Below are 252,578 nucleotides of genomic sequence, written 5' to 3'. Positions count from 1 at the left end.
TGAAAAAATAAAGTATTTCCCCAAAGTATCTCGCAAAAATAAAACTGTGAACAAAGTACATAATTAGAAATGCACATGAATGCATAATAGTGATAAAGAAAACTGTTACCTGATTACATATCCACCAGTGAGAACTAAGTTCTCCAAATTGTGTTTCCAGGAGCCTGGGGTGTCATGGAGATGATAAATAAGCAGAACTCTGGGTTAAGGATCCCAGTCCAACCACAGCACTATTACTTCCTTATCCAGGGATACTCTTAGAATTTATTTGATAAGAAGATCCCACTCTTAATTGAAAGAGTAATAGTTTGAAATCAATGGAAATAATGCCATCAGGTAGGAAGAAGTCACAGAGAAAAGATGTTGTATTTGGTTTGCACAAGTATTCTGGTTGTGCCAGAAGTATACACTCAAAAGTATACACTCTAGTTATCATAACCTTATGTTCCTGTTTTTCCAGAATAGTCCCAATTTTAAACATTTGTTTATCACATGAATTTATGCCCAATTATGTGCTCCACCTGTAGGTTAAAAAAAATAAAATCACCAACTTCAATTGAAATAGGGATTATTTTCTGGCTCTTCTACAGCTTATAAAAATATTAGCAATATAATAATAAGAATAATACATAAGTTCCAATATTTTGGCCATCTAATGCAAAGAGATAACTCACTGGAGAAGACCCTGATGCTGGGAAAGATTGAGCGCAGGAGGAGAAGGGGGCGACAGAGTATGAGACGGTTGGATGGCATCATCAACTCAATGGCCATGAGTTTGAACAAACTCAGGGAGATAGTGAAGGACAGGGAAGCCTGGCAAGCTGCAGTTCATGGGGTCTCAAAGAGTCAGACAAGACTTAGCAACTGAATAACAACAAAGCATAAAGGTGGAGATTCAGAAATATTAAAAACAGAATGAATGAGTGGTGGACTAGGATTCCAACTCAAATCCAACTCCAAATTTGTGTTATCACAACAAGTCCCTGCAAATTTACAACATATCCCATGAAAGAAAGAAAAGTGAAGGAAAGTGTTAGTCACTCAGTCGAGTCCGACCCACCAAGCTCCTCTGTCCATGGAATTTTCCAGGCAAGAATACTGGAGTGGGTAGCCATTTTCTTCTCCAGGGGATCTTTACAACCCAGGGGTGGAACCTGGGTATCCCACATTGCAGACAAGACTCTTTACTGACTGAACCACTAGGCAAGTATATCCCATACTCAAAGAAAACCAAGAACCAACCAGGTATTTGGGGTTATAAAGTGAGTTTCTGTGAATGTGGTTAGTGTTAGTTCCCCAGAGTCTGGTGGTTTCTAAAATACTTATAACCACACCAATTGCTACCCATTCCCTGATCCTAATCCTGAAGTCAGCTCCTACCAATTTACCTCCTATTTCAGGAAAAGTAGGAGCATTTTAATTTTTTTAATTTAAAATTTTAAAAAATTTGGCCACATTATGCAGCTTGTGGGACCATTCCTCAACCACCAAACCTATGCCCCCTTGCAAAATGCTCCCCTAAATTGGGAGCATTTACAATGGCATTGGCTAATACCAAGAGGTATGGTAGGAAATTTTTTATTTGATCTTTTTCTTTTTTCTTTAATATTCTTTTTTTATTCTTTTAAGAATAAAGAAGAATAATACAGGTGAAAAAGGCTAAGATTCAGTGTAACTCTAGCTTTATTTTTTTTGGAGAAGAAAAGAGTAATCTGAGAAATGAAATAGTAAATAATGCAAAATCTCTCTCTCTCTCTCTCTCTCTCTCATACATACACACACAGATACATATTTAATAGAAATTGGATCAAAATAGCCAACCAAACACATGCACCTATACCCTACCTACCACATAAAATTTCAAGAAATGATAGAGAAGATACCTTTAATAAGTTTAAAAAAAGTCCTAGGAAAACAAGAAAAACTGCCATCAACAAACCAGGAATGTTGAGAAAACAGAATACAGGGCTTTCCTGGTGGCTCAGTGGTAAAGAATCCACCTGCCAACGCAGGAGACACAGATTTGATCCCTGGGCTGGGAAAGTCCCACATGCCACGAGCAACTAAGTCCGTGCACCACAAATACTAAGTCTGTGCTCTAGAGCCCAGGAGCCACAGCTTCTGAAGTCCACATGCCACAACTACCAAAGCCTTCATGCCCAGAGTCCGTGCTCCACAACAAGAGAAGCCGCCGAAATGAGAAGCCTGTACACTTCAACTAGAGAGTAGTCCCCACTCACTTATGAAATTAGAGAAAAAGCCTGTGCAGTGGTGAAGACCCAGCACAGCCAAAAAAAAAAAAAAAAAAAAAACCAGAATGCAGAAAGATCACATCTCAGAGAAAGAAAATGGAAGGAGAATTCAGCTCAAATCATGCAGAGGAGGAGGCTAAGGCAAAGGATGGAACAGTTGAGGGAAAGGTGTGCAAGGTCAGCTAACAGATCAAGAAATGGAAAGAGGGCCCTGAGAGGTTTAGAGCAGCCAGGTTAGCCAACACCTTTCAACTCCTCAGTGGGGTCTAAACTGTGATCCAGTTAGCTACAGAGTTCCAGGAATAAGAACAGAGTCTTCCATACCTAGAGGGTGAGCTACCAACACATCCTTACCTCTAGAGTACTGTTCTTTACCCCAGACTGGCAGAGGACGGCTATGCACATGCTCAGTGACTAAGTTGTGTCTAACTCTTTGTGACTCATGGACTGTAAGCCCAGCAGGTTCCTCTTTCCATGAGAATTCCCAGGCAAGAATACTGGAGTGGGTTTCCAAGGGATCTTCCCAGCCCAAGGATCACACCCGAATCTCCTGCATCTCCTGCACTGGTAGATGGATTCTTTACCACTGAGCCCCCTGGGAAGCCCTGAGGATGGCTACAGTGAATAAAAAGGTAAAATGAGGCCTTCACGGGTGGTCCAGTGTTTAAGACTCCATGCTTCTACCAAAGGTGATGCGTGTCTGATCGCTGGTCAGGGAACTGAGATCCAAAAAAAAGAGAAATTCTAAAATACAGCACGGTTAAATCAACAATACTTCAATAAAAATAAATAAAATACAAAATTGAACAGATAACTATACATTATATCACACATTTGAGGATAAATGACTGTGAGAAGCACCATCTCTACAAATAATATTAGAGAAAACAGAGCTAGGCAATAATCAGAAGATAACATTTGAAAAATATTATTACCTTCAAAGAATATTACTACCTTCAAAGAATAATAATATATTTCAAGTACAAAAATTTTGATTAGATAGTTGGGAATTTAAAACTTTGATGACTGAGATAAAGGATGAAATAGATGAGCCCATTTTAGAATAGTTGTAGATGAGCAGGTAGGAACTGGAAGAACCAGCTGAGGAATTTTTCCAGGACTAAGTCAGCCTGACAGACATTGAGGGGAAATCACTTGAAGGCATGGAAGGGTGATCTGGGACTGTTTACTATATTCTCTATCCTCCACACCTTCCACATTCTTAGTTGAAAAAAATAAACTACTGTGCAACATGAATTGTAACAGATGAGAAATAGGAAAGGAAAACAGCTGTGGGTGTAACAGACTGTCTCCAAATATTTTTTCATCTATCATGTATTTATGCAGACGATGATACATCAGAATAACGGGGAAGTGGACTTCCCTGTTGGTCCAGTGGTTGGGAATCCGCCTGCCAATGCAGGGGACACAGGTTCGATCCCTGGTCCAGGAAGATTCCATATGCCTTAGGACAACTAAGCCTGTGTACCACACTGTTGAGCACACATGCTGCAACTGCTGAAGCCCACACGCCCTAGAACCCCTGCTCTGAAACAAGAGAACCCGCCCCAGTGAAAAGCCCTCACACCAGAACTAGAGAGTAGCCCCTGCTCTTTGCAACTAGGGAAAGCCCATGTGGGCAACAAAGACCTAACACAGTCAAAACTAAATAAGTGAAAAATTTTTTTTTAAATGGGAAAGTAAGAGACTAGTCAATAATATACTAACTGACAATGTGGATTTTCCCAGCTACCTTCTTGAATGCCTTTAAGAAGTTTGGAGAGCCAAACTCTAAAGACCCAAATTTACTTATTGGTATGGTTCCAGATATGATTTAGATTTCATCAAGTCATGTAAGGCTTCATCAAGTCATTGTGGGCTTCCCTGGTGGCTCAGACAATAAAGAATCTGCCTGCAATGCAGGAGGCCTGGGTTCAATCCCTGGATCAGGAAGATCCCCCAGAGAAGGGAATGGCTGCTTACTCCAATATTCTTGCCTGGAGAATTTCATAGACCGAGACTGGCAGCCTTTTTAAAGAAATAAAAACCATCCATGGGATCACAAATGTAAGACCTTTTGGTTGAAAATTGAATTGTATGAGAAGAGAGGGAAGGCATGATCCTCTTTTGGCAGCTTCCTGATCCTTTTCAGAGTTCACAACCACTTTAACAGATAATTTGGGGAGTTCTTGAATTCTCATGATGAAGCCCGTTTCTCCCAACAATTCTGTATCTTATCTACATCTTGTAATAAACCTCTTTATTCTTAAACTAGAAAAAGGGACTTCAATCCCAACAAATACATGGTCCATATGGGAAACATGTTGTCTTACTCAAAAATGATCAATAAATAAACGAATACTAGGAAACTCAAATACAACGATCTTGGTATAAACTATAAAGGAACACTTTTGACCTTGGGGTTAATCTTCCTGTGTATGTGCTAAGTTGCTTCAGTCCTGTCCGACTCTTTGCGACTGTATGGATTGTAGACCACAAGTCTCCTCTGTCCATGGTATTCTCCAGGCAAGAATATTGGAGCAGGTTGCCATGCCCTCCTCCAGGGCATGACAACAAATACATGGTCCCTCCTGACGCAGGGATCAAACCCAAGTCTTCTGTGTCTCCTGCATTGCAGGCAGATTCTTTACTTAAAACCGCCAGCTTCCCTAGTAGCTCAGTCAGTAAATCATCTGCCTGCAATGCAGGAGACCTGGGTTTGATTCCTGGGTTGGGAAGATCCCCTGGGGAAGGAAATGGCAACCCACTCCAGTATCCTTGCATGGAGAATCCTATGGACAGAGGAGCCTGGCAGGCTACCGTCCATAGGTTCACAAGAGTAGGACAAGATTTAGCAAATAAACCTCTACCACCAGGGAAGCTCTTATCTTCCTAAGCAATACTCAAAACTCAGAAGACATTAGGGAAAATATGGACAGACTTGATACAATAAAAAATAAAATTTCTGTATGACAAGCAACTGACAAAGAAAAAGTATTTTCAGAGTATCTATCAGAAAAGAGTTAATGTCCATAATATATTAAAATGCTCCTATAAATCAATAAGAAGATGCAACCAAAATAAAATTGATAAAGTCCTAGGTAGGTAATTAACAGAAAAAGAAATCCAAATGATTAATAGGCATATGAGTAGATGCTTGAACTTGTTGGCAAGGAGACAAATGCATTTATATATATACATAAGCTCGATGTTCTTCTCTGGTCCCTGTAACCTTGCTTCAGGTGGTTTCTTGGCCACTCCTCCCTCGATTAGCAACTGTTGATCAGCTGTTTGGACCTCAGGAAAGGTCACAGAGGCTGGAGTCTTGCCTGGTGTCTGGACTTACTGAGGTTCAGATTCTTTGTGTCTCAGCACAGAAGGACTTCAGTGAGAGGCCAAGTAATAGGCAAGAAATAGATTTATTAACATAGGACGCTTGTAAGAGATACAAGCTGGCAGGCAAGCAAGCTCTGCCTGGCTTGAATATTCTTGATTGTAGGTTCCCCCTTTTATCTCTTTAAATACATCACACCATTCCATTCTGGCCTGCAGAGTTTCTGCTGAGAAGTTAGCTGATAGACTGATGGGAGTTCCCTTGCCCATAGTTTGTGGCTTTTCTCCTACTGCTTTCAATATTTTCTTTACCTTTAATTTGTGTCATTTTAATTATAGCGTGTCTTGGTGTGGTCTCTTTTGGGTTGATCCTTTTTGGGACTCTCTGTGCTTCTTGAACTTGATTGTCTGTTTCCTTTGCCATGTTAGGGAAGTTTTCAGCTATTATGTGTTCAAGGATGTTTTCTGTTCCTTTCTCTCTTCTTCTGGGATCTTCATAGAAATGTTAGTATGCTTGGCGTTGTCTCAGAGACCTCTTAAATTGTTCTCATTTCTTTTTTTTTTCTTTTCTCTGTTCAGTTTCAGCATTTCCACTACTCTGTCTTCCAGCCTGCTGATCAGTTCCTCTGTACCATCTACTTTGATCCCTTCTAGTGTACTTTTCATTTCAATTATTCTTCATCTGTTTCTTCTTTATATTTTCTCTTTGTTAGTTACTTCTCATGTCTCACTCTGCTCACCCAATCTTCTCCCTAGTTTTTTGAACATCTTTATAATCATTACCTTGAACTGTCTATAGGGTAGATTGCCTATCTCCACTTAGTTCTTCTTCTGGGGTTTTGTCTTCTTCCTTCATTTAGAACATATTCCCTTATTGCTTCTGTTGGCCTAATTTTTTGCCTTTATTTGTATGTATCAGGTAGGTTGGTTATGTTTCCTGACCTTGGAGAAGTGGATTCTTGTAGATGTCCTATGAGTCCCAACAGCACACTGCCCTCTGGTCACCACACCTATATTCTAGGAGTGCTCCTCACTCGGGCTATGCCTTCTTTTGAGACATGCTGACTACTGTGGGTGGTCTTGTAGGCATGGCTGGTCCCTGATCTGGTTAGTTGCCAGGTCCTGCTTTGTGTAGAGGCTGCTGGCTGTGGGGCCCTGGTGGGTCTGGGGACTAGTACTGGCCCCTGGTAGATGGGGTCAGGTTCTGGGGTGCATGATTGCAGGGCTGTAGGTGCGGGATCTAGTATTGACCTGCTGCTGAGTGTGGCCAGTTCCTGATATAAGGTGTCCCAAAGTTAGTGTTGGCACACTGGTGAGTGTGGCTCAATCCCAGGGCAGCTGGGTGAGGGGTCTAATTTGTCTCAGATCTGTCATCCATCTGCTGGTGGGCAAGGCCAGGGTCCAGGGTGGGGGTAGGGTGTCCTAGGGCTGGTGTTGGTCTGCTGGTGGGCTGGACTAGGACCCAGGGGGTCTTGGGACTGGTGTTGGCCTGTGGATGGGTGGGCTGGGTCCTGGTACAGCAAGCTGCAGGGCTGTGGCAGTCCTGGGACTAGCATCCACCCACTGCTGAGTAAGGCCACTTCCTGGGGCTAGTACCAGCCCACTATTGGACAGAGCTGCACCCTAGGGTCTCTGGTTGTAGAGCCTGGGGTCCTTGAGCTGGTGTTTTGGCCTACTAGTGGGTGGACCTGGGGCCCAGGGGGTCCTAGGGCTGGTGTCTACCTACTGGTGGCTGAAGCCAGTCCTTGGGCTAATGCCAGCCCATTGGTGGATGGAACCAGATCCCAGGGTCTCTGGCTGTGGGGCCCTAAGGCTAATACTGATGCACTGGTGTTCAGGGCCAGGTCCAGGGCTCCCTAGTGTGTGGGGCTGAGTTAGGGTGGCTGTGTGCTCAGGGAGTCTTAAGGCAGCACGCCTGCTGGTAGGTGAGACTGTCAAATGCCAGTGGGCAGGGCTGAGTCCTGGTGCTAATCCTGCCAGTGACAGGATTCCAAATGGCATTTGTCAGCTCCAGTGTCCTTGTGGTAGACAGTGCTCCCCAAAATGGCTGCTACCACTGTCTATGTCTCCAGGGTGAACTCCTACTGCTGTGCCTCTCTGGGAGGCTCTTAAGATCTAACCCAGGCTCATTTCAAATTCTCATTTCTGTCCTGAGTTCTGGAGCATGTGAGATATTGTGTGTGCCCTTTAAGAGTCTTTAATTCCCCCAGCCCTCTGGCTCTCCCACACTTGTCTTCAAAGGCAAACTTTTTGAGGCCTTGTCTTCCTGGTGCAGAACCCCTAGTTTGGGGACCCGATGTGGGGCTCAAACCCCTCGCTCCTTGGGTGGGCAGATATGATTATGCTTCAGTTTGTGGGTTGCCCACCTGGGTCTTAACTATACCATGTTTCTGCCCCTCTTACCTATCACACTGTGGTTCCTTCCTTATATCTTTAGTTGTAGATCTTTTCTTCTGGTCTTCCAGTCTTTCTCAACAATAGTTACTCTGTAAATAATTATATCAATAATTCTGATGTGCCTGTGGGATGAGGTTAGCTCAAGGTCTTCCTACTCAGCCTTCTTGGACTCTAATGAGGTTTACCATCACCCAGATACTTTTAAAAAGCTTCTCACTCACATAATTTCAATGTGTGGTCAAGGGTAAGAAACACTACTCTAAAATAGTGCTAACCCAAAGTGTGGTACATGGACAAGCAGCATCAGCATTACCTGCTGCTGCTGCTGCTAAGTCGCTTCAGTCATGTCTGATTCTGTGCGACCCCATAGACGGCAGCCTACCAGGCTCCCCTGTCCCTGGGATTCTCCAGGCAAGAACACTGGAGTGGTTGCCATTTCGTTCTCCAATTCGTGAAAGTGAAGTTGCTCAATCGTGTCCGACTCTTCGCAACCCCATGGACTGTAGCCCACCAGGCTCCTCCATCCATGGGATTTTCCAGGCAAGAGTACTGGAGTGGGGTGCCACTGCCTTCTCCATCAGCATTACCTAAGAGCCCATTAAAAATGCAAGTCATTGAGGTCCCTTTCAGACCCATTGAATTAGGATGGGCTGGTGCTCAGGAATCTGTTTTAATAAGCCTTTCAGGTGATTCTATGCATGTTCAAGTTGGAGAACTCAGAATCATCTCTTTAAGCTTTATTTGTATCACAGAGCTTCCTGCGTTCAGTTGCTAAATTGTGTCCAATTCTCTGCAACCCCATGGACTGTAGCCTGCCAGCTCCTCTGTCCAGGGGATTTCCCAGGCAAGAATACTGGAGCAGGTTGCCATTTCTTCCTCCAGGAGATCTTCCTGACCCAGGGATCAAACCTGCACCACCTGGTGGCTCAGTGGTAAAGAATCTGCCTGCCAATTCAGGAGACACAGGAGATTCGGGTTCAATCCCTGAGAAAGGAAGATCTCCTGGAGGAGGAAATGGCAACCCACTCCAGTATTCCTGCCTGATAAATCCTATGGACAGAGGAACCTGGTGGGCTACTGTCCATAGGGTTGCAAAGAGTCGAATATGCCTGAGCACACACACAAAATAATGGTTGCAAATGCAGATAATCCTTACCATTTGAACACATTTGGTATAATCTTAGGGTCATTCTTCAGACCTTAGCAATGTAAATGCCAATAATTCATTACTGAGATAGAAATCTCCTGGACACATACAAAAGTACTCCATGTCTTTCTGTATTATCTCTAAATACAATGGAGTCCTACTCCTGTAATACAGCTTTAGTAGATGTACACATGGGTAGGAAGACAAATAGTTTATGTTTAAGTTTCTTCAATATTTTAAGTTCCATTATGAGAACAAGGTGTTTTTTTAATAATGCACTTTTGCAATGTTTCTCTTAAATGGATTTAATAGAATTAAACTAATTCATTAATGCAGCTTGGCTGTATAGAATCACTTGTTGTGCGTTATTCAGAATGTTGACTTGTGGTTACGTTGGTCTGTTACTTGAGGCTTTATCCAGTGAAAACCAACAGACATGTGCCCCTTCTTACCCACTAAACTGACAATATTCAACACATGGTCAAGCTACTGAAGCACAGGAATGGCATAATCACATTCAGGTTTTGGAAAGATGCTCTATCTGCTGTGTAGAACAATTCCAAACAGGACTGGCATCGCCTAGGAGCAACGTTTTAAAAACCATTAAAAATGAAAATTACTAAGTAGTAAAAAAGAAATAACTTTAAAAATTTTTAAGAAATGAAAGTTATTAAAAATAATTTGAAATGTGAATCTGTGTATGCGTGTGTACCAAGGAGGTGTGTATTGAAGTCCATTCAGTTGTAGAAAGGAACTTGTAAAAATGTTTATATTCCTTAAGCTCGTTTCTTTAAGATTTCTATTTTAGTATATACAGTAAAATCCTGAGAAAATGGAATTTAAAACAAAAAGTCCACTGCGTTTCAATGGGACTTGCTGAGGTAAGCAGCCAGGAGTTTGGTTTAGGCATCTGACAGAACAAGTTCATCTTGGTCTCATTTAGGTTGTTGTGCCACCTGGTGGTCATTTCTCACTGTAGTTTAATCACGTGAAAGTGTTAGTTGCTCAGTCGTGTCAGACTCTTCGCAACCCCAGAGACTGTAGCCTCCTAGGGTCCTCTGTCCATGGGATTCTCCAGGCAGGAATACTGGAGTGGGTTGCCATTCACTTCTCCTGATCTTCCTGACCCAGGGATTGAACCAGCATCTCCTGCACTGGCAGGCAGATTCTTTACTGTCTGAGCCAACAGGGAAGTTTAGTCACAGTGGGGACAATTCTATAATTATTATAGAATAATAGTATACACAGGCTGGCTGAAACTTCCAGGACATTGGTAGGTGTCCTGTTGTCAATTAACCTGAGATTCTGGGTTAGGAAACCAAGGTCCCAAGGACGCAGGAACCCACTCACGTCAGCTTCTCTGCTTCCTGCTTCTCTCCCTACACATTCCACTACCCCAAATGAGACAGAGGGGGAGAGAATGAGAGGAAGACAAGAAGCAATCCATAGCTGAATTATGTCCCTGTATATTGGAATATAGCACTAAATATATGTGGTTAATAAATATGTATATGTCAGTGTACCTACTTTAAATGTTTTCAATAATACTGTTGAAGAACAAAAAAAGTTGGAACACTTCAGTGAGGAGAATAGATTGGAGAAAAAACAAGCCCAAGGGAAGAAAGACAAGCAAGAATGTCATTGAAGTAATTTGGGCATAAGACATCCGATGCTCTGAAACTAGAATGGCAATACAGCACTGGGACTGGGAGAGAAGTGGATGGGTTTGACACTTACAGGAGGTAGAATTGAGTCCTTACCATTGCTATGCTATGCTAAGTCACTTCAGTCGTGTCCGACTCTGTGCAACCCCATAGACGGCAGCCCACCAGGCTCCCCCGTCCCTGGGATTCTCCAGGCAAGAACACTGGAGTGGGCTGCCATTTCCTTCTCCAATGCATGAAAGTGAAAAGTGAAAGTGAAGTTGCTCAGTCGTGTCCGACTCTTAGCGACCCCATGGATTGCAGCCTATTAGGCTCCTCCGTCCATGGGATTTTCCAAACAAGAGTACTGGAGTGGGGTGCCATTGCCTTCTCCGCCTTACCATTAAGAGACACAAAATAAAGTGTTTACAGATAACTTGATGAGTTGTCTGAGATTTTCCTTAAAATAATCCAATTAGAGAGAGAGGAAACAAGAGGGGTGGTTATAGATGAAACAAAGGCTGGCCATATGCTGATAGTTGTTGAGTTGGGTGATGGTCATAGCGGGGGGGTTGGGGGGCGCTTTCCTTACCCTACTCAGGTCTCAGTTCAGGTCAGTTGCTTCATTGTATCTGACTCTTTGTGACCCCATGGACTGCAGCACGCCAGGCCTCCCTGGCCATCACCAACTCCTGGAGTTTACTCAAACTCACGTCCATTGAGTCGTTGATGCCATCCAACCATCTCATCCTCTGTTGTCCCCTTCTCCTCCCACCTTCAATCTTTCCCAACATCAGGGTCTTTTCTAATGAGTCAGTTCTTCGCACCAGGTGGCCAAAGTATTGGAGTTTCAGCTTCAGCATCAGTCCTTTCAATGAATACTCAGGACTGATTTCCTTTAGGATGGACTGGTTGGATCTCCTTGCAGTCCAAGGGACTCTCAAGAGTCTTCTCCAACACCACTACTTTTGTGTATAGTTGAAAATTGCCATAATAAAAATGTAAACAAAAATAAAATGCCTGGGAAAAATTCAAGAAAAAAATGCACCAGAAAGGTAGACATATGACATATAAAGCTCAGAGAGCCATCTGAACAGAAGGAAGAATTTGGGAGAGGTCAGTAGGTCACTCAAATACAACAAATGTTAAATTTATCATGATTAATCCTATTAAAAGAAAACCACGAAAGTGCTGAAACCTTATAATTTCATTCCTTTTTATCCCTATCCAGAGGTACTACTCTCCAGGAGTTGATGTATATCCTCCCCAACCATGTTTCTATACTTTTATCAGATATGTATGTATACATGATTTACTCACACAAAGTCTGGTTTTAAAATGTAGTGATTTAATATTGTTATGTATCTCTTTGCAATTTGCTTTTTTTCACTTATCATCTTCAGAATTCATACTTTATTTTCCCTAAGAAATGGTATTCTTGAATAAAGTTGTATATACAGTACACATTAGATAAAGAAGTTGTATATACAATATACAATGGAATATTATTAAGCCATAAAAAGGAATGAAATAGAGTCAGTTGTAGCGAGGTGGATGAACCTAGAGTCTGTCACACAGAACAAAGTCAGAAAGAGAAAAACAAATACCATGCCATAAAAAGGAATGAAATAGAGTCAGTTGTATCGAGGTGGATGAACCTAGAGTCTGTCACACAGAACAAAGTCAGAAAGAGAAAAACAAATACCATATATTACGTATGGACTCTAGAAAAATGGTACTGATGAACATATTTGCAGGGCAGGAACAGAGATACAGACGCAGAGAATGGACTTGTGGACACAGAGGGGAAAGGAGACAGCGGGACGAATTGGGAGAGTAGCCCTGACATACATACACTACTTTGCGTACAACAGACAGCTAGTGGGGAGCTGCTCTATTGCACAGGGAGCTCAGTTCGGTACTCTGTGATGACCTAGAGGGGAGGGATAAGGGGTAGGTGGGATGAAGGCTCAAGAGGGAGGGGATATATATATATATACTTATAGCTGATTCACTTTGTTGTGCAGCAGAAACTAACACCACACTGTAAAGCAATTATCCGTCAATTAAAAACTTTTTAAAAGAACAAAAAAATGGTATTTTGCTGTAGGACACTGCTGCTGCTGCTAAGTTGCTTCAGTTGTGTCCGATTCTGTGCGACCCCATAGATGGCAGCCCACCAGGCTCCCCCATCCCTGGGATTCTCCAGGCAAGAACACTGGAGTGGGTTGCCATTTCCTTCTCCAATGCATGAAAGGGAAAAGTGAAATTGAAGTCGCTCAGTCGTCTCCGACTCTTAGTGACCCCATGGACTGCAGCCCACCAGGCTCCTCTGTCCATGGGATTTTCCAGGCAAGAGTACTGGAGTGGGGTGCCATTGCCTTCTCTGGCTATAGGACACTACCACCTCTTATTTAGTATTTACTGTAATCTTACAAGATAGGTATTATTAATCTTATTTTATAGATGAAAAACAAGTAAAAGAGGTTAAGTAACTTTACTGAACAACTTTATAGTTTTCTAGCAGATGAAAAAAGAACTTGCACAAGGCCTCAAAACCTAATCTCATGTTCTTCCCACTATAGCATTCCACTGTTTTTTTTTTTAATAAGACTAAAATTTAACCTTAAACCTTTACAAAACAGTTACTAGCTCTACATCTCCCTCTGCAAATACCACCTTTAGCAAAATATCATACAATGAACTGTCCTGTAAGTGAATTTTTGTGATAAACCAAGAATATGTTGACTTTGTTAAAGGACTTTCATTAAGAATGGTATACCCCTTTGGTGAGGCCTGATGTGTTCTTTCTCTTGATTTCTTTTTATTTTAATGTTTATTTTTATTACTTAAAAAATTTTTTAATCTGAGTATAGTTGATTTACAACTATTTACAAACAACAAAGTGAATCAGTTATACATATACATACATCCATTCTTTTTTTTTTTTTGCAAGATTCTTTTCCCATGCAGGCCATTACAGAGTATTGAGTAGAGTTCCCTGTGAAGCATTCTACTATTCTACTACTAAACAAATATTTAGTACACACCAACTATGTACCAGGCACTGTTTTAGATCCTGGGATATCTCAGCAGTGAATAAAACAGAAAAAATCCTGCTCTCAAGGAGCTTATACTCTAATTGGAGGAGACAGCTAATAAAACAGTATAAAATTTGGTTCTATGTGTCATGAAGAAATAAGTCAGGATGGAGGAGAACAGAGTGAGTTTAAGTGTGCTAGTATATATGAAGCTCTCAGGTGACATTTCAACATGAAAGAAGTCAAGTCAGTTCAGTCGCTCAGTCGCATCTGACTCTTTGCGACCCCATGAACTGCAGCATGCCAGGCCTCCCTGTCCATCACCAACTCCTGGAGTCCACCCAAACCCATGTCCATTGAGTTGGTGATGCCATCCAACCATCTCATCCTCTGTTGTCCTCTTCTCCTCCTGCTCTCAATCCTTCCCAGCATCAGGGTCTTTTCAAATGAGTCAGCTCTTTGCATCAGGTAGCCAAAGTATTGGAGTTTCAGCTTCAACATCAGTCCTTCCAGTGAACACCCAGGACTGATCTCCTTTAGGATGGACTGGTTGGATCTCCTTGCAGTCCAAGGGACTAGCAAGAGTCTTCTCCAACACCACAGTTCAAAAGCATCAATTCTTCGGTGCTCAGCTTTCTTTATAGTCCAACTCTCACATCCATACATGACCACTGGAAAAACCATAGCCTTGACTAGATGGGCCTTTGTTGACAAAGTAATGTCTCTGCTTTTTAATATGCTGTCTAGGTTGGTCATAACTTTCCTTCCAAGGAGTAAGCATCTTTTAATTTCATGGCTGCAATCACCATCTGCAGTGATTTTGGAGCCCAGAAAAATAAAGTCAGCCACTGTTTCCACTGTTTCCCCATCTATTTGCCATGAAGTAATGGGACTGGATGCCATGATCTTCGTTTTCTGAACGTTGAGCTTTAAGCCAACTTTTTTACTCTCCTTTTTCACTTTCATCAAGAGGCCCTTTAGTTCCTCTTCACTTTCTGCCCTAAGGGTGGTGTCATCTGCATATCTGAGGTTATTGATATTTCTCCTGGCAATCTTGATTCCAGCTTGTGCTTCCTCCAGCCCAGCGTTTCTCATGATGTACTCTGCATAAGTTAAATAAGCAGGGTGCAACAAATGCAAAAAATCCCTGAGGCAGGAGTGTATTTGGCTGTCACTCCATCACTTTGAGGTTTGTTTTTTTTTTTAAGATACTGTGTAATGATTATTCTCATTTGCTAAGTAACAAATGTAAGCACACCGCACGCCTTGTCTGATCAAATACATAATTTTGACATGTTAACAGTCTCTTATTATGACCATTTTTCATAAACTGGGTTGAGCTAAAAAATATCCACAGCCAAAAGCCACTGATTTTACTTTAAAAATTAAATCACAGGTAATAGATGCCCGTAACGGTGACATAAATATATTAAATACATAGCACTGTTGCTTACTTTATGAAACACAAATAAATACAATTCAACTCTCTTTTTCAATATTAAAAGTGCGAGAACCCTCAAGGAAACCTAAGGGAGACGTCTAGTTGGCGGGGGAGGGAGGGTGGTGAAATCTGCTGAAACAGAAAGGACAAGAAGGAGCCCAACTTCTGCCCCGTAACTCTCAGAAAGGATGTCAAGAGAGTGGTAGAAAATGAGGAACCTGGGAGCGTGACTCCGAGGGGAGGAAACCGGCGATCTAATTCCGGGCCTTTAGCTGCCGAATTGCCTCAGTTTTCAAGTTTCTGATGCGAGGGATTCTGGGTTGGTCCCCACCACGCCCTTGTCGTCCCCAGATTCAGAGGTCTGGCTTCTCTGAGCCTCTGTGGCTGGGAGTGATAGAGCACAGCAGCTAAAAACCAAAACTAGCAAATCTCGCCTGCCGGGCGCTCCAGGCTCAGAGAGAACCTTACCCGGGAAACCGGACCTGAGCGCGTCCCGCCCCTCGCCACGCCCCCTCACGGCCGCCAGGCCTCCCCCGGGTCCTACGCGGAAACGAACTCAGGCCTGGAGAGCTGACCGGCCGCGGCTTCCGGGAGGAGTTTTGGGCCCCGCGAGTTTCCGTCGGGCGCCGCGCCTCCTCTCCAGAGGTAGTTGTGGAGACGCCAGGAGCCCGCCTCGTTGTAATTGAAGAGTGCCGCGCGTCCTCAGAATGGGCGAGCATGGCTTGGAGCTGGCGTCTATGATCCCAGCCCTCCGGGAGCTGGGCAGGTAGGGCCAGGCTGGCGTCTAACGTGCTCTTCCTCACCGGTCGCGCGCGTCCATGCTCCGATCCCCTCAACCCCGACCGCGGCCCTTGTGGAGATGCTCCACGGCTGACTGGAGCGCTTCTCTCTCAGAGAGGCCGTTGAAAGGTCGCGGGGCGCGGGGAGTCGCCGCAGACCCGCGAGATACGGGTTGGAGGGGACGGGTCGTCTGTTGGTCCCACTTTACCTCAGCCGCGGGCGGGAGTTCTTCCCCCACCCCCCATCCCGATCCCCAGGGGATTGCCTCAGTGGCGGGAGGGAAGTTGCCTTCTGATCACTTTCTCGTCACTTTCCTTCACTCATTTGCTTCTCAAAAGCCTCGTCCCTTAGATAGGGTGCTTGCCCCCTGCACTTTCCCCAGTTCCTATGCTTTATGATCACTGTTGGTATTTAGTATTTGGTATTGGTATTTAGCTTTTGACCCAAAACTACCCTCGGAAGAAAAATCACTCGTTCTGATTTTGTGCAAGGAAGCCCAGTTGTTTTAAAAAGTTTCTAAATTAGACCATAGGCCATTCTGGAGGTGGGACCTTTTCGTACTGATAATCCACTCTTCAAAACGTTATTTTATTCAGAAATCCCAGGGATCTCCCACAACGTCCACAAAGCATAAATGTTCACAGAATGTTGCTAAAATTTGAAGATAGCTTAATGTTCCAGTTGCAAGTTGTTATTTCCTGTAAACGTCATGTCTGCCTGACTCTTTGTGACCCCATGGACTTCAGCCTGCCAGGCTCCTCTGTCGATGGCATTTTTGTCCGCAGCCAACCAGGCTCCTTTATCCAAGGGATTTTCCAGACGAGAATACTGGAGTGGGTCTTCCCGACCCAGCAATAGAACGAACCCACGTTTCCTGCGTTGGCAGGTGGATTTTTTACCACCCAAGTAAAAGTAAAATTCTATAAACGAGCTGCCGAAAGAGAGGGGACAGATGTCAGTGGCTGCTATCCCCATTCAACACACACATAGCCTTTCCTAAACCTGGCCTGAAGACGAGAGACGGGGTTTTTGTTTGTTTAATTTTTATAATACACTGTGAATAGAAAATAAGTGGGCTTGTACCACTGCTGCAGTTGAACTGTCAATTGGAATAGTTGCTTTTCGATTTCTTAAACTGCTTGGAAACTTAGCACACAGCCACAACTGACATTAATCCCATGGGGTATTTAATTCCCTTTCTTTTTGCCATACATTTGTGTCTATCTCCACTTGTAGATCCTACAAACACTGACATTTAGTCTTCCTCAGTTACATAGATAGGAAGATATAAATGAAGGGACCATACTTATCTTAACTGAATCATCCTATTGTTGTGTGTATAATTTTTTCCCCACTTTGCATGAATGTTGCAAGCATACTTGTGTTAACATTTTGTAAAGTAACATCTGCCTTTCTAAAATAAGATGAAGGCAAGTCTTCATATGGGAAACTGATATACAGATTTCATCTTTCAGGCTCAGTGTGAAGCTCAGTGTGTTTTCCCTGCCTTGCTTTTAGAACTTACTGATTATTACTTCTCTTCCCTTTTCTGTCTTCCTCTGTGATACTTGTTAATGAAAATAATAGTATCTTGGATTTGTTTATACTCTCATCAACAGAACTTAGGTTACCTTTTACTCATTTGTAGCCATTCTAATAGAAGGAGTAGAAAAACTGACACATAGAATTGTCTAGTAATAGTTCTTAATGATCATGATTTTTTCATTGCAACTGCTTCATTCACGCTTATTCAGTCTCCCAGTATCTCCATGATCTGGGAGAATGGAGCAGATACTATCACTTGATTAAGAAATGGAGTCATGAAAATTGAAGGATTAAAGTCAAAGAGATAGCAGTTATTGGAGCTAGGTTTACAGAGTCAAGTCATCAAAGCTTTATTTTCCCATTCCCCACCCTCCCCCCCTTTAATTGATCACACAGTTACATTTCTGAAAAAAGTAAGATTTTACTATTTTAATGTGTAGTCTCTTCTTCCTCTGTCTCTCAGGGATAAATTTTGCTCCTGTTTTTTGCTGGTTGAACTTTTTTTTCTCTGCATAGCCTTTCTGGTATTCTCATCCATTCTCCTGCCTTTGACTACCATCTGCTATTTGATGACTCCAGGTGTGTGTCTCCAAACCATATTTCCTTCCTGTAGAATCAAAATGCAACTGTATATTGGCAGTTGTTAGTGTAACCCACTTGTTCCCTGGGTGTCCTGTGTACAGTTAAGACTCAATATATCCAGTACAAATTCTCCACATATCCCAACCTCTCCAAGCTTTTTTTTTTTTTTTATTCTCTCATTTGCTGAGGTAGAGATCTCTCAGTAAATGATACCATGTTCATTCATTTTTCCAAACCAGAAATCTGGGTGTCGTTCTTGACTCCATATGTGCTTTCAGGCTATATCCGTAGTCTTCTTTCCATCTTTTTTCTTTTTTAATATTCATTTATTGTTATTTTATTTATTTTTGGCTGTGATGGGTCTTCATTGCTGCACACAGCCTTTCTCCAGTTGTGGCGAGCTGGGGCTGCTCTCTAGTTGCAGTGTGAGGTCTTCTCATTGCAGAGGCGTCTCTTGTTGTGGAGCATGGGTTCTAGGTGTGTGGGCTGAGTAGGTGTGGCACACGGGCTTAGTTGCCTCACAGCCTGTGGGATCTTACCAGACTAGGGATCAAACCAGTGTGCCCTGTATTGCAAGGTGGATTCTTAACCACACAAACCCCTCTTTCCATCTTATTCCTCAGTAACTTGTCTAGTCCCATGGCTTTAAATATTGCCTATGTGCTGATAGGGTTTCCCAGGTGGTGCTAGTGGTAAAGAATTCACCTGCCAATGGAGGAGATGTAAAAGACATGGGTTTGATCCTTGGGTCAGGGAGAGCCCCTGGGGGAGAGCATGGCAACCCACTCCAGTATTCCTGCTTGGAGAATCCCATGGACAGAGGAGCCTGGTGGACTATGGTCCATAGCATCAAAAATGAATCAGACATGACTGAAGTGACTTAGCACACATGCATGCATATGCTGAAGGCTCCCAAATTTATATCTCTAGCCCAAAGATATATGTTAGGTTCTTACTCAACATCTACACTCAGAAATTAAAATTAATATATTCAAAGCAGCACTTGTGATTTACTGTCCTTAAATCTGTTCCTTCCCCAGGTTATTATAAATTTACCAACCAAAAGCCTAAGAGTTATCCTTAATTTTTTTTCCTTTATGCCTTAATAATCCATTAGCAAATCCTGTCCACCCTACCTTTAAAAAAACACTTTTCACCATCTCTACTGCTATCACCATAATTTCTTATCTAGACTATTAAAGTAATTTCCCAGTTAATCTCTTCATTTCTACTTTTACCCACTCACAGTGGATTTCCTACTCAGCAACCAAAGTGATTTTTACAACCATGAATCATATTGTAGATTATATAATATTATTCCCCTGCTCAAAATCTTCCCTTGGTTTTCCAGCATACTTAGAATAAAATCCAAACTCCTTCCCAGAGCCTCTAAGGTCCACCGTAATCTGGCTTCTGCCTGCCTCTCCTCACAGCCGTGTATTCATCCCTTGCCCACTCTATTCCAATGACACTGGCCTTATTTTTAGAGTACACCAAAGTCATTCCTGCCTTCATTCCTTTACACTTGTTGTTTCTTCTATCTAAACACTGGCTGATTCCATTCAGAAATCATTTCCAAGGACCGTCTCTGACTTTCCTGTTTAAAATTACTTTGTAATCACAAAATATTTTCCAATAGTGATAGTTCCCATTAAAATGTTAAATGAGACAATGGGAGGGAGATGAGGGACTGGAGAACAGCAACATTAGCCACTAGAGGAGGTTTAGATGGTGAGAAGAAGCTCATAATGTGAAACTGAGAGGAGAAGTGTCTGAGATGGAATAGGAAATACAAAGATCCCTAGGTGGGAATAAGCCTGCTTTGTAAAGAAGAAGAAGCCTGGAACATAGGGAGCAAAGAGGAGAGTAGTATTAAGGATGGAGGGGTACACAGAGGCCAGATACTTTAGCACTTTATAGGGTAGACTTTAAGTTTAATAGGAAGCCATGGAATTAATATAATTGAATTCATGTTTTTAAAACATGTAAATTCATTCACTTACTTAGAACCTTTTGCAGTCCCATCGCCTTCTGCCAGAGTCCAACTCCAGCAGCCAGGGATTCAACCTGAAGGGGTGAGCGGTGTCGGCGAGAAACTGAGGCAGCCTCTCAGTTTTCTTGGACTGCCTGTTTATTTCAAGCTTATGATTCTCTTTTATACTTTTACAAAAGCATTAGGTCAGAGGTTTGATATTTTTAGTTCCCATTGACCCAGATTTATTTTTCTCCAAAAATCATTGTTGCCCCTCAAAAGGAGTTCCTTCCCTAGCGATACTCTTATCTACTTTTTCTCATGTGTCCTTGTGAATACACTGTAACTCAGGCTAATGTCTGGGCTGCATACCACATTCCTCAGTTTATTTCTTATCTAAGTCCTGTTTGCCCCTAGTATCCTAAGCTCAGTGTTTCTTAGGGCTTCTAGCTAATAATATCTCTAAAGTCCCTAATTTCTATAAGCTATAGTAGAATATACTAACATTACAGCATCCCTTAAATCTTTAGCTTCTAACTATTTTAATTATTCCTAAGCCCTAAATTCAGCAAACTCCTTTGCCATAAACACTTTCCTCACAAATAGGCTTCAGATAGCAATCCCTCCCATGGTCTCAAGCTGCGGCCTGTGTGCTCACCCTGGAACACTTTTTTGTAAAAGTCCTTGAACAAATGTCAGTGATTAACTTTATAAATTATTCTCTGAGTATAGCTGCAGAAGGCTTTATGCCTTCTCATGCTCCTCTCAAAAACAATAAGCACCTTAATATTCTCTTCAGTCAACTCAGCCGAGGAAAGGAAAAAACAAGTCAGAATCACAAAGCCTAACTCCTTCATTCCGGGTCCATGTCTACGGAACAAAGGGAGGGGGTTTAGGGCCACGCCTCCATTTTGTCAGTAATGCCTAAAGCGGCTCCCGACAGCCTTCAGTACAGAATTCAAACTCCTTAGTCGGTTCTTTGAGCTTTGACCTTATGGTCCCTCTTCAGCTTCATTTCCAGATAATGCCTCCCTGGTCTTTGGCCATGCAGACCCTCTGACAGTTTCTAGAGCAGCTTATGTTCTTTTTCCTGAGCCTTTACACATGTTTCCTCTGCAGGAATACCCCTCTTCCTTCCCTTATTTTACCTGCCTAGCCCCTAGGGATTCTACTTTGTGTCACCTCCTCCAGGGAGCCTTGACTCCTCCAAGGGCCTTGACTCCTCCAGGTCCTGCTCAGGACTTAGTGTCCCTTCTATGTTCTGTCTTGGCTGTATTAACTCTTAACCACACTGTGTTAAAATTGCCTTTTTACTTTTTTCTCCTTTAAACTACTCATTGGTTTAGAGCAGATACATCAGTTCAGTTCAGTTGCTCAGTTGTGTCTGACTCTTTGTGACGGCATGGACTGCAGCATGCCAGGCTTCCCTGTCCATCACCAGCTCCCGGAGATTGCTCAAACTCAATGTCCATTGAGTCGGTGATGCCATCCAACTGTCTCATCCTCTGTAGTCTCCTTCTCCTCCTGCCTTCAATCTTTCCCAGCATCAGGGTCTTTTCTAATGAGTCAGCCCTTTGCATCAGGTGGCCAAAGTATTGGAGCTTCAGCTTCAGCATCAGTCCTTCCAGTGAATATTCAGAACTGGTTTCCTTTAAGATTGACTGGTTTGATCTCCTTGCAGTCCAAGGGACTCTCAAGAGTCTTCTCCAACACTGTACTTCAAAAGCATCAACTTGGTAAATACATGGCATCTTGGTTTTCCTGGTATTTGATGCTTGCCCAGGCGAAGTGCTCAAGTGTTTGTTAAATGTATCCAAACTCTTTGTGGTACTAAAATTACCACCCACATATTATTGTATACTTTTGAAAAAGTATTCCCTCTTCATTTCAGTTCAGTTCAGTCCCTCAGTTGTGTCCGACTCTTTGCGACCCCATGAATCGCAGCACGCCAGGCCTCCCTGTCCATCACCTAATGTCGAGGTTGCAAAATAAGAAATGCTTACCCTCCCATGAATTTCTTTATTCTAATAGTACATCTAATAAATGATAATCACTTCACCTTTATAAACTGATTTTTTAAAATTATGCAAATGACACATGAAGGCATAGTCTTTTTTACAAACTTAGACTTTATAGGAAACTCTCACCACCACCCACAATCCCAGTTCCTCTTCACCACAGACCTCCTCATTCACGTTTTTAAGTGACATTTGTCAAATTATACTTGGTTTATGACAAAATTTCCTGATTTTGTCTAAAACAAGTCATGTTACCTTGTAATTTCAGACTTGAAAATTTTTTGGTTATATTAAATCTGTGATGTCCTATAGTATACTATAGACACCAACTTTATGTGGCCACTGAGCATTTCACATGTGTCTAATCTAAAATTGAGATATGCTATAAATATGAGATACTAGGTTTCAAAGACTTAGTTCCCGAAAGGAGTATAAACAATCTCATTAATAATTTTTATATTGATTACATTTTCAGATAATATTTTTGACATATTATTATAATGAAAATTGCCTGTTTCTCTTTACATTCTTAATGTGATTATTAGAAAATGTATAATTATGCATGTGGCTTGCATTATATTTCTATTGGCCAGTTCTGATTTAAATAATAAGATAAATAACACAGTTTTTTCTCTTTCATGTATAAATACAATTACTTATTCTTTGATTCTGTGTGCCTAGGGTTTACATTATTTGTAAATATTTATTATTTCATTTAATGGTTTTTTTGGTCAAACAGGACACAATTCTAGGTGGGGTGTAAGCAATGCAAAGAGAATTAAAAGACAGTTTCTCTTCTGCAGCAGCTTATGGTCTCTTGGTAGTGCAGAAATTCATAGAGAAACATAATCTCCCACCTCTAGGATCCTATGGTCTATTGGTAGATATTCCGCAGGTTCGGAAAAGATTATACATTAAGGATGAAGGAGGCATAAGATTCAGAAAGATTCTTATGAACCATTGATTCATTCAACAAAGTTTTTTGGACTGTTTACTATGTATCAGGACCATTTCCATCGTGGCAGTTATACACTGTGGATGCCTTGGGTCCTGTATGTAATCAATTATAATTGGACTTTGTGATTGAATAATCAAGAAAATAATTAGCTTTCTCATTTTTTCTTTTAGCATTGTTTAAGTGGGAAAATGTATATACATTTACAGTACTATGTAAATGTTATAAGTTATTTATATGAAATACTTAATTTTATTTTTTGTAAATAACCAGCTTACCTAATATATCCTCAGCTGTTTTGCCAGTAGAAGTGATGAAGTAAGCTCATCACTTATACACAGCTTTCCATGAGTCTTCTAGGCAGAGTTAGTTATTTCCTGCTGCGGGTGTATATAATGCTGGATTATTATTTTTGTGCATTCTTCCCCTCTCCCCAGCAACTTCCTTGAAGCAAGGCATCTTGCTTTATTTGTGTTTTGAATTTATTACTAGTACCTTTACTCATCTTTTCATCCTATATTAATAAATATATATTAATGATTATCATTATGACTAATGATAGTCATGCTGTCAAAGGATTCTCTCTACTTGAACATGGATCCCAGGAAGGAAAGCCAAGTTTCAAGAATTAGTTGTTCAAGTCTCTTCATCTTAAGGGAAACAAAACAAAGTTGTCTTGATCTCATGTTTTCATTTAGTTAGCACCAACTCCAATTCTTCCCTTCATTTCATGGTCAAGCTTTAGAAAGAGCATGCTCTTCTCAATATTCACATTTCATTTGTTTTTCAACCCTTTAAAATCTGGCTTCTGCCTTTACCTCTACATTAAAATTTTAAAATTCAAAGGACATTTTAAAAAATCAACTTAAAATGGATCAAAGACCTAAATCAAAGAGTAAAAACTGTAAAACTCTTAGAACTCTTAGGGTAAAAGCTTCATGACATTGGATTTGACAGTGATTTCTTGAATATGACACCAAAAGCATGACAGCATATCAAAAAATAAATTAAATTTTAAATTATCAAAATTAAAAATTTTATATAGCACAGTATCAGCAGAGTGAAAAGACTACCCATGGAAAGAAAGAAAATGTTTGTGAATCATATATCTGTAAGGAGTTATCATCCAAAAAATATTAAGAACTATAGCTCATTATCAACAGCAACAACAAAATTAACCTGATTTAAAAATGAGAGAGTCAGTAGAGCATGAGACTTAAAAATAAAGAAAGGTCTTGAATAGACTTTCTCCAAAGAAGAAAGACAAATGGGCCAAAAGCACATGAAAAGATGTTCAACATCCCTAATTACTAGGAAATTGTGAATCAAAACTACAGAGATACCATTGCAACCCCATGAGGATGGGTACTATTAAAAAAAAAAGAAAACCAACAAAATAACAAGTGTTGGTGAGGATAAGGAAAAATTGGAACCTTTGTAAATTGTTAGTAGGGCTGTAAAATGGTGCAGCTTTGTGGAAGCAGTATGGCAGTTTCTCAAAAAAATTAAACATAGAATTACCATACAATTTTGCATTTCACGTCTATGTATATACCCAAAATAACTGAAAGGGAATAAAACAGATATTGTGTTCTCACCTTTGTAGGGGCATTATTCACAGTAGCTAAATGGTGGAAGCAGCTCAAGTATCTGTGGAAAGATAGATTAAATGTGATATATACACACACAGTCGGAGAAGGCAATGGCACCCCACTCCAGTACTCTTGCCTGGAAAATCCCATGGACGGAGGAGCCTGGTGGGCTGCAGTCCATGGGGTCGCTAAGAGTCAGACACGACTGAGTGACTTCACTTTCACTTCTCACTTTCATGCATTGGAGAAGGAAATGGCAACCCACTCCAGTGTTCTTGCCTGGAGAATCCCAGGGACGGGGGAGCCTGGTGGGCTACCGTCTGTGGGGTCGCACAGAGTTGGACACGACTGAAGCAACTTAGCAGCATACACACAGTATATAGAATATTATTTAGCCTTAAAAGGGAAGGAAATTCTGACACATGTTACAATATGCATGAACTGTGAAGACATATGTGTTGTGAAGTAAGTCAGTCACAATGGACAAATATAGAATGCAACTTGTATGGTGTAGTCAAATTCATAGAAACAGAATTGGAGGAAGAGGAGGAGGAAGTAGGGAGATAATTGTTTACCGAGTACAGTTTCAGTTTGGGAAGACAAAAAAGTGCTAGAGAGGGATGGTGGTGATGGTGTAGGATAATGTGAATGTGCTTAATGCCACAGAACTGTACTCTTAAAGGTTAAGATGGTAAATTTTATGTTAAATGTATTTTACCATATAAAATATATATGCAAAGGACATTTTAACTAATTTTATTTGATCTTGTTGACAGCTTCTCCTTAGAATTCTCACCTCCTTGGATTCTAGAACACATCTCTCATGGCTTTTCTGTTTCTCTGACCCTTTTCTTTTCTCCTCATGGCTCCTCTAACCTTAATTAACTTAAGGTTCTGTCTTTGGCTTTCCTGTTACTTACTACCTTTGCATTCTTATTCAAGGCTTCCACTACTACTAGCTCTAATACTGGTAGATTATATAATCTGCATAAGAATCAGTTTCCTCATGTGAAAATTAGGGTCTAATTTCCTGATTTTATTTCATGTGAAATATGAAATAATACAATATGTTTAGCTTTGCTTGATATGTACTATTATATATCAATAACAGTCTATATCTCTAGGCTAGTTAGTCTATATCCCATTTCACTTGAGGTCTAGAACTGTAATTCCAACAGTCTTTAGGACATCCCATAGTTCCCTTGAGACCTTAAACTCACTGTTTCTAAAACTGGGGTTTTTTCCTCCCTATACCTGTGTTTCCACCTGTGTTAACTGTTTTGGTGATTAGGTCATAATTGGTCTGGATAGAGGGCTAGATTGATTTATCAGTCTCCTGTATTAAACTATCTTTTACCTTCCCAATGGAGATCTTCCCTGGTGGCTCAGATGGTAAAGCATCCACCCGAAATGCGGGAGACCTGGGTTGGATCCCTGGGTTGGGAAGATCCCCAGGAGAAGGAAATGGCAACCCCCTCCAGTATTCTTGCCTGGAGAATCCCATGGACAGAGGACCTCAATAGGCTACAGTCCACGGGGTCGCAAAGAGTCAGGCACGACTGAGCGACTTCACTTTCACTTTCACTTTACCTTCCCAATAGTAGCTTCTGATGAGTTCTCTAGTACATTATAGGCACTCAATAAATGTTTGTTGATTACATGATTGACTGTATGATTCCTCATCCTGTAGTGGAACCCAGACTTTCTATTATATTGTTATGTTCTATTCCTTGGTTACTTATACACAATTATAGAACTCAAGTTGAATTCATTCAGGATTCTAGGATACTCTTCCTCAGATTAATTATTGTATCTCCTTTTAATATTACTTTTTCTTGGTTGTTCTTAGGATTCTATGTATATTTTTTCCTAACATTTATTGAACTTTTATTGTGGAAAGTTTTGAACATACAATAAAAGAGAAAATGGTATATAGATTTTCCATTTCACATAATAATAATAATAAATTCATGGCTCTCTGCCTTTTCTCAGAGTTTAGTTCAGTTCAGTTCAGTTGCTCAGTCATGTGCGACTCTTTGTGACCCCATGGACCGCAGCATGCCAGGCCTCCCTGTCCATCACCAACTCCTGGAATTTACCAAAACTCATGTCCATTGAGTCAGTGATGCCATCCAGTCATCTCATCTCTGTCATCCCCTTATCCTCCTGCCTTCAATCTTTCCTGGCATCAGGGTCTTTTCAAATGAGTCAGCTCTTCACATCAGGTGACCAAAGTATTGGAGTTTCAGCTTCAACATTAGTCTTTCCAGTGAACACTCAGGACTGATCTCCTTTAGCATGGACTGATTGTATCTCCTTGTAGTCCAAGGGACTCTCAAGAGTCTTCTCCAACACCACACTTCAAAAGCATCAATTCTTTGGCACTCAGCTTTCTTTATAGTCCAATTCTCACATCCATACATGACTACTGGAAAAACCATAGCCTTGACTAGATGGACCTTTGTGGACAAAGTAATGTCTCTGCTTTTGAATATGCTGTCTAGGTTGGTCATAACTTTCCTTCCAGGGAGTAAGCGTCTTTTAATTTCATGGCTGCAGTCACTATCTGCAGTGATTTTGGAGCCCCCCAAAATAAAGAGACCAAATTGCCAACATCCGCTGGATCATCGAAAAAGCAAGAGAGTTCCAGAAAAACATCTATTTCTGCTTTACTGACTATGCCAAAGCCTTTGTGTGGATCACAATAAACTGTGGAAAATTCTGAAAGAGATGGGAATAACAGACCACCTGACCTGCCTCTTGAGAAATTTGTATGCAGGTCAGGAAGCAACAGTTAGAACTGGACATAGAACAACAAACTGGTTCCAAATCAGGAAAGGAGTACGTCAAGGCTGTATATTGTCACCCTGCTTATTTAACTTATATGCAGAGTACATCATGAGAAATGCTGGACTGGAAGAAGCACAAGCTGGAATCAAGATTGCCGGGAGAAATATCAATAACCTCAGATATGCAGATGACACCACCCTTATGGCAGAAAGTGAAGAGGAACTAAAAAGCCTCTTGATGAAGGTGAAAGAGGAGAGTGAAAAAGTTGGCTTAAAACTCAACGTTCAGAAAACGAAGATTATGGCATCTGGTCCCATCACTTCATGGGAAATAGATGGGGAAACAATGGAAACAGTGGCTGACTTTATTTTTCTGGGCTCCAAAATCACTGCAGATGGTGACTGCAGCCATGAAATTAAAAGACACTTACTCCTTGGAAGAAAAGTTACGACCAACCTAGATAGCATATTGAAAAGCAGAGACATTGCTTTGCCAACAGAGGTCCATCTAGTCAAGGCTATGGTTTTTCCTGTGCTCATGAATGGATGTGAGAGTTGGACTGTGAAGAAAGCTGAGTGCCGAAGAATTGATGCTTTTGAATTGTGGTGTTGGAGAAGACTCTTGAGAGTCCCTTGGACTACAAGGAGATCCAACCAGTCCATTCTGAAGGAGATCAGCCCTGGGATTTCTTTGGAAGGAATGATGCTAAAGCTGAAACTCCAGTCCTTTGGCCACCTCATGCGAAGAGTTGACTCATTGGAAAAGACTCTGATGCTGGGAGGGATTGGGGACAGGAGGAGAAGGGGACGACAGAGGATGAGATGGCTGGATGGCATCACTGACTTGATGGATATGAGTCTGGGTGAACTCCTGGAGTTGGTGATGGACAGGGAGGCCTGGCGTGCTACGATTCATGGGGTTGCGAAGAGTTGGACGCGACTGAGCAACTAAACTGAAAAATAAAGCCTCTCACTGTTTCCATTGTTTCCCCATCTATTTGCCATGGAGTGATGGGACAAGATGCCATGATCTTAGATTTCTGAAAGTTGAGCTTTAAGCCAACTTTTTCACTCTCCTCTTTCACTTTCATCAAGAGGCTCTTTAGTTCTTCTTAGCTTTCTGCCATAAGGGTGGTTCATCTGCATAACTAAGGTTATTGATATTTCTCCTGGCAATCTTGATTCCAGCTTGTGCTTCATCCAGACCAGTGTTTCTCATGATGTATTCTGCATATAAGTTAAATAAGCAGGGTGACAATATACAGTCTTGACGTACTCCTTTCCTGATCTGGAACCAGTCTGTTGTTCCATGTCCAGTTCTAACTGTTGCTTCCTGACCTGGATGCAGATTTCTCAAGAGGCAGGTCAGGTTGTCTGTTATTCCCATCTCTTTCTGAATTTTCCACAGTTTATTGTGATCCACACAGTTAAAGGCTTTGGCATAGTCAATAAAGCAGAAATAGATGTTTTTCTGGAACTCTCTTGTTTTTTCGATGATCCAGCGGATGTTGGCAATTTGATCTCTGGTTCCTCTGCCTTTTCTAAAACCAGTTTGAACATCAGGAAGTTCACGGTTCACGTATTGCTGAAGCCTGGTTTGGAGAATTTTGAGCATTTTTTACTAGCGTATGCTGTTGTTGCTGCTGCTGCTAAGTTGCTTCAGTCGTATCTGACTCTGTGCGACCCCATAGACGGCAGCCCACCATGCTCCCCCGTCCCTGGGATGAGTGCAATTGTGCGGTAGTTTGAGTATTCTTTGGCATCGCCTTTCTTAGGGACTGGAATGAAAACTGACCTTTTCCAGTCCTGTGGCCACTGTCCAGTTTTCCAAAATTGCTGGCATATTGAATGCAGCACTTTCACAGCATCATCTTTTAGGATTTGAACTAGGTCAACTGGAATTCCTTCACCTCCACTAGCTTTGTTCATAATAATGCTTCCTAAGGCCCACTTGACTTCTCATTCCTGGATGTCTGGCTCTAGGTGAGTGATCACACCGTAATCATCTGTGTTGTGAAGATCTTTTTTGTATAGTTCTTCTGTGTATTCTTGCCACCACCTCTTAATATCTTCTACTTCTGTTAGGTCCATACCATTTCTGTCCTTTTTCGAGCCCATCTTTGCATGAAATGTTCCCTTGGTATCTCCGATTTTCTTGAAGAGATCTCTACTCTTTCCCATTCTATTGTTTTCCTCTATTTGTTTGCACTGATCACTGAGGAAGGCTTTCTTATCTCTCCTTGCTATTCTTTGTAACTCTGCATTCAGAGTTATGTCTTTTCTTTTCTCCTTTGTTTTTTGCTTCTTTTCTTTTCACAGCTGTTTATAAGGCCTTCTCAGACAGCCATTTTGCTTTTTTGCGTTTCTCTTTCTTGGGAATGGTCTTTCTTCCCTGTCTCCTATACAATGTCATGAACTTCCGTCCATAGTTCATCAGGCACTCTGTCTATCAGATCTAGTCCCTTAAATCTATTTCTCAATAGATTTAAATAGACTTTTTAATAGATTTAAATCTACTCCTCAGAGTACTTCGCAGCAAATTCCAGACATCATTTTATCAGTCAGATCACATCAGTTGCTCAGTCGTGTCTGACTCTTTGCGACCCCATGAATCGCAGCACACCAGGCCTCCCTGTCCATCACCAACTCCAGGAGTTCACCCAGACTCATATCCATCGAGTCAGTGATGCCATCCAGCCATCTCATCCTCTGTCGTCCCCTTCTCTTGCCCCCAATCCCTCCCAGCATCAGAGTCTTTTCCAATGAGTCAACTCTTCGCATGAGGTGGCCAAAGGACTGGAGTTTCAGCTTTAGCATCATTCCTTCCAAAGAAATCCCAGGGCTGATCTCCTTCAGAATGGACTGGTTGGATCTCCTTGCAGTCCAAGGGACTCTCAAGAGTCTTCTCCAACACCACAGTTCAAAAGCATCAATTCTTTGGTGCTCAGCCTTCTTCACAGTCCAACTCTCACATCCATACATGACCACAGGAAAAACCATAGCCTTGACTAGACGAACCTTTGTTGGCAAAGCAATGTCTCTGCTTTTCAATATGCTATCTAGGTTGGTCATAACTTTCCTTCCAAGGAGTAAGCGAAATACCACTATTTATTTCTAGAGTGTAAAGACTTTTTAGACATACCACAATACCATTTTCATACCTAAAACTTTAATTTCTTAAAAACATCAAATATCTAGGCTGCTCAAATTTTCTCAGTTGTCATTTATAGTTTGCTATTTTTATTCTTGATTCAGAATCCAATGTAGGACTAGCCACTGTACTTGGTCGATACGGTTCTTAAATCTTCATTATTAGTTTCTTCTCTCTTTTTTCCCTTGGAATTTCTTTGTTGAAGAAACTGTTTTCTTTTGATTTTTCTAGAAGTCTAGATCTATTCAATAGAAATATGAAGTAAGTCACATATATAATTGAAAATTTCTCACATTACAAAATGCTACATTACAAAAAGGAAATAGGTGAAATTAATTTTAGCAATATTGTATATATCACTTATATGTGGAATTTAAAATACAACACAAATGAACTTATTTATGAATTAGAAACAGACTCACACATAGAGAACAGACTTATGGCTGCCAAAGGTGGGGAGCAGGGGAGAGTTGAATGGGAGTTTGGGACTAGCGGATGCAAATTATTATATACAGATGGATAAACAACAGCATCCTATTGTATAGCACAGAAAGCTATATTGAATATCCTGTAATAAACCATAATAGAAAATAATATGGAAAAGAATATATGATAACTGATTCACTTTGCTGTATACCACAAACTAATACAATGTCATAAGTCAGTTATGCTTCTATTAAAATAAAAGAAACTAAAGAAACCCAACATATATTATTTAACTCAGTATATCCAGATGTTATCATTTTAACATGTAATTAATATAACATTATTAATGCAGTATTACACATTTTTGGTAGTGAATATTCCAAATCCAATGTGTATTTCATACTTGTAGCACATTTCATTTTGGACTAGCTGTATATCAGGTTCTCAATAGTGTGTGGTAAAGGTTTACCATATTGGGCAAGATAGGTCTAGACTTTGCAGATTGTATACTTTGCAGAATACTATCAGTGTCAACATTAAACACATTTGATAAGTTCAACTTTAGAGAATTTTTTACAGATGAAATCGTGAGTCCCTTTAAGGGTTGTTGTTCATTTGCGCAGTTGTGTCCAACTGTTTGTGACCCCATGGATTGCAGCACACCAAGCCTCCCTGTCCCTCATCATCTCCCAGAGTTTGCCCAAGTTCATGTCCATTGCATTGGTGATGCCATCCAGCCATCTTATCCTTTGACACCCTCTTTCTTTGTGCCCTCAGTCCCTGCCATCAGGGAGTTTTCCAGAGTTGGCTGTTCACATCAGGTGACCAAAATACCGGTGCTTCAACTTCAACATCAGTCCTTCCAATGAGTATTCAGGGTTGATTTCCTTTAAGATTGCCTAGTTTGATCTCCTTGCTGTCCAAGGGACTCTCAGTAGTCTTCTCTAGCACCACAGTTCAGAGGCATTAATTCTTTGGTGCTCTGCCTTCTTTACAGTCCAGCTCTCATAACCCTACGTGACCATTGGGAAGACCATAGCCTTGACTGTGTGGACCTTTGTTGGCTGAATGATGTCTCTGCTTTTCAATACACTCTCTAGGTTTGTCATAGCTTTCCTGCCAAGAAGCAATTGTCTTCTGATTTCATGGCTGCAGTCACCATCCACAGTGATTTTTAGAGCCCAACACGAGGAAATCTCTCACTGTTTCCACCTTCTCCCCTTCTATTTGCTATGAAGTAATGGGGCTGGATGCCATGATATTAGTTTTTTTAATATTTAGTTTTAATCTGGCTTTTTCAGTCTCCTCCTTCACCCTCATCAAGAGGGTCTTTAATTCACCTTCACTTGCTGCCGTTAGAGTGGTATCATCCATGGTATCATCCCTTTAAGGGTTAAAAGCATTTTATTTGTGTTTTAGTGCCAGTCCAGAGGAATATAATACTGTTGTACAGAAGCCAAGACAAATTCTATGTCAGTTCATTGACCGAATACTTACAGACGTAAATGTTGGTAAGAAAAAGTTATTTCTGATATAAATCATGAATTGTTTTCTTTTTCATGTATGCACATTATAGTAGCATTTTTCTCCATGTAGCTTTAGATATATAGTTAGGACTTATGATAGTTACTTCTTGTTGTTCATATTAAAGTATGTATTTCTTATTATATAATGTGATTTACACTTTTAAAATAATTCTCTTTTCCTCATTGTTATCTAGATAGTGCTTGCCATGATTCTTCTTTGATATATGAATTATTTTAAATAAAAATATTTGGCCAGTTCTCTTTTAGATAGGTCTTATGTCAGTGGTTGAAAAACAGCAAATGCCATTTTAAGAAACTCTTTGTATAAGAGTTGGCCACTTTGTCAGTGAAAGGTAATAAGATTCTGTGAGTTGTTGAATCAACTATTTACTGTTTGTGACAATCTAAAAGACAAATCCTACCAACTTGGTAAGATGGTGTCATATGTGCCATGTCTGTTGAAATTACATGGAAGGGACAATCTGGAGTGGCATGTGGCTCATGATTTATAAATTTAATTCCAAATTTGACATAGATTTTAAGAATTACAGTAGTCATCTAGCCTTTCTTTTTCAATCAGTAAAATTTTGAGTTCCTGAAAAATAACAAAGGACTACTGAGTACTTGCAAAATGTGTTTTCATATGGTACTCCATCTGTTTAGACCACTTGTCCTTACCCTCTCTGTTTGACCAACTTCTCATCATCAAGGAATCAACTCCTTCACAGGCTCTTTCCAGACCCTTGTTTCATTTATTGTAGATTAGTATAGTTAACACATCATATTATTGATATAATTACTAATTTATTTGTCTGACTCCCTCATCTGATTGTTAGGGGTTTTTTTTAATCCTCAGATTTTTAACACAGTGCCAGGAATATTATAGGCCTATAGCCTACATGTTTGGTAAGTGGATATATGATAGATGAATACATGTGATTATTAAACATTTAAAATTAGGAAGATAGGATTGTAGTGTTTAGTCCCATGAATTTATCATAAACACTGTGTTGGACATAATTCTTGTCACCAGAGACTAGTTTCTTAACAAAAAACTGCCATTTAATTTGTTATGACTTTTTAAAATGAATCTTTTGTTGTTTTAGTTGCTCTGGAACTTGTGAAGAAAACTGACTCTCAACCAACCTCTGTGATGTTGCTTGATTTCATCCAGCATATCATGAAGTCCTCCCCACTTATGTTTGTAAATGTGAATGGAAGCCATGGGCAAAATGAAGCCAAAGGCAGTTGTATTGGTAAATTCTGCTGTTTTGTACATTTATTTTTGATCTCTTTTATGAATTCTGCCTCTTCTGCTCTCCTGAAGTGTCACAAACACATTGTTATGTGTATTTTGGTCAAATTTGCTATTAAGTTGAGGGAGCAAAATGGTTTTATTTCATGCATCCTTGTTTTCTTTTATCATGAACTAGATACCACAAATGGAGCAGAAGTAACTGAATATGTTTATACGCCATTGAACATTTAAGCAGTTTTCTTTTTTCTGTTTTTGATAATGTCTTTTTTTAGATCGTGCATTAGCAAACCATGGCTCATAGACTGGCTGCCTGTTTCTGGAAACAAAGTTTTGTTGGAACATAGCCATGATCATTCATTTATGTATTGTCTGCAGCTACTTCAAAGGCAACTGAGTAGTTGACATGGAGATCATATGGCCCTTAAGCCTGAAATATTTCATATATGGCCCTCATGCCTGAAATATTTCATATTTGGCCCTCTCAGAACAAGCTTACTACTCCCATTCTGGATGTTGAAACTTTTTTCCAGGCTTTTCTCCTTATTCTCACTACTTTTGTCCTTTTGTTAGCTTCATCATAAAGAGATGTAAAGCAAATATCTTTTTTTCTGTACAATGCATAGAGTATTTAAAAATTTTTTGCTTGAATCTTAAGAGTCAACTTTGATAGTATGTTCTCTAAAAAGTCTTTTCTGACCATTACTGATGATCTATGCTAGGACTAGCTTAGGTACTCTTTCTTTATGCTGTGTTAATACAAAGTGTTCTACATTTCTTCTGTCATGGTACTTATTAAACTATTAATACATTATCAGTTCAGTTCAGTCACTCAGTCGTGTCCGACTCTTTGCGACCCCATGAATCGCAGCACGCCAGGCCTCCCTGTCCATCACCAACTCCCAGAGTCCACCCAAACTCATGTCAATCGAGTCGGTGATGCCATCCAGCTATCTCATCCTCTGTCATCCCCTTCTCCTCCTGCCCTCAGTCCCTCCCAGCATTAGGGTCTTTTCCAATGAGTCAACTCTTCACATGAGGTGGCCAGAGTATTGGAGTTTCAGCTTCAGCATCAGTCCTTCCAATGAACACCCAGAACTGATCTCCTTTAGAATGGACTGGTTGGATCTCCTTGCAGTCCAAGGGACTCTCAAGAGTCTTCTTCGACACCACAGTTCAAAAGCATCAATTCTTCGGCACTCAGCTTTCTTCACAGTCCAACTCACATCCATACATGACCACTGGAAAAATATAAATACTTGTTAATCTATATTCTTTGCTACACTGACTTTTAAACAACAGGTTATAACCCATTTAGTGGGTATTAAAGATGAAATATAATTGACTAGAAATATCATAGTACATTGCAGAATAAGTAATATTTTATTAAACTTTTATCATTTATTAAATAAAATAATATGCATATTTATGCTACACTGTGATATAAAATATATCTCTTAGTTGCAATTTAAAAGTTCAGGAAATTATAGGATTTAGGAGGACAAGACTATGACTGATTTGTTCTTATGCATCTAAGGCAGAGTCACCATTCAATAATATTTGTAGGAATGATAACTATATATTGAGCATTTAGTTAACTTTGGGCACTATGCAGAAAATTTCATATATATTATCTTGGTCGGGGTAACATATAAAGTAAGTGTCATTGTCCCCTTTTCAAAATGAAGTTATAGAAGTTTAGAGAAATTAAAAGTTCACACAACTACTAAGTGGAAAGCTAGAATCTTGTCTGACTCCAAATTGGTATTCTAAATTATTATAATATGTTTCCATTGTGGAGGGAATGTTTTAGACTATTTTGTCAATGAAGTTTATACTTTAAAAATAAATCAAGCATTTAGCAAATTAAGTAGCACTCTAATATATTTAATTATTTAATATCTTTTTCTGTTTATTTCAAAGAGTTCAGTAATTGGATCATAACAAGACTTCTGCGGATTGCAGCCACTCCATCCTGTCATATGTTACACAAAAAAATCTGTGAAGTCATCTGTGCATTATTATTTCTTTTTAAAAGCAAGAGTCCTGCTATTTTTGGAGTACTGATGAAGGAATTATTACATCTTTTTGAAGACTTGATTTACTTCCACAAAAGATATGCAGTAGAACACTTTGTGGAATGGCCAGTGGTAGTTCACCGGTTTTTAAGTCAATTCGATGAACATGTAGGATATTTACAGCCAGCTCCTTTGCAGCTCATGAACATGCAAAATTTAGAGTTTATTGAAGTCACTTTATTGACAGTTCTTATTCGTATTATTGCAATTGTGTTTTTTAGAAGGCAAGAACTCTTACTTTGGCAGATAGGTTGTGTTCTGCTAGAGTATGGGAGTCCAAAAGTTAAATCCTTAGCAATTAGCCTTTTAACTGAACTCTTTGAGCTTGGAGGACTACCAGCACAACCAGCCAGCACTTTTTTCAGCTCATTTTTTGAATTATTAAAACAACTAGTAGAAATGGATGCTGACCAATTGAAACTCTATGAAGAGCCATTATCAAAGCTGATAAAGACCCTGTTCTCCTCTGAAACAGAAGCTTATAGAAATATTGAGCCTGTCTACTTAAATATGCTGCTAGAAAAACTCTGTGTCATGTTTGAAGATGGTGTGCTTTTGCAGCTTAAGTCTGATTTGCTAAAAGCAGCTTTGTGCCACTTACTGCAGTATTTCCTTAAATATGTGCCAGCTGGGTATGAATCTGCTTTGCAAGTCAGGAAGGTTTATGTGAGAAATATTTGTAAAGCTCTTGTAGATGTGCTTGGAGTTCAGGCAGATGTGGAGGTAAGTCATTTTTAAGGTTACTTGTTAAGCATATATTTTTACCTTAATTTAAGTGGATGTATTGTGCAAGAGTAATAAAGAGGAAATAGAATATCTTTTTTTGGTTGCTAGAATATCTATAATAATGTACATTCAGAATGGGATACTTTTTATAATCTACTTTGACTTCCTATTACGGATTTTTAATTTGGTTTCAGAAAGATTTGTTCACTATGTTGGTAATGAATTGCCAATGGAGTAGAATGTTTTAAAGTAGAGTTTGTGAAGAGTAAACATGTTTGTTGCATTATTAATTAAAAGGGGGCCAGGTATCAACTTCATTGCAAAAACTTTGAGCACTCACCGAGACTTTTTCTTTGACTGGTTATAATCGATCACTTCTAGAAAATCTATGAGTATATAGTACTAGTCATGCCAAATTATGCCTTTTTTTCTATTTGAACTGTGGGAGTGTGATACAATAGATATGCAATAAATTGATTAAATATTTTAGTTTATATGTAATAATATTTTACTTTATCTGTAAATCTTGCTAGATTTGTTGTATAAAAGAAGTTAGTCATTTCCTTGTAGAATTTTTCTTTGTGGCATTTTGGTCAAGGGAAAACAAGTTATAGAAGGATTTGTCTTAGGCCTTCTAAAACTATAGAACCGTAGTTCTAGATATAGAGCTATATATGTGTCTATATATATACTGTGAAATAATTAGATTAACTTAGGTTTTTGTTTTGTTTGATGAGACTCTGAAAATAATTTACCTTCTTTGGAATCTTAATACCTAATGCATTTTTGCTATCTATGAATAATACATATAAACTTATTTTCTAAGAAATAGTTTTTTAAATTATTTTTGCTTTCTCAGTATTTGTTGGGCCCACTTTATGCAGCCTTAAAAATGGAAAGTATGGAAATCATTGATGAAGTTCAGTGCCAAATTCAACAGGAAGACCTCAGCAGTAATAGCAATGGACTGTCACCCAAAAGGCGTCGACTCAGCTCATCTTTAAACGCTTCCAAAAGAGCACCAAAACAGACTGAGGAGTATGACTTTCATTCAGTTTGTATTTAGCCACTTAATAGAACTTTAGTGACTTAAAAAATCACCTTTATTTAAGTGCTTTGCCTTAAATACACCAAGAACATTTGTTCTTTCTTTAAGTAGTCGAAGGAGTGCTTAAAAAGTCTAATAGTTCTTGTAGTCTATTTTAGTATAAAAGATTCCATGACTAAATATGGTTACTTAAAAGTCTTTACTTGCCTGATTTGACTTTTTAATACATTAAAAAATCTCTGTGACTATACATCTATCAACAATTTTTAAAAAGTTAGCAAATTATTTTTTTTGTAATATAGCCAAAGAATTCCCATATTTTAGCCAACTGTAAAAGTTGTTATAAATTTCAGTAGTTGTAGGGATTTCCCTGGTGGTCCAGTGATGAGGACTCAATGCTTTCACTGCCGTGGCCTGGGTTCAATTCCTGGTTGGGGAACTAAGATCCTGCAAGCCATATGGTATAGCAAAAAACAAACAAAATGTCAGTAGTTGCCATGCCATGCCGCCTTTTGTTTAAAATATTTTTCATGTACGAGCAAGATTATATAAATTCATATGAATATGAATCTTTACACTCTGGTTATAATTAATTACAGAATTAAACATGTGGATATAAACAAAAAGAGCATATTATGGAGTGCACTGAAACAGAAGGCTGAGGACCTTCAAATTTTCCTTGAATCCAATAATGTGAAGAATCCTATTATTGAGACTTTAGAAGGAATTGCCGTCATTCTACAACTGACTGCTCTGTGTACTGTTCACTGTTCTCATCAAAACATGGACTGGTAAAAACAACTTGTATTTTCTGGGTGTAATACATTTGAATTTAGTGTTTTGGAAGACCTCTTTATTCACTTGATTTTTGTGACCTTAGAACACAAAATTTTTCAGTGAAAGAGAAATTTATTTTTTATTGAGCATCTGCTAAATGCCAGATATTGTGTTAAGTACTATACATATCTTATTTAATCTTTACAACAATTCTGTGAAGTAAATGTTTTTATGTCCTCTACACATTCAAAATTGAGGCTCTTTTTTGTCTGAAGCCTGAACTAATTTTCTGGGGTGGAAAGGTAGAACATTTTTTTATACAACTCAAAATTCAATGCTCTTCAAGCCAAATATTTCATCAAAAGAACTTTTCCCTTTGATGATAAAAGTAGGAATTTAATGATGATAAAAGTAGGAATTTAAAACTCATTAGAGATATTTTTAGTTTAGCGTTAATATAGGTTAATTACTCTATCAGAAGGATAAAGTGTGAACCCTCTCTGAAGATTTAGTCTTATTTTTTACTGCCATGTTATAGACCAACACTCCTTGATAATTTTTTATATGATCATTTATTCCGTGTTTCCTGATTCACTGTTTTTTTTTTAATCTTTTCATTTTCCTGGGTCACTCTTAACTAGCTAATACAAAGTTATGAAGGAGATTAAATAAGCTGTATTAATTCAGATTGCCTTAAATTTGAAATTTGAGATAACTTGAAGTAATAGCTAATTTGGACAAAGTCTGCTTTTGTCCTATTATTAAGAAAGGGTTTACACAGCTGTATCTTCTGTTATTTTAAAGCCTGGTGGTATCACATTTAAATAGCATAGATTAACTTTAATTACCAAATCCTGTGTGCTTTAGACTGACATAAAGAGATTAAACTTAAAATAATAATGATATATTAATTGATATGCATATTTACTTTGAATTGGTTTAAAGTTTTAGGTTAGTTTTATACTCAATTTATTTTGGCTTACTACAATATTAGTTTTGACTATAATAAAATTCATTTTAGTTGTCTTAAAAAATGTTTTAACTGCAGCTATAATTTCAAGGACTGTCAACAGAAGTGTAAGAAGAAACCTTCAGTAATGATAACTTGGATGTCTGTGGATTTTTACACAAAGGTGCTTAAGAGCTGTAGGACTTTGTTAGAATCTGTTCAGAAACCTGATCTGGAGACAGTTATTGACAAAGTGGTAAAAATATATGATGCTTTGATGTATATTCAAGGTGAGTACAAAAAAGCAACAGATCAAAATAACCAATAATCAGTATGAAAATAGGTTTTGTTTTCTGCCTAAGGCCTAAATGAACCAATGTTGGGAATGCTCAAAAGTTTATTTTTAATTTCAGTTCTGTTAAGCGTATCAGTAATTTATAAGTTCTAAATTTATTTGTATAATACTTTTAGTATTCTTTTTCAGTCAGTAGAAATTATTTATAACTTTTAAATTTTACTTTAAGAATCTAAAGAATGCTACTAAAAATATAAATGCATATTTTCATAAAGTCACATTTAATTCCTTTGGATTCGCAGACCTCAGAACATCATCTTTATGTTAAGAACCCCTGTTTATTGAATGTTTGTTGTAATTCCATTTGATGTGTAGAATGTCTTTTTTTTTAATTGAAAGAAGATATAGCTTCAAATATGATTAAAGAAAAGATATCATTAATCACCTATTGTGTGTTTCTGTAGTAAACACTTCATTTGAAGATCATATCCTGGAAGATTTATGTGGAATGCTCTCACTTCCATGGATTTGTCTCCATTCTGATGATGACTCTTTAAAGTTGACCACATTTGCCCTCAGTCTTCTAACATTAAGCCAGAGGATTTCAGATAGCTACTGTAAGTGGTCTCAAAATTCTATATGTGTGATTTGTTTTGTTTTAACTTATCCCTATACAATACTTCTAATACTTATCATTTCTGTTTTTTAATAATTACAAAATAAGGTACATTTTTAAATAATTCAAAAAGGAGTTGCACATGTAGAAAGGGGTAAATTGTAGCATTTATGCATCCTCAGCTCTATTCTGCCACATTGTTCTCCAAAGATGTCATTCCAAATTACATTGCTGTTAGCAAACTATGAGTTTAATATCTTCACCAGCACTTGGCATTATCAAATTTTAAATTTTTTGCTATCTTAAAAAAGAGGGAATTCCTTGGCAGTACAGTGGTTAAAACTTTGTGCTTTCACTGTGGAGGGCCCAGGTTTGATCCCTAGTCAGGGAGCTAAGATGCCACAAACTGCATGGTGTAGCCAAAAAAAAAAGTCAAAGATGTAACTACCTAAACAAATATATATTTTTTGCTATTTGATGGGTGTAGTTTTAAATTTGGATTTCCCTGTTACTTGTAAGATTATACATAGACCTTTTTTAGTGCACGTGCTTAATAAATGGAAAAGGAGTTTTTAATTAAATGCTGTATGTATTTTAAATGTTATTTGACTTTACAATAAGGAATAAGTATGTATGGTGTGTGTATGTAAATTAACACCTAGAAATCTTGATTAATAGACTTAATTTTTTTAGCACCACAGGCCCAATCACGATGTGTATTTCTTCTAACTCTGTTTCCAAGAAGAATACACCTTGAGTGGAGAACAGCAGTTTACAGCTGGGCCCTGCAGAGTTCTCATGAAGTAATCCGGACAAGTTGTATTAATGGATTCTTTATCTTACTGCAGCAGCAGAATCCTTATAACAGAGTTCCCAAGATTCTTATGTATGTATTAATATTTTAATTTGAATATACAACTTGATTGAACAGATATCATATATACAAATTTATGTTTATTGCTGGATATATAGAACAAGTGTTGCTTTTAGTTTTAGAATTTAAGTTTTTTTTGCTTCTATTCTTTGTTTAATCAGTACTTTTGCCCCAAATGAGGCAAGACTATTTAGACCACAAAATTAAACCAAAAGATTTAGTACTTTTTTTCCACCCCCCAGAGATAAAGTCAAAGATGATTCTGACATTGTCAAAAAAGAATTTGCATCTGTGCTTGGTCAGCTTGTCTGTACACTTCATGGCAAGTTTTATTTGACAAGTTCTTTAACAGAACCTCTCTCTGAATATGGGCATATTGACCTCTTATGTAAGAGCCTAAAAGTCGCTTCTCAACCTGAATGTTCATCTTCTCGACTAAAAGCTTCTGTTTGCAAGCCATTCCTTTTCCTACTGAAAAAAAAAACACCTAGCCCAGTGAAACTTGGTAAGTGGTTTGTTATGATTTATTTAATATTTTAAAACCTATTTAAGCTCCTTTAAAAAAACAAAAACAAAAACAATGGTATAGTTAGCCTGAAGCCTTAAAAAATTAGACTTGCTTGATAGATTCAGTGCTTATGTAATTATTCATAAACAGGATGTCTGATATTAGACTGTATCACAGAACTAACAAGGGAAGTAATTTTTAGAGTTTTAAAATGCTCTTGTGATTGGACAGTGTAAGGGACATACCTATTGTTTAGTTCAATATTGTGAGGTTCAGTATGCTGTATCCTCTTTAGTGATCCCAGGGACCTTCTTAATGTGTCCCCTGCCACTGCTTTGGACCTTCAGAACTTCAAATAGTCTGATACTTTGCCCCCTGAGGAATATAGATTTTATCTTTACCACTTTCCAATGGTAATGGTGTACAAATTTGTTGGGAGCATGAAATATATACACATACTTGGATGGTGGCTTGCTTTGGGTGATTATTGTTATTGAGTCACTGAGTTGTGTCAGACTCTTTGCGACCCCATAGACTGTAGCATGCCAGAGTTCCCTGTCCATCACCAACTCCCAGAGCTTACTCAAACTCATGTCCATCAAGCCAGTGATGCCATCCAACTATCTCATCCTCTGTCATCCTCATCTCCTCTTGCCTTCAATCTTTCCCAGCATCAGGGTCTTTTCCAGTGAGTCACATCAGGTGGCCAAAGTACTAGAGTTTCAGCTTCAGCATCAGTCCTTCCAGTGAATATTCAGGGCTGATTTCCTTTAGGATTGACTGGTTGGGTCTCCTTACAGTCCAAGAGACTCTCTGGCTCAATGGTAGAGAACCTGTCTGCCAGAGCAGGATGCATGGGTTCAGTCCCTGGTTGGGGAAGATTCCCTGGAGAAGAACATGGCAATCCACTCCAGTATTCTTGCCTGGAAAATCCTGTGGACAGAGGAGCCTGGTGGGCTACAGTCTATGGGGTAGCAAAAGAGTTGGACACAACTTAGTGACTAAACAACAAAAACAACAAGCTTTCCCTTTGTTCACACTTCTTTACATTACAGAAATGTGCTTTTAAGTCTATCCCAGTAATTTAAAAAATCTGAGTGAGTAATCATTTTATAACTTTAAAAATTCTAGAATTTATTTTAGATTTAAATTATGTAAAACTTTTACTAAAAAGCATAAAATAATTTTTTCTAATATAAAAGATGATTTATTTATTTTTGCCTGTGCTGGATCTTTGTTGCTACCTGCCATCTTTCTGTAGTTAGGGTGAGCAGGGCTATCCTTTGTTGAGGTGTGCAGGCTTCTCCTTGTGGTGGCTTCTCTTGTTGTGGAGCACAGACTCTATAGGGCAGGCCTCAGAAGCTGTGGCTCACAGCTTCAGGAGCTCAAGCTCAATAGTTGTAGTGCATTGGCATAGTTGCTCTGTGGCAAGTGAGGTCTTTCCTGACCAGGGATGGAACCCATGTCCCCTGCATCGGCAGGCAGATTCTTAAGCATTGGACCACCAGTGAAATCCTTAAAGTAAATTTAAATTTATAGGTATTAGTTTTTCACGTATTCATTTTAATCCACAATTCTATATGCTTTACAAATTTAAACACAAAATATTGATTTTATAAGACAACTTAGCGTTATTTGTAGTGTATTATTTATTGGCAATATTTTTATAGTACAACTTTTTAATGTAATGTGTTAACTTAGGTATTATATACTCTTGTTTTTAGCTTTCATAGAAAATCTGCATCATCTTTGTAAGCATCTTGATTTTAGAGAAGATGAAACAGATATAAAAACGGTTCTTGGAACTTTATTAAATTTAATGGAAGATCCAGACAAGGATGTTAGAGTGGCTTTTAGTGGAAATATCAAGCATATATTGGAATCCTTGGATGCTGAGGATGGATTTATAAAAGAGGTTGATGACTTTTATTTTAAATTTTTATTTTTACGTATTTTCATAAACCTGGTTCCAAAAATTTCTTTAACTAGTTAATACTATTGTTCTAGCTTTTTGTCTTAAGGATGAAGGAAGCATATACACACGCTCAGATCTCAAGAAATAATGAATTGAAGGATACCTTGATTCTTACAACAGGGGATATTGGAAGGTAAGTTTGGCGGCTTTTGTAGACTTCCTTATTTATTTTGGCCATTCATCTTTTTTGTTTACCTGCTGTTAGAAATGGTAATATGAGAGTTGTGATGTTATAGAGAGAAGTGTGATAACAGTTTGCATTTATTTATAGATTTTTATTTTCAAGACATTGATAATAATTTTTTTTTAAATAATTTTAGGGCAGCAAAAGGAGATTTGGTACCTTTTGCCCTCTTGCACTTATTGCACTGTTTATTATCCAAGTCAGCATCTGTCTCTGGAGCAGCGTACACGGAAATTAGAGCACTGGTTGCGGCTAAAAGTGTTAAACTGCAGAACTTTTTCAGCCAGTATAAGAAACCTATCTGTCAGGTGAGATTCAGCACTGGCCTTGACTAAAGGAAATAGCATTACTTTGCAAAAGCTAAAAAAAGAACATACATATGTTTTACTTTTCTTAAGAGAGAGATTTCTTTTTTAATGATGTATTTGGTTTATTTAAAAGACACTACATCTTGTCATTTTATATTTTAGCTTCCTAGTCTGAAGATGTAGGCTATAAATGGGAGAGGGGAAAAAATCATCTTATAATAATTATTACTCTATTGTTAATCTATTAAGAGAAGTCTTTTTTTTTATTAGTCTTTCTTTTAGTGATAAACTTTTTTATGCTTTGATATTATGGATAAGGTACTTTGTTTTAAGAAAGGTTCATTCAAGAAAGGTTCAGTCTGAAAAGTTGGGAAATGTTAAAATACAGGCTTTGCTCTGTGCTAGTGGTGTAATCCTTAAGAACGTATTCCAGTTTAACTAAGCCTGGTTACTTCATCTATAAAAGGGTGTTTATATATACCTCATTAAGGTTGTTATAAAAATTAAATGAACTATTCAGGTAATATGTTTAGAACTCTGATACTGGCCTTTGTGTTAGCCTAAAACATAATAGTTAAATGTTCTTCCTTGTGTGAAAACTAACATCATTTTGCTCTAGTTTTTGGTAGAATCCCTCCACTCCAGTCAGATGACGGCACTTCCTAGTACTCCATGCCAGAATGCTGAGATGCGAAAACAAGATGTGGCTCACCAGCGAGAAATGGCTTTAAATACCTTGTCTGAAATTGCCAATGTTTTTGACTTTCCTGATCTTAATCGTTTCCTTACTGTACGTTGCAAAGTATAGTTGACTTAATCGAGGTTTTCAGTTCAGTATTTTGTGTTTATTCCATTCTCTTTCTATTTTTTAAGAAAATTTGGCATTGTTTATTATCTGGCAAGTATAATGAGGACCATAGATTTTCAAATTTACATGTTATCTTTTGACTTTGATATAATATTACTTATGTTATAAAAGTGAAATATGTGTTGTTTTGAGTCATTGCTCTTTATGGTTAGCTATCTTGAAAAGTTAATACTAATTAATTAATGCTAATTAATTCCATTTACCAAGCATTTATGTCTTTAGTGCTATGATGGGTTTCGTTGGTAATGCAAAGTCTAATATGATCATATCTATCCCTAAGGAGTAGGAGTACAAAATAATGCTATAGATGACATGTGAATTCAGATAATCGAATTTGTAGTATGTAGTGGTTTGGGAAGCCTTTGAAAAGTCATTAGTGGGGCTGAGGTTTCAAAGATGGATGGTGTAGGTTATCTTCTTATGTTTTCCCAAAGGCAAAGTTTATTATCATTAGTTAATAAATTATAATAATGATCTATGTAGAAATTTTCCCTACAGCATTTTATATTTTAACAAAATTAAATTGTGTGTAAATTGGACAAATCTTATGATACTATACACTAAGGACCACAAAGATATTTTTAACCTTTTTATTCAGTAATTTCATCTGGGGGCCTCAAAGCACAGAGGTTTACTGCAGCATTTTCCAAGTATCAACTAAACAAAACCCTGAGAAGAAACTTAAGTATCTAATAATTAGGTCATAAAATATTATGCACTGTAACACAATAATTATAAATACTTGGTAGAAACTACTTTATAATGTCCAGTCTTACTGGATTAACATTAAGTTGAAAGACATAACACAAATAAGGTGTAAGTGCCTCTGAGGGTAGGGCTTGGGTCTTATTTATTGTCACATCTTCAGTGCCTATAATAGTCACTGACATGTAGTAGTTGTTTGTTAGATATGTGAATAAATGAAAGGCCAATCATTTTATGTTTGGAATTTTATATAGTATTTAAGAACAAGATCTTAAAGGAAATAGACCAAAATCAAAATAGATTTGTTGCCATGTTGGGATGGCGGTGTATTAAAAAGGTTTTCTTTAATATTGTAGCATCAACTTCTTAATTTGAAGAAGGTAAAATACTGTATTTATCGTTCCTCTTGTTTATTGTCTAAATACTAGTTACCTCAAATAATAAATCAAGCTTGGAACCTCTGCTTTAATTAAGAGCATGAATATGTACTAATGAGAAATTATTTTCTTTGCTACTTGAACATTAGCTTATTTATTTCTATCTCTCCCCACCTCCAGTGTAAACTTTATACCATCGGGAACCTTGCCTATTTTTCACTGCTGTATCTGCAGTGCCTGTGCCATAGTAGATGCTCAGTATACGTCTGTTGAGTGAATAAGTAGTAAATTTGAATTCAGATATGTCGTAGGTGGACTCCAAATTTGGGTGGTATTTTTGATTATTTTTGTACATAGCTCATGTGAATATTTTATCACCTGGTCAAATATGCTTTTTGGTAATTGTAGTGTTTCTTTTTCAGAGAACATTACAAGTGTTGCTACCTGACCTTGCTGCCAAAGCAAGCCCTGCAGCTTCTGCTCTCATTCGAACTTTAGGAAAACAATTAAATGTCAATCGTAGAGAGATTTTAATAAATAACTTCAAGTATATTTTTTCCCATTTGGTTTGCTCCTGTTCCAAGGATGAATTAGAACGTGCCCTTCATTATCTAAAGGTAATTGAATATTTGTATATGTTTTACTCCTTTGTATAAATTAGCATTATAGGAAAGCTGTTGTGACATTCTTATAGAAGTAGAGTGAGTAGTTTATAATCTATCTTAGGGTAATATAAGTTCAAGTGGTACATAAATAAGTATTGTCCTGGGCCAAAGGAGAGTATTAAATAGAATTATTCTTTTGTTTTTTTTTTTATTGTTTTACCATGATGGTATATGATAGTCATCCATTCATGGATCAGCTTCTCAACTAATTTCATTTTAGAATTTATTGATTGGAACTACCAATGACTAATGATAGATAATTATATCTGTCAGAAGAGGCAATATCCTTAAACTGTAGTATAATGACAGCATTGAATTTAGTTACTTAGTGCTCTGATTACAGTTTGGCCCACTTTCTTGCTAGTTTTCAAATTTAAAATTATAGCCTGTGCTGCTTTTTTTGGTGTCGTAGTATCAACAAAATCTGAGGAATAAGAGGCTACATGGGAACAAGAGAACCTGTCAGATATGCATATGTAACTATTGTTTTTCTCCAATGTTAATTTATTCCCTATATTTCATGATATGCCAGCTATGGATCTCTTTCTACATGAGTCTTTTTGAATATTGAGTGTATTTATTCATTTTGAGAAAGAAAATCTGTGTTATGAAAGTGGAATGGTAACAGCATTCCAATGCTTACATGTCAGAAACTTTGCTAATCAATTTTTTGGATTATTTCACTTGCGTTAACTCCTCTCAGTTACCTGGTGAGATAAAGTACTATTATTTTTCCATTTTGTGGATGAGAAAGCTAAAGCAGAGAGAGGCAGAGCCACTAATTTTCCTCTCAGGGGTTACATTTCTTTGAATGTAATGACATTCTAAAACTTTATAAAAAACCATACTCCCTTTTAAAAATTTTATTTCAAAACAAAGTCTGATCACTTCACTTTTTTACCTGTAGTACATGGCAAACCTACCAGGAAAAGTTAAGATTAGAGTCCTTTTCCAATGCCTTTTTTAATATTATTAGTAATTCTTGTCACCTGATCCAGAGCTCCTGATTAAGTATAGTATATTAAAATCAATACGCTTATTTCCAAGATGTTAGTATGGAGGAAAAAAACAACTTTTTTTTTTTTAATGTATCTTTGGGTTAGAATGAAACAGAAATTGAACTGGGGAGCCTGCTGAGACAAGATTTCCAAGGACTGCATAATGAATTATTGCTCCGTATTGGAGAACACTATCAACAGGTTTTCAATGGTTTGTCAATACTTGCCTCATTTGCATCTAGTGATGATCCATATCAAGGTCCAAGAGATATCACATCACCTGAACTTATGGTAAGTAATACATTATATGGGTTTTTTGGTTTGTTTTTCTCCTTTTTGTAGCTTTATGGAATTGAAAAAACATGTGTTTTGTGTATTTCCCAAATGCTAGAGATTTATTTAAATTTTAAATTGGAATTTTTGTTTTGAAAAGACTGTTTATTTAAATTGCATGGTCACAGCATACATATTAGGATTGAAAAATAAACATTTTCAAATGATTTTAGATTTTATTTTTTCACTGGGTAAAGCTGTTTATTTTCCTTCACTACCTTTTAACTATGGATCAGAATATATTCATAGCTTCCCCCGGTGCTGCTATCCCTCCCTTGGCACAACATACTAACTTTATCAGTTCTAAACTATATTTAAATTCTTTGTTGGGTTTAAGGCAGGTTAGAAAATATTCCTTTTTGTCTTTCCCTGTCTTAAATTTGTATCTGAAATCATCTTACTGTTTTATTTCTTCATGTAGAAAAAACATATAAATCTCAGACTTACTATTTTTTCCTTTTGATTGTCTTCATTCTTTGAAGGTATTCAAAGTACTATCAGCAAAATATCTTGAGAGGTTTCTGTCTTGGCGTTCTCATTTAGCACCATTCTGTAGCTCATTCAACTTTGACTCTGTTTGAAATATTCTACTGAAATTGCAGCCATGAAATTAAAAGATGCTTACTCCTTGGAAGGAAAGTTATGACCAACCTAGATAGCATATTCAAAAGCAGAGACATTACTTTGCCAACAAAGGTCCGTCTAGTCAAGGCTATGGTTTTTCCAGTGGTCATATATGGATGTGAAAGTCGGACTGTGAAGAAAGCTGAGTGCCAAAGAATTGATGCTTTTGAACTGTGGTGTTGGAGAAGACTCTTGAGAGTCCCTTAGACTGTAAGGAGATCCAACCAGTCCATTCTAAAGGAGATCAATCCTGGGTGTTCTTTGGAAGGAATGATGCTAAAGAAACTCCAGTACTTTGGCCACCTAATGCGAAGAGTTGACTCATTGGAAAAGACACTGATGCTGGGAGGGATTGGGGGCAAGAGGAGAAGGGGACGACAGAGGATGAGATGGCTGGATGGCATCACCAACTCAATGGACATGAGTTTGGGTGGACTCCGGGAGTTGGTGATGGACAGGGAGGCCTGGCGTGCTGCAATTCATGGGGCCGCAAAGAGTTGGACATGACTGAGTGACTGAACTGAACTGAACTGACTGAAATTTTCATCTTGTCAAGGTCAAAAATGATCTTCCTGCTATCAAATCCAGTGGTTGCTTCTCTTTTTCAGTACAGCTGACACATCCCTTCCTATGTGACATCTGTGACACCATATTTTCTTAATTTTCTTTTTGCTTCACTGTCTACTCATTCTTTATTTCTTAATTTATTTTATTGAAGTATGGTTGATTTACAATGTTTTGTTACTTTCCGTTGTGAAGCACAGTGATTCAGTTATACATATATATCTATTCTTTTTCATATTCCTTTCTGTTATGGTTTGTTACATGATACTGAATATAGTTCCCTGTGTTATACAGTAGGGCCTTGCTATTTATTCATTCTATATATAATAGTTTGCATCTGCTAATCACAAACTCCCAATCCATCCCTCTCCCACTCCTGCAACCACGAGTCTGTTCTCTATGTCTGTGAATCTGTTTCTTTTCATAGATAAGTTCATTTGTGCCGTATTTTAGATTCCATGTATAAGTGATAGCATATAGTATTTGTCTTTCTCTTTCTGACATTTCGTTTAGTGTGATAATCTCTAGGTTCACCCATGTTGCTCAAAATGGCATTATTTCGTTCTTTTTATGGCTGAGTAGTATTCCACTTGGCTTCCCGGGTAGTTCAGCTGGTCACGAATCCAGTGTAGGAGACCCTGGTTCAATTCCTGGGTTAGAAAATTCCCCTGTAGAAGGAATAGGCTACCCAGTCCAGTATTCTTGGGCTTCCCCGGTGGCTGAGACAGTAAAGAATCCTCATGCAATGCAAGAGACTGGGTTGGATCCCTGGGTTGGCAAGATCCCCTGGAGGAGGGCATGGCAACCCACTCCAGCATTCTTGCCTGAAGAATCCTCATGGATGTAGGAGCCTGGCAGGCTATATAGTCCATGGCATAACAGAGTCAGTCATGACTGAGCGACTGAGGACAGTATTCCATTGTATATACATATATGTGTGTGTGTGTATGTGTGTGTGTGTGTGTGTGTGTGTGTATAATATTCATTCATATATTCTTTCATTGGTGATTGTCCACTCATTCTTAATCTGTACTTTATCTACTTATTCTCTATATTTTACATTCAGTACTATCTAATTGGGTCTTTTTCTCTATAAATATTCTCTCCTTAATTGAGAGGGAATCTGAATTCCTCTGATCCCTTAATATGATCTATATTTTGATGATTTTATGATTGAAATTCTAGTCCAGAGCTCTTTTGAACTTTGGGCTTGTGGACTTAATCCAAGTTAGGTCCTGGCAGGAAATAGATGGCAAACATGCAAATGTTTCGTTGAAAATAATTTAATGAAGGGGCTATTTTCATTGACATAAGCAAGGTTAAGAGAACTAGCAGGGAGTGTTAAGAAACCCAAGACTAGAAACAGCAGAAAACATGCTCCCCTTCCTCCTGGGCAAGAAGAAATGGTATCACCAGAGAGCTAGAACCATGGTGCTTGGGAAGGGCTTTTGTCGTGGAGGAATATAACCACTGCCAGAAGTACCTCACAACCCAGATAGTGCAGGAAGTTATAAATATCACAGTCTCTACTCCTGCCCTATGTCCCCCTGTTGGTGGCTCCACTTGACTGAATTTAGTGGGAAACCCAGAGGAAAAGGAATATTGAGTGATGGAATCTGGTTGGCCTCCCAGTCACATCAGTGCAGTTCAGTTCAGTCACTCAGTTGTGTCTGACTCTTTGGCACCCCATGGACTGCAGCACACCAGGTTTCCTTGTCTATCACCAACTCCTGGAGCTTGCTCAAACTCATGTCCATCAAGTTGGTGATGTCATCCAACCATCTCATCCTCTATCATCCCCTACTCCTCCTGCCTTCAATCTTTCCCAGCATCAGGGTCTTTTCCAATGAATCAGTTCTTCATATCAGGTGGCCAAAGTATTGGAGTTTCAGATTTAGCATCAGTCCTTACAATGAATATTCGGGACTGATTTCCTTTAGGATTGACTGCTTTGATCTCCTTGCAGTCCAAGGGACTCTCAAGAGTCTTCTCCAACACCACACTTCAAAAGCATCATTTCTTCGGCGCTCAACTTTCTTTATAGTCCAAATCTCACATCCATATAGGACTATTGGAAAAACCATAGCTTTGACTAGGCAGACCCTAAGCTTCCTTTCTACAGTGAGCTGTACACCTTTCTTACCTCCTCACCCAACCTGGTAGCATGTGTGACCTAAAGATACATTAATTAGGTACCTCAGTGTCAAACAATGCAGCTTTCTCCTGGAGTTGGAAAATATTCTAATTGCTGCTTCTCCCTAGCAATTACCTGACAAAGGTCCGCTTAGTCAAAGTAAAAAATTATGTCTTTGCTTTTTAATATGTTATCTAAGTTGGTCATAGCTTTCGTTCCAAGGAGCAAGCATCTTTTAATTCCATGGCTGCAGTCACCATCTGCAGTGATTTTGGAGCCCAAAAATATGAAGCCTCTCACTGTTTCCACTGTTTACCCATCTGTTTACCATGAAGTGATAGGATTGGATGCCATGATCTTTGTTTTCTGAATGTTGAGCTTTAAGCCAACTTTTCCACTCTCCTCTTTCACTTTCATCAAGAGGCTCTTTAGCTCTTCCCTTTCTGCCATAAGAGTGGTGTCATCTATGTATTTGAGGCTATTGATATTTCTCCTGGCAATTGTGATTCCAGCTTGTGATTCATCCAGTCCAGCATTTAGCATTATGTATTCTGCATAGAAGTAAATAAGCAGGGTGACAATATACAGCCTTGACATACTCTTTTCCCAATTTGGAACCAGTCTGTTGTTCCATGTCCAGTTCTAACTGTTGCTTCTTGACCTGTGCACAGATTTCTCAGGAGGCAGGTTAGGTGGTCTGGTATTCCCATCTCTTTGAGAATTTTCCGCAGTTTATTGTGATCACACAGTCAAAGGCTTTGGAGTAGTCAATAAAGCAGAAATAAATGTTTTTCTGGAACTCTCTTGCTTTTTCAATGATCCAGCGGATGTTGGCAATTTTATCTCTGGTTCCTCTGCCTTTTCTAAAACCAGCTTGAACATCTGGAAGTTCACTGTTCACATACTGTTGAAGCCTGGCTTGGAGAATTTTGAGCACTACTTTACTAGTGTGTGAGATGAGTGCAATTGTGTGGTAGTTTGAACATTCTTTGTCATTGCCTTTCTTTGGAATTAGAATGAAAACTGAACTTTTCCAGTCCTGTGGCCACTGCTGAATTTTCCAAATTTGCTGGCATATTGAGTGCAGCACTTCATAGCATCATCTTTTAGGATTTGAAATAGCTCAACTAGAATTCCATCACCTCCACTAGCTTTGTTTGTAGTGATGTTTCCTAAGGCCCACTTGACTTCACGTTCCAGGATGTCTGGCTGTAGGTGAGTGGTCACACCATCATGATTATCTGTGTCACGAAGATCTTTTTTGAACACTTTTTCTGTGTATTCTTGCCACCTCTTCTTAATATCTTCTGCTTCTGTTAGGTCCATACCATTTCTATCCTTTATTGTGCCCATCTTTGCATGAAATGTTCCCTTGGTATCTCTAATTTTCTTGAAGACATCTGTAGTCTTTCCCATTCTGTTGTTTTCCTCTGTTTCTTTGCATTGATCACTGAGGAAGGCTTTCTTATCTCTCCTTGCTATTCTTTGGAACTCTGCATTCAGATGTGTATATCTTTCCTTTTCTCTTTTGCCTTTCACTTCTCTTCTTTTCTCAGCTATTTGTAAGGCCTCCTCAGACAACCGTTTTGCCTTTTTGCATTTCTTTTTCTTGGGGATGGTCTTGATTACTGCTCCCTGTACAGTGCCATGAACCCCTATCTGTAGTTCTTCAGGCACTCTGTCTATCAGATCTAATCCCTTGAATGTATTTGTCACTTCCAGTGTATAAGCGTAATGGATTTGATTTAGGTCGTACCTGAATGGTCTAGTGGTCTTCCCTACTTTCTTCAACTTAAGTTTGAATTTGGCAATAAGGAGTTCATGATCTGGGCCACCTTCAGTTCCTGGTCTTGTTTTTGCTGACTATATAGAGTTTCTCCATCTTTGGCTGCAAAGAATGTAATCAGTCTGATTTTGGTGTTGACCATCTGGTGATCTCCATGTGTAGTCTTCTCATGTGTTATTGGAAGAGGGTGTTTGCTATGATCAGTGCGTTTTCTTGGCAAAACTCTGTTAGCCTTTGCCCTGCTTCATTTTGTATTCCAAGGCCAAATTTGCCTGTTACTCCAGTTATCTCTTGACTTCCTCCTTTTGCATGCCAGTCCCCTCTGATGAAAAGGAGATCTTTTTTGGGTGTGAGTTCTAGAACGTCTTATAGGTCTTCAAAGAACCGTTTAACTTCACCTTCAGCATTACTGTTTGGGTATACTTGGATTACTGTGATATTGAATGGTTTGCCTTGGAAATAAGCAGAGATAGGCAGGCAGAAAAGAACAGAGAATGGATCTGAGGATGAAGGAAACTGGCAAACCGAGACTGTCCAGCTTCCTCTTTGTCATCTATATTTGCCTGTCTTTTAAACATCTCAAACAAGTCCAAACATTACATTTCCATTCTCCAATGTTAGTCAGTCAGTCATGTCTGACTCTTTGTGACGCCATGGACTGTAGCCTGCCAAGCTCCTCTGTCCATCGAATTTTCCAGGCAAGAATAATGGAGTGGGTTGCCACTGGTTCCCTTATCCAGGGGATCTTCCCGACCCAGGGATTGAATCTGGATCTCCTGCCTTGCAGGCAGATTCTTTACCATCTGAGCCACTATGGAAGCCCAGATTATAAAAATCTTTATTTTCCTTCCCTAATCTATTCCTCTCATAGTCTTTACTTCTCAGGAAATGATACCAATGTCTACAATATCTGTCCTCAGATATCAGTTCGTCAGATCAAAACCTGGAAGGCATTCATGAGCCCTCTATTTCCTATATCCTTAAAGTTAAGTATCAACAAGTCCTTTCAAGTCTGACCCCCAAGTCTGTCTTTCCTTATCTTCAGCCACCACCCTTATACAAGTGACCTCATCTTTCTCCAGGACAACTGTGATCACTTCCTAATTATTCTCTCTTTTTGCTCTTTCTTTCCTACATCTTTAATCAGTTACTTACACAGTATTTGAAGTACTCTTCTGACAGCTTAAACTCATTCCCTTGGTTAAATTTCTTCTGAGATTTTCATTAATCTATAAGGCTCTATGTGGTGCATACTTTTCCACCCTCACATATTGTGTAACTTTTATCTTCCTTTCTGCCTAGGTTTCATATTGTTTGTATTTCTTAAAGATGTCAAGCTTTTTCTTCCTTCACAACCTTTACAGTAGATAGTCTCTTTACTTGAAATTTGCTCCTAGATGTTTCTCATTCTTTAGATCTCAGAGTTTCTTGGTCATCCCATCTAAATTCCCAGTCACTTCATCCCAGTTCTTCTCTCTCATGTGACCATGTCTGTTTCTTTATAGCACTTATTACACACTATTTACATACTTATTAAATGTCATCTTCTTCTATCAGTCTCGCGTGTAAGCTAGTAGGGAGAAAGTGACTCCTTATCTTGTACACTTGTACCTGGCAGAGTATTCTAGACATACATAATAAATATTTGGTGAATGGCAGATGAATGAACTATTTGTCTAAGTGTAAGAGCTTTAAAATTAGAATGTTGACATAGATTATGTGAGTATCACCTGTATCAACTTTTCATTTAAGAATGAGCTAGAGCCTTGCAATTAGTGAATTATGACATGCTAAACTTGAGTCTTAATCCAAATTGGAAGTTTGTAAATTAAGTGCAGTTTTAGGCTTTGGTAAACAGATGATTCTCTGTACTCTGCAAGAGAAAAAAGTTTATCCCAACATCTAATCTGGAGAATGTGTTGGACACTAAGCTTCCTCTCTACAGTGAGCTAGTGTACACCTTTCTTACCTCCTCACCCAGCCTGGTAGCATGTGTGACCTAAAGATACTTGAATTAGGTACTTCAGTGTCAAACAATGCAACTTTTTCCTGGAGTTGGAAAATATTCTAATTGCTGCTTCTCCCCAGCTCCCCTCCTTATTTTTGGTCCCTTTTCTTGCCTATATACGAAGTTTTTTTTTTTAATCACAGCTTCATTGTGTTTATTGTGGAAGCTTAAACATGCACATTACTCATGTCCTTGTCCTAACTAATTTTGTTAAAGATTTTTTTTTTTTTTTTAAATTTTTGGCTCTGCTGGGTCTTTGTTGCTGTGCAGGCTTTTCTCTAGTTGTGGTGAGTGGAAGCTTTTCTTCGATGTGGTATGCTGGCCTCTCATCGCAGTGGCTTCTCTTGTTGCGGAGCACAGGCAGTCAGGATTCAATAGTTACAGCACGTGGGCTCAGTAGTTGTTATTCCTGGGCTCTAGAGCACAGGCTCAGTAGTTGTGGTTCACAAGCCTAGTTGCTCCACAGCACGTGAGATTTTCCTGGACCAGGGATTGAATCCTTGTCACCTGTACTGACAGATGAATTCTTTACCACCGAGCCACCAGGGAAGCCCCCTATTGAAGGCTTTTATAGAGAGGAAAATTCTTCTTTGCGGTGTACTCACAGTCCCAGTTTGTAATAAGTCCCAGCTGTATTCTAAGTATTTAATACATATTATCTTATTTAATCTCTACAGCAGCTGTATGCAGTTGATACGTTCATTGTTCCCATCTTATAGACTCAGAAGAGCTGAGTAACTCATCCAACATCATAAACTAGGAAGTTTTAAAATTGGGATTTGGACCCAGGTTTGGCTGACTTAAAGTCCATACCCTGTCCTCTACTCCCCTCTTTCAAGAAAGAGTTAACCCTGTCAACTTCAGGAGACCCAAAATGCCATAATTAGTGATACCTAACTTGTAGCTGTTGATGCCCAAGGTTTGTAGCCCTTTTACTATTTCCTCAGGGGATATTGACTGCTATGGCAGACTGTTATTCTGGGTGTGTGTGCATGCGTGCTAAGTTGCTTCAGTTGTGTCTGACTCTTTGTGACCCTTTGGACTGTAGTTCACCAGCCTCCTCTGCTGGGATTCTGCAGGCAAGAATACTGGAATGGGTTGCCATTTCCTCCTCCAGGGATCTTCCCGACCCAGGGATCGAGCCTGTATCTCTATGTCTCCTGCATTGGCAGGCAGGTTCTTTACCACTAGTGGCACCTGGGAAAAGCCCCTCTGGCAGAGTACCTGTTCCTTGTTCAAGTAACTTTTTTTTCCCACCTTAGCTCTAAATGCTCTAAATAAGGACATTCACATGTCTTTTTCTATTCTTCTTAAGATAAATATCCTCACCACTCTGGATCCTGACATGAGTCAGATCCTGAGGAGTCTATCATAGCTCAACTCTAGTTCAAAGGCTTATGATTTTCTCATGGTACGGAACTATTTAATCATATATTATCTCATATATTATCATAATAATAATGAATCAGTTTTATTAATTTTTAAAGTATTACATGTGAAAATATATGCTTTGGGAGAAATGTAATTCTGCAACTGGTTATTTCCAGTATTCTAACGTAGTTAGATAAAACAGAAATGATATTAAGTAAATGGTTGACTTATGAAATTTGGTCTGTGTGAAACTATGTAATACCTTTTTTATGTGTTGGTTTTTTTCCCCTTAGGCTGATTATTTGCAACCCAAGTTGTTGGGCATTTTGGCTTTTTTCAATATGCAGTTACTAAGCTCCAGTGTTGGCATTGAAGATAAGAAAATGGTAGGTGATGATAGTTGGTTACAAAGGACCAGAACAGAATTCATATAGAATATGTAGGAGACATCTGCTTCTAGCTGCAAACATTCAAAGAAAAAAAATTATCAAACATGATATTCTGTATTCCTGAACAACTCATATATGCTTTTGAGGACTCTGAAAAGAAAATGTTATCATTTACTGTTCTTTTGTTTATAAGGGACAGAAAACTCACCCAAAGTGGCTTGAAGGAATTTGTTGTCTAGGTAACTAAAAATATAAAGATAATACATAGCTTCTGGCATAACTTGATTTTGGATATTGTATTCTCAGAATTAATCACTTAGCTCAGATTTCCTTGGATTAGCTCTAACTTAAGTGCCAGGTGATGGCCCCAGCAGCTTCAGGCTCACATCATCACAACATGTAGGTCGATGGGAAAAAAAGAGACCAGCACTCCCTGACAGAGCAAACAAAAGTTGCATTTTTAAATTCATTAACCCAAATTGGTCTCATGTGAGTCATGTCCCATGGTGTTTTTGAATACCAAAAGTGTGATGCTGGGAGGGACTGGGGGCAGGAGGAGAAGGGGACGACAGAGGATGAGATGGCTGGATGGCATCACTGACTCGATGGACGTGAGTCTGAGTGAACTCCGGGAGTTGGTGATGGACAGGGAGGCCTGGCGTGCTGGGATTCATGGGGTCGCAAAGAGTTGGACACAACTGAGCGACTGATCTGATCTGATCTGATCTGATAGAAAGTAAAGTAACTTCTGTATTTGTCTGTATATATTTAAACACATTTGGCACAGTGTAGTTTCATTATGATTGCAAACAAATTGACATTTTTGCCTGTAGTTTGGGATAGTATTTTAGATACTGATTAAATTTTCCTTTTTATTGCTTCCCACTCTGCAGTCAGTAAAATTATAATAAAAACCCATTAATAGATGCTTTTTTTTCAATCTATACTCCACTTTCTTAATGACCTTAAAGAGCTAGGAAAGACGGGGTACAATATTAATCTATAAAAATTTCAGCAACAAATACTTGTTCTTTTGGTGTCAGCTGGTGAATTTAATCCCCAAAATGACTTCTGTCTATGTAAAATCTTTCTTATTGTTATCCCAAGTGAAAGGATAACCTCAAATCTAAGAAAACTAGAGTTTGTTTGTTTAAAACATAAAGAGCTTTCGTGTTTTTCCACAGAATTAAGGTTGACCAGAGAGTTTCTTTACCCATTCATTGGAATCTGAAGCTTTTCATACAAGTCTGATTCTGTGTTCCACACAATAAAATGTGTGTACTATTTTCTGAGTATGTCATTAGTTACCTGTTTTACTAAATTAGAGCATTTGAATTTAGTACCATTAGGACATAAATGCATGTGTTACATAGCTGTTCAGGATATATATGAAGAAGTTTAAAAAATAGGTATTATGGTTTTAATAAATTTGAAAATTACTGCTTAAGAAGACCACAAGGACCAAAATAACAAATCACTTTCAAAAGCAGGAAAAAAAAGGAACCCAACTTGTATTTTTTCAAATTATAATTCTTACATAAGCACTTGAACAAAATAAACTACTGCCATTAGGCTTTGTGTTGTCAGAGAATAGATATACACTGAGATTAGGATGGAAAGCACTTGTCCTTAGGGCTCATCTGCTCCTGCCAGCTTGTTTATGGCTTTATTTTGAAGCCCTACTTACTTTTCAGGCCTTGAACAGTTTAATGTCTTTGATGAAATTGATGGGACCCAAACATGTCAGTTCTGTGAGGGTGAAGATGATGACCACGCTGAGAACTGGCCTTCGATTCAAGGATGATTTTCCTGAATTGTGTTGCAGGTAAATGATGACCTGAGTTCATTAGATATTTTGCATCTTCCAGTAACACTAACTTGAATTCTTATCACTTTGAGGGAAATTGGGTTCAAAGCAGATGTAATATAGAGAGGCATTTGCACTGAAAAGAGAATGTGTTTACTTCTTTTAAAACATTTTGCTGTGAAATCGTTTATTATCCTGAGAAATAGAATAATATAACAAACCCCTGCATACTCACTTCCCAACCTCAGTTTAGCAACCTTGTTAATCTTATTTTATTTAACCCTTCTACTTCTAGTTATTGTTACTTAGAATGTTTTAAAGAAAACCCAATATCATATCATTTTATTTCTAAAATCCTAGATGTATCTAATGGATAAGGACATCTTAAAAATATGTAACCATCATAAATTATTATACTTAGCAGAATTAATAAGAATTTCCTTAATATATTCTAAAATTCAGATTTCTCCAATTGTCTCAGAGATGTTTTCCCCAAAGATGTTGACTTGTTTGAATTAAAATCCAAATAAAATGTCACACATTTGATTGTATGGCCCCCTAAGTAAGCCCTATAAATAGATTAATCCCTTAAACACCCTCTCCACATTTCTTTTCAGCCATTGAGATGTTGGCACGTAGGATTTGGCTGATTGCTAATTTAGGTTAATTTCAGTATTACTACTAACAATAAAACTCCTGAATGCAGTTTAAGCTTTTTAAAGTTTCTTTTTGTTCTTGACTAAATTTTATTGGAGATGTACAGTAAGAATAATGTTTTACTATATTCAAAATTCTGTGATAAATTATAATGGAAAAGAATAAGAAAGATAATTTTTTAAGAAAGAATAATATGTTTTAAAGTCAGGTAAAATAATTTTTTCCTGTGTGCCTGTGCCATCTATTTGGTATTGTGAGGTTCAGTTGTTTCAGTTTGCTTAATATTTTTAGAGATTGATTTTCCATCTATTTTATTTAATTTAAAAATCATATAAAACATTTACTTTGTCTGAAATTCAAATTTGTGTAATAAGTTACACTCAAAGAACCTAGCTGTCATTCCTAAATTGCTAAAAATAGATGTATCTAATTTTATTTTGTGTAGTCCCCTTTCTAAAAGTATAAGCAGATGCATACACACTCACAGATGCTTTTTTTTTTTCATATTAATCCTGCCCCAAAAGGTAGCATATTATAAGCTTTGTTTTTCATCTTGCTTTTTTTGACTTAGTGTATTATAGAGGTCACTTGATTTGAGTATACTGACTGATCCTTATTACATTTTTACAGGTGCCTTATATTCTTATTGTTTGCATTTATCATTGTTTGTTCAGCTAATAATTAACTGATGTGACTTTTAACTTTTTTTTTTTTCCTCATAGAGCTTGGGACTGCTTTGTTCGTTGCCTGGATCATGCTTATCTAGGTTCCCTTCTCAGTCATGTAATAGTAGCTTTGTTACCACTCATACATATCCAGCCTAAAGAAACTGCAGCTATATTTCACTACCTCATAATTGAAAACAGGTATTGTAAATGAAATAGAGATAGCAGCTTTTTATTACTGCATTTTTGTATCAAGGTATTAGGATTACTGTGGGTAAACTGTTCACATTCTTTTTAATTTAGAGTCCATTAATAAATAGAAGTAATTGACATGTTTAAAGTCAATACATATCAAACTGATATGACATGGCTTTCAGTTGTGACATGGCTTTTATTGTAATTATATTTTAAACTTAGATCAATAGCTCAAAATTATTTTTCATCAGTTTTGAAAGAGGTGAGGCTCAATTTACCTTTCTTCTCACAGTTAAAAGGCAGACAGTTGAATGCATGAAAAAGGTTAGGAGGGCTAATCACATAGTTTCTACAGCTTGCCTTATTTTAAACCCTTATTCATTGCAATAACCCTTTAACAAGCCTCCCTTCCTTTAAGTTTTTATTATGTTTCTTCATATTGTTCATGTTTTAAAGCATCTCTATCTTTATCATTCCAGCATGGGGAGACATTCTGTGATTCTCCATTTCTGAATTCCAAATTGTTTATCTGGATATTTAAAGCTTTCTAAAATCTGGCCACATCTTATTTTTTAAAATTCTTTGCCAAGATTTTTCAAAGCAGATACCAGGCTGTAGTCAATCCACATTGCTAATGCAAGAATATGTATTATTCCTTTCCATTTTTATTTTTCTCTCACGCTGCTTTTTAGTTTGGAATGTTTTTCTGTACACCTGTTTTTGTTTTTGTTTTTCATTTTTGTACATACTGTTGTATATCAGCGTTCCTTTGCTTCTGAAAAATTAGAATTTAAGTACTATTTACTTACTTATCCATATGCTATTGCAATTCCATTAGTCATTTTCAGGAACTATCCAATCAAGGAGTAAATAAAGAATAAAAAGTTAATGGAGTTTTTTCCAATTAAAATACTTTTATTTTTGGTATTCTGAACATAGTAGAACAACATTATCACTGATCTAGATCACTTTTCAAATACCTTTTGGATTGTTATACAAATAGTTTATCTGTGCTGTTTATTATAGAGGAATCATTTCTCTACCTTTTCATATAATGAAACAATTCTCTTTCACTCTACTAGAGAGAAGACTTTAAGCTCTCTGAGTGAAGGAATTATTGAAGTTTTCTTGGTTGTTACATCCCCAGTTTCTAGGAAATAGTAGCACATAGGAGTTACTTAATACCTGTGTGTTGCATGAGTTAGTAAAGATAGAATTTAGAAACCCTTTTATTTGGACCTAGAAATATTAGGGCTTTATATTTGAAGCATGTTAAAAATTGTAACCTCCAGTAAGAATTACTTATGTATTTTTCTCTAATATATCTTTGTGAGAATTTGTATTTTGGGGTTGAGTTTCTATTGCTGCATTATAAACCACTTCAAAACCTAGTACTCATAGTTTTGCAGTCTGGGCTGGGTTCAGCTGGTCAGTTCCTTGGCTGTTCTTACCAGTGGTCATTGCAGTCAGCCAGTAGGTAGACTTGACTGGACTTCTCCCTCTTTCCATTTAGTCTCAGAGCTTCTTACTCTCTCCATGTTGCTTGTCCCTGATGGTGACCAGACTTCTTACATGGTGACTCAGGACTCTCATGAGAACAAAACCAGGAGCTGCCAGACCTTTTTAACACTTACGCCCAAAGTCAGTTCAGCATCTCCTCTGCCACATTCTAATTTTTAAAACAAATCACACACCTAGCTCAAATTGAAGCTGAAGTGACTCTACATGGGCAGACTGCTACCGGGTGATTTTCTCAGATTTGATTATTTGCCAGTATTGACTGAGCATCCTAGACATGTCAACAATCAGCTAGCACTTTTAAGTGTGAATTAAGTTGGCCTTAGTTTCAACCACTGCTTTGTATGTTTTTTTTTTTTTTTAGTGTTCATATTTGGTAAATAATTCTTTTTCTTTCAACTGATTGTTAGGGATGCTGTGCAAGATTTTCTTCATGAAATATATTTTTTACCTGATCATCAAGAATTAAAAAAGATAAAAGCGGTTCTACAGGAATATAGAAAGGTATTCAATTTTTTATGTATGGTTTAGGAGATCGTTCATACAAAATTATTTCCAAGTGCTAAAACACTGAATAGAGATTCTTTAGAATGATGTCTGGGGATATTATAGTCATATTGTGATGCCTAATTTATGATGACTGTATAATCCTATCTTGAGTCTGATTTTTAGAAGGAAGTTTTAGCATCTGGATCAAAGATGTAACATAGAATTAGATAGAACAGAGAGCAAAGGATACAGTTTTTGTGCCATCCCTACCCAGATCAATATGTTCTTACTTACAGTTCCTAAAAGAAGTGACCATAGCTGCATACTCTGAGTAAAGGAAAAAAAATGCTGTGGGAAGATTCCAATTACTTTGTGCTATAAACCATGGTATAGATATGTCAGGTCTGACTAATTCTGAGCTTTAGAAGGAGAATCATCTGTCATTCCAACATCTGGAAATTCAGTGAACTCTCTGAAATTTAAAAAAGATTGTTGGTGATTTTAATTTAGGGCAGAAAGTGGGATACCTGAGCATGGGTCAGAGTAGAAAATGTATTTACTACAGATCCCAAGATTGATTCTGAAGACTTTATAAGCTTTTTTACTGGGTAAATCATCAGTCATAAGAAAGTAAGTAGTCAAAATAAGGAGTGAGTTATCTGCATAATCTGTAGACCTTTTTCAAGGCTTTTATGTAGCCCTTTTTAAATTAAGGGAAACTTGTATTTCTTACCAAGAAGGATTTATTTTGGATAAGTAAATTATTATTTAGTTGATATAAAATTTTTCTCTAAAACTAAAAATTTTGGAAGAAAATCCCTTCCTTTGAGAATTACTGAAAATTTATATGCTATACAAAAGAAGAGATAGAAATTACTCTTTAAAACTGCATTCAATTGAGGTACCGTTTAACTACTTTGATGGTAATGGTGTAGGAAATCCAGTCCTACTGAAATGGTTCCTGATGTGATTAACTGATAAGGTGTATCTCTCTGTGGTCTTTTTATAGGAGACCTCTGAGAGTACTGATCTTCAGACAACTCTTCAGCTATCCATGAAAGCAATTCAGCATGAAAATGTAGATGTCCGTATTCATGCTCTTACGAGCTTGAAGGAAACCTTGTATAAAAATCAGGTATGAAAAGTGAAAGTGTCAGTTGCTCAGTTGTATCCAACTCTTTGCAATCCCATGGACTGTAGCCCACCAGGCTTCTCTGTCCTTGGGATTCTCCAGAATCCCAAGAATACTGGAGTGGGTACCCTTTGCCTTCTCCAGAGAATCTTCCCTACCCCAGGATCAAGCCCAAGTCTCCTGCATTGCAGGCAGATTCTTTACAGGTTAAGCCACCAGGGAAGCCTAAGATATAATTAAAGAGCTACAGGAAAGAAAGGGTGGATTTCAAGAAAAGATGACGATAGGCATATTTGCTTGAGATTCAGTAGGTTCAATGAAAAAAAGTGATTTTTATTTTAACAATAAAATCAGTAAATTCATGAGATGCCCTTTAAGGCTGAAGAGGTTTGCATATCTTTTTCTTGTTTTTTTTGAAGGATCATGATTTGGCAGTTATATTTTAGGTTATTGCATCTTCCTAAGGAAGGATGTATGCAGTTTATATGAGTCTTCTCATGTAATTTTCTGTAGATATCTTTCATGTAAAATTTCAATAATTTTGCCATTTTTCATTTTGATGGAATTAATTCTGTTAGTTTTAATAAAGCTAAATTTTAAGTTTTTATGAGGCCAGTAAACTTTATTCTTTTCCTTGTAAACATAATATAGGTTATCCCGAACTTTGGTGAAGGTGAGAATTGGTATTTAAAATACCATATCACTATAAATCTATAAAATGGAAAAAAATTGTTAATGAAGTTTTCATTTTTGCATATCAAGAACTCATATGATAAGATGTGAGAGCCTAAGACCCTCAGGAGTTAGTGGATTGCAAACTGGGTTGTATTTGTTTTCATGATAGAAAGAAGCATTTTCTTAGGATAAATGATATACATGATGGTAGCAAGTACATTCTTCTGGGTCAGTAAGCTTGTAAACCCAAAGTGGGAAGCAGCCAATGTGGACATGATGCTACCACATGGTAGCATCTCTTGAATCTCTTTGAGTGTAGATATTACGCTCTCCTATCTGTAAATCTGCATTATCAGTAGAAAATATAATCAGCACACTGCCCCAAAACATCTAGGACAAACAAGAAAAATGATCTCTTTTCCAACTGTGGCAAGCAGATAACATCATCTAAGATATCACAAGCTATCTGGCATGCCCCCCTCCCCAAAAAAAGAGGAATTGAATGAAGAATTTAAAAAGAGAAATGGACAAAAAAGCAAGGTATGAAACAAGAGGTGACTGAACTGAAGAAAGAAATTGAAGAAATGAAGGTTAAATTATAAGGAGCATACAGGAGGAATATATATGACTAAAACTTTAGGAAGGAGCATTGAAGAAAGGCAGGAGAATAATCAAGAGAACAAAAATGAGATTAGAGAAAGGAGTACAGAGGATCAAAGAAACAGGTGAAATGGAAACTCGGCAAAGATTTCACATTAAAATGAAGTTTGTAAAGAAGGAAAATAAAACAATGGTTCTAATATTTAAAGCTATAATCCAAGTAATTTTTCTCTAAATGAAAGACCTAAGTCTGTATATTGAAAGGACCCATTGTGTACCTGTAAAAATTGACCCCAGCATAGTCAACTCTGAGACTTATCTTAGACTTTAATAATAAGAAATCTTCAGGACCTACAGGTAAAAAAATATTCTTAAAAAATCACTTAAAAGGGCAAGAAAAGAAAATTAGTATCATTATTCTCAACAGTAATATACAGAATAGACCTAGAGGATAGCAGCATTTTAAAAAATGTAAAGGACATAAAGAATAAGGCAAGCTCTCCTTAGAATATCATGGATAATAAACAGAGTTTTAACATATAAGAACTGAAGAAATACAAGTTTCACAAGCAAGCCCTTCCTAAGAGATACGCTAGAGAATGGCTTCATTCAATGAAGTAATGACTGGGGAGACTTTGTCAAAAGAACTGATGGTTACTAGTTATATATTTAACAACAGTGGGGACAACTTCAGGAGAATTCTATGTAAATGCTATAGATTTTAATAAGATAGAAAGAATGCATTTTTTTAAAATGAGAGAAGAAGAGACTAAGATATGAGTAAAATGAGCTTAGTCCTTATTGTGTAGGCAATAACTGGGAGTCAAAATATACTATTTAAAACTGGCAAACTGGTTAAAGAAGATTATATAAAGATACTTTTTTATTAATATAAAGGATACCTCTAGAACCTTTTTATTTATATAAAGGATACCTCTATATAAAGGATAACTCTAGAACAAAAGTATACATTTTCTTCTGTACCAAAAGAAATTAAATTTTAGGAGCTAGTTATAATACATGCAGTATTATCATTTTAAAAGGCATGGGATTCTCCAGGCAAGAATACTGGAGTGGATTGCCATTGCCTTCTCCGAGTGATCTTCCTGACCCAGGGATTAAACCTGGGTCTCCTGTATTGCAGGCTGGTTCTTTACCATCTGAGCCACCAGGGAAGCCTATTTATATAAAGGATACCTGTAGAACAAAAAGTGTAAGTTTTATTCTGTACCAAAAGAAATTAACTCTTAGGAACTGATTATAATATATATAGTACGACGGAGCGACTGATCTGATTCTGATCTGATTATAATTTTAAAAAGCTGATAGAATTGAGGCCCAACATATCAATCATATTAATAAATGTGAAAAGACTTTAACAGAAAAAAAATTACAAATTGTTTTACAAAGCAGAGAACAATTCTGTAATACATACATATAAAATAAATTATTTAGAAAGGCTAAAAGTAAAGGAAGGAGCAAATTTATGACAGATTAATTGAAATAAGAAAGCAGGAATTCTGATTCTGCCACTAGACAAAGTAGAATAAAAACCAAAAAGTATCAAATGTGACAAAAAGAGGGCACTTTATAGTGCTAAACGCTGTAATTCACAAAGATACAAGAGAAGATACAGAACTTACAAAGAAGATACATTATGAATGTATATACTTCTGAGGAACTAAACTCCTAGAGATAGGAGACAGATTAGTGGTTGCCTGGGGCTCAGAGACTTGGGGAAAATGATGAGGGAACTAATAATAGAATTAAACAGAAAATATAATACCGTTATTTTCATAAATGCTGAAATAGCCTTTGACAAACTATAACATCCATTTCAGATAAAAGCACTCAAGAAAATAGAAATCGATGGATAATACTTTGATAAATCATAAATGTATACATATACATACATGTGTATATGTATACTACATACACGTGCACACACACATGCATGCTTCATGTGGAGATAAGACACCTTCCCACTAAAACTCATCTCCACTTGCTCATTATCTCCACTGCAATTTAATATTCAGTTGGAAGTATTGGCCAATGAACTTAGATTAGAGAAAACCATCAGAGGCATAAGATTTGGAAAAGACATTATAATAGGCCTATTTACAGATGATATGTAATATACTTGAAAAACTATAGAAACTATCAATAAACTAATTCAGACACAAACAGATTCAGTAAAGAGAATATAAAAATCATAATCTTCATATAACTAGCAGTAACCAGGTAGAAGACTTGTTGGAAAACCCAATTTGTAGTAGTAACAGAAAGAGATAATATACTTAGGAATAAGCGTAACAAGAAATGTATAAATCAGTAAGGAAAACTTTGAAACACTACTGATAGACACAAAAATATAATTGATTTAAACAGAAACACCCCTTACTTGGCTCAATATTATGAAGATTTTAGTTCTCCCTAGTATAATATATAAAGTTAATGCCATCCCAAAGATGCCAAGTTTTTTTTTTTAGCTAGAAACTTCATACTAATGTTCAGACAGAAGAACAAACATGTAAAAATAGGTAGGAAAAATCTAGGGGGAAAAAAAGCAACTATGAGTGTTCAGTAGCCCTCCCAAACATTAATATATTCTATGTAGTATACCCTATAGCCTCTATAATTATTATAAAAGTGTGATACTGGTACATGAATAAACAGACCGGTGGGAAGAAATAGAAAGTCCAAAAATAGACTCAAGCACATATGGACATTTATGATATAAAAATAACATTTCAAATAATTAGAGCAAACATGGATTTGTTTTTTGACAACTGGTTAGGCATTTGGAAAAGGATAAAATTGGATTCATACGTTAAAAACACTTTCTAAATAGATGCATTGAACACATAATTCTTTTGGAATTGGATATTTTTTGTTGAAAATACAAACCCAGTTTATGTAACCTAGAAGTAAAAACATTTTTAAGTACATGATTTCACTCAGTTGTGTCCAACTCTTTGCGACCCCATGGACAGTAGCCTGCACCAGGCTCCTCCGTCCATGGGATTTTCTAGGCAAGAGTACTGGAGTGGGTTGCCATTTCCTTCTCCAGGGAATCTTCCCAACCCAGGGATCAAACCCAGGTCTCCTATATTGTAGACAGACGCTTTACCGTCTGAGCCACCAGGAAAGTCTGAACTTATTAAATAAGTATATTTTAAAATTATCTTTCTTTTAGTGTCTCATTTATATATTTAGTATGAATTGCATTTATCTTTTACAACTAAAATGTTCTTTTCCTTATTATCTAATTTTAGCAAGGTAAAAAATGCCTATAATTTTATTAGTTTTGCTGTTTATTGTTTTCTAGTTCATCTCTTTTAAGTATTTATGCCTGAATTAACCTATAATGTTAATTTAAGTGAACTATTATTAAAGATTCTAGATGAGATAAGGATGATTCTAATCCTACAGAACATATTGTGAATTATATTATGTGAACTCAGCAAAAACTCAGTGAGAAGACTGCAGAACAAGAGTTTAATTTTGTCAATATTTATCAGATATTCCTTAATGTTTTTAAGCTTTCTAGTTAGGAAAGTATATTAGTTTGTAGAAGTTACATATAAACTTTCTTTCTACTTTTATTTTAGGAAAAACTGATCAGATATGCAACAGATAGTGAAACCGTGGAACCTGTTATCTCACAGTTGGTGACAGTGCTCTTGAAAGGTTGCCAAGATGCAAACTCTCAAGCTCGGTTGCTCTGTGGAGAATGTTTAGGGGAACTGGGGGCAATAGATCCAGGTCGACTAGATTTCTCAACCACTGACACCCAAGGAAAAGATTTTACATTTGTGGTAAGTTATGATAATTTGGAATGACAAGAAGAGTTCTCTCTCCTAATGGGATTTCTACAAGAAATCTGTAGAAATGGAATTTCCATTTACAAGAAACTATTCAGTTTATCCTTCAGTTCAGTTCAGTCACTCAGTTGTGTCCAACTTCTGCGACTCCATGGACTGCATCATGCCAGGCCTCCTGTCCATCACCAACTCCCGGAGCTTATTCAAATTCATGTCCATTGATTCGATGATGCCAACCATCTAATCCTCTGTCATCCCCTTTTCCTCCCGCCTTCAGTATTTCCCAGCATCAGGGTCTTTTCAAATGAGTCAGCTCTTCACACCAGGTGGCCAAAGTATTGAAGTTTCAGCTTCAACATCAGTACTTCCAAAGAATATTCAGAATTGATTTCCTTTAAGATGGACTGGTTGGATCTCCTTGCAGTTCAAGGGACTCTCAAGAGTCTTCTCCAACACCACAGTTCAAAAGCATCAATTCTTCGGCACTCAGCTTTCATTATAGTGCAACTCTCATATCCATACATGACTACTGGAAAACCATAGCCTTAACTAGACGGACCTTTGTTGGCAAAGTAATGTCTCTGCTTTTTAATATGCTGTCTAGGTTGGTCATAACTTTGCTTCCAAGGAGCAAGCCTCTTTTAATTTCATGACTGCAGTCACCATCTGCAGTGATTTTGGGACCCCAAAAAATAAAACCTCTCACTGTTTCCCTATCTGTTTCCCATGACATGATGCGATCAGATGCCATGATCTTTGTTTTCTGAATGTTAAGCTTTAAGCCAACTTTTTCATTCTCCTCTTTCACTTTCATCAGGAGGCTGTTTAGTTCTTCTTAGCTTTCTGCCGTAAGAGTGGTGTCATCTGCATATCTGAGGTTATTGATGTTTCTCCCATCAATCTTGATTCCAGCTTGTGTTTCTTCCAGCCGAGTATTTCTCATGATGTACTCTGCATAGAAGTTAAATAAGCAGGGTGACAATATACGGCCTTGATGTACTCCTTTTCCTATTTGGAACCAGTTTTTTGTTCCATGTCCAGTTCTAACTGTTGCTTCCTGACCTGCATACAAATTTCTCAAGAGGTAGGTCAGGTGGTCTGGTATTCCCATCTCTTTCAGAATTTCCCAGTTTGTTGTGATCCACACCGTCAAAGGCTTTGGAGTAGTCAATAAAGCAGAAATAGATGTTTTTCTGGAACTCTCTTGCTTTTTCGATGATCCAGCGGATGTTGGCAATTTGATCTCTGGTTCCTCCGCCTTTTCTAAAACCAGCTTGAACATCTGGAAGTTCACGGTTCACATATTGCTGAAGTCTGGCTTGGAGAATTTTAAGCATTACTTTACTAGTGTGTGAGATGAGTGCAATTGTGCGGTAGTTTGTTCATTCTTTGGCATTGCCTTTCTTTGGGATTGGAATGAAAAGTGACCTTTTCCAGTCCTGTGGCCACTGCTGAGTTGTCCAAATTTGCTGACATATTGATTGTAGCACTCTCACAGCATCATCTTTTAGGATTTGAAATAGCTCAACTAGAATTCCATCACCTCCACTAGCTTTGTTCATAATTATGCTTCCTAAGGCCTGCTTGTGGAGAAGGCAATGGCACCCCACTCCAGTTCTCTTGCCTGGAAAATCACATGGACGGAGGAACCTGGTAGGCTGCAGTCCATGGAGTCGCTAAGAGTCGGAGACGACTGAGCGATTTCACTTTCATGTTTCACTTTCATGCATTGGAGAAGGAAATGGCAACCCACTCCAGTGTTCTTGCCTGGAGAATCCCAGGGACGGGGGAGCCTGGTGGTCTGCCGTCTATGGGGTCACACAGTCGGACACGACTGAAGTGACTTAGTATAGCATAGCATAAGGCCTGCTTGACTGCGTGTTCCAGGATGTCTGGCTCTAGGTGAGTGATCACACCATTGTGGTTATCTGGGTCGTGAAGATCTTTTTTGTATAGTTCTGTGTATTCTTGCCACCTCTTCTTAATATCTTCTGCTTCTGTTAGGTCCATACCATTTCTGTCCTTTATTATGTCCATCTTTGCATGAAATGTTCCCTTGATATCTCTACTTTTCTTGAAGAGATATCTAGTCTTTCTCATTCTATTGTTTTCCTCTATTTCTTTGCACTGATCACTGAGGAAGGCTTTTTTTTATCTCTCCTTGATATTCTCTGCATTCAAATGGGTATATCTTTCCTTTTCTCCTCTGCTTTTTGCTTCCCTTCTTTTCACAGCTATTTGTAAGGCCTCCTCAGACAGCCATTTTGCTTTTTTGCATTTCTTTTTCTTGAGGTGGTCTTGATTGATGTCTCCTGTATAATGTCATGAACTTCCATCCATAGTTCATCAGGCACTCTGTCTATCAGATCTAGTCCCATAAATCTATTTCTCACTTCCACTGTATAATCATAAGGGATTTGATTTAGGTCATACCTGAATGGTCCAGTAGTTTTCCCTACTTTATTCAATTTAAGTTTGAATTTCGCAATAAAGAGTACATGATTTGAGCCACAGTCAGCTCTTGGTCTTGTTTTTGCTGACTGTGTAGAGCTTCTCCATACTTGGCTGCAAAAAATGTAATCAGTCTGATTTCGGTGTTGACCATCTGGTGATGTCCATGTGTAGAGTCTTCTCTTGTGTTATTGTAAGAAGGTGTTTGCTATGACCAATGCATTCTCTTGGCAAAACTCTTTTAGCCTTTGCCCTGCTTCATTGTGTACTCCAAGGCCAAATTTACCTGTTACTCCAGGTGTTTCTTGACTTCCTACTTTTGCGTTCCAGTCCCCTATAATGAAAAGGGCATCTTTTTTGGTTGTTAGTACTAAAAGGTCTTGTAGGTCTTCATAGAACCATTCAGCTTCTTCAGCATTACTGGTCAGGGCATAGACTTGGATTACCATGATGTTGAATGGTTTGCCTTAGAAACGAACAAGATCATTCTGTCGTTTTTGAGATTGTATCCAAGTTCAGCATTTCACTCTTTTGTTGACTATAGGGCTACGCCATTTCTTCAAAGGGATTCTTGCCCCCAGTAGTAGGTATGATGGTCATCTGAGTTAAATTCACCTATTCTAGTCCATTTTAGTTTGCTGATTCCTAAAATGTCAAAGTTTCTCTTGCCATCTCCTGTTTGACCACTTCCAATTTGCCTTGACTCGTGGAGCTAATATTCTAGGTTCCTATGCAGTGTTGCTCTGTACAGCATCGAACCTTGCTTCCGTCACCAGTCTCATCCACAACTGGGTGTTGTTTTTGCTTTGGCTCCATCTCTTCATTCTTTCTGAATTTTTTTCTCCACTTATCTCCAGTAGCATATTGAGCACCTACCAACCTGGGGAGTTCATCTTTCAGTGTCCTATCTTTTTGCCTTTTCATACTGTTCATAGGGTTCTCAAGGCAAGAATACTGAAGTGGTTTGCCATTCCCTTCTCCAGTGGACCACATTTTGTCAGAACTGTCCACCATGACACGTCTGTCTTGGGTGGCCCTACGTGGCATGGCTCATAGTTTCATTGAGTTAGACAAGGCTGTGGTCCATGTGATTAGATTGGTTAGTTTTCTGTGATTGTGGTTTTCGGGCTGTCTGGCCTCTGATGGAGAAGAATAAGAAGCTTATGAAAGCTTCCTGATGGTAGAGACCAACTGAGGGGGAAACTGGGTCTTGTTTTGATGGGCGGGGCCATGCTCAGTAAATCTTTAATTCAATTTTCTGTTGTTGGGTGGAGCTGTGTTCTCTCCCTGCTATTTACCTGGCTCCAAACTATGGTGGAGGAGGAAATGGCAACCCACTCCAGTATTCTTGCCTGGAGAATCCCAGGGGCAGGGGAGCCTGGTGGGCTGCCGTCTATGGGGTCGCACAGAGTCGGACACGACTGAAGCGACTTAGCAGCAAACTATGGTGGAAGTAATGAAGATAACAGCGACCTCCTTCAAAAGATCCCATGCATGTACTGCTACACTCAGTGCCCCCAACCCTGCTGTATGCCACCACTGACCCACGCCTCTGCCGGAGACTCCTGAACACCCACTGCCAAGTCCGGGACAGTCTCTTGTAGGGTGACTGCTCCTTTCTCCTGGTTTCTGGTGCACAAGGTTCTGTTGTGCCCTCTAAGAGTCTATATCCCAATCCGGTGTAAGTTCTGGTAGCTCTGTGATGGGGTTAATGGTGACCTCCTCCAAGAGGGCTTATGCTATACCCAAATCAGCTGGACCCAGAGCCCCATCCCTGCAGCAGACCACTGCCGACTCGTTTTGTCCTTAGTGGCAACTTGATCTAAACTAGATAATTTAGGTAATTTCTGAGTTTATTCCTTAATACTATTGCAGAGACCTTTAGCCAAAAAAATAAAGTTGAAGCCTAGTCTGGAGTGCTGCATTCTTTTAAATAAACTTTCTAACATAATTGTGACAAATACTTAAAATCTAATTGATTATTTAAAGTTTACTATTTAAACCCAATTGCTCAATATCTCCATGAGAAACTAATTTCCCAGGTGTTTTAATAGTGTGTATATAAAAATGTTTTCATGGTCAAATGAGTGTGGGAAATCTTGTAAAACAAAATTAAACAGGACTTTTAACATATTGGAGAACATTATGAATCTCCTACAGAAGGGCATGTTAAAATTATTTTTTGAAGCTTCTCAAGTGGCCAAGGTTCTACAGAATGTAATTTAGGAAATTCTATAGAACAAGTTTTCTTTTTAAGAATTAAAAAACCAAAATATGCATATTGCTGACTGTAAAAGTTGAATGAGTCTAACACTTTAAAAATAGTTTAAGAAGTGTTAGATTTGGCTTCTTAGCTACAGATTATATTTTAGACTTGGTACCAAACTTCATTTGATCCTTACTGAGCTTTCCTTCTCTAAGTTAAATTCACTTAAGTAACTAAGTTAAATTCACCATGGTATGCACAGTAAAATTTAAGAAAATGTATACAAATTATCCTATAATTTTTTTTTTTTTTTGAGACTGGAGTAGAAGATTCAAACTTTGCCTATGGATTATTGATGGAACTAACAAGAGCTTACCTTGCATATGCAGATAACAGCCGAGCTCAAGATTCAGCTGCTTATGCCATTCAGGTAAGAGTGTATGTAGACCTTATTGGCTTTATGTTATTAAATTCTATTAAGAAAGCTGTAAATTCTATACTTTAGGAACTCTTAATTTTTAACTATCATTTTTATTATCAAAGTAATACAAGTTCTTGACAAAAATTTCAAGAGTACAGAAATGCACCCTTCTAACATTATTATACATACTTTGACATTTTTTTCTATTTATATACAAATACATGTGTGTTCTCCAGCAAGCAAGCAGATCATATTTGTTGATTTTCTTTTGTGTTTAACTGTATATGTTGTGTAATTTTCCATGTCAGTATATATAGCTCTAATTCATTCTTTTCGGTGACTTTATGTTCAATATAACATACTGTAATTTGTTAAAAAAACTTTAAGATAAGTAGGTTCTGTTCAATATCTTGTTTTTACAAAAAAATTATTTAAAAAACATATACAATTTCTGAGTATTTGAGTGAGTATATAATAATATAGATATCTTAAAATTAAAATCTCCAAGCAAATACAGAGTTTACATTTGATTATCAAAAAAGCTTCACCACTTTATACTCCCTTGACAAACCTGCCTTTAATTAAAATTTTTAATCTTTGCCAGTGTGACAGTTAAGATATGATATTGTTTCATATTAATTTATACTTAATAATAAGAGCAGTGTAACATCTTTTATATATTTATTGCTTTTTTGTGAATTTTCTCTAAATGATCTTTTCCCATTTTTCCCTTGGTAATGATCTAGTTTTTTAATTGACCTTTTAAGACCTATTTGGATGTAGTGGAAATTATCCCTGTCTTCCATATGTGTAACAAACACTTTTCCAGTTTGATTTTCTTTGCCCCTTTTCATATTTTTTCGAATAAAATATTTTTTTATTTTGTTAGATATTCAGGTCTGAAATTCATGATTAGAGGCCTGAGTTAAAGATACAATTTGGAGGTGTTCATAGTTCGTTAAAACTATGATTCTGAGGAAGTATGTATAGGTAAAAAGGTTCTAGTAACTGAGACCTGGATAATGAGGAGTCACTGAGAAGAGGGAAAAAGTAAGACAATATAGAAGGAGCTACCAGTAAGGTGGGAGAAGATGGTGTCCTGGAAGACAAGAAAGTGTTTCAGAAAGTATGTCTGTGTGTGTGTTAGTTACTCAGTCATGTTGGACTCTGCAACCCCATGAACTGGAGCCCACCAAGCTCCTCTGTCCATGGAATTTTCCAGGCAAGAATACTGGAGTGGGTTGCCATTTCCTACTCCCATGATGCTAAAGCTGAAACTTTAGCATCATGGGAGTAGTTTGGGGGTCTTTCTGACCCAGGGATCTGACCCAGGTCTCCCACATTGCAAGCAGATTCTTTACTGTCTGAGCCACCAGGGAAGCCCCTTCAGGAAGTATGGAGTGATCTAAATGCTGACCATATTCTATAGGTGTAATAATTTCAGGACTAAGAATTGACCATTGGCTATAGTAACGTAGAGATCATTGCTGTCCTTGAAAAGAGCAGTTTCAGTGTAGTTTAGAAAGCCTCATTAGAGTATTTTTAAGAACATGTGGGAGGAGAGGAATTAGAAAAATTACAGAAATTCTTTTGAAGAGTATTGCTATCAAGGAGAGCAGAAGAATGAGATAGCTAGGGAGGAAAGAGGGGTAAAGATAGAAAAAATGACAATGTGTTTACATGTGCTTGGGAACAGTTCAGCAAGAGAAGAATAGTGATGATATAGAAGACAACTGATGTAACACTACTTTAAGTAGGTAAAGAGATGTGGAATATAGTGTACAAGTGGGAAGAATCAGATCAGATCAGATCAGTCACTCAGTTGTGTCCGACTCTTTGCGACCCCATGAATCGAAGGACGCCAGGCCTCCCTGTCCATCACCAACTCCCGGAGTTCACTGAGACTCACGTCCATCGAGTCAGTGATGCCATCCAGCCATCTCATCCTCTGTTGTCCCCTTCTCTTGCCCCCAATCCCTCCCAGCATCAGAGTCTTTTCCAGTGAGTCAACTCGTCACATGAGGTGGCCAAAGTACTGGAGTTTCAGCTTTAGCATCATTCCTTCCAAAGAAATCCCAGGGCTGATCTCCTTCAGAATGGACTGGTTGGATCTCCTTGCAGTCTAAGGGACTCTCAAGAGTCTTCTCCAACACCACAGTTCAAAAGCATCAATTCTTCGGCGCTCAGCCTTCTTCACAGTCCAACTCTCACATCCATACATGACCACAGGAAAAACCATAGCCTTGACTAGACGAACCTCTGTTGGCAAAGCAATGTCTCTGCTTTTGAATATGCTATCTAGGTTGGTCATAACTTTCCTTCCAAGGAGTAAGCGTCTTTTAATTTCATGGCTGCAGTCACCATCTGTAGTGATTTTGGAGCCCAGAAAAATAAAGTCTGACACTGTTTCCACTGTTTCCCCATCTATTTCCCGTGAAGTGATGGGACCAGATGCCATGATCTTCGTTTTCTGAATGTTGAGCTTTAAGCCAACTTTTTCACTCTCCACTTTCACTTTCATCAAGAGGCTTTTTAGTTCCTCTTCACTTTCTGCCATAAGGGTGGTGTCATCTGCATATCTGAGGTTATTGAGATTTCTCCTGGCAGTCTTGATTCCAGCTTGTGTTTCTTCCAGTCCAGCGTTTCTCATGATGTACTCTGCATAGAAGTTAAATAAACAGGGTGACAATATACAGCCTTGACGAACTCCTTTTCCTATTTAGTTCCATGTCCAGTTCTAACTGTTGCTTCCTGACCTGCATACAGATTTCTCAAGAGGCAGGTCAGGTGGTCTGGTATTCCCATCTCTTGAAGAATTTTCCACAGTTTATTGTGATCCACACAGTCAAAGGCTTTGGCATAGTCTAGCCTTAATTAGAAGCAAAAACAGTTCATCTTTAGTAATAAGAGAGAAAGCAGAGCATGTAAGCACTGATGTGGTATTGTTACGCTGGGGAGATATTAGCATGGAAGTTGTAGAGGTATCTTGTAATTGCTTATTTTCTCAGTTAAATATGAAACAAGATGAACAACTCTAAGTATATTAGTGTTTTTTGTTTGTTTTTTCTTCCAATTTTGTAGAGATATAATTGACATACAGCACTGTATAAGTTTAAGGTGCATAGCATAATGATTTGACTTAAGTACATCATGAAATGATTATCACAAGTTTAATGAATATCCATTTATCTCATATAAATACAAAATTAAATTTTTAAAAAGTTAAATTTTTTTAGCACAAGGAATGTTTTCCCTTGTGATTAGAACTCAGGATTTACCTTCTTAACAGCTTTCATATATAACATATGCTAATGCTAAGTTACTTCAGTCGTGTCTGACTCTGTGCGACCCCATAGACGGCAGCCCACCAGGCTTTTCCGTCCCTGGGATTCTCCAGGCAAGAATACTGGAGTGGGTTGCCATTTCCTTCTCCAGTGCATGAAAAAGAAAAGTGAAAGTGAAGTCGCTCAGTCGTGTCCGACTCTTAGTGATCCCATGGACTGCAGCCTACCAGGCTCCTCTGTCCATGGATTTTCCAGGCAAGAGTACTGGAGTGGGGTGCCATTGCCTTCTCCGTATATAACATATAGCAGTGTTAATTATATTTATCATGCTATACATTATATCTCATATTTATTTATAACTGGAATTTGTACCTTTGATTGATCTAATTCTAAATATAAAGTACATATTCTATTAGTGTTTATAATTGTTATTAATAGGGATATATCTGTTGCATGTCGTCCTTTATAGTGGAATATAAAGAAAGAATAGTAGGTGATGAAAGATATAATATACTAACATTTGTCTTATGTTAAAGATTGATATTAGAAAGGTTTTTTTTCTTCATCTATAAAATCCCACTTGTTTTATTTTCAGGAAAGTAAAATATAACCATTTCATTGCTGGATTTGACTAATAAATTGGTGTTTAACATTTGCATCTTATTATCAGAATTTTTAACTCAGTATGTTGTATCTAGAATTTGAAATATCTTGAATTTTTGAACTATTTTGGATTTATAGTACTTTAATTAAAATTCAGAAAAGGTCACACTCTAAAAATTCTGCAAGTATAGAAGATTCCAATTTTTTCCTCCGAATAACTCTTAGTCATTTATTTTAGAACGTTATATGTAGCATGCAAATTACATGTTCCATTATTGTTACTACCACAGCTTTGTGACCTTGAGTAAATCACCTGAATGGTTTTAAGCACTGAGATAAATCTGAACAAGTTCATAACTCCAAAATGTTATAATTTTATATACTTTTCTATGTATTTTTATAGCTGTAATATGTAGAATATTGGTGGATGTAAAGGTGTATCTGTTTCATTGATAATTTACGACTGTAAAATATATATTTGTAGGAGTTACTTTCCATTTATGACTGCAGAGAGATGCAAACTGATGGCCCCGGTCACCAATTGTGGAGGCGATTTCCTGAGCATGTTCGAGAAATACTGGAACCACATCTAAATACTAGGTCTGTAAACTCATTAATACTATTTTGATAAAATTGTTTTTAACTATATAAAATGTTACTTTTGATATAACTTTTTAGCTTTAAAAGTGTTTTTAGTATGTTCTAATATGTATTTTTCCACTATGATTTATGTTTATAATCTTGTCAAAATGAGAACAATATGCTCATTGTTTAAATTCTATAACTTTGAATATTTAGACAAATTCATTGACGCTGAAAGGATTATTTTTTAATTCAACTGTCAGTAGTACTTTGGAAAAAATCTACTTCAAATTGAATATGAGTTGAAACTTTTGATGTGTATGTGCTAAGTCACTTCAGTTGTGTCCAACTCTTTGCGAGCCTTTGGACTATAGCCTGACAGGCTGCTCTGTCCATGGGATTCTCTAGGCACGAATACTGGAGTGGGTTGCCATGCCGTCCTCCAGGGGATCTTCCCTGACCGAGAGACTCAACTCGTGTTTCTTAAGTCTCCTACATGGGCAGGCGGGTTCTTTACCACTAGTGCCATCTGGGAAGCCCTGTGAAAATATTTTTTTCTCCTTTAAGAAAAAAAAAATTCTAACCTTTTTTTTTTGCCATTTTAAAAACTTTTTTAGGCTTGATTGAAGCCCATTAATTATTTTTAGTTAGAAACTTTAGTTTTAGGTAGTCTAAGTCCCAAAATTATTGGCTATTTGACCTTGGATAATTACTTTAGCTTTTGAACCCTAGTACAGTACCTAGGTACATAGTAAAATGTTTTATAAGAGCCCTTAAATATGTATACTTATTTGCTACATACCTTTTAATATTTAGAAACCTCTTAAACATCATTTTGTTTCTTATGAATAGTACTATTTAAAGATATAGTTTATTAGGATAAAATAAAGTTTGTTTTTTCTCTTTTGAGAACTCTATACTTCTCCATTTCTTTATCTGTATTTTATAGCACTTATAGATGCTTACGAGTTTCTGTGAACTAGATAGATAAATCCCCTATGGTTCACAATTGCCACAGAAATAATTTTAGGAGAAAATATCAGGATGTGACTTGACAGAGCCTTACTTGTTCCCCAATATCCATAGTTTTCTAAGTTCAGCATAAAACTTGTAAAAATCATCCAGAGAATTATATTCATGATGGTTCAAAATAATGATGGTTAACTGAGAGACATTGGATTTTTCATTTTTTAGCAATTTGCGATACAGTGAAATACATAATGTTTGCTGAGACCCTTGAGTGTAGGGCATTAATTACATTTGTCATTTCCAAACCTTATACTGGTGATTAAAAAGGAATCCACTCACCTCAATAGTTGCTGTACGCATGTGTAAGATGAGACCTATTTGAACAGCTTTAAATGTTAGTGCTGAGGAGCATATAGAAAGAATCATGTTGAAGTTATGGAAGAGAGAGAAGTGATAATTGATAAAATAAGGCCCCAAGGAGCATCCAGAATACTAGCCATATATCTCATGGGTGATTAAAGGAAGTGAAGTCTCTTTCTCTGTAGTAAGGCAAGATAAAATGATGGATAGAACTTATTTACAAATTTAACTGTGGGGTTGTGTTAATGGTTTCTTTTTTCTCCATGAAGTAAGAGGTATAAGAGATAAGATTATTGGCTGAAAGTATCGGTGCAGTTGGTAATAGGTCATGTAAGGAGAATAATGATTATTTGTAATAGCCACTGTGGAAAACAGAAGAGAGAGCTGATAAGGAATATTTAGGATTTCTGGGCACCATAGAGGTCCACTGAGGTTGAAAACTAAGATATGTAGTAGTACTAATCTCATAAACAATTTCATGATTTTTCCTCTATCAATGCAGTGGCCTTGATATCGTTTCAGTGAAGGCAAGCATTTAGACTGATCCAAGATTTGGAGCTTGGCAAATGGGTCCAGCTGGTAAAGAACAGTGTGGCAGTGGAGTGTATAGAGGATATTACCAAGAGAATGCTTGAAGTGAAGGACCATAGAAACCAAGCTGGTTAGAAAAAGAAGTAAATGAAAAGCAGGTATTATAGATTAGAAGAGTTTAGCAGAATCAAGAGACAGAAGATCTCAATGAGAGAGAACAGATGTGTCAGTGACTGGGTGAAATAACTGGAACTTTGGGAAACCGTGGCCGTAAAATGGGGTCTAAATAGTACATTTTGGAAGTGAAGAAGTTTCTCTGTTTTGGAAAGGGAGTCCCAAAAAAGAAGTAGAGGAGACAGTCATTGAGAAGTTTTCAGTTTGACTAGATGGTCCAACCAGACATTGAAGTCACTCAGGATGGTAAGACTTGGGGAGGAAAGAAAATGCTGAGCAGTCTGCTAACTGTATCAGTGAGTTGGTAGATGTCCATAATGAGTATAGTATAATATATATATGTGGATGACTTGAACTTCAAAGGAACAGATCTTTTTTGTTCCAGGGTGGGGTTGGAAGGATCTGAAAGAGCATTGAGGAAGGGAAGAAGCAGACTCAAATACTTTGTACTTGGGGAGTTCAAGAATGACTATCACCCCATCACTAAGAAGGCTTTAGGGAAAGTAGTGTCTTTAGCCAGATTTCAGTAAAGGTAAGGCTGTAGTGGGGTAGTCAGCAAAAGAGTTGATATAATTCCTTATACTAAAGTTCTAGACAGACGAATATATATTTATTTTTTAATAAACAATTTTTAAATTACAGATATAAGAGTTCTCAGAAATCAACAGATTGGTCTGGAGTAAAGAAGCCAATTTACTTAAGTAAATTAGGTAATAATTTTGCGGAATGGTCAGCATCTTGGGCAGGTTATCTTATAACAAAGGTAAGAGAGCCTTGTCCAGAATTTAACTGAATAGAAATTGTGAAGGAAATGAGAACATTTATCTGAATGCATAGCACACACAGTAGGCACTGAAATATTTGTGCTGTTAGTGATAGAAATTTTTGTAGAAAACGTTTACTAATAGAGAGTTTCTCTTTTGTTACTAGTAACAGTTTTTGAGTAAAAAGGTAGTTTTTTAATCAAGCAAATAATTGTGTTCTTAGTGTGTTTGTAAAATGTCTATTATATTATGTCCTATCATTTTATGTTTTAAATAATATTGTTTAAAAGAATATAAATGCCTTATCAGACTTTTTTGTATATAATAAAAAGATTTCTTAGGTAATAAAAAGATATATTATCCCTCAGTGGCCATTTCTAAAAGAGAATACATTATCTGAACTTCCTCCAAAATAAAAATAATGTGAATGTGAAAGTTGTTCAGTCATGTCCAACTCTTTGTAACCCAGTAGACTATCCCGTCCATGGAATTCTCCAGGTCAGAATACTGGAGTGGGTAGCCTTTCCCTTCTCCAGGGGATCTTTCCAGCCCAGGGATCAAACCCAGGTCTCCTGCATTGCAGGTAGATTCTTTACCAGCTGAGCCACCAGGGAAGCCCCCCAAAAAGTAAAGGTTTTTTAAAAATAAAATTTCATGGAAAAATAGAGATATGTTCCTGATATTTTCCTAATATGAAATTTTTACATACCTGACAGAAAAAAGGTACCTTTGTGTTTCCCCAAAATGTTTAACGTGTATTTAAAATTCACAACTTTTGTTGTTAATTCATATTTCTATTAGTGTTTTAAAGCATTATAATAAACTATATTTGGTAATTTCAATAAAGTTTTTCTCTTTTTTAGTGAATATACTGAAAATATAATATGTGAAATGTTCAATTAATACAATTTAATTACTTTCAGCTGTGGAATATTTTATTTAGCTGTATTTAGTGTTTTTTTTTTTTAGTGAAGGATTTATATTTGAAGAAGGAAAAACCTTTAAACTTTTATAGGAGAACGGTAATGCTGGTAAATTGAGGGTTGGATCATACCAATAAAATTTGACTCTAACACCAAGTAATTTAAACTTTTTATTTCTTTCATTTTCTTTCCTATAGTTAATCCTTGTTGATTACTTAATAAAAATGTGATCTTGTATATAATTTGCTGGCCCAGGAAATACTTTCTGGTTACTGTCCTCATTTATTTGTTCAGGGAATAAATGTACTAAATTTAATGTAGCTAAGTAAAAGATAATGTAATTAGCAAGGTTAATCTGTAACAAAACGTGATGCATTTTAAAATGAAATCTAGGAGGAAAAGACCATTTTTGCTGAGATAGTTGGCAGCCCAAGTAGCTATATTGCTCTTGTAGGGGTCTCAGCAGTTTAGACACTTGACCAGAGAGATGGTGAGCTAAATCCTCCCTATTTGAGTGCCTTTCTTCATAGGAAAATACCTACTCTACAATGATAGACTAGCTCACATGTTGTCTTTTGGTGTTAATCAAAAGAATAAAATGTACAAAACTACTTACTCTCTAAACCATTGGAGTTTATAGGTTCGGCATGATCTTGCCAGTAAAATCTTCACCTGCTGTAGCATTATGATGAAGCATGATTTCAAGGTGACCATCTATCTTCTTCCACATATTTTAGTGTATGTTTTGTTGGGGTGTAATCAAGAAGATCGACAAGAGGTGAGATACATCATTTTATTTGGTTTCTGTTTGTACGAACATTTGGGAAATGTAGTTAGTACTAAAAAGGCTATGTATTAGTTGGACATGTATATGCTATGTAATGGGATATCTAAACACTTACAAAATCCTTTTTTAAACTTTTATTTATCAAAGAGTTGTTTAATGCTTAGTTCATATCCTTTGCCTATTTGGGGTTGTGTATGTGTGTGCCTTTTTAAATAATTAGTAGGAGTTTGATATGTATTCTGGATACCAATTTGTGCCAGTCATATTGTAGAAAATTTTTTTCCAGTTATATCTTTTGCCATGAGAAATTTTAAATATAAATGCCAAATTTGTATATATTTTATAACTTTTTAATGTTAAGCCTTTTATGTGATGCCTTCTCTTATCCAGTATCATGAACATATTTCTCCATATTTTCTTTTGATATTTTTTGTTTGTACATGCCCTTCAATTACTCTGAAATGATTTCTGCAGATACTGTATTTATTTTTATGACTTTTTTTGTTGTTGTTGGTTTTTGTTTGTTTTAATAGGGACTCTGCTTTATTTTCTTAAATATTAACTAATACACAACATTTAGCACAAATCCAAAATATGATGACAAAAGTCACTATTAACTTTTTATTTCAAATATATCATTTTAGTTTAAAAGGCCTTAAGAGGCTTGCAAATTCAAGCTTGACAGATTTCCTACTGTCAAAACCAAGAGACCTTAGAAAATGAGAAGGAGGGCACTCTGTGCCCTTTGATCTGATTCAGTAAGGCAACAAAACTTTGCAGTGTGATTTTGTTTTGCTTTAGAATTGGTGTGTCATTACAGAGCATGGTCTGTTATTCCATTCTATTGATGAGGAAATTAAGACACAGAGAGGTTAAATGACATGGAAACACAGACTCTTTGAGCAGAAGGGACCTTAGAATTAACACAGATCAGATTTTTGAGGCATAAAAGTTTTGCTTTGGGGAAAGGGCCCACCTTAAGGAAATCAAACTGCAGGCTAGTACCCCAGCGTCTCATGACTGCCTCCCTTGAACCTCTAAACCCATACTGTATTTATATTCAGTACTTAAGTGCTCCATGATATTGTCACTCTGTTTATACCTTATCATATGCTACCTTGTATTGTTCGTGTGTGCAATCAAGTATACACACAAGAGGGCTTTCTTGGAGCAGAACCCATAGCTGGTGAAAGTCTGAATCCCACCCAGAGCCCGTAGCTGGGGAATGTCTGAATCCTACCACAGGGCTTTGCACATGAATATCTGCTTGCCTGTTTGACAGTGACATTCTAGAAACTGCCACAGTGAGCAGCGGGCTTTCCTTTTGTTTGAAGTGTCTGTTTGCAGATGAAGCATGAAAGAGACATCATAATCTCTCACAGGCACTTGGATAGTCTCAACCATCTTCGCCAAGTCTATTTTTGTGACTCTTTTACAGTATATTTTCTCTTCAGAGAAACATTTTATTGGCTTAATTTTAATGAGAAAGATAATTTATTATTAATCCATCATGGATTTTTTTTCTTTTGAAAATTATTCCCTAAAATGGTCAACCTTATATGTCAGGTAATAGTAAAATAGTATTATGTAGACATATCATTAACCATAAAATGGTTCTTCTTAGGTTTATGCAGAAATTATGGCAGTTCTAAAGCATGATGATCATCATACCTTAAGTACCCAAGACAGTGCATCTGATCTGTGTCAACTCAGTACACAGACTGTGTTCTCCATGCTTGACCATCTCACACAATGGGCAAGGCACAAGTTTCAGGCACTGAATGCTGAAAAATTCGCACAAGGCAAATCACATAGAGATAAGGTAGACTCCATGGGTAAGTCGTAAGTTCTATATACTTCCTTCTCTTTATTATTAACCAGTTAGCTCCTTCCTATATCAATCTATAATTTAAGCATTATCTTTTAAAAGACCTATATTCTCTTTCATGACTTTCCCCCCCACCTCCCTGGGAGATGGCCTTGTCTGAGAAAAAGCGGTGACTTTATAGTAAGAAAGCCTCTCTTTAAACTCTTACTCTCACTTCCTTAAGCAAAACACCTTAATTTTGCTTAATTTTTCTTTGCATAAAATTTTCCTTAATTTTTCTTTGCATAAAATAAGGTTTATATTATCTCCCCTAGAAGATTGAGGATTAAGTGGGTTGATGATTATATATAGTAAATTATAAAGTGTGAAATAAATGCTATGTTAATGTTGTTATTAACGCACTCCTCACTGTTAACTCATTTATTCCATGTTCCCTCAATGTGTGTATACATTGTATATATACATATATGTGTATGTATATAAGTGTTCTTTATCTTTTTTCACTTATGAGATACTCTTTGCAGTCTTTTTCACAGTTAAGTTTTACATTTCAAAGATTTTACTTTCATTCATTTCATGACTTATTTTTTTTTATTTTTTATTCATTTCACTTATTTTATTCTTTTTTTCCCTGTCTCTGGTAGTTTGGTATCCAGCAGCCTCTCCAAACATGCTTAGTATGAGGAGGGAGGTGGGAGGGGGGTTCAGGACAGGGGGACACATGTACACCCATGGCTGATTCATGTCAATATATGGCAAAAACCACCACAATGTTGTAAGTAATTAGCTTCCAATTAAAATAAATTAATTAATAATAAAAGGAATTAGTAATCTTGTTAATCTGTACTGCTATGTACTTATCTACCCCATATTGTTTGTAAGTAAATCCTAGGTATCATTATTTCATCTATAATATTTGAGAGTGTAGCTCTAAAAGATAAGGACTCTTTGCAAAGAAATATAATCAACATGTCTTTATGATACCTAAAAAAACTGGTCATTATCCCTTTTAATATCAAATATCTAGTTTCCGAAGTTCTAATTATCTCATGAATGTCATATTTTTAAATAATTTGTTTGAATTAATTTATAAACAATATTCACACTTTACAGTTTCTTTCAGTTCAGCATTGTTATATCTTTTAATTTGAGTCTAAAGATTCTCTCCAAGATAGAGGGGATAAGTGTATACATATAGCTAATTCACTTTGTTGTACAGCAGAAACTAACACAACATTGTAAAGCAATTATGTGCAATTAAAAAAACACCACTACAAAAAAAAAAAAAAATCTCTCTCCAAAAAAAAAAAATATGGTTAGTATATACTACAACACTAACCCCCTGTTACACCTGCTAACATGTTTTTTTTTTTCCCTTTGATTTTACAACTCCCACTAAGGTGACTAAAAGAAGAATCTCATTAGAGTCTAAAATGACACTTGCCCCTATGATATAAGCATTTGGTAAGATTTTGATGAATTACATTCTTCAGACATTAATAGATACACTTAATGTCTTTAAACTTTTGCACTTTTCATTCTTGTGGCAAAAGGGTAAAGTATATGGTGGTTCTGTTCTCTGTACTTCAGCCATCTTAGTGAGAATACATTATTTTCCCCCAAAGCTTTGAGACTAATTGGAAAAACTGACTAAGACCCTTAAAGAGGCCTTTACTTAAGTTCTGCACTTGTGAGCATCTCCTTCTTGTTCCTCTATTTGTGGAAACACAAACATTCCTGTTGTTAAGCACAATAGTTTATTTTTTTAGGATATTTTGGACTGACAAATAATTATCTTTTTAGGGGAATGTTTTTCTTTACAATATGACTTTTTTTCTCTACAACATATTGATATGTTTTACATTAACTCTACAATTAAAGGTTTGTTTCTGTTTCTGCATGTGAAAATGGTACATAAAAACCAAACATGAACTCAGTTATTATCATTTCTTACTAACATTGTAATAAAAATTCTAGCTTTTAAGAGTAACATTTGTAATATTTCAAAAGTACAATACCTTTAACATTTCTCAGAATTTGAAATGAATTACACATTTTGATGGAAGTAAGAAACTTATTTTAAATATAATTTCATTTAAATTTACTATCTTGATTATGAAATTTGTTTCCTGTTTTCTACATGCTATAATGAGTCATTATTAAAAGCTATAGCTTTTAAATAAGACTTCTTAAACTAGCTAGTCCAGAAGTTTCTCAATTAGGTCTTTTCTTAGATTCTTTTAAAAAAATTACCATTTTAAAGTATTTGTGATTTTACTTGAAAGGCACTTTTACTTTCTATTTCCACCTTAATAGTTAATGTAGATATAGCAACACAGGAAAGAAATAGATTGTTAATAAAGAAAGCTATTTCCATAATTCTGCTTTTTTCCAACTCATACTTTATCACTGTTTTTATAGTTATTAATAATAAATAACTCATCTTTGTATCTTTTGTGCTTGCGTGCTAAGTCACATCAGTCGTATATGGACTGCAGCCTGCCAGGCTCCTCTCTCCATGGGATTCTCCAGGCAAGAATGCTGTAGTGGGTTGCCTTGCCCTCTTCCAGGGGATCTTCCTGACACAGGGATCGAACCTGCATCAGATCTTTTGTATCATCTTTATATATCCTCAACATTTAATGTGAATTTACATTTAATCCTTACAACATTTAAGGAAGGCAAAACAGATGCTAGTATTTATAGGAAAGTGTGTGTGTTAGTTGCTCAGTTGTGACTGATTCTTTGCGACATCATGGACTGTAGCTCCCCAGGCTCCTCTGTCCATAGAAACAGAAGTTCAAATAAGTTAAATGACTGTTTAAGGTAAGGTAAGTAATAATTGCTGTTGGAGCAAGAGTCTTATGAGCAATCATCTTGCTGGTAGTTACATTCTAAATAAGATACACTGGTACATGTAGATTAATTTATTTCATGAAATAAAATTAAATGTATACTTTTAAAATTTCATCTTCTAAGTCTTTAATTACTCAATTATCTTTTTATGATCTAGTGTCTAGTGTGGATTATGAAGACTATCAGAGTGTAACTCGTTTTCTAGACCTCATACCTCAGGATACTCTGGCAGTAGCATCCTTTCGCTCCAAAGCATACACACGAGCTGTAATGCACTTTGAATCATTTATTACAGAAAAGAAGCAAAACATTCAAGAGCATCTTGGATTTTTACAGGTTTGAAATTAATATAGTGAACTTAATAATGATGTTTAATATTGCCAGTCTTTTATGTTTAGATTGTTCATTTTATTGGTTTAGATGATAATACTATGATTGTATATGGAAGAGAAAGTAAGGACCAGTGGGACTAATACAGTGAATTAAATAAGAGGTCAAGATTGGTGGGCTTCTTTTCAGGTCGAAAAGCAGAATGCTGTGAGAGAACTGGAAAATAGCTTGTAGTCTTTTGGTGACAGTCTCTCCTGTCTGTTTGCCTCCTTGTCTAGCATTAGTCTCTCTTAATTATTAAAGTCATTCTTTTATAAGGGTATTCAACTCCCATGTCTTTCTCCCTCTGTATTGTATTCACTTTGTAAGACTCCAATCCTGAATAAACTCACCCATGTGTTTTCCCAGTTTGCATGTAAGCAGCTGAATATCACTGGAGTAAAATCACACTGTGGATATTTAACTGGTTTTCCTTCACATTCATAATCTCAAACTTCAGCAGAACTCTTTAACACTGCCTTCAGTCTATGTTTCTCCAATTAACTACTTTCCCTCTCTTCGTGATGACTATTTCTTACCTTCTCTTCATGTCTCTTCTCACCTCACTTATTCTCAGTTGATGACCTTGCTTTATTGTTCCTTAGGAAAATAGAAGCCAAATCTACCAAATGTGAAAATTCATTGGATTCTGCACCATATTCTTTTTCTTCTCTATTCTGTTCCTAAGGAAGAATCCCTTCCTGCCAAAATTCAGTTCTTCTACTTTTGTTGTTGATTTCAAGAATTTCACTCCTTCAGATATTCCTTCTTTCTCCAGTATGATTAACTTTTCTTTCTCAACCAGAGTAATAGAGTATATAGACATGTTCTGGTATAACAGAACATTTTAATTTTTTTCTAATTCCCTTGAAAAGATCTTACAGTATCTTTTTTCAGATACTTCTCAACTTTCTGTTTCCCTCCATAGCCAGTTTTTAAAAGAATTGCCTATCTTCTTTATAGACCTTTATTTCTTATTTACTCTTTGCCCATTCCAATAAGAGTTCTTTCTCCATTCAACTGACTCTATTCTTGCTAAGAAAATCACTGACATATATATATACTATTATGTATAAAATAGATAACTAATGAGAACCTTTTCATACTGTTCATGGGATGAAGCACAAGCTGGAATCAAGATTGCCTGGAGAAATATCAATAACCTCAGATACGCAGATGACACCATCCTTATGGCAGAAAGCGAAGATGGACTAAAGAGCCTCTTGATGAAAGTGAAAGAGGAGAGGGGAAAAAGTTGGCTTAAAACTCAGCATTCAGAAAACTAAGATCATGTCATCCGGCCCCATCACTTCATGGCAAATAGATGGGGAAACAATGGAAACAGTGAGAGGCTTTATTTTCTTGGGCTCCAAAATCACTGCAGGTGGTGACTGCAGCCATGAAATTAAAAGACACTTGCTCCTTGGAAGAAAAGCTGTGACCAACCTAGACAGCATATTAGAAAGCAGAGACATTCCTTTGAGAATGTCTTGTTGTCCAGAGACGGCCAACAAAGGTCCGTCTAATCAAAACTATGGTTTTTCCAATAGTCGTGTATGGATATGAGAGTTGGGCTATAAAGAAAGCTGAGTGCTGAAGAATTGATGCTTTTGAACTGTGGTGTTGGCCTTGGACTGCAAGGAGATCCAACCAATCAATCTGAAAGAAATCAGTCCTGAATATTCATCGGAAGGACTGATGCTGAAGCTGAAACTCCAATACTTTGGCCACCTGATGCAAAGAACTGACTCATTTGAAAAGACCGTGATGCTGGGAAAGATTGAAGGCGGGAGGAGAAGGGGACGACAGAGGGCAAGATGGTTGGATGGCATCACCGACACGATGGACATGAGTTTGAGTAGGCTCTGGGAGTTGGCGACGGACAGGGAAGCCTGGCGTGCTGCAGTCATGGGGTCGCAAAGAGTTGGACACAACTGAGTGATTCAGTTGAACTGAATGAGAGCCTACTGTATAGCACAGGAAACTCTACTCAATACTCTGCTCTGTGGTGACCTAAATGGGAGAGAATTCTTAAAAAGAGGGGATATGTGTATATGGTTAGCTGATTCATTACTCTGCCGACAAAGGTCTGTATAGTCACGGTTATGGTCTTCCCCATGGTCACATACTGTTGTGAGAGCTGGACCATAAAAATCCAGAGAACCAAAGAATTGATGCCTTCAAACTGTGGTGCTGGAGAAGATTCCTATGGGTCCCTTGGACAGCAAGGAGATCAAACCAGTCAATATTAAAGGAAATCAACCCTAAATACTCATTGAAAGGACTGATGCTAAAGCTGAAACTCCAATACTTTGGCCACCTGATGTGAAGAAATGACTCAGTGGAAAAGACTGTGATGCTGGGAAAGATTGAGGGCAGAAAGGAGAAGAGGGCTTCAGAGGGTGAGATGGCTGGATGGCATCACCAATGCACTAGACACGAATTTAGGCAAACCCCAGGAGATGGTGAGGGACAGGGAGGCCTGGCATGCTGCAGTCCCTGGGTTTGCAGAGTTGTACATGGCCAGGTGACTGAACAACAGTGACATTGCTGATTCACTTTGTTGCACAACAGAAACTAACACAACATTGTAAAGCAACTATTCACCAATAAAAGTTTAAAAAGAAAGAAAATTGGTGGCCTCCATGTTGCCAAATCCAATAAATACCTCCCAGTCCTCATTTTCTTAACCTCATGGCATCATTTGACCACTCCTTTATTAAGACATTTTCTTTTCTCTCACAACTTCTGGGATACCACATATTCTAGGTTTCTTCAAGCTAGTCTCTGCTCTCAGTTTCATTTGCTAGTTCTTCCTCATCTATAAATATAGAAGTACTCTAGTGTCCTCTTTTCTTCTCTGCCTCTGTTCATTTCATAAATCACTTCATCCTTTCCCCTGCCATCTTTGTGCTAATTGGTCCCAAATTTTTATCTTCAGCCTGAATATCTCCTTTGAACCCAGATTTAGTGTCTTGTGTTTCTTGTTGTTCAGTCTCTAAGTTGTGTCCAGCTCTTTGTGACCCCTTGGACTCAAATTCATGTCCATTGAGTCGGTGATGCTGTCTAAGCATCTCATCTACATTGCCCCCTTCTCCTTTTGCCTTCAGTCTTTCTAAGCATCAGTGTGTTTCTTAAAAGTATGTTAATACCAATATATTAAATGCTTATTTAAAATATTTTAAAATTTTAGAATGTAACTTATAGACTGTACTCAACAGAATTTATTATATATCGGATTTTTACAAGAGTTCAAGACCTTGAGAGTCTTTACAGTTCTCATTGTCACTGGCAGTTACTAGTGGAGATTTGTATTTAAGTGGAATATGGGTATATTTAAGTGGAACAGAATGCCTGGAAATAAATTTGCAGTTTTACTGTGAATCTACCCTGAAACAAATACTTATTGTTGCTTTGAGGAAAAAAAATACTTATATGCTTTTTTACATGAACGGGTGGCTTTATTTCTAGTTGTGTCTTTTTTTCTTATTTTACTGTTTCTTTAATGATTGAACAAAGAAATTATATGCTGCTATGCATGAACCAGATGGAGTGGCTGGAGTAAGTGCAATTCGAAAGGCAGAGCCATCTCTGAAAGAACAAATCCTTGAACATGAAAGCATCGGCTTACTGAGGGATGCCACTGCTTGTTATGACAGGGCTATTCAGTTAGAACCAGACCAGGTAAGAAAAGAAATGAAAGGCAACATAATAAAAAGAACTATGAACTAGAATCTCTGGAAACCTTAATTTCAATACTGTCTCTACCAGTGTCACTCTGTGTCTGGAAAATATTTAACCGTCTATGAACTTGAGTTTCCTGATTGATAAAATTAGAGATATGCTAGATGATCTCAAAGATCCTTTCCAGTACCAAACTTCTATGACCTTACAAATCCCCCAAATGAATGAGATTTATTGTGGAATATACTTAGTTTTAAGCTGTATATTCAATTACTCTGAAATTAAGGTAATTTTGCTTTACTATTAAAAGTGTAAGACTTGCATCAATTTTTAACAATAATAGTGATTCTATAGCCTAAGAAAGTTTTTCAGATTACACATGCCCCATCACCATCTGGGAATCTCTGAAATGGTCCCTTAGTATCACTGAGCTACAGTTACTAATGAAGGCACGTCATGTATCTCATGTATATTAGAACAGGAAGGAGGTTTAGAATCATTGGTTTACAATCTTGGCTTAGAATCTCTCTAATCTTAGGTATCCCTTTTTTGTCATAATTGGCCTGTTCATTTTCTCAGAAGTTCAGTGTATAGGGCCTTTATTTTTCACAATCTTGTTCTCAATTTTAAAGAATACTTCATAATCCTATTTAACTTTTCAGTTTCTATAGCCTAAAATCTATACTAATAATATTGTGACCTTTGTGTTTAATTTTTATATGAGAAATAATGACAGTCTTTAAATGAAGTATTAAGAAATCCTGTTAGTTTTATACTTGATCTGAACAAAAAATTAGACCTTATCTGGGAAAAAATAATAAATTCAATCTGAGATGCTTTTTAGAAGTTGTCTGAATTAAAAAAAAAAAAAAATTCAGATGTGTATAGAACATTGGCAGAGGACTTTGCCATATAGCCAAGCAAATCACTTGTTAAACTAAGAAAGGTAGGCTCAGTGAAGAAGATAGCATTTTTTAAGGACAAGTAGTTAAACGCTTTTTGGTTCCTAAGATGTATTTGAAGTAACAATTGCTATTTTAAATACTTTAAAATTTCCAGATCATTCACTATCATGGTGTTGTGAAGTCCATGTTAGGTCTTGGTCAACTGTCTACTGTAATCACTCAGGTGAATGGAGTGCATGCTAACAGGTAATGCTTTTGAAAAGAATTTTTTTTTTATCATTGTTTTGAAATGGGAAAGTTTAAATTGACTGATTGGGTTGAAGTAATGTTTACTACAGTAATGAAATGTTTTTTGTTTTCATGGTGTTAGAGATAAGCACCAAAAAATATTTTGTCCTACTCTCTCTCTCGTAAGTCAGTCTAGCACTTAACAGCTTATCTTTTGTGCAAAGAATCATCTTTGAAGTAAATTTGCTTTATGACAGGAACCCGCCAGACTTTACCTACTATGGGTGAAGTTCATATTCATGCTTCTAAAGGGTATCTAAGCTGTGCCTACATAATCAGCACCAGTTATTTTATGTGTTGGGAAGAGGGAAATTTTGTGACTGAATTAAAGAATACCACTCTAAAATCTAGGGATTGTTTTCCCCTAAAAGACTAATAAAAATGAAAACAATCTTCTTTTCCTAAAGAAAATAGGTTTCTTAGAGCAAACCAAATGATACCCCCCAAAAACTGTTTATACGTGGCAAAGATTAAAGCATCCATGTTTCTTTTAATATAAAAAATAATTAGGAAGGTTGGTTTTGCTCTTGAAACTGCCTTGCTCTGCCAGCTGAAAGCCTTTTTCCTTAATATATTTGCCAGACCCCAGATAACTTTTCCGAACAGTGTTCAATTCAGTTCAGTCGCTCAGTCGTGTCTGACTCTTTGCAACCCCATGAACCATAGCACGCCAGGCCTCCCTGTCCATCACCAACTCCCGGAGTTTACCCTAACTCATGTCCATTGAGTTGGTGATGCCATCCAACCATCTCATCCTCTGTTGTCCCCTTCTCCTCCTGCCCTCAATATTTCCTCGCATCAGGGTAACAGGTGACCGAAGTATTGGAGTTTCAGCTTTAGCATCAGTCCTTACAATGAACACCCAGGACTGATCTCCTTTAGGATTGACTGATTGGATCTCCTTGCAGTCCAAGGGACTCTCAAGAGTCTTCTCCAAAACCACAGTTCAAAAGCATCAGTTCTTTGGCACTCAGCTTTCTTTATAGTCCAACTCTCACATCCATACATGACTACTGGAAAAACCATAGCCTTGACTACACACGTTTCTTGACAAAGTAATGTCTTTGCTTTTTAATATGCTGTCTAGGTTGGACATAACTTTCTTTCCAAGGAGTAAGCGTCTTTTAATTTCATGGCTGCAATCACCATCTGCAGTGATTTTGGAGCCCCAAAAAATAAAGTCAGCCACTGTTTCCATTGTTTCCCCATCTATTTGCCATGAAGTGACAGGACTGGATGCCACGATCTTAGTTTTCTGAATGTTGAGCTTTAAGCCAACTTTTTCACTTTCCTCTTTCACCTTCACAAGAGGCTCTTTAGTTCTTCACTTTCTGCCATAAGGGTGGTGTCATCTGCATATCTAAGGTTATTGATATTTCTCCCGGCAATCTTGATTCCAGCTTGTGCTTCATCCAGCCCAGCATTCTCATGATGTACTCTGCATATAAGTTAAATAAGCATGGTGACAATATACAGCCTTGATGTACTCCTTTTCCTATTTGGAACCAGTCTGTTTTTCCATGTCCAGTTCTAACTGTTGCTTCCTGACCTACATACAGGTTTCTCAAGAGGCAGGTCAGGTGGTCTGGTATTCCCATCTCTTTCAGAATTTTCCACAGTTTATTGTGATCCACACAGTCAAAGGCTTTGGCATAGTCAATAAAGCAGAAATAGATATTTTTCTGGAACTCTCTGGCTTTTTCCATTATCCAGCGGATGTTGGCAATTTGATCCCTGGTTCCTCTGCCTTTTCTAAAACCAGCTCGAACATCTGGAAGTTCACGGTTCACGTATTGCTGAAGTCTGGCTTGGAGAATTTTGAGCATTACTTTACTAGCGTATGAGATGAGTGCAATTGTGCGGTAGTTTGAGCATTCTTTGGCATTTCCTTTCTTTGGGATTGGAATGAAAACTGACCTTTTCCAGTCCTGTGGCCACTGCTGAGTTTTCCAACTTTGCTGACATATTGAGTGCAGCACTTTCACAGCATCATCTTTTACGATTTGAAATAGCTCGACTGGAATTCCATCACCTCCACTAGCTTTGTTCATAGTGATGCTTCCTAAGGCCCACTTGACTTCACATTCCAGGATGTCTAGCTCTAGTTGAGTGTCCAGACAGTGAGATCTGGTCAAAAGGGATAGGATCATCTTACTTTACCAAAGAGCACAGGGCACTGTCTTTAGTTAGTTCATGCAGTACTTCTAAATAACAGATTCTATAAATTCAAAACTATGATTTTAAAGACCACTGTTCTACGGTGTCTGAGAGCAGAGAAACTCAGTCTTAGTTGTATGGTTTCAAAGTAGTGGAATTTATAAAATGATGGGAAAAAAAAGCTTTACAGAAACAGGGAAAGATTGGATACATGTTTTAGACTTGTCTCTCCAGATTATTTGAGAGACCTGATGAATAAAAGGGTTGCAGGAATTTGGGAAAGTTTGTCATGGCTCAAGCCAGTGTGTCTTATTTCCTTATGATGCATACTGCACGCTCTTCTTTTTGGGTCTGGGATACATAGAGCCTCTTGATCATTGGACTGTGAAAAGGCAAGCTTCAGTATTCAAAAAAGGATACTATATCACTGGTGCAAGTGGTCATTGAGGGGATGTGTTTTTCTTGGGGTGAATACTTGTGTTTAAACAAATATTTCTCCAAAATTATTGTCTGTGCTTAAACTACACATTGTTTTATTTTTTAAAATTTTGTATTGGAGTACAGCAGATTAACAATGTTATAGCAGATTAACAATTAACAATGAAACAGTAGTTTCAGGTAGACAGCACAGCCATCCTTATTATACCTGTATCCATTCTCCCCCAAACTCCCTTCCCATCCAGTCTTCCATATAACATTGAGCTGTGTTCCCTGTGTTGTACAGTAAGTCCTTGGTTGGTTATCTATTTTAAATACAGCAGTACAGAGTCATCTTTTTAATGCATTTATGGAAGTATTATCACAGCCTGATCCTCATGGCCATTTGGTACAATACTTCTTGGTACAGTGCTTGGTGTGACCCTCTGCTTTAAGGTCATGGCATCTAGTTCCATCACTTCATGGCAGATAAAAGGGGAAAAAGTAGAAGCATTGACAGTTTTATTTTCTTGGGCTCCAGAATCACACAGATGGTGACTGCAGCCATGGAAATAAAAGACACTTCCTTCTTGGAATTAAAGCTATGACAAACCTAGACAGCATATTAAAAAGCAGAGACATCACTTTGCTGACAAAGGTCCATATAGTCAAAGCTATTCCAGTAGTCAGGTACAAATGTGAGAGTTGAACCATAAAGAAGACTGAGTGCTGAAGAATAGATGCTTTCAGATTGTGGTATTGGAGAAGACACTTGAAAGTCCCTTGCACTGCAAAGAGATCAAACCTGTCAATCCTAAAGGAAATCAGTCCTGAATATTCACTGGAAGGACTGATGCTGAAGCTGAAGCTCCAGTGCTTTGGCCACCCAATGCAAAGAGCTGACTTACTGGAAAAGACCCCGATTCTGAGAAGGATTGAAGGCAGGAGGAGAAGGGGATGACAGAGGACGAGATGGTTGGATGGCATCACCAACTCAATGTACTTGAGTTTGAGCAAACTCTGGGATATGATGACGGACAGAGGAGCCTAGTGTGCTACAGTCCATGGGGTTGCAAAGAGTTGGACATGGCTTAGTGACTGAACAAGAACAACAGTCCCCTCTGGAGAGCAACTCTTGCTAATTCTACTCAGATTTGGATCCTAAAATTTTTGATACTTCAGCATGTTGTAATAAACTTGTGAAGTTATTCAAATTTGGATTTTTAAAGTTATGTTTCTGTTGTATTTCTTTTAGTTTGTTCTAAATCATTTTTGGTGGTATTCAGAAATTAGAAAATATTCAGTATTTGTGTTGCTACTTTATTTTTTTAATAATTGATTCATTTGTTACATTTTCTTTATGTATTTTTACTACAGAAAGAACAAAGAGGGCTTTTAAGGGCGTTGATCCCAGCCTGTCTGAATCTGTTACCTTATTTATAATATGGGGATATGTGTACATTTTGGTATTATTAACTAATTAAATGGAAAAATGTGCCTGGCCTAAGGTCTAACATATAGCAGGTATTCACATAATATGATTTAATAAAGAAGAAACATGGGGAAAGTGTAGCTTCTTCTATACAGTCATGATCTAAATATCACTAGCCATCTTAGTATCACATAAGTAGGATGCTTAAAAAAAATAGTAACCTATATCATACTGCTTTTACAAACCCCAATTTTAAAGTAACTGAAAATAATAAGAATAGATAAGTATTTTAGGTAGCTAATTTTGTATCTTTTTTTACACTATTGACACATAATTAATAACTTGGTTATGCTCTTCTTATTGAGTATCCTTTGTTCCCTAATGCTCAATGCACACCACTAGTTTCTATGTTTTTGTCTTTGCTGCTGCTGCTAAGTCGCTTCAGTCATGTCCGACTCTGTGCGACCCCACAGACGGCAGCCCACCAGGCTCCCCCGTCCCTGGGATTCTCTAGGCAAAAACACTGGAGTGGGTTGCCATTTCCTTCTCCAATGCATGAAAGTGAAAAGTGAAAGTGAAGTTGCTCAGTTGTGTCCAACTCCTTGCGACACCATGGACTGCAGTCTTTAATTTTGTTCAAAATCCCATATTATTAGAATTACTTACCTGTGATACATATATGTTCAGTTGGCTCTTTTTCCTCACTGCTCTTTGTTAAAGTTAAATCTGCAGCTAATCTTACAACTGTTCTTTGTAATTATCCAAGCATTAATTCTGATTTAATATATGGCAAATTTGTCAAAAATGACATTTTTAAATGGCTCTATCAGAAGTAATTATTGAAAATAATTGAATTATTGAAATTGTAATTCAATTTCAATTGTAATTATTGAAAAAAATATTTGGGGGGACTGGAAAGATTAAAATTGGGATTATTGCAGATAGAAATTAATTATTTTGTACTTAAGTACAAAATACAATAAATAGAGTATCTAAACCAATGAAAAGTCTGTAAATGCCACCTTAAATTTAAATACATGTTTAATTGATATGGATTTCTTTTAATAGGTCTGAATGGACAGATGAATTAAACACATACAGGGTGGAAGCAGCTTGGAAATTGTCACAGTGGGATTTAGTAGAAAACTATTTGGCAGCAGGTACAATTACTTTTTAAAAAATAACCAGTTTTAATATGAATAAATATTCAGACCTAAGTAGCTAAACAACATTCATAATTAACCTGTCAGCTTTTCTTATGATTGCCTTGTTTAGTTCAAAGTGGAATGAAAGCATCTGTTCCAAATTTCTGTTGACTATTTTACCAAATGAAATAAAGCTTGTTCTGGGACCAGCTATTATGGCATTTCTTGACTCTGTCAGTTGTTTTTCAGATGGGAAATCTACAACGTGGAGTGTCAGACTGGGACAGCTATTATTATCAGCTAAGAAAAGAGATACCACAGCTTTTTATGACACATTGAAACTAGTGAGAGCAGAGCAAATTGTGCCGCTTTCAGCTGCAAGCTTTGAAAGGGGCTCTTATCAACGTGGATATGAATATATTGTGAGGTATTTTGAGGTTTCCATATTTATATTCCTGGTTTGTAGGTGTCATATGACTAGCTTGGAATTTTGTGCTTACGAAATAAGCGATAGTATGTTTGGTGTCATGCATAGCTACACAAATGGCTATTGCATTTTTTTAACTTCACAGTCACCCCATCTATAGTTTTTTTTTTTAATGTATATCCTTTTAATTAGAAAGGCAATTATGAGACTGCTAAAAAATTGTAAAAATATCTTACATTCATCCTGATATAGTGTCATAGTTTCTTTTCTTTATAGCCTAAATAATTAGACACCTACTCTGCCTGGCACATTGGTGTCAGTACTTTTGGTTCCTTTTCCTTTTTCTCATTTAGAAATGCATTTGACATTTCCCACCTCAAATTTTCCCCCTCAGATGTAGGCATTACATTACTCACAAGGAATATTAACTTTTAGAGGTAAAGAAGGCAATGATGGAAAACATTTTAGATCTGTTAATTTACCTGAAGAAAATGATAAAACATGTTATAACTGAACTGTAGGAAATTGAAAATTTTTTTTTTTTAGTTCATAAAAATGTATTAAATTTTGTATCAGCCCCTTTGATAACAGCTTAATGAAACCAGAGATTGGATCACTGAGATTAATAATTTGGTTCTGTAGCTACTCAACTGCATGCTTGAATGCTGTCATAGAAATGGGAGGAAGCTGGTATGAATGTATCACAGATGTTTCCATCAGCCTTAGCAAAAGAACAATTAAAATTGTGTTCATTTCACAATTTTTTACTGGCATCTACCATACCAGGTCCTCTTACAATAGCACCAACGATATATACAAATATTTATGTTGAGTTTTCCCAGGGGACTCAGTGGTAAAGAATCCTCCTGCCAAGCAGGAGATGGGTCAGGAAGATTCCCTGGGTCAGGAAGATTCCCTGGAGAAGAAAATGGCAACCCACTCCAGTATTCTTACCTGGGAAATCCCATGGACAGAGGAGCCCAGCAGGCTACAGTCCATGGGGTCTCAAAGAGTCGAATACAACTTAGCAATTAAACAACACTATCTTCTTTATATTTATACATTTGAATTTTATATATTCAAATGGCTTTCATACATTTGAATTTAGTTATATATACCCTTCTCCAGTTTAATTAGGGTAATCTGGGAATCATAGCATAGCACTAAATATTCAAATCAACATGAATTGGTGTTTATACTCAATTTGAAACATTATAAATGTTAGTGTTTATATATCAAGAATATATATCAGTTAAAGTTCTTCAAAAGAAAACTGTACATTCCATATTCTTCATGGTTAAAGTACATGCTTTATGTGTCAGATTAATGTAACTAAATATATGACAACATATTAATATAGGCTCTGTCTGTCTTCAGATTGCACATGTTGTGTGAGTTGGAGCATAGCATCAAACCACTCTTTCACCAGTCTCCAGCTGACAGTATTCAAGAAGATTCACTAAATTGGGTAGCGCGACTGGAAATGACCCAGAATTCCTACAGAGCGAAAGAGCCCATTCTGGCTCTCCGGAGAGCTTTATTAAGCCTCAACAAAAGGTTTTACACCCTTTTTTTTATGTCAGTTATTGTGTATTTAATATTATATTTTCATATTATTTGGAGTATTTGTCTTTCCAAATTTGTCTCTGAATCTGTTTTTTCTATTGTCAATTGCCAAGACTGCACTAGATAGTTGAAATGAACCTAGAACTTAAAAATTACTTTTATGTGCTATATATCATATTTTTTGAATATTCAAAACACTTGAGGGAGATACAGGTATAAGTCAGTAGTAAAATCTTCATAGCCTTGTAATCGATAACAATGGAGAACTCTAAGAAAATTAAAATTAGTCTTTTAACAAATTAATCTTCTTGATTCCTTTGAAAAGATATACTGAGAGGGTTCCATATTGGGAAGAGATAGTACAATTAAATTATTGAATATACTTAAAAATGCTCTTTTCCCTGTTTTGTCATGTTTCTTTAGACCAGATTACAGTGAAATGGTTGGAGAATGCTGGCTACAGAGTGCCAGAGTAGCTCGAAAGGCTGGTCACCACCAGACAGCCTATAATGCTCTCCTTAATGCTGGAGATTCACGACTTGCTGAACTGTATGTGGAAAGAGCAAAGTGGCTCTGGTCCAAGGTAATGGCCAAGGATCATCATCATATATATCTTCTGTTGTAGACTGGGTACTTCTACAAAGTCCTGACAGAGATGATCCCTAATCTAAATTCAGAACCTTCCTTTTCTGTCACCTTTCTGCATCATTTATCTACCATCATTTGGAAGAAACTTCATTCTGTACTGAAGTCCCAAATATTTTCCCATTCCAAGACTGAAAATGCAGTTCTTTCAGTTTTCATCTTGTCTTTCATTTTTTTCTTGAAGGAAATGACCAATTTTTACTTTGATTTTACCTTCTATATGTTTACATGAGTGCATGTCGTAGGTACTTTAAAAATATTTAAGTGAGCATAACCCTGTCCTTACTTACATTCTTGGCAGATAATTAGTTTTGTGTAGACTTGCCAATGTTGCTGTGCAAATTCACTTTTAATCTAGCCTGTTAGGAAGGGCTTAGCTTCAGAACAAAAGTTCTCAGCAATCCTCAGATTAAGGCTATGGTTATAGGAAGGGGACTTTTTAAATATCTAAACTCCTTGAAAAACTTGTGCCCCAGATTTAAATGGCTCTTCCTTACATCTCTTCATGCTTGCCACCAGTCTAGAATTAATAGAGGCATAGCTTGTTCTGAAATTGACAGTTAGTAACTATAGTTTGTGCCATCTGTAAATGCCCCAAGTGTTATGGTGACTAAGAAAGGACAGGGGAGGAAGCATTTCCTAGATGGGAAGTGAAAATAATAATTCAGCCTGCATTAGTCAGTATTTGGTCATTTTCAGAGCCAGTGATGGTCCATGTGTATATTGTAGTACCTTAAACTCAGTATGCTCAAAATAAAATTCATTATGTAAAATTCAGTGTCTCTTTCCCCTCCTGTATTCCCACTTCTTCTAAGTAGAGCTCTAAGCACATCCTGTTATCTATGACAGAAATCTGGCCCTTAATCTCCCTCACTTTCTACATCTAATTGAGGACTAAATGTATCTTAAAAATATCTTTTTAATCCTTTCTCTCTTACTTTATCTTTACTATTTTCCTTCGTGCCCTTAGCATTTACAGCCTCTGACAATATTAACAGATTTTTGTTTTTGTTTTTCTTGAGGTCTCACCACTTCTTGGTGTTCATTACTACAGTCTTTCCTCATTCTAAAGTGCACACTGAATCGTACTGCTCCCCCATTAAAATCCTTCAAAGTATTCTTTGCAGCTTTAGGGTTAAGTCAGAACTCTAGAAAGTACACAAGGCTCTTTCTCACTGAGTCCAGACTTCCTCTTTGGCTTCATTTGTCACTATCTCACAAACCTTTTAGTCTTCAGCTAAAACCAGACTACTCGCCTTCTCCCAATTAAAATCATTATTCCTTCTACCAAGAAAGGCCTTCACTGAATTCTTTGCCAGGAAAATTACTGTTCATTAAGACCTAATTCAGGTTTTCCTCATTTGATTATCCTGCATGACCACAGCTCAACTCTATTTTCTTATATTTTTAGGTAGATTTAGCAGACCCTTCTCTTTCTTCCATAATACCCATGTATATTCTTCTATTTATTGCACTTGGCACATTGTGTTGTTGTTTTATAGTTTATTTCCTCACTTGACAATGAACTTTTTTAAGCTGGAGATTTTGACATATTTATGGTTATCTCTAACCATCTACTTATATCTTTAGTGCCCTATTCTTTGATTGTTAAAAAAAAAAAAAAACAATTGAATAAATGAATATAGGAGTTCTACATGAAATGAAGCAATAATTTCTTTTTAGGATTTTACTTTCATAGAAGGAAAATGCAAGATGAACATGAAATTACACAGATTTATACATACAATACCTAATGAACTATAAATTCTAACAATATTATTTACTTTTCAGAAAATGAAAATTGGTTCTTAAGTTAAAAATCTTTTGTTGCCTTTTTTCTTTCAGGGTGATGTTCACCAGGCACTAATTGTTCTTCAAAAGGGTGTTGAGTTATGTTTTCCTGAAAATAAAACCCCACCTGAGGGTAAGAACATGTTAATCCATGGTCGAGCTACGCTACTAGTGGGCCGTTTTATGGAAGAAACAGCTAATTTTGAAAGCAATGCAGTTATGAAAAAATATAAGGTAAGTGTATGTATAATGCAATTTCTCACTTTTTTGTTGTTTTTGAAAATAGAAAAGTTATTTTAAATTCCATATGGAAGAACATGTAGAAAAATAGCCTGGAAGCTTTTTTGACTTTTTAGAGTGTGTAATATAAGTATATAGTTTGAGGAATTATCACAAAATAAATATACTCATGAAACCACCACTCATATCAAGAAGTAGAGTATTAGCACTCCACAAATCACCCTTTCACCCTCCTCCCCAAAATATCCTAGCCTGAAAATTTTTGAACACAATGAATACCTTCCTTAACAGAAAGTAAGCCCTACATAGATAGTGTTACAAAAGGGATACTTCTCAGTAACCCATGGGTCAAAGAAAAAACTACAATAGAAATTTAAAAATACTTTGAAATGAATGATAATAAAAATAAGACATAGCAAAACTTGGATTCAGCTAAAGCCATTCTTAAAGAGAATTTGAAATTTAATTACGTAGTTAGAAGAAAATAAAAGTTCAAAATTAATGAGCTAAGAATCAATTTCAAAGAGTTAGAAAAGGAACAGGAAAAAAAAAACCCTAAACACTTAGAATATAGAAGATAAAGAATAATAAATAAGACAGATGGCTAGAATTGTGAGCTAGACCACCTGAGAAAAAGGAGTTAGACGAAAAGTTCTAAATTTTTTGACCTATATATGTACATATAACTAAAACTCTATGTAAGGTCCAGATGGAAACAGCTGCTAAGGAAGGAACAATCATGAGGGAAGTATAAGAAAAACAATTTTCAGAAGGCAAGTAGGCCCATTGATATAAATCAACAGTGTCCGTCTTTTGGGACACAGAGCAGGGTAGAAAATAATAGAGTGTGACAACTATAGTTTGGAAGGGCAAACAACTGAGAATAACTAGCATGTGTTTTAAGACTTATTATAAAGGTATAGTATTTCAAGTGAATACTTATTCACGTAAGGTTAGACAACCAGTAGGACAGTAGAGAGAACTCAGAAATGTATTCTTGATGATATTAGAGAATTGTGAGAAATACTCTTTTCAATAAATGGTGTTGTGTCATTTGGATATCTTATGGGGGAGAAATCAAACTTTATGTCTTCTTTATAACATAAAAATAAACTTCAAGGAGATTGTAGATCTAAATGAAAGGCAAAATAATAAATTTCCCAAAATAGAATATAAGAGAGTATCTTCAAACTTAGATGTAGCCCAGGACATCTTAAACAGACCAAAAGCAACAACCATAAAAGGAAACAATGAATAAATTTGACTAATATAAAATTATTAATTTCTGTTCATGGAAAGGTACCATTAAAAAGATAAATGCAAGAGTGAGGGGAGGTGGGTGGAGGGGGAATAGATGAAGGGGATTAAGAGGTACAAACCTTCAGTTATAATAACTAGGTCATGGAGATAGATATACAGCATAAGGAATATGGTCAATAATATTGTAATAATTTTGTATGGGGATAGATGGTTACTAGACTTAGAGTGATCATTTCATTGTGTATGGAAATGTCAAATCACTGTGTAGTACACCTGAAACTAACATAATATTGTACATCAACTGTATTTCTATTTAAATATATATTTATTAATAATTATGAATACTTTTATTTATTTATTTTGGCCATGCTGGGTCTTTATTGCTGTGTGGGCTTTTCTCTAGGTAGAGCAAGCAGGGGCTACTCTAGTTGTGGTATGCAGGCTTCTCATTGCGGTGGCTTCTCTTGTTGCAGAGCACAGGCTCTAGGGCACGTGGGCTTCAGTAATTGTGACACGTGGGCTCAGTAGTTGCAGCTCTTGGGCTCTAGAGCACAGGCTCAGTAATTGTGGCACATGGGCTTAGTTGCTTCACGACATGTGGGATCCTCCCAAATCAGAGATAAACCAGTATTTCTTAGCAGGCCGATTCTTTACCACTGAACCACCAGGAAAGCCCCTAATATAAATATTTTTTTAAGAATGTAAAGACAAGCTGTGGATTACAAGATATTTTCCAATATATAAATGACAAGAGACTCATATCTAGAATATAATAACTCTTAAAAGGCAATAAAAATACAGATAGCTCAATTTTAATACTGAATAGAAAACTTCATGAAAGTAAATATACAAATGACCCCACCAAAAAAAAATATGTTCACTGAGTAGATAAGAATAGATGCAAATTTAAAAAGTATTATGATGAAACTAATAAAATATTGTAAATCAACTGTAGTTCAGTTTTAAAAGTATTATGACCTAACACTATATACCTACAAGAATGGTTAAAATTTAAAAGACTGATATTTTAAATTTTTAGAAAGACTATGGAGCATTTAGATGCTCATACAGTGCTGCTGGAAATATAAATTGTCACAGTCATTTTGGAAAACAGTTTGATGTTTTCTCCTAAAGCTGATAATACTATGATAGCCACTTTACTAATGTTCAACATGTCTCCATATAACACATAGAAAAAAAACAAAAACGTTTGTACCAACATTATTTGTAGATTTTAAATTGGAAGTAAAAATGTCATTTAGTTATAGAATAGATAAACAAATTATAACATATTCATTTAATGGAATACTGTATGTATAGCAATTGTTGTTGTTGTTCAGTTACTCAGTTGTGCATTTTGGGAGACCTGGGTTTGATCCCTGGTTCAGGAAGATCCCTTGGAGAAGGGAATGGCAACCCCCTCCAATATTCTTTCCTGGAAAATTCCTTAGACAGAGGAGCCTGGCAGGCTACAATCCATGGTGTCACAAGGAGTCGGACACGACTGAGTGACTAACACTTTCACACTTCTCATGACTAGATGGTAAAAGCACACTGGGATCCTCGTCCCTGTGGCCAGTTTTAGTCACATGAATCCAGCATCTCTGTTCCATACATCTAGTCCTGTCATTCTCTCCTGTCCACAAGCAGGTTTGTATCTGGAAGGTTTTGGGATTAAATTCAGAGAAAACTTAAGATCTCATTTAAAGGTTCCTGGCCTAAACCATGTTCTTGAATTAAGAGCAGAGCTTTATAATTTTTTACTCAGCTATTCTATGTATTTTTCATCACATTGTAAATAATATCATTGAAAAATTAATAAACCACACAAATATACAAATATAAAGGAAAGGGAGAGGAAATGACAAAGGCAACTCAGAAGGAGTAGCCAGAAAGGTAGGAGAAAACTTGGAAGGTTGTGGCCTCACAAAAGCAAAAGGAAGAAAGGGATTCAAAGGAGACAACAGCAGGCTGCCAAAGGAAAGTATCTGTTTAAGTTGCTGCTTTAGCGGAGTGGTGTCAACTGAAGGCGAAAAGAGACAGTTTGAGGAATGAATGTAAGATGGAGAATTCTTTTTAGAAGCTTGTTTATGAAGTAGTTTAGAAGAGGGAAGCAATAACTTATGAGAGATCTTAGAGAAAAATAAGATATGTGGTTTTTTTAACCATATCTGTTTGCTTTTAAAGTCCTATCCTCTTCAGAGATTTGATGTTACTTCTTTCTTTGAGGTTTTTTTTTAAAACAATAAAAATAAACATACACACACATATATGAGATACTTTAATCCATCTGAAAATTATTTTGATGTATTATATATAGTGGCAGTGAAGTGGAGTTTTTTCCCCCTACATAGCTAATTATCATGACATGTTGGTCAGTGGGCAACCCATCAGAACATCAGCCATCCTGAGAAAAGCTTTCTAAGAAAGTAGCTCTTATTTACATCAAAGTGTCAGTCTGCCTTTGACTTCACCCTGACTAGATGTGGGTCTCATACTTTGGATCCCTAATTATCTATTCTTGCTTTACTTTCCAGCATAATGGGGGATTTTCTTAAGTGAATATTCTGTGTTCTCTTCTACAGGATGTAACCTTGTTTCTGCCGGAGTGGGAGGATGGACATTTCTACCTTGCCAAGTATTATGACAAATTGATGCCCATGGTCACAGATAACAAAATGGAAAAGCAGGGTGATCTCATTCGATATATACTTCTTCACTTCGGAAGGTGAGAATAAGAACTGCGTGTTTGCTGATTAAACAGATCAGGATGGTTCTGTGGATACTGAACTGTTATCACAGATCTTTGCATAAGTAGGATGTTTTCTGCTTTACCACTGGTTCAGACTATCACTTTAGATGAGATGTAAGTTTTTTTCTTTATATAATGTTTCCCTTCCTTTTAAATAATAACTATTTTAATGGAGTAAGTAATATATTCATGTGTTTTTAAAGTTCAATAGTACCAAGAACATACAATGAAAATTGTGTCCTTCCCACTCTGGACCCTCATCCTCTGAGTCCCCTTCCCTAGAATTTTAGAATACCCTAAATCTAATGTATTTAATGGTTTTATTTAATTGCCAGTGAAATCTTTCCTTCCAGACCATTCTGCTAAGAAGTAGTATATATAAAAGTGGTTCTTACATTGTGCATGCTAAGTCATATGAGTCATGTTTGATTCTTTGCAACGCTATGGACTGTAACCTGCCAGGCTCCCCTGTCCATGGGATTCTCCACTAGAATACTGGAGTGGGTTTACATGCCCTCCTCCAGGGGATCTTGCCGACCCAGGAATAGAACCCACATCTCTTATGTCTCCTGAATTGGCAGGCAGGTTCTTTACCACTAGCGCCACTTGGGAAGCCTGGTTCTGACATTAGACTTGTAGAAAGAGCTTATCTCCTAAACTAGATAACAGGTACAATGTAACTTAATTTCATATATTAGTGTATTATAGTCATATAGTATATTATCTCATGCCTACAGTTTATATTGTTACAAATTGTTAATTCCTGAGAAGTAATAATAACATTCTATTCATTCTTCTTATACTCATGTACCATTGCTTTACCTTGAAAAGTAACTTAATTCAGATAAATAAATCTATATAAAGTTACCTATTATTTGGTATTTTGGCTTCTCAATTCAGTATTTTTAGGAATTAAAGCAGTATTTGTTTATTCATTGTCAGTGTTAAGATTGTAAGATTTGGCAAAGCCTTTCTTCCCAAAATGGAATTCAGAGGTTTTTTTGTTGTTGCTGTTTTTTTGTTTGTTTGTTTTTTGGCCCTACTGCATGGCTTGTGGGATCTCAGTTCCCCAACCAGGAATTAAACAAGAGCCACAGCAGTGAAAGCCTGGAGTCCTAACCACTAAGCCTACCAGGGAACTCCTTGGAATTCAAGTTTTATAAAATCCAAACCTAATTTAATTTATCATTGATTACTAATAGCTTGTTATTGAGGAAGAATTTCTGGCATATTGGCATTTTGAAATGGAAGCATAAGCAGAGCATATGCATTTTTCTTTTCTAAAATGAGTAATGCCTTTCATTTGCTCTTTAGTTTTGACATATATCATGTGATTGGTATACAGAATTTATTTTATACATTTCTTCTAAAACAACCAGTTATTTAGAGTCCTCGACTGCTTAAAACTATTAGGTAATGTGAGATTTTTAAAAGTACAGTTTAAAAAAGCAGGACTAAAAAAATATAAGACTATTTTAGAACATATTTTATCCATAGTAGTTAAAATAAAACATTTGTGTGTTTAAAGGTGTAAATAAACTCAGCTATTGATGCTTATTCCCTGAGTGACTGAATTACTGTGTTATTACTAATACCATTAGTGTTTTCCCTCAAGGAGCTATAGTTCAATTGGATAAAGAAACCTTAGCACACAAAATGTTTAACTAGTGGTACATAGTAGAATGTGATTGAATATCAAAATAAATGGTATAGATATTAGAAATATTTTCTTGATATTAGCAAGATACCAAAAATGAGCCAAACAAGTCCAGTAGTCATGGATCTGGGGCAAATCTGAAGTCAAAAACTGAAGCCTCTGGCTTCATGATATCAAAAGTAATATAGCTCTTTGCACTGAATTGCTGCAGAAGTTTGTTAGGCCTCATGAAGAAGGTAGGATTTAAGAGGTAATTAAACTAAAAAGCAGAGACATTACCTTGCCAACAAAGGTCCGTCTAGTCAAAGCTATGGTTTTTCCAGTAGTCATGTATGGATGTGAGAGTTGGACTATAAAGAAAGCTGAGCGCCGAAGAATTGATGCTTTTGAACTGTGGTGTTGGAGAAGACTCTTGAGAGTCCCTTGGACTGCAAGAAGATCCAGCTAGTCCATCCTAAGGGAAATCAGTCCTAAATATTCATTGGAAGGACTGATGCTAAAGCTGAAACTCCAATACTTTGGCCACCTGCGGCAAAGAACTAACTCATTTAAAAAGACCCTGATGCTGGGAAACATTGAAGGCAGGCAGAGAAGGGGACAATAGAGGATGAGATGGTTGGATGGCATCATTGACCTAATGGACATGAGTTTGAGTAAACTGCGAGTTGGCAATGGACAGGGAGGCCTGGTATGCTGCAGTTCATGGGGTCACAAAGAGTCAGACACGACTGAGTGACTGAATTGAACTGAATTGAAACTCAAAGAAGAGAGGACATTACAGGCATATCACATTTTATTGAGCATCTGCATTTTTTACAAATTAAAGTTGTGTGGCAACCTTGCATCAAGCAAGTCTATCAGTGCCATATTTCTGACATCATTTACTCACTTCATGTCTCTCATTTTGGTAACTGATACTCACATTTTGGTAATCCTTGCAGTATTTCAAACTTTTTCATTATTATTGTGTTTGTTAATGGTGATCTGTGATTAGTAATCTTTGATGTTGACTTGTTTTGGGGCACTGCAGACTGTGTCTGTACAGGACAGCAAACTTATTCCATAAATGTGTGTGTTCTGACTGCTCTGCTAACTGGCTGTTCCACCATCTCTTTCCCTCTCTTTGGGCCTCCCTATTCCCCTAAGACAACAGTATTGAAATTAAGCCTGTTAAGAGCCCTTTAGGTGTTCAAGCGAAAGGAAGAGTCACATGTCTCTCACCTTAAATCAGAAACAAGAGATGATTAAGCTTAGTGAGGAAGCCATGTCAAAAGCTGAGATAAGCCAAAAGCTAGACCTCTTGTGCCAAAGAATTAGCCAAGTTTTGTGAATGCAAAGGAAAAGTTCTTGAAGGAAATTAAAACTGCTATTCCAGTGAACACATAAATAATAAGGAAGTGAAGCAGCTTTATTGCTGATGTGGAGAAGATTTTAGTAGTCTACAGAGATCAAACCAGGCACCATATTACCAAAGCCTAATCTGGAGCAAGGCCCTAACTCTCTTTGATTCTAGGAAAGCTGAAGGAGGTGAGAAAGCTGCGGAAAAAAAGTTTGAAATTAGCGGACATTGGTTCACAAAGTTTAGGGAAAGAAACCATTTCCATAACAGAAAAGTGAAAAGTGAAGCAACAAGTGCTGATGTGGAAGCTGCCACAAGTTATCCAGAACATCTAGCTAAGATCATTAATGAAGGTGACTACACTAAATAACAGATTTTCGACAGAACAGCCTTATATTGGAAGAAGTTGCCATCTGGAACTTTAATAGCTAGAGAGAAGTTGATGCCTGGCTTCAAAGGACAGGCTGACTCTCTTATTAGGGGCTAATGCAGCTGATGCCTTTTACTTTGAAGCCAATGCTCACTTACTACTATGAAAATCCTAGGGCCCTAAGATTTATGCTAAGTCTATTCTGCCTATGCTCTATAAATGGAGCTCAAAGCTTGGATTTACAACTTGTTTTACTACATATTTTGAGCCCACAGTCAAGTCTTACTACTCAAAAACAGAGTCCTTTCAAAATGTGAGGTGCTCATTGACAATGCACCTGGTCACCCAAGACTTCTAATAGAGATGTATCGTGAGACTAATGTTGTTTTCATGCCTGCTACTACAACATCCTTTTTTCAGGCCATGAATCGGCATAATCTCAGCTTTCAAGTTTTATTGTTTAAGAAATACATTTTGTGATTGGGGTGATGTCAGCAATATGGCACAGTGAAAAGATACTTTTGCCTCCATCTACAATAAGTAAAACGTTCACAGTACACCAGAGATACTTCTGCTGAACACATCAAGATATGGAGAACCCATATATCAGTACATTTAAAGGTGGGTGGACTAGAACACAGAGAGGAGATAAAAGCAAGGGAACAGCAGAGGTGGTGCCTGCAAACCCAGCTCTCCAACCACAGCAACTGAGTCTGCAGCCGTAGAGAACCTTATAGAAGCGGGAAGGAGGTACACATTCCAGCCTCCTGGCCTCATAAGTTTCTGTGGCCAGGGTAACTGGGAAGCAGTTGCAGTGGGGCCTGAGATCCTTTCCCTCCAACTGCTGAGGCACGACTCCAGGTCCACTGTGGCAGAGCCCACAAACACTACAAAAACAAACACAACAGAGGTGCCCACACAACTTTGGCTCCCCTCCCAACTTTCCTCATTACCCTCCCCCTGTGGCAGGGGAGCCTGCAGTTCATGGGATTCCAGGCAAGATGGCAGAACCTATCACCCAGGTGCCCAGGCAGCAACACCAGTGACAGTGGCAGGAGGAAGGTACCAATGGCTCCAGAGGCACAAGAAACAATAACTGGGGCAAGGAGTCATACTTCTAACTGAGGAGCTGGAAGACAGAAAGGGCAAAATCAGAAAGAACCAGGGGCACCGCAGAGAAAAACCAAAAACCTATACTATAGTGCCACCTACTGGAAAACAAATGAAAGGCCTGTAATCTCTAGCCTGTCCCTGCTCCTAATTAGCTGGCAGAGGAACAACTCATCTAGCACCATGAAAAACTACAGTAACAGTGGACCACAAAAAGGAACCAATCATTTTCCAGAAACCAAACTTAAAGTCATAGGCCAGTGCAGGCTGATAGATAGTTCAATACAGCTGTGATGAAGAAACTCAGTGAGCAAAACTTAGGAAGGCAGTTAGTTCAGTGGGTCAGGAATAAAAATTAATGAACAGAAGGAGTACTTACCTAAGAGACTGAAACTCTATAAAAGAACCACACAAATTCTGGAGTTCAATGCAATGAACAAGATGAAGAATGCATTTTAAAGCACTGGAAATTGTAGGCAAATTAGAGAATTAGCCAGCTTGAAGATAGAAATCTAGAAATGGTACAAATCGGATAGGAAATATTTTAAAAATGAGGAAGTTCTATAAGAGCTATCCACCTCTTTTAGGAAGGGCAACATAAGGGTAGTGAATATCCTAGAAAAGACGGCAGAGAGAAGGGAGCAAAGAGTTTATTTAAATAAATAATAGCTGAGAACTTCCCAAACCCAGAGAAGAAACTGAATATACAAGTCCATAAAGCCAAGAAAACACCCAATTACCTTTTTCTAGACAGATTATACTAATTTGTCAAAAGTCAGTGACAAAGAATTTTAAAGGCAGCTAAGGAAAAAAGTGATGGTAACCCACAAAACTACCTCTTTGGGTATCAGATTTCTCAACAGAAATGCTAGAGACCAGGAGGAAGTAGAGTGACAGTCTGAAAATACTGAAAGATAAAAATTGTCACTCAGGAATACTCTGTCCAGCAAAGTTATCATTCAGATATGAAGGAAAAATAGACTTTCCCGTACAAATGAAAGCTAAGAGAGTTCATCAGCATTAGACTTGCCTCATAAAAAAACTTGAAAGGATCTTTTCTAACAGAAACAAAACAGCAAAAAATTACACAAAACTTTCAGTAAGGTGATAAATAGAATCAAAAATTACAAACCTTTATCACAATAGGGTTTTTTTCTCTTTTTTTAAAGTTTATTTAAATTGTAGGCTAATTACTTTACAATATTATGGTGGTTTTTGCCATACATTCACATGAAACAGCCATGGGTGTACATGTGTTCCCCATCCTCAACCTCCCCCCCACCTCCCTCCCCATCCCATCCCTCAGGATCATCCCAGTGCATCAGCCCTGAGTACCCTGTCTCATGCATCGAACCTGGACTGGCAGTCTATTTTGCATATGATAATTTACATGTTTCAGTGCTATTCTCTCAAATCATCCCGCCCTTGCCTTCTCCCACAGAGTCCAAAAGTCTGTTCTTTACATCTGTGTCTCTTACGCTGTCTTGCATATAGGATCATTGTTACCATCTTTCTAAATTCCATATATATGCATTAATATACCATATTGGTGTTTTTCTTTCTGACTTACTTCACTCTGTATAATAGGCTCCAGTTTCATCCACCTCATTAGAACTGATTCAGATGCATTCTTTTTAATGGCTGAGTAATATTCCATTGTGTATATGTACCACAGCTTTCTTATCCATTCATCTGCTGATGGACATCTAGGTTGCTTCCATGTCCTGGCTATTGTAAACAGTGCTGCGATGAACATTGGGGTATACATGTCTCTTTCAGTTCTGGTTTCCTCATTGTGTATGCCCAGCATTGGATTGCTGGGTCATATGGCATTTCTATTTCCAGTTTTTTAAGGAATCTCCACACTGTTCTCCATAGTGGCTGTACTAGTTTGCATTCCCACCAACAGTGTAAAAGGGTTCCGTTTTCTCTACACCCTCTCCAGCATTTATTGTTTGTAGACTTTTTGATAACAGCCATTCTGACAGGTGTGGGATGGTACCTCATTGTGGTTTTGATTTGCATTTCTCTGATAATGAGTGATGTTGAGCATCTTTTCATGTGTTTGTTAGCCATCTATCTGTATGTCTTCTTTGGAGAAATGTCTGTTTAGTTCTTTGGCCCATTTTTTGATTGGGTCGCTTATTTTTCTGGAATTGAGCTGCATGAGCTGCTTGTATATTTTTGAGATTAATTCTTTGTCAGTTGCTTCATTTGCTATTATTTTCTCCCATTCTGAAGGCTGTCTTTTCACCTTGCTTATAGTTTCCTTTGTTGTGCAAAAGCTTTTAAGTTTAATTAGGTCCCATTTGTTTATTTTTGCTTTTATTTCCATTACTCTGGGAGGTGGGTCATAGAGGATCCTGCTATGATTTATGTCAGAGAGTCCTTTGCCTATGTTTTCGTCTAGGAGTTTTATAGTTTCTAGTCTTACATTTAGATCTTTAATCCATTTTGAGTTTCTTTTTGTGTATGGTGTTAGAAAGTGTTCTAGTTTCATTCTTTTACAAGTGGTTGACCAGTTTTCCCAGCACCACTTGTTAAAGAGATTGTTTTTTCTCCACTGTATATTCTTGCCTCCTCTGTCAAAGATAAGGTGTTCATAGGGGCGTGGATTTATCTCTGGGCTTTCTATTTTGTTCCATTGATCTATGTTTCTGTCTTTGTGCCAGTACCATACTGTCTTGATGACTGTAGCTTTGTAGTATAGCCTGAAGTCAGGCAGGTTGATTCCTCCAGGTCCATTCTTCTTTCTGAAAATTGCTTTGGCTATTTGAGGTTTTTTGTATTTCCATACAAATTCTGAAATTATTTGTTCTAGTTCTCTGAAAAATACCATTGGTAGCTTGATAGGGATTGCACTGAATCTATAGATTGCTTTGGATAGTATATTCATTTTCACTATATTGATTCTTCCGATCCATGAACATGGTATATTTCTCCATCTATTTCACAATAGGTTTTTAAACTCTCACTCTGTTATAGCATAGCAGTTAAAGGGGGAAAACAGTTGAAAAAACAACTATAGTTACTTCAATTCAGTGACAAATTCACAACATAAAAAGGGATAATTTGAAACAACAAAAAATACAAAAGGGAAAGAGGAAAAGGACAGATCCTATGTAGTTAAATGAAGATAAGATCCTATCAGCAGCAAAAGTACTATTTTATCTATGAGAGGTTTCATACAGATTCCATGAGAACCACAAAACGTAAATCTAGAGTAGAAGCATGAAACAAAAAAGTAGGAAACTATGAAAGACAGAAAACCTCTAAACCAAAATGGCACACATCACATAAGGAAAAAAAACAATGGAGATCTAGAACAACCAGAAAATGAAAGCTAAAATGACAGTACTAAGTCCTCATCTATCACCAAAAATATAAATGGATTGAATTCACCAACCAAAAGCCACAAAGTGGTTGGATGGATTAAAAAAACAAGACCCAATGATATGCTGCCTCTAGATCAGCTCTGAAGACAAACATAAGCTCAAATTGAAGAAATGGAAGATGATAGTACAGGCAAATGGAAATTGACAGCAGCACAATAATAACAGGGAATTTTAACATCTCACTTGCATCAATGGATAAATCATCTAGAGAGAAATTCAACAAGGAAACAGCAGAAGCAGATGGATTTGATAGATCTGTACAGAACATCCAAATGCAGCAGAATATATATTCTTCTCAAGGGCACATGGAACTTTCTCAAGGACAGGCCATATCTTGAGCCACAGAACAAATCTCAGTAAACTTAAGATTAAAATCATATCAAGCATCTATCCCAATGGTATGGTATGAAACTGGAAATCAACTACAAGAAGAAAGGTGGAAAAATGGCAAGTATATGGAGACTGAACAGCATGCTGCTGCTGCTGCTGCTGCATCTCTTCAGTCGTGTCCGACTCTGTGCAACTCCATGGACTGCAGCCTACCAGGCTTCTCTGTCCATGGGATTCTCCAGGCAAGAACACTGGAGTGGGTTGAATACTGAACAACTATTGGGTCAACAAAAAAATCAAAGAAGAATTTAATTTTAATTTAATTTAAAATTACCTGAAGATAAATGAAAATGACAATATGGCAGATGCAACAAAAGCAGTATTAAGAGTGGAATTTATAGCAGTACAGGCCTACCTTAAGAAACAAGAAAAATCTCAAACAATCTAACCTTACAACCTAAAGGAACTAGAAAAAGAAGAACAAACAATGCCCAAAGTTCATAGAAGGAAGAAAATAATATCAGAGTGGAAATTATTAAATGAAATAGAGACTAAAAAGGCAGCAGAAAAGATCAGTGAAAATAAAAGCTGATTCTCTGAAAAGGTAAACAAAATTGACCAACCTTTATCTAGACTCACCAAGAAAAAAGAGAGGAGCCTCTGCAAAATCAGAAATTAAAGAGGAGAAACAGCAACAGATACCACAGAAATACAAAGGATTATAAGAGAATATTATAGACAGCTATTTGAACAAATTGGATGACCTAGAAGAAATGGACAAATTCTTAGAACCATATACCCTTCCAAGACTGAATGATGAAACAGGAGCAGACAGCTTCACAGGTCCATTCTACCAAATATTCAAAGATTTAACACTATCCTTTTCAAACTCTTCCCAAAAATTGAAGAGGAAGAAACGCTTCCTAACTCATTTTATGAGGCCAACATCACTCTGATACCAAAACCATACAAAGACAACACACAAAAAAGAAAATTATAGGCTATTATCTCTAATGAACATACACAACAAAATCCTCAATAAAATAACTAGCAAATCAGCTGCTACAATGCATTAAAAAGATTAAACATGTGATCAAGTGGGATTTATTCCACGGATGCAGGAATGATTCAACATCTACAAATCAATTAACTTGGTACATCCCATTAATAAAATGAAGGGTAAAAACCATATGATCCTCTCAGTAGATGTAGAAAAAAACATTTGAGAAGATTCAATACCCATTTATGATAAAAAGTCTCAATAAAGCGGTTATAGTAGAAACATACCTCAACATAGTAAAGGCCATATACATCAAACCCACAGCTAACATCATAGTCAACCAGGCTATTGCACACTTAGTAGACTATACAGTATAGTGTAAACATGACTTTTATATGCACTGAGAGACCAAAAAATTTGTGTGACTCACTCTACTATGATATTCCATTTGTCGCAGTGGTCTGATACCAAACATGAAATATTTCTGAGATATGCAGAGGAACCAGAGATCAAATTGCCAACATCCATCTGATCATAGAAAAAGCAAAAGAGTTCCAGAAAAGCACCTACTTCTGCTTTATTGACTACACCAAAGCCTTTGACTGTGTGGATCACAACAAACTGTGGAAAATTCTTAAAGAGATGGGAATACCAGACCACCTTACCTGCCTCCTGAGAAATCTGTATGCAGGTCAAGAAGCAACAGTTAGAACCGAACATAGAACAACAGACTAATTCCAAATTGGGAAAGGAGTACTGCAAGGCTGTATATTGTCACCCTGCTTATTTAACTTATATGCAGAGTACATCATGCAAAATGCCAGGCTGCATGAAGCATGAGCTGGAATCAAGATTGCCAGGAGAAATATCAGTAACCTCAGATATGCAGATGACACCACCCTTATGGCAGAAAGCGAAGAAGAACTAAGGAGCCTCTTGATGAAAGTGAAAGAGGAGAGTGAAAAAGTCGGCTTAAAACTCAACATTCAGAAAACTAAGATCATGGTATGTGGTCCCATCACTTCATGGCAAATAGATGGGGAAACAATGGAAACAGTAACAGACTATTTTCTTGGGCTCCAAAATGACTGCAGATGGTGACTGCAGCCATGAAATTAAAAGTCGCTTGCTCCTCAGAAGAAAAGCTATGACCAATCTAGACAGCATATTAAAAAGCAGAGACCTTACTTTGCCGACAGAGGTCCATCTAGTCAAGGCTATAGTTTTTCCAGTGGTCATGTATGTGTGTAAGAGTTAGACCATATGGAAAGCTGAGCACTAAAGAACTGATGCTTTTGAACTGTGGTGTTGGAGAAGACTCTTGAGAGTCCCTTGGACTTCAAGGAGATCCAGCCAGTCAATCCTGAAGGAAGACAGTCATATTCATTGGAAAGACGAAGCTGAAGCTCCAATACTTTGGTCAGTGAAGACCTGACTCATTGGAAAAGACCCTGATGATGGGAAAAATTAAAGGCAAGAAGAGACAGGGATGACAGAGGATGAGATGGTTGGATGGCATCACCGACTCAATGGACATAAGTTTGATCAAGCTCCAGGAGTTGGTGATGGACACGGAAGCCTGGCATGCTGCAGTTCATGGGGTCACAAAGCGTTGGACACAACTGAGTGACTGAACTGAACTGATGCCTGTATTAACTTTTCACAAAGAGACAGGGTTGCGTGGTTTGCTGAGAGGATGGTGAGGAAATCAGACTTGATAGAAGATGTATGCTTATGAACAGTGAAAGACTAAGACTGCAAAGTTTTAAAGAGAAAAGGTTGTATATATTTGAATCCTCAGCAGAGTCATTCATATAGTCTTATATACAGATAATTGATTCCTGTTTTTGAATAGGAGGAAGTATAATAAAGCTAGAATTTCAGGAATGTTAGTCTGGAATTTACTGAAGGAAAGAAATGTCAAATGATCACCCCAGAAATGGAGCGATTAGGCCTAACCTACACTTATGGCCATGGAATACAAATAAAGGCACAAATCCTAAGGACAATTTGGAAGAAGTATTGACAGGACTTTGACTCAGTCAAAACATGAGTTTTTTTGGTCTGTGTAATGAAGAACTTAGTGAGGAAGTTATAAAGGAAAAATTGGAAGAGATGAGTCAAATGGGAAGAGAGGAAAAATACTGATACTATAATTATAGTACAGAATTATAGTCAGAAGGTTATATATTCCTTAAGTGCTAGAGTCTTTAAATTTTAATCCATATGATGTAAAAATTAATACTATGTTAATATCTTTTCTATATAATTACAGATCTTTACAGTATGGAAATCAGTTCATATATCAATCAATGCCACGAATGTTATCATTATGGCTTGATTTTGGTGCTAAGGCATACGAATGGGAAAAAGGTATGATTTTTTTGATAAAAAATTTTAAGGGAATGAGATGGAAATCAGTTCACATATCAATCAATGCCACGAATGTTATCATTATGGCTTGATTTTGGTGCTAAGGCATACGAATGGGAAAAAGGTATGATTTTTTTGATAAAAAATTTTAAGGGAATGAGAAGAATTAACACGTGAGCAAGAAATCAAGTGTTAAAAAAGAGGAGAAAGACTAAACAGACTTTTTAAAGTTGTTGCAGTTGCAAAGCCTGCAAGTGAAGATTTGCTTGTTCCTTGGTCAGCCTAATACATATTGAAAAATACTAGTTTAAGCCAAATAGTTTACCTTAAAAATTACTATGGATTGTGGCTTGTTTTCTTTGCTTCTAGTGAAAATTAATGGGCCTTGAGTTTTTCAGTGGACTTAAATATTTTTTCCTACAGGGATAGAAAAATTATCTTTTCATAAACTGGCAAGTGATGTAGCTTTGGACTTGGGAATAACATATCATAAACCTGTTTTTAAAGCAAGATTGTTTTCTGTGAAACTGATACACTGTTTTGGGGTGTTGTTTTCTTTTTAATAGTATTTTTAACTTTGATTTTTTTTTTTTTTCCAGCTGGCCGCTCTGATCGTGTACAAATGAGAAATGATTTAGTTAAAATAAACAAAGTTATCACAGAGCACACAAATCAGTTAGCTCCGTATCAGTTTTTGACTGCCTTTTCACAGCTGATCTCCCGAATTTGTCATTCTCATGATGAAGTTTTTGTTGTCTTGATGGAAATTATAGCCAAAGTACTTCTGGCCTATCCTCAGCAAGCAATGTGGATGATGACAGCTGTGTCAAAGGTGATATATTAAACACAAAGCCATTGTCTTTTTCCATTTTATGTGGCATTGATTATTTAATGCTGATACATGTCCCAGGGTATCTCTCTTATATTAGATTTGTAGCAAGAAAATACATTTTAAGTATTTTTTAAAAGAAATTGTAGCACTATTTCTCATTATAAAATTCAGAAATATGTATCAAATTAAGTAAATAGTGTGTTTAAGATCAAAGGATTTATCATGCATTTTCTTTATGAAAGTATAGTATAGTAACAGAGAAGGCAATGGCACCCCACTCCAGTACTCTTGCCTGGAAAATCCCATGGATGGAGGAGCCTGGTAGGCTGCAGTCTGTGGAGTCACTAGGAGTCGGACGTGACTGAGCGACTTCACTTTCACTTTTCACTTTCCTGCATTGGAGAAGGAAATGGCAACCCACTCCAGTGCTCTTGTCTTGAGAATCCCAGCGACGGCGGGGCCTGGTGGGCTGCCGTCTATGGGTTGCACAGGGTAGGACACGACTGAAGTGACTTAGCAGCATAGTATAGTAAACTGTTAGTGCTTGGTGTAAAATGTAACCAGTTTTTTGTTCAAGTTTTTTTTTAATTAAAAGTGCCTGTGCTATTAATACTAGAAAGTTTTTAGTGCATTATCTTAATAATGTACAAGTTGGTAAATATATTTAATGAGTAAGTATATTAGGAGATTTAGAATATATACAGAATAAAAAAAGATAATTAAAATTCAGTTTATATCATTAATATTTTGATGTATTTTTGTATTTGTATTATCTCTGCATATTTTAGCACTAAATTTGGATTACATATATAATTTCATATTTTTCACTTGATTGTTACCATAATCATGTTCCCGTGTTTTTAAATATTCCTTTGAAGACACAATTTTTTAAAGTTTGTAAAGTTCTATAATGATTACCCATCTATGTTCAACTCTTATGGATTATTAAGGTTGTTCACTTTCTTTGCTGTTATAAAACATCTGGACACATCTGTATTCTCATTTCTGATTATTTCTTCAGGGTAGATCCTAAGAAGAGGATTCATCAGGTCACAGGATAGCAGCATTTCTTTGGCTGTTGATAGTATTGCCAAATAGATTTCCAGGAAATTTGTATCACTGTAAAGTTTCATCATGCATATTGTTTAAGCTGATTTTTGTCAACCAAAGTTTTGTTATCTTAAAAAAAAAAGATTTTGTTATCTCTTAAAAATATTTTAACAATTGAACTTTTTTTTTATGACAGTCTTCTTACCCCATGCGTGTAAACAGATGCAAGGAAATCCTAAATAAAGCTATTCAAATGAAAAAATCCTTAGAAAAGTTTGTTGGAGACGCAACTCGCCTAACAGATAAACTTCTAGAATTGTGCAACAAATCGGTACTATCATAAATCTTACTACTTATAAATCAAGTTGGGTAATTTTATACAAAACTTCCATATGATTTTAGTGGGTTTTATTTTACTTTGATTAGTTAAATTTAAATTCTCACATCTTAGTATACACATATATCAAAAGTTATCAAATCATGTACTTTAAATATGTGCAGTTTACCTTAATGAAGCTGTTTTTTTAATTTCTTATACCCTCTCTCAAATATTCTCTAAATTTCTAAAAGTTCTTAATATAAATTCTTCTGAGAGTGAATTGTCTGTATTTATTAGAAAATTTTTAAGTGGCAGATATGAAATATATGCATATAAAATATTCAGAGTTCTCTCTATGATTGTTTTCTGTCATATATTCGAACTTTCAAAATTCATATACATTAACCTACACATGCAAAAGGAAAGTTTTGAGTTTCATTCTCTTGGTACACATTTCATAATCTTCTAGGGGATAGGCACTGTGCTAAGGGAAACAAAGATGAATAAGACATGTTCTTCTGCCCTGAGGTACTCATAGTCACATAGGAAACCACACAGATGGCTGTCATCTAGTGTAATAGCTACATTTTTAGTAGGTGTATGACTGGAATATGGATATACTTACAGGAATGAACTGCTGTTCTTCCTAAGGAATTGGAGGGAAAAATACCTAAAGAATGTGTAGGAAAGGTAAAAGTGAGGATAAAGGTGTTTATAAGGAGGGACAGACTATAAGATAAATAGCTAAACTTCACTTTACAAATATTCACTCTATCATCTCTTTACAGGTGAGAAAATATAGAATACCCTATGTCTCACCTTCCCTTCAATAAACATCTTCAAAGAATAATCTGTTTTGGCTATCTGCATTAGTCCTATGTGACCCCTGATGCACTTGACATTGTGAAAGATAATGTTATGATAATGGCCAGCATTTATAAACTACTGGCACTTTTTTAAGTGCTTTACATGTACAAACTTCTAGTTCTTTATGTAAAATCTTTATGGCCAGCTACATTAGAAATTCAGGATTTTTCAGATTTTTAAAAGTAATACAATACATATACTTTTTATTAAGTATCATCACTAGGAGTAATCTGACAGCATATCCCATAATCAGATACATAACTATTTCTGCAGTAAAACATGTTAATCTTTGCACTAAGTGAGAAATTCAGGTATCACATAAAATTTGGTACAAAAAAAAGTTTGATGTAAGGACCCCTTTGGAATTTATAATGTGTGCTAACAAATTGTAGGCCACTATTATCTTGTCATTTAATATCCTATAATGTAGGTACTATTATTATTGATGAGGTAAAAGAGTACAAAGAGGTTTAAATGAGATGATGTATTTTTTTTAAAAATTAGAAAACTACAGGCTGCTGAGCCATTGAAATTAAGATATTATAGAAGTAGAATTTTTCTTTGGGTAAAATTAAGCATTCTGTAATTGAAGGTAAACAGAGAAATTAAAATGTACTACTTTTTTTCCCCCCAGGTGGATGGAAGTAGTTCCACACTGAGCATGAGCACTCATTTTAAAATGCTTAAAAAGCTGGTAGCAGAAGCAACGTTTAGTGAAATCCTCATTCCTTTACAGTCAGTAATGATACCTACTCTTCCGTCAATCCCAGGTGCCCATGCTAACCATGAGCCGTTTCCTGGGCATTGGGCCTATATTGCAGGCTTTGATGATACGGTAAACTGCATTTTTATGTTGCTGTTTTTAAGATTGTTAAAAAATACAAATTAAGTTTAAAAGTGTTTTTCTCAGAGACTAAGTGAATTTTTTGTGTTTGTGAAGAAAAAAATGATTAGAAATACAGAAAATTAATACTCTTATTATACTAATGGGACAAAATTAAGTGATAAAAATCCCATATTCAATCTGGTATTTTGATTTTTCAAATGTTCATTTTCTCTTAGTATGACTAAAATCCTTATTTTTTCCATAATTTTCTTTTTCCAGATTCTTCTTTGTCATAAAAATGGAGAGAGAAGGAGAACAAAATACAATTTTGTTTGTAATTTGTGTTTTGGGAAGAAGTGAAATTCGGCTAGGAAGAGTTTGTTTCATTGTTGTTGTTGCTATCTTAGAGAAATAGTACCAGAGCACTTCTAAATAAATACTTTTGAAAACTCTAGATTTATTCTAGTACTTCTGTGGCTCAAAATGTTTTAACTGTTAGCTTCAGAGCCAGCTACTAAGCCACATAATGAAATCATTCTTGTTACTTATAATCATGCTTTGTTCTTAAGAATATTATTCAGCTTATTAAATTCCATCTTTAATTGGACCTGATTTTGAAGGAGTTTTTTTGTCAGAAATCAAATTACTTTCTATTGATAAACATTTCTTACCATTCAGTATCAGTATCAGTTCAGTCACTCAGTTGTGTCAGACTTTTTGTGACCCCATGGGCTGCAGCATGCCAGGCCTCCCTGTCCATTGCCAACTCCCAGAGTTTACTCAAATTCATGTCCCTTGAGTCGATGATGCGATCCAACCATCTCATCCTCTGTCATCCCCTTCTCCTCCAGTCTTCAATCTTTCCCAGCATCAGGGTCTTTTCAGATGAGTCAGTTCTTTGCATCAGGTGGCCAAAATCTTGGAGTTTCAGCTTCAGCATCAGTCCTTCCAATGAATAGTCAGGACTGATTTCCTTTAGGATGGACTGGTTGGATCTACTGATAGTCCAAGGGACTCTTAAGAGTCTTCTCCAACACCACAGTTCAAAAGCATCAATTCTTCGGCACTCAGCTTTCTTTATAGTCCAACTCTCACGTCATACATGACTACTAGAAAAACCATAGCTTTGACTAGAAGGACCTTTGTTGGTAATGTCTCTGCTTTTTAATATGCTGTCTAGGTTGCTCATAGCTTTTCTTCCAAGTAGCAAGCCTCTTAATTTCATGGCTGCAGTCACCATCTGCAGTGATTTTGGAGCCCTAAAATATAAAGTCTGTCACTATTTCCCCATCTATTTGCTATGAAGTGATCTGGGACTGGATGCCATGATCTTCGTTTTCTGAATGTTGAGCTTTAAGCCAACTTTTTCACTCTCCTCTTTCACTTTCATCAAGAGGCTCCTTAGTTCTTTGCTTTCTGCCATAAGAGTGGTGTCATCTCCATATCTGAAGTTACTGATATTTCTCCTGGCAATCTTGATTCCAGTTTGTGCTTCATCCAGTCCAGCCTTTCTAATGATGTACTCTGCATATAAGTCAAATAAAGCAGGGTGACAGTATACAGTCTTGATGTACTCCTTTCCCGATTTGGAACCAGTCTGTTGTTCCATGTCTGGTTCTAACTGTTGCTTCTTGACCTGCATACATATTTCTCAGGAGGCAGGTCAGGTGGTCTGGTATTCCCATCTCTTTCAGAATTTTCCACAGTTTGTTGTGATCCATACATCAAAGGCTTTGGCATAGTCAGTAAAGCAGAAGTAGATGTTTTTTCTGGAACTCTCTTGCTTTTTCAATGATCGAACAGATGTTGGCAATTGGATCTCTGGTTCCTCTGCCTTTTCTAAATCCAGCTTGCACCCCTGGAAGTTCATGGTTCACGTACTGTTGAAGCCTGGCTTGGAGAATTTTGAGCATTACTTTGCTAGTGAGATGAGTACAATTGTGCAGTAGTTTGAGCATTCTCTGGCATTGCCTTTCTTTGGGATTGGAATGAAAACTGACCTTTTCTAGTCCTGTGGCCACTGCTGAGTTTTCCAAATTTGCTGGCATGCTGAGTGCAGCACTTTCACAGCATCATCTTTTAGGATTTGAAATAGCTCAACTGGAATTCCATCACCTGCACTAGCTTTGTTCGTAGTGATGCTTCCTAACGCCTGCTTGACTTTGCATTCCAGGATGTCTGGCTTTAGGTGAGTGATCATACCATCGTGATCATCTGGGTTGTGAAGATCTTTTTTATATAGTTCTTCTGTGTATTCTTGCCACCTCTTCTTAATATCTTCTGCTTCTGTTAGGTCCATGCCATTTCTGTCTTTATTGTGCCCATCTCTGCATGAAAAGTTCCCTTGGTATCTCTAATTTTCTTGAAGAGATCTCGAGTCTTTCCCATTCTGTTGTTTTCCTCTGTTTCTTTGCATTGATCACTGAGGAAGGCTTTCTTATTTCTACTTGCTATCCTTTGGAACTCTGCATTCAAATGGGTATATCTCTCCTTTGCCCCTTTGCCTTTCATCTCTCTTCTTTTCATAGTTGTTTGTAAGGCCTCCTCAGATAACCAATTTTCCTTTTTGCATTTCTTTTTCTTGGGCATGGTCTTGATCCCTGCCTCTTGTACAATGTCACGGACCTCCATCCATAGTTCTTCAGGCACTCTATCAGATCTAATTCCTTGAATCTATTTGTCACTCTCACTGTATAGTCGTTAGGAATTTGATTTAGGTCATACCTGAATGGTCTAGTGGTTTTCCCTACTTTCTTCAATTTGAGTCTAAATTTGGCAATAAGGAGTTATGATCTGAGCCACAGTCAGCTCCCAGTCTTGTTCTTGCTGTTTTATAGAGCTTCTCCATCTTTGGTTGCAAAGAATATAATCAATCTGATTTTTTACCATTTCTTTCTGATTTGTTACCATTAAAGGCATTTAAAAACTGTCTTAGGTTCTACAGAAAAGTCCTAAGGAAAATGTTTCAAAAATCATTTAAACATTGTGGCTGCTTTAAGAGGCTGCCTAAATTTGGATACTATGAACTTACATTGCTGACAAAGTAATCCTTTTACTTCAATAGCCATGTCTAATGGGTGAAAATGTGTCTCTACTTATGGGTAACCATTCTTTTCATAGATCATAGATAAAGATAAATTAATAAAACCGTCAACTTTCTATATAATACAGGTTATTATATTTTCCTTTATTTATGAGATAACAATATAATACACATAGAAATTTAAACAAAAAATTTGACCTTAATTTATATATAACTCATCATCTTTTAGGTAGAAATTCTTGCTTCTCTTCAGAAACCAAAGAAGATCTCTTTAAAAGGATCTGATGGAAAGTTCTACATTATGATGTGTAAGCCAAAAGATGACTTGAGAAAGGATTGTAGACTAATGGAATTCAATTCCTTGATTAATAAGGTTTGGATACAGTTTGCTTTTATTTTAGAATTGCTATAATTACTGAGATATGGGCAAGTAGATCCCTCTTGAAGAAGTGAGCTATACTGCCTTTTTCATGTTCACTTAATTTATTTTATCAGGATAAAATATACTTACATAAAATTTACCATCTTAACCATTTTTAAGTGTTCAGTTCAATTTAGTGGTATTAAGTACATTCACATTGTTGTATAGTCATCCTTCTCCAGAACTTTTTTCATCTTCTCAAACTGAAACTCTGTATCTATTGAATAGTAAACTCCCTATTCCCGTCCTCGCCCAGGCTCTGGTAACCACCATTCTACTTTATGTCTCTATGAATTTAAGTACTCTAGATATCTCATTTAAGTGGAGTCAAATAGTATTTGTCCTTTTTGCTCAATCAGTTGTGTCCAACTCTTTGTGACCCTGTGGACTGTAGCCCACCAGGCACCTCTGTCCATGGGGATTCTCCAGGCAAGAATACTAGAGTGGGTTGCCATGCCCTCCTCTAGGAGATCATCCCAACCCAGGGATCGAACCCAGGTCTCCTGCATTGCAGGCGGATTCTTTATCATCTGAGCCACCAGGGAAGCCCCTATTACTGGCTTTTTCACTTAGCATTATGTCATCAAGTTCATTTATATACAGCATGTCAGAATTTCTTTCCTTTATAAGGTTGGATAATATAGAATTGAATGTGTAATCCACATTTTATTTATCCATTCACCCATCAGTGGACACATGGGTTGCTTCTACCTTTTGACTGTTGTGAATAATGCAGCCATGAACCTAGGTGTATAGATATCTATTCGAGTCCCTGCTGTCAGTATTTTGGATATGTGTCCTGAAGTGGAACTTTCTGGTTTCACTTAATTTTTTAAAAGTAAGATACTTTTGTTATATTGAGAAAAAGAAGTAAAAGACATATTAACAAAGGAAAATATTTTCTATGTAATGTTTAAATTATCTATAATGTATTTTTTCTATCAGATTTATTTATGTTTTATGTTTCAGTGCTAGGAAAAAATGTTATTTCTATTTTTACCAGCACTCTTTTTAAAGGTGATCATTAGTGGGGTTTTGTTTTTTTTCCAGTGCTATTGGTAAGTGCTTGATTTCTGTCTCAGAGATGGTATGAAAAATCTCATTAAAAGGTTATTATAAATGTATGGTCTTTTGGTGTTTTGAATTATTCTCTAGCCAGGTTTTTATAAGTGCATCTATTTTTATATTGGTAAAAAATTAAACCATACTGTGAAAACCTTACTTTTTTTTGATATGCTATTCATTCTTCCTTTCTATCCCCTTCCTACATTTTACTGGTACCTCTTTTATTAGCAGGAAAAGTTATGGACCCTTAACATAGAAAACATATAGCAGCAGATGAGTTTTGTTTTGTTTTTTTAAGAAGAATTATGATTTGTGCTCAGTTTAACCAAAGGTAGTTTAAAAACTAATTCCATATTAAAAACCCATTTCAAAGGTATTATGAAGGGAAGGAATATTCTTTATTTAAAATGTTGTTTAGTAACTTGGTAACTTAATTTACTGATATTAAACTATCAGTATGTTTGTTCCAAAGCTCCTTGAGTGTTTTTCTAGTTGGGAGTATCAAGTGGCCTGGATTTCATTTATAAATTTATCTTAATCAGCTTTGTTACCAATTAAGTTGTTTCATTACCATTCCCCCACATTAACATGGTCAAATAGCCTGATGGTGAAAAACTAGTCTCATTATGTTGGTCTAGGAGGCCATATTACTGATCTTGTTATGTGATTCTCATGCCATACTATTTTGCTGACATTTGTGTAGCCTATTTATTCCTAACACTTAAAATGTATTTTTGATCAGTTGCTTGTGTTTTTGAATTTGACAGGTTACAATTATAGATCTGTGCATAGTTTGTTCATTTCATACAGTTCCAGAATTAAATAACATACTGTTTATCCTTACCTAGTATATTTTAGGATTAAGCAGATGAGATGTGAAAAGCTTTCCTCTGCTAGATGATTTTTCAAATGAGGCTATATGGGGATATCGTAAAACTCATATTTTTTTGATCATGCATCTTTTGGGTAAAATTAAATAGCTTCTCTGTGACTAAGGACTTAATGTTTCAGGAATGTCTTGGTTGTCATTATTTGTCATAATTATAATATTTTTGAAGACTGTATTGTTGTCATATTAATAGTGAGTAATTTAAAGAAGTACTTACCAAAGGCATTTCTAATGATTTGGTAATAAATTATGGATACTGTCCCAGTAGTTTCCTGCTCTACCATTCTAAAGAATTATTCATCTGTACTACATAGTAAGCTTTAATTGACATTCTTTTGCTATGAAAAGAAAAATCTTTAGATAGATTTGACATAACATTTAGAAATTTTTAACTTTTAAGTGTGTGTGTTGTTTTTTTTTAATAGTGCTTAAGAAAAGATGCAGAATCTCGTAGAAGAGAACTTCATATTCGAACGTATGCAGTTATTCCACTGAATGATGAATGTGGGATTATTGAATGGGTCAACAACACTGCTGGTTTGAGACCTATTCTGACCAAACTATATAAAGAAAAGGGTACTAAAATTAATTCTTACGGTATAAACATATAATATAGGTATAATAATTATTAACATATATCATTGTACATTTTAGGGGTATAAGCCATAGTAAAATTTCTAGGTACTATATGCAGAAGTATTTAAGACATTTCTTCCTTCCTTCCTTCCTTCCTTGTGTTTTAATTCTTTTTATTTATTCCAAAAGGATTTGAGATAGCTTACAAATATGTATATGAAAATGTAATTTTTTAGGAGTTATTGGTTAGCAATTCTTAAACTACTTTATGTGTAAACTAGACTTGAGTAAGTAAATAAATACATTATGGTTAATGAGAGCTAGTTTTACATTATTAGAGAAAGAAAAGGAAAGATAAAGCTAGAATGAAACCAAAGTGTTAGACTAGGATTAGACTTTCCCACTGGCCAAACATCGAATAATTTAAGCACCAAAATAAACAGTGACAGTATTAGATTATAACCCATGGAATAAAATAATTTGAATACAATTTGATTAAAAGTAGATATTTTCCTGTCCTATTTTCACCAAAAGAAAATTGCCCCTTTTTCCATTTGGCTTGTGTGATTAATGGAAATCACTTTACCTTGCAGGAGTTTATATGACAGGGAAGGAACTTCGGCAGTGTATGCTGCCAAAATCAGCAGCTTTGTCTGAAAAACTCAAAGTATTCCAAGAATTTCTCCTGCCCAGGCATCCTCCTGTTTTTCATGAGTGGTTTCTGAGAACATTCCCTGATCCTACATCATGGTTAGTTACCAAGAATATAATATATTGTTATGGTTAGCTTTTTAAAAAAATATATTTATATGTATGTTGCCTCATATGATACAAGGATATTTGATAGGCATTATATTTCCTTTAGGTACAGTAGCAGATCAGCATACTGTCGTTCCACCGCAGTTATGTCAATGGTCGGTTATATCCTGGGCCTTGGAGACCGTCATGGTGAAAACATTCTCTTTGATTCTTTGACTGGTGAATGTGTACATGTGGATTTCAACTGTCTCTTCAATAAGGTATGTGATATGACTTACCATAGGTAATTCTGTGTTTTCTCCTAATATCCTTTCCTCAACAGCTGTTCTTCCTAGACAATTTGTAGCAGTTACAGTCTCAGTTAAGTGACATTGCAAGTTGGTTAACTGGTTTTAGTCAGTGGATCCCATATCCCTCAGTAAAGCAACTTAGGTTGGAGAGAACTCAAAAGAGTGATACAGTAAAACTAAACTAAAGCACTGAACTTTTTAAGTCCAAAAGTATAGATCCAAGTTCTGACTCATAGTTCTCTTAAATGAACAGTTCATTTTACTAAGACTCAGTTTTAAAGGGACAGTAATTTGATGTGATTGTTTCCAAACCTGGCAGCACATCAGAATCATCTAAGAAATTTTTTGTAATGCAGATACCTAGGAAACATCCCAGGAAATTCAGATTCTGTAGGTCCAGACTGGGGTTTGGTAATAAATGAAGGTTGGACTCTCCTTAAGCCCACCCTCCAATTTTCCAATGTTATGATCCTGAAAGGTGAACTGGTAATTAAACCCAGTTTAATTTTCTTCATCCTGATTCTCTATGGGTTGCCATCTGCTGTTTGGAAACCACGAAAAGCCACAGACCCAACAGAAAACAAATCAGAGATAAATCACTGGTATAGGGGATTCATACATGAGAGAAACTTAGGGAAACTGACCAGAGTGATGAAAACATTCTAGGAAAGGCAGGTTAGAGAATGGCAGAAAATAAATGAACTGGACTTCATCATAATACATGTTACATACACTTCCTGTCTCAGGGATGTGTGTGTGTGTGTGAGTTGCTCAGTCATGTCTGACTCTTTGCGACTCCATAGACTATAGCCGACCAGGCTCCTCTGCCCATGGAATTCTCTAGGCAAGAATACTGGAGTGGGTTGCCATTCCCTTCTCCAGGGGATCTTCCCAACTCAGGGATTGAACCCGGGTCTCCTGCATTGCATTCTTTACTGTCTGAGCCACCAGGGAACCCCCGTTAATAGAAGGCTAAATAATAAATCATAAATACTTCTCTATAATGCTATTCACTTCAGTAATGCAGTGAAAGATGAATCTACCCATCCTCTAGATCTTATCCAAGGAGTTGTGTTTCAATTCCTCAAAAGCAGAGGTAGAGTCATATGACTCATGATAGAGGCCACTAATGTAAGCTGCAAATATAAATATTTTGAGAGAATGTTTGCTCTTTGCTAAAAGAGTCAAATATGAAGCTTCAAATTTTTTGCATAGTTTAAAATTACAGCATTTTTACTTTTTAATGTAATGCCTTGTTTTAAGGGAGAAACCTTTGAGGTCCCAGAAATTGTTCCATTTCGCCTGACTCATAATATGGTTAACGGAATGGGTCCGATGGGAACGGAAGGTCTTTTTCGAAGAGCTTGTGAAGTTACAATGAGACTAATGCGAGATCAGAGAGAGCCTTTAATGAGGTAATCCTTTATATTCTGTAAACAATTTAATAGTAACTTTGGATGTGACTATTGGTTCTTAAGTATGTTTTCTTTATACAGAAGCTACTTTGTACTGAAGTTTTTTTTTAATAATACCTTTCATTAAGATATATTTTACATAACAAAAAATTCAGTCTTAATACATATACTACAGTGGTTTTAGTATATTCACAAGACTGTGTGACCATCACCACTATCTAATTATAAAATATTTTCATCACTTCCAAAAGAAATTAACAGTCACTCCCCAATTCTACTCCCCCACCATCTCCTGGTAACCACTGATCTCTTTCTGTCTCTATTTGTTGTTGTTGTTCAGTTGCTAAGTCGTGTGCTACTCTTTGCAACCCCATGGCACGCCAGGCTCCCCTGTCCTCCACTAACTCCTAGAGTTTGCTCAAATTCCCGTCCATTGAATCCGTGAGGCTCTCTACGCATCTCATCCTCTGCCGCCCCCTTCTCTTCTGCCCTCAGTCTTTCCCAGCATCAGGGTCTTTTCCAATGAGTTGGCTCCTCGCAGCAGGCCAAAGTATTGGAGCTTCAGCTTCAGCATCAGTCCTTCCAATGGATATTCAGGACTGATTTCCTTTAGGATGGACTGGTTTGATCTCCTTGCAACCCAAGAGACTCTCGAGAGGCTTCTCCAGCACCACAGATCGAAAGCATCAGTTCTTCAGCGCTCAGCTTTTTTTATGGTCCAACTTTCACATTTATACATAACTATTCAAAAAAACAAAGCTTTGACTATAAGGACCTTTGTGGGCAGAGTGATATCTCTGCTTTTTTAATACACTGTCTAGGTGTGTCATAGCTTTCCTTCCAAGGAGCGTCTTTTAATTTCATGGCTGCAGTCACTGTCTGAAGTGATTTGGGAACCCAAAAAATCTGTCACTGCTTCTGTCTCTATAGATTTGTGTATTCTGAATATTTCATATATAAATGGAATTACACAAAATGTGACCTTTCGTGTGTGTCATCTTTCACTAGCATAATGTTAAGGTTTTATCTGTGCTGTAACATGTATCAGTACTTCATTCTTTTTTATTGCCAAATAATATTCTATTATATGGATATACCACCTTTTGTTTATCAGTTCATCAGTTAATGGACATTTGGATTGGTTTGGCTATTGTGTATAGTGTGGCTGTGAACACTGAGTACAAGTTTCATGTTGATACATGTTTTCTTTTGGTTATACCTAGGAGTAGAATCCTGGATCATAAGTTAACTCTAAGCTTAACATTTTGAGGAGCTTTCAAACTGTTTTGAAAAGCAGATGTAATACATTATAGTCCCACTAGCAGTGTCTGAGGGTTCTAATTTCTCCACATCCTTACCAGAACTTGTTATTGTCTATTTTATTTGGGGCTTCCCACATGGCTCAATGGTAAAGAATCTGCCTGCCAATGCAGGAGACACAGGTTTGATCCCTGGGTCGGGAAGATCCCCGGAGAAGGAAATGGCAACCTACTCCAGTATTCTTGCTTGGAAAATCCCATGGACAGAGGAGCCTACAAAAGAGTCAGACACAGTTTAGCGACTAAACAGTAACAATGTTGGTGGGTGTGAAATTGTATGTCATTGTTTCAGATTGCATTTCCCTAATGATCAGTTATGTTGAGCATCTTTTCATGTATTTATTGGTCACCTGTATATATTCTTTGGACAAATGTCTATTTAAATCCTTTGCCCATTTTTAAAATTGGATTATTAGTCTTTCTTTGAGTTGTGAGAGTTCTTTAAATACTCTGGATACAGACCTTCATGAATATATGATTTGTAAGTATTTTCTCTGATATATGAATTGCTGATTAATTTTTGATGATGCCCTTTGAAGCAAAACAGTTTTACCTTTGATGGCTAATTTATGTACATTTGTTGTTATTTGTACATTTTGGTGTCATATCTAAGAAACTACTGTATAATTCAAAGTCATGAAGAGTCACATATATGTCTTAGTGTTTTACAGTTTTAGCTCTTATTTAAATCTTTGATCATTTTTAGTTATTTTGTGCATCTAGAGTGAAGTTGGGCTCTTTATTATTTTAAATATGTGTATCCAGTTGTTTCAGCACCATTTTTGAAAAGATTATTTTTCTCTTATTTAATTGTCTTGACACTTCTGTTGAAAATCAATTGACCATACATGTAAAGGCTTATTTCTAGATTCTCAGTTTTATTCCATTGATTTATATATCTAACCTTATGCCAACAGCAACACTGTCCTGATTACTGTAGATTTGTAGTAAATTTTGAAATCAGGAAATGTGTATCCTCCAACTTTTTTTTTTTTCCCAAGATTATTTAACTGTTACAAGTATATTGCATTTCCATATGCGTTGTAAGATCATATTGTCATTTTCAGCAATGGCCAGCCTAAATTTTGATAGGAATGACATTGTAAATCAATTTAGGGAGCAGTGCCATCTTAACAGTATTAAGTCTTCTGATCCATGAAGTTGATAAGTCTTTCTATTTATTTAGTTAGTTAGTTAAGTTGCTCAGTCATGTCCAACTCTTTGCGACCCCATGGACTGTAGCCCACCAGGCTCCTCCATCCATGGGATTCTCCAGGCAAGAATACTGGAGTGGGTTGCCATTTCCTTCTCCAGGGGGCTATTTATTTAAGTCTTCTTAAATTTCTTTCAACAATGTTTTATAATTCTTAGTTTGCAAATCTTGTAGTTAACTTTTTAAAAATGTGTTCCTAAGTATTTTATTCCTTTTAATGCTATTCTGAAAGGAATTTTTTTCTTAATTTCATGTTTGTTCATTGCTAGTGTATAGAAACATAACTAAATTTATATATTGATCATGTATCCTGTAATCTTACAGAACCCATTTATTTGTTGTAATAGTTATTTTTATAGATGCCTTAAGATTTTTCTCTCTACAACAGCAGGTCATCTGTAAATAGAATTTTACTTCTTCTTTCCAATCCAATCTCAGTGCCTTTTCTTTTTCTTACCTAATTGCCCTAGCTAGATCAACATCAAATAGCCGTGGGGAGACATCTACATCCTTGTCTTGTTCCTAACCTTTGGGGTAAAGAAGCCAGTCTTTCACCATTAAATATGATGTTAGTTGTGGAAAGTAGTTTTTTAGAAGAACATGTAAAGCTTACTTACCCACTTTATTTAATTTAAGAGCTGTCTACCAGGCATTATGGTAGAATACATTGGTTACGTGTAGGCAAAGGCAAATTCTCTGAAAGAGAAAGTATAGCATTTTCTGAAGCAGTAGTAATGTGTTTAGTAAAGTATTATGATTAGCTTCTCATCCTTCAGTTACCTTCACCTAAGTGTTGACTTTAATGAGAATTCTTTTTATAAAAATAACACTGTATTATAATATTTGTTTCCATTTTAGTGTCTTAAAGACTTTTCTACATGATCCTCTTGTGGAATGGAGTAAACCAGTGAAAGGGCATTCCAAAGCAGCACTGAATGAAACAGGGGAAGTTGTCAATGAAAAGGTCAGTAGAAGGTGCAGCTTGATATGAACTGATATTGTATTTCTCTGCAAATGGAAACTGATTCTAAATACTGTCAGTGACTGACCACTTAATACTCTGAAATCTAGTTCACCATGTAGTAGGACAATGCCGTAAGTTTTCTCATCATTACTAATGTTAACACTATTATCCTTCATGTAATAAAAACAGTTCAAGATATGCCTGTTTAATCATAACAATTCACAATTATGATAAAGAGTGGGAAAAACGTGAACACAAATTGCCTGAATTTATAGAGCAGCAGGTTTCAGCTTCAATATGTAGAAGTCACTCTACTAACACAGTAGTCCCTTTTCCCTGGGTTTCCATTGGAGATAGGTTCCAGGACCCCCTTGGAATGGATACCAAAATCCCAGATTGCTCAAATCCCTTATATAAAATGACATGGCATTGTATATATAACCTGTGTATATCATCCCATATACTTTAAATCATCTCTAGATTACTTATAGTACCTAATACAAAGTAAATACCATGTAAATAGTTGTAAATATAGTGTAAATGCTATGTAAATAGTTGCTGGTACGTGGCAAATTCAAATTTTCTGTTTTGGAACTTTCTAGAATTGTTTTTCCCTGAATTTTTTCAGTACACTGTTGGTTGAATGATTGGCTGCAGTGAGCTGACTATATTGGTTGAAGACTCAAATTTTCCAGATAGTTGTTTTAAGTAAGTTAGAATAGCTTGAGGATTGTTATTCTAATAACATCATTCTCACTTTTGCATTCTGATATGCTATCTTGATTGAGAGAAATATGTAGGATTCCAGGTGCTCATGTAGAATTCCCATTTGCATAAACTAATGGAAGATATTAGGCATCAGAGTTTTATTGCTATTCCTAGAATATTAATATTCAAATGTTTATGTCCTAAACACTTTTTCGGGTAGTTTTTTTTTTATTAATTATTTTTCTAGACTTCTAATGTGGAAGAGATTCTTGCTATTTCACTTAGTCCTGAAAAACTTCCACGCAGTTGATGTTAGGTCAACATTGCAAGTTTTAAGATCAGTATCTCAAGTTATCATATTTGTTTCTTCTCTCTTTTGTCTGTATTTGCTCTTAACAAAAGGGGTAAGGGTCAGTAAAATGGCATTAATATTTGTTAAATAACAGAAAGTCAGTAATTCCAGTTTATAAACATACATCCACATGTCACTGGGACCTTAGTTCTTATGATCTTCCATTTCTTTTTAGGCCAAGACTCATGTTCTTGACATCGAGCAGCGACTACGAGGTGTAATCAAGACCCGAAATAGAGTGACAGGGCTGCCATTATCTATCGAAGGACATGTGCATTACCTTATACAAGAAGCTACTGATGAAAACTTGCTATGCCAGATGTACCTTGGTTGGACCCCATATATGTAAAATGGAATTACTTTAAAGAATATGTTAATAATCTAAATTTAATGCATTTGGTGCATTAATCTGTGGTTGTTATCTATTCAATTCCAAAGTAAAACATATGTTTATATTCTCAGAGTCACTGGCATTTCTCCCTGATTGTTAATAATATTTAAAATAATATATGTTGTTATGAAATAAACTTTTCTTAATATATGTGTATTATAGAGAAATGGAATATTGTATGTTTTTATGCTCTAAAAAGATATTTGCAAAAAACAAGCCAGCCTAATTTCATTTCACAATTTTCACTGATTATAAGTGCTAGCATAAGGATTCATTTGAACAAAAAATTATATTGAATACTCTTTATGTTAACACTGTGCTATATTTGTGCACAAAGCTAACAATAGTTGCCCTGCCATCTGGGAATTGTCTAGTAAGAGAGATGTAAAACATACACAGCACATTATTAACTTCACTTAGTAAAACTCCCTTTTTTTTGGTATGGTTGAAAATATGATAGGGAGAGAAAAGTTAGCCAATTAGCATGAATACGAAAACTGTATAAACATTCTGTAATTTTTAAAGATGCTACCATACTAAAAGTGCACCAGAATGCAGAATCCTGTAGTTTGGGGGAAAAGCAGTACGTAACATTTCATGAGGTTTTAAAACCGAAACAATTTTAATAATAAATTTGGGGGTATGTTTTATTACAGAAGATTTAAAATAATTCATAGTAATTACAAAGCAATGAGATTATATGCAAATAAATGGAAAACTTTTTATAACAGGTAATTTCACTTAAGTTCACCTTACAGAATTCTGCCTTTTGTACAGTTTAAGTGTGATGGGGGTAACCCAAGAAGTATAAATGTGAAAACTAAACATGTACTTTCCTATTCAAGGAAAGTCATAATGTAAACAGTTGTAGAGTAAGTTGGATGGAGGGGTGTTGGGAAATTATTTTAAGCAAGTAATTTGGAAGAAGAAAGTTTTGAAAAGAAACCGTCATAACCTCGAAAAATTAACGCTCACAAAGTAAACCAAATAAATCAGACCTTTACAAATTCGTGTTGAAAACCACTGAGATTTGTAATCCCAGGAGACAGAAAGAGCCAGGATTCTTACAGTCGTCTCATGGGGTTTCCACACCACTTCCAAATCCACTGATAGAGAACCGCTCCATCAACTGACATTTTCAGAATTGAATTTCACACGCACATCGAAACGCGCCTTGGGTTTCTTTCGTGTAACCCACCAGGAAGCTCGGCGGCGGGCCTTTCGGCCGGGACTAGAGCCCCGCCCCGGGGATGCGGCCTCGGAGCCGGCCGCTCTAGGCCTGGCGGCCGCTCTCTATGGTCGGGCGGGCGGTGTGTTGTCATCCGCGGAGCGACGGCTGGAGGCGGCTGCGTAGGCCCCGGCGGGGCGTTTGGTTTCCGTTTGGCCCTGACTGGAGTTAATATTGACGGCCGAAATGGGAGTCCCCAAGTTTTACCGATGGATCTCGGAGCGATATCCCTGCCTCAGCGAAGTGGTGAAGGAGCATCAGGTGGGTGAGCACTGGGGCAGCGGCTGAGAAGGCGGAGGGCCTGGGGCTCGGCGGCCCTCTCCACCCTAGCACCTGGGCTCCCAGCCGCCTCCTGCTGCTCGTCGTCAGCTGGCTGAGCGGCGAAGGGAGGGGAGCAGGACATTTGAGGACACCCTGGTGATCTGAGTGGGAGCGAACGCGCAGGTCGCCCTCCTGTGGGCAGAGCCGCGGGGATGCGGCGGTTCTGACAGCTCCTGCCGGGGCAGGGCCTGCGTGACTCCGACATCAAGTCCGGGGGAGCAACGCTCTCGGGAGTGCTTCCCCTTCCTTCCCAGGAAGTTGCAGGTTTCGTTTTTCTTTCTAGAGGTTTCGAAGCGGAGTGGATGTTCTCCTAGGGCCTCCCCCGGGTCCTCACCCAGAGCCAGCCGACCCACCCACGAACATTGCTAACGGCCTCAGCCGTTGGATACCCCTGTTTACTTTCCCTTATCTCGGGCTGCATCCCGCCCCACCCCCAACGCCTAGACTTTCTGACGTGGCTGATGGTTCATATTTATGATGCCTTTCTGTACATTTTTTCTATTACCCCAAGAACCGTACCAATCCTCCGTTCCGAAAGAAATAAAAATATATTTGGACGGACCAGGGCACTTATTTGAAGGCTTCATTGTGCGTGTATGTGCGTGTGTGTGTGTGTGTGTGTGTGTGTGTTAGAGAAAGAGAAGGGGAGAGAGGGAGAGGAGCAGAGGGGAGAACGGAGAGAGGAGCAGACTGTAAGAGCACTAATACTTGTAATCGTCATATTCGGTATATAATGACCCCAGCAAAGAGTTCATGTGCACGCTTCAAAAATGTAGTTCATGTATTGGAACTGTGGCAAAAAATAGCCAGCAAACTCCGGGAGATGGTGAAGGACAGGAAAGCCTGGCGTGCTGCAGTAGACGGGCAAAGATTCCGACACGACTTAGCAACTGAACGACAGCAATATATTAGATAAACTAGAATTTGGGGCTAGTGTTTGTTGCTTGTGTTTATTTAATGGTTTTGGTAGATCTCTTGTCCATTTTATATTTTACAGGGGAAAAATTATTTTTTAAATTTGTATAGCTTATTGACTTAGTTGTGATGATAGCATTGTTTAATATGAGGGGAAATAATCCAGTGAATACGATCATGCTGTCTCTTAAATTATGGTTTATTCTTTGTAAAAAAATACTAATAGTGGGAAGGTAGGGTTAAACTTCCCGGAGGTATTCTTTGTTGTCGGATTCCTATCAGATTTGGTATATGAGGAAAAGCTTACCAAAACTTGCAGAATGGTAGTTTGTCTTTAATTTATCTGAAATGTAGTTTGAGTTAGACAGGAAAACATTTCTTTCAGAGAAGAGGATGAAAATAGTGACAACTAACTTAGATTTTTCCTGGATCCTTCGTGCAACAAACATTTGAGTACCTGCCATGTATCAGTCACTTTCTCTCTAAATTAAGACATTCAGACTAACTTGATAATACACAATCTGTTCAGTATTGTCTTACCTCCCTACTCTTTGGCAAAGAATTTGGTTTGATGTAAGGATCTTGGATTTTCTCCATCTTGAGAAATTTTGTTGCTGAACAAAAATAATGGCTCTCAGGCAATTTTATGACATGAACACTAATAATAGGTTTAAAACTGTGATCATCAAAGTGATGTCTTTCCAAAAGCAATCACCAGCTACTCTCCCAAGCAGTACTTAAACCATGGTAGTGCTAAGTAAGTCACAGTAGTTCAAAAGCTAGTTGGGGGAAGGGATTGGATGGAGGAGTGGGTTCTAGTAAAATGATGGTAGTAATGACAGGGCATAGTTTTTGGTTTCTCTGAAAACGTATTTAAAAACAAACAGATACTAGATTGCAAAATTTAAACTGATAAAACAATTGCAAGAAAACCGTGTGACAGGGTATCCCCAAGAATTCCAGGATAAAATAGGTGGGGACAGACTACCAGTAACCTCTAGACCCTGTTGATACTGGCATCTCTGCAAGAGGAAGAAGAAAAAAATGGGGTAGCATCTGATGAACCTGAGAACAGAACTTCAGGATATTTACTAAGACTCTCCAAGCCTATTAGTAGCAGTAGCTGTAACTGAAGGGTTTTAAATGGCAAGAGCAGACTAACTCCTGTGAACCTTCAAAACTGACTTGCCAAGGCACTATTCTAAGGCACAGCCTACCCTAAAGAAAAACTGCCAGGAGTGAAATAAAATTTTATCAGGAAAGGGACAAGACAGATAAGAGAAGAAAGTGAAGATAAAAGTGAGGAAGAATTACAGAGTCAAGAAATCTTAGAAAACAAACCAAGCAAACCACCATATTTCTAATACTATCCCAAAGTAGCAGAAGAGGAAGCTTTAAAGTTTTCCTAAATGCATTGTTCTTCCAAAAGTTCAGGAAAAATTAAATTTACATAAAAATAAACAATAGAAAAATGTCAAGGGTGTATAGTATGCAAAGTTATGGGGGAAAGGGGAACAAAATAACATTTGTACAGACAATAACCCTGGTGGCCCTAGTGATGAAGAACCTGTCTGCCAGTGGAGACATTAGAGACCAGGTTCGATCCCTGGGTTGGGAAAATCCCATGGAGGTGGGCATGACAACCCACTTCAGTATTCTTACCTGGAGAATCCCATGGACAAAGGAGCCTGGAGGGCTACAGTCAATAGGGTCGCTAAGAGTCAGAGATGACTGAAGCAACTTAGCGCACACACACACACACAGTAAAAGCTTGCAATAAAGACATGCACACAAAACAGATCAAAATTATAACCTATTTCAGAATAAGCTAAAGAGGCACTAAGAAAATGATATAAGGCATGAAAAACAACATATAATCAGTTACAAAAATTCAGGAATAGGTGACAGAACCTAGAGAAAATTAGATGTAAATGACAAAATCATGTCAGAAATGAAGCCTAGTAGCAAGGCAAAAGCAAATTAACCATAAGAAAAAAGAAGGTGAAAATAAAATTTTAAAAGATAAAAAAGATTCAAGTGAAAGTAATGATAATCAACACAAATAATAGGCATTATTGAAAAAGGAAATCAAAGCAAAATAATAGAAAAATATGAAAACTATAATTAAAGAAAACTTTGAAGTTATAAAACAAATTGAAACCATGTTGAAAGAATATACCATGTACCCAAGAATATTTACATCAAAATATGTTCTAGTATGTTCTAGTAAAATTCATGGACTTTAAAAAGAAAAAGAGAAAAAAGCTTTGTCACCTAGAAAAAAGAAACATATGACTTTTAAGGGAAAGGAAATTAGGTTCCCATCAAAATTTTTCACAGTAGTGCTTTATGGAGTAACATAAGGATACAATACTCACTTTTAAGTATAAGCTGATCAAGTATAGTTCATCAGGCACTTCATCAGATCTAGTCCCTTAAATCTATTTCCCATTTCCACTGTATCATAGTAAGGGATTTGATTTAGGTCATACCTGAATGGTCTAGTGGTTTTCCCTACTTTCTTCAATTTAAGTCTGAATTTGGCAATAAGGAGTTCATGATCTCAGCCACAGTCAGCTCCTGGTCTTGTTTTTGCTGACTATATAGAGTTTCTCATCTTTGGCTGCAAAGAATATAATCAGTCTGATTTCGGTATTGACCATCTGGTGATGTCCATGTGTAGAGTCATCTCTTACATTCTTGGAGAGGATATTTGCTATAACCAGTGCGTTCTCTTGGCAGAACTCTATGAGTGTTTGCACTGCTTCATTCTGTACTCCAAGACCAACTGTGCCTGTTACTCCAGGTGTTTCTTGACTTCCTGCTTTTGCATTCCAGTCCCCTATAATGAAAAGGACATCTTTTTTGGGTGTTAGTTCTAAAAGGTCTTGTAGGTCTTCATAGAACCGTTCAACTTCAGCTTCTTCAGCGTTACTGGTCGGGACATAGACTTGGATTACCATGGTGTGGAATGGTTTGCCTTGGAAACGAACAGAGATCATTCTGTTGTTTTTGAGATTGCATCCAAGTACTGCATTTCGGACTCTTTTGTTGACTATGAGGGCTACTCCATTTCTTCTAAGGGATTCTTGCCCATAGTAATAGATATGATGGTCATATGAGTTAAATTCACCCATTCCAGTCCATTTTAGTTCACTGATTCCTAAAATGTTGACATTCACTCTTGCCATCTCCTGTTTGACCACTTCTAATTTGCCTTGATTCATGGACCTAACATTCCAGGTTCCCATGCAATATTGCTCTTTACAACATCAGACCTTGCTTCCATCACCAGTCACATTCACAACTGGGTGTTGTTTTTGCTTTGGCTCCATCTCTTCTTTCTTTCTGGAGTTATTTCTCCGATGATCTCCAGTAGCATGTTGGGCACCTACCGACCTAGGGAGTTCATTTTTCAGTGTCCTATCTTTTTGTTTTTTCATGCTGTTCATGGGGTTCTCGAGGCAAGAATACGGAAGTGGTTTGCCATTCCTTTCTCCAGGGGACCACATTTTGTCAGAACTCTCCACCATGACCCATCTGTCTTGGGTGGCCCTATGCGGCATGGCTCATAGTTTCATTGAGTTAGACAAGGGTGTGGTTCATGTGATTGGATTGGTTAGTTTTCTGTGATTGTGGTTTCTGTCTGTCTGCCATCTGATGTCTTCACCCAGTGACTACCATCTTACTGGGGTTTCTCTGACCCTGGACGTGGGGTATCTCCTCACGGCCCCCGGTCCTGACCTTAGACGTCGCGTATCTCCTCTTGGCTGCTCACTGCTCCAGCGTCATGCGGCCGCCACCCACCACTCCTTACTATTGAAGGAGGTTAGTGACGTTCTACAGAAGAAAGAAAAAGAAATGCAAAAAAGCAATATGGCTCTCTGAGGAGGCCTTACAAACAGCTGTGAAAAGAAGCAAAAAACAAAGGAGAAAGGGAAAGATATACCATTTGAATGCAGAGTTCCAAAGAATAGCAAGGAGAGATAAGAAAGCCTTCCTCAATGATCAGTGCAAAGAAGTAGAGGAAAACAATAGAATGGGAAAGACTAGAGATCTCTTCAAGGAAATTAGAGATGCCAAGGGAACATTTCATGCAAAGATGGGCTCGATAAAGGACAGAAATGGTATGGACCTAACAGAAGCAGAAGATGTTAAGAAGAGGTGGCAAGAATACACAGAAGAACTGTACAAAAAAGATCTTCACGACCCAGATAATCACGATGGTGTGATCACTTACCTAGAGCCAGACATCCTGGAATGTGAAGTCAAGTGGGCCTTAGGAAGCATCATTACGAACAAAGCTAGTGGAGGTGATGGAATTCCAGTTGAGCTATTCCAAATCCTAAAAGAGGTGCTGTGAAAGTGCATGCCAACAAATTTGGAAAACTCAGCAGTGGCCACAGGACTGGAAAAGGTCAGTTTTCATTCCAATCCCTAAGAAAGGCAGTGACAAAGAATGCTCAAACTACCGCACAATTGCACTCATCTCACACGCTAATAAAGTAATGCTCAAAATTCTCCGAGCCAGGCTTCAGCAATACGTGAACCGTGAACTTCCTGATGTTCAAGCTGGTTTTAGGAAAGGCAGAGGAACCAGAGATCAAATTGCCAACATCCTCTGGATCATGGAAAAAGCAAGAGAGTTCCAGAAAAACATCTATTTCTGCTTTATTGACTATGCCAAAACCTTTGACAGTGTGGATCACGATAAACTGTGGAAAATTCTGAAAGAGATGGGATACCAGACCACATGATCTGCCTCTTTAGAAATCTGTAGGCAGGTCTGGAAGCAACAGTTAGAACTGGACGTGGAACAACAGACTGGTTCCAAATAGGAAAAGGAGTACATCAAGGCTGTATGTTGTCACCCTGCTTATTTAACTTATATGCAGAGTACATCATGAGAAACGCTGGACTGGAAGAAACACAAGCTGGAATCAAGATTGCTGGGAGAAATATCAATAACCTTAGATATGCAGATGACACCACCCTTATGGCAGAAAGTGAAGAGGAACTAAAAAGCCTCTTGATGGAAGTGAAGAGGAGAGTGAAAAAGTTGGCTTAAAGCTCAACATTCAGAAAACGAAGATCATGGCATCTGGTCCCATCACTTCATGGGAAATAGATGGGGAAACAGTGGAAACAGTGTCAGACTTTATTTTTCTGGGCTCCAAAATCACTGCAGATGGTGATTGCAGCCATGAGATTAAAAGACGCTTACTCCTTGGAAGGAAAGTTATGACCAACCTAGATGGCATATTCAAAAGCAGAGACATTACTTTGCCAACAAAAGCCCGTCTAGTCAAGGCTATGGTTTTTCCAGTGGTCATGTATGGATGTGAGTGTTGGACTGTACAGAAAACTGAGCACCAAAGAATTGATGCTTTTCAATTGTGGTGTTGGAGAAGACTCTTGAGAGTCCCTTGGACTACAAGGAGATCCAACCACTCCATTCTGAACAAGATCAGCCCTGGGATTTCTTTAGAAGGAATGATGCTAAAGCTGAAACTCCAGTACTTTGGGCACCTTATGCAAAGTGTTGACTCATTGGAAAAGACTCTGATGCTGGGAGGGATTGGGGGCAGGAGGAGAAGGGGACGACAGAGGATGAGATGGCTGGATGGCATCACTGACTTGATGGACGTGAGTCTGAGTGAACTCCGGGAGTTGGTGATGGACAGGGAGGCCTGGCGTGCTGCGATTCATGGGGTCGCAAAGAGTCAGACACGACTGAGTGACTGAACTGAACTGACTGAAGTGAAGTGAAAGTGAAAGTCTCTCAGTAGTGTCTAACTCTTTGCGATCCCATGCACTATACAGTCCATGGAATTCTCCAGGTCAGAATACTGGAGTGGGTATCCTTTCCCTTCTCCAGAGCATCTTCCTAACCCAGATATTGAACCCAGGTCTCCCGCATTGCCAGGTGGATTCTTTACCAGTTGAGCTACCAGGGAAGCCCCTTTGTTACCTATGCCTATGGTAAAATTTGAATAATTGTTTCAGAGATAGTTTTAAGTTTAAGAAAGCCCATAATGTTTTTATATTTCAAAATTCAAAATGCCTTTCTTTCGTTGGCATATAAGGCAGACTCCTCTCACGTTCCTTTATTTTTCTAGATATTAAGTTGTGCCTGTTTCAGTTTTTTGTGTTGTATATTGTTTCAGACCATTCACCTTGAAGTGAAGTGTTAATTGCTCAGTTGTGTCCAACTTTTTGTGACCCCATAGACTATGGCAACCCACTCCAGTACTCTTGCCTGGAAAATCTCATGGATGGAGGAGCCTGGTGGGCTGCAGTCCATGGGGTTACTAGGAGTCGGACACGACTGAGGGACTTCACTTTCACTTTTCACTTTCATGCACTGGAGAAGGAAATGGCAACCCACTCCAGTGTTCTTGACTGGAGAATCCCAGGGATGGAGGAGCCTGGTGGGCTGCTGTCTCTGGGGTCGCCAGAGTTGGACATGACTGAAGTGACTTAGCAGCAGCAGACTATAGCCGGCCGGGCTTCTCTGTCCATGGAATTCTGCAGGCAAGAATACTGGAGTGGTTGCCATTCCCTTCTGGGGATCTTCCCAACCCAGGGAAGGAAGCTGGGTCTCCTGCATTATAGGCATATTATTTACCTGAGTCTGAGCCATGAGAGAACCCTTGCTCATAAATATGTAAATGGAGGAAAAGTAGATCAGAATCAGAACCATGAAAACCTTTCTGTAAAATCATATGCCTCTTAGCCAAAATTTAGAAATTATTTAGTCCATGTATGAAAAATCAGTTTTCAAAATTTCCTAAATTTCTTGGCATAATCTAAGCTTTTTAAATTAATGTAACTAATGATTCTGTTTTCAGTGAAAGCTTTCCAGGTGGTGCTAGTGGTAAAGAACCTGCATGCCACTGCAGGAGACATAGAGATGCAGGTTCAGTCCCTGGGTTGGGAAGATTCCCTGGAGGAAGGCATAGCAACCCACTCCGTCAATCTTCCCTGGAAAATTCTGTGAACAGAGAATCCTGGTGGGCCACAGTCCATGGGGTTGCAAAGAGTTGGACACAACTGAAGCAACTGAGCTTGTGCACACACACACACACACACACACACTCTTCAGTGAAACCAAATATTCAATAAGGCTTTAAATGATTTGTAAAACCTTTTAATGACCATGTGCATAGAGCCATTTGATAAAAATGTGTATCATGTTACCCATTTATAGAGAAAATAGAGGCTTTTAGAAATTAATCTCAAACAGAAGAAAGGAGACTAATATTTTGGGTACCAGATCAATCAAGTACTTTATTTGATGTATTCTCAGGTTATCATATTTTAAATAAGTAAATAATTTCCTGGCAGTAAATGTGATCAAGCTTTTGGTGCATAGTGTAACCACATAATATGTCTCTATCTTCCTTATTCCTCCTGTTTGTTTATTTATTCAACTGTGTTTACTGAGTTTTTATATAATCAGAATAAGCCCCTATATCCTGCTTTTTATCAGATGCTTATGTATATGTGATTGATTATAATAATGGTCTTGATCATTTTTTTGTTTTTTAGATTCCTGAATTTGATAACTTATACCTGGATATGAATGGAATTATACATCAGTGTTCCCATCCTAATGATGATGATGTTCACTTCAGAATTTCAGATGATAAAATCTTCACTGATATTTTTCACTACTTGGAGGTGTTGTTCCGCATTATTAAGCCCAGGAAAGTATTCTTCATGGCTGTTGATGGTGTGGCTCCTCGAGCAAAGATGAACCAACAGCGTGGGAGGCGTTTTAGGTAAAACATTTATGATTTGTTTTAGAATGCCATTTAGATTAATAAAATGTAATATTTTAAAGATAATTGGCTTGGCTTAACACAGTGCATCTCCTTTTCATGTTTCTTTTCTGCTTAAATCCCCTGCAGAAATGGAATATCTCACACTTACAATGTCACATTTTACCAAGTAAACAAATTAATTATTCAAATGGCATGTTGTTTCTAAGGGTATATGTTGGGTTAGATAAAGTTATTCTGTTCTCTGTCACAAATTTTTCAGACTTCTCAAAACTTAGTAATTCGGAAATGGTCATAGTAAAGTTCCTATAGTATTTCATCCTGAGCTATGGAACTGCATAGTGAATGATTGATTGTGCTAATGAGAATGTTGCTGACGTTTAATTTGACTCTGGGCTTGATTCTGACTTTGCTTGAATATGGGTCCTCCCTGGATAGAAAGGCAAATGAAACTGGAAGGTGATTGTGGAGTAGAAGAGAGCTGAGTTAGGACACTTGAGATATTATTAGCCCTTTGGATGACTTGCGGAGTAAGAGAAGTAAAAGGTTGGAAAAGGATTGTACACAGAAAGACTATGCTAAAGTAAAAATCCTGTACCTGTGGGTTATTTCTAAATAACAATGCAAGCATGCTGTGTCCTTGTTTTGAGTAGCAGAAGTAAAGTTTAGAGGGTTGTTGGAAGTGCAGGAAAGAAACCCTGAGTCTAGTGAGTTTGATAGGTCATTAGCATAATAGATCCTTTCCTTTTATCACAATCGTAGGTAAAGGAGTAGAAAGGCCACTGTTGAATCAAATGTGGAAAAGATCAAGGAAGGTTGGGAGAGTACTTTGGAGGAGTTTAGCCCTGAGAATGGGAAGAGGATGGTGAACTATAGAGAGTTAAATATCAAAAGAGAAAAGACACTGAAGATATTGGAACAATGAAATCCTTGAAGACAGGGGCCATCTCTTACTCAAATTTAGATTCTCAAGTACCACCCAAGACTTACTTTAATCTGAATCTCCAAAAACTGTGCCCTAGAAACTGTTTTTTTTTACCAGATTCTCCTGATAATTGTTAAACTAATTTGGGGGAGCTGCTGGGCTAGAAAATCTAGTGTTGAAGAAGGATTATATGAGCCCATTGTGTCAGTCAGTGTTCAGTTGCAGGTAATAGAAGTTCGTTCTAAGCAGAAAGGGATATAATAAGAGAATTGGGTACTTATAAAATCATTGTGAAAGGCAAAAGACTTCTTGCCCACGATAGTAGATATAGTGATCATCTAAATTAAATTTGCCCGTTCCTGTCCGTTTTAGTTCACTGATTCCTAAGATGTTGATATTCAGTCTTGCCATCTCCTTACTCATATCCAATTTACCTAGATTCATGGACCTAACATTCCAAGTTCCAACACTGTATTGTTTTTTACAGCATCAGCTTTACTTTCACCACCAGACACACCCACAATTGAGTGTCATTTCCACTTTGGCCCAGCTGCTTCATTCTTTCTGGAGTGACTTGTAATTGCCCTCCACCCATCCCCAGTAGCATATTGAACACCTTCCAACCTGGGGCACTCCTGTTCAAGTGTCATATCTGTGCCTTTTCATGCTATTCATGAGGTTCTCTAGGCAAGAATACTGAAGTGGGTTGCTGTTTCCTCCTCCAGTGTACCACATTTTGTCAGAACTCTTTGCTATGACCCGTCCATCTTGTGTGGCCTGCATAGCATGGTTCATAGCTTCATCAAGTTATGTAACCCCCTTTACCATGACAAGGCTGTGATCCATGAAGGGGTCAATTCAGTTATAATTCAACAATGAAGAAGCCATAAATTTATCTGTTAGCTCCAAGGCCCCAATATACCTGCCATATCCATACTGGGAAAAAAAATGCCCTGGACCTTGCTTCTCAGCACTTATAAAGCTGCTAAATATTGAAATCTCTTCTACTATTGTTTTTTTGGGCTCCAAAATCACTGCAGATGGTGACTGCAGCCATGAAATTAAAAGACACTTACTCCTTGGAAGGAAAGTTATGACCAACCTAGATAGCATATTGAAAAGCAGAGACATTCCTTTGCCAACAAAGGTCCGTCTAGTCAAGGCTATGGTTTTTCCAGTGGTCATGTATGGATGTGAGAGTTGGACCGTGAAGAAAGCTGAGCGCCGAAGAATTGATGCTTTTGAACTGTGGTGTTGGAGAAGACTCTTGAGAGTCCCTTGGACTACAAGGAGATCCAACCAGTCCATTCTGAAGGAGATCAGCCCTGGGATTTCTTTGGAAGGAATGATGCTAAAGCTGAAACTCCAGTACTTTGGCCACCTCATGCGAAGAATTGACTCATTGGAAAAGACTCTGATGCTGGGAGGGATTGCGGGCAGGAGAAGGGGACGACAGAGGATGAGATGGCTGGATGGCATCACTGACTCGATGGATATGAGTCTGGGTGAACTCCTGGAGTTGGTGATGGACAGGGAGGCCTGGCGTGCTGCGATTCATGGGGTCACAAAGAGTCAGACACGACTGAGTGAGTGAACTGAACTGAACAATTGGTAAACACACCCCTGCCTACAAGCCCAGTGCCACAACTGTTATGTACACGTCACCAAACTTCTCCCTTCCAAATGTTTTGTGGAAACATCTGACAAAATCTAAGTCACATCCAGAGGCCTAGCTGAAGGAAGCCTGAGAGTTTAATTTTTTATAGCTTTCCAACCTCAGAAGATGAACTAGAAGAAAGGAGTGGATGTTGAGGGCCAATTCACCATAACCACCACAGGCACTTACTCGATACTTTGTAGCATCCCGTGCTCCATGTTTCCCCAAAGTCCCCCAGTTAGCCCTTTCTCATTCTCCATAGTGCCTTTTTTCCTTTATTCATACTCTCTGATCATAATCTCTACACATCTCTTACTCATTTTTAAATCTGCTCCTATCTTTCATCACCCTCATGTCACTGAAACTTCCTTACAAAATTACAAACAAATTTCTTAAAGAGACTAAATCTAAAGAATAATTCTGTCTTTATATTACTTCATTTATCTCTTGTATTTAGCAGTGTTGACCCTTATTTCTCTCTTGAACTTCCTTCCCATAACCTTCAGGTAACTACTGTCTTTGACCAGGAGTCCAGCCTGGGCCCCAGGAATGGAAGCACCGAGTCCTAACCACTGGACCACCAGGGAATTGCCTCCAACACTACCTTAAAAAAAAAAAAAGTGTGTTTATTTGGTTGTGCTGGGCCTTAGTTGTGGCGTGTGGAATTTAGTTCCCTGACCCGGGACTGAACCCTGGCCACCTGCATTGAGAGCTCAGTCTTAGCCCCTGGACCACCAGCGAAGTCCCCGACTCTACCTTCTTAATCTCCTTTTCTTCTCTTCCCCTGCTTTTTTTTTCTTGAAAACTGATGTTTCTTAAGGTTCTGTCCTAGGTCCTGAGAGATTTTATCCAATGGCTTTAATTACTGAAACTGTACTGACTCCCAAATTATCTTTCTGGTGGATATCTCGTCCCAGAACTTCTATATATCCAAATGCCTGCTAAATGACTCCTTCTGGATACCACAGATACAATTCAGGCTTAACATATTCAGAATTGAACTCATCTTTGCCTTAAATTTGCCATCCTTCTACGTTCCTGTTTCCGTGAAAGCACCATGTAAATAGCTGCTCAACTCCAAAGTCCAAGAGAAATTTGGGCCTCTCCCTCTTCCTCATTCCTCACATCTGAGTCATATCTATTTACTTCTTTTCATCTTTACTGCTATTGTGTCAGTCTGGCCTTCATAATCTTCTACCTAGACTAGTAGTTTTACTTTGTTCCTGTCCCAGACATTCTCTGTGTTGCAGCTACATTAAACAATGTTTTATTTCTATCTATTTCTTATACTCTAGGGCTTCCCTGGTGGCTCAGATAGTAAAGAATCTGCCTGCAATGCAGGAAACCTGGGTTTGATCCCTGGGTTGGGAAGATCTCCTGGAGAAGGGAATGGGTACTCACTCTAATATTCTTGCCTGGAGAATCCCATGGAAAGAGGAGCCTGGCAGGCTACAGTCCACGGGGTCACAACGAGTTGGACACGACTGTGCGACTGACTCTTCACTGTTTTCTTGCACTCTGTCTAGCATGTAACTCTTAAGACGAGGAATCATTTCTTTTTTATTGTAGCCCAAGAACTTATCACATAGTAACACTGAATAATCATTTCTTCAAAGAAGAAAGAGGAGAAATGAGGAAAGAATGGATTCAATTGGAGAGATTACAAATGAGTTGTTATCTTCAAAGTTTTTATTATATTGAAGAGGTTGGTGAGAGAGAGGTTAAATACAAAGAAGAGTTTGTTTATCACAGAAATAGAATTCAACAGAACACAGTAGTTAGAACTAGTAACTGCTACTGCTGCTAAGTTGCTTCAGTCGTGTCCGACTCTGCGTGACCCCATAGACAGCAGCCCACCAGGCTCCCTCGTCCCTGGGACTCGCCAAGCAAGAACACTGGAGTGGGTTACCATTTCCTTCTCCAATGCACCAAAGTGAAAAGTGAAAGTGAAGTCGCTCAGTCGTGTCTGACCCTCAGCGACCCCATGGACTGCAGCCTACCAGGCTCCTCTGTCCATGGGATTTTCCAGGCAAGAGTACTGGAGTGGGGTGCCATTGCCTTCTCCAAGAACTAGTAACAGGGCCGTAGAAAATGTACATAAAGCAGGACTTACTAAATTATGTGCCATATGGCATATTTGTGTGCCATACACGAGTTACCAGAGAAACCATACTGGAATTGGGATGCTGATATTCAAACCTATTTCTATCAGACTCTAAAATAATCATGTCCTTCCTAGTAAATTCTGTTACCTCAAAAATGAAATCATTTTGGCTACTGATGTCATTAGTGTTATTAGGCTTTCATTTTAGATATTTTCATGAGGGAATCCAAAGTTGTACATTATAATTTTATAATTATTTTTATGTAATATTCTTAGAGATCCTTTTAGTAATGTACTTCTTGTTTGATGTTATTAAATGTAGTGCATATAATGAATGTTTACGCTATACTTTTGAAATTATTTCTAGAACCAATATGTATATTTGTGATAAGAAAAGATTTATTTTATAATAAGTATTTATAACATTCTACGTCAGTTTTACACCATTATAATGTTCTGCTTCTATAGTCCATAGCTGAAAAACTTAATTCTTTAAATAAATAAACAACTCTAAGGCTCATCTTTATTGACTGTAGTCATTTCAAAACTTACATGTTTTGAACTTAAAATTGATGAATTAGTATTTTAGTTACGAAAGCTTCTAAATGACAGTTTACTGTATGTAGAGATCTCTTTTTTTCCCAGAAAGTTGAGGATTCTTTTTTTCCCCCTTAACATTTAAGGTCAGCAAAGGAGGCTGAAGAGAAAATTAAAAAGGCAATAGAAAAAGGAGAAACTCTTCCTGCAGAGGCCAGATTTGATTCCAACTGTATTACACCAGGTAAATTCACTGAGAGAAAAATTCTAGGAAATTTAAAATGTAAATTTAGTTTTCTTTTGTAACCTCTATTTTGTGTGTGTGTCCTTAGAATTCCATTTGTTGTATTTTCCCAGTTATGTCGCTTCATAAGATGGTTTGGTCACCTTGGTTATAAATGCCCCTATGAAGACCCACTGTAGGAATTTACAGATGCTGATAAAAGCAGCTGTGGACAGGATTCTCCCACATGCACAAAATTCCTGACCTAGACCGAACTTACAAGATCAGTCCTACTACTCTTGACATTTATTTGTATGAAAACTGACTCAGTGAGGTTGTGACTCACCCAGGTTCATATAGCCAGCTTGTTTTATTCTGGATAAGAAAGCCATTTTCCCTATCTAGAATGCTTACTGTTCTGCTCCTCAGAGGTGGTTAAGACTTCTGTGACTTTAAGAATTAATTATCAGTATTACAAGTTTAATTTTAAATGCAACAGCATAGTCTGCACTTCCTAGAGTCTAACATCATTATAACCCTTCACATTGAAGAAAAGTCTTAAAATTGTATCTTCTCATTAATTCTTTACTGTGGTAGTTTTTGCTTTCATTAAGTGCCCTAATGACAATGCTCAGTTTAACAAGCAGTTGTATCATTATATGGTTTAAGACTATGTTGCCTTGACTGTTGATCATCTAGGCTTTTCCTAAAACATAATCATTATATACTCTGTTTCCAGATTAATAGTAATTTTTTTGAGTTAAAAGTAGTAATAATAACAGTTGTTGTGGTTATTGGCAATCTTATTGAGGCTGCATGTCTTACAAAAAGAAAACAAAAACTTTTTAGAATCCAGCAGAGAAGATTTAAGTTTGTTAGAGAGTTGAAACTCTGCCCTTGTGTGAAAATATTTGAAGTATACTCCCAAGGAAGTAGTAAAATTCTTTGACTTTCTGTATCTGACATTAACTTCATTTAGGGCTGACTAGTGAAATTGGAAATAGCTGTGATCTTTGCTCGGGAAAGCTGCAACATGATTTGCTTTTCAAGATAAGCCAGAGAGCTTTCAACCTCCACACCCATATCCAGTTTCATGCTATCACTGATAACTCTGTTTTTATTTCCTACTCAGATTAAATTTCTAAAATCCTTTTATTTAAAGGGACTGAATTCATGGCCAGGTTACACGAACATCTGAAGTACTTTGTAAATATGAAAATTTCTACAGACAAATCGTGGCAAGGAGTTACCATCTACTTCTCAGGCCATGAGGTTATTATCTTTTCTTATTTAAATAGTTTTTTAGCTGAATCTTGAGAAATGTAGCATATTACTACATTTTTTTTTAACATTATATCTAGACTCCTGGAGAAGGAGAGCATAAAATCATGGAGTTTATCAGATCCGAGAAGGCAAAGCCAGATCATGATCCAAACACCAGGCACTGTCTTTATGGCTTAGATGCTGACTTGGTAGGTAAAATGCTTATTGTTATTGTAGTCTTAATGCCTCATGCGAAGAGTTGACTCATTAGAAAAGACTCTGATGCTGGGAGGGATTGGGGGCAGGAGGAAAAGGGGACGACAGAGGATGAGATGACTGGATGGCATCACCGACTCGATGGACGTGAGTTTGAGTGAACTCCAGGAGTTGGTGATGGACAGGGAGGCCTGCTGCTGCTGCTGCTGCTGGCGTGCTGAATTCATGGGTTCGCAAAGAGTCAGACACGACTGAGCGTGAGAGTTCATCAGGACTGAACTGAACTGATGCCATTATGATAAATACCTATTTAGGAAACTTAGTCTTAATATTAGCAGATTTCTAGTTGTGGAAAGAAATATTGCTGCTGCTACGTTGCTTCAGTCGTGTCCGACTCTGTGCGAGCCCATAGACGGCAGCTCACCAGGCTGGGATTCTCCAGGCAAGAACACTGGAGTGGGTTGCCATTTCCTTCTCCAACGCATGAAAGTGAAGAGTTAAAGGGAAGTCGCTCAGTCGTGTCCAACTCTTAGTGACCCCATGGACTGCAGCCTACCAGGCTCCTCCGTCCATGGGATTTTCCAGGCAAGAGGACTGGAGTGGGGTGTCATTGCCTTCTCCGAAAGAAATATTAGAGACATGATAATAATTGCTACTTCTGCTGTTACCAAAGTTCAAAACATTTGGAAAAGGTGTTCTTTTGCCATTGTTTATGATCAACAGGTGCATATAGTTAGTGTTCACACCTGACTGACCCTAGTGCTGTGAATTCTCTGCTGAGTTCTGGGTAGAGGACCCTTTTTATCCTCATGCTTAATACGGGATTTTTAATACCACCTGATCTGATAACTCCGTAACCAAAGTTTGCTAGACTTTGTTGTTGTTGTTGCTGCACAGAGTCTCCATTGCTGCACGCGGGCTTTCTCTAGTTGCAGTGAGTGGGGGCTATTTTTCATTGCATTGTGCAGGGTTCTCTTTGCAGTGGCTTCTCATTTTAGAGCATGGGCTTAGTAGTTGTGGCTCAAGGGCTCAGTTGCTCCACAGCAGTGTGAGAACTTCCTGGACTAGGGATTGAGCTCATGTCCCCTGCATTGGCAGGTGGATTCTTAACCATTGGACCACCAAGGGAAGTCCCTGCTAGACGTTTTTTAACTTTTTATTACAGAAATTTGCAAGTATAAACAAAAATAGAAGAGCGAGCGTAATGAACATCTTTGTGTCCTTCCTCCTTCGATTACTTTCAGCTCCTTTTCCTAATCATCTGTATCCTTCCTCCTCCTCCTCTGGATTCTTGAAGTAAATGACATTATATTATTTAATCTATAAATCATGATTGAGAATATTAAAAATAATAAAATAGCTCCAGTGTCATTATTCCATATAAAACAATATTAATAAATCACTTTAATATATATGAAAACCATTCAGTATTTTCATTTCCCTGATTGATTCATAAATGTTTTATTTTGTGTGAATCGGGATTAAATTAAACTCTGCATTGCAGTTTGTTGATATGTCTCACTAAACTATTTGACTGACTTTGGGGATTAGAATACTATGTGAGAATATTAACTGAAAAGATCCTTTCCCAGTTTTTTTCCCAAGTTTTCACATACTAAAGGTATCCTGAACTCCAGAAGAATCCTGTATTCTTCTGATGTGGAAATGCTATTGCCTCTAATTCCTTCCCATTCCCGCATGGCAAGCAGAAAGAAATAAAAACCAAGAGAGATTATTATTATAGGGATGCAGTGGTGTGGTTGTAAAGGTTATGTGAGTCTAAGGTGAACATTGTTTTCTTAGGAAAGTACACACAATTTACCGCATTCATCACCTATAAATGGATCATATTTTGAAGTTTATATATTTAACTTGCTAATTATTTTCCTTAAATAAGCATGTTCTTTATATAGAAATGTTGATTGCTTTTGTGAACCTGATGCTATAAAAAATGAGAGAATAAAAACATTTCATAATCATTTTTCAACAGATTATGCTTGGATTAACAAGTCATGAGGCACATTTCTCTCTTTTAAGAGAAGAAGTTCGATTTGGTGGCAAAAAGACTCAAAGGTAAATCATACTGCCTATATATTGGAAGGTAGACTAGAAATTAAATTAGAAATAGTAATCCCTTAACAGGCATATGATGATCTGTAAATATTTTCTCCCATTCTGTGGGCTGCCTTTTCACTCTGTTGATAGTGTCATTTGGTGTACAAAGTTTTTAAATTTGATGAGTTCCAGTCTGTATTTTTCTTTTGTTGCCTATACATTTTAGTGTTGTTCAGTCATTCAGTCATGTTCAACTCTTTGCGACTCCATGGACTGCAGCATGCCAGCCTTCCCTGTCCTTCACTGTCTCCCAGAGTTGGCTCAAATTCATGGCCATTGAGTCATGTACACTTTTTAGTGTAGTATCCAAGAAATCATTGCTGAATCCAATGTCATAAAGCTTTTTCCCATTTTAGTCTAAGGGTTTTATAAGTTTTAACTCTTACATTTAAGTCTTTGATCCATCTCAAGTTAATTTCAGCATTGATTATGCTATTAGCTGTGTGGATTTTTCATAAATTCCCTTAATCATTCTAAGGAAATTCCTTTCTATTTCTACTTTGCTGAGTATTTTTATCATGAAAGGGTGTTGAATTTTGACATAGGCTTTTTCTGTTGAATGAGTATGTGGGTTTTTTTCCTTTGTTTATTAATATGGTGTATTACATTGATTTATCTTGAACCACTTTTGCATTCCTGTGGAAAATGCCATATGTTCATGGTGGATAAGTGCTTTTAATATGCTCTTAAAAACTTATATTCTTACTTGTAATTAATCTTGGAATATAAGCCAACAGCCAGGAATATAGACCCCTGGACCAAGCCAGGGAAAGGTAAGAGGAGAAAGTAATAGTGCTACACCACTGAAGCTTTAACCTATACTGCAGTAGATATAAAAGTATGTATACTCACTAGTCTATATGCCTTTTGCTGGTGGCCAGCCTTAAGTGGGCCAGAACAGATCCCATTGGTTTCTTACATTTGTTATTTATTATTTAGACTTTCTGAATTCTGTGAGTCCTTCCACAGAAAGCATGCTGTAAACCAATTATTTTGAACTTTATATCTATTAAAATTGTTACTATGTTTTTATCTTAACATTACCCTGCAGCTTACATATAAATTACATGCCTTAATGTCAAGAATTAATTATACTGCAGTGATAAATTTTATTTCAAGCTGCACTATTAAACTTGAACCCTAAAAATATAATTAATTCTGTGTTGATCATCTTGACTAATTACAGGGTATGCGCACCAGAAGAAACCACATTTCACCTCCTACACTTGTCTTTAATGAGAGAGTATATTGACTATGAGTTTTCAGCATTAAAAGTAAGTATTAATATAAATAGATCAGAGGTGAATATGCAGAAATTTCCAAAGGATTTGACTCTTTTCTTCATATTGCTATAGGACAAGATCACATTTAAATATGATATTGAAAGGATAATAGATGATTGGATTTTGATGGGATTTCTTGTTGGCAATGATTTTATCCCTCATCTACCTCATTTACATATTAATCATGATGCACTGCCTCTTCTTTATGGAACATATATTACCATCCTGCCAGAACTTGGGGGTAAGAAAAGTTTAATATTCATTTGAGGCTACTTTAATTTAAAACTCAACTAACCCTGGAAATGTCACTCAGTTTATTAGATTATTGCTTGCAGAGCTAAAGTAGAAAAAGAATTTGGAGTTTCTTGTAGTAGAAGGTACCAAGTTCTAAAGTTGCAATTTTCAATGGTTCACAAACAGAGAAATGACACAAGTTAAGCAATCTCATTTATTCATAGATACCTAACTAATCTCTACCTTTAATGGCTTACAAAAGCCTGCAGAGGTTGTTGGTTTCACTTAGCTCTTTTCATATTTAACTGTAGAAATTCAGTTTCTGAATGGATAAGCATCAGAGTATTTACTATCAGGGAGAGACTTTTAAGTTACAGTGGGAAACTGACAGGTAGTGACGATGCTGAATAAAGCAGACAGCCGAATTCCCTGGCGGTCCAGTGGTTAGGACTCCACACTTACACTGTCAAAGGCACAGGTTCAGTCTCTGGCTAGGCAACTAGAATCTTGCAAACCATACAGTGAATCAGTCAGTCAGTCAATCGAATAGCAGGATATTGGTCTTTTTCTTCTTAAGTTAGCATATCAAATAAATGACCTCAATTCTAGAACTTACTTAATTTAATTAACTGTCACCCCAGTGTTTGGAAATTTAGGAGGATTATTATTATGTAAACCTGGAACTTTTTCTGTTTTGCTTCAATTCTTACATATTGTGTATTATAGTAACATCAAGTTTGTAGGAACTAGGGTCACTTAGATGGTCCAACACTGAGTGTTTTTTCTTGATTAGTAGAATGTCAAAACTCAACGTTTTGTAAAAAAGAATTTTATAAAATTGTTTTTTAAAAATGTCAGCATGTAGTGCAAATTCAGATTTTGTTCCTTTTAGGTTATATTAATGAAAGTGGGCATCTCAACTTACCTCGATTTGAAAAATACCTTGTGAAACTATCGGATGTAAGTAACTATAAGTTTTTGTTTTTCTGTCCCAGGGTAGCTACAAATGGTCAGTAACCAATTACATAATACCAGAAGAACAAATTTTTATAGTTCTACTCCAATTATTTTGTATAAATAATTCCGTCTAAATTATTTTTATTTCTACTTGCTTTTTAGTTTTAGTTTTCAGAGTAGTAGATGATGTCCCTATGTGCATCAAAAGTAATATCCTCTGATTTCCTATGCCCTAGAAGCAGTCATTGTTAAAAGTTTGTTTTATTTTCTTCTAGACATACTTAAGTTATTTTAAAATAAATTTAAATGTTTCTGTATAGTTTGATCGAGAACACTTCAGTGAAGTTTTTGTGGACCTAAAGTGGTTTGAAAGCAAAGTTGGTAACAAGTACCTCAATGAAGCAGCAGGTGTTGCCGCGGAAGAAGCCAAGAGCTACAAGGAAAAGAAAAAATCAAAGGTGTCCGTTTTTTTAGGTGTCCTTTCATTTTTTTACCTGTAAAGGTAAAACTGATATTCCTTGTTTCTCATTTTCTTTCTTATGATTTTGGGGTTCCTCATTTTGGTTTCATTTCCTCTTTTCCTTTATGTACATTTTAAAAATTGTTTGATTTCTTTTTCTCTATTAGATACTGTCATTTAAATCTGATCTTTGAAAAGCAGTTTATTTTTGCCATTGAAAAGCATTGCTTTTTCTTTGCTCTTCCATTCTATTAATAAGTGTAGAGACATTTCTAAGAACCCAGAAAATTAGTTATCTCTTTAAAAATGTGAATATTTATAGCATTTAATGTTATAAGATCATTTATTTTTCTCTATAAATAATTTATATATAAAATCATATATACAATACAGTGTCACAATATATGGTAAATGTTAGGTGCTCAATAAATGAATAATAGAGCCAATTAGAATATGCTAGTACCCTGTAAAAGAGAAGGCAATGGCACCCCACTCCAGTACTCTTGCCTGGAAAATCCCATGGACGGAGAAGCCTGGTGGGCTACAGTCCATGGGGTCGCTAAGAGTCAGACACGACTGAGCGACTTCACTTTCACGCATTGGAGAAAGAAATGGCAACCCACTCCAGTGTTCTTGCCTGGAGAATCCCAGGGACAGGGGAGCCTGGTGGGCTGCCGACTATGGGGTCGCACAGAGTCGGACACGACTGAAGCGACTTAGCAGCAGCAGCAGTAGCAGTACCCTGTAAAACACCTTTTGTAAGTCATAAAGAATGTCTTATGTGTGTTAGCTTGGAAAATAAACCTCTTCTGGAATTTTCCTCAGTCAATCTATAGTTATTGGATTCTGGTGAAATTGATGAGCTTCCTGCACTCTCTTTGCTGAACTGCTTCTGTTTAGGTTCAAGCCTAATATCTCTTGCTTCAGAAAGGGCAGCTATCCTGATTTTGTTTAGTGTAGTCTTTCTAACTGCTTAACTTTTCCTCTGTGGAACTTAGCAGCAGTCTGTATTCTACTCTGTTTTTTATCTTAATAAAACAGGCTCTGCAACTTTTGGGGGATGTGTAATCACAAAATTAAATATTAGTAATCCCTGGCTCCACCCACCTCAGCTCATTCCTTAAACTTCACAAGTCATCTGGGGGTATGTAGTTAACTTTAGAGACACAGGTGAAAAAAGGAAACTGGAGAAACAGCCCAGGCAAGAAAAGTGGCAGAGGCCCTAGTTTGGAAGAACTAGTGAAAGTCACTGGCAGTTGGTAGGCAATCAGAAAATAGAGAAGAGAAAGGATGAAATCAACAAGAATGGAAAAATAGATGGCAGGATATGAAGGATGTGATGAAATGGAAGAACTTTAGAAAAGCAGATGAGTTGCATGGAAGAAAATAGAAGTGGAGGGTAGAGGTATAAGAATGATGGGAACCAGAGATATAAAAAATAGGTAATAGTTGTAATTATTGGACTCCATTATAAACAGATTGTTTCTTGTTAACAGTAGCCCGGAATTTGACATATAAAAATGTTGAAGTTGAAAGGATTTGATATTGATTGTGTACTTTTCTCTAAGTAAATGAAATGTTTTTGAAATTTTTTTTTCTTAGAAAACATATGTAATTAAATATATTTCTTTTTTGTATTGGTGAGCATTGTTAATACTTATCATTGAGGGGCCTAAATGTTAAGTTGTAATAATAAAGATTTATAGCTTCAGGAAACAAGTGATATAAAACCAAAAACATTTACACAGCATTTGAGGATTATTTTTAAAATAAAATTTTACAGTATGTCACTTAAAGATAATTCAGCTATCTTTAATATTTTATAAATCTTTCTGTTAAATGTCTCATCTTGAAGTATATCTTGCTTTTATATTGATTTATAATTTTTAATAGGGCCAGGAAAATTCCATATGTTGGGCTGCTTTAGACAAAAATGGAGAAGAAGTGGTAACTTCTAAGGGTGAGTACAAACTGTATTTTAATATATGTTATTTTTTTTGACAGAATAGTTATTATATTCCATTATTAGGACTAATTCAGTAATATTGGATGAAACAGATTTCTGTGATAGTTTATAAACATCTACTTTGACATATTTATCAAAGCATTAAATGGAAAAATGGAATATTCATAATTGTCAGTCACTGTCTGTTTATCTTTTTTCCAGACAATGTAGAAGAAGAGATGGAAGATGATGACCTATTTGAAACCGAGTTTAGGCAATATAAAAGAACATATTACATGACAAAGATGGGAGTTGACATAGTTTCTGAGTATGTTATTGCCATTGCTTTTACTTTAAAGTAGGAAAAAGTAGACTTTGCAGTTCTACAGAAAACAGCATAATTTTGATGATTATGGTAATGGGAAGAAAGGATTTTTTGTTTCACAAATTATTGTAGACCTTTCAACTACTGTGGTTTTGGAGAAGATAATATTCATTGGCATGTATTATGCAGTATACCCTTGAACAACATGGGCTTGATCTGCATAGGTCCATTCACATGTGGATTGTTTTTACTGAAGACTTAATACAGTACTACATGTTTCCCACTTGGTTGAATCCATAGATGTGGAACTGCAGATACAGAGAGCTAACTAAAGTTATGAGTGGATTTTCTCCTGCAAGAGGGTTGGCATCTCTAACTTCTGCATTGTTCAAGTCTCAACTGTATGCCTATGATAAAAATGGCCAGATAGAAAATGGTTAGTGTTTTTCTTCATTTCTTCTGAAGCTCACATCATACTTATCTCAAAGGCTACCTGGCTCAACCTCAGGTTAAGAACTAGTATAAAAGTTCCTTAACAACTTGACCTCTAGAATGGTGGCTCACATTTCTGAACTACAGCCCTCTAAAGTTCAGCCACTCAGTTGTGTCCAACTCTTTGCAACCCCATGGACTGCAGGACACCAGGCTTCCCTGTCCATCACCAACTCCCGGAGCTTGCTCAAACTCATGTCCATTGAATCAGTGATGCCATCCAACCATCTCAAACTCTTGTCGTCCCCTTCTTCTTGTGCCTTCAGTCTTTACCAGCATCAGGGTCTTTTCCAGTGAGTCAGCTCTTTGCATCAGATGGCCACAGTATTGGAGCTTCAGCTTCTGCATCGGTCCTTCCAATGAATATTCAGGACTGATTTCCTTTAGGATTGACTGGTTTGATCTCCTTGCAGTCCAAGGGACTCTCAAGAGTTTTCTCCAACACCACAGTTAGAAAGCATCAGTTCTTTGGCGCTCAGCCATCTTCATGGTCCAAATCTCACATCCATACATGACTACTGGAAAGCCATAGCTTTGACTGTATGAACTTTTATTGGCAAAGTGATGTCTCTGCTTTCTAGGTTTGTCTAGGTTTGCATAGCTTTTCTTCCAAGGAGCAAGCATCTTTTAATTTCATATCTACAGTCACTGTCTGCAGTGATCTTGAAGCCTGAGAAGATAAAATCTGTCACTGCTTCCATTTTTTCCCCTTATTTGCCTTGAAGTAATGGGACCGGATGCCATGATCTTAGTTTTTTGAATGTTGAGTTTTAAGCCAGCGCTTTACTCTCCTCTTTCATCTCCTCAGAAGGCTCTTTAGTTCCTCTTCGCTCTCTGCCATAGGGTGGTGTCATCTGCATATTTGAGGCTGCTGATATTTCTCCTGGCCATCTTGATTCCAGCTTGTGATTCATCCAGCCTGGCATTTCACATGATGTACTCTGCATGTAAGATAAATAAGCAGGATGACAATATACAGCCTTATCATACTCCTTTCCCAATTTTGAACCAGTCCGTTGTTCCATGTCCAGTTCTAATTGTTGATTCTTGACCTGCATACAGGTTTCTCAGGAAACAGGTAAGGTGGTCTGGTACTCCCATCTCTTTAAGAATTTTCCACAGCTTGTTGTGATCCACACAATCAAAGACTTTCACATAGTCAATGAAGCAGAAGTAGATGTTTTCCTGGAATTCCTTTGTTTTCTCCATGATCCAACAAATGTTGACAATTTGACCTCTGGTTCCCCTGCATCTTTGAAACCCAACTTGTACATCTAGATGTTCTTGGTTCATGTATACTAAAGCCTCGCTTCAAGAATTTTGAGCATAACCTTGCTAGCATGTGAAATGAGCACAATTATCTGGTCATTAGAGCATTCTTTGGCATTGCTCTTCCTTGGGATTGGAATGAAAACTGACATTTTCCAATCCTGTGGCCACTGCTGAGTTTTCCTAATTTGTTGACATGCTGAGTGCAGTACTTTCACAGCATCGTCTTTGAGGATTTGAAATAGCTCAGCTGGAATTCCATCACCTCCACTAGCATTGTTTGTAGTAATGCTTCTTAAGGCCCACTTGACTTCACACTGCAGGATGGCTGCCTCTAGTTGAGTGACTACACAATCATGGTTATCAGGGTTATTAAGACCTTTTCTGTGTAGTTCCTCTGTGTATTCTTGCCATCTCTTAATCTCTTCTACTTCTATTAGGACCTTACCATTTCTGTTCTGTATCTTCCCCGTCTTTGCATAAAATGTTCCCTTGGTATCTCCAGTTTTCTTGAATATATGTCATCCTTCCCATTCTGTTGTTTTCCTCTATTTCTATGCATTGTTCATTTACTTATCTCTACTTGCTGTTCTCTGGAACTCTGCATTCAGTTGGGTATGTCTTCCATTCTCTCTCGCCTTTGGCTTTTCTTCTTTCCTCAGTTATTTGTAAAGCCTCCTCAACCAACCACTTTGCCTTTTTACATTTCTTTTTCTTTGGGATGCTTTCATTCACTGCCTCCTGTACAGTGTTATAAACCTCTGTCCATAGTTCTTCAGGCACTCTATCAGATGTAATCCCTTGAATCTATTTGTCACCTCCACCATATACTCATAAGGGATTTGATTTAGGTCGTACCTGAATGGCCCAGTAGTTTTCCCTACTTTCTTCAGTTTAAGCCTGAGTTTTGCAGTCAGGAGCTCATGATCTGAGCCACAGTCAGCTCCAGGTTTTGTTTTTGCTTACTGTGTATAAAGCTGCTCTATCTTTGGCTGCAAAGAACATTATCAATCTGATCTCGATATTGACCATCTGGTCTAGTGCCAGGTACTATGCTAAACATTTAAAAAATAACTCATTTATAATTTAAAAATATAAACATATATAAATATATGTACATAATGTGAAAATGTTAAGTTGTTGTAATTCTCACAACAGTTTTTTAAGATAAGTAGAATTATTATTATTTTAAAATAGAGGAAGTTAAGGAATAGAGAGATTTAAGTGATTTGCTCCATGTGACATACATAGGTAATGAGTGGCAAAGCCAGAATATAAGTAACAGGCAATCTGGCTCCGAAGCCCGTCCTTAACCATCAGATGAGGCTGTTTTTCTGTCAGTGAGATAAAAGTTTCATAAAATTCTTTGTACCCTTATTATATGTACTATACTTAGATATTTTCTGTACTATTATTTTTACTTTTTAAAAAAATGAAATACTGAGAATCTTTCCTAGAGACTGCCCAAGGAAAGACCCAAGATCTCCATGTTGCTCCATTTACTCAGACTGTTTTCTAGTCTAGACATAGCCTTTGTGTAAGGCCTGTATTCATACTTATCTCTGGTAGCTAGAGATAAAGACATTGTAGTACAACTCATCAGGTCATGTGAAGTTTTGGCAGATATCATTAGCAAGTAGGACTTTTGAGACTTAGAAATAAAATATTTATAATAGTTATGCACTTAATTCTTTATTCCTTAGTTCTTATATTTGCTTGATTATGTTATAGAGAAGTATAGTAGCTGCAATTAAATGCTTGATTTGCTAGGGGACTACTCTTCTGTTTTATTTCCTTTTCTTTTTGTATATTAAAATATGAGGTTATGAAAATGAGATACGGTTTGTTTGCCTAGCAAATAAGCAAATCTTTTTAAGTTGTTATATTCAGTGTTGGTCCGGGAGTGGTGGTAGATTTCTTCCTTTAATTACTGATGGAAATACAAGTAGGCAAAATTATTTTGGAGGGCTTTGCTGGTGGCTCAGTGGTAAAGAATCCACCTGCCAATGCATGGGACACGAGTCTAATCCCTGATCTGGGAAGTTCCCACATGCTGCAGAGCAACTAAGTCCTTGCACCACAGCTCTTGGGCCTGTCCTCTAGAGCCCAGTTGCCACAACTACTGAGCCATTCTCTGTAAGAAGAGAAGCCACTGCGATGAGAAGCCCACACACTGCATCTAGAGAAAAGCCTGCACAGCAGTGTAGATCCAGCACAGCCAAAAATAAATAGAAATTATTTTTTTTAAATATTTTTGAAAGTATGTATCTAAAAGCCTTTGACCCAATAATTCTAATTGTTAATCTATCATAAAAATATAGACTAGACATAGATGATCTTTATACACAAGGAAGTTACTACAAAATTTTTTTAAATAGTAAAAAGTTAGAAACAATGTATGTGTCCAGTGAGAAGGTTCATCATAATTGTCTCCACTTCCTCCTCATTACAGTCACTATCTCTGCCATCTCTAGTGCTTCTGGAATAATAGAACTATTAAACTGGTAGTTATGAAAAGTTCATAAAAATTTAGAAAGATACTTTCAGTATATTATTAAATACAAATTTTAAAAGAGGATACAAATTCATATACACAGTATACTCTCATTAATATTTAAAAAGGAAAAACTTGGGGATAAAAAGACTGAAAAAAAAAATACCAAAATGTCATAGTGATTGCTATAAGGTAATAAAAATGCTTTTCATCATTATCTAAATTTTCAATAATGAAACATTTCTTTTATAATAAGAGTCATTCATTTTAAAAAATATAACTTCCAGAAATATGTAATCTACAATTTCACTTAGAAGTATCCACCTGAGGGCTTCCCTGTTGGCTCAGATGGTAAATCTCTACTTGAATTTTGGTAACAAACACTAACAAGTTTTATAGCCACTTTGGGGTTTACCTAGGGTCCTCTTTTTTTAATTAATTTTATTTTTGTTTCCTCTGAGTCTTTGTTGCTGCTCACAGGCTTTCTCTAGTTGCAGCAAGCGGGGGCTACTCTTTGTCGCAGTACACAGGCTTCTCTTGTGGAGCACAGGCTTTCCGGCTTGCAGGCTTTTGCAATTGTGGCTTACAGGCTTAGTTGCTCTCCAGCCTGTGGGATCTTCCAAGTTCAGTTCAGTTCAGTCGCTCAGTTGTGTCCGACTCTTTGTGACCCCATGAACTGCAGTACACCAGGCCTCCCTGTCCATCACCAACTCCTGGAGCCTACCCAAACTCATGTCCATTGAGTCGGTGATGCCATCCAGCCATTTCATCCTCTGTCGTCCCCTTCTCCTCCTGCCCTCAGTCTTTCCCAGCATCAGGGTCTTTTCCAATGAGTCAGCTCTTCGCATCAGGTGGCCAAAGTATTGGAGTTTCAGCTTCAACATCAGTCCTTCCAATGAACACCCAGGACTGATTTCCTTTAGGATGGACTGGTTGGATCTTCTTGCAGTCCAAGGGACTCTCAAGAGTCTTCTCCAACACCACAGTTCAAAAGCATCAATTCTTCAGTGCTCAGCTTTCTTTATAGTCCAACTCTCACAACCATACATGACCACTGGAAAAACCATAGCCTTGATCTTCCCAGACCAGGTATCAATCTCTTGTGCCCTTAGTTGGCAGGCAGACTCCCAGCCACTGTACCACCAGGGAAGTCCCCAGGGTGCTCTTTTTTTGCTGTGTGTGTGTGATTATTTTACCTTAAATATTAGTTTTTTTGAGAAAATGACATTAAAGGGAATATTGTTCAGTGGATATAACACTTTTCAAAATATGTTCTAGCTGCTATAACCAGATTTTAAGATCTTCCTGATTTCCTTCTGTGATTCACTCAGGCATCCTCCCAAATAAGATTTCCATCTTTGTCTTCTATCACACTCTGAATATGTAAGAAAGTGGTAGTGCCATTGTTTAGAAAGCTTCATTAAACCCTCAAACTTGATACCAAAGATATAGTACATTGACTGAATAAGTATGTACAGCAGGTTTAAGTATTCTGATAGTTGGTTTAGGAAAACTATAAGGCAAATTTTTAATGTGGCATGATAGAATTTTTTTTAATAATACTTTAGAGTTTTTTCTGATTGCAGTTTTTGGCTTATTCATTGATTAAATCATGTGAGACAGAATGTGATATTAGGAGATACCATGTTTTAAACACAATGGCCTGTCTTCAGAAAATAATGTTATAATGAAAATATTCTTTTCTATTTTCAGTGACTTTCTGGCTGATCAAGCTGCATGTTATGTTCAGGCAATACAGTGGATTTTGCACTATTACTATCATGGAGTTCAGTCCTGGAGCTGGTGAGGGAATAAAAACAAAAATAAAGTTTTATATTTTATAATGGCTCATTCTACTATAAGCTCATTTGATAATCTCTTCTTTTTACTTTTATTTGTGATATTAATAGTATTTTTTAAAAAATACATACAGCCAAGTTTAAGTGAAAAGAATCTTTTTTAGTATTGTAATATTTTAAAAAGATCCTTTTATAACAAAGATACTTCCAGCTGTAGTAGATGGCCCATAATAAAAAGCTCTCTGTTAATCTAAGGATTTAAAATTTTCTATCATAATGAATGAAGTGTCACAAAGTCTTGACAATTACTGGGTCTGAGTGATGGTTAAGTGGGATTGTTTATTCTTCTCTACATCTTTATGTGTTTGAAAATTTTTTCTGTTAGGAGTAATGAAGAATGGATTATATGAATGTTAAACTGGGAAGGGTAATGAAGAAAGGAGAAAAGAATTTACTTCTCCTGGAATAGTAATAATTCTCTATTTATCTCATGTTTTTTATTCCAGCAAGTTCCATCTACATTTCCAAACCATCCACTGAAATAGAAAACAAGTAAAAAATAGATACAGGGAAAAATAGACACTTTTAAGTGATGAGATAGCTTGTTTTGTTTGTTTTCAGAGCACCTTCTAGGCTCTGTGTTAAAGCACCAGCAGCAAAACATACCAGTGCACAATAATGTGGCATTAATTATTAATAGAATCTCACTTACTAATAGCCTTTTAAAAAATATCTGCAATAACTAACAAGATTCTCAGGGCATCTCTAAAGAACACTGTAGTGACAAAATAATCCCTGATTTGCCATTTTTTAAGAAGGTGAGTGTAAGTTATACCTATTCTATTACCAGGCATTGAGGCCAAGCACTTGTAAAGCATGTGCTCATATAGGCCTCAGAGCTGTTTAAAGTAAATATTGTTTTCTGCTTTTGACAGATGAGGCTCAGAGAGGTTAAATAGCCTTTCCAGTATCACACACCAATATTCAAGTACACGCCTATCTGATTTCCGAAGTCTATACATTTTCCATTGTTCCACATGCCATTCTGCCTCCTAAACTTTCCCATTCTTTTGAAGTATGCCATAATTGTGGAATATAAAAATATTTTGTTGGCTTTTATTTTGGTATTTTTAGTCAGACATTAAGAACATTTAAATTTTTTTAATTTTTTAAAAAATTTTGAAATTTCTAAAAATATTTCTTCATGTTAAATATGGGAAGATTTTAAAAACAAATAGTGTGCATGATTGACAAATGGTTTAATCCTTATCACAAACACAATATATATATATACATACTAATTCAAAGTTGATGATTCTTAGAGCTGACTAGTAACAACCATATGAGCTCAGACTTCCCTGTGTCTTCATGAGAGAAGCTCAGGCCCACATGAAGTAACTGAATGTCTTCTGACTGCCTCATTAGTTCATTCTGAGGATCTATTGTTTGGAAGATTCACACTCAATACTTCTGAAACTGGAGTCATTGTATTATTTATATAAATAATAAATTATATTTTAAATGTGTTATTAATATATATACCCTTCAATTACATACATCTAAGTTTTTGAAATATAAACCACTTTAAAAATTAAGGAAATAAAATACTTGTTGTCATCAAATAATCTACATTTTCCAACATTGCTGATCTCTTCTATTCATGTGGCATAATTGTGAGTGATTTTTTCTTTAGAATTATTGCTGTGTATGGACACGACTGAACATAACGCACAGAGGCACAGCTGTTAGAATAGAATATTGAGAAGTATATACTAACTATTGATCTGTTTCATAAAGTTTGTCAATTGTTTAAAGCTCAGTTTTGTCTTACAGGTTTTATCCATACCATTATGCACCTTTCCTGTCTGATATCCGCAACATCAGTACACTCAAAATCCATTTTGAACTGGGAAAACCTTTTAAGCCATTTGAACAGCTTCTTGCTGTACTTCCAGCAGCTAGCAAAAATTTACTTCCTGCATGCTACCAGGTGGGTTTTAGAATTAAATATATTTGTGTTCTTTTTAATATTTAGGAGTTCCTCCTCCAAACCTAGAAATATCATACCAAATTTCTTTAATAGCTAAATATATTTATTTTCAGTTTCAAATATAGTATTCTTTAAACAAGTCCCTTGAAAAGTAATTCCTTGATTTAAAATTAACTTGTTTTAAAAATGCAAACACATTTCATAAACCATTCAAAGCATAGCTTCTTTGTTTTCAGTATCTTTAAGCGCATCTCCAGTTTGTCTCTGCACTGATGAAAGTAAATTGAGCTTGGCAAAATCTAAAGCCATCTGCTCTGTCCAGATATTACAGATTTTGTTTCTGTTCTCTTTTACCCTCTACCTAATAGAATATGGATGATTCTAATAAGTTGTTTATCTCAACAAAATGCTACTTCCATTTATATTTGGATTTTAAGAATTTCATTTATCAAATTATGGAATAAAAAACTTCTCTCAGATTAACGTACTTCGTATACCAGGAGAAAGCTGTTTCAGGGGTGATTGGGTCACCAAAATTACACTAAGCCTACTAAACTGATTTTGAGGGTAAACTTCAGTTTAGTTCTTCTAGAGCATCAGTCGGTTCTTCTAATTCTCTGGTCTGTGCCAGGAATTGAAATAGACACACATAAATGTATAGATATCACATACCTTCACTGCTTGAACAGTATCCAGCTTCCTTCTAAATCTTTCTGAAACTTAACTTCATGGGCCTTCATGGGCCTTGATCCTGGCCCATGGCCTTCCTTCCTTTAGTTTCTTTGATGCTTTTTTTCCCACCTTCAATACATTAAGAATTGATACTCAACCACTCTGGATTAATATAGCCATGCAGGTTTTTGTAGCCACATAAGTTTTGATTCTTCTGTACCCATGACAACTGATTATTTTATTTTGAATATTACCCTGAGAAATATGCTTTTATTTCTTTAAAATTTTTTATGTCATGATCTTCTATATTCATTTCCTAGAGGATATCTTTAGGTTTATCTACTTCTGTTATAAAATCTCTAACTAAAAACATGTCTTATTGGGCTTTCTATCTTTGCTGTTGGTGGTAAAGAGATTCTTGTATTTTAGGATTTTTTTTTCTTTTTAAATTATCTTAGATGACAGTTATATAACTTAATAAAATCAGTTGATTATGTTCAGTTCAGTTCAGTCACTCAGTCGTGTCTGACTCTTTGATTATGACATGAAAATAAATTGTCCAAGATTAAAAATGGAGTGTGTGAAATGAACTGAAATCTGAATGGAAAAACAGAATTTAGATGAGCCTTGTAGAGTGAAAAGACTATAGAAGACAGAAATAATAAAATTCAGAGTAAGGATAGTTTGGCTATATAATTAGCTTAGTGGAATGAGAAAGTGATGAGTGGCAGTGAAATTAGAAGTCTCATATTTGAAAATCAAAATATAATAAGTATACTGTAACATACCTAAGATGTGAAAATTTACTTTTGCTTTGCTTAGAAATTTTAAATTGTAATAGGTAAATATTATAAATATATTAACAAAAAGTTACATTGATATTAGTTCTTACATTTCTATTATACTGTTTTATGTTTTCACAGCATTTGATGACCAGTGACGATTCGCCAATTATAGAATATTATCCACCTGATTTTAAAACTGACCTAAATGGGAAACAACAGGAATGGGAAGCTGTGGTACTAATACCTTTTATTGATGAGGTCAGTGCATGAAATGGTTATATATACACTTGTATTTTAATTAGAGATTACTTCACATAAATGAAGGAGCAATGGATTTTAATCACCATTTATGTTAATGAGTTTTAACTACTCTCATCTTTGTTCTGTGCATCAAAACTTCTGTGTATGCTAATTATAAGGAAGCTGGCATTGCTTTACTAATATTAGACCAAGTAGGCTTCAGAACAGAGAGTATTACCAAAGATCAAAGACTTAAATAACACTATAAACCTACTTAACCTCATTAATATTTGTAGTACAGTATACCCAGCAACTAAGGAATACACATTTTTAAGTGAAAGACTGTTCACCAAGATTATTTGGTAAGGCATAAAAATGTCTGAATAAATTTAAAAGGGTGAAATCATAATGTGAATGTTCTCTGACCACATAGAATTAAGTTAAAAATCAGCAACAGATCTCCAAAAATTTATAAAAATTTTGAAATTAAATAACACACTTCTAAATAATCCATATATTAAAGAAATTTAAAGGAATATTTGAAATGTTTTATCTGAATGATAATGAGAACACATATCATAATCTGTGTGATAAAATTAAAGCAAGACCTAAAAGAGAAACTTAAGGCTCTAGGTGCTTATACTAAACAAGAAAATATTTTGAAGTAAATTAAACTTCCTACCATAAGAAGCTAGAAAAACAAGAGCAATTTAAATCTAAACTAAGCAGAATGAAGAGAACAAAAAGACAGGAGCAGAAATCCATGGAAAATGAACAAACAATAGAGAAAAATCAATGAAACCAAAAGTTGATCCTCTTGAAAGATTAATGAAATTGATAAATCCTAGGAAGACAGATCAAAAAAGGCTTAAAAAAACTAGAGCACCAGGGGAGAACACATAAATTTAGAGTGAAAGAAGAGGTGTCCTATAAATCCTATAGTTATTTTTAAAATTGATAAGGCATATTGTAAGCAATTTTATGCCAACAAATTTAACAGCCTAAATGAAATGAACACAGGTCCTTAAACATGATTCAGAAAAACTGACAGGAAAAAAAACATAAAAATCTAAGTAATCCTATATCTTTTAAAGACATTTTAGTTCATAATTTAAAATCGTCTCAGAGAAAAATTCTAGGCTCAGATGTCTTGATTTGTGAATTCTAGTAAGCATTCATGAAAGAAATAATACAAATTTTATACAAACTTTGAGAACATAGAAGAGGAATAATCACTTCCCAATATATTATATTAAGCCAGCATAGTAGTCAATGATACTATAAGAAAAGAAAATTACTTGATAATATTCCTCCTAAAGTAGATGGAAAACTTTTAACACAGTCAAGCCAGATGGGATCAATAATATAGAAGGATAATACTCATAACCAAATGAGATTTATTTTAGAAATATAATATTGGTTTTCAATGTGGTTTACCATGTTTGAGTATTCAACATCCAATTTTAATAGAAATGCTTAACTACTAGAAATAAGAGGGAACTTCCTCAACCAAATATGTGAAGTCGCTCAGTCGTGTCCAACTCTTTGTGACCCCATGGACTGTAGCCTACCAGGCTCCTCCGTCCATGGGATTTTCCAGGCCAGAGTATTTCCTTTCCCAGGAAATCTTCGCGACCCAGGGATCAAACCCTGGTCTCCCTCATTGTAGGCAGACGCTTTTACTACTGTCTGACCCACCAGGGAAGTCAAAACCAAATAAAGTGCATGTTTAAAAAACCCATGGAGAGAGGAACCTGATGGACTACAGTCCATAGGGTCACAAAGAGTCTGACACAACTGAAGTGATTTAGCACACACGTATGCACTGTTAACAGTATACTTAATAGTAAAATTTTGAACGTTTTCTTCATAAAATCAAGTTTAAGACAAGGATATTTAGTCTAATCAGTTCTCTCTAATACTGTACTAGGAGTCCACTGTATTAAGTCAAGGGAAAGAAATAAAGGCATGTAGATTAGAAAGGAAGAAGAAAAATTGTTTTTATATGCACATAACATTGCTACAAAAACAGAAAATTCTAAGGAATCTTCAAAAAGATACTGTTAACAATAAGTAAATTTAGCAAGGTCACAAAATATAAAATCTATACAAAATTCAATTGTTTTTATATATACTAACAAAAAATTGGAAAATATAAATTTTTTAAATAAAAAGACTTTTACTTTCAGTAGCATTAAGAAATATAAAATACACATTTATAAATTTAACAGCATACACAGTGAAAACTACAAATAGTGTTGCGATATGGAGACGTGAATAAATGGAAGAATATACCATGTTCAAGGAATAGAAGATTTGATATTGATAAGAAATAACCTCTTCGCATATTGATCTTTGGGCTCAACATAATCTCAGCAAAAATGCAGCAAATGTTTGTATAGATTATCAAAAATCCAGTTTTAAAGTTTGGATGAAATTACAAAGTATCTAGAGTAGCCAACGGAGAAGGCAATGGCACCCCACTCCAGTACTCTTGCCTGGAAAATCCCATGGACGGAGGAGCCTGGTGGGCTGCAGTCCATGGGGTCGCTGAGAGTCAGACACGACTGAGCGACTTCACTTTCACTTTTCACTTTCATGCACTGGAGAAGGAAATGGCAACCCACTCCAGTGTTCTTGCCTGGAGAATCCCAGGGACGGGGGAGCCTGGTGGGCTGCCAGACGTCTCTGGGGTCGCACAGAGTCGGACATGACTGAAGCGACATAGCAGCAGCAGAGTAGCCAAAACAATCTGTGAGAAGAACAAAACTGAAAGATTTTCATTATCTGATTTCATGATTTATCATTAGGCTAAAGTAATCAAGGCAGTATGTTTCCTACATCATAATAGACATAGATCAGTGAAACAGAATAGAGGCCAAACAACCTAGATCTATACTTGTCCAGTTAAATTTTCAGTTAAGACATCAGAGCTATTCAATAGGTAAAGAAAAGCTTTTTAACAATTGGTACTGAAACAGCTGGCTATAAATGTGGGCAAAAACCTGTATATTATTGTCCAGAGCAAGTTATTTGTGATAACTCCAAACTGGAAAAAAATTCAGATATCTTTCAATGAGTGAATGGATTAAAAAAAACCTGTAGTACATTCATATAATGGAATACTACTCAGCAATAAAATGAACTATTTATATAAACAAAGGATGGGAAAAAGTTCATTTGACTGAAAAAGTCAATCTTAGAAGGTTTTATATGGTTCCATTTATGTAATATATTTGAAATGATGAAATTATCATAAAACAGGTCATTGGGGGATAGGGTATGACTATAAAGGGATAATGTGAAGGAGTTTCTTTGCAATGATGTGACAGTCCTGTATTCCAGTCTTAGGGGTGGTTACATGAAGTTTCCGTAGTGGCTCAGATGGTAAAGAATCCGCCTGCAATGCAGGAAACCTGGGTTCGATCCCTGAGTTGAAAAGATCCCCTGGAGGAGGGCATGGCAACCCACTCCATTATTCTTGCCTAAAGAATACCCTGTGGACAAGGACCCTAGCAGGCTACAGTCCATAGGGGTTGCAAAGAGTCGGACACCACTCAGCAACTGAGCTCACACACATGAATCTGCACATATGATAAGAATTCCATACTGTTGTACATACACAGTTCAGTTCAGTTCAGTTGCTCAGTTGTGTCCGACTCTTTGCATCCCCATGAATCACAGCATGCCAGGCCTGCCTATCCATCACCATCTCCCAGAGTTCACTCAAACTCACATCCATTGAGTCGGTGATGCCATCCAGCCATCTCATCCTCTGTCGTCCCCTTTTCCTCCTGCCCCCAATTCCTCCCAGCATCAGGGTCTTTTCCAGTGAGTCAACTCTTCGAATGAGGTGGCCAAAGGACTGGAGTTTCAGCTTTAGCATCATTCCTTCCAAAGAAATCCCAGGGCTGATCTCCTTTAGAATGGACTGGTTGGACCTCCTTGCAGTCCAAGGGATTCTCAAGAGTCTTCTCCAACACCACAGTTCAAAAGCATCAATTCTTCGGCGCTCAGCTTTCTTCACAGTCCAACTCTCACATCCATACATGACCACTGGAAAAACCATAGCCTTGACTAGACGGGCCTTTGTTGGCAAAGTAATGTCTTTGCTTTTCAATATGCTATCTAGGTTGGTCATAACTTTTCTTCCAAGGAGTAAGTGTCTTTTAATTTCATGGCTGCAGTCACCATCTGCAGTGATTTTGGAGCCCCAAAAAATAAAGTCTGACACTGTTTCCACTGTTTCCCCATCTATTTCCCATGAAGTGATGGGACCAGATGCCATGATCTTCGTTTTCTGAATGTTGAGCTTTAAGCCAACTTTTTCACTCTCCTCTTTTACTTTCATCAAGAGGCTCTTTAGTTCCTCTTCACTTTCTGCCCTAAGGGTGGTGTCATCTACATATCTGAGGTTATTGATATTTCTCCCGGCAATCTTGATTTCCAGCTTGTGCTTCTTTCAGCCCAGCGTTTCTCATGATGTACTCTGCATATAAGTTAACTAAGCAGGGTGACAATATACAGCCTTGACATACTGCTTTTCCTATTTGGTATTTACATATAAAAACTAGTGAGATCTGGAGCTTCCCTGGTGGCTCAGACAGTAAAGAATCCACCTGCAATGCAGGTGTCCTGGGTTCGATCCCTGGGTTGGGAAGATCCCCTGGTGGAGGGCATAGCAACCCACTCCAGTATTCTTGACTGAAGAATCCCCATGGACAGAGGAACCTGGCAGGCTACAGTCCATAGGCTCCCTAAGAGTCAGACACAACTGAACGACTAAGCACACTGAAATCTGAGTAAGTCTGTAGTCATGGTGTACCAGTGTCAGTTTCCTAGTTTTGTTAATGTACTGTGGCTATATGTAAGATGTTATCATTGGGTGAAAAGTACATGGGAACACACCATACTAATTTTACAAATTCTTACAATTCTTCATGTTTTTGCTATTGTACACAATGCTATGATAAAAGTACTTATGCATTTATGTATTCTTTTTGTTTGTTAATATATTCTTATGTATTGGTAGTTTTATTTTTATAAGGTAGAATCTCCAAAGCAGAAATGCTTGATTAATGGGAGTGTATGGTTTTTGTTTTAATTAATTCTTTTTCAAAAAGACTGGTCTAATTCACACCATCAATACTTGAGAGTACCTACTTCTCTGCTTTTCTAATCCTGAATGTTATTGTTTAATTTTGTCCAGTCTACTGATGATAAAGAATGCCATTTTATTATTATTCAAGTTATTTTTACCTGCTCCCTAACTTGATATATTTTTATATGTTTGTCTTTTGCATTTTCCCTTTTATAAATTGTTTATATCCTTTCCCTCATTTTCTTTTTTTTATTTTGAGCAACTGTTTGTATGCTAGGAATATTTTTTCCCAGTGTGGCATTTGCCTGTTGGTTTGTTCATGACCTCTTTTATTACATACATTTTCTTTTATTAAAAATGTCTTTTTCCTTAAAGTGGCTAGGCTTTTTTCTGCCTTACTTGAGAATTTTTCACTACTTGATATACTACTTATAATTGATAATAATCACTACTTATAATTGATAAGTAATTATCAATACTTTCCTAGATTTTCTTATAATACTTTGTTGTCTTATTACTACTTATTTTATATATAGTATGATATTGAAATATATATGTGCTTTCTTGGACAAAGCACATATGGACAAAACATTATTTTAAGTGTCTGGAATACTATGTTTGACATATATTTGAATTTGTTTTTTAACTATTTGTCTTTTTCTTCTCTGTGGGTCTTTTGTGGTGTCAGTACTTAAGTGTTTTGCTTATAGGTGATTTTATAAAAAGATAGGATCTTATAAGACAAGTTCTTGATAACTTTTTAGTTCAGCCTTTATTATTCCAGTATGAACACTAACATCATTTTTCCTTTGAAAAATATATTTTAAACCATTGTGATTTTCATTGGAATTGCATTAAATATAAAAGATAATCATAAATTTGAATATTTATATATTAATGCACATTTGCAATGTGAGAGATTAAGGAGCAGTGAATTGTGATAAATTCATATTTAAATTTTGATTATCTGCTGTTCTTATCCACACTTTAGTGGCTGTTCTTGGAGTAATATTTTCAGAGGAATTTGTAGTGACAAATATTCTAGGGCCCTTAGAAACAAGAATAGCATATCAGTTTTTCATATAATTAAATTGAAAAGATTTCTATTATTAAGAATTTTTCTTTTTAAGAACACAAATAGTAATTTTGTTTTTTGAGGGGAAAGATTCATTCTATGTGTTAGGATTACAGAATTTTTATGTTAATGACCTCTGTCTTCAATCTTATATTCAGAAGCGGTTGTTAGAAGCCATGGAGACATGTAACCACTCCCTCAAAAAAGAAGAGAGAAAAAGAAATCAACATAGTGAGTGCTTAATGTGCTGGTTTGACAGCGACACAGAGTTCACCTACCCCTCTCCATGGCCAGAAAAGTTCCCACCCGTAGAGCGATGCTGTGCAAGGTAATGTGTGGTAATTCTTCAAAAACAGAGAGTGCAAAAAATAAGATAATAAAATTAACTTTTACAAAGCTTTTAAATATCTATTTCGAGAATTAACAGATAATTTATGACATGTAAGCAACTGGTAATGAGTTACATCCAACTTTCCAAGGAATTTTCTCTGTCTGTCTCAGTTGTTTCTGTAGTTCTCTGCTTTGGTCCAATTCTGCTTCTCTGTTTCTCTCTTCTATTAAAGTTATTCCCCACCCTACTTACTGCCCCTGGCATCCCACGGTGTATATCTCTTCTCTTCCTCAAGAAATGTGTGAATTTTTATTTTCATTGCCAGTGTCTACTCCCAGCATTTTTGACATGCTATGACTTTACCTTTTACATTCCCTAACCACCCAACAGGAAAGAAGAAAAGCAGGAAATAAAAGAGCTCCTCTCTTTTCTTGCCTCAAATCCATTTCAGTCCATTTCTTCTTTCTCTTCTTCATTAAAATGTTTTCCTTGTTTTTTCTCTTTTCTCATCTTCCCTGCAGTAATACCCAGATGGAAGTTGAGTTGCAGATAAAGTAAATGTCTCTCCATTACAATTTTTCCTTTTCTTAAAGCAAAGGGAAAGATGAAATAGACATTATAAAGTGTTTATTTTCCATTCTGGGTTTTGGAAAATGGAAGATGTAGAGATTTGTAATATGTGTTATATATTCCTTTAGTATAAAAATCATATATACATGTATAATTTATATATTATACATATTTATGCATATATATGTATTATATGTATTCTTAAATAAATGGGAAAATTTCCACTCAGTATGTTACAGTCATGGTTGTGTCTAAATTAGTAACAACAGAGAATCTGCTGCTTTATATTTTCTTTTTCTTAAAGGACAAATTGTTATTCTCCTGTTTAAAAGCAAGGGTAACTCTTGCATAATACTGAAGGGATGCTGAAAAACTATGATTGCTTGTAATGTATGAATTTTAAATCAAATACCTTGATTTATTTTCTAGGTATAAAATAATATCATTAGATGCTTGGCGTATAGATATAAGCAAGAACAACATAACCAAGGTTGACCAGAAGGCATTATATTTCTGTGGATTTCCTACTTTGAAACACATCAAACACAAAGTCAGTGGCTATTTAGTTCAGAAATTTTTTACTGTATTGAAAGTGAAGTAATTGTGGAAAAATAATTAAAAATTAAATTCTACGAATTCTTTTAAAGTTTTTTTTAAAGAAAAGTGGGGTTCAAGTGTTCCAGCAAAGCAGTCGTGGAGAAAACATGATGTTGGAAATCTTAGTGAATGCTGAGTCAGATGAACTTGTAAGTATTTTCTTTACTGTATATTATACATAAAAGCATTCTAGCTGCAGTGTGTTTGCCAAAGTAGTATAACATGTAGGAACTCCAGAAGTTCACAGGAAATAAGGATAGAGTAAAGAAACATTTACACAGATTAAAGGATGTGTATAATTGTGACATAATGAGCTAAAAAATGCTGGAGGAATTTTGAAAGATGAGCTGTGTGAATTTAGGTTAAGTACAGGTCTGTAGATAGAAATAGACTTAAGCAGGGTACTAACAGAAAGCTTATCACAAAGAGGAAGAAGGAGGAGAAGGGTATGCCAGTTGAAAAAAATAACATGAGCTGGGAATTACAATGAAAAGTAAGTGTGATATTAGCATATTATCTTTTTAACCTTTCTGTATGTCTGAAATTTTTAATACTTTTTCTTTTTTTAGAGTAAATGTGATGTATTTGAGGAGAAGGAATAGATAAACCTGACTGAAGCAGAGGACTTGTGTTGGGAAATAGCAGAAGATAAGGTTGAAAAAACAGATTGAGGCCAGATTATGGAGGACCTTGAATACCAGGCTAAGGAGTTTGGACTTATTTTTTTGTGACTGTTATCTTGAAATTGGTATTTTCATAAAAATTAATTTGGTAGCAGCATAATAGACTAAATTGCATAAAAGAGAAATGGAAGAAAATGGAAAAGCCTGTAAGTTGAGGTTGTGGTTGTAGAAGCCTTAGATAATAAAGACATAAACTGTGAAAGTGGTAATAGATCTAGATGAACAAGACTAAATTCACAAGTTCCGTCATTTGTTCAAAAATAGGGGATGAAAAGAAAAAGAAAATATTAAATATGACTGACTCTAAATATCAGACTAATCAATTGAAAAATTTATTGGAATAAAGAAGTTAAAATGGGAGAGGGACTTGTTTGAGGGGATAAATGATCAGTAATAGAATTTTAAGTTGGTTCTAGAACATTTATCTGGAGCTGCCCTGTCAGCCTTTCTTAGCAGGGTTCCACAAGAGATTTAAGCCCCAATGTGCTAAGTCATCCATTTGCTTATAAAAATTAAATTAGTTTTTATGCATTTAGAATAGTACTAGTTATGTATCATCCTTAGGAGAATTAGTAAAATCCCTAGTCCAATTGTTTTTTGTGTTCTGTGGTTCAGATTAAAAACTTCAGTCAAGAAAGATTATACTCAAAAAAAAAAAAAAAGAAAGAAAGATTATACTCAGTTGAATACGTAGAGCTGAGGCTTGGAGGGCAATAGGGATATGCAGGTCATGAGCAGGGAAGTGATGGCTGGGGCCTTGGGGCTGACTTCCCTGAAAAAAGGGAATTCTGAGGGTTCAAGGGTATAAAGGGTATAAAGGGTTCACAGGTATAAAGGGTAGAAAAGGAGCCAGTAAAAGTGAGAGTGCTCAGAGAAGAAAGAGAATGATTCCCAAGTTAAGTAGTATCACAAAAGCACGAGCAGATGGTACATGCAGTTCAAGAACAGTGAAAACTAGGTCTGTGAATTAGACCTAGTGAATTAAACTAGGTCCTTTGGTCACCATTATTGGACTTTGAGAATTCCATTCCAGTAGGTTGTTGGAGGCAGAAGTCCAGTTCCTGAGTACTAGTCTGCGACTAGTTAGATGGAAAGTAAAGGAAGCAGATCTTAACCCCTTAGTTCAGAAGTTTCTCATTGAAAAAAAGGCTGGAAACATAGCTGTAGGTAAAGAAGAGGCAGTTTGTTAAGCAGAGCAGAACAGTAGAGCTTCTTAAGCAGAGCAGTAGGGCTGAAGAACAACGGAGGTCTTAAAGTCACCGTGGAGGGAAGGGATGTGAAGAAATAAGGGATTTCCTGTAGGGCTTAAGTGAAAGGATTAATCTGGGCAAGTAGGATAAATTTTCCTCCAAATGAAGGGAAGTGTGGGAGAATGAAATTAGATATATAGAAAGGAAAAGTATAAGGGAGCCTAGTTCTAATAATATTGAAACTTGTTTTATCAGAATAGTCATTCTTTTATATGTTCACAGTAAGAAATGTCTTCATATAATAAATACAATAAAGTTACCTCCCAAAGTCTAAAAATAGTCATCTCTAATTATTAAAGAAATATTTGCTTATAATGATCAAGCATAATAAAAAGGGGATGAAAATTTATACTTCAACTTCAGTTTCTACTACAAAGTTGTCTAACCAATAGTAGTAATGTTTCCTTCTAAGAATTTTTACTTAAGATATTTTTCAAACAGAATATTTATACAGTAATCAGTTGGTATCCATGGAGCATTGGTTCCAGGACACTCGGTTGATCCTAAAATCCAGTGGATGCTCAAGTCTCTTATATAAAATGGTGTTGTAGCTTCCCTGGTGGCTCAGTGGTAAAGAATCTGCTAGCCAATGCAGGAGAAAATGGGTTCAGTCCCTGATACGGGAAGATCCCACATGCCTGCGGAGCAGCTACATCCATGTGCCGCGCCCCCCCCCAAAAAAAAAAGCTGTAATGTTTGCATATGACCTACATATATACTCCCTTTATTGCTTATAACACCTAACACAATATAAATAATTGTAAATACAATTTGTATGCTATGTAAATAGTTGCCAATATTTGGCAAATTCAAGTTTTGCTTTTTGAAACTTTCTGAAGTTTTTTTTTTCCTCAAAGTATTCTCTATTAGAGGTTGGTTGAGTCTGCACATGTGGAACCCATGGATACAAAAAGCTGATTGTACAGCATTTTATAGTTTACAAAGGTTTTTGTGTATATTATTTTATCCTTAAATGAATATTGTGAGGTAGATGTTACAGCTTCTCATAAAACTGAGACTCAGTGGGATTAAAGGATTTGCTTAACACTCTGTAGCTGAAAAGAAATAGAATCCAATTTTGAACCCGTGGTTTCTAACTTGAGATAAGTCTAGTGTTCTTATTTAATCATACCAATCACAAACGAAATCACATTTCTTAGATTCTTTTTTTGCTGTCCATCTGATATACAATAATGAGTAAAGCTCTTTTCTAGATATCTGTGCTGTTCTTTTCACTTTTTTCAGTTCCAATGAGAAAAATAAACAGATAATCATGAGAATAATAGAATCATAGAATTTTACTACTGGATGGAATTTTGTAAAGCAACTAATCCAGCTCATTAATTTTACAAATTAAAAACAATTAAATTAAGGAGATTGAAAAGCAGACATTGGCTCAGCTAGTTAGAAGCAGAACTAAAAACCTGAGTTTCTTGGTGAACATTATTTCTATTAATGTTGGCTATATTATGAGCAATAATACTCACGTTATAGGTCAGTGTTCTTTTGTTTGAATTTACTGAAATCTCTTTTCTCACCAAGTAATCTCATTTAGGATTAAAATCAGTGGGCTGTACTTCAGTAATAACTGCCAATGCTGTTGAAGAAATGAGGAGGAGGCAAGCTTCCTAGTGTGATATTTATACTGTTGAAAAGTACTTAAGTTGGTCATAGTTCCCGTCTAATAAGAGATTGGCAGAGGAGAAGGTTATGTTGGTAAACTTCCACAGATTCATAATAAATTATAAAGAGTAAAAAAAGGCAGATAGGTAAAAACAACTTAAAACTATTTTTTTAAAAAAGGAAAGGGGAAAAAACCAAAAATCTAAAGGAACAGAAATCTAGAAAGAAAAAAAAAAGAGTAGTTAGCAATAAAGGCACAACTTAGAGAAGAGAAATTTAAAAAGCAAAATTTGACTGGATAGAATAATTAAGTTGAAATAAAGTAGTGAAGAGCAGTTACTAGCAGGGAATAATTAGCTTGAATGATCAAATATTTTTATATTTTAATTACTAAGGTGGGGTTTTATAGATTTCAAGTACACAGTTGTAAACACAAGCCAGTTTTAATTATTTAATTTTGCCTCTGTAAAATTTTCTCTTGGACCTAAAACAGTAATGAACTTTTCTGCTTTTACTTTAAGAGTGTAGAAAATATAGCTTCATCAGTGCTTGGGAAGTCTGTCTTTGTTAATTGGCCTCATCTTGAAGAAGCTAGAGTTGTTGGTGTATCAGATGGAGAAACTAAGTAAGATTTTATTTGTAATTTTTAAAGTGTGTATATGCTTTGCTATTTGATGGCTTTTATTCATACATTTTGAAGAAGGAAATGGCAACTCACTCCAGCATTCTTGCCTAGAGAATCCTGTGGACAGAGGAACCTGGTGGGCTGCTGTCCATAGGGTCACACAGAGTCAGACACGACTGAAGCGACTTAGCAGCAGTAGCAGCATTCATACATTTTAACTGATACAGTATTTGTAAAATATTTACACTTTCTAGTGGAAATGAAAGTTCTCTAATCACACGCTTCAAGTTCAACCACTGTTGACATTTTATTGTACATCCCTTGAGATGCATATATTTTAGACACATATATTATTTTTACCCTTTTGCCTTCTTTTCCTTTTAATAGCTTGAAAGTTTCCATATCCTAATTCTTTTCTACCAGTTGTCATTGTTAGCAAATATATTTATTTCTGACAAGACTGACTAGCATATGTAACTTTACCTTTTCCATACCCTTCCCAGGTTTCATAACATATATCTTCTATTCTAAAGATAATTTCTTAACACTTTATTAAATTTCACAATCATTTTATCAGTGAGTATTTAGACAATCTATTCTTTGACATCTTTTATGTTTATATCATATAAACTTGGTCTGACGTCTTATTCTTTTTTCATGTTTAAAACTTCCTAAAGTAATTTTTTTTCCAGAGAAAATGTAAGGATGTTAATGCTTTCTGAATTATTACTTATCCAAAAAATTTTTTGTGTTGTTTTTCCCCCACATATGTTTGGAATTAGAAACCTTAGATCTCTGCAAACATATCTCAGTTTGTCTTGTCATTTAATTTTGTTGGTGAGAAGTCAACCCTAATATGAATCTTGAGGATTCTTTTTTAATCACCAGAATTCACTTCCCCTGCCTTTTTGTTGAAGTTTAGTTTTTTATTAGTTGTTGTTGTTTTTTTTTTAATGGATCATGCTTTTGGTCTAAGCACTCTTCACCTAACCCTAAGTCCCAAAGATTATCTTGAAATTTTTTTATAGTTTTTCCTCCTTTTGCACTTAAATCCATGATCTATTTTGAACTGATTTTTATATGAGGTATGAGGTCCAGTTTCATATATTTACCTATGAATATTGAATTGCTTGCTCTAGCACTGTTTGTTGAAAAAACTCTCCTTCCTCCGTTAGGTTGCTTCTACATCTTTGTCAAAAATAAGTTGAGCATATGTGTATGGATCTGCATTGTGGGTTCCCCATTTTGTTCCATTTGTCTCTGTGTCTGTTTTTATGCCAGCACCGCATTGTGTTGTTACTGTAGCTATGTAGTGAGTCTTAACCTTAGGTAGAGGATTCCTTCCACCATTTTTTTATTTTTCAAAATTATTTAAGATATTTTTGGTCCTTTGCCTTTCCATATATATTTTAGAATTTTTTTACTATCTATAAAAAATCCTTGATAGATTTTGATAGGAATTTTATTAAACATAATTTGGGGAGATTTGACATCTTTGTTGAATTTTCTGATCCAAATGGATCTCCTTTTATTGCTCCATTAATTTTAATCTTTGATTTCTTTTATCGCTATTTTGTTGTTTCAGCATACTGAACCTGTGCATATTTTGTTAGATTTATACCTGCTGCTAAGTCGCTTCAGTCGTGTCCGACTCTGTGCGACCCCATAGACGGCAGCCGATGAGGCTCCCCCGTCCCTGGGATTCTCCAGGCAAGAACACTGGAGTGGGTTTATACCTACATAAGTATTTAAAATTTTTGAAGCCACTATAAATGGTATTGGGCCTCCCAGATGGATCGGTGATAAAGAATGCGCCTACAGTGCAGGAGATGTGGGTTCAATCCCTGGGTCAGGACGATACCCTAGAGAAGGGAATGGCTACTCATTCCAATATTCTTGCCTGAAGAGTTCCATGGACAGAGGATCCTCTCAGGCTGCAGTCTATGGGGTCGCAAAAGAGTCGGACATTACTTAGCGACTAAACAACCACAATAAATGGTATTATATTTTAAGGTTCCGTTTCCCCTGCTAGTATACAGAAATATAATTGATCCTGTATATTAATTTTATGTCCTAAGACCTAGCTAAACGTACTTCCCTGCCTTTTTTTCTTAGAGTTCAGGTCAGTTATTTTGTAGAATTCTGAATTTATGTAGTTGTTTCCTATTAGTGTCATTTAAATTGGTCCTCCATCCCACATATTTCCTGTAAACTGGGAGTTAGGTATGGTGGCTTGATTAGGATCAAGTTAAACTTTTTTTCAGCAAAAATACTGTATTGAATTTGAGATTATTAATTCTTTAAAAATTTGTATTTTATTATGTATTTATTTTAATTTCTTAAAGAGACAGAATACTATTTGTTTTTAAATTTTGATTAAAATATTTTACAAGTCCTTGTTCTGAAATTCCTTTTACAGTTTTAAAAAAGGTTTTTTTTTGTTTTTTTTCTATTATACCATGTAGAAATTTTTTCACTCTGAAGACTCACACTACTGGAACTCTATGTTAAACCACAAATTTGGGGGTAATTTAATTTTTATTTTAATTTTCAAGGTTTTACTTGGAAGAACCTCCAGGAACACAGAAGCTTTATTTGGGAAGAACTGCACCACCATCTAAAGTGGTCCATCTTGGAGACAAAGAACAATGTAATTGGACAAAAGAAGTACAAGGAATTTCAGAATAGTGAGTATTATAAACAGTATTTAATGTCATTGAACTAGAATGTGCTGGTCTAATGTACTTATTTTTTAACTGATTTTTCACTTAACACTGTGGTCACATCTTCATTTTATATATTAAAAAAGTAATGAGTTCTAATTTAAAATAAAACCTAATTAAAAGCAGTTAGAACCTTGTCCAGTTTGTCAGTAAAATACTTCACTACGTACTGAAAAAGAAAGGAAGGAAGGAAAGACATAATCACTTACCCTAGGAATACACGGTTAATAAGTTGCCTGAATTTCAGCATTCATTTCACTAACCATAAGGTCATGAATTTCTTGGCCACATGTAAGTAATAAGAATAAGATGGAATACTCTCCTTTGTTTTTCACCCTTCCCTCCTCCCTACGCTTCTGTCTCCCTATGTCCAAACCCCCTTATGCCCCTGAATTCAGAAATGCAAGTTCTATACCAACTAATGAACGAAGAAGCTAACCCTGGATTTTCAGGATGCTTTGTGTCCCATGATCCCACTCTAACAGTACCTCTCTTTTTTCATCCAAACACTGGAATTCCTTAAATCAAGATAGAGTAATAGAAACTGGCAGTGGCACATAAAGTGTTGTTATAAATGTACATCCATCAGTCCTCTTGTTTAAACTGTAATAGCATCTATTGATAAATAAGAACTCAAGAAGATATCTCTTCTGTAATTTAGGAGCTAATACCAGGCCGTAATATTCTAAAATTATTAAACAGGAAGAATTTTAAAACTACCATGAAAAGCTATCCAGCATAAAAGGATAGCTGTTAGAGGGAAAAGTAGAGCATTTTTTGCCTCCCAAGGCAATGGCACCCCACTCCAGTACTCTTGCCTGGAAAATCCCATGGACGGAGGAGCCTGGTAGGCTGCAGTCCATGGGGTCGCTAAGAGTCGGACACGACTGAATGACTTCCCTTTCACTCTTCACTTTCCTGCATTGGAGAAGGAAAGGGCAACCCACTCCAGTGTTCTTGCCTGGAGAATCCCAGGGACGGGGGAGCCTGGTGGGCTTCTATCTATGGGGTCGCACAGAGTCGGACACGACTGAAGCGACCTAGCAGTAGCAGCCGCAATCCATGGGGTCACTAAGAGTTGGACACGACTGAGCGACTTCACTTTCCCTTTTCACTTTCATACATTGGAGAAGGAAATGGCAACCCACTCCAGTGTTCTTGCATAGAGAATCCCGGGGATGGGGGAGCCTGGTGGGCTGCCATCTGTGGGGTCGCACAGAGTCGGACACGACTGAAGCGACTTAGCAGCAGCAGTAGCAGTTGGCAACCCACTCCAGTGTTCTTGCCTGGAGAATCCCAGGGACGGAGGATCCTGGTGGGCTGCTGTCTATGGGGTCGCACAGAGTCGGACATGACTGACGTGACTTAGCAGCAGCAGCAGTGTAAGTTAGATACCCTTGTCATGGCTCACATTATTCTGAATTTTATTTTATAGCACATAAATAGAATTAATAGATTTATGAGTATGATTAATGATTCTTTTCATGGATAGTATGCTCCATAAGGATAGGGAACACATCTGGCTTTTTCACCATAATTTAAATTTTGCTATAAAAAATATATATAGTAATGTTATTAAACTACATACTATGTAGGTAACTATAATATATACATATTATATAATATACTTAGGTATATATATAATACATATATTTAAGTATAAGCGTGTATACAAAAATTAAAATTGTGATTTTTATAATTAGTTCACTAGATGTTCTAAGTATTAATATGGGCATACTGAAGACTGAATCAGTGAGCTAAAAAATCAAGCTGAGAAAGGATCAGCAAACTTTCTGTAAAGGCTGGAGAGTAAATACTTTAGGTTTTGTGGATTTTATGGTTTTTGTTACAACTACTCAACTCTGTTGTTGTATCACAAAAGCAGCCATTGACGTTAAATAAATGAATGGCTGTTTGAACAAAATTTACTTAAAACAGCAGGAAGCAGTCTGAATTTGGCCCATGACCATAGCTTGCCAACCCCTGGTTTAGATTGAAAAGGCCCACTGAATGCCTGTCAGTCAGTCTCTATTTTCTGTGTTTTTAGATTCACCTGTTCTGGATATTTCATACAAATGGAATCACATAATATGTGACCTTTTCTATCTGGCTGATTTCACATAGCATGTTTAGGGGGTTCATACACATTGTAGTATATCAGTACTTACTTCTTTTTATGGGCAAATATTTCATTGTACGTATGTGTCACCTTTTGTTTATGCGTTCATCTGTTGGTGGACATATGGTTTCTTTCCACCTTTTTGCTATTGTGAATAGCACTGCTATGAGCATTGGTCTATAAATATTTATTTGATGACATGTTTCCAGTTCTTTGGTTATAAACCTAAAAGTGAAATTGCTGGGCTGTTTAGCACTTCTGTGTTTAACTTTCTGAGGAACTGTAAAAACTGTTTTCCACAGTGGGTGCACCATTTTACACTCCCATCAGCAGTGTACAAGTGTTTCAGTTTCTCCATATCCTTTCCACCATTCTTGTTTTTGCTGCTTTTTGTTATAGCCAGCCTAGTGGGTATGAAACATAGGAGTTTCTTATAACTCTCTAAATTCTTATTTAATCTTACAGACTTTGGGAAGGGTAGCCACAGAATAGTGTAAAAAGTCTTATTAGGTACTCAGAACTACTAGCATATTTATTTAAAATTTATTTATGGATTTGATTATGAGTTGGTGGTTTGATGTTGATTATCATTATAGAATGTATATACACTCGTACACGACTTTGTTTCTTTTTTATTTTTTCTTTGAGCTACCTGAGAAGAAAAGGAATAATAATAAACGAAACATCTGCAGTTGTATATGGTCAGTTACTCACAGGTCGTAAATATCAAATAAATCAAAATGGAGAAGTCCGTCTAGAGAAACAGTGGTCAAAACAAGCTCTTCCATTTGTTTATCAAACCATTGTCAAAGTAAGTCTCCATCAGGCCTCCGTCCTGTCTTAATGTACACTGTTGTACACTGTATGAAGAAAAGATTAAATCATATTAATATGCAGCAACATATAATTGATATTGTTATTTAATGTAATTTGCAAGATACTATGGTCTTTAAAAGGAGTATAACATGCTCAGACACTCATTCTGGGTATGTCTAGGAAACTTGTCTTTTGTATTTATTTTGTATTTTTATCCTTAAAAAATCTTGCTTTAAATAAAGTAGTAAATTTATTGCTATTGTGTTTGTGATCTTAGATGTTGTGAGGGGACCAAGTTTTTTTAAAGCATGTAGCGATAATGTAATTTTGGGGAGATAGTGTAGCATAGTGAGTAAGAGCACCGACTGAGTTTATTTCTTAGCTATATAACCTAAGACAAGATCGCCTCTTTCCATGCTTTAGTTTCCTCATCTATAAAGTGGGTCTAGTAATGGCCTTTGCTACAGAGGGTTGTCTTGAGGATGAAATGAGCTAATAAATGTGTGAAGTACCTAGAAGAGTGTCTGGCATATAAGGAGATAAAATTTCATTTCTAGTATTGTTATGTAGAAAATCTTTACATTTGACATTTGTAGACTACATAGTCATAATCCCATAGGAAAAAAATCTTGATATACAATCTATAGAAATTGACCATGATGACTCACTTTTATATTTCATTCTACATAGGACATCCGAGCTTTTGACTCCCGTTTCTCCAGTATAAAAACATTGGATGACTTGTTTCCTCCTAGAAGTATGGTCTTTATGCTGGGAACACCCTACTATGGATGCACTGGAGAGGTTAGTTTCTGTTATTATTACTAATTAAAATTCTTCCTGGTTTCAAGTTAATACAATTATTTAACTTCTCTTCATTTAGGTGTAAAGTAAAAATGTAATACTGAAGGGGAAAAGTAAGAAAAAATTTATTCATCTAATTTATAAGCACAGTATTTGGCTATATATTTTTAGTGTTGAGCACATTGAGATCAGGAGGTGATGGAAAAAGAATTCAGATTCTGATCTGGTTTTTTGTAGGTTTATTTACTGTGGTAGCATGCATGAGGCGGTTCTGAAATGATTTTAGATGTATTATTATGTATTTTAGATGTAAATTATGATGAATTTATATATGTGTTGATGTTTTGGGGAATTCCACCTCTCACATGAGAAGAGGTACATGCATGTATAGAACAGGAGAATGCAAGAAGAACTTGTGAGGAAAGATTAAAATTGGGGGTAGTAATGTGGACTCATAATTACTAAAATACCTTTAAAGATTTATAGGTATGTATATAGGCACGTGTGTGTATATATCTTTGTGTGTATATTTGTAGATGCATAAATGTATATGTCTCAATACATAGATATATTTTCTGGCTCTATTTGCTTTAAGAATTGGAAGCAAAGACACCGTGGTACCATGTAACATGTTGATCTTGATCTCTAACACCATCCCAATAAAAGGAATGAGGCTTCTCAAAGAAAAGCCTGAATACAGGGCTGGGGCAGAATAAGTTCAAGATGAGCCTAGAACCTCTAGTTATGTGGGAAAGCAAGGAAGTATTCACAAGAGTGATGAGAGCATATCACATAAACACAGGAACCAGGTTGAAGAGCCTCCGACTGGCCAAATGTGGGACTGTTTAAGTACTAAACTAATCAAGTACATGTTAATTATAAATCATTAGGAATGCATGATTCCATAGTGATAAGAAATAGATAAATGAATGGGGAGGGGAAGAGTTTTTGCTTCTAGTATTATTTAAAGGGTAATTGTGGAGGGAGTGAGGGAGTTAGAAAACCACCGTTTAACACGCATTGTGATTCAGGTTGGATCAGGCAACAGTCATTGGAAGATAAATCTAAAGGGAGCCTTTGATCCAGGAACAAGATATTTTCATGGTCTTAGAAAATGTCTCCCCATAGGTTGTTAATTTCATTTCAGGGAAAACAAAAAGCTATCATTGTACAGTTAAGAAGTTGAGCAACATCTTGATTTTATGATTAATATTAATATCATTGAGGGACAGATGAATATTCTGTACCTCCAGACAGGATAGTCTACAAAGGACATATTTTCTGTGCACTCTTCTGGCTGAGAATATATAACATTAACCTAATCACAAAAAAGCACTAGAAAACTCCAAATTACAGAACTTTTTTTTAAAACACAGGGTGGAGAGGGAGGAATGAAATAGATTCTTTGAAAGGTTAGTGTATAAAAGACAGGCACTCTGGGTAAATTCTAGATTAAAGGAGGCTAAAGAGATATGACAACAAAATGCAGTATCTGATCCTTGCTTGGTCCTGTGGTAGAGGGAGAAAAGAGTTTTCTATAAATATAGTCATATTTAGGTCAACAGACAAAATTGATACACAGGCAATAAATTAAAGTATTTGTCATAAGTTTATGTACTTAATAACTATACTATGGTAATATAAAATATCCTTCTTTTTATTTACCAAATGTTTAGTGGTTACAGATACGATATATATAATACACTCTCAGAAATTTCCAAAAAATAATTATGTACATGTAAATACATACATGGTGAAAGTGTTAGTCGCTTAGTTATGTCCAACTCTGCAACCCGTTGGACTGTATGTATCCTGCAGGCTCCTTTGTCCATGGAATTCTCCAGGCAAGAATACTGGAGTGATTTGCCATTCCCTTCTCTAGGGGATCTTCCTGATCCAAGGGTCTCCTGCATTGCAGGCAGATTCCCTACCATGAGCCACCAGGGAAGCCCATATATGATATATATAATATATACCCTCAGAAATTTCCAAAAAGTAATTATGTGTATGTAAATACACACATGGGGCTTCCCAACGACTCAGCAATAAAGAATCCTCCTGCCAAGCAGGAGACACGGGTTCTATTCCTGGGTCAGGAAGATCCCCTGGAGAAGGAAATGGCAAACCACTCCAGTATTCTGGCCTTGGAAATCCCATGGACAAAGGAGCCTGGTTGGGCTATAGTCCTTGGGGGTCACAAAGAGTTGGACACAACTTAGTGACTGAGTATGGAATCACACAAATACACATAGAGCACAGACGTTAGTAAAGTGCTGATAATAGGTGAATCTGGGTAAATGTTCTTTGACTTGTTTTTATTTTTGCAACTTTTTGGTAGTTTGAACTTACTTGCAAATTGAAGTTCGTTTTTTCTTTTTTTTTTTTAAAGACTGGTTAACAACTGGTTAAAGCAAAGTACAGTGACTCAAATTTATAATATAAGCTCATTGACTTACAAGTTCCAAGAAAATTTCCACTATCCACCTTGTTTTACTGTATTGCAGAAATAATAAACACTGTTCAAATAAGTAGAAAAATAAGTAAATAAAATGTAATGAAACAGACTCAAATATATTGTGATTTTTTTTTTTTCCTCTAAGGTTCAGGATTCAGGGGATGTGATTACAGAAGGCAGAATTCGTGTGGTTTTCAGCATTCCATGTGAACCCAATCTTGATGCTTTAATACAAAATCAGCATGTGAGTATAATAGTCCATATTGTTTAATTTAGAATTAACTTTTAAAATGTTAGAAGGATATTTTTGGTACCTCCTTTAAGTTATTGCAAATATTTTATTTAACACTGATTAAATTCTCTCACAGTTGCCTCTAGTATTATTTAAAAATAAGTATGGCATCTGTGCTCAAAACTTCATGCAGATCTTTGGGAGGAAAAAAAACAGATCTTTGGGAGGGAAATCCTATTATTAATCTGTAATAGTTGTTATGGGTTATTTTGTTCAAGCTTGTAAGTGGCACATTGATTAGTATACCTTCTGGGAATAGACAGGTTTTTTAAAGCCTTTCATAATTAAAGCCTGAACTTTCAGTTACAAGTGACAAATGACCTTCTTGCAAAGGTTATGCATCTCTATTCAGCTAAAGATGAACAGTCCCTGGAGAAAATTAGAAACTTCACTTAAGTTCATGACATTCTTTTATTTTTCACTTTTAAAATAAGGTGGTAATCCTGATATCTATCATTTGTTCATACTGATTGATTAGATAATTAACTTGACTGAAATTAATTCACATTTAGCCAGCTGTTGCTACTTATATTTTATTTTCACTAGTGGTAAAATCTAAAATTTTATTTCCTGTGAAATGATTTAAGGCATTAGTTATTAACATACACGTGAGGAACCTTTATGGAGAGCAGAGAAGGCCCTAAAATCTTGCCACAGGGTCTCTTTTGGAGAAATAATGCAGAAGTCAGGAAATCAGGAAAGTGAACCTTTAAATGAAGAAGCTGGAGCTTTGTTTGGGAGTCAGTGGAGGTAGAAGAACTTGTGTTGCTTCATCCTTGGCTTTTTCTAGATCTGAAACAGCCTGCCCAGTTCTAAGGGGACAGTGTTGCTAGGAATGCCCTCTCCAGTATATTTTCTTTCTTTAACTTTCACTCAAACCTTCTTTCTCTACTTCTTATTTTACATATACTAGGATATTTGTGGTGATTTAATTAATTTTAACCATACTATAACCCAGTATTTTTCAAAAGGAGTACTAATTATTTTCTGAGTGGGTCAACTGTGTGTTAAAGAGGACTGCCCTGTATATGGCAGGACAGTTGGCATCCTTGGTCCCTGGACACTAAGTACTTGTAGGCTGTGTCATTTATTGTTTTCAAATGCTTATTCAAAAAGCAGTACTATCTGTGATAGAGAACTACTGCCTTAATTCTTCCTTTCTATTCTGGAAAGCATTACTTGATTTGTTTGTATTATTTCTAAATCTGATAATGATTTTGATGGAAAAATTGTGTTGCATTCTTTACTAGCATATTAATGTATTGTGATAGTGACATTATGGGGCTTCCCTAGTAGCTCAGTTGGTAAAGAATCTGCCTGCAATGCAGGAGACCCTCGTTCGATTCCTGGGTCGGGAAGATCTGCTGGAGAAGGGATAGGCTACCCACTCCAGTATTCTTGGACTTCCCTGGTGGCTCAGCTGGTTAAGAATCCACCTACCATGCAGGAGACCTGGGTTCAATCTCTGGGTTGTGACGATCCCCTGGAGAACAGAAGGGTTACTCACTCCAGTATTCTGGCCTAGAGAATTCCAAGGATTGTATAGTCCATGGGGTCGCAAAGAGGCAGACACAACTGAGTGACTTTAAGAAAAAAAGTGACTCTATGTCTCAAGTGCCTAAAGAATTTGTTCATTTAGGGATCATTATAGATATGATCATTAAAAAAAATAATGGTGGAAAATAATTCCTTACAAATCTCTGGAAATTTTGCTTTACTTTTGATAAACTATCCTTATATTCCCATGAAATAAGAATATAAAATAATTATATAATTTATTAATAAATATAGCATTTATTGTATTTATATATTCATTTATAAGAATATAGTATATGAAATCTATATAAAATAAGTATGTGTGTATTATTGTACACATGATATTAGTAGTATATGATAGCTTACCCTTGTTGGTACTGAATGTGTGAGTAATTTGCTTCCTGGGGTTAAAAATTAAATGATCTGATACTTTTTTTTAATTTGACTATCTTCATAGTTTCTTCCCCTAAATACATAAAATTTCATTGACTGAATTATATTAACGATGCTATTATGAGCCTCTACATGTTATTTTCGTATGATAATTAACAATTAGGAGAAATAAATATTACATATATCCACGTATGAAGGGCACTCAGTTTTGCTCAGTAGCAACTATTTTGATGACATACTCATGTTTTAATTCAATGTTGTAATTATCAAGACCTCATTTTGTCCCAGGTACTCTACCAGGTCCTTTTTAGAATATGAAAAGTAATTTTTTAAAACTAGTTCTCATCTATAGAACTTGCCATTTAGTACTTACAGTAGAGTTTTTGTCTTGAGACAGTTTCACAGACTGTGTTATTTCCTCCCCCTTTCATTCATCCTTGGGAATCCTGTCCTTTAAGAATAGAAAAGAGTAGAAAAATTCTACCTATAAATCCTCTTTAAAAAAAGTTGGGGATGAGGTGGGGTGGGAAAATAGGTCACTTACTTTTTTAAAAATCTTTTCATTGCCACAATCCAAAATGTTAGTGATGTCTTGATTGTCTCCAGATTTTAAAGGTAAAGATATACTGCTTTAATGCTTTGTGTTTCCATAATTGACTTTTTTGTTTTTATATTTAAAGAAATATTCTATAAAGTACAACCCAGGATATGTGTTGGCCAGTCGCCTTGGAGTGAGTGGATACCTTGTTTCAAGGTTTACAGGAAGTATTTTTATTGGAAGAGGATCTAGGAGAAAGTAAGTTTATGTTAGAGAAATTTACTTAAAGTGGCAGAAAAAAATAAATGATAAAAATAAAATGGTCAATATTTCAGTAATTATTTTCTCTTATTGCTTTGAATTTTCCTTAAAAATTACGTATAAATCCTCTGATGGTGGTCTTTAATCTAAATGGCACATGCTGTAGGTGGTTGGAAAGACAGTTCTTATTTTTAGCAGCTAACAAATTGAACCTTGAAAAAAGGTATCAGAAGGTGTGTGTGAATCTCATAATATATTTCCCTGAATTTTCTTGTTTCATTCTCCTCTCTAATTATATAATCTGTTTATATGCTTTGTTAACTTGGGTTTTGAAGCCTTTCCTCTAGTTTTTCTACTTCTACTACTTTGGAAATAACCATGATAACTAAAACATAAAAAACTTTTCTAAAAATTGAAAGCAAAGCTTTGTATTCTTTGAACAAAATTTTAAAACTTCTGTGTGTATGTGTGTGTGTGGTTTAAATTCAGCCCTCATGGAGACCATAAAGCAAATGTGGGTTTGAATCTCAAATTCAACAAAAAAAATGAGGAGGTACCTGGATATACTAAGAAAATTGGAAACGAATGGATGTATTCATCTGCAGCAGAACAACTTCTTGCAGAGTACTTGGAGAGGTAAGTTCCTATGGCAGGATCCTACTAGACATCCAAAAATGTAGGAATGTGATAAGGATTTTGCCTTCCTGATAAGGAAAGTGTTTCCTTTAGTAAAACATGATACATATAAATTAACTTAAGGTCATGGAGTGTTATAGACATTAACTAAAACAGAGTGGGAAAATACTGTACTTAAATTATTCACAGTGAAAAAGGATAATGAGACTGGCCCTCCCTTTAATTAAAAATTTCTTAAACTTACTGGCATAAATTTTTCTCTAGTCTAAATGTCTGTGTCAGTAGTAATAAAATTGGTATGTATAAATACAACGACCCTTGGCATAGTGAATTTTCTTAAAACTCCAGCTGGACAGTCGACTATTATCCTAGAATTATTGATTTTTATTACTGAAATAGTCTGAAAAATCAACAGGTCTCAACTCCTCATTATAAAAGTGAGAAATCTGAGTACCAGGATTTACTGAGTTTACTCAGTGTCAAAGATTTACAGGAAATATCTCTTATTTCTATTAAATGATTGAATGTTCTCTCCATTGCTTCACTGGTTTCTAACTCTCTCATATTTGAGAATCATTAGTTTTCTAGGGCTGCTTTGCCAAAGTACACAAACTGCATGGCTTAAAATGACAGGAATTTATTGTCTCACAGTTCTGGAGACCAGAGTCCAAAATCAAGGTGTTGATAGGGCCATACGTCCCCTGGAGGTGCTAGGGAAGGAACTGTCCATGCCTCCCTCCTAGCTTCTTGTAGCCTCATAAGTTTTGTTCCTTAGCCTATAGCTGTATTACCCCAGTCCTCCATCTTCACATGGTTTTTCTCCCTATGTGTCTTAATATCATCTTTTTCTTTTAATTTTATTGGAGTATAGTTGATTTAAAGCATTGTCTTTCAGATATACAAAAAGGGATTCAGTTATATTAAAACATATATATATTCATTCTTTTTTACATTCTTTTCCCTTACAGGTTATCACAGAATATTGAATAGTGTTCCTTGTGCTTTATAATATGTCCTTGTTGGTTATGCATGCGTGCTGAATCACTTGAGTTGTATCCAACTCTATGCGACCCTATGAACTGTAGTCCGCCAGTCTCCTCTGTCCTTGTTGGTTATCTATCTTATATATGGTAGTGTATGTGTGTTCATCCCAAGCTCCTGATTTATCCCTGTCCCCCCGTTTCCCCTTTGGTAATCATAAGTTTGTTTGTGAAAGTCTGTTTCTGTTTTGTACATTTGTATACTGTACAAATACATAAGTTCATTTGTCTCTTTTTTTTAATTAGATTCCACATATGAGTGATATCATATTTGTCTTTCTCTGTATTATTTCACTTAGTATGATAATCTAGGTCCATTCATGTTGCTGTAAATGGCATTATTTCATACCTTTTTATGGCTGAGTAATATTCCATTGAATATACGTATACATCTTCTTTAACCATTCTTCTGCTGATGGACATTTCCATTGCTTCCATGTCTTGGCTATTGTAAATAATAGTGCTGTGGTGAACATTGGGGTGCATTTATCTTTTTGGATTATGTTTTTCTCAAGATACTGGCCCAGGAGTGAGATTGCTGGATCAGATAGTAATTCTATTTTTAGTCTTTCATGGAACCTCCATACTATTCACCATAGTGGTTGTATCAATTTATATTCCCACCATCAGTGTAGGAGGGTTCCCCTTTCTGCACACTTTCTCTAGCACTATTGAACATATTTTCATGTACCTTTTGGCCATCTGTGTTTCTTCTTTGGAGAAATGTATATATTTCTCATAGATCTGCCCATTTTTTTATTGAGTTTGTTTTTCTAACATAGAGCTATGTGACCTTTTTGTGTATTTTAGAGATTAATCCTTTGTCAGTCACTTTGTTTGCAAATATTTTCTCCCATTCTTTGAGTTATCTTTTTGTTTTGTTTATGGTTTCCTTTGATGCATATCATCTTTCCTTTGTGTCTACCTCTTCGTCCTTTTATAAGGACACTGGTCATATTGGATTAGGGCTTATCCTAATGACAGGAAGCAATAGCTAGAACTGGACATGGAACAACAGACTGGTTCCAAATAGGAAAAAGAGTGCGTCAAGGCTGTATATTGTCACCCTGCTTAGTTAACTTATATGCAGAGTACATCATGAGAAACGCTGGGCTGGAAGAAACACAAGCTGGAATCAAGATTGCTGGGAGAAATATCAATAACCTCAGATATGCAGATGACACCACCCTTATGGCAGAAAGTGAAGAGGAACTAAAGAGCCTCTTGATGAAAGTGAAAGAGGAGAGTGAAAAAGTTGGCTTAAAGCTCAACATTCAGAAAATGAAGATCATGGCATCCGGTCCCATCACTTCATGGGAAATAGATGGGGAAACAGTGATTGGCCTTATTTTTTTTGGCTCCAAAATCACTGCAGATGGTGATTGCAGCCATGAAATTAAAAGACGCTTACTCCTTGGAAGGAAAGTTATGACCAACCTAGATAGCATATTAAAAAGCAGAGACATTACTTTGCCAACAAAGTTCCGTCTAGTCAAGGCTATGGTTTTTCCAGTGGTCATGTATGGATGTGAGAGTTGGACTGTGAAGAAAGCTGAGCGCCGAAGACTTGATGCTTTTGAACTGTGGTGTTGGAGAAGACTCTTGCTAGTCCCTTGGACTGCAAGGAGATCCAACCAGTTCATTCTAAAGGAGATCAGTCCTGGGTGTTCATTTTAAGGACTGATGCTAAAGCTGAAACTCCAGTCCTTTGGCCACCTCATGCGAAGAGTTGACTCATTGGAAAAGACTCTGATGCTGGGAGGGATTGGGGGCAGGAGAAGAAGGGGACGACAGAGAATGAGATGGCTGGATGGCATCACCGACTCGATGGACATGAATTTGAGTGAACTCCGGAAGTTAGTGATGGACAGGGAGGCCTGGCGTGCTGTGATTCATGGGGTCACAAAGAGTTGGACATGACTGAGCAACTGAACTGAACTGAACTGAATGACATTTAGTTTGATTACTTCTTTTAGAACCCTATTCCCTGTATTCAGTATCCTGTGATAAACCATAATGGAAATGAATATAAAAATGTATGTTTATAACTAAGTCACTTTGCAGCAGAGATTGCTACAACATTGTAAATCAACTATACTTCAATTTTTTAAAAAGCATAAAAAAAATAGAGAACAGATTTGTGATTTCCAAGGGGGAAGAGGGAGGGAGAGTGATGTATTGGGAGTTTGGGGTTGGTAAATGCAAACTATTACATTTAGAATGCGTAAACAACAAGGTCCTAATAGCACAGGGAACTATATTCATATCCTGTGATAAACCATAATGGAAAAGAATATACAAAATAATGTGTATATGTATATATATTTATAACTGAATAATTTTGCTGTGTAGCAGAGACTGTTACAACATTGTAAATCAACTGTACTTCAGTTTTTTAAAAAAGACATTTAAAAAAAAACGTATTTCACAGTAAAGTCACATTCTGAGGTACTAGGAGTTGAAACTTCATCTGTTATTTGAGAGGGATGGAGGGGATTCATTTCAACCCCAAATTACCATCTGAAAATTTAGATTATTTCTTCTATTTACCTCCATATTTCTTTTAAAATGTCATATTTAGCCTGCTTTTCCTTGACTTTTCATCTTGATATATGCAGGTAGCTTCCTGAGAAAGCTTGCATGTCTGGACATTTCTTCAAACCTCCCTGATTCTTCACTGATAGCTCACCTGGGTCTAGAGTCCTAGATTGGAGATTCTCTTAGTTCAGAATTTGAAAGGCACTGCTCCATTTTCTTGTTTCCTTTGCTGTCAAGAAGTCTTGTGCCATTCTGATTCTGAATCTTTATGGATGATCTATTTTCATTTTCTGAAAACTTTGTAGAATGTTCCGTTACCAAAGCTGTTTAATAATGCTATGGTGTGTCATTTTTCTTTCATATTGCTGTTCAGCCCTTTCAGACTTGAAACTGTGCCCTTCTATTCCAAAAAACTTTCTCGTATTATTTATTTGATGATTTCCTTGTCACCATTTTGTTATTTTCTTTCCAAGATTCCTTTTGATAGATGTTAGACCTACAGGATTAATTCTTGTAATTTTCTTATCTCTTCTTATCCATTTTCTGTATTGTTATACTCCTGTTCTACTCTGTGGGAGATTTCTTCACCTTTAACTGATACTATTTTTTATTTTTATTTAACCATTTTTAATTTCTAAAAGAGTGTCCTCATTCTCTGACATTCCTTATTTATAGAATCTTTTTCTTATAATAAATGAAATATCTTTTATTATCTAATGATAGCAATCTAGATTTTCTTCTGTTCTCAGTATTTTCTGTTTTCTACAGATTGCTTTTCTTTTTTTTTCTTTTCTGTTTGATTTGATCTCTCCTTTCATGTTAGAGTTTTCAGATTTGGGGCGGGAAGGGGAGTGTTGTTTGTTTATTTTGAGGCTTTTTTTTTTTCTTTTGGCCTGGTAGTTCTTTAGTGTCTTACCGTATTTTAGTGTGCAGTGTTAAAAAACTGATTGGAAATTTAATGTGCTTCAGTAAGGCTTGTCCAGTGGGACTCGGCTATTTTGGCAGAGCATCTCGAAATATCACTACCTATATGTATATCTTTTCTGGTGGGCTGAGTAATTTTCCCAGAAATGTGTTCTCCAATGTTTTGCTTGGAGGACAGATGTGGAGAACAAAACAAACTTCGAGTGTTCTGGAAATTAATCAGAGGAATAGGGTCTCATTACATAGTGGATTCTGTAGTACCCCTCCAGATGCCTCTTCAGAATTAAAAATCTATTCCCTGCGCAGCAGGAATGCTGCTGTCTCTCAGCCCTCAGCAGTAAGACCTCTGTAGAAATTGCCTGGCAGAAGAGAACTGCCTCACCTACAGTTACATCCCTTTCCCGCAATAGCCTCATGTCCAGTACCCCATCAACAAGGACATATGTTTAAAAAAATAAACAAATAAAGTGGTATAAAGGCTCAGCCAGCCTGATTGTCCCAGTTCAGAAGAAGTCTGGGGAGCCATCCTGGTTTGAGATCTCTATGCTGCTGGCCAAGGAGTTCATTAAGAATGAACCACAGCCCAACTTCTACATGTGCCCGGTTCTGCTTCCTTCACAGGTGTTGTTTTCACAGCCCACACTAATAAACTTCCTCCATGTTTATCTCCATCTCAGGGACTGCTTCTTAAAGATGTTATACTTCCTACCCTGCTTCCTAGTGTAGAGTAGTTATACTTTCACTGATGCCCTGTTTTCAGTAGAGCACGTAGCCTCTCCTCCTCACGCCCTTCGCATCCAGTTTCCTGTGCCTGCAATACACAAGGTTTGAGCAGCCCCTGTTCAACTTCTCCGAAAATAAACTACAGGATTTACACTGAGGTAGAGGTGACTGCCTAACTGTTTATTATACAAAATTTTCAACTAAAAGCCTCATAAACCTCACCCTATAGTGGGGCATTAAAACATACAGAGGTCATATCTCCTGAGCTTTTTCAGACTTCCACAGTTCGCATCAACTTGGTTCTTATTGACTTCCCACTCTGGTGGCTTAGCGTACAGCTTATTCCCATCTGTCAAATCATTTCACACTTATCTATTCAGTTTTCAGTTTCTAAAGTTTTGTTAACTCACATATGCTATCAGATTCTCTGCTTCATTCTTCATCTGTCTTCTAGGTCCATGCCCTTTTTTATCCTTTACTATTGTTTTCGTGGGCTGGGAAAGAAATAAAAATAAGCACATATATTCTGTCTGGTATTTATATTTAGAAGTACTGCTACACTGTTCAGGGAGCAATGGAATTTTGAAGAATATCAGAAGAAATTTTTAATGGATTTTCATTCGTTCTCTTGTGAAGTGCTCTAGCTTTATTGTGAATCTGTACATATTATTTTATATACTTATCACCTGTCATTATAGTCCAAGAAGGATAGAATCAGTGACTGGAGTTTATAAGTATTGTAATAGTTTATTATATTTATGAATTGTCATTTCTGCATCGTCTTTTTATGAGGGCCTGGGAATACTTTCAATCTTTTAGTCTCTATCCCTTATGTGTATATAGTAATCAGTTCTCAATATATTTAATATATCCCCTTAAGACCCAGAATTATTTGATCAGAAGTTTTTATGAAATTTGCCATGTGTATTTTTAAACGCCGTGTTGTCATTTGTTTCTTTGGCTAGAGCTCCAGAGCTATTCAGTTACATAGCCAAAAATAGCCAAGAGGATGTGTTCTATGAAGATGACATTTGGCCTGGAGAAAATGAGAACGGGTAAGCAAAAGTTACGAGATTCATCGCCTCGGAGTTTAGTGGTTCCACTTTTAAGTGTAGTTGATTTCTCAAGAATTTATATTACTTTTTGGGGGGAAAATTTTGTATTGTTTTGTTCTTGCTTTAAGATCTTAAAATGATTTTTTCTTTCATTTATATCAGTAAAGTACTTTTAAACCAATTTTTGTGTTTTTTAAAAATTACTGAGAAGTAACATGTCCATATTTACATTAGATTTATAATTAGCCCTAATTAAGTATAGTGATTAATTAAATAGTTTATATCATTTATAAGTCACAGCCTTCAGAAAGTGTATATCAAACTTTTTATATAAGTCCTCAGGAAGTTTTAATTAATGTGAAAAATTATTGTTTTTAATACAGTGCTGAGAAAGTTCAAGAAATTATTACTTGGCTAAAGGGACATCCTGTCAGTACTTTGTCTCGGTCTTCTTGTGATTTACAAATTCTGGATGCAGCTATTGTTGAGAAAATTGAAGAAGAAATTGAAAAGTGCAAGGTATAATTTTCAATAATGAAGATTACTGATGAGATTTAAAGTTAAATGAACTATTTGTTATTCTATAAATAATTTGTTTCAGTCAAATAAAACATATTTAGTGATTCTAAATTATATCAAATTATTCTATAATTTTAAAAAGTATTCCAGCCTTTTATAGTGTCCATCAAGTTTGTCTACATAAATATAAATGTATGTCAATATAAGAAAGCCCATAGCATTTAAATTTTTATGTCCTTGTAGTGTTTCTGAGGGCTTCCCTGATATCTCAGTTGGTAAAGAATCTACCTGCAATGCAGGAGATTCCAGTTCGATTCCTGGGTCAAGAAAATCCACTGGAGAAAGAATAGGCTGCCCACTCCAGTATTCTTGGGCTTCCCTTGTGGCTCAGCTGGTAAAGAATCCGCCTGCAATGTGGGAGACCTAGGTTCAATCTCTGTGTTGGGAAAATTCCCTGGAGAAGGGAAAGGCTACCCACTGTAGTATTCTGGCCTGGAGAATTCCATGGACTGTTTCTGATTTTAAGAATTAATATTTTATGAGTCTAGTCAATAAAAAGTTTGTGATTGAGAAATAAGGTTAATTCTCAGTTCTTTCCTATTCTAAGTTCTTTAAAGATACAATTCATTTTTATTTTAATTATTTGCCCTTTGGCTGCACCGGGTCTTTGTTGCTGTGCATGGGCTTTCTCTAGTCCCTGCGAGTGGGGCTACTCTTGGTTGCAGTGCACTGGCTTCTCATTGTGGTGGCTTCTCTTGTTGTGGAGCACAAGCTCTAGGTACTTGGCTTCAGTAGTTGCAGCACTTGAGCTCAGTAGTTATGGAACATAATGCCTAGCTCCATGGCATGTGGAATCGTCCTGAACCAGGGATTGAACCCATGTTCTCGTCATTGGCAGGTGGATTCCTGTCCACTGTGCCACTGGGGAAGTTCCCATCTTTTTATAAAACGTGAAAATTACACTTATTTCACTTTTACAGAATCACTCCTAAAATATACTTTCCCACTGATAAACTCATTCAACTACTGTGTATTTTTGAAACTCCACTTAAATTATCCGTTTTTTATGTCTTGATTTTAAAAAGTAATAACCTGTGTAGGCTTAACTGTTTTTGTCTATTTTGATTCTCTGTCTTGATGAAATAGAAAATGGGCTACTTACGTTCCTTTTCTAAGCTTACAATTTTATTTTTCACACATTTGCCTTTTTATTAAAATAATGTTGCTTTGCTCACACAGTGCTCTCTTGTTTGAACTAATAGCAGAGCCTAAGTTAAGAACTGGGTCTCAAGCCCTGGTCCCCCATCCATCTTTCAATACTTAAAACCTTAGGCAAGATAGTTAACCTTTCCATGCCTGCATTTCCTGACTGGTAAAATAAGAATAAAATAATTCCATCTCATATAGTCCTCAAAAAAAAAAATTAACTGCATTAATACATATAAACTCCTTCTAATAATGCCTGGCTATTACTGATGCTTAATAATACTTAGCTGTTATTATTTGAATTCTTTTATCACATGCTGAAGAGCTGTGAATACAGCCTGAAAAATCACCACTAGATGACTCTTAAAAAAAAAATGTAAGGCTTGAAGCCAAGAATTTGATATTTTGAAAGGTTAATGATATTCAGTTGAAGATAGAAAATCTGCATTTCTTTTTAATAATTGTCTTTCAATGTAAAGTCTATTTGTCCAGCATTACTTTTTAAATGAGTTTTCCACTTAACAAAAAGTTTATAACTTTTAAGTACCCAAATTTTATCTGAACCCATTTGGATGCAGAGCACTGTAAAATGTTTTACACATTCTCCCCTTATTTTGCAAACTGATGATGCACATGCAAAGTTGTAGTCTGTCATTTTGATGATAGCATTTAAAAAATGTGTGTACATATAGATAAGACAGGATTTTTTTTTAACCTATTAATGAGTCAAGGTTGAGAAGTTATGAGTGATTTTTTTTTCCCTTTTTGGTTTTATAGTGTTATTAGGTAAAGAAGGAGAAAAACTAAAAAATGAACATAACATTCTGAATATAATTTAAACTTTTCTTTTTAATGCAGGGTCATGATTAAAAGTATCCATAGTTTTCTTATTGGACAGTGGTTCCCAAACTCACCTAATTATCAAAATTACTGGAGAAGTATTTTTAAAAACACACAGTCTGGATTCCACCTTCAGAGCAGTACTTCTTAAACTTGATGTCCAAATGAATCACTGGAGGATCTTGTTAAAATACAGGTTCTGATTCAGTAGCTCTCAGATGCGGAGAAAGAAATGGCAACCCACTCCAGTGTTCTTGCCTGGAGAATCCCAGGGACAGGGGAGCCTGGTGGGCTGCCGTCTATGGGGTCGCACAGAGTCGGACATGACCGAAGCAACTTAGCAGCAGCAGCAGCAGCTCTCAGATGAGCAGCTCTTGATGTTCTGCATTTCTAACAAGCTCCCAAGTGATCACACTTTGAGTAGTTATTCCCCATAACTTTTTATTCAGTAGCTATGGATTAGGACCTATAGTGAAAATTGTTAATTTGCCTCATAATCAGGTTTGAATGCCATATTTTCTCATCAATGCTGTACTTTTATTGATAGTAATAATGTCTAGGGATGTGTTAAGCATATGGGTTGTATTTTCATATGCAATCTTCCAGGCACAGTTCTTTTAAACGACTTTAAATTTCTTCTCATATCTTTCTTTCTTGCTGTTTTCAGTAAGCGCCAGTTGTACCTTATTAGTACTTCTGGTCTGCCTTGGGCTGAAAACTTGTCAGTAAGACCGTCATTTTTTATCTTATTAAAATTTTTTCTATATGTCTTACATGTCAACAAAAAAGTTTTACTTTAAAAAGATTCAAGAATTAATTTATTCATCCTTGCTTGCATCTAAAGAAAGTCATATAGTCTTAAAATTACTCATTTCTTCTGGCTTTTTAAAATTTAGGCATGTGCAAATACGAGATAATAATTTTTAATTTTAAAAATATTTTTAAATTTTTCTTTCCTCAGCAAAGAAAGAATAATAAGAAAGTTCGAGTGACAGTGAAGCCCCATTTGCTATACAGAGTAAGTTTCCTGTCAAAGAATTCTAAGTTGTTGTTTTGCTTTGAAAGTACAGAAGGAACAAAATGTTTTCAGTATATTAGTAGAAAAAAGGGAGTCGATAATTATATTTACATCTTTCTTTTCAGCCTTTGGAACAGCAACATGGGGTTATTCCTGATCGGGATGCAGAATTTCGTCTCTTTGACCGTGTTGTAAATGTGAGAGAGAACTTTTCTGTTCCAGTTGGCCTTCGGGGCACCATCATAGGAATTAAAGGAGGTAATAACTCAATACTTGATATGTCTCCATCTGCATTTATACTGTATGTCTTATATACAAGCAGAAAGCAACTGTAAATCAGGAAAAACACTAAATCCTTTTATGTTTTAGTTAATTATTTTCCCAGCTTTAGTTTTCAGAGGAAATTGTCCTTTTCCGTCTGTGTAATCATCTGGGAAGTGATTAAAAAGATGTGAAAGTTGGAGAAGGACTGCTGAAAATTTGGTAGCTTATGTGTAACACATTAAAATTATCTAAATGCTTAGTGAGAATACATACATGTGTTTTCATGAAACTAAGACAAACATTTCGTTAGGTTTCATCCTACCGTGTCCAGGGCTTTGCCTTAATTGTCCTTGTAGTCACTTGATTTCTGCAGAGAAATAAACAAACATGATGTATGTGCTTATTTACAATTAAGAGATTTACATGTTAATTTTAATTTTATGAGTACAACTAGATTGTGTATATAAAACAATTCTATCAATCCATTGTGCAACAATGTACATATAGTTAACACTGTAGTACTATACACTTAAAAATTGTTACAACCATAAATTTTATGTTGTGTTTTTTTACCAAAAGAAAAGGAAAAATGAGTATAGAAAGAAAAGGGAAGAATTAGCTAAGAATCTAAAAATTCTTCAAAGGGATGCCTGGAGTGAGAAGCTTTGCAATACAGATTCTAAAACTAGTCACCCCAACACAAAGGAACACGTCGGGTACCTAGAGGCTAGGGCACCGGCAGCACTGTCCTTCCATATCCCAGGCACCCAATCTTGGTCTCACTGTCCAGAAAGATGGAAGAGCAGACAGGCCATGAGCCTAAGAGAATTGCTTATTTATTGGCAACAGTGTGCTGGGCACTTTTACATTTAACCCTCCCGTCCACCTGAGAAGTAGATATTATTCTTTTTTTATTTAATTATTTTTGGCTCTGCTGGGTCTTTGTTGCCGTGTGGGCTTTTCTCTAGCTGTGGCAAGTGGGGGCTACTCTCTGGTTGTGGTGCGTGGGCTTCTCATTGAGGTGGCTTTTCTTGTTGTGGAGCACCAGCTCTAGGTGCTTGGGCTTCAGTAGTTGCAGCACATGGGCTCAGTAGTTGTGGCTCTCCAGCTCTAGAGCACAGGCTCAATAGTTGTGCATGGCCTAGTTGCTCTGAGGCATGTGGGATCTTCCTGGATCAGGGATCAAACCCATGTCTTCTGCGTTGGCAGGCGACTTCTTTACCAATGAGCACTAGGGAAGTCCTGATATTGTGTCATCCAAGAGTTCAAGTGACTTGCCCAAGTTTACACAAATAAGTGACAGAGCTGGGATTTGAACTCCTTCCCCTGATTGTTTTCTGACTTTGAGCGCTAGTTCTCTGTATTTTGCACATCTTCTTGGGGTCTACCTCTAAAAGAGAATTTTCTTCTCTGATTCTTCTTTGAATTTTTTAGATGTGTTTTTTGGTGCTTAAAACAACGACAAGACAGTCAACTAGGTTAACAAACCCAGGCTAAGTATGGTAAGGGTCACATGCGTGTCATGAAACAACCCTCCTTCTGCTGTCTGCCCAGCCTCACGCATTGGCAGTTCAAATTCTGAGCTTAGTGGAGTCTACTCTGATTAGGTTGTCCTGAGAAGTCCTTAGTTCTGATAACAGAAGTTTCCTTTCTTCTGACAACCCCAGTCAGTAATAGTGACCAGTTGGAATTTTGTCTAGAGAAGAATTTTAAAGCTGTATCTGTCTACACTGAGTGGAAAAAGCATCGTCATTTATTAAACATATATCCCATGGACATAGAATATAAAGGGGAATATTTGTCTTACTGCCTTCACCTGATGCCTCATCTCCATAGAATTCTCCACTAAAGGGGGTGAACAATCCTTTGGTCAATAATCTTTTCAGTAAGTGGCTCCTCCCTAAGACAAGAAAAGGAACCTAAAAAGTAGATCTTAAACCTTCACAGAAGAGACTCTTGCCTCTCATTGAGCCCCACTTTCTTGGGTTTAGATTTTAGGTAAAAGTGTCGGATGAAAGATAAAGCTGCTGGGAGAGAATGAGTAAGCTCTGCAGGCCTGGTTCCAATTGGACAATGAAAGACTGAGAATGAGGGAAATATCCCCCACATCTACCCTGGGTTAACACAGTATCAGATATGGTATTAGTCAGGGTTCTCCAGAGAAACAAAACCAAGGGAATGGAAAGGGTGGGGGTAGAGGTGGGAAGAGAGAGAGATTCCGTTCTGAAGTTATGTGATAGACTCTGATTAATTTGGGCTTAGAATTCAAATGTTATTATAGCTAATGATTTCACTTTACCTTGGAACTTTGGTAAATTTAAACTTTCCAGTTTTATCCTATCATCCTCTCTGCCAATGGAGAAGGCAATGGCACCCCACTCCAGTACTCTTACCTGGAAAATCCTATGGACGGAGGAGCCTGGTAGGCTGCAGTCCATGGGGTCGCTAAGAGTCGGATACGACTGAGCGACTTCACTTTCACTTTTCACTTTCATACATTGGAGAAGGAAATGGCAACCCACTCCAGTGTTCTTGCCTGGAGAATCCCAGGGACAGGGGAGCCTGGTGGGCTGCCGTCTATGGGGTCGCACAGAGTCAGACACGACTGAAGTGGCTTAGCCTCTCTGCCAAATTTATTCTTCTCTGCTCGTCTTTAAGGTTTATTGTACCATAGTCTTTCTCACATGTCTCATGTCTCAATCATGACATCCATTATCTACCAAGTCATCTCCTGCCAGAACCTTGGAGTCATCTTTGCCATCTCCAGTCTTTTTATCTACACAGGTCACAAACTCCTGCCAGTTCTATCTAGTAATATATCCTTTGTCTCCATTCTCTTTCCCTCATTACTGCCATGTCTTCAAATCTCCGTTTCCTTTGTCTAACTGTAAAACCTTCTAAACTACAAATTCCAGAGTTCTCTCTTTTATTAACTCTCTTTTTGTGAATAATTTCCAACATATAAAAAACAGATAAAAATATAATTAATTCTCACAGCATCTAATTTAAAATAGTATTATTTTTCTTTAAGTTAATACAAGTAAGGGAATCTGTGAGCTTATCTTCTTTTCATTTGCATCTGTATTGATAGTTGTAATGCTTCTAATACTCCAAAAACTCACATTCTATTTTTTTTAATCATATGATTTTTCAATCTCTTTTTTAAACAGCTAATAGAGAAGCTGATGTACTATTTGAAGTATTATTTGATGAAGAATTTCCTGGAGGCTTAACAATAAGGTTTGTATTTCCAGATGATAATTACACTTCGTAAATATGTCCATATGGCCAATGACTTTACATTACTTGCTTTTTTGTCCACAATTTCAGTTCCTAGTACATATGAGACTCATACTTGTAATAGGGTTGTAACACTGAAAAAGACAGACATGGTTTCTACCCTTACAGAGCTTTCACTTTAGTAAGGGATATAACTAACTTACTAAAAATAGTAATTTTTTAATTAAAATGTGACAAGTGCTGGGAAAAAGTATTAATAGTTCAGGTGTCTATAATAGAGTGTGATCTGAGCATTCTAGAAAGGCTTTCTTGAAGTGATGTTTAAAATGGGACATGAAGACTAGGTACTGAAAGAGTAGAAACAGGTGGTCAGAAAAACAGAATAGCATATGCAGCAGAGGACATTTTCACTCATTTAAAAGACTAAAAGAACGCAGGTGTGTCAGCCTCAGCAGCCATGTAAGATTAGAGTAAGGGAAAAGAACAAGGACCACACTGTGCAGGAACTGGTAACCTGCTTTCAGCACATGCTAAGGATTGTGGTATCTTGGCCTTTATCCTTAAAGCAGTGTGAAGCTATCAAAATCAGAGATGTGACATGATCAGACTGCATTTTTTTAATGGTTGAATAACTTGAGGAATAGAAACATTCTTTGAATTGAGAGACATGATAACTCTTTGTCATTTGATTTAGTGAAATTGTAGACGCTCAGGCTAGGTTGGAATGGTTTGAGGAGTGAACAGCCAGTGGGGTAAAGGAGACAAGAAACAGCTGACCCTTGAGAAGTTTGACCTTGAAGGGGAGAAAAGATAACTGGCAGTTAGGATAACTGGCAAAGGAGAAAATGAAAGATACACCTATTTGAATGCAGAGTTCCAGAGAATAGCAAGGAGAGATAAGAAAGACCTCCTTGGTGATCGGTGCAAAGAAATAGAGGAAAACAATAGAATGGGAAAGACTAGAGATCTCTTCAAGAAAATTAGAGATACCAAGGGAAATTTCATGCAAAGTTGGGCTCAATAAAGGACAGAAATGGTATGGACCTAACAGAAGCAGAAGATATTTAGATGAGGTGGCAAATACGACCCAGCAATCCCACTTCTGGGCATACACACCGAGGAAACCAGAATTGAAAGAGACACGGGTACTCCAGTGTTCATCACAGCACTGCTTACAATAGCTAGGACATGGAAGCAGCCCAGATGTCCATCGGCAGATGAATGGATAAAAAAGCTGCGGTACATATACACAATGGAATGTTACTCAGCCATTAAAAAGAATGCATTTGAATCGGTCCTAACGAGGTGGATGAAACTGGAGCCTATTATACAGAGTGAAGTAAGTCAGAAAGAAAAACACCAATATAGTGTACTAATGCATATATATGGAATTTAGAAAGATGGTAATCATGACACTATATGCGAGACAGCAAAAGAGACACAGATGTAGAGAACAGTCTTTTAGACTGTGGGAGAAGGCGAGGGCGGGATGATTAGTGAGGGCAGCATTGAAACATGTATATTATCATATGTGAAGCAGATCGCCGGTCCAGGTTTTGATGCATGAGACAGGATGCTCACGGCTGGTGTCCTGGGATGACCCTGGGGGATGGGATGGGGAGGGAGGTGGGAGAGGCATTCTGGATGGGGAACACATGTGCGCCTGTGGCTGATTCATGTCGATATAGGGCAAAAACCACTATAATATTGTAAAGTAATTAGCCTTCAATTAAAATAAATTAATTTTTTAAAAAAAGAAGAGGTGGCAAAAATACACAGAAGAACTATACAAAAAAGATCTTCACAACCCAGATAATCACGATGGTGTGATCACTCACCTAGAGCCAGGCATCATGTGAAGTCAAGTGGGCCTTAGGAAGCATCACTACGAACAAACGTAGAGGCAGTGATGAAATTCCATCTGAGCTATTTCAAATCCTAATGCTGTAAAGGTGCTGCACTGAGTATGCCAGCAAATTTGGAAAACTCAGCAGTGGCCATGGGACTGGAAAAGGTCAGTTTTCATTCTAATCCCAAAGAGAGGCAATGCCAAAGAATGCTCAGACCTCTGCACAATTTCACTCATCTCACACGCTAGCAAAGTAATGCTCAAAATTCTCCAAGCCAGGCTTCAACAGTACGTGAACTGTGAACTCCAGATGTTCAAGCTGGTTTTAGAAAAGGCAAAGGACAGAGATCAAATTGCCAACATCCACTGGATCATCAAAAAAACAAGAGAGTTCCAGAAAAACATCTATTTCTGCTTTATTGACTATGCCAAAGCCTTTGACTGTGTGGATCACAGCAAACTATGGAAAATTCTGAAAGAGATGGGAATACCAGACCACCTGACCTGCCTCTTGAGAAATCTGTATGCAGGTCAGGCAGCAACAGTTAGAACTGGACATGGAACAACAGACTGGTTCCAAATCGGGAAAGAAGTACAACAAGGCTGTATATTGTCATCCTGCTTATTTAACTTATATGAAGAGTACATCATGAGAAATGCTGGTCTGGATGAAGCACAAGCTGGAATCAAGATTGCCGGGAGAAATATCAATAACCTCAGATACTCAGATGACACCACACTTATGGCAGAAAGCAAAGAAGTAAAGAGCCTCTTGATGAAAGTAAAGGAGGAGAGTGAAAAAGTTGGCTTAAAGCTCAACATCCAGAAAACGAAGATCATGGCATCTGGTCCCATCACTTCATGGGAAATAGATGGGGAAACAGTGAGAGACTTTATTTTTCTGGGCTCCAAAATCACTGCAGATAGTGATTGCAGCCATGAAATTAAAAGACGCTTACTCTTTGGAAGAAAAGTTATGCCCAACCTAGACAGCATATTAAAAAAGAAGAGACATTACTTTGCCAACAAAGGTCCGCCTAGTCAAAGCTATGGTTTTTCCAGTAGTCATGTGTGGATGTGAGAGTTGGACTATAAAGAAAGCTAAGCCCCAAAGAATTGATGCCTTTGAACTGTGGTGCTGGAGAAGACTCTTGAGAGTCCCTTGGACTACAAGGAGATCCAACCAGTCCATCCTGAAGGAAATCAGTCCTGAATATTCATTGGAAAGACTGATGTTGAAGCTGAAACTCCAATACTTTGGCCACCTGATACCAAAAAGAGCTGACTCATTTGAAAAGACCCTGATGCTGGGAAAGATTGAAGGCAGGAGGAGAAAGGGACGAGATGGTTGGATGGAGGATGAGATGGTTGGATGGCAGCACTGACTCAATGGACATGAGTTTGAGTAAACTCCAGGAGTTGGTGATGGAAGAGAGGCCTGGCGTGCTGCAGTCCATGAGGTCACAAGAGTTGGACATGACAACTATTGAACTGAACTCGGAGGTTTAAAGCAAGATGGTTGTATTGTTTGTTTTTAGCTTACCATGGCGGAGACTTCCTCAAGTCTATTTTGGGTGACCATTAATAGAAAGTTTAAAGTGACAGAAAAAAGGATCGTTAGAGGCTCCATGGAATATTAGAATTGTGACCTCTCTCACTTAACTTTGTTGTTTCCTTGGGTAGATTAGTTAGAGGCATTCTGACCCTCAATATCATCCATAATGAAGATGTACACTTCACTAGGTGATTGTGAGGATTAAATGAAATCCTTTCCAGTTTTCCTTTCTTTTCTAAACACCAGCTGGAAAACTGAACTCCAGTTTGTTTAGTTTCTTTTCTGTTTTGATTAGTGGTAATTAAAATTAAAAGTGAATTACTGTTATTTAATCTCTTTGCATGAAATCACAATCTTCAGTCCTTACAGCAAGTGATCACCTTCAGAATGCCATTATTGTTTTGCAACTTGAATGTGCCTGTTACCCAAAGACATTGTCTGTGCCTTTAAATGCAGCAGCAGAGTCTGGATCCCATATCTGATTTTGATTTTCATTTGGTTACCAATAACCTTAGCCAAATAACTTTTGAAATATGTTTTTAAGATTAACTTCTTTCTTAATTGATTGAGAGTTATATTAAAGATTGCCTGCCTGCAGTATATTCATTTCATAATGCAGAATCTTATAGTATAGTTCTCACAAAAGTATTTTCTGGAAATCTTACAAAGATTTCTTATGAAAGAATTCTACTTCCCCATGATCTCAGAATATAAGAATATTACATTCTAAAGAAGTAACAGAGTTGAAAGCTTTTGACCACAGAGGGCTTATTTTAATATCTAAATACTTTTATCATGACCAAGAAGGAAGAAATCACAAATGCTTGTCTCTTAGCCTTCCCAATTCTAGAACTTTAAGATGGAAAGATGAGGATAAAAAGAGCTGGACTCAACAATTGATCAGGAAATGGAAGTGATCAAAGCTAACATTTTTCCTGTTGCATCAGTAGAGCCACACTAGCTGCACACTGGCTAGCTTTATAACCCAGACTGTTAAAACCACTGTTTTTTTTAAAGAAGTTTGGAATTTTATTCATTAGTTAACTAAGCTATTCTTTTGCAAGCCTTCTGAAGACAAGCTTAGCTCACACACACACCCCTCCACATACAACTACACCTCTAGAACATTTTTCTCCCACTTAATAGCGCTGAATAGTCTATTCTAAAACTTTCCAGAGATATATCATCTTACAGATTGAGATTTTTCTCTAATTTCAAGTTCCTGAATTTAAAAGTAATATTCAGGACTTCCCTGGTGGTCCAGTGGTTAATGCAGGGGACACAGGTTCAGTCTCTGGTCCGGAAAGATTCCACATGCAGCGGGGTGGGAAGGACATGAAGCCTGTGCACCACAACTACTGAGCCCACACTCTAGAGCTTCACAACACCGAGCAGCTACCGCCCAACTAGAGGGTAGCCCTGCTTGCCACAACTAGAGAACGCCTTCATGCAGCAGCTAAGACCTGGTGCAGCCGTAAATCAATCAATTAATTGAAAATAAAAATCATATTTATTAATTAAATTATGAACAGTCCACCCAGAATTATTTGATTCTTCTCCCTAGCACATTTAGTTTCAGTTCCCTCTTACCCTGTTACAACTTTTTACTTTTAGGTGCTCACCTGGTAGAGGTTATCGACTGCCAACAAGTGCCTTGGTGAACCTTTCTCATGGGAGTCGCTCTGAAACTGGAAATCAGAAGTTGACAGCCATTGTGAAACCACAGCCAGCTGTGAATCACTATAGCTCAAATTCATCAGTTTCATCTGGGCATTTGGGAGGCCTGAACCATTCCCCTCAATCACTTTTTGTTCCTACTCAAGTAAGATTTTTATTTAAATAATGAGCTTGAAAATAACTGTTTTCTCTTTGTACATTTACTTCATGGATTAACTCTTATATTTTGAATTATATCACCCAAATGATCTATGTTATCCCCTACGAAATGACATTAATTGGAAAGGTAAAAAGGAGGGGACTATATCATGTTTTTCAAAAGCAGTTTTCAAATGCCCACCATATAACTCATGTGTGATTTCCTTTATTTCATTTCCCTGAGGGCAAAACTTGAATTGTTTTATGTGAGATACTTGATTTAATTTCATGGTCTAAAATTTTAAGGAGACTTTTAAATCCAAATAACAGGTTTATTATAGACTAATTAAGAAACAGGTAAGTAGATGATAACAAAGGAAACAAGCAAAAATCCTCAAATCTTGTAGATAACTACTGTTTTTTTTGGTGCATATTTATGCTTCAGTTTTCCTTAAGAAGTTTTTTGTACTTCCCCAGGTACCTGCTAGAGATGATGATGAATTTTGTAACATTTGGCAGTCCTTACAGGGATCTGGAAAGGTTCAACACTTTCAGCCACTGCTACAAGAGAAGGTTAGTATACCTTGCTTAATGGACATTTCTTTTTTTTTTTAATATATTTTATATTTCTCTTTTAGGTATGCAGTGATTAGTTTTTCTTCTGAAATCTCATAAAAGAGAAATAACACTTTGGATCTTAAATTTTCATAGTTCTCTTCAACCACGTATGTTGGACCAATGAGTAAGACTATAGAAAATTTTTATTTTAAATCAGTTTTGGATTTTTTTCTAGTTGTTTACAAATCATAATAACTATATTTTAAATTTAATAAAGGCTTTAATGGTATGTATTAACTTATTCACTTCTACTTGAATGTATAGCTTTATGCTGGCAGGTGGTTGTCTTAAATATGAATGAGCAAATCCTTGATCAAGATTAAGAAGAGGAAAGAAATTCTGCTAAAAGAGTAGACTCAGTCACCAAACAAAAGAAGATGAAAAGAAACAAATTCCTATTACATTTTTTGCTAGTTACCTTCTTCTCAGCTTCAGTCAAAAAGGAATGTCCTCTCAAGTTTATAAACCAGTGGCCTGCACCATGAGGGCCTAATTTATTCTAATACCTTCGGTAATGATAGCATTATCAGTGCTGCTGCTGCTGCTCCTGCTAAGTCGCTTCAGTCATATCCAACTCTGTGCGACCCCATAGACGGCAGCCCACCAGGATTCTCCAGGCAAGAACACTGGAGTGGGTTGCCATTGCCTTCTCCAATGCATGAAAGTGAAAAGTGAAAGTGAAGTCGCTCAGTCGTGTCCGACTCTTAGCGATCCCATGGACTGCAGCCCACCAGCCTCCTGTGTCCATGGGATTTTCCAGGCAAGAGTATTGGAGTGGGGTTCCATTAAAAAAGCAAAGGCAATGATGGTGAAATTAAAATAAAAATGAGAGTGACAACAACATTTTGAGTCAGCTATACTTCAATTTTAAAATAAATAAATAATAAAATGGGGGGAAAAATCTAAAATTAAAAAAAAAAGCTGAGAGTGACAGTGCACAAGTCACCTCTGCCAATATGCTGTATTTTAAGTTTTCCTTAGACATTCATAAGTGCTTTCTACATAAATGTAACCCATATCCAGATTTTTAAACCCTTTATTCCTCTGTTTATTTAATACTGCTAACCACTCATTCTTCAGGAGTGCTTTTTTAAATCATTCTTTCATTCATTCAGCACATTAAGTGCCTACCATGTGCCAGGCATTGTTGTATGCACCAAGAATACAGCTGTAAACAAAACAAAAATCCGGACTCACATACAATTAGTATTGTAGGGAGAAAAGGATAATAAATAAGACAAAAGAAAATAAATGTTATTAGATGATAATATAAGTTTGAGAAAAATTGTAGGGAAGCAGGATAGGGAATTTAGTGGAGAGGGCAGGCAAGGTTTTGTAATTTTTTAAATGGAATGTTCCAGTAACATTTGGGCAAAGATTTGAATGAAATGAAGAAGAGGATATACAGATATCTGAGGAGAGAGTATTCCAGACGAGGTCAAAGTTTCTGTTGGGAGTGATGGTCTCTGACATACACAAGGAAGCAGACCATGTGTCTGAATCAGTACAGTGAGTTGTAGGAAATGTGATTAGAGAGGTAACAGATAGATACTAGTAGGGCCTTCTGGATCATTATAAGGACACTGGCTTTTACTCAGTGAGATAAGGAATCAGTAGAGGGTTTTGCACAGCAGAGTGACATGATTTGACTTATATTTTAATTCCATCACTCTGCCTACTACCTTGAGAATAGAATATAGAGGACCCAAGGTGGAAACAGGTTAGTTCAGAAACTACTGAAATCATCAAGATTGAGTTGATATTGACTTGGATCAGGATAGTAGGACCCTGTGAGAAGTAGTCAAATTCTTAACATATTGGAAGGGATTTCCAGCTGATGATGAAATGGATATGGGGTAAAAGAGAAATAATGTATTAAAGGATATAATTCTTCAGGTCTGAGTAACTAAAATGATAGATGGGCTGTTAACTGAGGTGGGAAAGATTGCAGGTCTGGTAGATCTGTGGGGGAATATCAGGAGTTCAGTTTTGGTAAGTTTGAGATGTATGTTAAACATTAAGAAGAGATATCAGAGTTAGATATCTGAGTGGAGATGTAGAATTGGACATTTGAGTCTGAAGGTCATAAATGTTGTCCAGGCTGGAGAGATAGATTTGAAATTTGGAATCATTTTATGTTTGTGTGTATGTATGTGCAGATGTGAATATATATGCATATATATATATATATATTTAAATATACCCAAGATATATATATATATATGTTATCTACATCCACTTTCTTGGTTATAGATAGAAGAAAGGTTCAGTAACTTAACCTTAGAGCATTCCATCCTTCAAGTGTTGGAGAGACTAAAAAGAAGACTGAGAAGGAATGGCCCATGAGACAGGAAGGAAACCAGGGAAGGGTGGTTTCTGCATGCCAAGTGAAGAATAGATGTTAGAATAGAGTAATCAACTGTGTCAAATGCTGTAGATGGATCAGTTAAGATAAAAGCTGAGAATTGACTACATACAGAATTTAACACATGAAGGCCATTGGGAACCTTGACAAGAGCAGTTTCAGTTGAATGATAGGAGTAAAATACTGATAAGATTGGGTTTAAGAGAGAAGAGGAAGAGAGAAATTGGAGGAAGCAAATATAGGTAATTCTTTCAAGGAGTTCTGCTCTAAGAGAAAACATTACCCTGAATCTCCTCTTTCCCTTCCCTCTGTGTTCAAGTTCTTTGTTAACCTCTGTGCTTTCAACCTTTCATTGGGGACTGTTGCCAAAACACAACAGATTTGTTTTCCTTGTTGCCTCATTGCTTAACGGTGACTCTTACTTCTCTACTAATTACCACTCTGTCTGTGTCTCTGATTCCAACCTTTCAATCAAGATCAACCCAGTATCTCCACTTTCTAGAAGACAGGTATAGATGGATGCTATACCATCACCTCAACTTCAAAATATCTCACAACTGACCTCACCTAAAACCTCTTCTGTCCTTATTTCCAGCATAATAATTTACCCGGGCATATAATCTGGAAAGGATAAAGTTAAAAGTTTTTGCTTCTTTCTAATATTTTTTGCATTGAGATCCCAAATCTTTTTGCGCCTTCTCAGTTTTTACAACCAGACCTTAAATTGTGCCCCTAGCCCTAGATAAACCTCCTATCTGTGCTTCCTGTTTGTTATGTCTTTCTAGCCCTTCTTCGGAGAAGGCAATGGCACCCCACTCCAGTACTCTTGCCTGGAAAATCCCATGGGCGGAGGAGCCTGGTAGGCTTCAGTCCATGGGGTCGTGAAGAGTCAGACACGACTGAGCGACTTCACTTTCACTTTTCACTTTCATGCGTTGGAGAAGGCAATGGCAACCCACTCCAGTGTTCTTGCCTGGAGAATCCCAGGGATGGGGGAGCCTGGTTGGCTGCCGTCTGTGGGGTCGCACAGAGTCGAACACAACTGATGCAACTTAGCAGCAGCAGCAGCAGCTCTTCTTACGTAGTACTACCTACACAATCTTTCCTAAAGATCTTTTCACCTGTGTTGTCCCCATAGCATAATTGAGCCAAGTATCTAGTTAATAAGAACTCCTGGGGTTTTTTTTATAATTTTTATTTATTTTTTGGCTGCGTTGGGTCTTCGTCCTTTTGCATGGGCCTTCTCTAGTTGTAGTGAAGGGGGCTATTCTCTAGTTGTGGTGTGTGGGCTTCTCATTGCTGTGGCTTCTCAGGCTCAGTAGTTGTGGCACATGGGCTTAGTTGCTCCACGGCATGTGAAATCTTCCCCAGACCAGGGATTGAACCTGTGACCTCTATGTTGACAGGCAGGTTCCTATCCACTATGCCCGTAGGGAAGTCCAAGACTCCTGGTTTTGAACTCACTTTATACCCTGAGGCAGTATAGTGAAGATAAATCTGATATTAGACTCAAAATTAGGAAATCAGGTTTTGTGCCTCAAATTGCACAAATCTAATTTCCCTGGGCTTCTTTGGCCTCAGGTATAAAATTAAGGCATTGGACTTAGCTGAACTCTGAGGTCTTTTCAAACCCTAAAACAGTGTTATTCAAATATTCTAGAATGTATAGGGCTCCCTGTTTAAAACTACTGGAGTTCAGCCTCAACTCAAACTAATGTCTAGGTCTTCTATAATCCAACCCTGTACAGTTCTTATATAAAGTATGTCCAGCTGTTTGGTAAAATGCTCTCTTCCAGTCAAATTGATCTCCTTATTTTCCCTCTCCCATAAACAGATAATTTCCATTTCAGGTTATATGTTTGCATTGTTCCTTCCTTCTCTTTCCTCTCTCACTGCCAAAAGGTCTACTGGCATATTATCACCAATTTCCTTTAGATGGAACTCAACACTTGATACCGGAGAAGGCAATGGCACCCCACTCCAGTAGTCTTGCCTGGAAAATCCCATGGATGGAGGAGCCTGGTAGGCTGCAGTCTATGGGGTCGCTAAGAGTCGGACACGACTGAGCAACTTCACTTTCACTTTTCACTTTCATGCATTGGAGAAGGAAATGGCAACCCACTCCAGTGTTCTTGCCTGGAGAATCCCAGGGACGGGGGAGCCTGGTGGGCTGCCGTCTATGGGGTCGCACAGAGTTGGACACGACTGAAGCGACTTAGCAGCAGCAGCCGCAACACTTGATATTTTGTATTTCCATAGAATCTTCTGTATGCATCTCCTGTTATTAAGGTGCTATTTCATTATTCATATCAGCTGAACACTCCCATGTTTTTTCTACTTTATATTCTAAGAATTATGAGCTACCACATATAACCCTTATATCCATGAAGCATTAATAAGCAGCCTGGTATTCATCTAATAAGCAAATTCTAGAGAACTCAACATGATTTTTTTTTAAGGAATTCAAGCTTCTGGGAAAGGCAAAACCATAGAGACAGTAAAAATATCAGTGGTTGCCAGGGATTATTGGGAAAGGGAGAGATAATAGATGGAGCACAGATTTTTGGAGCAATGAATATATTCTGTATAATGGTAGATAAATGTCATTACACATTTGTCCAGACCCACAGAATATATAACAACAAAAGTGGAACCAATGTAAAATACGGACTTTAAGTAGCAGTTATGTGTCAGTGTAGGTTCATCAGTTGTCACAAATGTCCTACTCCAGTGGGAGATGATAATAATGGGGAAGGCTGTGCATGTATGGAGGTGGGGGTGAGGGGAATAGGGGAATCTTTGTACCTTCCTCTCAGTATTATTGTGAACCTGTTGATAAAGAGTCAGACACGACTGAGCGACTGATCTGATCTGATAAAACTGCTTTTTTAAAAAGTCTTTTAAGAAATGAAGTCTTTATTGGCAGAATATAACAATACAACTAACATAAATAGACATGTAGACATCAAACAGAATAATTCAAAAAACTATAGTTAAAAGTGGAATATTTTCTTTCTTATTAAAGTTATGGCACTTTTTCTCCGAAATCATACTGTGAACATGGGTTTTAGAATTAGGACTCAGATGTCAGCTCTCCTATTGTTTAGTCCTATAACCATTATCATTTTGAGCCTCAGTTCTGTCATCTGTAACATGGAATCTGACTACACCATAGCATTTTTATGATTGTTGCATTATTATAATGATGTTAAGATAATGGATGCAAAGTACATCTTACTATGCCTGGCACATAATAGACACACAATATTTGTGTCCTGATGTTTTGATTCCCTGTTGTAGCATCAGAATCCCCTCAAATGAACTGCTTTAGCCCAAATCCCCACCAGCCATTGTACTGTGCAGATGGAAATCTCTTGGCCCTTTTCTTTAGTCTTAAAGACCAAAGAACCCTAAATGTTCCTGTGCATGTGAGTTCACTAGACCTTCCTTCACACTTTGGTGCATATCACAGCTGTTTTGGAGCATGTCCACTGCCAACTAGAACATGAGGTGCCTTTGCTCATACCCTGTGTTCATTCATCTGTGCTCAGAAGAAAATAAATAGGGTCCACCAGAAGCAAAATTAATCATTATAGAGAGATTAATTTATATTGAACATCTCCAGCCTCCACTCTGCTTCTGTCTCCCACTTGCTATGGCAAGTTATCTGTCTCTTTTTGCCTTCATGCCTCTTCTCCCTATCAGAAAGCAAGAAGATCAGATATGATCTTTATGTGAAACTTACTCATATGTCATTTTGCTAATTTTGTCCATTCATGTGCTGTCTCAGTTACAGTAGCTTTGCAATCAGTCTTGCTATCTGGTAGTAGTAGTCTTCCAGCACTTGGATACCTTGACAATATAAATATTAATAAAGATCAGGTGCTGAAGGAAGGGATGTGGAAGGACTGATATCCTCAACTTTTATAACATAGGGGCAGGAATAATAAATTTTTAAAAATTCATTAATGGAAATATTTAAAGTAATGAAGTCAAAAGAATAGTACTCATCCTTTACCTTGAACATGTCCAGTTCTCTCTTCGTAATACCTACTCATTTCCCATCTCACATACTCTAGAGGAAGGGTTACTTTGAAGCAAATTTAGAAAGATCTTTAGAGGCTGATATTTCTGTTGTGAAGAAACATTCAACTAAAATTTAATCTTTAGTTTCTGTATTAACTTCAAACAAAATTAAACTTAATTCTTTCTGTTGAAAGCATTTTTGTAAAGTGATTGTTTTCTATGTGCCTTGCTATCTAGTGCATAGAGAAGTGTCTGGACTGATGATCATAATGTCAATAATAGTTATTTCAAGGGTGGTAGAATTTGAATGGTTTTCTTAAATTCTCTTTACTTTTCTGAATTCCTTAAATCTTTTTCTAGGTAAGTCTATAATTTTTACAAAAAAATAATAAAGTTAACTATTAAGCATTGAGAAAGAAAAGTAGTTTTAATATTAACAGTTTATTTAGATCATTTATAAGAATTTTAACTTTCAGGGTGCAGTTCTACCTCAAGAAATAAGTCAAGTAACTCAACATCATAAAACTGGCTTTAATGACAACAGCGTTAAGCCGAGAAAACATGAGCCTCACAGAAAATGTAAGTTATGAGTTAGAAAGTATACATATGGTGCTAAGTGCTTCCTTTTATTTTTATAAATTAACAGCTTTATTGTTATAATTCACATATTATAAAATTCATCCTTTTATTGTTCAATCAGTGTTTTTTTAGTGTTTTCACAAAGTTGTACAACCAAATGCTAGTATCTAAATTTAGAACATTTTCATCACCCCAAAAAGAAATATCATACTTATTAGTAGTCATACTCATTAGTCTGTACTTACTAGTCGTCATTCCCCTATCCCTGGCAACTGCTAACTTACTTCTGCCTCTGTGGATTGACCTGTTCTGGACATTTCCTATAAATAGAAACATAAAATACGTGATCTTTGAGACCAACTCCACTCACTCGGTGTAATCTTTTCAAGATTCATCCGTGTTGAAGCATATATCAGTACTTCATTCGTTTTTAAGACTGAACAATTTTCTATTATATGAATACAATGTTTTGTTTATGCATCCTCCCACTGATGGATATTTGGGTCATTTGCACTTTTGTGTTATAATAAATAATGCTGCTGCTACTGCTACTGCTGCTAAGTCACTTCAGTCATGTCAGACTCTGTGCAACCCCATAGACGGCAGCTACTGTGGATATTTATGTACAGATTTTTGTGTGAAAACCCTGGTGGCACAGACAGTAAAGCATCGGCCTACAATGCAGGAGACTCAGGTTCAATCCCTGGGTCGGGAAGATCCTCTGGAGAAGGAAATGGCAACCCACTCCAGTACTCTTGCCTAGAAAATCCCATGGATGGAGGAGCCTGGTAGGCTACAGTCCATAGGGTTGCAAAGAGTCAGACACGACTGAGTGACTTCACTTTTGTGTGAACATGTGGTTACAGGTCTCTTGAGCATATATGAATTAAAGGAATAACTGAGTCTTTTATTTATTTACTGAGTTAACTGAGTTAACTCTATGCCTAACTTTTTGTGGAACTACCACACTGTATTCCAAAATGGCTGGACCATTTTACATTCCCACCAGCAATATATGACAGTCCAATTTCTTCACATCCTCCACAACACTTGTTATGGAGTGTTGTTATCCAACTTTTTTGTTATAGTCATCCTAGTAAATGTAAAGTGGAGTCTCCTTGTGGTTTTCATTTCTAATTCATTAATAATTAATAGCGCTGAACATGTTTTCATGTGTTTATTGGCTGTTTATTTATCTTCTTTAGAGAAACATTCAAATCCTTTGCTCATTTTAAAATTAGGTTGTCTTCATGGGGGGAGGAAATGGCAACCCACTCCAATATTCTTGCCTGGAGAATTCCATGGACAGAGAAGCCTAGCAGGCTATAGTCCATGGAATCGCATAGAGTCAGACATGACCAAGTGACTAACACACACACCCAGGCCACTTGAATCTGCAGCCTAACCCAGGAGACAGATAAGGCACAGAGGGTGGCAGGATGAAGTGTCATTCCAAACCCTACAAGATAGGGGCAAGGTGGGGGAAGTGGACGGAGCCAAGAGACAGGCTTTCAGGGGTCCATGCCTGCGTGGAGGGCTTCCCTGAGGAGGAGGCAGGTGAGAAGAGGCCAAGAGGGTGTGTGAGTGTTGACTTGCAGAAAGGGAAGGACAAAGGGTTCTAGGCAGAGATTAGAGGGCCAGCTGTGCGAGTAGCCACTGGGCCCAGGGTGTATGTGCCACACCACACTCCATGCCAGGGGTGTGGTGGGGTGCCTCTCCAGATCCTAGGCTTTGGGAAGGTGCTATGCTGCTGGGGTCCCAGGGACACAGGGCAGGCAGTACAAATTCAAACTTTGGCGGTGACACACCCTGCAAAGCAGATGAGCCCCCAGATACAATGCAGGTGAGAAAAGCCAAACACAGAAGGCCATAGAATGTGTGATTCCATTTCTACGAAACGTCCAGAACAAGAAAATCCACAGAGATAAAGAGTGGATGTGTGGTTGTCAGGGTCTGGGGGAAGATGGGGGTGGGGTAACGGCTTATGTGTCTCTCAGGCTGGAGGCAAGTGTGGGTACCCTGAAAGGAGCATGCACTCCAGTTGGGCACACACTCAGCTGGGAAAGTGTGCCAGCCTGTACCCCGCTGCTCCTGGTACCCAGCCCCCAGCAGTGGCAGGCCCGGCAAGGGAGTAGCTGTGTCAGTGGCCAAGCCTTGGTGACCCCATGGCCATTCCACCCTGAATTCTGGAAGGAGCAGGAGTGTATTGGGATGCAGCCTGCCCTCTCCTTGTACCCCTGGGTTTTCAAAAATCCTGGCCAAGCCTGGGCTCCTCCATGCTGGGCCTTAGGCTTCTCTTCTGGAAGATGGAACAACAGCATCGTCCTCAGTGGACAGTGGTCAAGTTTAAGGGTATTTGTACCCAGAAAAGACTGACTCAGCTGAGCTGCCCTTATTGACTCCTTGGAACAGCCATTGGGTTCTGGGTTCCATCAGGAACACTCAGTGCTTTTATTAATGACACCAGCAGCAGCAGCAATAGTAGTAATAACAATAATGGGAGAACTAGTGTGAGAACATAAGAACCATGACCTTGCACTTTCACATACTGTGGCAATTGAGTTCAAAGCCTCAGGTCCCCTCTCCTAGGAAACCGTGCCCCTAAGAAGTCATGTCCATGTGAAAATGCCACGCCCCTTACAAGCCTTCAGTTCTCCACCTGCAAAGTGAAAGAGCCAAATACCCGAAGTTTAAATCAAACTGGGTCAGGAACACTGCCCAGAGGGACAAATCAGCTAATCCTACCTTGATTTACAGTTTTGGTCCCCAAGGAATTCTCTCTTTTTCTCTCTCTCTCTTTTTTGTTTGTTTGTTTGCATCCGAGTTAAAAATACATTGCTTGGAAATAAAATTTTTTAAAGTTAGGTTGTCTTTTCATTCTTGAGTTGTAGGAGTACTTTTAATATTCCATATCCTATGAAGTACTTTTTATGTTCTATATACTATATGCTGTTCAGATATTTGATTCGCAGCTATGTGCTATCATTCTGTGGTTGTCTTTTAACTTTCTTTACAGTGTCCTTGAAGCACAAAAGTTTTAAATTTTGACCAAATCCAATTTACCTATTTCTGATTTTTCTTTAGTTGCTTGTGCTTTAGGTATCATCTAAGAAACCATTACCTAATTCAAGGTCACAAAAATTTACACCTGTGTTTTCTTCTAAGAGCATTACAGTTTTAGCTGTAACATTTAGGTCTTTTTTCCATTTTTGAATAAGTGCGTATATGGTATGAGTCCATATTCACTCTCTTGCATATAGACATCTAGTTGTCCCAGCACTATTTATTAAAAAACTGTTCTTTGCTCATTGAATTTTCTTTGCACTGCATTGAATCGTCTTGGCACCCTTGTCATAAATCAGTTGACCATAGATGCATAGGTTTATTTCTAGTCTCTAATTGCATTTCACTGATCTATATTCCATCTTTTTGTGCACAACACATCATCTTCATTACCATAGTTTTGTTATCAGTTTTGAAATTAGAAAATTTGAATCCTCCAACTTTGTTTTTCAAGATTATTTGTCAAGTTCTGGTCTCTTGCATTTCCGTATAAATTTTAGGATCAGCTTGTCTATTTCTGCAGATATGGCAGCTGGAATTTTTATAGGAATTATACTGAATCTGTAGACCACTTTGGGTAGTATTGTCATCAATACTACCCAATAAGCCTCTCTATTTCTTTCAACGATGCCTTATAGTATTCAGTGTATAAGTCTTGAATTTTTTGTTAAATTTATTAATAAGTATTTTATTACAGTTGTCAGTGGAGCTGTTTCCTTAATTTTGGGAGCATATTGTTCATTACAATTTATAGAAATAACACTGACTTTTGTATATTAATCTTGTATTCCTCCACCTTGTTGAACTTATTTATTAGCCCTAGTTTTTTGTGGCTTCCGCAAATGTAGTTTTACTTCTTCCTATACAATCTGGGTGCCTTCTATTTATTTTTCTTGCCTCATTGTTGTGGCTATAACCATCAGTCAAATAGAAGTGGTGAGGGTACGCATCCTTGTCTTGATCTTAAGGGTAAGCTTTCAGTCTTTCATCATTAAATATAATGTTAACTGTAGGGTTTTGGTAGCTGCCCTTTATAAGGTGAAGAAGTTTCTTTGTATTCCTAGATTGTTGATTTTTTTTTAACCTAGGAGGGATATTAGTTTTTGTCACATGCTGTGTCTTTGACTTTTGAGATGATCACATGGATTCTGTCCTTTATGCATTCGATGTGTTTTTTTTTTTCACTGATTGTTTTTCATATGTTGAACCAACCTTGCATACCTGGAATAAATCCCACTAGATCTTGGTGTATCATCCTCCTTATACAGTACAAGATTCTATTCACTGGTATTTTGTTGAGGATCTTTGCATCTGTATTCATAAAGGACATTTGTAATTTTCTTGTGATGTCTTTAATTTTGGTATCATGGTAATACTGGGCTCATAGAATGTTGGAATAACACTTTGAAAGAACTCTAGCCTGATTCTAATCTCAAGTAGCAGCCAGGCTATGGATTTTCACCAAAAATATACTCCTGTTTTTTTTTTTCAAGGCTTCATGGAACTGGAGAGTAAGAGATAGAACTGGGCAGGGCAAGTTAAAATGTCACAAAACTCACTGTTTTTACTAGATTCAGTCTTTTTTCTTGAAGAAATACATCCCAGATTGTTGCAAGTCTTTGATTAATTTCTATCATTCTGAAAATTAGGATTCTGGTAATTTATATTCATTTTCTTGTTGCTTTTATGGAGAAAAGAATTTGTAGAGGTCCTTCAGTATTTTTGCTGATGTCACCTCACTAACCACATTTTGAGATAAATTTAAATTTTATTTAGAGTAATCCAGTTACCTTTTTATGTATATAAACACTTGCCTATTACATTACTCCAGGGACTTCCCTGGCAGTCCAGTGGTTAAGACGTCATGCTTCCACTGCAGGGGCACAAGTTTAGTCTTTGGTTGGGGAACCTAAGATCTTACATGCTGCAAGGCATGGCCAAAAAATTTAAAATAAATAAATAAATTCAAATTATATTACAGATTTTTGTTAAGAATATGTGCAAGTATTTTGTTGTTAATATTCTCTAACGTATTTTATGTATTTTGACTCTTCATTTGTTTCAGTAGTCCACTGTGTTTTAGGCACAGTAGGGAGTACAGATACACAGATGAGAATCTTCATCTTACAGTACTTTTTCTCTTCTCTTGATCATAGTATTCCCAAATTGTATCAAATTGCTCTTCATGTTCAAAATATGACTCTTTTGTTATTCATTTATTTATTCAGCTGTATTATGTGGAAGGTATTGTTTTAGGTGCTGGGGATAAGTCAGACAAGTTTTCTGACCTAATGGACTTTATATTCTAAGGTTGAGACTAATAATAGGCAGAGTAAATTCCATAATCTGTAGTAATGATAAATCTATGATGAAAAATAAAGCAGAGTAAGAAGATTGAGTGATGCAGATGCTGTTTTAAATATGGTAGTCAAGTAATACGTCTCCAAGGACACATTTGAATAGAGACCCAAATGAAAGGGAAATGGAATCAGCTTGCTGAAGAGCTTTCCAGCAGAGGAAATACCAAGTGCCGAGTCCTGAGTCTAATTGATTATATTTTATATGCACATGGTATTTTATGTATTTATATATTTCCTATAGTTTAAGAATAGTCTTTATAAAATGTTTTTCTTTTTTTTTTTTTTTAGCAGGAGTCTTTTTTTTTTTTTTTTAAACTTTACAATATTGTATTAGTTTTGCCAAATATCGAAATGAATCCGCCACAGGTATACCTGTGTTCCCCATCCTGAACCCTCCTCCCTCCTCCCTCCTCATACCCTCCCTCTGGGTCGTCCCAGTGCACCAGCCCCAAGCATCCAGTATCGTGCATTGAACCTGGACTGGCGACTCGTTTCATACATGATATTATACATGTTTCAATGCCATTCTCCCAAATCTCCCCACCCTCTCCCTCACCCACAGAGTCCATAAGACTGCTCTATACATCAGTGTCTCTTTTGCTGTCTCGAACACAGGGTTATTGTTACCATCTTTCTAAATTCCATATATATGCGTTAGTATACTGTATTGGTGTTTTTCTTTAAAAATTATTTTGAAAAAACTTTTCTTGTTTTATAACTTTGGTTCAGATTTTTGTTTTTGTTTTGCACCAATGTGTGTGTGTGTGTTAGTTGCTTAGTCGTGTCCGACTCTTTGCAACCCCATAGACCGTAGCCCACCAGGTCCCTCTGTCCATGGGATTCTCCAGGCAAGAACACTGGAGTGGGTTGCCATTTCCTTCTCCAAAAGGAATTACAGAAAGAAAGTGAAGTCGCTCAGTTGTGAACGACTCTTTGTGACCCCATGGACTGTAGCTTACCAGGCTCCCCAATCCATGGAATTTTCCAGGCAAGAGTACTGGAGTGGGTTGCCATTTCCTTCTCCAAATATCTATATGTTATTTTTGTTTCTTTTACATTTTAAGTTAAGTATAGATTCTGCTGCTGCTGCTAAGTCACTTCAGTCGTGTCTGACTCTGTGCGACCCCATAGACGGCTCCGCCGTCCCTGGGATTCTCCAGGCAAGAACACTGGAGTGGGTTGCCATTTCCTTCTCCAGTGCATGAAAGTGAAAAGTGAAAGTGAAGTCGCCCAGTCATGCCCGACTCTTAGTGACCCCATGGACTGCAGCCTACCAGGCTCCTCCATCCATGAGATTTTCCAGGCAAGAGTACTGGAGTGGGGTGCCATTGCCTTCTCCGAAATATAGATTCATGTCCCCATAAATCTGATAATTAAAGCTTCAAGATTTTATAGTTAATTAAAATGTTTGTGATTTTTTCTTCAAGTTATTCTTTATATAAAAGTGTGTAAGCCATTTACATTATGTGGAATTCCAATTAGTTTTCTTGTGTGTCTCAACAAAGGTTTAATGTTGAATCCAGGAATTCTTCCTTGGCTTCTTCTCTTACCCTCTCTGTTCTCCCTTCCCTTCTCATCTTTGTGCCTTCCTTCCCTTTTCTCTCATTCCAACCCCTCCCTCCCTTCTATCCATTCCTTCTACTTCTTTCCTCATCCTCTCTTTCCTCTTGTGTCCCTCTCTTTCTTCCTCCTTTTTTCTTCCTTTCTTCTTTTCTTTCCTTCTTCCTTTTTCCCTTCCCTCCTTCCTCTTCTAATCTATCCTTTTTCATTTTCTTTCTGTTCTCCTAATTTCCCCTTAACAAGAATGCTAACATAGCTTCCTCATTGGTCTCTAACTCCTTGTATATAATAGGCCACTGCTATATTTTAATTTTCTTAAAGCTCAATTCTGATCAGATTCCTACCTGATCAAAACTTTTCTGTGATTATGCCCATTACCTCCAGTGTAATTCCATAGTCTTCAGTCCTTGGCAGATTATGGCTGCAGCCTGCTCCTCTAGTTCAACTAAGCTGCATTATACTTCTTAGCCTCCAGCAGAACTTGTCTATTTAGAGTGCCACAAATATTCCTTGCTTTCTGCTACTCCTATTATTTGTCTTTTCTCTTATTATTTTCTTTGCTGAAATACTTAGCCCCCTATTCTGCCCTTTGGAAACTTGCCGTTCTACAAGACTCAATTAGATGCCACCTTTCTTTTTGCCTTCTTGTTGCCTGTATCTTTTCTCCCCCTCATCTAGATTACAAGTTCTTCAAAAGCAGGGCCTTTTTCTCCCTCCGTGGAATTCAGTGAATTCTTTAGCACAGTGCCTTGCTGTGGTAAATATTTGGTAAATTTAATAGGTATGGAACAAATTTCATTTAACAGAATTTCTATTTTCTTGTGTCTAGTTAAAGAAGAGTGTAAGAGTCCTAAAACTGAGAGTCGGTCACAAAAAATGTCAAATAGGCAGGTAAGCTTCTTAAAATCAAATTTCTAGTAGTCCACTTTTTATTGGAATTGGTGGCTCTGTGGCATCTGCCTTAAATTTGCAGCCCTTTCAACCTGATTCATAATGTGTGTGGCAAGAGGGTTGCTGAGCCTATCAGTCCCTTGGATGGGAGGTTGCGCAACTAGAGTCCAAGACTTGGAATTAGAGATACATTCTGGTTCTGCTGTTTCATGGTTCAGTGGCCTTGAGCAAGTCACTGCACTTCTCACAGCCTCAGTTTCTTCATCTTTAAAATGGAGACTAAAATATATCACTTGTGCCTCTCATTCATTATATATAGTCTGGTGCTAGTGCTTAGTCCCTCACTCTTGTCCGACTTTTTGCTACCCTATGAACTGCAGCCCTCCAGGCTCCTCTCTCCATGGGAATTCTTTACCAGCTGAGCTACCAGGAAAGCCCTATATAAGTACTTACAAACATGCCTACTTATATGAGTGTGTGTACATTTTATATATAAACTATTTGGAAATACGGGCTGCTATCCATGGGGTCACAAAGAGTTGGACACGACTGAGCAACTAAGCATGCATGCATGTTTATATATTCAATGAAAGTATATAGACCAACATGGAAAAGTTAACAGTTAATTCTGTGGAGTTAGGTTAATAAGAGAAACTGAGATCATTTATATTTTATTTTAAGAGTTTCTGCTGATTGATAGTCTATATACATTTTATAATAAAAAACACTTTAAATCACATGTACACATGTGTATACTTCACATGTGTGCATTTTATATGCATATTATGTTTTATAACAAAGTGTTTTAAAAAGTTAGATCTCTTATAAGCTATATTTATAAAAGATATCTTAGCAGATATCTTGGCACATAACAGGTTCTCAGTAATGGAACCCATTAATTTTCAGATACCAATAAAGGGTTGAATTACATGACTTTCAAACCTTCTCCTTCTGAAATTCTTATGCTATAATTTCCTTTCTTCTAGAAAAGGAGTTCATAAACTCTTTAGTGCTGTGGGCCTCTTTGGTGAAGTATATGGACTCTTTCTGAGAATAATAGTATTAATGTTACAATAAAATATATAAGATTTGAAAGAAAACCAATTATATTGAAATGCCATTAGAATCACCACCATTGTATTAATAGTTTATTGCCTACATTCATAATTGAAGGGAATGCTAAATCTTATTTAGAAATTAATGGAGGTTAAGATGTAATTTTTTCCCTCATCAAGTTTATGGGCCCCCCTTTTTTCTTATGATATAAAAGAAAAAATAACACTCCAAAAAGTTGGCAGTGATTTATTTAGAATACTGTTAAGTAGTAACTATAATTTTATTTGCACAAAAACCCATTCTTACTCTTTTATAGGCATTTGGAGGGCCTGCCAAATGTAATATTAAGCTACTGAAGAGAAATGAAAATTCAGAAGTCTCAGAAAATCAAAAGGTTGTGACTGGTTATCCAAGTGGTGTTGATAAGGTAAAAGACCATTCATTCAGTTTATCTTCCCACACTTTAACACTTGGAAAGACGAGTGAGTGAAAATTAAATGATCAATTTTGTACATAAAACTCTTAGTGATTTTCAGGTCCTTGTACTTTCAAAACTTCATGCACAAAATATTTATTCTTTTAGCCTAATCCTGGAATTGAGAACTTCTTAGCATCCTTGAATATCTCCAAAGAAAGTGAAATACAGTCATCTCATCATGAAGAGCCTCCAAGTGAAGAACATTTGTCACCACAGTCATTTGCTATGGTTCGTATTTTGTAGGAGCTTGTACAATATGGTAATTTTATTATTGTTGGCCATACGTACCCTGTGCAACAGTTAAGATACCTTCTCTTACATAGACTGATGTGAGGCATATTATTTTCATCCTGTGAGGAAAACTGGGCTGTCCTGGGCAATTTAGCCACCATAGCTCCCTTGTTTTTCTTTTTTTTTTTTTTCATAGTTATTTTGTTTTTAGATTTTACTTAGTTCTTTTAAGCTGTTTGCACATATGAAATTGCATTGTGTTTCTTTTTTTTTTTTTTTTTAATTTTATTTTATTTTTAAACTTTACATAATTGTATTAGTTTTGCCAAATATCAAAATGAATCCCTTGTTTTTCAAACATTGTTCCCAGACTGTTCGGTCAGAAATTAAGCAGGAATGATAATTATTATTTCTTTGCCAGGAAATGTGGATTTTTTTTCAACTCTATTGATTTTCCTTATTCTTTATCTGAATGTAGTTATTGTCTTAATTTTTAACAATAGAACTTATTAAAAGGAGGATCAGTAAGCTCTGTAACTCTAAGTTTAACTTTTCTCTCTACCCCCACTATCTCCACACTAATCATTTTCAAAGCAGAAAGGAACTCGGATGCTTAAAGAAATTCTAAAAATTGACAGCTCTGACAGTATGGATCATAAGAATGAAATGAAACAGTTTGGTAATGAAGTCACTGTTTCCTCTAGTAGAAGAGATGAATATGGATCTTCCTCACAACCTAAACAAAATAAGAAATTGAGTAAGTAAGCTAAGTACTTAATAAGAAATTAAGTGAGCTAATAGCCAACTTCAAAAATTCAGTTCATTTGGTTTTTTAATCTTGGAATTTTTAAAGATAAAACTACTTTTATTTTTTTAAGTATAATGAAGGGTAATAAGTGTGTTTTCTTATGCTTATGTCATTACATAACAATGTATTAAATAACTGTAACCAGTAGATCTCTAATTATCTTCTTGTAACTACTTAAATTATACTGTAACAGATACTCATTCTGTAGATTCCAAACCTAGAAAAGTTTTTACATTTTAGCTTTTTCTCAATAATTTAAAAATTATTATGTAATTTAAATATATTATTTAACTTTTCTTTTATCTATGAAATAACATTGCAGATGTCTGTTGCAGTAATTATATGACATATATAAAGCAGTTACCACTGTGTCTAACACATCCTAGGTGCCAATAATTCGTATTAGTATTATGTTAAAATAACTTGACTCACATAAAAAAGAAGAAGCTGTAAAATCAATTAAAAATAATTAATGGAGGCACACATTGGAAAGTGGCACTCACCATAAGTCTGTGAAGCCTACAGCATAACATGTGGCACACAGCTGGACTTCACTAGATGTCGGTCATTGCCCCTAATTCTGTGTCCACTATACTTAATATTTGTCTCTGTAATTATCTTCAAAAGTCCACCAGGAATAATGGTAGGTGGGGACAAAAGTTTCTCAGGTAAAAAACATTTTGAAATAAGGCAATTTGAATTTATTAAGGATCAAAATCTGGAACAATATCATAGCCTAGCTTCATTTATCTACTGAGTATCAGGATAAATAATTAAAATTCCAATAACTCTCAGGAAACAATATATATCATAGTGACAGATGTATTCTTGAAATAGAGCAAAATAAAATTTTAAAACAGTATCAGCTAAGTATGATCCCACTGTCAAAAACAAGTAACTTTTACTATATTTCAGTACAGTAAAAAGCATTATATACCTTAGAATGAAGAGCTCAGAACCCAGCCCATGTAACAGAACTAATTATGACTTTGGGCAAGCCACTTATTTTTTAATCTATAATAGAGGTTTAGATTCATTCTCCGCTAGGGTGTGCTTTTGTTCTATTGGTGAGTTTCTTGATTATAAAGAATGTGCTCTTTCAGAATTTTTAAAATCATATTCTATATAAAGGCACTTGGAAGGTTTGATTTCAGAAAAAACATTCAAGAAGCACTATTTTAGAGCAAAAAACATTGATCCATGTGGCTCAGAAAGTAAAATGGATTTTGAGAAAACCAAAGCTGAAACCTCAAAACTTAAGAATTTTAACACAAGGAACTCTGCTCAGTGATCTTTGGTGACTAAATGGAAACAAATCTAAAAAAAAGAGTGAATATATGTATACATATAACTGATTCATTTTACTGTACAGCAGAAACTAGCACAACACTGTAAAGCAACTATACTCCAATAAAAATTAAAGGAAAAAAACATTAAGAATTAATTATAAATCAGCTCAAGAAAGCCCTTTGCTTGTTTAGATCTTGCCTACAATGTGTTAATCTCTCACGATGTTAATTTTTGGCAGTCATCAACTTATATTTTTTAATCTTTATCTTAATTATATATCAGTAATTAATTATAATCATCTAAAAATCTTCATTTAGTTCTAGTTATTTTAGGCAAGACTAAATAGTTCTTACATTTGCTTCATAGGAAATGTTCCTCTTTTCACTTTCTAACTATGTCTTACTTGCTATTCTGTAAAGCCCTGCCATAATTGCATAGTTTGAATTATCATTTAATGTAGATATGTCCTTTTCTCTTTCTTTTGTAGCATCTTATATGAACAAGCCTCACAGTGCTAGTGAGTACCATAATGTTCAGTCTATGGACAATGTGTGCTGGCCTACTGGCCAGATTCCTCCTATGTCCACACCAGTAACTGAACTTTCTCGAATTTGTTCCCTTGTTGGAATGCCACAACCAGATTTCTCCTTTCTGAGAACACCACAGGTATGGTAAACTACTGTTCTTCTGTTCCCCTAAGTTATTGATCACTGAGCTTAAACAAATCAACTGAAAATCTTTGGCTGAAAATAATATAGTGGAGCTGGTATTTTTTACTTTATGAGAAGCGTAGATGAATACTTTTCCATTTATGCATAACCAGAGCCCTCATGACACTGACAGGAACTTGGGCAACAGGTCACCTCGCAGGATTCTTCAGAGTGGTGACAGGGCTAGGGGTCTTGGCGTACAGTGCAGCTGTCAAACTGTTTGGTCTCAGAAACTACCCATCTTTTTTTTTGAGAACCCCAAAGAAATTTTGTTTACTTGTATTATATCCATATTTACCAAATTAAAAATGAAAAAATTTTAAGTAGTTAATTAAAAATGACTTTTTGAAAAAATTTACTGAGAAGAATGTCATTGCCCTACATTTTTGCAAGTCTTTTCCATCTTCTAGATTAACAGGAGAAGCTAGATTCTCATCTCTGCTTCTTACTATCCATCTCTTGTAATACATGGTTTTGGTTGAAATACATGAAGAAAATCTGACCTCACACGAATGGTTGGAAAAAAGAAAGAAAATTTTAATAGCCTTTTCATATCATTGGGGATATTTTTTGATAAACAACATTAAAACATGGTATTTCCTTTTAAAGTTAGTGCAGTTGTAGAATTTGAAATTATATTAATGAACGTTTTGTTCTCTCTATACTTATGAGAAAGAGAGAGTGAAAAGAGCAAATAACATTTTCATATTATTATAAAAATAGTTTGAAGCTCTGGAAAGGGTCTCAGGGACCTCTGAGGTCCCCATACCACACCTTGAGAACCACTACAGGAAATCTGTTTTATCCTTTATCCAAACTCTTGACATATTCTTACCTAAAACAACCATTAATAATAATGGTAATAATACTATATTAGTATAATGATACTATGTTAGTATAATGATACTAACATAGTATTAATAATAATAGTAATAATACTATACTTAGTAATCAGATCAGATCAGATCAGTCGCTCAGTCGTGTCCGACTCTTTGCGACCCCATGAATCGCAGCATGCCAGGCCTCCCTGTCCATCACCAACTCCCGGAGTTCACTCAGACTCACATCCATCGAGTCAGTGATGCCATCCAGCCATCTCATCCTCTGTCGTCCCCTTCTCCTCCTGCCCCCAATCCCTCCCAGCATCAGAGTCTTTTCCAATGAGTCAACTCTTCACATGAGGTGGCCAAAGTACTGGAGTTTCAGCTTTAGCATCATTCCTTCCAAAGAAATCCCAGGGCTGATCTTCTTCAGAATGGAGTGGTTGGATCTCCTTGCAGTCCAAGGGACTCTCAAGAGTCTTCTCCAACACCACAGTTCTAAAGCATCAATTCTTTGGCACTCAGCTTTCTTCACAGTCCAACTCTCACATCCATACATGACCACTGGAAAAACCATAGCCTTGACTAGCCAGACCTTTGTTGGCAAAGTAATGTCTCTGCTTTTGAATATGCTATCTAGGTTGGTCATAACTTTCCTTCCAAGGAGTAAGCATCTCTTAATTTCATGGCTGCAGTCACCATCTGTAGTGATTTTGGAGCCTAGAAAAATAAAGTCTGACACTGTTTCCACTGTTTCCCCATCTATTTCCCATGAAGTGGTGGGACCAGATGCCATGATCTTTGTTTTCTGAATGTTGAGCTTTAAGCCAACTTTTTCACTCTCCACTTTCACTTTCATCAAGAGGCTTTTGAGTTCCTCTTCACTTTCTGCCATAAGGGTGGTGTCATCTGCATATCTGAGGTTATTGATATTTCTCCCAGCAATCTTGATTCCAGTTTGTGTTTCTTCCAGTCCAGCGTTTCTCATGATGTACTCTGCATAGAAGTTAAATAAACAGGGTGACAATATACAGCCTTGACGAACTCCTTTTCCTATTTGGAACCAGTCTGTTGTTCCATGTCCAGTTCTAACTGTTGCTTCCTGACCTGCATACAAATTTCTCAAGAGGCAGATCAGGTGGTCTGGTGTTCCCATCTCTTTCAGAATTTTCCACAGTTTATTGTGATCCACACTGTCAAAGGTTTTGGCATAGTCAATAAAGCAGAAATAGATGTTTTTCTGGAACTCTCTTGCTTTTTCTGTGATCCAGTGGATGTTGGCAATTTGATCTCTGGTTCCTCTGCCTTTTCTAAAACCAGCTTGAACATCAGGAAGTTCACGGTTCACATATTGCTGAAGCCTGGCTTGGAGAATTTTGAGCATTACTTTACTAGCATGTGAGATGAGTGCAATTGTGCAGTAGTTTGAGCATTCTTTGGCATTGCCATTATTTGGGATTGGAATGAAAACTGACCTTTTGCAGTCCTGTGGCCACTGCTGAGTTTTCCAAATTTGCTGGCATATTGAGTGCAGCACTTTCACAGCATCATCTTTCAGGATTTGGAATAGCTCAACTGGAGTTCCATCACCTCCACTAGCTTTGTTCGTAGTGATGCTTTCTAAGGCCCACTTGACTTCACATTCCAGGATATCTGGCTCTAGGTCACTACTACATAAATATGACTACTCTCTGAAAAAGCATTTTTCTTAAAAATCTTTTTTATCAAAGGAAAAAAGTATACAGTAAAGAATTGTCATTCAAATGTAAATATAAAATCAGTCAGAACTTCAGAGTTTTTAAGATTTTGGCAGTTAATTCATGTTAGTAAAATGTCTGCTATTTAAAGGATGGTGGAAAGCAGGGGTCAGCACATTTTTTCTATAAACAGCCAGATAGTAAATATTTCAGGCTTTGTGGGCCATGTGGTCTCTGTCACTTCCCTCTGCAGTTATAGTAGGTATAGGCAAACCATAAAAGAGTGGACTTGGCTGTGCTCCAATAAAATCTTACGTACAAAAACAAGTAGGAAACCTAGTTTCCTGATCCTCGATGTAAAGAAGAAAGTTTAGCTGACTTTCATTTACAATAGGATTCCGACCCTTCAGCTAGCTTAGAGATAGATCATTTTAACTTTGTAAACACTGAAAGATAAGGCAACAGTTTTAAAGTTTTTGTATCATAACTGAAAACTTAAGCTATAGTCCCTCTTTGAATTCTTGAAATTTTTTTTTACAGAATGTTAGATGAAATTATTCTACTTGTTTAAGCTTTCTAGAAGGAGGTCAACTTCCTGGACAGATAACTTCATAAACATTCCTGTTCTCTTTTTTTAGACAATGACGGTTTGCCAGGTAAAATTATCTAACGGCTTACTGGTACATGGGCCACAGTGCCATTCTGAAAATGAGGCCAAGGAAAAAGCTGCATTTTTTGCTATACAACAATTGGTGAGAACTGCCCATGAATTCTCTACTAAATCTTTAAATAATCCCTCTAGATGTTTCTGATGCATTGTTTTATAACTTTAAATACTTCCATAGGGCTCCTTAGGACTGAATTTCCCTTTGCCTCCACCAATATTTCCAAGTTATCCTCCAGCTGTACCACCTGGAACCATTCCTCCAGTTTTTCCTCAGCCTACTGGTAAGGTATCTTTCTCGTCTAAATATTTACCATTTAATTATTGTTTTTAGTAAGTTCTTTTAAGAAGCATCACTTCAAGGAAACCAAGAAATGATCTAAATATCTCAGTAATTTAAGGAGTTGTAAGAGGTAAGCCTGAAACCAGAGCCTGCAGATTTATCTAGAAATGCAGGGAGTATTAAACTGGTTATCTCTTCTCTTTGCCCAGACTCCATTAAACTGAATAATAAACTATTTTAAATGTGAACCTATAAAGACAAAGAGATGAGAAAAGAAATATCAGCACATTAGAATTTTTTTTTGCATTTTATTTATTTATTTAATATAAATTTATTTATTTTAATTGTAGGTTAATTACTTTACAATATTGTATTGGTTTTGCCATACATCAACATGAATCTGCCACAGGTATACACGTGTTACCCATCCTGAACCCCCCTCCTACCTCCCTCCCCTTACCATCCCTCTGGGTCATCCCAGTGCACCAGCCCCAAGCTTCCTGTATCATGCATCCAACCTGGACTGGCGATTCGTGCACATTAGAATTTGAAAACAGTTTGTGATGAGAAAAGAAAAGAAATAAAAACCAATGCAACAGAGTAGAGTTATGTTCAGACTGAAGAGTGAATAAAAGAGGATACAAACCGAAAGATGAGCAGATTGTCCCTCACAGTTCCCAAGAGATTCACAACTTGAAAGTGTCAGACACTACCAGTGGCATGGCCTGAAAAGAGGGGGTCAGTTCAACATCTGTAGCAAGAGTGATGGAACCCCTCCCCAGAGCCTTCCCCCACACAGTCAAGCAGTTAACATCTACAGGCAAAAGCCTTGAGGTATGGTCTCCAGAAGGCTCCATACATATGAGACACCAGGTACAGAATAGAGAATGAGATACTAGGCTGGAAACTGAGGTTACATAAAGTTCCTTTTCCCATCCTATTCCCACGCTGTAACAAGCCTTAGCCCAGATAGGAAGTTGGGGGATGGTTTTTTGAGAAATTCATTGAATTCCAAGCAAAAGACCCACCAACTTTTGGAGGATGTCCCAACCAAAAGGCTGGCTCACTATTCAGTCATCCTAGGGAGAAGCTGAGGATCTCAAGTCATCTAGCCCTACACCCTCCCAACACTGACACTGCTTCTAATCATAGTTTTAATGTCTTGGTCTTTAATATGAAGAAATAATAGACTACTGAACATTTTAGGAAAATCTCTATAAGAGCCTGCTGCTGCTGCTGCTAAGTCACTTCAGTCGTGTCCGACTCTGTGCGACCCCATAGACGGCAGCCCACCAGGCTTCCCCACCCCTGGGATTCTCCAGGCAAGAACACTGTAGTGGATTGCCATTTCCTTCTCCAATGCATGAAAGTAAAAAGTGAAAGTGTAGTCGCTCAGTTGTGTCCAACTCTTAGCGACCCCATGAACTGCAGCCTACCTGGCTCCTCTGTCCATGGATTTTCCAGGCAAGAGTACTGGAGTAGGGTGCCATTGCCTTCTCCACTATAAGAGCCTAAACGAAGATAAATGAAAGGGATCCGGAGATAGTGTTGGAAAGAAGAGAACTTCAGAGACAGCTTTGGTTAGCATTCTTATGAAATGAAACAGTATTGCAACCAAAAAAAATTAAGAACAAGAATTCACGAATAATAAATAATTGGAGAACAAAAATTGTAGAGCCAATATTTTAAAATTCAGTAGGTAAAGCAAAGTCATAGAACTCTCAGGAAAAAGATCAATGTAAAAGGAGGAAAATAAGAAGTAAGAGAGATTTAGAGGAACTGTCCATACATCCAATACCTATCTAATTGCAGTTCCAGAAAGAGACCAGAGATCATGGGAAGGAGGAAAGTTATCAAAGAAATAGTTTCTTCTGACCAAGGGACATGCATCTATAAACTGAAAGGGCCACCAGATGCTTAGCACTAAATGAAAAGAGACACAGATTGCCTTGGAATTTAGAATACCAGTAATAAAGAGAAACAATAAACAAAGCAAAAACAACACTCAGTTGTGGATGTGACTGGTATGGAAGTAAAGTCCAATGCTATTAAGAGCAGTATTGCTTAGGAACCTGGAAGGTTAGGTCCATGAATCAAGGCAAATTGGAAGTGGTCAAAAAGGAGATGGCAAGAGTGAACATCGACATTTTAGGAATCAGCAAACTAAAAAGGACTGAAATGGGTGAATTTAACTCAGATGATCATTATATCTACTTCTGTGGGCAAGAATCCCTTAGAAGAAATAGAGCGGCCATCATAGTCAACAACAGAGTCCGAAATGCAGTACTTGGATGCAGTCTCTAAAATGACAGAATGATCTCTGTTCATTTCCAAGGCAAACCATTCATTTTCACAGTAATCTAAGTCTAAGCCCTGACCAGTTAATGCTGAAGAAGCTGAAGTTGAACGGTTCTATGAAGACCTACAAGACCTTTTAGAACTAACACCCAAAAAAGATGTCCTTTTTATTATAGGGGACTGGAATGCAAAAGTAGGAAGTCAAGAAATACCTGGAGTAACAGGCAAGTTTGGCCATGTTGTATAAAATGAAGCAGGGCAAAGGCTAATGAGTTTTGCCAAGAGAACACACTGGTCGTAGCAAACACCCTCTTCCAACAACACAAGAGAAGACTCTACACATGGACATTACCAAATGGGGGTTGATACCGAAATCTGATTGATTGTATTCTTTGCAGCCAAAGATGGAGAAGCTCTATATGGTCAGCAAAAACAAGACCAGGAGCTGACTGTGGCTCAGATCGTGAACTCCTTATTGCCAAATTCAGACTTAAATTGAAGAAAGTAGGGAAAACCTCTAGACCATTCAGGTATGACCTAAATCAAATCCCTTATGATTATACAGTGGAAGTGACAAGTAGATTCAAGGGCTTAGATCTGATAGAGCACCTGAAGAACTATGAACAGAGGTTCATGACATTGTACAATAGGCAGTGATAAAGACCATCCCCAAGAAAAAGAAATGCAAAAAGGCAAAGCAGTTGTCTGAGAAGGCCTTACAAACAGCTATGAAAAGAAGAGAAGTGAAAGGCAAAGGAGAAAAGGAAAGATATACCCATCTGAATGCAGTTCCAAAGAATAACAAGGAAAGATAAGAAAGCCTTCCTCAGTGATCAATGCAAAGAAGTAGAGGAAAACAATAGAATGGGAAAGACTAAAGATCTCTTCAAGAAAATTAGAGATGCCAAGGGAACTTTTCATGCAAAGATGGGCTCAATAAATGACAGAAATGGTAGGGACCTAACAGAAGCAGAAGATATTAAGAAGAGGGGGCAAGAATACATGGAAAAACTATACAGAAAAGATCTTCACAACTCAGAAAATCATGATGGTGTGATCACTCACCTGGAGCCAGACATCCTGGAATGAGAAGCCAAGCGGGCCTTAGGAAGCGTTACTACAAACAAAGCTAGTGGAGATGATGGAATTCCAGTTGAGCTATTCCAGATCCTAAAAGATAATACTGTGAAAGTGCTGCACTCAATATGCCAGCAAATTTGGAAACTCAGAAGTGGCCACAGGACTGGAAAAGGTCAGTTTTCATTCCAATCCCAAAGAAAGGCAATGCGATAGAATGCTCCAACTATCGCACAGATGCACTCATTTCACATGCTAGCAAAGTAATGCTCAAAATTCTCCAAGCCAGGCTTCAACAGTACATGAACCTCCAGGTGTTCAAGCTGGTTTTAGAAAAGGCAGAGGAACCAGAGATCAAATTGTCAACATCCACTGGATCATCGAAAAAGCAAGAGAGTTCCAGAAACACATCTGTTTTATTGACTGTGCCAAAGCTTTTGACTGTGTGGATCACAATAAACTGTGGAAAATTCTGAAAGAGATGGGAATACCAGACCACCTGATCTGCCTCCTGAGAAATCTATATGCAGATCATGAAGCAACAGTTAGAACTGGACATGGAATAACAGACTGGTTCCAAATCAAGAAAGGAGTACGTCAAGGCTGTATATTGCCGCCCTGCTTATTTAACTTATATGCAGAATATCATGAGAAACACTGGTCTCAATGAAGCTCAAACTGGAATCAAGATTGCCAGGAGATGTATCAGTAACCTCAGATACTCAGATGACACCAGACTTATGGCAAAAAGTGAAGAAGAACTAAAGAGCCTCTTGATGAAAGTGAAAGAAGAGAGTGAAAAACTTGGCTTAAAACTCAACATTCAGAAAACTAAGCTCATGGCATCTGGTCCCATCACTTCATGGCAAATAGATGGGGAAACAGTGGAAACAGTGAGAGACTTTATTTTGGGGGTCTCCAAAATCACTGCAGATGGTGATTGCAGCCATGAAATTAAAAGACACTTGCTCTTTGGAAGAAAAGTTATAACCAACCTAGACAGCATATTAAAAAGCAGAGACATTGCTTTGCCAACAAAGGTCCATCTTGTCAAGGCTCTCATTTTTCCAGTAGTCATGTATGGATGTGAGAGTTGGACAATAAAGAAAGCTGAGCACCAAAGAATTGATGCTTTTGAACTGTGTTGTTGGAGAAGACTCTTGAGAGTCCCTTGAACTGCAAGGAAATCCAACCAGTCCATCCTAAAGGAAAATCAATCCTGAATATTCATTAGAAAGATTGATGCTGAAGCTGAAACTCCAATACTTTGGCTACCTGATGCGAAGAACTGACTCATTTGTAAAGACCCTGATGCTGAGAAAGAATAGAAGGCGGGAGGAGAAGGGGACGACAGAGAATGAGATGGTTGGATGGCATCACCGACTCAATGGACATGAGTTTGAGTAAACTCCAGGAGTTGGTGACAGACAGGGAAGCCTGGCATCCTACAGTCCATGGGGTAGCAAAGAGTCAGACATAGCTGAACGACTGAACTGAATAAAGAGAGGTCAGAGATGAAGGAAAAATACAAATAAAAGATCAAAAATCAGAATGTTTTTGCATCATTGAACAGAGACTAGAAGCTAGAAAGCAGTTGAACATTGATTACCTCAAAATCCTGAGACAGAATTAGTTTCATCTTAGATTTCTCTCTAAAGCTAAAGTGTGAATCTAGTGCAAGGGTAGAATGAAGACCTTTCAGACAGGCACATTTTCTTATTATGTACTCTTCTTTAGAAGTTACTGAATTCTGCATCCAAAAAGCAAAGCAATAGTTTTTTTGTTTGTTTGTTTGATTGTTTTAAAGAAAACCATGAAACTAAAGACTTCCCTGATAGCTCAGTAGGTAAAGAATCTGCCTGCAATGCAGGAGACTTTGGTTTGATTCCTGGGTCAGGAAGATCCCCTGGAGAAGGGATAGGCTACCTACTCCAGTATTCTTAGACTTCCCTTGTGGCTCAGCTGGGTAAAGAACCTTCCTGCAGTGTGGGAGACCTGGGTTCAATCCTGGATTTGGAAGATCCCCTGGAGAAGGGAAAGGCTACCCACTTCAGTATTCTGGCGTGGAGAATTGTCCATGGGGTTGCCAAGTGTCAGACACGACTGAGCGACTTTCACACACACACATGAAACTAAACTGCACGATACCTAATATGCAATGAATGGAAATTCCAGAATGCCAGCTGCTCAGCAGGTGTAGAAAGTAACTGGTCTCAATTGAGAGGGCAGAGGAAGGTCTTGGCAGGTGAGATAATGATCTGATAGATGGGCAGCATTTGGAAAAAAAACATGAAGGATAGATGCATAGAAGACTAAGGTGCTTTTAAAAGATAATTACTCTTAAAAGAGTTTTTTTAAGTTTTACAAGGAACAAAAAATAATCAGAGTACCCTACTTGGCTTTGAAGTGATAATATTTATATGGTGACATACCACAAACACTGTATTTTTTAAACGAATATTATAATATATTGGGAGGACAGGGCGAGTAGTGAAGGGTGGTATAAAAGAACTGAATTTTGATCTATCATAGTAGTTTTAGTCTAAAAATGCCTAACGTTGAAAAATCAGCTAGTAGTATAAGAAAATTATTGAACAGTATGCAAATAAATAGCTAAAACAATTAAACCTGGGAGGCACCAGATGACTGCTATATTTTGTTGAAAACCCTTTTTATTACAATATGTATGTGTATAATTATTTTTACTTTGATTTGTTTAAAAAATGCAATTTGTCTGAGGCCATAACTTACTAAGTAGCAGTAGTAGCATTCAAAAGCAAATCTATCTGTTAACAAAACCCACAATTTTGTTACTATACTACACTGGCATTCCTTTGCCTGTATAAACAATGGTTAGTCATAAAATTTTTATGGCATAATAAATCTGATGTTTTCATATAACTCAAGGTAGTAAGTCCACTATAACTTGGAAAATCCATTTTGATTGCTTTTTCACTTTCAAAAATAAATCCAGGGGATTTCCCTGGCGGTCCATTGGTTAACACGTCACCTTCCAATGCAGGTTTAATACCTGGTTGGGGAGCTAGGATCCCATATGCCTGATGGCCCAAAAAACCAAAAGCATAAAAACAGAAGCAATATTGTAATGAATTCATTAAAAGTTTTAAAAATTACCCACATCAAAAAAATCCAGCAACTATATATAAATTTGTTTTAAGTAATTAGTACATATAGGTTATCTAAAGGTATACTCACAAGCTTCTCTCAAACGTAGCTGAGTTTTAGTTGACTATATAGTCTTAAATTCTGTCTGCTTTTTTCTCTCTCTGAAAAGAAACTTTGAGCACAGTACAGACTTTCTTTGGTGGCAGTGTGCCAGAGTCTTGGTTGTTACTGTTCAATGCAGTAGTTCACAAATACTGCCCTGGTGTTGACTGTGTAAGGATCACTTGTGGAGCTTATTAACAATACAGATTCCTGGGCCCTCAGAGTCTGATTAGTAGGTCTGGAGTATTGCCCAGGAATCTGTATTTCACAAGCTTCCGTGTGATTCAGACAAACAAATCAGTTTTGGGAACCCCTGATTCAGTGCACTTTCAGCAAGAAACAAGCTGTGAGATTTTTTTTTTTAATTCTTGAATTACAAATGTTAGAATAGGGAAGAGAAAGATTGTGTATATCATATGAAAGTGATCAAATTTCAAGACTTGAGCTTTTCTGTTTTTTTTTTTTTTTTTTTTGTAGGCTGGGATCACTATGGAAGCAACTTAGCATTGGGGGCAGGTGAGATCCTTAAGATTTCTCTCTTTCTGCCCTGGCTTTTCTCCCCCAAGGGACAGATTAATGACCCTATTTTTTTTTTTTTTTTTAGTAGTATTACAAATATTCCTAAGGCTTGTATCAATATAAGGTACTATTGGCCTTCATAGGCCAGACAGCATAATGATAAGCTGAATGTAGGTGTTTCATATTCCTTAAGAGGACTTTGAATGTTGTAAGCAAGGTTAAATAGAACTTAAGTGTATGCTCTTTGCCAAAGTGAAATAAGCTAAAAGGAAAAGTAGCAAAGGGAGGTCTTAAATTTCAGGGCTTTAATGATGCCATTTTGCTAAAATAGCTTTTCCATGATTTTTAATAGCTAATATCATGCCTTCATCATCTCATCTCTTTGGCTCAGTGCCATGGGGACCACCAATGCCAGTTCCTGGGAAGCCCTTCCATCATACATCGTATGCTGGGACCATGCCCATGGCTGGGGGGATGCCAGCTGGTGTACACAATCAGTTCATACCTCTACAGGTGAGACCTAGAAGAGAATTGCTATATTTTTAAGAGAATTTTTTTTACTGTTCAAAGCTATTGATAAAATTTTATTTATTCAGTGATTTCATACTTAGTGCCAAGTAGAAGCCTGATCAGTACTGGAGTGGGTACTGAGAATATATTTTGACCACTGGTGAACCGTCTAACCTAATTCCTGCTGTCTGAGTTTGTGTTCTAATAAATAATTGTAGCAAGTAATAATATCCTTTTCTAAAACAGTGATTTAAAATCAGGAACATAAATTTTCTTTATACTGAAATTATGGATAAATTTTAAATATCTTATTCATAACTACATTCCTTGAATTTCTAAAGTCTGGTTTGGAGATTATAAGTGAAAGTCACAAGTCAGCAATGCTTGACAAGTATTAGCAGCGTGATTTATGGTATTTTCTGACACTAGTTTTTTTTGCCTACATTGTTAATTAATTATTCTTTTATTCCTCAAAGGTAACTAAAAAAAGAGTTGCGAACAAAAAGAACTTTGAGAATAAGGAGGCCCAGAGTTATCAAGTCACCCCGCTTCACACTAGCCAGTCAGCATCTTCTGATGTCACCAAAGGAATTCCACAGGAGACTTCATCAGCTTCCTTACCATCCTCTCAGATCCCTCAACCTGCATCTTCTTTTCAAGTTGCAGCTGCTTCCCCAGGCCATAGTATGCCTCACCAGAAGTCGGCACCAAGCTCTTCAAGAAGAAAATCAAGAAAACTGGCTGTCAATTTTGGCGTTTCTAAACCTTCTGAATAAATTTGGTACTTGGAATTAAATTTCTTTCCTTTCCTCCCACCTTTTTATAAATCCATATCTGTGTCTCACAAGAAATTACAATGTACTATTTTAAAACAATACATTTCAATTAAATTTTTTAATTTTCTAGTTGCCAGGCACTTTCATGCTATTTAAAAGACTGTAAGTCAAATTGTGCATCTTAAGTATGTACAATTTGTTTTACATCAATTATACCTCAACAAAGCTGTAAAAAAAAACAAAACTAAACTAAAACCTTGTGTTAAAATACTATCAGTGGACTGAGCATTCACATGTACCACTCTAACCATTGGCCTTGTCATTAAAAGCATCCTGAACTATGAATTAGACATGGTACTGCAATAATAATAAACGTTTTTTTTTACACTGTCATTGAGGGATAATTAAATGGAGCATGAAAATTGGGCCTCAAGTATAATTTACTGAATGCAGATTTTCTTTCTCTTTTTAATGATGTAATAGAATTGTCAGGAGAGTGGCGCTTATTTATAGGTATTTTAACTTATGTTCTGTTATCTCTGAGGGTCCTTTAGACCTGTTGTGACGTGATCACATTGTGCTGGTGCTGCCAGTTTTGCTTTATTCTCCATTTTGTACCAAAGCAATTTCAGAATACTGATCAGAATATTTCATTTAACTGCTTAGAACTATACATAGTGATCTAGATTTGAGGAAATAATTACAATTTTTTAGATTATTCAAGAACCAGCATTAGTTAACCTCTAATAAAAAAATTAAGTTTCAAAATCTACAGGGTATAATGATTACAAATTAATCTTCTGATAGAAGTACAAAATATTAATCATGTAGTTAAAATGTATTAGCCTTTTGTTTAGCTTTTTACTTGCTTACTTAAACATACATGACAGCTCCATTGTTGATCCATGAGTAGTGTTTCCTGGGACGATGAAATTCTAAATTTTTAAGAATTCCAAGGTTTGCACAGGCACAATTAGTATATAATACGCGTTATTTACATGACAAATGCCCATCCTCGTTCCCTTTCCATACTTTTAGCTTTATGCTGAACTGTGCCGTGACTCTGGCATTTTATCTGTACATGTCATGTGTGGGTGTGTGTTATTCAATCTGTGGCTGTTGAAATTATATCAGAGTTTATGAAAATTTCTCAGTGGTACCAGGGCCTGGATTTATATACATATATATATACATATATATATTTATGCTTTAGTTTTTGTGATATGCTTATATTTTTAAGGAAGTAAGTTATCATACTTTTTTAAAAGTATTTTAAAAGTAGGAACCACAATCTTTGTATGGAGCTGCTTATTATTATATCTAGTTTCATTTGGCTCATTGAAAACTCTGCCATGAGTCTTAGTCTATTTGTTTTTTAAAACGCTACTATTGAGTTAAATGGATTTCTTTCTCTAATTGCTAAATGTTAAGAGTTTCTCTAAGTGTTAATAGGATATTTGTATATTAGTAGTGCCTTTAGTATGAAATAAGTGTTCATTATTTGTCATTTATGATAGTCATGTGAGTTTCTGTGATTTTATTTTCTATTAATTTTCCTAGATTCAGATGTTCATTGGTTCCCAACATTTCATTTTTGGGAATACATGTTTCTCTGTAGTAGGATCTGAAGTAATGAGGCTCAAGTAATTCTCAGAGTGTGTCCTTTTTGCCTCACAAAGTAATTTTTTTTTTATGGAAATACAAAAAAGTTGAATTGTGACATAAGATTATGTTAACCTCTACTACTTTAAAGTGTATGATATTTTTCACCTTATGTAACTGTACAAACTCCAGCATTCAAGAATTGCCTCACTCATCATTTCTCTGTGACCACCCTATATGAACAGTGTACAGCCCACATCTTTATTTAAGCACTGAAGAAGGAGCACATGCCATCTTCCAAAAACTTCAAGAGAAACTTTGATAAGCATAGTGCCACTGAACCCATATAAGGAGGTTTCCTCAATATTCAAACAAAGCAAACTGACAATTCTAGATGGATAGGCAGTAAGTGTTTTCTTTTCCTTCTTCTCCTAAAGCAACTCAAGACTAAAGAGAAATTAAAATGGGAGAGAAACCCATAATGACCAGATAGTGTCATGCATTCATCTATATTTTCTTCACCTTGTATACCTGTTCCAGAGATGGGCCTGAGAGCAATAGATGTGCTCTCTCTGGAGAGGATGTGAGAAGCAGAGACTGTATCTCATGACAGTCTTGAGGAGTCCAGGTCCACTGATAGATTTGGGAAACTTACAGTTTTTCCTTTGTGGATGGCACAGACTCAGACTACCCCAAAATTTAGAAATATGCCCATTCAACTGTTGAATCTGTTGTGGACTGTGTGTGGAATCTGTGGACTGTGTAGAGCACAGAAGAGCAGATTCCCCAAAATGCTTCATGTTTCCACATCACAAGAGCAGCTGAATCTATTTAAACTTTCCTCTCCTTACTAAAACATTATTTCTAGATAACTTTGTTCAATAAAGTTTTCTTTTCTTTTTTTTTTTGAGCAGATTAAGTGAATTGTGAAGCTTGGTCCTTTCAGTCCTTTTTACCATTTCCAATACATTACCTGAGTCTTATCATTTTACAGATAGACTGTATTAATTGATTTAAATATCATGCAGACTCATGTCTTAAACATCTGAGACTCAGTTGCCTGAAAAATTAATTTCACCTCTGTGTGTACTTTGGTTTCAATTTAAGACTTTCCTTGCTGTTCAGAGGGATAAGTAGTTCTTTTAGAACTGGCAAACAAAAGTTTGATCTTTTTTTTCCTATTGGTGGAAGAGATGAAGAACTCTTGCTGCAGGTTTTGTTGTTTATTTCCTTTTTCATGATCAGGTACTTGCTTTGGTTTTAAACTGATATTTTTCAAACTAGTCTGGATTTGGGAGGAGGGGCAGATAGGGAGGCAGAAGGCAGAAGGAGACCCGTTAAATAAGACCTGTCCTTCACTGCATTTTCAGACTATACTCTTCCTAGCTCAAGGACATAGATGAACTGCAGTGATTTATTTACTCACTTTTAAATCATCTGTTCTATTTGTATTAGTAAATCACACATTATCATAGTGATTGTCTAGTTTAAGATAGCTAGAGTTGTCCCCCTCCCCACTAAAGTTCATTCTAATATGCTTCAGCTCATTGTCCAGAGCCTCTTTTTTTAAAAAGCCACTATGTATGATTTCCCAGCTTTCTGAGCTTGCTATATTTCTTAGAACCATCTTGCTTCCAAATCGTGTTTTTACTGGGGAGGGGAATTCATTTATTGGAGAGAAATGACAGACATTCTCTACCTCTGAAAAAAAAAAAAGAATCACAGAAGTCCCCTTATCATTTTTCTAGAGAGTGACAGACCTTAAACTGGCAGTGTTCTTTCTGTACATCTTATAAGCTTTGTCAGTGAAGCAGTCTTTTGCAGGAGCTTCCTTTCCTAGTTAGGATGTGTTTCAGACAGAGCTGGCTGATATTTCCCTCAGACTGCTCCATCTTCCGCCAGGGAGCAGTAAGAGACCATGACGATCAGAACGAGGACAGGCTGGAGTTTCACTGGCTTATCTCCAACACCACTGATGCGTCTTTCAGAGAGAGGAAAACAGATACTAGTCTTCATAGTTAAGAATATCGGAAATCCATAGCTGCTTTTGTGTTTGTTTGTGTGTTTCAGTGAACCAACAATAATGCCTTGCTCAATCAATGCATTCAGCCATCTCAAGTGCAATTCGTGATGGAGACTCTGGTTTCCAGTAGATAAAGTTTTACATATTTAAACCTATAAAAATTAATTTTTTTCCAACAATACACCTATTGCTGTTATTTCAGCAGTTGACATACTAGTAAATTGCCAAGGCCAAATAATTAAATGCCTGTAGATGTTTTAGTGATTGGAACCAAATCTTCATACTGTTTTCTCATGAAGTAATAGGAGTGAATTTTTTGTTTGTTTTGGAACTTAGGGGCTTTTTTGGCCTTAAGTCTCATATTTTCTTTTGCCTGCATCCAATTGCTTCTTTGAGTGTTTGCATCTATTTTAATATATGAGTAATAGTGTACTGTATCATCAACATGTTCAACATTTTTTTCATTTAAACAATATAAGTATAATTCATACGTATAGATCTTAATTCTTTTTTTCCCTCACAAAAGTATTTTATAAGTAACTGGAATTTTTCATTAGATCTTATACAGAGCAGTATTTTATTAAAAATTCAAAAGGGAAGACTTTTATGTGCTCATTTTTTAGCTTTTGTTTTTTTAAATATCTATACATTGTCTGCAATTAAAGTGTTTTCAACTTGCATTGGAATGGACTCCAAATGTATTTTTGTTTTAAACTGTACATTTGTAGATTTTTGGCATGAAGTTAGCCTCAAAATGTTGTGTAAAAGGATTTTAAAATATGAGTCACTGAAAGAGTTTAAACATCTATACATGTTAAATGCTATATGGATTTTAATTAAACATCTGAGAATGATTTCATAAGCTTTTGTTCTTGTATGTTTGCAGTGATATTAAAAATAGATTACAGGATTCACTTAAACCTCATATCCATATATATTGATGTTTGAATCTGTGTCAATGGGTGATAGAATTCCAGTTGAGGTATTCTAAATCCTGAAAGATGATGCTGTGAAAGTACTGCACTCAATATGCCAGCAAATATGGAAAACTCAGCAGTGGCCACAGGACTGGAAAAGGTCAGTTTTCATTCCAATCCCAAAGAAAGGCAATGCCAAAGAATGCTCAAACTACCGCACAATTGCACTCATCTCACACGCTAGTAAAGTAATGCTCAAAATTCTCCAAGCCAGGCTTCAGCAATATGTGAACCGTGAACTTTCTGATGTTCAAGCTGGTTTTAGAAAAGGCAGAGGAACCAGAGATCAAATTGCCAACATCTGCTGGATCATGGAAAAACCAAGAGAATTCCAGAAAAACATCTATTTCTACTTTATTGACTATGCCAAAGCCTTTGACGGTGTGGATCACAATAAACTGTGGAAAATTCTGAAAGAGATGGGAATACCAGACCATCTGATCTGCCTCTTGAGAAATTTGTATGCAGGTCAGGAAGCAACAGTTAGAACTGGACATGGAACAACAGACTGGTTCCAAATAGGAAAAGGAGTACATCAAGGCCGTATATTGTCACCCTGCTTATTTAACTTATATGCAGAGTACATCATGAGAAACGCTGGACTGGAAGAAGCACAAGCTGGAATCAAGATTGCCGGGAGAAATATCAATAACCTCAGATATGCAGATGACACCACCCTTATGGCAGAAAGTGAAGAGGAACTCAAAAGCCTCTTGATGAAAGTGAAAGTGGAGAGTGAAAAAGTTGGCTTAAAGCTCAACATTCAGAAAACAAAGATCATGGCATCTGGTCCCATCACTTCATGGGAAATAGATGCGGAAACAGTGGAAACAGTGTCAGACTTTATTTTTCTAGGCTCCAAAATCACTACAGATGGTGACTGCAGCCATGAAATTAAGAGATGCTTACTCCTTGGAAGGAAAGTTATGACCAACCTAGATAGCATATTCAAAAGCAGAGACATTACTTTGCCAACAAAGGTCTGGCTAGTCAAGGCTATGGTTTTTCCAGTGGTCATGTATGGATGTGAGAGTTGGACTGTGAAGAAGGTTGAGTGCCGAAGAATTGATGCTTTAGAACTGTGGTGTTGAAGACTCTTGAGAGGCCCTTGGACTGCAAGGAGATCCAACCAGTCCATTCTGAAGGAGATCAGCCCTGGGATTTCTTTGGAAGGAATGATGCTAAAGCTGAAACTCCAGTCCTTTGGCCACCTTATGCGAAGAGTTGATTCATTGGAAAAGACTGATGCTGGGAGGGATTGGAGGCAAGAGGAGAAGGGGACGACAGAGGATGAGATGGCTAGATGGAATCACTGACTCAATGGACGTGAGTCTCAGTGAACTCCGGGAGTTGGTGATGGACAGGGAGGCCTAGCGTGCTGCTATTCATTGGGTCGCAAAGAGTTGGACACGACTGAGCAACTGATCTGATGTGATCTGATCTGACAGGATGATTGGTGGAGAAAGTCTGAACTATAGATTCTGATGCCACAGTTCAGATCCTGGCTCTGCCTCTAATTGTAAATATGTCCTTATATTAGGATTGGCAAGTTATGTAATGTCTATGCCTCAGTTTCTTCATGTCCTAAGGGAAGAAAACAACACCCCTTGTATGGGTAATATATTTAAAGCACTGGGTACTTAGTGCCAGTTTTTTTACTTGAAAATCAATAAACAAATCAAAGTCCTCTCAAGTTAGCTTAAGAAAAGGAAATTTGTTGTAAGAATTCAGGACTGTCTTAGAGAATCCAATCCAGGAAGTACAACGAGGCTTCTTAGGAACCGAACCTTAATTGAGGTGTTACTTTCAAATGCACACTCTTATTCTCCATGGGACCATGGGCTCCGAAGTGTGACCCTCTGTAGATCACGTGTTTGTTCCAGCATCTATAGTTGGGGATTGGGACAGGTCACCTTGAGGGGCTACCGCTACTGGACTGTGGGTTGTTGAGGAAACCTGGACCTCTCAAAGGCAGGCTGTTAAGAAACAACCACATTCTGAGCTGGCAATCAGTCCTTACAGTTCATACCTAAAAGAGGCTCTGTAAAACAGCTTTGCCCTAATGGTAATCGGAGTTTACTCTCTGATGTGCCTGCAAACAGCCTTCATACAAGGGTAATCCCAGTAAACTCGTTCAGCTTAGGAAATGGTTGCCTTTAGAATTTTGAGGTGCTTTATGAAGTCATGTATTCCTACAGTTGCAAGAGTCTTAGCCATGTTTCACTGACTTCCTAAATATAGAAACAATAAATAAATATACCTACTAATTATTAAATCCTTATTAAGGATTTAATATCACAGGCCAATATACTACCTGGCCTACAAAGATCGTCTCCTTTAATTCTCAGGACCCTACCATGTAGGCAGGTTTCACCTATGCAGTAGTCTGATTACAAATCCTATGGTATTTACTTTGCTTTACTCTAAAGCTTAGGCTTTCTAATCTAGTTTCTATATCAATTCTCTCTAGTTTTATTTTAAACATATTATTTCATTCATTTCATTTGCTATTTATTGGTATCTTTTAAGGGTTTAGCTCAGGCATAGAGTTATGAATAAGACCTAGACCGAGTCTTGATCATCCATGAAGTCTAGCAGAGAAGGAACAACTAAACCACCAAGAGTACTAGCCATATAACAAGTACATAGAAGAAAGGGATATCTCACAGACGGAAGATATCAGGGTGTCTAAAGGAGCTGAAACTTAAAGGAGCCAAGCAAGGGAAGGAAATTGACCAGAGCTGAATTGTATATAGTGCAGATTAAGCGGGATCAGAGGGAAAATGGAGGTGAAGGTAGGCATAAGACCATAACACTGCAAACCATGCTAAAGTGTCTGAGTTTCAGGCCAAAAGCTTGGTCCAAGCTTTTTTGTTTGGATGTAACAAAATCCCACTTAAAGTAACTCAAAAAAATAAAATGAAGGAGGGAATAGAATGTATTATATGAACGCAGAAAATCTAGAACCAAAAAGCAGAAACATACCTGAGCTTCATAGGGGCCTGGACCAAGAATAGGAAGCTATCAGAAGATACCTCCCTTCTCTAGTCTCACCTCTGCCTTTCTGTTTAACACCGGGATTCCATATTCCCTTTGGACATTGCTTCAGTTCCAGCAACCAGCCTAAGGCTAGCGTCTCTCCATCTCAACTCCAAATGACTATTTGTGTCAGATGTCCATCACCATGTAAGCAAGTAAGATCAACTAACACAAATATGGCTGCCACAGCCCATTCCTAAAGAGCTATGTTCTTTGAAGCAAAAAAGGTCAGGATGTGAGGTACTCCTAAATGCTATTCTCATAACAGCCATCACATGATTTTAAGAAGGGGTTGTTTTCTTTCAAGATGAAAACTGGTGTCATTGCAGAGAACAGATTAAAGAGAGTGGAAATCAGAGACAAACAGCCATTTCAGTCATTCAGGAAGAATGATGCAACCTCACTAACTCTTAAAAACTCCCTATATTGCGTAGCATGCTGGACAGCAAAGAGAAACAGAAATGTAGAATCAGAGTTTCCAGCATTACCTTCTCAGGCTGACACATTAATATTTTACCAGAGATT

General features: G+C 36.9%; 2 protein-coding genes across 12 annotated transcripts; both read left to right on the top strand.

The window, feature by feature from the left end:
• The first annotated feature begins 15,183 nt into the window (after positions 1 to 15,183).
• Positions 15,184 to 135,424, top strand: ATR (ATR checkpoint kinase). 5 transcript variants are annotated; one of them, XM_086380906.1, is made up of 47 exons: positions 15,184 to 16,020; positions 32,484 to 32,575; positions 33,697 to 33,846; positions 35,769 to 36,646; positions 37,509 to 37,687; positions 38,297 to 38,488; positions 39,523 to 39,713; positions 40,183 to 40,335; positions 41,028 to 41,220; positions 41,451 to 41,713; positions 43,441 to 43,631; positions 43,724 to 43,824; positions 44,012 to 44,183; positions 44,803 to 44,973; positions 46,556 to 46,750; positions 47,902 to 48,087; positions 56,910 to 57,002; positions 58,700 to 58,830; positions 60,192 to 60,335; positions 62,258 to 62,351; positions 63,346 to 63,471; positions 68,355 to 68,561; positions 73,541 to 73,654; positions 78,017 to 78,132; positions 80,791 to 80,911; positions 82,476 to 82,613; positions 84,247 to 84,457; positions 87,464 to 87,642; positions 91,195 to 91,359; positions 92,419 to 92,510; positions 97,627 to 97,718; positions 97,953 to 98,130; positions 99,508 to 99,687; positions 100,120 to 100,279; positions 102,187 to 102,366; positions 106,218 to 106,360; positions 117,861 to 117,958; positions 118,558 to 118,790; positions 120,037 to 120,171; positions 121,661 to 121,861; positions 125,125 to 125,268; positions 127,696 to 127,846; positions 128,440 to 128,596; positions 128,712 to 128,865; positions 130,159 to 130,310; positions 133,701 to 133,806; positions 135,042 to 135,424. In XM_086380906.1, exons 1-47 carry the CDS (start codon positions 15,962 to 15,964, stop codon positions 135,213 to 135,215), a joined length of 7,935 nt encoding a protein of 2,644 aa, XP_086237032.1. In that variant the 5' UTR covers positions 15,184 to 15,961; the 3' UTR covers positions 135,216 to 135,424. The 5 variants fall into 5 exon arrangements, 2 of the variants coding, with proteins under 2 accessions (XP_086237032.1, XP_086237198.1); XR_015156470.1 differs by lacking the exons at positions 128,440 to 128,596; positions 128,712 to 128,865; positions 130,159 to 130,310; positions 133,701 to 133,806; positions 135,042 to 135,424 and having other exon boundaries at positions 97,942 to 98,130; positions 127,696 to 127,844; XR_015156487.1 differs by lacking the exons at positions 120,037 to 120,171; positions 121,661 to 121,861; positions 125,125 to 125,268; ... (4 more) ...; positions 133,701 to 133,806; positions 135,042 to 135,424 and having other exon boundaries at positions 91,223 to 91,359; positions 118,558 to 118,868.
• A 1,150-nt stretch (positions 135,425 to 136,574) lies between these two features.
• Positions 136,575 to 248,899, top strand: XRN1 (5'-3' exoribonuclease 1). Of its 7 annotated transcripts, none has more exons than XM_086381220.1 (43): positions 136,575 to 136,746; positions 145,273 to 145,505; positions 150,875 to 150,972; positions 152,114 to 152,223; positions 152,313 to 152,423; positions 154,421 to 154,503; positions 155,732 to 155,819; positions 155,901 to 156,069; positions 156,955 to 157,022; positions 157,340 to 157,477; positions 159,373 to 159,439; positions 159,647 to 159,752; positions 165,718 to 165,807; positions 167,637 to 167,793; positions 169,389 to 169,508; positions 175,825 to 175,994; positions 176,997 to 177,117; positions 177,215 to 177,313; positions 181,242 to 181,345; positions 183,901 to 184,032; positions 186,836 to 186,998; positions 187,694 to 187,807; positions 190,408 to 190,506; positions 193,164 to 193,279; positions 193,772 to 193,918; positions 200,109 to 200,198; positions 200,582 to 200,717; positions 203,725 to 203,781; positions 203,907 to 204,039; positions 207,216 to 207,285; positions 212,304 to 212,511; positions 212,982 to 213,077; positions 219,990 to 220,092; positions 227,905 to 227,966; positions 229,339 to 229,449; positions 229,606 to 229,728; positions 230,329 to 230,488; positions 232,317 to 232,495; positions 235,696 to 235,809; positions 235,903 to 236,005; positions 243,085 to 243,123; positions 243,518 to 243,639; positions 244,113 to 248,899. In XM_086381220.1, the coding sequence occupies exons 1-43, from the start codon at positions 136,672 to 136,674 to the stop codon at positions 244,410 to 244,412; spliced, it is 5,184 nt and encodes a 1,727-aa protein (XP_086237346.1). In that variant the 5' UTR covers positions 136,575 to 136,671; the 3' UTR covers positions 244,413 to 248,899. The 7 variants fall into 7 exon arrangements, 6 of the variants coding, with proteins under 6 accessions (XP_086237346.1, XP_086237298.1, XP_086237688.1 ...); XM_086381172.1 differs by having other exon boundaries at positions 243,479 to 243,639; XM_086381562.1 differs by having other exon boundaries at positions 157,340 to 157,521; positions 243,479 to 243,639.
• The last annotated feature ends 3,679 nt before the right edge of the window (positions 248,900 to 252,578 follow it).

The sequence above is a fragment of the Bos grunniens genome, chromosome 1 (genome assembly GCF_055505025.1).
Source record: "Bos grunniens cultivar Pamir isolate PY7600 chromosome 1, Bosgru_T2T1.0, whole genome shotgun sequence".
NCBI lineage: Eukaryota > Metazoa > Chordata > Mammalia > Artiodactyla > Bovidae > Bos > Bos grunniens.
This window is presented reverse-complemented; position numbering and strand designations above follow the sequence as displayed.

Coding starts and splice junctions, on each gene's coding strand:
- ATR (XM_086380906.1), top strand. CDS start 15,962: ATGGGCGAGCATGGCTTGGAGCTGGCGTCTATGATCCCAGCCCTCCGG. Junction 98,131..99,507: donor GGATATGAATATATTGTGAG/GTATTTTGAGGT, acceptor GTCTGTCTTCAG/ATTGCACATGTTGTGTGAGT. Junction 99,688..100,119: donor TTATTAAGCCTCAACAAAAG/GTTTTACACCCT, acceptor ATGTTTCTTTAG/ACCAGATTACAGTGAAATGG.
- XRN1 (XM_086381172.1), top strand. CDS start 136,672: ATGGGAGTCCCCAAGTTTTACCGATGGATCTCGGAGCGATATCCCTGC. Junction 145,506..150,874: donor CAGCGTGGGAGGCGTTTTAG/GTAAAACATTTA, acceptor TTAACATTTAAG/GTCAGCAAAGGAGGCTGAAG. Junction 155,820..155,900: donor ATGAGTTTTCAGCATTAAAA/GTAAGTATTAAT, acceptor ATATTGCTATAG/GACAAGATCACATTTAAATA.